Source organism: Colletotrichum aenigma, assembly GCF_013390185.1.
Source record: "Colletotrichum aenigma strain Cg56 chromosome Unknown KSG_Cg56_contig05, whole genome shotgun sequence".
NCBI lineage: Eukaryota > Fungi > Ascomycota > Sordariomycetes > Glomerellales > Glomerellaceae > Colletotrichum > Colletotrichum aenigma.
Window position 1 is genome coordinate 3,506,273 of NW_023500911.1, and position 247,401 is coordinate 3,753,673.

The 247,401-nt window shown below is 53.1% G+C and overlaps 57 protein-coding genes across 57 annotated transcripts; 30 read left to right on the plus strand and 27 right to left on the minus strand.

The window, feature by feature from the left end:
- Window positions 1-2,803: 2,803 nt before the first annotated feature.
- Window positions 2,804-5,742, minus strand: kap104 (Importin subunit beta-2; the record flags this gene model as incomplete). Its single annotated transcript, XM_037323844.1, has 3 exons — window positions 2,804-2,905; window positions 2,954-5,572; window positions 5,641-5,742. 3 exons carry the CDS (start codon window positions 5,740-5,742, stop codon window positions 2,804-2,806), a joined length of 2,823 nt encoding a protein of 940 aa, XP_037178218.1.
- Window positions 5,743-8,911: 3,169 nt separating this feature from the next.
- CGCA056_v008598 (uncharacterized protein) lies at window positions 8,912-9,383 on the minus strand (the record flags this gene model as incomplete). The annotated part of the gene is made up of 2 exons (XM_037323845.1): window positions 8,912-9,160; window positions 9,207-9,383. 2 exons carry the CDS (start codon window positions 9,381-9,383, stop codon window positions 8,912-8,914), a joined length of 426 nt encoding a protein of 141 aa, XP_037178221.1.
- Window positions 9,384-10,041: 658 nt separating this feature from the next.
- trmI (tRNA (adenine(58)-N(1))-methyltransferase TrmI) lies at window positions 10,042-13,008 on the minus strand (the record flags this gene model as incomplete). The annotated part of the gene is made up of 4 exons (XM_037323846.1): window positions 10,042-11,040; window positions 11,103-11,338; window positions 11,397-11,528; window positions 11,733-13,008. The coding sequence occupies 4 exons, from the start codon at window positions 13,006-13,008 to the stop codon at window positions 10,042-10,044; spliced, it is 2,643 nt and encodes an 880-aa protein (XP_037178220.1).
- A 2,542-nt stretch (window positions 13,009-15,550) lies between these two features.
- CGCA056_v008600 (uncharacterized protein) lies at window positions 15,551-16,093 on the plus strand (the record flags this gene model as incomplete). The annotated part of the gene is made up of 2 exons (XM_037323847.1): window positions 15,551-15,727; window positions 15,797-16,093. 2 exons carry the CDS (start codon window positions 15,551-15,553, stop codon window positions 16,091-16,093), a joined length of 474 nt encoding a protein of 157 aa, XP_037177588.1.
- Window positions 16,094-17,056: 963 nt separating this feature from the next.
- Window positions 17,057-19,516, minus strand: CGCA056_v008601 (uncharacterized protein; the record flags this gene model as incomplete). Its single annotated transcript, XM_037323848.1, has 1 exon — window positions 17,057-19,516. The coding sequence occupies one exon, from the start codon at window positions 19,514-19,516 to the stop codon at window positions 17,057-17,059; it is 2,460 nt and encodes an 819-aa protein (XP_037177587.1).
- An 11,789-nt stretch (window positions 19,517-31,305) lies between these two features.
- On the minus strand, window positions 31,306-31,698 carry CGCA056_v008602 (uncharacterized protein; the record flags this gene model as incomplete). Its single annotated transcript, XM_037323849.1, has 2 exons — window positions 31,306-31,608; window positions 31,666-31,698. 2 exons carry the CDS (start codon window positions 31,696-31,698, stop codon window positions 31,306-31,308), a joined length of 336 nt encoding a protein of 111 aa, XP_037177592.1.
- Window positions 31,699-32,347: 649 nt separating this feature from the next.
- Window positions 32,348-33,176, minus strand: CGCA056_v008603 (Uncharacterized protein; the record flags this gene model as incomplete). The annotated part of the gene is made up of 2 exons (XM_037323850.1): window positions 32,348-32,982; window positions 33,038-33,176. 2 exons carry the CDS (start codon window positions 33,174-33,176, stop codon window positions 32,348-32,350), a joined length of 774 nt encoding a protein of 257 aa, XP_037178670.1.
- A 1,930-nt stretch (window positions 33,177-35,106) lies between these two features.
- On the plus strand, window positions 35,107-36,910 carry DCR2 (Phosphatase DCR2; the record flags this gene model as incomplete). Its single annotated transcript, XM_037323851.1, has 4 exons — window positions 35,107-35,121; window positions 35,183-36,028; window positions 36,076-36,599; window positions 36,646-36,910. 4 exons carry the CDS (start codon window positions 35,107-35,109, stop codon window positions 36,908-36,910), a joined length of 1,650 nt encoding a protein of 549 aa, XP_037178098.1.
- A 2,853-nt stretch (window positions 36,911-39,763) lies between these two features.
- Window positions 39,764-41,301, plus strand: CGCA056_v008605 (uncharacterized protein; the record flags this gene model as incomplete). The annotated part of the gene is made up of 2 exons (XM_037323852.1): window positions 39,764-40,557; window positions 40,608-41,301. The coding sequence occupies 2 exons, from the start codon at window positions 39,764-39,766 to the stop codon at window positions 41,299-41,301; spliced, it is 1,488 nt and encodes a 495-aa protein (XP_037178668.1).
- Window positions 41,302-42,656: 1,355 nt separating this feature from the next.
- yfcG (Disulfide-bond oxidoreductase YfcG) lies at window positions 42,657-43,530 on the plus strand (the record flags this gene model as incomplete). Its single annotated transcript, XM_037323853.1, has 3 exons — window positions 42,657-42,983; window positions 43,032-43,089; window positions 43,148-43,530. 3 exons carry the CDS (start codon window positions 42,657-42,659, stop codon window positions 43,528-43,530), a joined length of 768 nt encoding a protein of 255 aa, XP_037178669.1.
- Window positions 43,531-44,347: 817 nt separating this feature from the next.
- bbp-1 (Branchpoint-bridging protein) lies at window positions 44,348-46,476 on the plus strand (the record flags this gene model as incomplete). The annotated part of the gene is made up of 6 exons (XM_037323854.1): window positions 44,348-44,492; window positions 44,553-44,763; window positions 44,811-45,028; window positions 45,217-45,440; window positions 45,494-45,814; window positions 45,865-46,476. 6 exons carry the CDS (start codon window positions 44,348-44,350, stop codon window positions 46,474-46,476), a joined length of 1,731 nt encoding a protein of 576 aa, XP_037177586.1.
- A 921-nt stretch (window positions 46,477-47,397) lies between these two features.
- CGCA056_v008608 (Vacuolar membrane protease) lies at window positions 47,398-50,595 on the plus strand (the record flags this gene model as incomplete). Its single annotated transcript, XM_037323855.1, has 3 exons — window positions 47,398-47,714; window positions 47,765-48,919; window positions 48,969-50,595. The coding sequence occupies 3 exons, from the start codon at window positions 47,398-47,400 to the stop codon at window positions 50,593-50,595; spliced, it is 3,099 nt and encodes a 1,032-aa protein (XP_037177703.1).
- Window positions 50,596-51,102: 507 nt separating this feature from the next.
- On the minus strand, window positions 51,103-51,651 carry CGCA056_v008609 (uncharacterized protein; the record flags this gene model as incomplete). Its single annotated transcript, XM_037323856.1, has 1 exon — window positions 51,103-51,651. One exon carries the CDS (start codon window positions 51,649-51,651, stop codon window positions 51,103-51,105), a length of 549 nt encoding a protein of 182 aa, XP_037177702.1.
- Window positions 51,652-52,205: 554 nt separating this feature from the next.
- Window positions 52,206-55,092, plus strand: taf5 (Transcription initiation factor TFIID subunit 5; the record flags this gene model as incomplete). The annotated part of the gene is made up of 4 exons (XM_037323857.1): window positions 52,206-52,424; window positions 52,883-53,068; window positions 53,115-53,920; window positions 53,967-55,092. The coding sequence occupies 4 exons, from the start codon at window positions 52,206-52,208 to the stop codon at window positions 55,090-55,092; spliced, it is 2,337 nt and encodes a 778-aa protein (XP_037177433.1).
- Window positions 55,093-55,671: 579 nt separating this feature from the next.
- On the plus strand, window positions 55,672-57,545 carry vps5 (Vacuolar protein sorting-associated protein vps5; the record flags this gene model as incomplete). Its single annotated transcript, XM_037323858.1, has 4 exons — window positions 55,672-56,259; window positions 56,311-56,691; window positions 56,739-57,341; window positions 57,390-57,545. 4 exons carry the CDS (start codon window positions 55,672-55,674, stop codon window positions 57,543-57,545), a joined length of 1,728 nt encoding a protein of 575 aa, XP_037177436.1.
- Window positions 57,546-57,872: 327 nt separating this feature from the next.
- On the minus strand, window positions 57,873-58,466 carry CGCA056_v008612 (54S ribosomal protein L36; the record flags this gene model as incomplete). The annotated part of the gene is made up of 1 exon (XM_037323859.1): window positions 57,873-58,466. One exon carries the CDS (start codon window positions 58,464-58,466, stop codon window positions 57,873-57,875), a length of 594 nt encoding a protein of 197 aa, XP_037177425.1.
- Window positions 58,467-58,873: 407 nt separating this feature from the next.
- On the plus strand, window positions 58,874-59,713 carry CGCA056_v008613 (Uncharacterized protein; the record flags this gene model as incomplete). Its single annotated transcript, XM_037323860.1, has 2 exons — window positions 58,874-58,958; window positions 59,013-59,713. 2 exons carry the CDS (start codon window positions 58,874-58,876, stop codon window positions 59,711-59,713), a joined length of 786 nt encoding a protein of 261 aa, XP_037178273.1.
- A 2,689-nt stretch (window positions 59,714-62,402) lies between these two features.
- CGCA056_v008614 (Heat shock protein 90-like protein) lies at window positions 62,403-64,561 on the plus strand (the record flags this gene model as incomplete). Its single annotated transcript, XM_037323861.1, has 2 exons — window positions 62,403-62,666; window positions 62,717-64,561. The coding sequence occupies 2 exons, from the start codon at window positions 62,403-62,405 to the stop codon at window positions 64,559-64,561; spliced, it is 2,109 nt and encodes a 702-aa protein (XP_037177437.1).
- Window positions 64,562-65,302: 741 nt separating this feature from the next.
- Window positions 65,303-67,297, minus strand: CGCA056_v008615 (uncharacterized protein; the record flags this gene model as incomplete). Its single annotated transcript, XM_037323862.1, has 1 exon — window positions 65,303-67,297. The coding sequence occupies one exon, from the start codon at window positions 67,295-67,297 to the stop codon at window positions 65,303-65,305; it is 1,995 nt and encodes a 664-aa protein (XP_037177438.1).
- A 7,631-nt stretch (window positions 67,298-74,928) lies between these two features.
- CGCA056_v008616 (uncharacterized protein) lies at window positions 74,929-75,369 on the minus strand (the record flags this gene model as incomplete). The annotated part of the gene is made up of 3 exons (XM_037323863.1): window positions 74,929-74,932; window positions 74,986-75,188; window positions 75,244-75,369. The coding sequence occupies 3 exons, from the start codon at window positions 75,367-75,369 to the stop codon at window positions 74,929-74,931; spliced, it is 333 nt and encodes a 110-aa protein (XP_037178275.1).
- A 3,695-nt stretch (window positions 75,370-79,064) lies between these two features.
- CGCA056_v008617 (uncharacterized protein) lies at window positions 79,065-80,999 on the plus strand (the record flags this gene model as incomplete). The annotated part of the gene is made up of 2 exons (XM_037323864.1): window positions 79,065-79,303; window positions 79,355-80,999. 2 exons carry the CDS (start codon window positions 79,065-79,067, stop codon window positions 80,997-80,999), a joined length of 1,884 nt encoding a protein of 627 aa, XP_037178276.1.
- Window positions 81,000-87,339: 6,340 nt separating this feature from the next.
- PRR1-1 (Serine/threonine-protein kinase PRR1) lies at window positions 87,340-89,481 on the plus strand (the record flags this gene model as incomplete). Its single annotated transcript, XM_037323865.1, has 2 exons — window positions 87,340-88,864; window positions 88,919-89,481. The coding sequence occupies 2 exons, from the start codon at window positions 87,340-87,342 to the stop codon at window positions 89,479-89,481; spliced, it is 2,088 nt and encodes a 695-aa protein (XP_037178465.1).
- Window positions 89,482-90,816: 1,335 nt separating this feature from the next.
- fabG-16 (3-oxoacyl-[acyl-carrier-protein] reductase FabG) lies at window positions 90,817-95,958 on the minus strand (the record flags this gene model as incomplete). The annotated part of the gene is made up of 10 exons (XM_037323866.1): window positions 90,817-91,458; window positions 91,519-91,961; window positions 92,020-92,074; window positions 92,125-92,384; window positions 92,443-93,491; window positions 94,825-94,947; window positions 95,119-95,176; window positions 95,276-95,660; window positions 95,752-95,830; window positions 95,888-95,958. The coding sequence occupies 10 exons, from the start codon at window positions 95,956-95,958 to the stop codon at window positions 90,817-90,819; spliced, it is 3,165 nt and encodes a 1,054-aa protein (XP_037178466.1).
- A 1,098-nt stretch (window positions 95,959-97,056) lies between these two features.
- On the plus strand, window positions 97,057-98,902 carry CGCA056_v008620 (Sugar transporter STL1; the record flags this gene model as incomplete). Its single annotated transcript, XM_037323867.1, has 8 exons — window positions 97,057-97,159; window positions 97,221-97,298; window positions 97,351-97,587; window positions 97,641-98,063; window positions 98,114-98,202; window positions 98,310-98,485; window positions 98,537-98,612; window positions 98,666-98,902. The coding sequence occupies 8 exons, from the start codon at window positions 97,057-97,059 to the stop codon at window positions 98,900-98,902; spliced, it is 1,419 nt and encodes a 472-aa protein (XP_037178310.1).
- Window positions 98,903-99,399: 497 nt separating this feature from the next.
- Window positions 99,400-100,450, plus strand: gnl-4 (Gluconolactonase; the record flags this gene model as incomplete). Its single annotated transcript, XM_037323868.1, has 2 exons — window positions 99,400-100,094; window positions 100,144-100,450. The coding sequence occupies 2 exons, from the start codon at window positions 99,400-99,402 to the stop codon at window positions 100,448-100,450; spliced, it is 1,002 nt and encodes a 333-aa protein (XP_037178309.1).
- A 479-nt stretch (window positions 100,451-100,929) lies between these two features.
- CGCA056_v008622 (uncharacterized protein) lies at window positions 100,930-102,682 on the plus strand (the record flags this gene model as incomplete). The annotated part of the gene is made up of 3 exons (XM_037323869.1): window positions 100,930-101,552; window positions 101,604-102,594; window positions 102,668-102,682. The coding sequence occupies 3 exons, from the start codon at window positions 100,930-100,932 to the stop codon at window positions 102,680-102,682; spliced, it is 1,629 nt and encodes a 542-aa protein (XP_037178308.1).
- A 749-nt stretch (window positions 102,683-103,431) lies between these two features.
- Window positions 103,432-103,878, minus strand: CGCA056_v008623 (uncharacterized protein; the record flags this gene model as incomplete). The annotated part of the gene is made up of 1 exon (XM_037323870.1): window positions 103,432-103,878. The coding sequence occupies one exon, from the start codon at window positions 103,876-103,878 to the stop codon at window positions 103,432-103,434; it is 447 nt and encodes a 148-aa protein (XP_037178307.1).
- Window positions 103,879-104,536: 658 nt separating this feature from the next.
- On the plus strand, window positions 104,537-105,764 carry CGCA056_v008624 (AB hydrolase superfamily protein; the record flags this gene model as incomplete). The annotated part of the gene is made up of 4 exons (XM_037323871.1): window positions 104,537-104,599; window positions 104,650-105,008; window positions 105,058-105,118; window positions 105,177-105,764. 4 exons carry the CDS (start codon window positions 104,537-104,539, stop codon window positions 105,762-105,764), a joined length of 1,071 nt encoding a protein of 356 aa, XP_037178314.1.
- An 836-nt stretch (window positions 105,765-106,600) lies between these two features.
- On the plus strand, window positions 106,601-107,908 carry alp1-4 (Alkaline protease 1; the record flags this gene model as incomplete). The annotated part of the gene is made up of 2 exons (XM_037323872.1): window positions 106,601-107,290; window positions 107,342-107,908. The coding sequence occupies 2 exons, from the start codon at window positions 106,601-106,603 to the stop codon at window positions 107,906-107,908; spliced, it is 1,257 nt and encodes a 418-aa protein (XP_037178313.1).
- An 863-nt stretch (window positions 107,909-108,771) lies between these two features.
- Window positions 108,772-110,453, plus strand: CGCA056_v008626 (uncharacterized protein; the record flags this gene model as incomplete). Its single annotated transcript, XM_037323873.1, has 4 exons — window positions 108,772-108,963; window positions 109,016-109,984; window positions 110,041-110,150; window positions 110,198-110,453. The coding sequence occupies 4 exons, from the start codon at window positions 108,772-108,774 to the stop codon at window positions 110,451-110,453; spliced, it is 1,527 nt and encodes a 508-aa protein (XP_037178312.1).
- A 183-nt stretch (window positions 110,454-110,636) lies between these two features.
- CGCA056_v008627 (uncharacterized protein) lies at window positions 110,637-111,154 on the minus strand (the record flags this gene model as incomplete). The annotated part of the gene is made up of 2 exons (XM_037323874.1): window positions 110,637-110,997; window positions 111,057-111,154. The coding sequence occupies 2 exons, from the start codon at window positions 111,152-111,154 to the stop codon at window positions 110,637-110,639; spliced, it is 459 nt and encodes a 152-aa protein (XP_037178311.1).
- A 930-nt stretch (window positions 111,155-112,084) lies between these two features.
- On the plus strand, window positions 112,085-112,414 carry CGCA056_v008628 (uncharacterized protein; the record flags this gene model as incomplete). The annotated part of the gene is made up of 1 exon (XM_037323875.1): window positions 112,085-112,414. One exon carries the CDS (start codon window positions 112,085-112,087, stop codon window positions 112,412-112,414), a length of 330 nt encoding a protein of 109 aa, XP_037177633.1.
- A 4,543-nt stretch (window positions 112,415-116,957) lies between these two features.
- Window positions 116,958-119,995, minus strand: CGCA056_v008629 (putative transporter; the record flags this gene model as incomplete). Its single annotated transcript, XM_037323876.1, has 7 exons — window positions 116,958-117,181; window positions 118,176-118,323; window positions 118,376-118,476; window positions 118,528-118,927; window positions 118,981-119,330; window positions 119,383-119,704; window positions 119,768-119,995. 7 exons carry the CDS (start codon window positions 119,993-119,995, stop codon window positions 116,958-116,960), a joined length of 1,773 nt encoding a protein of 590 aa, XP_037177632.1.
- A 4,811-nt stretch (window positions 119,996-124,806) lies between these two features.
- CGCA056_v008630 (Tryprostatin B 6-hydroxylase) lies at window positions 124,807-126,448 on the minus strand (the record flags this gene model as incomplete). Its single annotated transcript, XM_037323877.1, has 2 exons — window positions 124,807-126,281; window positions 126,331-126,448. The coding sequence occupies 2 exons, from the start codon at window positions 126,446-126,448 to the stop codon at window positions 124,807-124,809; spliced, it is 1,593 nt and encodes a 530-aa protein (XP_037178393.1).
- Window positions 126,449-127,617: 1,169 nt separating this feature from the next.
- On the plus strand, window positions 127,618-129,806 carry cprA-2 (NADPH--cytochrome P450 reductase; the record flags this gene model as incomplete). The annotated part of the gene is made up of 2 exons (XM_037323878.1): window positions 127,618-127,863; window positions 127,917-129,806. The coding sequence occupies 2 exons, from the start codon at window positions 127,618-127,620 to the stop codon at window positions 129,804-129,806; spliced, it is 2,136 nt and encodes a 711-aa protein (XP_037178394.1).
- A 2,318-nt stretch (window positions 129,807-132,124) lies between these two features.
- itr1-3 (Myo-inositol transporter 1) lies at window positions 132,125-133,960 on the plus strand (the record flags this gene model as incomplete). Its single annotated transcript, XM_037323879.1, has 5 exons — window positions 132,125-132,332; window positions 132,414-132,709; window positions 132,765-133,200; window positions 133,249-133,439; window positions 133,490-133,960. The coding sequence occupies 5 exons, from the start codon at window positions 132,125-132,127 to the stop codon at window positions 133,958-133,960; spliced, it is 1,602 nt and encodes a 533-aa protein (XP_037178395.1).
- A 125-nt stretch (window positions 133,961-134,085) lies between these two features.
- CGCA056_v008633 (uncharacterized protein) lies at window positions 134,086-137,237 on the minus strand (the record flags this gene model as incomplete). Its single annotated transcript, XM_037323880.1, has 6 exons — window positions 134,086-135,714; window positions 135,768-135,833; window positions 135,886-136,040; window positions 136,094-136,487; window positions 136,537-136,747; window positions 136,795-137,237. 6 exons carry the CDS (start codon window positions 137,235-137,237, stop codon window positions 134,086-134,088), a joined length of 2,898 nt encoding a protein of 965 aa, XP_037178499.1.
- A 758-nt stretch (window positions 137,238-137,995) lies between these two features.
- Window positions 137,996-139,843, plus strand: CGCA056_v008634 (putative transporter; the record flags this gene model as incomplete). The annotated part of the gene is made up of 7 exons (XM_037323881.1): window positions 137,996-138,283; window positions 138,332-138,385; window positions 138,437-138,660; window positions 138,719-139,017; window positions 139,068-139,147; window positions 139,200-139,757; window positions 139,814-139,843. The coding sequence occupies 7 exons, from the start codon at window positions 137,996-137,998 to the stop codon at window positions 139,841-139,843; spliced, it is 1,533 nt and encodes a 510-aa protein (XP_037178397.1).
- A 909-nt stretch (window positions 139,844-140,752) lies between these two features.
- Window positions 140,753-144,364, plus strand: ams1-1 (Alpha-mannosidase; the record flags this gene model as incomplete). The annotated part of the gene is made up of 7 exons (XM_037323882.1): window positions 140,753-140,916; window positions 140,974-141,859; window positions 141,912-142,240; window positions 142,290-142,428; window positions 142,488-142,910; window positions 142,960-143,696; window positions 143,755-144,364. The coding sequence occupies 7 exons, from the start codon at window positions 140,753-140,755 to the stop codon at window positions 144,362-144,364; spliced, it is 3,288 nt and encodes a 1,095-aa protein (XP_037178398.1).
- Window positions 144,365-144,538: 174 nt separating this feature from the next.
- CGCA056_v008636 (Pantothenate transporter liz1) lies at window positions 144,539-146,394 on the minus strand (the record flags this gene model as incomplete). The annotated part of the gene is made up of 6 exons (XM_037323883.1): window positions 144,539-144,832; window positions 144,888-145,276; window positions 145,333-145,509; window positions 145,565-145,776; window positions 145,834-146,045; window positions 146,110-146,394. The coding sequence occupies 6 exons, from the start codon at window positions 146,392-146,394 to the stop codon at window positions 144,539-144,541; spliced, it is 1,569 nt and encodes a 522-aa protein (XP_037178399.1).
- Window positions 146,395-147,018: 624 nt separating this feature from the next.
- Window positions 147,019-148,269, minus strand: CGCA056_v008637 (uncharacterized protein; the record flags this gene model as incomplete). The annotated part of the gene is made up of 1 exon (XM_037323884.1): window positions 147,019-148,269. The coding sequence occupies one exon, from the start codon at window positions 148,267-148,269 to the stop codon at window positions 147,019-147,021; it is 1,251 nt and encodes a 416-aa protein (XP_037178400.1).
- Window positions 148,270-148,598: 329 nt separating this feature from the next.
- Window positions 148,599-150,286, minus strand: tdiE-16 (putative methyltransferase tdiE; the record flags this gene model as incomplete). Its single annotated transcript, XM_037323885.1, has 11 exons — window positions 148,599-148,605; window positions 148,733-149,152; window positions 149,205-149,342; window positions 149,388-149,425; window positions 149,476-149,498; window positions 149,548-149,670; window positions 149,723-149,741; window positions 149,797-149,819; window positions 149,877-149,979; window positions 150,038-150,091; window positions 150,260-150,286. The coding sequence occupies 11 exons, from the start codon at window positions 150,284-150,286 to the stop codon at window positions 148,599-148,601; spliced, it is 975 nt and encodes a 324-aa protein (XP_037178401.1).
- Window positions 150,287-153,671: 3,385 nt separating this feature from the next.
- Window positions 153,672-155,734, plus strand: CGCA056_v008639 (uncharacterized protein; the record flags this gene model as incomplete). The annotated part of the gene is made up of 2 exons (XM_037323886.1): window positions 153,672-153,794; window positions 155,642-155,734. 2 exons carry the CDS (start codon window positions 153,672-153,674, stop codon window positions 155,732-155,734), a joined length of 216 nt encoding a protein of 71 aa, XP_037178402.1.
- A 9,634-nt stretch (window positions 155,735-165,368) lies between these two features.
- CGCA056_v008640 (uncharacterized protein) lies at window positions 165,369-165,635 on the plus strand (the record flags this gene model as incomplete). Its single annotated transcript, XM_037323887.1, has 1 exon — window positions 165,369-165,635. One exon carries the CDS (start codon window positions 165,369-165,371, stop codon window positions 165,633-165,635), a length of 267 nt encoding a protein of 88 aa, XP_037178048.1.
- A 17,216-nt stretch (window positions 165,636-182,851) lies between these two features.
- CGCA056_v008641 (putative DNA primase large subunit) lies at window positions 182,852-184,522 on the minus strand (the record flags this gene model as incomplete). The annotated part of the gene is made up of 4 exons (XM_037323888.1): window positions 182,852-183,014; window positions 183,086-183,693; window positions 183,741-184,285; window positions 184,333-184,522. 4 exons carry the CDS (start codon window positions 184,520-184,522, stop codon window positions 182,852-182,854), a joined length of 1,506 nt encoding a protein of 501 aa, XP_037178047.1.
- Window positions 184,523-185,447: 925 nt separating this feature from the next.
- Window positions 185,448-188,642, plus strand: CGCA056_v008642 (uncharacterized protein; the record flags this gene model as incomplete). Its single annotated transcript, XM_037323889.1, has 5 exons — window positions 185,448-185,626; window positions 185,885-187,405; window positions 187,487-188,004; window positions 188,055-188,319; window positions 188,378-188,642. The coding sequence occupies 5 exons, from the start codon at window positions 185,448-185,450 to the stop codon at window positions 188,640-188,642; spliced, it is 2,748 nt and encodes a 915-aa protein (XP_037178051.1).
- Window positions 188,643-189,578: 936 nt separating this feature from the next.
- On the minus strand, window positions 189,579-190,328 carry CGCA056_v008643 (uncharacterized protein; the record flags this gene model as incomplete). Its single annotated transcript, XM_037323890.1, has 1 exon — window positions 189,579-190,328. The coding sequence occupies one exon, from the start codon at window positions 190,326-190,328 to the stop codon at window positions 189,579-189,581; it is 750 nt and encodes a 249-aa protein (XP_037178049.1).
- A 1,342-nt stretch (window positions 190,329-191,670) lies between these two features.
- On the minus strand, window positions 191,671-192,417 carry CGCA056_v008644 (uncharacterized protein; the record flags this gene model as incomplete). The annotated part of the gene is made up of 3 exons (XM_037323891.1): window positions 191,671-191,722; window positions 191,778-192,345; window positions 192,399-192,417. 3 exons carry the CDS (start codon window positions 192,415-192,417, stop codon window positions 191,671-191,673), a joined length of 639 nt encoding a protein of 212 aa, XP_037177758.1.
- A 1,334-nt stretch (window positions 192,418-193,751) lies between these two features.
- Window positions 193,752-194,189, minus strand: CGCA056_v008645 (uncharacterized protein; the record flags this gene model as incomplete). The annotated part of the gene is made up of 1 exon (XM_037323892.1): window positions 193,752-194,189. The coding sequence occupies one exon, from the start codon at window positions 194,187-194,189 to the stop codon at window positions 193,752-193,754; it is 438 nt and encodes a 145-aa protein (XP_037177752.1).
- A 1,229-nt stretch (window positions 194,190-195,418) lies between these two features.
- Window positions 195,419-197,424, plus strand: CGCA056_v008646 (uncharacterized protein; the record flags this gene model as incomplete). Its single annotated transcript, XM_037323893.1, has 3 exons — window positions 195,419-195,843; window positions 195,919-196,624; window positions 196,681-197,424. The coding sequence occupies 3 exons, from the start codon at window positions 195,419-195,421 to the stop codon at window positions 197,422-197,424; spliced, it is 1,875 nt and encodes a 624-aa protein (XP_037178645.1).
- Window positions 197,425-200,717: 3,293 nt separating this feature from the next.
- On the minus strand, window positions 200,718-203,327 carry CGCA056_v008647 (uncharacterized protein; the record flags this gene model as incomplete). Its single annotated transcript, XM_037323894.1, has 3 exons — window positions 200,718-201,990; window positions 202,039-202,259; window positions 202,308-203,327. The coding sequence occupies 3 exons, from the start codon at window positions 203,325-203,327 to the stop codon at window positions 200,718-200,720; spliced, it is 2,514 nt and encodes an 837-aa protein (XP_037177759.1).
- An 8,589-nt stretch (window positions 203,328-211,916) lies between these two features.
- are2 (putative sterol O-acyltransferase 2) lies at window positions 211,917-213,714 on the plus strand (the record flags this gene model as incomplete). The annotated part of the gene is made up of 3 exons (XM_037323895.1): window positions 211,917-212,089; window positions 212,146-213,634; window positions 213,688-213,714. The coding sequence occupies 3 exons, from the start codon at window positions 211,917-211,919 to the stop codon at window positions 213,712-213,714; spliced, it is 1,689 nt and encodes a 562-aa protein (XP_037177741.1).
- A 3,967-nt stretch (window positions 213,715-217,681) lies between these two features.
- CGCA056_v008649 (uncharacterized protein) lies at window positions 217,682-218,005 on the minus strand (the record flags this gene model as incomplete). The annotated part of the gene is made up of 1 exon (XM_037323896.1): window positions 217,682-218,005. One exon carries the CDS (start codon window positions 218,003-218,005, stop codon window positions 217,682-217,684), a length of 324 nt encoding a protein of 107 aa, XP_037177737.1.
- A 4,508-nt stretch (window positions 218,006-222,513) lies between these two features.
- On the minus strand, window positions 222,514-224,205 carry CGCA056_v008650 (uncharacterized protein; the record flags this gene model as incomplete). The annotated part of the gene is made up of 2 exons (XM_037323897.1): window positions 222,514-224,031; window positions 224,116-224,205. 2 exons carry the CDS (start codon window positions 224,203-224,205, stop codon window positions 222,514-222,516), a joined length of 1,608 nt encoding a protein of 535 aa, XP_037178443.1.
- A 4,100-nt stretch (window positions 224,206-228,305) lies between these two features.
- On the plus strand, window positions 228,306-229,972 carry rglC-4 (putative rhamnogalacturonate lyase C; the record flags this gene model as incomplete). Its single annotated transcript, XM_037323898.1, has 3 exons — window positions 228,306-228,494; window positions 228,736-229,455; window positions 229,829-229,972. 3 exons carry the CDS (start codon window positions 228,306-228,308, stop codon window positions 229,970-229,972), a joined length of 1,053 nt encoding a protein of 350 aa, XP_037178444.1.
- A 215-nt stretch (window positions 229,973-230,187) lies between these two features.
- On the minus strand, window positions 230,188-232,421 carry mngA (Mannosyl-3-phosphoglycerate synthase; the record flags this gene model as incomplete). The annotated part of the gene is made up of 2 exons (XM_037323899.1): window positions 230,188-230,432; window positions 231,239-232,421. The coding sequence occupies 2 exons, from the start codon at window positions 232,419-232,421 to the stop codon at window positions 230,188-230,190; spliced, it is 1,428 nt and encodes a 475-aa protein (XP_037177716.1).
- Window positions 232,422-235,628: 3,207 nt separating this feature from the next.
- Window positions 235,629-237,317, plus strand: CGCA056_v008653 (uncharacterized protein; the record flags this gene model as incomplete). Its single annotated transcript, XM_037323900.1, has 2 exons — window positions 235,629-235,913; window positions 237,216-237,317. The coding sequence occupies 2 exons, from the start codon at window positions 235,629-235,631 to the stop codon at window positions 237,315-237,317; spliced, it is 387 nt and encodes a 128-aa protein (XP_037178138.1).
- Window positions 237,318-247,401: the final 10,084 nt, after the last annotated feature.

Sequence of the window (247,401 nt, forward strand, 5' to 3'; positions counted from 1 at the left end):
CAAAGTTAGAAACTTGCTTGGAAGACTACGTTACTGTCTGATGGTGCTTTCATGAGCTGCACCCAAAGGCTCCTGGCTATTCAAGCTGTCTATTTCTAAGCTTTGCCAGAGCCCGTCAGAGTCTCGGAACATATCTGTTATTCAAACGCAATGTTGAGCAGCATATCCCGTGTCTGTACAGCGACAATACTTCTGTGTTGCGTTCCAATGAAACCTCCTGCAGGGATGTCTGACCATGCGCGCCTCGCCATCTATGCAGAGAAATGGTACTTGTAAAATTGCGCACGTTTCTGGGTCACCTTCGGATCTACATCTGAGTATTGTGCGTCATACTCTCGTGATAACACTAGAAGAAAGCGGCCGAATGAGACATTCCTTCGGTACATCTTGGCATCCCTAGAGGCTCAGAGATCACATTTGCACGCCTCATATTCCAATGCCTCGTAATTCGATACGATGCTTGACTACGTGAATTTTGAACAAAGCAGTCAGACTGGACATGTTGACGCGCGCTATTTATGGTGATGGCGGCGCACCTCTCATCTCGCGGACTGCAACTATGAGCCGACCATCCGCGGCCCAAGATATTACTATTTAAACAGAAGTATAGACAAAACTTCTCAGCTTCTCAAAACAGCAGTTATAGAACGGTTGTATAAGTCTACAATGCTCCAACACAATGGAAATAATGAAGGTTGTCACCCTTGCTGCTCTTATACCTCACCTACGATTTCACTGCCGAGTATTCTGTGTCATACTCTTCCGACGATACTGGAAGAAAACAGCCGAGATGCGCGTTATCTCGGCCCCTCTGGTATCTCCAAGTTCGTGAGTGCGTTTCACACTCAGTGAAACATTCCTCACTTACTTGAACTCTCAAAAATGACCCCTTTGCTCCCCTTTGGATGCATTGCCTCTTCGCTTACTGCATAGCAGTACCACTCCTTGATATATCAACTGGCAATTCAAAGCTCTATTCACAAAAACAGCACAATCAATGGTTATTTAATCGGTATGTTGGGCTGCCACGCCTTGTCTCTATGCCGGCAATGGCCAAGCTGGAGAAGCTGGATGGATTGCAACTATACGATGCAACGCTCTCCCCGAGTTGGAAGCAATCACACAGTAGCTGAATTCGCCTGAGATATGGATCTGTGACTGAAATCCATGCCGTATACCCTCTTGATGACGCTGGAAGACAACGGTCGAGGGTCACGTTCTCTCCGAACTCCATTTGGACCTCGTCTTGTTTGGCTGATGGCGAAATCAAGGGTGGCGTCACCTCGAGCAGAACTTTAGGCTTAACATGCAATTTTGGCTGCCAATATGAGCTGGTCGCTGGATTGGCGTACCACTCCTTTTCATAGAGATTGGTGTTTTATAGCTCGTTCGCACTAGTGACAGCGGCTCAAGGAATGGCCTCACCATATCGACTACTATAAGTGACTGAGCTTGAGGGACCTGGCTGATCACACCATCCCCGGAACGTCTTCTTAAGGGTGATTTTGTTGGCAATTCCTCCACACAAACCAAGGCGAAAATCCGAATTGTCGTTATTGCGGTGCCAAATAAAGGGACTTCTCCCACGGGTGCAATGAAGACCGTACGTTGGACTGGTGCAAGAAAGGCCGTGAGTACCGAACCAAGGACAATATCTCATCTGCCATACTTATTCCATGTAACTGATTTACAAATTCGGCAGTTCTTCACCTCGGAACAACTGAATGTATCCAGCTTCTCAGCCGACATAGCTGTATGTAAAGCACAATTGTGAATGTTTTGCGTGTTTCCCATTTCGTCTTGGTCGCCCTACAGCATCTCTCGTGCTACTTTTGTCAACCGTCCTGCTCTGGTGACGCCGCGATAGTATATAAGCCCGGCCCCGTCCATGAGAAGCAAGAGAAAGAAGACAGGCGAAGGATTGCAGATGTTTGGCTGCGGTTTCCAAGATTGAAAAAGTTGTCTGCGAGCTCTAAGGCTCGGCGACAGGATCACAAAGGCGAGAGGCTCCTTGGCTGACGCTCATAATACCGTCCGGGTATCATGGCGAATACGCCAAGCATGATGAGCCTTGCCAACGCCGGTAGAGCACGTTTGCCAGGAGCCTCTGTAAAAGCCCAAGCCAACGTCTAGAATCTTCAGCTTGCACAGCAACGCTTGAGCGTCCATCGTCCACTCCGTATACCATATTCATCAAACCACCTGAACCTCCAGCATTAGCCAACACCCTCAAACCTCACCGCCGCAGCATTATGAAGGCAGCCTAACTCCGTTCCCATTCCGGCCCCGTGGGGCGGCGTTCCCTATGCTAAGCTATCTAAACCTATCTACCTATCTACGAAAAGAAACACCAGTTTTTTGCATCATGATAGCCATGCCGGCCGTGTTCGAAACGTCTGTTCATCCGCTGCTTCAATCCCCAAGGCGAGTATCCCCACCAATTACTCCTAGAGACCCGCTCCTCTCTCTCAGTGGGCCCTTCTCTCGTCTGCCGAACCCTCACAACAACCCATGATGCTGGCTCCGCCGGTATGCTGGCGTTTCCGTGGACCCCAAATCCTCCAATCACTCAAAAAAAAAAAAACCACCTTTCATGTTTCACGTCGACAGAGTCTCTCTTTCGTCACGTTGTGCGATATCTCTTGCTGCCCAATTACAAGCCTTTTTTGCTCCCTTGATATGTTCAGCCTCTTCAAACGCGTGCGTCGTCATCACTTCATAAGACGCCAGTGGTATTTTCCTCCCCAAGTCATATCATTGGAAACTCGCTCATAATGGACCCTTTGTGTTGTTATTTCTTCCGTCATGTAGAATAGTACTGGCGGAGTGCCTGCTGATCCTGCGGTTGCATCTGGTTCACAAAGTCGTTGAACTGGGGAATCAGCTGCCGGTAGATGTTGATAACCTGTTCACGTTAGCGTTGTTTATGCGGGAGAGACGGCACCGAGCTCACCTTTTGGAAGTGTTCATGCAACTCATGCTTGATGGGGTTCTTCAGGTTGATGTCTCTGTACCGCGCAATGGCGACAAAGAACTGGGGGAGGGCCTTTTCGATGGACTGCGGGTTCTGGCCGACGACCATGGTGAAGCCCTTGAAGGCGGTGGCCTTCTCCTCGAGGAACTCGACGTGCTCCATGGCCGTGAGGAAGTCCTCGGCAAACGTGGGCAGCATGGGGCCCATGATCTCGTAGTTGTGCAGACCAAGACGGCCGAGGGCGATAGCCGCGTTCTCGGAGACTGCCGCCTGAACCCCGGGGTTGGAGATGATTTCTACGAATCGCTGGAGGAGCTCGGGAACGAAGGGCGAAATGTTCTTGCTGTTTGTCATGACAATCTCACCGGCGGACCAGCACGCATTGTTGACCACGCTGAAGCCGCTATCAATCTCCTCGTCGAGGATGTTATCCAGGTCGAGCTGCTTAAGAAGGATAGGGAATATGGAGGGAAGGTAGTTTTCGAGCTGAGGGAACACGTATCTCGCGCAGTCGCCGAGCAGGGCGTACGCTGACTGCCGGACGTCGTCCTGGGGGTCCTCGAGGCAGAAGCTGAGGAGCTCGAAGAAGGTCTTTTCGTTGGATCGCACCAGCTCCTGCTTCTTCTCCTCGTCCAAGGACTGGATGACGGCACTCAGGAGGTCCAGACTCGTGACGAGGAAATCCTTGTCGGGGGAGTCGAGAGAGGGGTTGTTGGTCGCGTTCAGGCTCTGCTCCAGGTTGACGTGGATGATGTTGACACATCTCGTGAAGATGGGCTGCGCGTACGGGGTGAAGGCAGACCCGAGCGCCATGGCAACGTACGACAGACACTCGAGCAGGGGAAACAGCTCTCGGGAATCGTCGCTGACCTTCTGGTAGCGGTCGATGAGCGCGGGCATCAGCAGGTTCATCGCGTCGGGCTGGGCGATGACGGGACCAATGTTCTCCGCCAGGGTCTGCACGCAGTCGTACAGGATGTACATGTTCCTGTCCTTGTACCTGGCGAAGCACTGCACGAACTGGCGCAGGATTGGTATGCAGTAAGGCTCGAGGACCTTGCCCGACTTCTCCTCAAGGTTGGCAAAGGCACTAGCCGCGGCCTCCTGAACCTTCTTGTTCTTGTCGAGCATCTTACGCAGGATGCCGTCCATGAGCGGCTCAAAGTAGGTCGACTTTTGTTGGGGGTCCTGCAGGTTGGCGGCCCATTGGGAGTAGCGGCCGAGCGTCCAGCAGGTGATTTGCCTGACAATGGGCTCGTTGTCCTCGAGGAGGGACAGGAGGTAGGGGACGAGCTCGGGAAGGTGAGGGGTAACAGCGTTAATGGTACCCTCGGCGACGGCTCCGAGAGCGAGCACGGCAGCCTCGCGGTACTGCCACTCTTCGTGCTTGAGGTTGCTTGTGAGATACGGCAGGATGGCGGTGAAGACGGGGTCGGAGAAGTCGCGCGCAAAGACGTCGAGGGCCGCGGCGGAGCACTTGCGGATGGTCCAGCGCTCGTCGGGGTTCTCATCGCCGTCGTCGAGGTCATCAATCTCGCCCTCCTCGAGGTCGTCGTCCATGCTCGAGAGCTTCTCGTAGTTGCCGTTTTGGTTGGGATCCGCTTGGCCGTCGCCTCCGTTGACGGCGCGCGATGCCTGCTTCTTGGCGAACTTGGGCTTGATGTCCTCCGTGCGGTCCTCCTCGTCCTCGTCGTCCGACGCACCACCGAGCAGGGCGATATCCTCACCGCTGTACACCATGCACTCCAGCAGCACGGGGATGATCTTGTCCAGGTAGGGGGTCAGAGCGCGCCACAGGTCGTCGTGCTCGCCAACGGCCAGCCAGAACTCGGCAGCCTCGCAGGCCAGGTCCTCGTCGTCGCTCTTTTGCTGTGTGATGATGTAGTCGACGAGGCCGGCAATGTGCGGCTGCAGCTTGTCGGGACGGGTCTCGACGAGCTGGACAAAGGCGTGGCACACCTGGCGGCGCACGTCGGGGTTCTGGTCGGAGGCCAGCACAAACAGGTGGGACAGCAGGCTGTCAATGTTGTTGAGCATGGCCTGGGACTTGCGCGGGGTGAAGACGTTGATGGCGGTCAGCGCCTGGGCGCGGACCTTGGGCAGCGGGTTCTTGGTAGCCTCGATGAACTTGGGGAGTAGGTAGTTGAGGGGCCGCTGTCCGTTGTGCTCACGCTCCAGCACCTTGACGTTGTCCTCGCAGATCTTGGCCATGGCGGACATGGCACCCTCCTGGGCCTCGTTGGAGACCTGGCCGTTCTCGTTGGTGATAAGGCTGAGAAGCTGGGGGAGCAGTTCGGGCCAGCTCAGAACGCCACCTCTTCTGACGATCTCGGTCGCAATGTTACCAGCAAAGTTGCGAATCTGTGAGTTCTTGTCCTGGATGCCCATGGGAACGGCCATTTTGACGAGGGTGAGGCTGCTCTCGGGGATCTGCTTGTAGCTAGAGCGCACATTGTTCTTCAGCATCATTGCGGCGGCGCACCGCACGGTGTGATAGTCCTGGGCGGAGCATTGTACGCCGGAGGGGGGGTCGGGGCTGGAGAAGAGATAGGCGAGGTAGTTGTTGATGTCGGGAGAGGACTTTGCCTGGGTGAGCATCTGGGCATCGTCAGTCAGCAACGTCGGCAGCGGACAGGCGTCGGGGCAATTGGCGGAAGGAAGCTCACCAGGTCTGCCTGCTTCTGCGCATTCTTGTCGAAGCCGCTGAGCGAGTCCTTGAGGCAAGCGGCCAGCTGGCTCAAGGACTCTGGGGCCGGCTGCCAGGCCATGACTGGCGCCTTTGGGGATGTGTAGAGTCAAAGGACTGGGGAAGGGTCGAAATCGGAGGTCGGTCCGGCTTGCGATGTTGTCGTGTCGGAAGTTGAGAGAGCAGGGCGGGATCGCAGCGAGAGGGGCAGTCGTTGAAGTTGTTCGTTCAAGACACAGGCCAGGCGTAGACACAGCACGGCGGGCACGCAGTACCGAGCGAGGGCAGTGGGCGTTGACATTGGGCGACGGGCTGGCGGATGGTGGGGTCACCCTGTCAGCTTTTTTTTCGCGATAACTATGGTGCGGCGGAGTAGCGGGCAAGGGAATGGCCTTGTACCTACCAGGCAAGGTAGGCGGGCAGCACCTGCGGCGGAGGTAGCTGCAGCAGTGCGCCGCGTGCTATTGGGCCAGTCTGGGGGGAGAAAGGTACGGACAGGCCAGTGTTGCAGCGCTAGTGGTGCTGTAGTGATCTGACCTTTTTTGGTGGCCGCAGCATGGGAGTTGAGATACCTTACCGCAGGTACCTCGCAGAACAGCGGTGGATGTACGGATAGACAAGTACCGTGCCTTATGTAAGAAAGCCTCGCCTGCTACCGAAACTCACGTACCTTTACATTTCGGCGTCTGTTCTCGGCTGGGGTACATGGCGGCAAGTCCAACGTCGGCTCGATGAATGAGAAGGTCTGTGGCCAGGGAAAAAGCAGCAGGAAAGAAATCAATGCTAAATTTAGCCGTGCTTCTTGCCGCTCAGAGAGCCTGGAAGACGGAAGAGGACTGCAGCAGACAAAGTCTATTGTGGTGGTGGGTGGTGAACAGGTGGTGAGGGTGGTGGTGCGCCGTGTAGGTATGTACTGCGTAATTGCTAGCGGTAAGGTAGTAACTTTCGCCTCTGCCCCGCCCCAAACAAAAAGATTTGCCCGTAGCCTCCTCGTCGTCGGTACCTCGTTGCTGATTGCTACCGAGTACTGACATGTTGAATTCAGCGTTGTGTTCAGGGTGCAGCAGGTGGGATGCAGTGGGTGGCCCGGCTGGGGTTGGGGTTTTTGGGCCGGGGTCCATGGGGATCCATGGAGGAGGCATGCCCACTGCCCATGAGCCGACTAATTGATTGACTGCTGCCCGCGCAGTGGCAGTGAAGAGTGGGAGGAGGAGGAGAAGCCATGCATGGCGACGACGGTGGACTGGAGCTGAGAGAGGAGACGGTTGGACAGGAACCAGGAAAAACCTGAGAAAAGGCGGAAATGGGAGGACACACTACCTCACACTTGTCCACCAGTACCAGCACCAGTACCAGTGTCCGTTCCAGTACCAGTACCGATTCAACAATGTGCAAGCAAGTGCAGCCCCCGTGCCTCGACCTCGACGGCCACCACCACGTCCCTCAGTCCGTCCATCCTTCCCACTCCCGCCGCGCGTGTGTCAGTCTGGCCAGTCCGCCCGTCCTTCCACTTTTGCTAGCGTTGATGCACTGCGCCAGTGTGAATGAGGTGTGGTCTGCTGAGGTGCGCTGCGTTGCCTCCCATGCCACATGCACACCCACCCGTCTGCTGCTGTTGCTGTTGCTGCTGTTGCCGTTGCTGTCAACCACCAAAAATTTGAATACATTCAATCCCTGCCCCAAGCTCGCCATCCTGAAGACATGGCCCGTGCTTCCTACCCCTCGCTCCTCCTCTTTCTTCGTGGTTCAAACTTGGACGGGCAATATTTTTTATCGATAACGCCCACAGGCAAAATGGGCAACCTTTTTCCTTCTTTTCGCCTGTGACCCCGACAAGCAGGAATGACCCCGCCAGGGTTCACCTCCCAACCTTAGGTTTTTATCTCAGACAGTGGACCTCCGCCTGCTCTTGCCGTTTCGCACTGGAATCCGAGCAGAAGCTTTCCAGACGCCCTTCCCTCCCTTCTGGAATCCCATTGTGCCCGTCTACCAATTGTTCGAATCCCGTCGAGACAGGACGACCGTGGAAACATGCCAACTGGAATGCTGCACACTTGTCCCCTGTCCTGCAACGGTACCGCCGCCCAGCCAGCCCAACCGGTTCTGTCCTGCATCTCGCATCTGGCCTTCGATGTTGCCAAAATGCAGTGGGACTCCACCGCGTTGCACAACCAGCGGCGGGCACAATGTGAACCAGTGGCAGGAGCAAGCTACACGCACCCACAGTGACATAGACCGCCATCAGACTGTCGTCAACATTGCTTCTTCCGTCGCCTCCGGGCACATCACAGTCCACCAAGAGAGCCCGCGAGGGCACCACACAGCAAAACCTCCCCAAGGGGGGCGAGGATCAAACCCATGGGTCCCATCGACCTGACGCCGCCAGGGGTCCCCGCCCCGTACTCTCGACAGGACAGAGTTGCTGCGGGCGGATGCTTCTGGATCATGGCCGAACAGAACTGACTTCATGCTCTTCTCCCTCGCCCGAGTCATCAACCCCCAGAAGCAGCCCTCCACCGGTGTCGAGAAGAAGGACCGGAAAACCTGTGCGGTCCTCGTTGAAGCAGTTCCCAGGTTAAGGTATTACGTGCAGATCCTGTGACTTGTCAGAGCGTATTTTCCGCAAACATGAGCCGAACTTCTGCCACGAAACGGGACCAAACACGGCCATGTGGCCCGCAGAGAAGAACGGACGACCGCATTCCATTTTGACATGGCCGCGTCCTAGCCTTATTTGCCTTTGAAGGCAAACACTTTCCAGAAGACGTCAAAACGTGGGCACGGGATGGCCATGACATTAAGCCGCAGTCCAAGCGACGGGTCCTGGGTATCTGTATATTCATCATGACTCTAGACACCAAAGTACCGTGACACTTGCGTGATCTCGATGTCCACAACGTTCAAATCGTAGGCATGCCATTACCTAGGCCTTCAGTGCCAGGGCGATGGCCGTAATCCACGCCTGACGACGGCCCGAGGCCACATGTCTCGCCCGCCCCTCCACCGGTCCGCCGAGACAAACTCGCGAGCCCGGCACGCCGCATATCGCCCCCGCCAGCCCCCGTGTAACCGCCGCCGCTGGCCGCTTCGGGAAGGTGCAACCATCATCCCATCTGCTTTGGGGGGAGGGCTTCTCGAATGCAGCGCTTGCAATCAGAGACAGTAGACCTGTGCGACCGCGCCTGTCCTCCTCCTGAACGTCCTCCTCCTCTCCCTTGATGCGTGCATCCGCAGGCACACACACACACACGTCAGGCCACCCCGTTGACGGGTGCCTGGCCCTTGAGCCTCGCCGTGACGACGTCGACGACGGCGCGGAACGCTTCCATCTCTTCCTCGACGGAAAGGGCCATGGCCGTTCCGCCCAGGTTCACGGAGCAGCCGACGTAGACGGGCATGTCGGCCCGCTTGGCGAGCAGCTTAGCCGTTCGGGTTGCGAACTCGACGGTCGACTCGACCGAGTAGATGGCTGTTGACAGAGGCTGGGCGGGATCGAGTCTCTGCGGGCGGTCAGTATGTGACCAGGAGATTGAGTGGAAGACGTACGTTGGGCAGGGCGTAGACGAAGGACCCCAGAGCAGCGGTCGATGAGGGCTCGTCCTGGGTCGTCGATGTGAGGAACAGGGTGGCCGTTTTAGCCTTGACGGTAAGGTGGATGTGGATGCGGGTATCCAGGGATCGCGGCAGAGGTATGGAGAGCTGATTGACGCTGCTTATTGCCATTTTTTGATGTGTTATTGTGGTTTCGCGATGACGGCCGTTTGTTGAGTGAACGAGTGAGGTCGGTGATGTGAACGCTGGTGAGTGGGCGGCACAGTGTGAAGGTCTGACTTTGCACTGTATCCTGACTGTGATCAACACCACTGCCGACATCGAAGAACAACTCAGCAACTAGCTTTTCAACAGAACCACTGAATAAATTAGACAGATACAAGCTTGATCTCAAAAGAGAAAAAAAAATACTTGAAACTTGCGTGATTCGAAATGGTATAATTCTCCAATGTGGTGTTGCTGCAAGGAGACACCGCCAGCCTCTCTGTACGTGACTATATAATCAACTTTGCTTCAAGTCTCTGGCACATACGGCCATACCCACTGGAGAACTCGGGATCCCGTCCGCTCTCCCATAGATAAGCCAGTGAGGGCTGGAGTAGTAGTCGGGTCGGTGACGACCGGCGAATGCCCGGTGTTGTATGTTTTTGCCCTTCTGTTTTGCCCCTGGGCCTGCTATCATCGTCTTGATTCATCGTTTTGTCATGCTAACTGATCACGGTATTGAACCTCTTGGACGTTTGCAACTCATCTATTATTTTTGTTGTACAGGTTTTTGCTTTTATACAATGCCATTGTGCTTGGCCCACAGCGTCTCGAGCTCCCCACTTCACTGGGGCCTTGTAGCGTCCTCCTCGGATTGCTCTTCAGTCGTCTCAGCCTCTTCAGACTCTGTTTGTTCAACCTCCTCCACCACCTCCTCAACAGAAGACTTCTTTGTTATCCTGCTAAACACAGCCAAGAAGCCACCTCCGACAACGAGGGTGCCGACCTTGGGTCTGCAGACATACCCCCTCGACGCGGGCCCCGTCTCCCCGGCCCGCTCGAATTTGCGGATGCCGACGGCCTTGACCTCCCAGTTCCTTCCGCCGAGGGCATCCTTGAACCCGGAATCGCTGTTGGACGTGGACGTGTGCAGCTCGACGACGCGGTCTAGGACTAGCGGCTGGCCCGTATCCTTGGCCCACATCTCGAACTCGAGGATCTGCGTGATGGAGGGGTAAAACACGACCATCTTCCCCCCGGGCTGCAGCGCCTGCACCGCGACGTCCGCGTGCTCCTGCGACGCCGGCAGGTCCAGGATGACGTGCGCGAGGAACGGCTCGCCCCCCTTCTCGGCGAGGCGGGACGAGAGGTACGACCGGATCGTGCTGACGTGGAAGTCAACGTCGGAGAGGTACAGGCCGCGCCGGAAGTACCTGACGAGCTTGTGGGCCATGCGGCTCGACGTCGGGTTGATGTCCAGGGTGTGCAGAATCGCGCGGCGGCTGGCAGCGTGCTTCGCGTGCATCTCGGCGAGTTCCGGGTTAGGCATCTGCAGCGCGTGCGCCGAGTGCGCATATTCCGGCGCATCGTCGTCCGTCGCGGGCTTCCGCGGGAGCGTGTTCCTCTCGTACTCCGCCATGCACAGCGCCTCGCGCAGCTTCAGCGGCACAGGCGGGTTCGCGCCGTGGATCGCCCGCGCGAGGTGCAGCGTCAGCGCGCCCATACCGGTGCCGGCCTCGAAGATCTCGACCGGCGGCCCGTCGTCAAAGTCCGGGTCCTCGCCGGGGGACGGCAGGTTGAGGTCGAGGACGGAGACGATCATGCTGGCGTCTTGGGGGTAGATCTAACCCTGCACCCGTCAGTCTGCGGTTCCCGGTGCTATGCGATCAGGGGCCGTTCTCGTACCGGCGTCGCGACCCGTGGGGAGTTTGAGACGTATTGCGCCAGGGTGACTTGTTGCAGCCTCACATCGCGCCCGGTGGTGTCCTTGACGGCGTCGGTGAAGGTCTTGCCGATGACGTCTGAGCCGTCGAGCCTTGCGCCGTAGCTGAGTTTGATCTTGCCGTCCCTGCGCAGGGGAGGGGAGAGGTGGAATTTGGGTTCGCGGTCGCCGCGCTGGCGGAGGACGATTACATCGTGTTCTGGTGGGTGTTAGGAAGTCGTTTGTGTGGTGGAAGATGGTTCCATACCTTGGATCACCCGTCCCGAGCTGGCGTACCGGCACAATGGTCGACTGAGGTGTCTTGGAAGACTCAATGGCCAGAGTCTGGGTGGCATTGTGGAAATTCGGTTTGGGAATGTCGAAAACGAGGTCGCGGAAATCTGGCGCGACTGAAGTGGGATGTACTCGTTTAGATGCATAAGACTCTACAACTGCATTTCATAGCGTATCTACCAAGCAATAACTCCATACACGGAACGACTCGAATCTCGCATCCTCTTTCCCTGACCTCATATCCTCAATCTCATGTCCGTGACTTCACATCTCCCATGTATCCGACTCAGGCGGGGTATTGATACAGCGCTTTCTCGCACTCAGTTGGGCATCGTACCAGAAGTTCTTGCCGTACATTGTGCATCCGAAACAACCAGCCGTGTCACCTCGGCACTTCTTTCTGCCCCAGCGACGACACGGCTTGCCAAGTTCAACTCGCAGTTGATGGTTCACTGTGCGGTGCTGCTTTGCCACCTCTTGGGCCTTGTGATCTGCGATTACCTGCAGAAAATCCCACAGATTCTCTTTCCGTTGCGCTTTTCTTTCGGTGCGCTTGAACACTTGGCCTTTTTGCTTTTCCAACAGCCGTTGCTTTCGCTCGTTCCATAGAATGATGTCGTTCGGCTCGGCATCGCAGTGTGCTTCAAGACAGTCCAGTGGGTCAAGAAGCAAGTTGACGGAGTCGATGATGCTCTTCTCCGAAGGTTTCTGCATCGGCAGACTAGCCTCGTCGTGGAAACAGCTGGATGCAACGGAAGCAGCAAACTTCATTGCCGGCTTTGCCTGTCCCTCCTGGATAGCTTCTCCCCACAGCGACGTATCGTACGTTATGGCATAGCCTGCTATGTTGGCGGAAAAGACCTGCACGACACCCCAACGTTTATGGTCAAGGGCTAGATGCAGGGCGTTGGTGTAGGTACGGAGATACTCGTTGCCACTGGCGTAAATCCAGGTACACTGAAGGAAGCATGCCTGCCTAGGATTGACTCCATTGCTGAGTAGCCAGCGAACAGTCTCTGATTGTCCAAAGAAGGCCGCCCAGTGGAGAGCTCCATATTCCTGAAAATAAACGATTCTTTTCGCGTCTTGCCGAGGGTCCACAACAATACGCTTGAAGGCGTCGATGCGTTTATCGATCTCCATGATCTCCAGGCGTTTCTTCTGGATCTCTTCGTCTGCCTCATCCTTCCACCCTGGCGGTTTGATCTCGGGGTACTTCTTGTAGTTGAGCATGCTTCTGGCGCGTTCCAGCTTCTGGATGTCTTTTTTGAGGCGCTCCAAGCTCTTGTCCCGTTGGCTAATGAGTGCCTGCTTCTGAACCCATGCCTTGGTCAGCTCCTTCTTGTTGTTGACTGTGGCGCGGAGGTTTTGGCCGCAAACTCGGAGAACCTCGAGCGCCGCGATGTTGCCCATCTTGGCTGAGTGGATGAGGGCTTGGTGTCGTTTCTTCCTTGCGGCTGCCCTGTAGAGGGAGGGCGTCGCGATCTCATTTAGGCGGCGGTTCATCTGGGCGAGGGAAGCGAGGCCCCGGATGTCTCGGACATCTTTCAAGATGATGAAGAGCAGCTCGTTGGGGAGGGTTTCTAGCTTTGCCATCGTACTCGGCGACGTTTGTGTCTTTGTCTCAGTCCATTTGGTTCTTCTCTTGCGTTGGGGAAAAGATCTTGCTGCGGCTTGAGTTTGTGGAAGCGTGGTAGTGGCAGAGGTGAAGAGGAGAGCGACGTGAAGGTGAAAAAAGCTAAGGTGAGGAAAGTTGGAGATCGCACAAGCGAGAAGGAAGGAACGAAAGGCGGTTCCAAAAATTGCAATTTCGGATTTGCGTTTTGAGCGTTTCCAGCAACGTTGGAAGGATCAGAAGGTGAAATGTCGCGAAAAGGAAGGGGCGAGGACACGATTGAGGTGAGATGGGAAGATGTCAAGCTGCCAAAAAGCTTGATCGACGCACCTGCCTCGCGGTCGAGGTGGCAGGTCGTTGTAGAAATGGCAGGAAGTCGCTTCCAAATAATCTCTTTTGCCCCAACTTCACCAAATCATCAACATTTCCACGAGACAAAGCCAGGACTTCAACCAATATCCTTCCACCATTGCCATCAGGTGCCAGAGTTTTTGACAAAAGGGTTACGCGCATAGTTAAGTCAGTGATACTGTATGCGCAGACAACCGCAGGCAAAGCTCCCTTCCGTCACTGACAACGGCTAGGCAAGATGGCAACTTTCAACAACCTCCCTTCGGAGGTCCGTCTGATCGTCGCCGGTTATCTGATGGACTCAGCACACCTCTCACGTTTTGGAAGAGTGTCACGCAATCTATACGGCCTCGTTAAACCACTTCTATATCGCAGAGAAATCCGGAAACCCTGCAGAGAGAACCGGGTTCTGACTTGGGCGGCTAAAAAGGGACATCTTGATATCCTGCAGCTATTGTTATATTACGGCCAGGACGTTGGAGCGATTAAATCTACGGGTTGGAACTGGTACGGTTTCCCCCCCCAGGGAGTTTCTGCCTCTGGAGGTGCGAGGGAAAGGAGAGAAGAAGGTGCTGCTCAGTAGGGGCCAGAGGCACGGAGCCATTCACAACGCAGCCATGCATGGCCACACCGAGGTCGTCAAATGGCTTATACAGCAAGGCGTGTCGATCTTCAAAGACTCTATCAACATTTGTGGCTGCCCTTCGGGAATCACTTGGCAGGAAGATGTGCCGTGGCCAATGAACGGGCCCCGAACGGCTTGCATTCTGGCAATTCTACACCAGCATTACACCACAGCTCATGTCTTGATGGAAGCGGGAGCCGGCGTCCATGGAAACCAGTGGATGCCAAATGGAATAACCATCTGGCAAGAAGCCGTCTAGGAGGACGACGACAGATCGATTCTCAGATACGCCTCTCGCATCGCTTCGACTCTCGTGTCTGGGGTGTTACGAAACGACGAGATTGAAAGTGAGGAGTCTGCAGCACAAAACAACATTGATGCCGTTGAACTGTTGTTGCATCCAGCAGAGGCCTTGGAGGCATATGCTTTGGATGGATTCGGCAAGATTGCGAAGGCTGTGTTCCCTAGGGACGCAAATTAGGAATGCAATTCAGAGATTGACAGATTATGCCGTGTATGGGGACGGAAGAGATGCAGGGGCTTGGGTTGCCTCGCTTGCTCCATTTTCGAGACACGCTATCGGGCGAGAAAGGCCCGGGAGAAGAAGATTATTCGCCATCTTATAGGCAGGACACTGAGTTGACCCTTTGTGACAAACTTGGCGGCTCCAGTTCCGTTGTAGTTCAGTACTTGACATAGCTAATCGTTTCGCATTCACTGAGCCGTGGTCTTGTTATGCCGAGGAATGTCTATGCCCGCCAATTGGGTAATTTGTTTGGAGTCGTTTTGCGTGGCCTGCGCCGTAACTTGGGAATCGTGGCATCTGCTGTAATTTGCGTCCGCCCCTGTTTGGAAAACGACGTCCAGTATTGATGCAGATTACCAGCTCAACTGCCAGATCCTGGGGTTACGCGGCCATGATGGCTCTGGGATCTTTTAAAACGAAAGTTGTCGAGCTGAAGGACATGCAGTTTTGTTACCTATATGCAGCAGGCATTACGCTTGAATCACTGCAGGATCAAAGGATCTACCTCAGAGGAAGGCGTATTTTTCCTCCGTTCAAGTCACTACGTTTCTCATGTACTGATATTGTATACTGAAAGTTCTTTTCCGCCAAAATGAGATGACGGTGATAGAGACGAACGAGAGAGATAGAAGCAAAGCCCGAAGGGAGTACGCTCTCCATGGCGCGGAAAGAGTGTGGTCTCTATCCCAAATGGAAGGCAATAGCCTCTCACCCCTTCGTAACACGAGCAAAGGTCTACCAAAATCTTCAGAGAACGGCTCATCAGGCGTCTATCCATCCAATTGCGAGCGGGTACTATCTTAAGTAGGTAGACATCTGTCCACGACGTCCAACGGCTGCACGACCTTCGATTCCTTCCCCACCATGTACTGAGCATCGTTCATCTCGTCACAACTCCACGCTTCCAATCCCCCCCCCCCCCCCCCCTAAACGCCCCGAGAAGCCCGGCACTAACCCATCAGGTTCATGAAGACTGCATGAAAACACCCAACGGATAACTCCACCCACCGCATTTGCGATAATGCCGCGCAAGACCCAACCTAAGCCCGCCCTGGGTGGCATTTCCCTTTTCGGAGAAGGAGCGCTGCGCGACCTCTCCGCCGCCGACGTGCGCAACGCGACTGCCATCATCAACGCGGTCCTTCGTGGAGATGTCGACAGTGGTAGCCAAAAGGGTCAGAAGCCGCAGAAGGCACCTGTCAGTTCCCCCTGAATTTCCTTTTATTTCTCTCTTCGTTCATCCTCCGAATGCTTACCTAGTCACCAGGGCACTGGAACTTCCCGATTTGCTGAGGCCAGACGGGCCAAGGCCGCTGCCAAAAAGGCGGGTAAGGAGGCTGAGGAAAGGAAAGTGGCCGCCGCCAAGAAGGAAGAGGAGAATCCAAATGCGAAAGAGATCGAGAAGGAGGAAGTCTTCTCCAAGGACGAGACTAGTGAGGAGGAGGCTGTGGTCGAGGGCAAGGTGAAGCAGATGGAAAGCAACGATGCCATCACCTACGTCCCGACGAGACAAATGTCAGACGTCGAGTTCGAGAACTTGTTAGTAAGGCTGAAACTGTACTAGAGACGGGCTGTCAAACATATGGTCTGGAGGAAGCTCTCAAGAATCGGAGGAAAGCCTGGGCGAGGCATCACAGCATACATTCCAACTGAAAGACCAAATGAGACGAATCGTTGAAGAATAATATCGATTTCGCTACCAAAGATTGGGTGGGGGTATCTCATGCCATGCAACGCTAAAGGACAGTCCAGACATCATCCAACGCATTTTTTCTGTCATAATCGATCATGTCGTGCTTCATCATCGTCTTTTTCTTTCCACCCATGGCCTTCTTTCCTAAACCGTCCCGCGCGCTTTTTTCTTCGGTTTGTCTCCCCATTTGAGTAAAATAATAATGTCCCAGACAAGACGAAGAAAAGAGCAAACGGCCCTGCCAATCCAGATTATGTTTCCCTAATTCCGTGTTTTCCAAAGTAGAATGTGTCGTGGTGTCCCGGTCAGTCCAGCGCTGCTTTCCCTTCCATTGCGTTTCCAAAACATGTCCTATCGCAGATAAGGTAAAAGAATGAAATACATTAAATAGACAAATATCGTGTTGCCTTGATCGCTTTTGGGGGTGTTGTGATGGGGGGGGGGGGTTGTGATGCCTCGGCGCAGCCAGGCCGGCGGGTACAGGAGGGTTCCGTGACCCTATACTATGAATTACAACTGTCGCCAGTGGTGTGTTGTAAGAGATAGGAGATGGATAGTATGGGATACAACCGCGACCGACAACCCAGTCAAGGGGTCGGGCGGGCCACGCAAACGCCGTCCTGTGTCTACCGGCTGCTTTGCTCTTGTGTGATGATATAGAAAATTCAACACCAAACTGGTGTTGCAGATGGGCTTGCGCCCTCTTGAATCTTTGATGCGAGATCTTCCTCTTGTTCCGGAACCTGATAATGATGCCTTTTGGATAAGAAATCAGGGGTATGTAGGATAGGAAACGAGGGTTATGAAACGCTAAAATAAAACAAAGAAGTCCCGTTAGATGCTCGCAGTGCGAGCCCTCTCCGGGACTCGTGCGTAGCAGACCATGAGCTTGAAGCTGGTCCGCCACTCTTCGCACTCCGCAAGCAGGGCACGATCGCCCCAGATGCTGCGGCTGACGGCGGTCCCGGCGGCGCTCTCGTAGCAGCGGCTGTACCACCACCGCCCGACCTTGGCGACCATCTTGGTGATGTTCTCGTCCGCCGAGTCGCCGTCGTCGTTCATCATCTCGGCCAGGCTGCGGACTTCCTTGGCCTTGCGGGTCACCGGGGGCTTGCTGCCGCCTTCGGTCCGAGGCACGACGCTCGCCACGGGCACGCCGACGCGGCAGGTCTTGACGTCGGTGAAGCCCTTGCGGCCGAGGAGGCGGAGGATCAGGTCCGAGCTGGAGCTGATGTTGATCTCGGGGTTGCGCTCGTGGATGCGCTCCTTGAGCCGGCGGATGGTGCGGCGTCCGCGGTTGCCCATGTTGTTGAGGTCGACGTCGAGGATCGAGAGCTCAATGTAGCCACCCGGCTTGAGAACGCGGCGGGCCTCGGAGATGATGTTGCGGTAGTGGGACTCCGGTGCGGCGGTCGGGAAGCGGAAGACGACCGAGGTGAAGGACTCGGGACCGAAGGGGAACTTGGCGGTATGAGAGAGGTACTGGATCTGGTGGTGGTTGGGCGGGCTCAGGGGGAAGCTGGAGGAGTTTTTGTGTTCGTCGGGGAGAGGCGCCCGCGGAGAGAGGTTGAAAAAGGTCGCGGCTGGGTACGTCTCTGCTGCGTAAAACGACCAGTCGTCGTTGCCGAGACCGTCAACGACGAGAATGGAGTGACGCTTGAGGGAGCCGACGACGGGGACGAGCTGGTCACGCGCCGGGGAGAAGAGAACGTGCCCAAAGGAGAGCCACTTGGAGACCGTCATGGAGCCGACGCGGAGGTTTACCTGGGAGAGAGGAGACTCGTCCTCCGAGGACTTGCAGCTGGACATGGACTGGCGGGATCTGCGGGAGGAGTTGCTGCTTCGCTGGGAAGTGATGGTAGCTTTGCGGGCCAACTCGGTGCTCTCGCGGTCGATCGCGCTGGCGGGGACGTCGGCAATAGGGATCAGGGTCAGGGAGTTGGAGCTGGCTTCGGGCTTGAGAGCAAAGGCAGCTTTCAAGCGCTCAGTCATGTCGGCGCTGTAGACGCTCGACGAGGTTGCGGTGGTGTTTTCGACGGGTTTCTCGGCAGCCTTGGGAGGAACAATGGTGGGCGATTCCAGGGGTTTGAGGGAACGCTTGGAGAGTCTGCCATCGTGGCCCTCAAGATGAAAGGGAATGCCCTTGGAAGAGGTTGCCGAAGGGGGAACTTCGCCGATGAGGTCGTTGTACTCGTCCCAGATCTCATCTTCCACGAGGGGAGCATTGGGGTCCGGAACGTAAGCAAGGGCATCAGCCATGGTGTACATCCCGCCGCTGGAAGAAGTGCTAGTGGTGCACTCAGAGTTCTTTCGGGGAGAGAAGGCGAGGAACTCGCGGCCGATCTGGACCATCTCAGGCGTCTTAAGGGGAACAATGGACGAACGGGGATCTGAGTTGGTCTCGACGCTGGTTGCGGTGGTGGCAGCGGACTCGCCGCGGGAGAGTTCCGGGGTAGACAGCTCCGGGGTTGGGCCAGAGGCGACAAAGTCGGGGTTGAAGGCTGCGTCGTCCGGCGGCATGCTCATGCTGATCCTGTTGAATGGGCGCGAGAAACTCCTCGACGACGTGTGCTCGGGTCGAGAGGTGACTACCTTTGGGATGCGCCCGACTTGAGGCAAACGACTGGGGCGTTCGGCTGGCTTGGCGGCACTGGACTGCGAAGCCTGCGTCTTCATGGAGCGGATGGCAGGGATGGACGTGGAAGTCGGCTTAGCGGAGGCAGAGTTCCTGCGCGCCTGTGATGACTTTGTCGGCTGGGTGAGCCTCGACAGCGACTCTCTCCTTTGGTCTTGGCTTGTGGTGGATGCCCGTCGCTCCTTGACTGTCTCCTTAATCGGCGGTGGCGATGGCAGGTCAAAGACGGCTGCCTCGCGGAGAATCTCCTCAACGTCTGGCGGTCCAGAGTCTTCTTGCTCGGAGCCGTCCATCATCGTGTAAAAGGCGGCCGGCTTGTGCTGGACCACCTTGACGGTGGCAGCAACGGGAACGGGCTCGGGCTCCTTCTTGTTGGGCTGGCTCCGAGATCTGCTAAAGAGCTTCCACTTGCTTGGAGAGCGAGCTCGCTTGGTCAGCTTCTTAGGCGGCGTCGCGGTGGCTGCGGCAATGCGACCGCGGATGACTTCTCTGTGCTTCTCAAACTGGGAGTCGTCAGATAGGATGGTGGTGTCGTGGCTGTCCATTGATGGCGCCGAGATGCCGGAGGTGTTGATGGGCTGCGGCAGCTTGAGAGGGCTTTGTTCGGGAGACGTCCTCAGCCGTTGAACGGACCTCCTGAAAGCCAGAGTGGACTTCATGGTGACGGCCTCAGAGTCGCTGCTGTCGGAAGGACGGCGATGACTGAGGGAGGGGTGAGGACCGCGAGGAATGGCGGAGGGGGCGAGCCCAAACCGGCCAGTGCTGGAGGTGGTTGACGTCTCCGAGGCGTACCCGAGGCTCTGGTTGCTCTCCGAACGAGGCAGGTCGACGCTGTTGTTCCTATTCTCAACGACACTGCCGCCAGAGATAATGACGGGGTTCATGCGCTCCAGAAGGAAGGTGTCGGTTGGCTGGTTGCTGCTGAGACTGTCCTGGGACGAGGCAGGTCCCATGCTGTTGCGGGCCCCGTTGGCGGATGAGCTGCCGCTTCGTCGCCGAATCGCACCAAGCCGTCCGTATCCCTCGTGCCCCGTGCCAGCGGCAGGCCCCTTGCGTGCCGGCTTCTCCTTCTTGTCGACCTGAGTGACCTCGGGTGCCGTCTTGCGACGACCAAAGAAGGGGAAACGACTGAACGCCGACGTTCCAGGGCTGGGAGTGCGAGTCGGGCGCTCCTTCTTCTTGTCAGATGTCGCTGGTCGAGGAGCCGGCGTGGCCTCTCTGCTCGCGGGCAGGCGGGATTGCGGAGGCTTCTCTGAATACAGAGGCGTGACAGACCGCGAGAGGACCTGCGGCTCCGGGCGCCTGTCGTTGACCAGGGACGCAGACGAGAGGTTGCTGTGGATGATGGGCAGCGGCCCAAACAACTGCGACTGCAGGTCAGGGGTGTTCTCTCTGCTGGGCCGGGCTGGCGGTGTCTGACGGGGCGAAGCACTTGGCATCAGACGCGGAGGAGATTGCACCGGTGACGGCGGGGTCATGATGGGCATGGCCGGCTCTCTGGCCGCCTTGGACGGGGACGCGTCATTGCCGGGACTCTGGGTGAACTTCTGCGACGACTTGCGGGGCGGCGGGCTCGGGGGCAGGGGCGACAGCCTCTTCTTCTTTACGGACGTTTTCCGCTCGACCTCTCGTACGGTGGAGTTTGACGACGAGGATGTAAGAGACTCGCGGACGGCGGCGAGACCTTGGGGGTCAGCGCTAAACGCATCCATCTCATTCGCGCTTCCGGCTCTTCTCCGGGTCACTGGCGGCCGGGTTACGGCCGGGCTCAACTGTCTCGTCCGGGGGGCAGGGATTCGCATCGGGATCACCAGGCCAGGTGACTGTGACGACATTGACGTGGGAGTCGTGTCTCGGCTGTACGGTCCTGGACCGGGCGACTCAGAGAATCTCGTCGAGGGGCTGCCGCTGAAGGCGCTCAACTGGCTGCTTGTTCCGGAGAACACGGGCGTCGGAGGCGGCAGGTCGTGAGTGGCCAACCTGTGGAGGAAGTCGACGCTGGAGCCCTCGGAGGAGGTTGATGGTCGTCCGGTGTAGGTGCAGTCTCTGTATCGATCTAATTCGGGGTAGATGGTGACGGGCTGCGCCTGGGTTTTGGGCAAGTCCACAACGTGGGCGATCCGGATCTCTGTCGGGCTCTCGGTGATGCCCCGGTCGAGCTGCATTCCCGGGTCGAGCGAGGACCGTGATCGAGGAGCAGACGACGAGGAGCTCGTTCGCGTGGAGTCGGTCGACCCATGGCTAAGACTTGGAGTTTTTTGGGCGACGGAGGACTTCTTCCTTCGCAGAACGTTGCGAGGCTTGGGGCCGGTCTGGGAGCGTCCCGAAGAGGACGAGCCTGACATTGTCGGAACGTGGCTCGGTCTTTCCGAGATGGTGCTGTTGGAGCTCCATGATTGCGTTTGGTGTGTTAGCGGAGGTCGGTTTGAAGGTACCGGAAGAGCTGGACGCCTCGACGAAGGCTGGAGCTCCCGCGCCGGTTTGCTCTGGGGCTGGATCGGTTGTTGGATTGGGATTCGGATGCTCTCTCCTTCTCTGCGCACTCGTCTTTCTTCCCTGGGTTCCATGTACGCTCTTCTCGCTCGTATCTGTTCATCTGGACGACTCGGCAAGCCTGAACCCGTGCGGAGGGTTGCCATATTGCCCTGGAGATATTTCTGGGCCTTTCCACCATTACCAACTCTTCTCAAATATCATGTTCAGTCACGATGGATACGTGAGGCCTGCCGAGGAGTTAGCGGCGGACGGCAAACAGTGGCTACGAGAACAACCTGGCAGTGACGACCCGACGTCCTCAATTAGGTGCTGACCACGCTGGGCGCAACGGATCAGGCGCAAGATCACAGGAAACAGAAGAGTAAATCCCTCGACCTCGCTCGACTGACTAACAGCAAAGGAAGAAAAGGGTGTCCAGCAGTCCCAAGTAGGCAGCTTGGCTGGGATGTGACGCCGAGCACAGCCAAGGGGAGCGAAATGGGGATATAAGAAGAGATGGATCAGACAGGCACAGTCGACGAGAAAAGATGAACGTCCTGGAACGAGCAGAAAGGAAAAGGAAGTGAAAAAATTATCAACGGGGAATGCTGGACGCGGAAGAGGGGGAAGGGATCCGGAGCTGAGATGGTGGTGGTGAGGTGTGATGGTGGGGTGGTAGGAGGTTGCGCGGCTGTCGAGGGGAAGCCGATTCGGCTGGGAGGGTCGTGGTGGTGGTGGAGGGGTTCGGAGGGGTCCTCGAGATGGTGGGCAGAAGCCGCGTCTAGACACCAGCGCTGGCGCCGTCGGTGGGATGCTGTGTAGTATGAGCCAGCCTCTGTGTTGTGACGGCAAGCTGATGGGGATGCTTGGGAATGCGACTGGTTAAGCGTCTGGGAAAGAAGAGGCCGTTGGGTTTAGCCTTGAAGACGGGGATGGAGTCCAGATAGGTTGCTGCGGAGGGGCAGACGGCAAGCTCTGGTGGCAAAAGAAAGAGGGCAGGGTATCTAGGTAAGGTATCGTGTGGCAGATATTTGCTGGCGGTACAGACAGAGTAGAGAGAAAAAAGAAAGCTACAGTTGCAACGGCCAGGTCGGGACAGAGAAAGGCAAGATTGGATTGTATATAGGTCAACCAAGGCATGTCGGTCTCTCTTCCATTTTGGCTGGAGCCGGCCTGCTGGAAAGCAGCCGGCATGGATGGACGGAGGACGTCGGCGAGGGCAAGGTACCTTACCTAGGTAGGGAACCTTAGCCAGCAGGGGTATGACTAGCAACAGAGGACGGTAGGCCGTACGTAACGGAGTACTCGGGACCTGCAATGTTATTCTGTGTCTGAGAGGTGTATCTGGCCCGCATCTGCATCTAAGGTATCTAAGGTACAGATGGACTCGATTGCTGCTATTCTTTGCGCGTGGCGTCTGAACCCTTGCACCCGGGCTTTAGCCTCTAGCGTGCAGCGGTCAAGAAATGGGAATCATGGGCCCAGGTCAGGTGAGGAGCTGCTGGAAACGCCGAGGGCGGCGCTCTGGGATTGGGCAGGCGAGGCAGGGAACGCGCGCAGGAGGGAGCAGATCAGACAGCGGTATGCGCCAGTCACGATGTTGAGTCATCTTTGGGCCGTTTGGGGGAGAGAGGCGAGGGTCTGGAAAGGGGAGTACTACCACTGTGTACGGAGCAGATGCGAACTGTCGTCGTGGAGCTACATAGTAATGGGCCATTGACGGGTCTTTCTGCAGATGCACAGGAGAAGCAAAACACAGGCAGACAGGGCACGGAGGGCACGGAGGGCATGGAGGGCAGCGAGGGGAGACGAGGTGGGGAGGAGGAAGAGACGCTGAAAGAGGCACCGACAACCAAGGGCTGGCTGGCGGCAATCTCTGCAGACTGCGAGGCGTGCAACTGCTGAGCTGTGCCGCCATGCGGCAAGAGACTCGCCCTGTACTCTGCATACACGGCTCGTCCTATGGGAGTCGCGAGAAGGCTTGAGAAGGCAACTGGACGACACCATTGGGCCGCAACCCCCTGTCGTGCCCTTGCCCGGATTGGGGGTTGTCTGCATCGTCTGGGATGCTGGGATGCTGCGAGTCTGGGGGTGAGGGCAGGGGAAGGGGTTTGTGGGCACGTCGAATTCGATGTTTTGCTTTTGCAGAAGAGAGAGAGAGAACCGCGGGACGAGACAACTACCATGGACAGAAGAATGGCATCATAGCCCGGCCAGTGACGGTGACGATGTCGGTGACGGTGGTGGTGGTGCTGGCGACCCGTAGAGATGGCTGTGCTTACCGCCAGTCGGTCGACGCTACAGAGAGACCGACAAAAAATACCCGCGCAGCCCTTCACCGACGGCGAGGGCGGTAGTTTCTTTTGGGTTGGCAACTCGGCACGGGACTCGAATTGACTCTGTGGAAACTGGATGGCGGGGGCAAAACGGGCCAAAGTGTCCAAGCTGGCGGCTGGGAGTGACCCTGGAGCACAAAGGGGATGGCCCGCCCCGCTAGGTGTGGACGAGTGAGAAAGATGAGAGGAAAAGCCAAACAGAAAAGGTTCTCGTCGTCCGTCGTCTCGTGAGTGAGAAGGCAAAAGTAATAGGCGTGGTGTAATAAGGATGGAGCGGGCAGGGATGGGGCTGGACGCGGTTGTCGAATAGACGATGATATGTTGGCTGAGCGTTTGTTAATGGGAAACGACATCGGATGGGGCATGGACGGAAATGGCCATCAATGGCAGCATTGGCAGGCATCGAAGACGACGCCGTCGAACTGAAAAGACGCAGTTGCAGCAGCTGGAGACTGGGAACCGGAAACTGGAGAACGAAAGCGAAAGGACGGAAAGCAGCGATGGACAGGCCGCTTGCTGGAGGGAGCGGGCAGGGCAGGGCAAGGCAGGCGGCCCAAGGAGCGGGGGTCACCACAAGCGCACAAGCCAGGTGCAGCTCTGCCCATTCCCAAAGCGGTACTAGCGCATCGGTACTTTGCCCAGGTACCTGCGGGTCCAGACGGCTCAACTGCAACGTGCGCAACTGCCACTGCGAGTCCAACGGCTCTCTCTTTTTGTTTTTTGACTCTTTTTTGGACTTTGCACTTTGAACGCTCCAGCCCTGCCTGGCACTGCTGGGCCCATCGACAGCCTCTCGACACCTGGTCGTTTCTAATTCTATGGAAACCAATCCACTCTGGACAGCTCATGGGAGCCCTCACATACACGAACCTAGAGTGGACTCCTCGTCAAACTCGTCGACGCTCGCCCTCCCTTCCCCTGCGTCATCCGTCGTCTCTCGAGTCTCCGCAACCGCTGTCAGTCGACCGTCAACAGCAACAGCAACGCCCGTGAACCGCCTGCTACCGAGCAAAAGCAAAGACGACGGGAGCCTTTGATTCATCATTCACCAACCCCCGCGACTGTCGTCAACATGTCATCTATCAATGATCCACTGCATGTCTCACTCTACGCTACCCGAGAGGCCATGTTTCTGCATGTCTTACTCTTGTCCCACCCTCCCTGTTGATCGCCCACGCTACCGATACGCTTTCACGCTTGCCCCACCCCTCTTCCTGCTGCCCGGCGCTTGTTTGGCGACGTCCTTTCGGTCATGTATCCCAGATGGAGTCCAACCTCACTCTTCAGAGATGGTGGTGGGCACGGCTTCAAGGGCAGTCGACACGGACCACTCACCCCACTCGAGATATCATATTCTTATACTATCTCGACATTGTTTGTGCGGAAGTGTATAGACCGGCCGCCGCGGCATCAACTTGATTTGCTCTGAATCCTCGGGCCTACTCCTGCGGGAAACCAACAAGGGAACATCGCCTGGGCGCTCGCTCCTCGACGTTGCTCGATCCAGAGACTCGCAGGACGATCGACAGAGGACCCCGCGATGGACGCGCAGGAAGCACCTACTTACCCAGTAAACAGTATCTCGACTGCACCGCAAGCCTCATGGACGCGCCATTCCAACTACCAGGAAGCGCCACCAACGAGCAAACGCGGTTGTCGTCGTCAACGTCGAATTAGAACTTTGGTGATGACGACCCAGGCCCGTCTAGTCTGCTCGCTTGCACACCCTCCCGAGTCTCAGCCTTCATCTAAATCCTAAAAATCCGGGCACGGGAAGACTATGGATTCGAGCCTTTCTCGAGGGTCCAACCAACGACTTTATTCTCCGGCTAGGCAGGCAACGATACGCTCCCATGGCTTTGTCGTTTAACTCGCTTACCACCACGAGATTATCGTCGGATGAGTCTGGGTCGCGCCAGCAACCAACCCGCGAGCCTGCCGCTTCGAGACCGTGTGGCCGTGGGGTCGTCTTCCAACTGCAGAAAGAAGCCATTTCGAAGACTTCCATTCGCACGCAGTGCTACGCCACGGCTAATCTCCCCGGCCCTGTCTTGGTCAGAAACAGGAGTTTGGAGATTGTCTCAACCCCAATTCAGATCCGCTCATCGTCGACTATTGCTTCCATCTCACGTAACGCACCCAACCACGGCCGACTTTACGGTTAGCCGTCTGGCCTGCTTGGGGTCGAACAGTCCCGTCGCCGTCATTGGCCGGGCCGAAATGGATCTTCTGGGCGGCAGGGGGTTCGGTCCCTTTCTGCATTTACGATTGGCCCGCTCGTCTTCAATTATGTCCAATCATCTGAGCTGCCCGAGACATTTTCCCACCATCCATCTCGCGTCCCTGAGCATCCATTTCCCCTCATGCATGTCTCTCCTTACCCGCAGCTTTTGGAAACCGCTCTTCACCAATCGACCGCGTGGGCTTGACGACGAGACTGCTCGATAAGGACCGTCGGGATGGAGACGAGCTGACTCTGGCGTCATGGACATTAGTCAGAGATGACCGTCTCATCTAACGTTTGACTAGGCCCGTTGAAAGTCTCTCCGCAACGGCCGCGAAATGACAGCTCCCGTAGCACATGGCCCTGCATGGAGCAACCTTGACACGCCGAGCACGGTGCACGGTATCCGAAAAGAAACAAAAATGTTGACATGCGATGGAGCTGCTGGCTCTGGGATGCCTGGCTTGAAATTCCACTGCAGCAAGGCAGTATGCACGATAACTAGAATAGAAGCAGGCCCTCTCCGCGACCCAGATGGGATCATCGATCCAACAGCGGCCGTCAGGCAGACCGCCGTAGCAGGGTCTGTCCGGCAGTGGAATCACGGGACCGGCTCACCGGACCAGGCAGCGTCTCCTCAACGTCAGTGCCAGCGACGACATCCAGACAGCGACGCAGCAGACAAAACCAGAGCAGCTGAAACCTGCAGCTCGACTGTGGCGATTGTTATGCGCTGGCCGCGTCTAAAACAGGCACGTCCAGGGCCGACAGCCGGGTCTCTGCTGCAAAAAGACAGCCAAGGTCGCCCGCCGAAGCGAGCGAGACGACGTGCGGGAAGCAATTCGCAAACCGGCGCCGTAAGGTGGCGCTCAGAGTGACGGTAGTGAGGCAACCTGAAGCCACAAGGGCCACTTCACACATGCACTCCGCCACGCGCCTCATCCGTGGCCCTTGCAACTGGGTGCCGTGAGGCTGGTGACGTGGCATTCAGACCCGATGGAGCGGGTCTCGGGTGGCTCAGTGCCAACGGAGCCGGGCTCGGTTGAGCGAGAAAACGGCAACCCTGTGGCTTTGCCCGGCTTTTTGCGTTAATCGCAGATCTCTGGGCTTCTTTCCCGGTTCAGAGGGCGCACGTCGCCCATGTACACATGTACTCGGTACTTGCAGCGGTGAAGGGCAACGATCGTCTCGCTGACTCCGAATGGTAGAGCACAAACCTGGCATTCCATCGGCGACGAGATTGAATCACAAACGAAAAGGCCTGCAGAAGCGAGACTGGAGCAACAAGATGAGAATCGGACATGCTCTCTGCAATGACATCGAAGACGAGAGAAAGACGAACCCAGCAACCGAGCCCTTGTCAGTTTCTCCAATCGTAGCCGCCAGAGATCCCGCGACCGGGTGTCGTTGCTCAGGTGGACAGGGGTTTACGGGCGTTGATTGGCTTGTGGGTGATGAGACAGCAGGGATGTGCAATCTCACGAGTCTTCAGTAGCGAGTAACGTGACGGCGACGAGGTGCGGATTGCACGGCGGTTCTTCACACCCCCATCGGCGGCTGCTGGGGATGGATGAGAGAATAATTGAAAAGGGAGAAAAAGTTAGTTCACTTTGGGCTTTGTGTGTGTTGGTGTCATCCCCCACGAAGGTCCGCACAGACGAAGGAAGCCCAGAGAATTGCCCGTCCGTCCCGTAGCGCAAACGTCGGACTTTTTGTTGGTCTTTTCTCGTTAACGCGGGATTAGCGCGCTGGGCGTGGGATGTTGCAAAGCCGCCTTTGTTCAAGCTAGAGCTGGGAGGTTACGGGGGCTAGCTAGAACTCTTCAGCTGGTGAGTAATGATGCGTTGGCAGGTTTACCGACGTATCGGTTCAAGTCAAGGCGTTCCGTGGACGGAGCTGTAGACCAAGTCTCCTTGCTCACCTTACCCTTTCGGCGCATGTACGTTTTTTCTTGCCTTGACTAGGAGATTTTGTTGGAAAAGCTTCGGGAGCTAAAAGACGCCGGCGGGCGACGGACGAGGGTCCGGCTGAGAGGTAGGTTGGGTGAGTGGATAGCGGGGGCTTTTTTCGTGTTGGAAGGAGCCACTTGCTGCTGAGGGACTTGTGTTTGTATGTTGGTTTGCTATATGGATCTCCTGTTGGATTGAGAGGAAAGTGGAAGGACGGATCGTGATAGGAGGGGCCTTTGGGGATGCGGGTTGGGCGGCGTGGCTTTGTTTGTTTGGAGCTGATGGCGGAGGAGTGGGATGGGATTCGAAGGAGGTTGTTCCTGGTCTTCCTCTTTGGGTTGCGCGAGAGGAAACGTGGAGGGTGGCGTTTGCTTTTCTGGCAGGTTTACTGGATCCGCGGGAAGGGCTGGGGTAGTGGACTAAGGTAGTGCTTGGTTTGGTTTAGATGAAGGGGAGAAGTCCGGGCTTGGTTGAGGCTGGGGAGAGGGAAGAATGGGTTTGTGGGAGGGTTTGAGGTCGTGAGGAGGAGTGGTGTTCTGAGAACGGCGATGGGTGTCATTCAGAGCTGTTTATAAGTGGGTGGTTGTGTTTGTTCTTAGATAGCAGCAATGGAACTCGTAGTTCGCGGCAGTATTGTCAGGACTGGGGCTTGGCCTGGGAAGAGTCTATTGCCTGTGAATGTTGCCAATCTCGAGACGCATCGAACAAATTTGGAGTTGAATGGTTACGTATTAGAGAGAATACATGACAGAGGGTGAGGAGTCGCAGAGACGGAGGTCGGCGATGCTGTAAGTGAGAGTCTGCGGTACTGACGGGAAGCACGCTTATCAGCATCGTCGAGGACTGCAACTGATTACTAGGAGGACTTCCTCGAACAGAAGACTTGCATCGTTGTCGGTGGCGGCGGCTTTCCAAATAGTGCGGAAGGACTTTTATATGAGTGAAGTCTTCAAGTCTAGAGACCTACTTGAGGATATAAGAGGCCCTGTGGCCGTCTTTCGTTCTCTTCAGGCGGGCCCCGAAAAATGGACTTCGGGCGTATGGCCAGAAGAGGGAGATCCCATTCTTTCCTGTTGGATGAGTGCGCCCCGGTGGTGCTAACTGACATTCCATCTGTTCAATCCCCAGCCGACGCAGGTTTTTGTTGCCTCTGTTTGTCCTCAGTATCGTCTGGTTATTCAGCAGAAGGAACTGTACGAGGCTACTTTAGGGGAAAGGGCGATGGGCGGTGAAGATACTAAAAAGTAGGTGATTGTGGCGTGAAATCATGTAGATAACCTTCGTAATCACCTTCAGAAAAAGCACGGGATATTGTACTTCTATTGTGGATTGTGAAAAATGGTGTGGCCTCCCTAGAGCTTTATACTTCGTCAATCGGCTATGAAATTCCCTGAGAAGTAACGGCAGCGTCGGCACTCTAAGCAGGTCAGCTCAGAGGTGGAAATGGTGATGAGTCTAGAATGTAGTTCGTAGTACATATTTGTGATCTCCCCAGTTCTCTTTTATTTCTGGGGCAAATCATGGCCCAAAAGATGTATGTAATTTTTGCGTTATGCTGAACATCGTACACTTGGTGATACGGAGGTGATGTCCCAGGCAGGGGCAATGTTACAGACGATGAAAGATTCGGTCCCACTTCGCTCTTCGTTTCTCATCGGGGTTGTCATTTTATACGTGGAAGAAGTCTTGAATAAGCACTAGATTAAAAGGTGATGGTCTGAAGCATCATGAAAGGGCATGCCTTACGTTTTTCGACATCGGGTATGGGATCAGTGTAGTGTCCAACTCTATTCGGGATGGGATGTGCCAGCTCAATCCTCGTCCATGGCCTTACGTTGAATGAGAACCTCGTCCTGTTAGCTGAAAGTATAAGCAAGTGACCCTTCCATGAGTTTTGATATGTTTTCCTAGGCTACTCTATATTATACAGCGCCTCAGATGCTGACCCGAAAGAACCAGCAAACATCGACCGCAGCCCTCGCTATCTTCGAAGCCGCAAGTCTCTTGGTTTTCACGTACGCCTAGGGGGTTTCAGCTGGCTGCTGGAGTGCCTCCCGCCTCATCATGACTCGGCTTCTTTCTCTTTGGAGAACGAGGACCGGAGATCCTCCGTCTTTAAAAGAGGGCGAACACTGTGTTTTCGGGTAGCGTTTGTCAACGGATTGCGAGCTGACGGAGATGGATGGGCAGAAGTGCCCCCGGGCTGTCCTTCGGGATTTGGACTGCAAGTATCAGTGGTTAGACTCTATGACGCAGCACCATCTCAATCTCACAGAGATGCCAATCTTTTAGCTATGTGGTGAGAGTACCATGAATATCCCCATGATGACGGGCGATAGAGAACTTCATAGACACATTACACGCGCCAGCATACCGCAACCCCCTTGGAGAGGAACGCCACGGTAGATAATTAGCCCAGGCACATACAAGAATTCGATTACCCTCAACATCACTAGCAATGGAATCACAATGACATTTCGAAAGGCCGTGTCAATATATAACTCCGATACTAACGCTCATCCATCATCGATGTACGCAGCTTATGTGCGGGTACTGCATCCATCTTGAGCAAAAGCCAATATGGGATGTAGTTGAGGTGTCAAAATAACTGATGAGAAGGTAGGCGCCGCTACAGTCACCGTTAACACTATTCTACCGCTGCCGTACTTGTGCTGTGTGTTTTGAAGTACCCTCCCTGTCTTTTGGTTATACGGAGGTCGTATGGCAAGATGATGGACGCCGACATTGGATGTAATTATTCCACTGATATAGAGGAGAACCCCGATCTCTGTGAAGAAACTGATTTCAAGGCTAGCTTTGATACTCGGCACTATATAAACAACGTCCCTTCTCCTCGTTCAGCGACCAAATGGTCAATGACGAGCGCGTTCCAATAGCTAGAGGTGGCGAGTCGTCGGCGGACACCAAGATTTGTCAGAGAATGGGGTTCGCTCATACATCCATAGTAAGCTCGAATCGAATTCTGATCAGGGATATATAGCAGGAATACGCGTGGAACAGTACCTTTGAAGGACGGAGACGATGAGACGTGATGTGGCCTTGTCCTTTGATTCATGGATTGTGTCGAGGAAGAGTGGCATACGCGAAAAGAGAAGCCAATTCGATTCATGTAATGATGTGAATTTCGCGATGTTCCTCTGATTGGTTGTGTGGGATATTGAATAATTTGCTCTGTCACTCTCTTTATATGCGCCATGAGGCTTGCGGAGTGGCAACAGGGCTTCCGAGGGCATTGCGAACCCCGTTGCAAATGACATTTTTGCGCTTATTTAAACTTGAACCATGTGCAGTGGTGATTTCCTTTCCTCAGAATGGGTCGTGGAAATGCTTCGCGATAATATAGCCACTTTGTGGTGGGAAATAGTTGGCACTTCCTGGCACCATGCTTGGTTGCATAGACATCGTTAACTCGTGGATGTCTGATACAATATGGACATTGATTATTAGATGTCGAATAAGCTGGAATATGCGAAGGAGAGGGAAGAACGGGCGCGGAGGTGCTGTACAGCCTGCCACTGTAACCAGATATACTCCATCAAGCGCTTGGCCATCGGCTCTGGATTGTGGCGAGCCCTTGCGGTCTTGGAGTATAAATAATCGTGGTGAATCTTATAGTGTATCTCATCAATAGGACGGAGTCGATTGGGCGGACTGACTGACGTTGATCTCTCTTCAATGAAAATGAAGCCCGAACGCAAGGCCGTAGACTGTGGAAATATATGGCCTCGGTCTCTAGAGCCACAGCTCTTTGGGACGAATAAGCGCCAAGTGACTGACTACAAGGAAGGACGGTGATCCACACCCAGATGCCAACTTAACGTTGCTTCTAGGTCCATGTTGGGTGCCGAATTGCGTCGATGGACGGCTTCAACGACGGTGCCGAATACCCTTGACAGGCGTTCTCATTGTTGAAGAGCCAGCCACCCACGGGATGGGTACCTAGTCTTATACGACGCCATCGAACTGATTCTTATTTCTGAGTGATTGATACCCAATTCAGCTATCGATCAGGCTGTTGCCAGAGAGTCGGCCCTCGGGACGTGAAACGGATCCAATCGCCAATCTCATCTGTGAGAGAGCCGACTACCCCGTTAGCATGGGGTTGCCACACTCCGCCTCCTCTCATCAAGGCAACGTACGACTTCTTCCTGTTGCGCAGAACAGCAATAAGGCTTTCAAGTTCACGATTGAATCTCAATGACGCCAGCCCACTTCAATTCGAACGACCCATGCGAAACCGGGTTGGGATGCGAAACCGGGTTGGGATACAAAAAAGCTTTTTGCTCTATTCCATTACTGTAAGAATATCTGGTAAGTAGACGCGTGGTGCCAAATACCACGCTGTCTCGTTCGGCGTAGACCAAGACCTGTCGTTTTTCAAATTTTGCGTTTGCGTCTCCATGTTCATCGTCGTGAACGAAAACGCCTTCCAGCTCCCCCACCATAGTAGTATACATAATCCCCTGTCAACCCGTCTTACTCCATCTAGGCAGCAAAGCGCTTGGCTCTGGCCTCCATCCTGGCCTTCTCGGCCGGGTCAACCGCAGCACTGCGCTGCTTCTCGACACCGCCGCCCTGGCGACCGTGTCTGTTGCCCCTGCCGCCGCGGCGTCCACGGCCGTCGGTGCTCTGGCGCTTGGAGTCACGGCCGGGCTGCTCGTCGCTGCGCTCGGGACGGCCGCGCTTGGGGCGTCTCTCGGGAAGGGCCGAGTCGAGGGCGGAAGTGTTGGCAGCATCAGCATCGGCGCCAAAGCGCTTCGCGCGTTCGGCCTTCTTCTTGGCGTCGTCGTCCTCCTCCTCGACGATGCCGAAGCGCTTGGCACGCTCGGCGCGCTTGCGGGCTTCTTCTGAGGCGTCAGTCGCGCCGAGGTTGAGGGCGAAGTTCTCCTTGGGCGCGGCGGCCTCCTCAGGCTTCTCTTCGGTGGTCGTCTCGGCAGCAGCAGGGGCAGCCTCGGGAGCGGCCTCGGTGGTTGCTGGCGCAGCGGGCTCAGCGGCGGGAGCTGGGGCTGGGGCGGGCTCAGCGGCAGGTGTGGCCTCCTCGGCCGGCTTGGGTGCTTTGGCGGCCTTGGCAGGCGCGGCGGGCTCGTCGTCGCTATAGTCGATCTCGTCCTCCTCTGCGGCTGGGGTTGCGACGGTCAGTTTGGGGTCGGAGGCGCATTCATTCCATCGACGTACCTGGCGCGGAGGCAGATGCCTTGTCGTTCTCCTTCAGGCGGTTGACCAGGTCAAGCTTGTTGCCCGTGGCGGGAAGGCTCCTCTCCTGGAGAAGCTTCTTGAGCTCGGGCACCTTCAATGAGCTGTAGTCGGTGGCCATGCTTGCGACTGTGTGGTTTTTGGGGGATAGGGGATAATTGGAGATGTGTAAGAATTGTTATTGCGCAAGCGGAGATGGGAAGAGATTGATGACGACGAAGTGGAACGGTGGAGGGAGGCTGGTGGTTGACGATCGTCGGGGGTTATGACGATTTTTGAGGTGAGGCGCGTCGTTGCTGGTTTGGTTCGCAGGACGACAACAGCAGAGCTGGCAGCAGCGAGGTAGCACGAGGTGCCTAGGTGCGCCTTCCTGCGCCTGCCAAAGCTGTCGGCGGTACGTACCGCGCAGCTAAGCAAGAATGCAGGAGCACGGGCCACTGTTCCTGCATGAGCCAAATTGTTGCTGCAATTGTTGATGGAATTGACGATGGGGAAGACAATGGCCATGGAGGTTATCTTTGGATTAGCTGCGGCTTCCCGTTGAAGAGGAGACAAAGGATGTTTGGCTGTTGCGTTACGGGCGGTGTCTTTCGGCGGGTTTTCATCTTGTAGCGTGTCTTGTTTCGGCAAGCTGCGAGGACGCTTTCAGTCAGACATGTCCAGCTTCAACTTGGACGTCGAGAGGCATAGTGTGATGTCGAGAGCATTTGCAAGAGAAAATGAGGCTGGGAGATGGCTTCGTTTGCGCATCTGCAGACACTCATGTTGCGACCGGCCCCGAGTCTCAGCTGTCACGACTTCAGCTCGGCTCGTGGCGCGTCGAAACTGACTCAAGCTGTGCCGCACGCATAGTCGCTGTGTGACGTCGAGCAGCAGAGCCCCAACTGATCTTCAACCTAATCGACCCGCCGGTCCGTCTATGCTTCTGTCATCCGTAGGGGAGGCGACATGATGAGTGGTATTTCATCTCGTCGTGTGCGTCGAGACTGCCATCAACTGGGAGCATGGCTGCGTATCAAACTCAATTGGCCATTGACGCGCGGCCGGGCTGTGTGGAATGCGTCAACAGGGCAGCAGTTCTTGCCTGATGTGCACTGCAGGAGTCCGTCTATTCTCATCAGACCAACTCCTCCACGTCTCGAGCTTACGTGTATCGCGTGGAGGGACTGTGACGCTGTCAAGATGGAACGGTGGACGGCCGGGCAGGGCTGCTCCACCGACATGGAAGACGCCCCGGCTGCCGTCAAGGAGGACGATGCTGGATGCTGCCGTGCCGTCGTCCGTCCCCCCGTCTTCTGGCCCGTGTGCTTGGTGGCCGTTTCTCCAAAGCCATTTGAAGAGACACAATGCGTTGGACCAGAACGGAAACGGTGTGTTGAATCATTAGAAAGAGAAGGGGTGAAGGCGGGAGGCACGTGCGATGGCCTGGGAGGGGTTAGTGTGACCGCCCAGCCAATCAAACCTTGATAACCTAATCGATGGATGTTCGGTCGGTACGTATCCGTCGACCCTACCAGTGAGCCCGCGTTCCACCAGGCGCGCAAACAGCTGGCGTGGTAAGGTTGGGTTCCGGGTTCACTCAGGGACCTTGCGCCGACCTCAGTGGGCAGTGACCAGTCACTGGTGTCACCCAAAGCACCCCCGGGGCCAGGCCTGACCTGTGAAAGTGAGCAAAAGTGAGGTTGCTACCCCAGATTCTGGCAGCTGGCTCCACTAAACTGGACCTGTATCGACCGAGTCCATGAAATCGCCTATCGTGCCTTTTTCGCTCCTTTTCTGCCGCCCCCCCGTCGCCCTGCTGAGCTGTCGTCGTTCATGATCCGAGAACAAGCTCAGTCGCCCCATCTGCAGCCCTTATTTCTTGTATACCAAGTCCGTGGGCCATGATATGGCCTAAGCAGTAGCTTGAATTAGGCTCGCCGGAGCCGATTGTTCGTGTTCGTGTTCCCCTTACCATCCCGCATTTTCTACGTTACGCCGCCACCACCGGCCATCGCCCCCAAACAACACTACTTCTTCCACTCTCTGCGACAATCCCGGTGTCGCCCAAGATGACGCGCCGCATAGTAAGTCCTGCCCGGCTGCCCGTCGCCCGAGACCCGCGCGCTGATGCCCTGCCTCCCCTAGGTGCGCACGATAGTCCAGCTCACCGCGGTGACGCTGGTCACCCTCATCGTCGTCGTCTTCCTCGACCGCAACTTCCGAGTCCTCCCCAAGTCCATGCACCACTACATGCCCCAGCACCACCATGGGCTGATCGTCACCGACATCACAATAACAAAGTGTTCCTCTCTCAACGTCTTTTCCTCCTGCAAGCTAGACATCAACAAGTGGCACCGTATCGAGAAGGATCTGTATCTCGGCAAGTCATGGACGACGAGCGCGTACGTCCACGTTGCGCGCAAAAAGGAGGAGGAGCTCGTCGCCGAAGACAAGGTCGTTATGGACGTTTCCGTCGGCAGACTCGACCCCACAACTGCCAAGAAGGGAGAGGAGGACGAGCGGTGGGAGAGCCGACCTTACGGCCTGTGGGTGAAGCGCTCGTCCAACCAGAAGGACAGCGACTCTAAGAAGGCCGTCACGGGCGTCGACGTCCTCTTCGGCGACGATGCCGTCGAGGCGCGCAACGGGTGGGAGATTACCGGGGGGACACCCCTGCTCCTGCCCCTCAACGAGGACGTTCCCGTCTCCCACCTCACCGTTCGACGAGGAAGCCAAAAGGAGCCGACGAAGCCGCACCCACGGATCGCCGACAATGGCAAGTTCAAGATTGTCCAGCTCGCCGACCTCCATCTCAGCACTGGCGTTGGAAAGTGCCGCGACGCCCAACCCGAGGGCTACAATGGTGATGTGTGCGAAGCGGACCCCCGGACCCTGGACTTTGTGCAGAAGATTCTCACCGAGGAGAAGCCACACTTGGTTGTGCTGAGCGGAGATCAAGTGAATGGTGAATCGGCGCCGGATGCGCAATCGGTAGGTCATCTCCGCGGTCAAAAGATGGACGTGCGCTGACAAAACAGGCCATCTTCAAAATCGCTTCGATTCTCATCAAGATGAAGATTCCTTACGTCTCCATCTTTGGCAACCATGACGATCTCACACTACCTCGCTCCGCGCAAATGTCCATTCTCGAATCCCTGCCATACTCACTTGCGCAGGCTGGCCCGGAGGACATTGAGGGTGTCGGCAACTACTACGTTGAGGTTCTTGCTAGGGGCAAGTCTGACCACTCGGCGCTGACCCTGTACATGCTCGACTCACACGCCTACTCGCCTGACGAAAAGAAGTGGCATGGGTACGACTGGATCAAGCAGAACCAGATTGACTGGTTCAAGAAGACGGCTCAGAGCCTTAAGCAGGCGCATAAGCAGTACACCCATGTCCACATGGATCTGGCATTCATCCACATCCCTCTTCCCGAGTACAGAGATCAAGAGCTCGCCATCAAGGGCGAATGGAGGGAGGGTGTGACAGCACCAAACTTTAACTCTGGTTTCCGCGACGCCCTCGTCGACCAGGGCGTCGTCATGGTCAGCTGCGGACAGTAAGTCTCTTGTCTCCTCCCTGCAGACGTGTCTAACAAAACGTAGTGACCACGCGAACGACTACTGCTCTCTCTCAACTGACAAGGAAAACAAACCTGCTCTGTGGATGTGCTACGCTGGCGGCGTCGGCTTTGGTGGCTACGGCGGTTACGGCGGTTACCACCGTCGGATACGCGTCTTCGAAGTCGACACCAACCAGGCGCGCATATTGACGTGGAAGCGTGTGGAATGGGGCGATACCGGCAAGAGGATTGACGAGCAGATGATTGTCGACGAGGGAAGGCCAGTGGGCTTGCGGGTGCAGCCTTGAAGCACAGAGCGCAAAGCTCAAAGTTTTGACGGGCTCGTCTCGTTCCAGACAGCAGTTTGAAATGAAAAACGGAAAAATGGAGTTTGGCGGGCACCGGAGTCTGGGTTTGTATTTTTTACCAGTCCCGAGATGAGGACACTGGGACGTTTGAGTTGACTCGGACGAAGGGGTTCATGGCATGTATTTTCCTGAGAAGCATCTAATGGATCGGCATCAGGCGGAGAGGACGGTGTAACGACATGTACATGTATTTGGTACTGGGTAGATTTCCTCCCTCTTATCTATATCAAGGTTATTCAAGTTGTTCAGATGACCAAGCCGGCGGACGGACGGCCTTGATGGGTTTTTTGCACATCGGAACAGCTCCTGTTATCAATCTAATGAGACCTGCTACGTTCGCTTTTTTCGGGCTTTCCGTGCTTCCCGTGGTCTTTGCCCGATTCTGCACCTTAGTCACCTGGTGAGTGGATAGGTCCTTGACCGAATAAGGGCTGTTGCCACAGTGGCGGAGAGGCTATGTGGATGGCTGGAATCGTGTGCTTGCTACTCATCTTCCAGAACACTGTATGTACTTGGAGAGTTGAGAATCCCATCCCCCTTTTTTAGACCAATCAGAGAATTTACAGCGCTGAGGCGATGAATCAGAGCTTGAAATAACCCTGAAGGGCACGGTGAAGTGGATTCTCATGTCTCCAAGTATCCATGCGATGCATGAGTACATGAGAATACACCAATCTCAAAGCCACGGGTCCCACATTGAGGCTGATTGTACGCGAATTTATCGTGGGGTTCATCCAACTACCTGTATGACAGACCTTCGCGGGTAACGTAGCCGGTTCTCCCCACGCGCCATCTTTTCGGCAACCGTATCTTGGCCACTTCTGTATGAGCAGCCTTGGTGGCTGTGTGCAGCCGTGCATGTTACTGGCTGTGTTCAGAGTAAGCTTATGCGTCCATAACTCCGCCATGTCGGAGATGGCATATCTGAATAATGTGTCCACCATATTTATAACGTTTGCAGAATGAGGAAAGCAAAACGTCTTCCCCGATTATCTCCCGTCGGCTCGCTGGAGAACGGTAGACTCTTGTTTAGAATATCTTAGTCAAGACTCGAAGGAGCTATTGAGCGCTCTAGAACAGATTTTAGGATACCTGGAGGTATTATCTGCCTGGTCACCTTTGTAACTTCAACGCAAAGCCCGCATGACCTTTTGAAAGCTTTCTGACCTTTGGGGCATAATGATTTTTTTTAAAAATAAATAAAGACGAAAGCCATCGGTACGTAGATGTACTTGGGTTCGGCGTCGGGCGTGATACGGTAGCCCGCTGAGCTGGTCGAACTGCCGACCTGTACGCCACTATGTGCAAGCCAACGTGCGCCTCATCTTATATCTCCGGTCATACGATAATCCGTCTGTTTCTTGCATTATTCGAAAACGAGGCACGGAATCTCATCGACAAGTGTCTTTTTCCCCCTTTTTGTTTTAGAAACAAAATGGCAATGGTTCGCAACGGTCGGTTGTGACACACAGAACATAGATGGCCTGGTCTAAGTTTAGAAATTTCTTGATATGGGGTCGACACCGCAACGTGCGAGTGACCGGCAATACTGTTTTCCTAAGGCAAACAAGTGCTCAAGTCGAATAGAGTTTGATTTGTTCATGTCACATTTTCGGGGAGATGTGTAAAACATGTATTGAGAGGTGGCTGTGGTGAAAATGAGCATAGTATGGATCTCAGCAGGTCGCGTCGAGATACATGTGTGGTCTCCAAAGAGAGGCTTGTAGAGTAGATTCACATGGAAGGCTCAGACAAGCCGTGGTTCAGGAACCAGTGTTGGAAATTTGGTGTGAGACTACTTGGTGATAATACGCTCTTTGATATTCCCCTGAATACGTGACTAGTGGCACATCTCTCTCTGATATGAATCTTGCCTGAGTGATTCCGCCACGCCCTTTTTCTCAGCAAATTTATCAACAGTATATCCTGTGACTTCTGGACCTCGCGAGCACCTAGACGGGCTTCCCACAACAAAAACAGACGAGTACCGATACTACTTCAACCACTGGGCTTGCACTATCGATAGGTCAGCTGTCAATGGGCGCTGGGCCGATGTCCTCCGATTCGTCTGAAGGAGATACATACCGAACCTGACAGTGTACCGCGACCTTGCTAGCCATGTCAGGCCTTCGCCCGTGTGAACTCTGAGCATAATTACAAAGAGGGAAGGAGCGGGCCAAAAGGCTGGCTGGGTGATTACGGTTCCTGCCATCACAGTATAAGTAGCCGCTATCCCATCGTCTTCTTGGCCAACCTCTCCCTCTGCACCATCCATCCAGCAGCACCTTTTTCGAAACTCGTCCAGAAAATATCAAGTTGTCATCGACGTTCAAGTGTTTGTGTCTTCTGACATTGGTCTACCGTGGACTGTCTGCGAACGCCCGTGGTCAAGAGCGATTTACAGCGCAAAACCGAAGCTTGAGAGCAGCTGAGACCCTGAGTCGCAAATATCGAGAAAAAGATTACATCTGTGAAGGATCAGTCTTGTCGAGTTCTTTCGTTAAGTAACGCGTTGAGCCGACGTACCAAATAGTGAGTTGCTTCCTCCTTTTTCCTTCTTGCCCCTCCCTGTCTCCCCTTCCTTTCCTTCCGTCCTTCCCTTCCGTCCTTTCCTTCTTCTCTCCTGGCCTTGCACATATTTCTGCTGGCCTATTTCCACCTATCTTCATCTCTCACACATCACCGCCATAGTTGCACTGTCTCTTTCTAACTTGGAGCATCTCTTTCAGTATTTGATTTTATCCTTCCATACCCTCACCTTCTACGCGCGGACTTGCACACGACAGAAGCAAGATGGACTCCAACCCTTTCAATGATAGATCCGCGGATGCGGGTGACTTCATGCTTCCGAACCTTATGGAGAGGGATCTTGAGTGGGCGGAGTCACTCTCAGACGCACTCTCATTTGGAACCAGCCCAGACTTTGATTACACGGTCGGAGCCAGCCAATGGCACAATTATCAGTTAAGCCAAGACGCCCAGCTCGGCAGTATTGATGAGCCAGCTCCGCAGTCAAGCCCATTCCTGGTCGGCCCTAGCGCTGCTGGTCAAGCTGGCGAGCAGCCTCAGATTCAATGGCCGATCCCGGCTGTCCCAGAGGAGCCTATGGTGATGGAGACTGACCAGCCCGGCCAGCCTTTCCAACCGGATTTGCAGCCCACGTCGGTTGTCTTTCCTTTCGGTAGCGCAAACACCCAGGATCAGCAGAGCCATAACATGAACGCGGATGCCGAGCTCGTGAACGCGGGGGCCACGACCATGAATGAGGAAATCCGGGCCCTGAAAGACACGCTGGCACAGTACACCAACCAGGAGCCAGAGATCACAAACGCGAAGGCCCAGGACATGAACGCAGAGACCCAAACCATGAACGAGGAGCCTCAGATTACAAACGCGGAGGCCCAGGCTATGAACGGGGAGAACCAGGACATGAACCCGAAGGCCCAGACCATAAACGGGGGCCCTGCACAGATTGATCGAGGATCTGGCAACATTCCTGATGCCCAGACAAAGCATCTTTCCATTGATTTCTGCGATTATATGGCATGGGCACTTACTGTGAGGAATGCCCGTGCCGCACTGAAGAGGTATTTTGAATCCACAAACCCCTATAATCTATTAGCTGACGATCTCGCAGTGGGCAGCCGGCAAGTATACCTCGAGACATCGCGACGATGAGTGTACGGGCCTCGTATTGTCTGTACGCAAAGGGTCATCATGAACTGCCACCCACCCCAATCGAGTGGACGAGGCATTCCAAGCACGGTCCAGCATGCCTTCCCTGGGAACTTCAGTTGCTCAATAACGGCATGCGAGAGTATATGCGCAAGGATCCAACTTCTTCTCCAGGCAACTACCGAGTCAGATGCGTGCCTTTGGGATACGGCCGCTGGGAAGTTCGGCGCAATGACGACATGCGACGCACGCTCTTGGAAGACGGCCCGGGACCCAGCTATGTGTGGCACGAATACGGCTATGAGGCAGGGCCAAGCTCGTCGCAGAATGGAGTGCCGCCTCGACAATACAGCAGACGGGGGACTTCACGATTCCGTCGGCAAGGTCAGACTCCATCGCAACCTGCGTCGGGATTGTCGATGCAATTCCAGCTGCCGTTAAACCCGCAGATGCAGCTTGTATACGAGGGACGTCAGCAACAACAGCAAAAGCAGCAACAGCAGCAACAGCAAAAAGCTTTGCAGCAAGTTCAACAGGCTCGGCAGCAACTGCAGCAGCTGCAACTACAGCTTCAGCAACAACAGCAACAGCAACTGCAACAGGAGCAACAGGAGCAAGGGCCTCAGCAACTACAACAAACTCAGCAGCAACAATGACTGCAGCAGTAGCGGCAAAGGTCCCAGTCCATGCACTGGTCGACGGGGCCAGGGGCGGTATAAAACAGGATGTGCGGCGCAGCGAAGCCAATTTGCTAGAGAGGCTGGGGCGAATCAGCATTTGGCCATCGGTAAAGAGATGGTTGGGGATGTGAGGTAATGATGGAGATGACGCGTTTCTCCATGTAGAAGTAGGTCCAGCGACAAGATGTGTAGGAGTCGCCGGGATAGGCGCAAGCGTTGTGGGAATGAGGAGTATGGGGTTAACGGGATCGAAGTGTAAGCCTGAGTAGCAGTTAGTACAAGCATGAAATTGTAGTGTCAGTTGAAGCGATTCCCCGGTGTCTGTGTCCCTGGTGATGTGATGGGTGAATGTAGAGTGTAAAAAACCACGTCGTTGGCTCAGGGGGATGTTGAGATTTTAAATCACCCATCTAGACAAATATGCAACACAAAGGTGGGTGCGTGTAAGCCACGACCCTGCATCAAGGTCCATAACGGACACGCGAGGCCACGTGGGTATCATGAGACGAAACCACAGATGCGATGAGAAGAAAGGTAAGAGAGAAAACGCCACAAAGGGACTTTGGTTCCTGAATGCTAGCGCATCCTTCGTGGCCCTACACGACCCCAATGGGCAGGTTCTGCTGACGGGAGCCGGAGCCCCACGGACTTGATCTGCTGACCCGGAGCCGGCACTCCTGACCGGCGCGACTCGACACCGAGCCGGACGGCGAAGAGCTTCTTGCTTACCGATACAACCAGGCGAGGTGAGGTTAGGTTGGGATGCTTAGTTATCGTGCTTGGGACACGCCGCAGCTCCATGCCTGCAGCTCCGAGCTCTATAATTGGCCCCACTTCCTTCGGCACGCGAACCGCCCGCGGGGGACTGGAGCGGAGTGACGCCATCGCTTCATTGTGGTGGGATGCCTGGGGCCCTGGGCTGCAGCAGTGGCTTTGGGTGTGTGATTTCTAAGCACGTCTGGATGGCCCCGCGGAAGAAGGGCGCGGTGGAGGGGTCACTGTGACGGAAGCATTTCCCAACATTGGAACAGTGCTTGCCGCATGGCTTCAGCGCTGTTCCACGGGGGTCCTGGCGGGTCTTTCCCACCCCATATTATTAAGGTAACAGCTGTACAGCTACGCGGGCGAGGGGAGGGGTTAATGAGCTCTGGATTAGTATTTAGGAACTCTGGCCTCGGCGTCGACTTCTTCCTCCTTTTGCACTGAACTATCTTCGACACCCTGTTCTAACGACATCTCGTGCTTCTCTTGCGAAATTTGTCCACTTACCTTATTCAATCCACCCATTCATGACTACCCGACTGGGACAGTTGAGTAAACAAGTATTCAACATGGCTGCCAAGACCAAGACCGATATCCACCTATACACCATGGGCACGCCCAACGGTATCAAGGTCTCCATTCTGCTGGAGGAGCTTGGCCTGGACTACAAGACCACCGCCATTGACATTTCCAAGAACACCCAGAAGGAGCCCTGGTTTCTCGAGATCAACCCCAATGGCCGCATCCCCGCGCTGACCGACACCTTTGAGGATGGCAAGTCCATCCGTCTATTCGAGAGCGGAAGCATCATGCAGTACCTCGTCGACCGCTACGACAAGGACCACAAGGTCTCCTACCCGTACGGATCTCGCGAGTACTGGGAGGTGAACAACTGGGTATGTCTGAGGCGGGTCGATTGAGAGCATTGAGCTAACGTGATGCAGCTGCACTGGCAGATGGGTGGTCTTGGACCCATGCAGGGACAGGCGAACCACTTCAAGCGTGAGTTGCTACTGCACGTCACAGATTATCCCGAAAGGAAGGCTGACCACTCCCCCAGGCTACGCTCCCGAGAAGATCCAGTACGGCATCGACCGCTACACCAACGAGACCCGCCGCCTGTACCGCACCATGGACACCCAGCTCAAGGCGAACCCCCACGGCTACCTCGTCGGCGACCGGGTGACCATCGCCGACATGGCGTGCTGGGGCTGGGTCGCGGCCGCCAAGTGGGCTGGCATCGACCTCGAGGAGTTCCCCGCGCTGAAGGCGTGGCTGTGGAAGCTCGTCGAGCGTCCCGGTTTCGAGGCGGGACGTCACGTCCCCTCGCCTCACAAGGCGCTGGAGCACTACAGCAAGACGGACGAGGAGCTGGATGAGCAGGCCAAGGGTGCCAGCGCGTGGATCCTGAAGGGCATGCAGGATGATGCCGCCAAGAAATAGGGCGTAGATACCTTATGAAAAGTAATTCATTCAAGCGCTTGATGTTTTAAGTAATGTGACATCTGCTGGTGCTAGTGATGAGAGGTATGGAGACCAGTTGAGACTGGGTCAGCAAGTTGAGGTGAGTGTGAGATACAACAAGAGGTGAACGGGACATGCTAATTATTCTAATTGACTAGTCGGGAAATAATCCATCTCATCTCACTCACACTAAGATCATGACTGAGGCCTAAGCAGGCAGATTAGAGACTCAATCCAACGAGACCGACACTTGAGCCGGATCGCGCGGCCTAGGCCCCGCTACAAGACGCCAGAACTGGGCTGCCTACTCAAGCTCAAAGGAGTCGAATCAGGTCGGTTAGCTCAGTTGGTTAGAGCGTGGTACTAATACATCATCTGGTGTATCTGGTAATGCCAAGGCCGGGAGTTCAAGCCTCCCACTGATCATATTTTTTTGCCTTTTTGACACTGGCTGTTTTGTAGACTTCCTTCATTCTTGCTTGGTTCCTCCTGCTTGTGTCATCGTTCTTCGGCAGCGGGTGACTGTGAGTGTATAGTTGAGTGAGTTTACTCTAAAAACTTTGACTCCCTATCACGTGGTGAGCCCCACCTGCCTCGCCGTCGCCAAGACTTGCAGCTGGCACCAGTCGCAGCCGATCAAGGTCAGCCAGTGCTCCGGACATGGTTTCCATCTCCGCAGGTCCACGCTAAACTCGGTTCCATATAAAAGTTCCCTCCTCCTTCATCGCAATCCCCATTCGCCATCACACCACATCACCTCCTTGCGACATACCATTGTTATCGCGCAGCAATCAACATGTCGTGGAGAAACCAGGGAATTACGGGTTCCAACAACATCCCTCTCGGGAAGCGCCGTTTCGGTGGCGACGATGAGGAGCCTGAAGCCTACAGCAACGGCAACGGCAATGGCGAGCTGAAGCGCGGTCGCAGCCCAGAGCCTCGTGAGTCTCTTCGGTTTGGCGCCCCCGAGTTTTCGCAACATAATCTGACATCGCGAACAGGCACCGACGCCGATGGACCTCGACGCCGAAAGAAGAGAAACCGCTGGGGCGACGCGTCGGAGAACAAGGCTGCCGGCCTGATGGGCCTGACGACGGCCATCACGGCGAACATGACGGGCGAGCAGCTGGAGGCCTACACTCTGCACTTGCGCATCACGGAGATCAGCCAGAAGCTTCGTATCGACGACGTCGTCCCCGCGGATGGAGACAGGTAAGCTCCTTCGCGTGCATACTCGATGGTTGTGGCTAACTCTCTAGATCCCCCTCTCCGCCTCCGCAGTATGACAACCACGGTCGCCGTATCAACACCCGCGAATACCGATACCGCAAGCGCCTCGAAGATGAGCGCCACAAGCTCATCGAGAAGGCCATGAAAACCATTCCTAACTACCACCCGCCGCAGGATTACCGCAGGCCCACCAAGACCCAAGAAAAGGTCTACGTGCCTGTTAACGACTATCCAGAGATTAACTTCAGTATGATTGCTAACCCTCTAACCCTCCTAACCAAAATTCTTGTTTCCCTTGTTCCCTGCCTGGATCTCGGCCAAACTTGTCATGCATCCTCCAGGTGTCTTGTCAGACCTGGCCTTGTCAGATCGGGACCGTCATTGCTTGCTTCACCCTTTTGATACAGATACTAACGCGTAGCTCTCCCACTGAAGTTGGCTTACTTATCGGACCCCGTGGCAACACTTTGAAAAAGATGGAAACAGAATCAGGCGCCAAGATTGCCATTCGTGGCAAAGGCTCCGTCAAGGAGGGAAAGGGTCGTTCCGACGCCGCCCACGCCAGCAACCAGGAGGAGGACCTGCACTGTCTCATCATGGCCGACACAGAGGAGAAGGTCAACAAGGCCAAGAAGCTCATCCACAACGTCATTGAAACGGTACGTTTCTACCCTTCATTTGTTTCGTCACCCGCTAATCACCCTCGAAATAGGCCGCCTCGATTCCGGAGGGACAGAACGAGCTCAAGCGTAACCAGCTTCGTGAGCTCGCTGCTCTCAACGGTACACTCCGAGACGACGAGAACCAGGCCTGCCAGAACTGCGGTCAAATCGGCCACCGCAAGTACGACTGCCCCGAGAGACAAAACTACACTGCCAGCATTATTTGCCGTGTCTGTGGCAACGCAGGACACATGGCCAGAGATTGTCCCGACCGCCAGAAGGGTGCCAGCTGGCGTAACGATGGCAGCGCCCCCGGTGGCAGACCTGCCGGTCGCATTGGAGGCGGAGATGCCGTCGACCGCGAGTACGAGGTATGTTACCACAATCTGTTGACTTTTGTGACACAAGCTAACCCAAGCAGCAACTCATGCAAGAACTCGGCGGCGGCTCCTCCAGCGGTGCCGCTCCTGCGCGCATCGAGGCCGGCCCTGGCTCGTACAATAACGGCCCCAGCGGCGACGCGAAGCCCTGGCAACGTGGCCCCACTGGTGGTCCTGCTCCCTGGCGCAGCCGTAACAACGACTCGCGCGACGATCGTGACCGCGACGGTGGTGGTGGCGGCGGCGGCGGCGGCGGCGCTGCTCCTTGGGCTCGTGACCGTGGCAGCCGCCGTGATGACCACGGTGGAAACGGCGGCGACAGCTACTACGGCCAGGGCTACGGTGGCCAGTCCTCTGGTGCCGCTCCCGGTGCCGCCCCTTGGCATCAACCTCCTGGAACGCAGAACAACGGCTATGGTGGTGGCTACGGCGGCTACGCTGGATACGGTGCCCCTCCTGGCATGAGTGCTCCCGCGGGTATCCCGCCTCCTCCCCCCGGCGCTCCCGGTCTCGGTGCTCCTCCTGGTCTGGCCGGTGGTCTGAACGCGCTCATTCAGCAGTACGCCGGTGGTGCCCCCCCTCCACCTCCCTCCGACAATGCTCCTCCTCCGCCCCCAAGCGACCAACCTCCCCCGCCTCCCCCGGGTGCTTGATGCAACACAGCAAGGACAACAGGCAACTAACAGGATACTGACGGCACGCGCCGACTAACGATGGACTAACGACCAGGGATTCAACATGACTTCCAGGTTGCCGGTGCCCGTACCCTCGTTCATGTGAAGCAGATCCGAGAAGCAGAAGGCGCAGATGAAATTGTATGATAGATTGAAGTCGGCACTAATTTATAGGGTCCTTCGTACGCCACAGCATGGACAGTAGTAGTTCATCCCATTTTTTTCAAAATTGAATAGGTTCACGTGAAGTTGTTTGTAACAGCCCAAGCGCTGTCTCGGAGTCGGATCCGAGTGTGGACGCCGAGAGTTGCTCCAGACAGATATCCCCCAAACCTTCGTGCATCACTCGCCATTCGTGATTGGACTCTCTCCGAATACGTGCAATGTCCCAATTGAGTCGCACCACCCCAAGACATCGACAGGCGAACCGGCGCAAAAGCAGGCGCAAGCTGCATGTCGAGCGTCGCAGTTGCATGAGAACCCCGCATTAATGACATCCATATCGCAGGCTACAGGCCGCCGGAGGCGCTCTAGTGGGCGCTGGTGGAGGAGGTCGCGAACGCCGGACCCAGGGCAGGAGGGAGCTTGGGCCACCTTCTGCGCTAGGAGTGCTGTGCATCATCCACTTTGAGCGTCCCGCCGTCCTGCGCAAGAGATACGGGTACGGGGCAAGCGCAGCCTGGTCCCCAGACAGCGGAGCAGTAGACCAGCCTGGACATGACGCCTTCCCGTCCGTCCTCTTTCATGTTTCCGCTCGTCAGCCTCCTCAACTCCGAATCATCCCACCGACATACGTGCTGCGAGAGCCTTTGTCACACTCGTTCCTAACCGAGTATTGTCATCTTCCATCGTTTTCGAAGTACCGCCATCTCCGAGCGATACCCAAGACTACCGGCAGCCATGGCTGTCAACCCGTTCGGGTTCACCAAGGGACCGGTCACCTTCTGGCTGATTGTCGTATACGCAGCCTTCCTGATCCCGCTTGTTTGGATCCACGAGACTGTTCCCAACGTCAAGCCAACCGACGGACTGAACGTCACCGAGGCGTGGCACGACCTGACGACCATCACGAGGCAGTACCACCCGTACAACAGCTGTGCCAACGATGAGGTCGGCAACTTCCTGCTGAAGCGGATCGAGGAGATTCTGAACCGAAATGGTGTTGAATGGACCAAGGAAAAGGATGCTGGCGGCATTGTGCGAACCAAGGCTCTTGTGTGAGTATTCTGCACAGAGGTGAATGATGGCGAAGCTAACATTCAAGCAGCGAGACATCTACCTCGCCGGTTGACAAGATAGCCTCCCAGGGTCCTCGCGTCACCGTGTTTGACGACAAGATCTCGAATATATCCTACAACGGCAGAGAAACTGGCCACTACTTTGAAAGCACGAACAAGCTCGTGTACATCCGGGGCACCGAAGACGAGGATGGCGAGTGGTGGAAACGTGATCAAGGCCGCAAGATTGGCAAGGGCGGTGTCCTCGTCAATGCTCACTATGACAGTGTTTCCACTGGTTATGGCGCAACTGATGACGGTATGGGGTGCGTTAGTGTACTCCAGATGCTCGACTACTACACGAAGAATGTCACGGGTCGTCAGCCCAAGCGTGGCATTGTTCTCCTTCTCAACAACGGCGAAGAGGATGGCCTTTACGGAGCCATGGCATACGTCCAAAGCCCTCTGTACTATTTCACCACCACGTTTGTCAATCTTGAGGGTGCCGGTGCAGGCGGACGAGCAATTTTGTTCCGCGCCACCGACTTGGAAGTTGTCAAGGCGTACAATCATGCGCCACATCCTTTCGGCTCTGTCGTTGCTTTCGATGGATTCCAGTTGGGTCTCATCAAGAGTGGAACCGATTATAGCGTATGGAAGGACAACTTTGGCCAGCGTGGTCTCGACATCGCCTTCTACCGGCCTCGCGCCAGATACCACACCAACCAGGATGACACCCGCCATGCGTCCAGAGAGAGCATGTGGCACATGCTGACCAACTCCCTGGCAGCTGTCGACTATCTCCAGAAAGACACGTCCTCCTTCACCGGTGATTCACCAGCAGAAGGAGACAAGCGGAAGGTGTCAAGTGGCCGTTCCACCGAGGGCGCCTGGTTCGACATGTTTGGACAGGGCTTCGCCTCTTTGGAGTTGCGTGGCCTCTTCGCATGGGCTTTGACTCTGCTCATCGTGACACCATTGATTCTTGTCCTCGTCAGCTACCTCTTGTCCCGAAATGATAAGTACTACTACTTCTCTCGCAACGCCAAGGTTGACGCAGACGATGCGTCCGTCTCCCTTGGAGGGTGGAAGGGTTTCTTCCGAACTCCGCTTGCCTTCGTCTTTTCCGCCGGTCTGACGTTTGCTGCGGCTTTCTTGACCCACAAAGTCAATCCCGAGATCATCTACAGCAGTGAATACGTAGTGTAAGTTCCCTCAAGAGCAAATGAAATTGAGTACCTCTAACACGACTAGATGGGCGAATTTTCTCTCCTTATTCTTCATCAGCTTCTGGTTGATCTCGAAGGGAGCAAGCTCCATGAGACCCAGCGGTCTCCAGAGAGGATATGCCCACATCTGGCTGTTCATACTCAGCTGGACTCTTCTGGTTGCTGCAACGGTCCTCATCGATCGATTCAAAATTGCCGGCGTCTATCCATTGGCCTTTTTCCACTCGGCCGTGTTTGTCGCGGCACTGATCAGCCTCTTGGACCTTTTCGCTTTGCCGGCGAAGAAGGATTTTGCCGAAGCAGCCTACCACGACCAACAAAATCGCGATGATATTGCCGAAGTTCCCAACTCGGATGCTCTGATTTCTCCCGCACCAAGCGAGACCGCCTCTCGCGCACCTGCGGAAGAACAAACCGGAGAGCCGACGGAGACCAGTGCTCTATTGGGCGGGGAGAATGAAAACCACGGCACGATTCGACAGACTTTCACTTCGGGCTACCGACGATCTAATGCAGCCGCTGCGGGCAGCGACAGCGATCCCAAAGCAAAGGAAGATGCCCAGTCGCCGCAGGAGAAGGAACAGCCATGGGCCGCCAAGTTGCCCTCGTGGACCTGGATTGTTCAACTTCTGGTACTGGCGCCGATCAACATTGTGGTCTTCAGTCAAATCGCGCTCTTCATCACGTCTGCGTTAAACCAAGTCAGTGCAGATGGTATCGATTCGCTGTGGTCGTACCTGATCCTGGCTCTCTTCAGTGTCTTCCTTCTCCTGCCAGTCATCCCTTTCATTCACCGAGTCACATACCATCTGCCTGTGCTGTTGGTCTTCCTCTTTGGCATCACCCTTGTCTACAATCTGGTTGCGTTTCCATTTTCCTCGGAAAGTCGTCTCAAGGTCAGGTTCCAGCAGTCTGTCCAACTCCAAGACGAGTCCTCTTTCGTTCACATCACCGGCATCGAGAAGTATGTTCGCGAGATGATTAAGGAGCTTCCTTCAGCTGTTGGCCAAGATATTTCATGTCACCCATCTCGACTCGAACTTCATGAATGCGTGTATGACGCAACAGCCCTGCTGCCCAAGATAACAAGCAGCATATCCAACGACTCAGCCAAAAACAAGTACGCTGACCTTATCACCTTCAACGTGAGCCGCTCGAACTCGAGCGACTACAAGGCCACGGTTGAAATCGATGCCAAAAAGTCCAAGTCTTGTACGTTGTCGTTGTCTGACGAGGTCTCAGCTTGGCACGTCCACGAAAACGCTGGAATTGAGACCGTTTTGGGGAAGCCAGAAGGGTCTCCGGTGACCAACATCGTCCTTTGGCGCAGAGATTGGTCAAAGCCTTGGGCTGTGGACTTGGAATGGGCCAAAGGTGGCCCGAACGTCATCGCTGCGTCTTCGCCGTCGGCAGATTCTCCAGCCTCCGCCGTTGGTCCAGACGCCCACCAAGAGCTCCGACTCCGTCAAACAGACGGCCCTCTGTCTGATCTACCCCGGCTTAGGGGTAAGATTAGCTGCGCATGGAGTGACGCAAACGTTTTGGGCACCATCCCTGCGTTTGACGAAGCTTTGCAATATGCCCCAGAATGGATTGCGGTCACCAAGAATGCCGCTGCTCTCGTCGAGGGCTACCAGAGCATTCAGATCTGAGCTGGCCATACCAAATGCGTTCTACGGCAGTTGTGTGGAGGGCAACACGGAAAACGCTTTCTCATTTCTCTCACTATGGTTGAGATTCGGACGGCAACACTGTCTGTCACATTGTTTGCATTGGCGTTTGAGCATGGCTTCATCGCTTTGGGTACGGTTATTGGTTATTTTTATCATCAGCACGCACTTGTTACGAGACATGCATTGTCAACGATGGGTGGATGTCACATGAAGCATGGATAGGTGGTATTTGTTAGGAGCATTTAATCAGAAGCATTGTTCATTCTCTGCCAAAGCGCCGAGTGTTTTGCTCCCCAGTGACGGGCATCGTGCCCCATCGGCCTCGTATTTCTGATCGTCAAGCATTAAGCTGACGATGGGGTATTTTGTCTGAACGGTCAGCACTGCGTGTGGATATAAGTGACAAGGTCACCTACTGTGTCATTCTCTCATCATGCTGGTCGTCTTGATCGCATATTCTCAGTATCGCATGCGTCAAGGCCATTCTCACTGCTGCATCCTGTCGGCTCCTCCTGGCTGCTCATTTGCATGGTATTTTTCAAGGAACTCCCTCATCTTCGCCCACAGCTCGGCCTCCATGTCGCGCTCGACCTTGTTGTTGCGGCTGTTGAGCCAGCCAACGTCCAGGTTGCCAATGGTGCCAACTCCATTTGGCTCCAACGAGGGTCTGGCGACGATCTTGGCATCCTCGTTCATGACAACCTGCCTTTCCTTAGAAGCGTCGTTGCGGAGCTTGATGATGCCGGCCTCCTCGAGGCCCATGATCTGGCGCTTCATATGAACGTCGACTGTGTGAAGGGTGGACAAGAGGGAGTCCATTGAGTCTTTGAAGAGCTGCTTCTGGTCTTCGGGGGAGACGGTACTTGTGGTGTTGGACGACGAAGACTGGGGCTTGTCGCTCAGGGCGGACATGGCGGAGGAGGTGTGGTTCATGAGCTGGACAATGTTCTTGTCGATGTCGCAGAGTTGCTGAATGCGTTCTTCGAGGGTGAAGGGCTCGGCGGGCTGATCGCCTGACATGTTTGTGTCGGCCATGTTTGAGGATTCTTTGTTTGCCGCCTCGATCTCGAATCCTTCAAAGCGACGTCAAGGATGAGATGAGAGGTTGAATGAGTGAAGCTCAAAAGATACATCAATGAGGTACCGCGTCGCAAAGAAAATGTGGGCCTGGAAGGTGAAAAAGGTCGGAGCTCCTTCCAATGATTGGGAAAGCTCGCAGTGCACCAGTCCCGAAATAGGCTAGCGCGACCTTTGATGGATATTTTCCGCTGCCAACCTCTTTCCACGTCTTTGCAGCCTTGCAGGGGATCGAGCCTCACTCATCGGGGTGACGCGACAACATCAAAACCATCAAGCTTCTCTCAGCGAAAACCTAGCCATCAACACCGAGCAAGGCCCGGATCATTTATTCATCGTAATCACTCTCAGTTCGAATTTCCGTATAGATATTGTCGCTCTTTCGCGACCTAGATTCACGTTTGCGACCACGCGCCTCACCCGCCCGACGAGGAGAATGTACCATCAGTTTTGGACCGAGTAATCGAAAAAGGACGTCAAGAAGACTGTAAATCTAAAAAGATACGATCAAAATGTCGGCCAACGCCGGTCAGACGGGAGCAGGAGCCCCTCCAGGAGGAGCTCCAAACGCTGGGGGCGCGCCGGGTACCTACCAGCAACCTGCATCTACAACACCAGGCGCCGCAGCTCCTCCAGTCTCGACAACCCCCATACCGCCTCCTGCCACCACACCAGCGCCCGCGCCGGCGCCCGCTGCCGCTCCAATGTCGAATCAAAATCTGAACCAGATCGTAGGTATCCCATTTATTCATGTTTATCCTCAGGCGGGGTGAGGTCGATGGGGAAGGTGCTGCCTGCGAGGTGGTCGTAGCGACGGTGGCCCTTTCATTACGAGTGTGATGAAGTGAGATTGTCCACAAAGAGTCTCGCTCTCCCATGTGCTGCACCAGTTTCACCAGTCAGAAGCCACGACGAAACATCACCCACCCCTCATTTGTCGAGTCTGCATCATTTCTGTAACGACTTTTGCGCATTAGGAATCATGTCGCGAGCTGCAACGGTCCAAGTGGCCCAATATTTACAGCCTCTTGATGATCTATTCTGGAACAGGGTGCATGGAGAAGTATGACGCCAGATACTATACGACGAGGACAATTATGGCTGGGAGAGGCAGAAGGCGCGCCTCTTGATCCTGCATCTTGATCGACGTCTTCAACGATCCTTGGATTATTGCTAACAGAAGCTTTAGGTCACAGACTACCTTCTCAAAAGGGGTTATACCCGTACCGAGACCATCTTTCGCCAAGAATCAAGTCACCTGGGTCCAGACGGTCGACCCATTCACAACAAGGTCGACGACCTTGGCCCGAAGAAGTACCTCAAGGCCTTCAACCTGCTGCGCGAATGGGTCGAGAACAACCTCGACATCTACAAGGTGTGCTCTCAGCCTCCTCCTATCTGTCAATGCTAACACCTCCCAGTTCGAGCTGAATAAGCTGCTTTGGCCCGTCTTCGTCTACTCCTGGCTCGAGCTGGTCACGCAAGGTTACTCGGAAGATGCTAAGAGCCTCCTCAACACCCTGAAGCCATACTTTGAGAACATCCACGGCGACGACCTCAAGACCTTTTCCACCGTAACCCTGGCCCTCCACGCCAAGGAGAACCCCACCACCAAGCTCTACCGCGAGAACAAGTATCGCATTCCCCTGAACCAGCATGTTAGCGGCAATCTCTTCCACTTCCTCGAGCGTGAGCGCGACAACGGCGGCGCTGTCATCACCTACATCCTCCAGACCTTCTGTCAGCTGGATTCGACCTCTCGCGGGCCTATCGAGCCCTTTAGCTTCGAGGCAATCTACCGACGGAGTCAGAACCTGGACTTTGACGAGGTCGACCTGCAGGAGGGAATCCCTGGAGCCTTTACGGGTATCTCCAACCGAGACCTGCTCGACAAGACTGCGCCTTTGAAACTGGGTGCTTTGCCAATGGAGGAAGATCTCCGCGACGACGTGCGGGCTGAGCTTGCTGATGAGGATGCTCTCAACCCCCCGCCCGATGGCAGGTCTACTCTGGTCGACGAGTTTGACCGCAAGATCAAGAGGGAGGAGAGTGCGGATGGCCCTAACAGAAGCGATCTGCCTCTTCCCCCGTCCCGCGCCCGCGATGTTGTGATGGAGATGCAGAAGGTTAGAGAAAATCGCGATCGATTCAAGATTGAGGGCCGCACCGGTGGCGTTGGCGTTCCCGTCAGCGCATGCATGTTTACATTCCACAACACTCTCGGAAGGTAAATCTCGTCTCTTCTTTGCTGGCGAACGCAGCTAACTAAATAGTGTTGCATGCATGGACTTCTCCCAAGACCACGAGCTGGTCGCAGTCGGCACCACCGACTCCTACATCCGCGTGTGGCATCTCGAGGGCAAGGCTCTCAAGTCAAAGAGAGCCGACGAGAAGGATTTCCAGTTCAACAACCGCAAACTCATTGGCCACTCTGGACCGGTATACTCCGTCTCCTTCTCTGACGCCATCGCCAAGCTTGAGCACGCGCCGTTTGGCGAGGAGGGCAAGGGCGAGCAGCCCATTGAGACCAGCTCGAAGCTGTTGCTGTCTAGCTCCGCCGACGGCACCGTTCGCATCTGGTCTCTGGACATTTGGGCCTGCGTGTGCGTCTTCAAGGGTCATGATGGTCCCGTTCTGAGAGCAAGCTGGAGTCCTCACGGACACTACTTCTTGACGGGCGGTTGGGACAAGACGGCTCGCATCTGGATGCAGGACCATGCCTCGGCCCAGCGCATTCTCGTCGGACACGACTCTAGCATCTCTGCGGTTGCCTGGCATCCAAACGGTACCTACGTGTTCACCGCCTCTGACGAGACGGACAAGTCGGTTCGCATGTGGTCTGTAGTCACCGGCCAGTGCGTCCGCGTCTTTAGTGGACACACGGATTACATCTCGTCACTTGAGTGCGCACCCAACGGCAAGATCCTCGCCAGTGCCGATAACAGCGGCAACATCTTCTTCTGGGACATCCAGAAGGGCGCGCGGATTAAGCGGTCTCGCGGCCACGGCAAGGGTGGTATCTGGTCAATGAGCTTCAGCGTCGAGTCCAATGTTCTCGTGTCTGGTGGACAAGACGGCTCTGTCCGTGTATGGGATGTTGAACTGCCTGCCGAGGGCCATAAGGTTGTCCAGCAACAGGTTGGAACAGCGCCTGCGCAAGAGGGAAGTGATACCATCGTCGCCGCCACAGGACAGACGGAGCGTCCGAACGCAAACACCCAGGGAGCTGCTGGTGGTAGCTCCGGCGCACCAAGCGGTGGCAAGAAGAAGGGCAAGGAGGTGATGATTACGCCTGACCAGATCAGCGCGTTCCCGACCAAGAAGACACCGGTCATGAAGGTGCAGTTCACGCGGATGAACCTGATTGTGGCCGGCGGCTGCTACGACCCCGACCGTTGAAAAGGATGATAAAGGCCGCCGAATAATGTTCTGGGCGGGTGGAATTAGATTGCTTTCATCCAGTTTGGCGTTGGGGGCGGGGACGAAGGGCAGGCATGTCTCTATAGGATAACCAGACCAGGCAGCACGCATGCCAGCTGTCTCTGTAAATCAGAAATACAATCGGTAGTTACTTCATCTCCTTACTCGCGATGTTTTGTTTGTCGGGCTGGAATGTCAACCACCATTTCGGTGTGCGGTGAGTGATGACTACAGGGGACGCCATTACCTTAAGCATGGGCCTGGGGCAGCTACAGGGGCCTTTGGGGGCTCCCGATCGGGCGCTGTGGCTGTAGCTCCCAATACCGAATGGGCAGCAGCGAATCACATGGTGTGGAGCAGCTGGTACCTTCGCATTGAGCGTCAGTAAGGTGAGGTAAGACCAGAACCAGAAGCGGCCGTGCTGCCTTGTCTTGCCTTGCGTAACCTCCAACTACGACATCCCGCCCTCTACTCTCCCCCATCCGCCTGCGTGGTCTTGATCTCGTCGACGCCAATCCGATCCACGAGTATCCCGATTACTGCGCGAATACACTTACCATGGATCCTCTTGAAGAGTCGCCCTGGGGCGATTCGCAACCCACCTCCGAGCCCAGCTCCCAAGCGCCCTCCTCCCAGAACGAGCCGTCGACGACGACGTCGCAGGCCGAGGCCAAGTCGGACGCTCCCAGCTCGACCTCCGCACCCCGTCCGTCACGCTCCGGTCCCGTCCGCCGTCTAGTCGCCCAGCCCACCCGCCTCGAGGCCGTCGACGATCCTCTCGGCCCCTTGGGCCCTCTCGGCGCTCCCGCCGCCGCCGACAATGGCGCCGACGCGGGCCTGGACGCTCCGCCCGTCCCGCCGCAGAAGGAGCAGATGGTGATCCGCACCACGATGCCGCAGCAGCAGGCCAGACGTTCCGGACCGGCCGACCCGCACCGCATCGACGACGACGAGTACGACCGCCCCTCTGGCCCGAGACAGCCGCCGCCAGTGCAGGCCGCGCATCCCAGTCCCGTGCGGACGCATACCCAGCCCAGCGTGAGCGTGGAGCAGGCCAGCAAACCAACCTTCCAGATTACAGTGGGCGACCCGCACAAGGTCGGCGACCTGACCAGCTCGCATATCGTCTACTCTGTGCGGACCAAGGTTAGTCGGGAAGAACGCATGATGGGTTGGGCTGGCGCTAATGTGGTGTAGACGTCTTCCAAGGCTTACAAGCAGCCCGAGTTCGAGGTCAAGCGCAGATACCGTGATTTCCTGTGGCTCTACAACACGCTACACGGAAACAACCCCGGAGTTGTTGTGCCGCCTCCGCCGGAGAAGCAGGCCGTCGGTCGTTTCGAGAGTAACTTTGTCGAGGGACGTCGGGCTGCTCTTGAGAAGATGCTGAACAAGACCGCCGCCCACCCGACACTGCAGCACGACGCAGACCTGAAGCTGTTCCTCGAGAGCGAGTCCTTCAATGTGGACGTCAAGCACAAGGAGCGCCGAGAGCCACTTCCCACCGAGAGCAAGGGCGTTCTTGGAAGCTTGGGCATCAGTGTTGGCAGCAGCAGCAAGTTCGTCGAGCAGGATGATGTAAGTGCAGTGATGTTATCTGGATGGTGCGTGACTGACAGCTGCAGTGGTTCCACGACCGCAAGGTGTACCTCGACGCACTCGAGAACCAGTTGAAGGCGCTGCTCAAGGCTATGGAGACAATGGTTGGCCAGCGAAAGATGATGGCGGAGGCTGCCGGAGACTTTTCTGCGTCCCTGCACGCCCTCTCCACCGTCGAGCTTTCGCCATCTCTGTCCGGCCCCTTGGATGCCCTGTCAGAGCTCCAGCTGACCATCCGCGACGTCTACGACCGCCAAGCGCAGCAGGATGTTTTAACCTTTGGTATCATCATTGAGGAGTACATCCGTCTCATTGGTTCCGTTAAGCAGGCCTTCGGCCAGAGACAAAAGGCGTTCTACGCGTGGCACTCGGCCGAGTCTGAGATGCAGAAGAAGAAGAACACCCAGGACAAGCTGCTGCGGCAGGGCAAGAGCCAGCAGGACAGGCTGAACCAGGTCAGCGCCGAGGTGGCTGACGCGGAGAGGAAGGTCCACCAGGCCAGGCTCCTGTTTGAGGATATGGGTCGTCTGATGAGGGCGGAGTTGGACCGCTTCGAGAGGGAGAAGGTGGAGGATTTCAAGAGTGGAGTTGAGACGTTCTTGGAGAGCGCGGTCGAGGCACAAAAAGAGGTACGTCACACATCCATATAACACAGACACACATGGTAACAGGCGCAGTTGATTGAAAAGTGGGAGACGTTCCTGATGCAGCTGGACGCCGAGGACGACGAGACGGTCTTTTACCGGCCGCCGGTCATCCAGTCCTCGGGCAAGCCGCCCGGCAACACGGCTATTGATAGGGCTCGTGCGACTATCAACGACGACTCCGACTAGAGGGCCGGCGCAGAGTTACGGCGCAAAAAGCTAGCTTATACCATCCTTCCAACGCAAAGCAGCAGTTTCTTCTTCTTATGAGGCATCCGATGGCGTGGGGGGCCGGATGAGTTTGGAACCAAGCGCATGTGTCGAGCCTTTCTTTGGTTGTTTATTGTTGTTGTACATATATGACAGTAGAGACCTCAGTGGTATAGGCTCAGGGCTCTCCGTAATCCCCGACTCGCTGCAGACCCGGGCACCCTGGGCGCTCTGAATCTCCTCCAACCGTTTTACCATTCCATCCATCGTCCATCGTACAAGTCCATTCATCCATCATCGCCACGTCTATGATGCACCCTTGACCTTTCCAAAGGTCTTGGCTGACTTCAATTTGTTCTGGTCAATGGAAGCGCCATAGTCGCCGATCAAATCACCCAGGTCGTAGGCGTCGTCCTCAGCGGCGGCGGCGGCGGCGTCGTCCTTGTCCTTTGCAGCAGCGGCGTCCTTTCCGCTGCCGGCCTTTGCGGCGTCACCGCCCTCGGCGTCCTTGGGGCCCTCGGCGAGATCGAAGGCGCGGCCGAAACGCTGACGGAAGGCGGCGAGCTTTCCGGCCTCGTCGACCTCGACGTTCTGGAGGGACTTGTCGGTGGGCTGCCACAGGGCGTGGTTGCGGGAGTCCTTTGCGGAGCGGACGAGCGGGGTGGGCGAGGTGGAGCGCAGGGTGTAGGTCGAGCCGTCGGAGAGCTGGATGAGCTGGGTGAAGGTGTAGGGGCGGCGGACGCGGGGGACGAAGGTTGCTGCGCGGGTTTGCGTTGTCGTGAGAGTGGTGGGCGTTGTGGAGTTGTATGGCACTGGCGAGGTGCGGGAGGATGATGTGAGGGTTGGGCGGAGGGTGAGCAGGCTCGTTGGCCTCGGCAGGTGGGAGGGAAGTTTTGACATTTTGGGCGGGGGTGGTGCGCGGCGGGCGGGCGCGATTGACCGGTGGTGGGTTGGGAATCTGAAGCTTTCGTGATGCTGCGATGCGGTGGTGAGCGTGCTGCCAAAATTTCGGTTCGGGGCCGGGAGGTTCCGTGCACGGTGAAGTGGGTTTGGATGGATGGCGCACCGGGGGAGGGATGTACTTATCGATAAGGATTTTTTCTGGGCTCTCGGGGGTGAGGGACCCTTTACATCACAGCTTCTGGGAGCTGCTGCAAGGGCCCAGAGGACAATGCAATTACACCGACGAACGGAATTTTTTGACGAAATCAGCGGCAATTGAGGCTTCGCGACTCAAAAAGGACTGGAAGCTTCAGCGAAAGCAGAATTTGGTAAAGACACCACAGAGGCATGGTACCTGGCGCGCAATGAGTGTGCTGGGGAATGCGCTGCGCCGGACGGCCCGGGCGAATGTCTGCGGGGAGACGTCGCGGAGGGCTCTTTTCGGAGCTTGTAAGCTTGATCTTGCTTCTCTGTGGTTTTTAGTTTGTAATTGACGTCTTGCAGCCCAGATCCGTGTCCCGACGAGACCGCAATGCCCCCTCGGCCGAACAACCACACCGTCCTCCGACCTCCTCCGAGCGATACACACATCACCACGGCGGGCGTCGACAACATGGCGCACTGAGCCGCCGACACCGCCAACGAACAAGGTTGATATGAAGGAGGAGCTGCCGGACCAGCTGCGCGGCGTGATGCGCCGGCTGGCGCACTCGGTGGTGGTGTGCACGTCGACGGACCGGGACGGGCGGCCGCGGGGGATGACGATGTCGAGCTTCGTGAGCCTGAGCATGGACCCCGTGCCGCTTGTGAGCTTCAACGTGCGGACGCCGAGCCGGACGCTGGCTGCGATTGAGGATTTGGACGGCCGGTTCAATGTGCATGTGCTGGCGGAGGGGGAGGCTGGGGCGCGGGTCGCGGAGTGGTTCACGAGGGGGAATTCGGGCGGTGAGGTGTTCAAGGAGTTGCCTGTGGGCGTGGAGGTTGAGGAGGAGGATGGGGAGGCGCCGGTGCTTGGGGGAAGGGGGGTGCTGTTTGTGTTGAAGTGTCGGGTGCTCGGGGAGGGGGTGGTGAGGGTGAGGGATCATGTTGTTGTCGTTGGGGAGGTAGAAGGGGTTAGGAAGGGGGATGGCGAGGGGTTTGGGCTTGTTTATGCGGATCGGAAGTATCGTGTGCTTGGGGATGTTTTGGTGAAGGAGGAGAGATAAGCGGGTGAACTAGAGAAGGCTCTGGGTCAAGTCATGAATGGAGGGGGTGTAAGATACCAATTCGTAGATACGGATAGAATGTACATTAGGGAACATCGCCCACTTGAACATATTGAAGACCATGTCAGGGGGTGACGAAGGCATTTTTACAGTTTTGCGAGGTCATTGCGAGTATCCGCTGTCCATATCAAGAAGAAGCTTGGGACTATCGGTCATGCGCTTGATTCCGAGGGAGGTTGCAGAGGCTTCGGTCAAGATCTCGTGGACAGGTCTTTCGATACCATCATCGCCGTTGGCCATAGTGAGGCTGTTTTAGAGGTTTACCAGGTCTGAATGAATGATTGCAACAAGGAAGCAAAGATAGAGCTGAGTCATTCAAGGAAAGGTGACAAAACGACAGGAGCCAAGTACATCGACAACATGAGAGGGGATTGTCAGACTCGAGCGAATATCAATATTCCCAGGTCCTCGTCATCATCTGAGGACAAATTGACATGTATGGGACATAGAGGGGTCCCGATGATTATGTGCCCAACCAGACGGACGGGATAGCCGTTGGCGTTCCGGGAGGCCGGGCCGTTTCATCGGAATTGCGGAGGCGGAGGCGGGGTTACGGGGTGGATGCGATCCGGTGTCCGATTAGTCGCCCGGTGGTTGCGATTCCGGCTGCCGGAGTTTGGTAGTGTTGAAGAAACAACAGAGATCCAGTAGTTGATCTAGCTGCACGCTGATCTACTAGAGGAGCCTAAAAATTGGATGTAGTCATAATAAGGGAGAGTTTCTTTTGCAATCTTTCGGTTTCGCAGTATTTCCAGCAAAACCGGTTCATCACAGGGTTTGAGGATGAATGCTTGTAAGACGGTTTTGGGACCTGGTTTCTGTTCATCTTTTGTGAGATGGACCATACTAGAGAAATCGAGAGCCTCGTTCTGGATTGCGCAGTGTTATTGACGCCGAGGTTGAGGCCTTGCTAGTTACCGAGACAAGGAAAGACTCATGGAAGTCTGAAGAAGCCCATAGAAATATGTTTCTGAGCTGGATGGCCGGCTGTGCTTACGCCCTGCGTCCTCACTGCAACTCCCCAGGAATGTGATCAATAGCCCCCATCAACGCAGGCAAACATGGTCTAATGTGTGATCTGAAGCCCCCCGGACCAAGCTGTCAATGTCGCAACAAGACATGGACCGTGCGACAGCCCTGGTGTGCCAATAATTGCAGCTTCAGCATGGGTGTCGATGCGTTGGCACAGGCAGACTGAGTGATACGGGGAAGGACGCCTCACTTTCAGCCTCGCGGGAGGGTGGGACCTAGCGGCCTTCACTTCAGGGACCTCGCGGCCTTGCCCGGGGCTGACCAACCCAAGCTGCCTGCCCGGGCGCTGCCCGCATCTTAGTCTACCGCCGCAGGGCAGCCTGTAGGTAGGCGCCAGCGCCAGTTCAGGCACCAGAGACGGGATTGGAGACGGTGAGGGGGCGACCTATGTCTGGCGGCCCACGCCGTCGCCTTCTCGCTCCAAGGATCTAGAACCACATTACCTACCTGAGGTGTTGTGGAATACGAACGGGACAGAAGATGCCAGCAACATCGGAGGCTGTTGAGGCTATTCGCAAAATGGTCAAGGAGGGGTAATGGCGACAGGCAGCACCGTAAATGGAAAAAAGAGGATGACCGCCCGGATGGAATACCCCACTGAGGGGAGGGTGCCACTTTGCAGAGGCAAGAGGCAAGGAGGGACACTGCCTGCCTTGCCTGGATAGAAGGACTTCGAAGCTGTGAAAGCTGTGTATGCTTGCTTGCTGGCTTGTTCTATTGGACGTCTGTGAGGCATTGGCAAAGGCAGCTCAAGCTCAGCTCCCTTGGTGGCAATGGCACAGTGAAAGACACCGGCAGGCAGACAAACGAAAGGCGGACAATGGGGAATGGGCAATCGCAGAAGGCGCCTTCCCATTCTCTTTTTTTCCATCTGCTGGAAGGGACCACGGCCCATACGCAGCAGGCAGTGTGGCCCGGTGGTGCATCTCCATCCAGCCCGCTAAAGGTGGCCCCCAGATCAGCCAATCAAGCCCCCCGCACGGTTGCTGTGGTGGCAGGGCAAGCGAATCAGAGAAGGGTCTGGAAGGCCTGGAGGTGATGGAATCGCATAGAATTTCTGAGCTGGGGGGTGAGCGTCGCTGCTTTGGGCCAGACGGGTTTCTTTTTTAGCCTCCTCCTCTTCCCCAAGTTGCTACTTCTTCCAATTCTTTTCCTCACATCACACACCTCTCTTCTCTTTTTTCACATTCTTCTCTTACGTCCATCTCGATCAGAGCAGCGAAACACCTGCCGCATCGTAGAAGATTTGTTCATCAAGGTAAGAAGCTGCTTCCTGCTGCTGTTGCTGCTGCTCCTCCCGCTGCCCCTCGTTCCCGGTCCCCCGTCCTAGCATCTAGAAACGCCACCCCTCTTTCACTTTTTGGCTTGCATTTTCTGTCGCAATCGTCGTCAGCCTCGTCGACGAGCTTCACAATTGCATCCCATCTTCCCCAGAATTGTTGTCCAGAGACTGTCGATTTCGTCCGTCTCTCGATTCCGTCTTGACCCCTCTACCCCGCCATTCACCGCCAACCACCCCGGCCGTTTGCAACACCAGCTAACAGACCTCTCCAGAATCACGACTGTTACGCCCTAGATACCCACATCCTCCATCACAATGTCTTCCCCCGAGACTTTCGAGTTTCAGGCTGAGATCTCTCAGCTCCTGTCTCTCATCATCAACACCGTCTACTCAAACAAGGAGATCTTCCTTCGTGAACTTGTCTCCAACGCCTCTGATGCCTTGGACAAGATCCGCTATGAGTCTCTCTCTGACCCCAGCAAGCTCGACTCGGGCAAGGACCTGAGGATCGACATCATCCCCGACAAGGAGAACAAGACCCTCACCATCCGCGATACCGGTATTGGTTTCACCAAGGCTGTAAGTAGACCTGCACTTCCCAATTCACCTTCAGCTGCTGACTCCCACAGGACCTCGTCAACAACCTCGGTACCATTGCCCGCTCCGGCACCAAGCAGTTCATGGAGGCCCTCACCGCCGGTGCCGACATCTCCATGATCGGTCAGTTCGGTGTTGGTTTCTACTCTGCCTACCTCGTCGCCGACAAGGTCACCGTCGTCTCCAAGCACAACGACGACGAGCAGTACATCTGGGAGTCGTCCGCCGGCGGCACCTTCTCCATCACTCCCGACACTGAGGGTGAGGCCCTTGGCCGCGGCACCAAGATCATCCTTCACCTGAAGGACGAGCAGACCGACTACCTCAACGAGTCCAAGATCAAGGAGGTCATCAAGAAGCACTCCGAGTTCATCTCCTACCCCATCTACCTCCACGTCACCAAGGAGACCGAGAAGGAGGTCCCTGATGAGGACGCCACCGAGGAGACCACCGAGGAGGGCGACGAGAAGAAGCCCAAGGTCGAGGAGGTCGACGACGACGAGGAGGAGAAGAAGCCCAAGACCAAGAAGGTCAAGGAGACCTCCATCGAGGAGGAGGAGCTCAACAAGCAGAAGCCCATCTGGACCCGCAACCCCCAGGACATCACCCAGGAGGAGTACGCTTCCTTCTACAAGTCCCTCTCCAACGACTGGGAGGACCACCTTGCCGTCAAGCACTTCTCCGTCGAGGGTCAGCTCGAGTTCCGCGCCATCCTCTTCGTCCCCAAGCGCGCTCCCTTCGACCTGTTCGAGACCAAGAAGACCAAGAACAACATCAAGCTCTACGTCCGCCGCGTCTTCATCACCGATGACGCCACCGACCTCATCCCCGAGTGGCTCGGCTTCGTCAAGGGTGTTGTCGACTCTGAGGACCTTCCCCTCAACCTGTCCCGTGAGACTCTCCAGCAGAACAAGATCATGAAGGTCATCAAGAAGAACATCGTCAAGAAGTCTCTTGAGCTCTTCCAGGAGATCGCCGAGGACAAGGAGCAGTTCGACAAGTTCTACTCTGCCTTCTCCAAGAACCTCAAGCTCGGCATCCACGAGGACTCCCAGAACCGCAACCTCCTCGCCAAGCTCCTCCGTTACAACTCCACCAAGTCTGGCGACGAGCTCACCTCCCTCTCCGACTACGTCACCCGCATGCCCGAGGTCCAGAAGAACATCTACTACATCACTGGCGAGTCCATCAAGGCTGTCACCAAGTCTCCCTTCCTTGACTCCCTCAAGGAGAAGAACTTTGAGGTTCTCTTCCTTGTTGACCCCATTGATGAGTACGCCATGACTCAGCTCAAGGAGTTCGAGGGCAAGAAGCTCGTGGACATCACCAAGGACTTCGAGCTCGAGGAGACCGAGGAGGAGAAGGAGAAGCGCGAGAAGGAGGAGAAGGAGTACGAGGGTCTTGCCAAGGCCCTCAAGAACGTCCTCGGCGACAAGGTCGAGAAGGTCGTCGTCTCCCACAAGCTCGTCGGCGCTCCCTGCGCCATCCGTACCGGCCAGTTCGGCTGGTCCGCCAACATGGAGCGTATCATGAAGGCCCAGGCCCTCCGTGACACCTCCATGTCCTCCTACATGTCTTCCAAGAAGACCTTTGAGATCTCCCCCAAGAGCTCCATCATCCAGGAGCTCAAGACCAAGGTCGAGAACGATGGCGAGAACGACCGCACCGTCAAGTCCATCGTCCAGCTCCTCTTCGAGACCTCCCTGCTTGTCTCTGGCTTCACCATTGACGAGCCCGCCAGCTTCGCCGAGCGCATCCACAAGCTCGTCCAGCTCGGCCTCAACATCGATGAGGAGGAGGAGAAGACCGAGGGTGCTCCCGCCGCCGACGCGCCTGCCGTCGAGACCGGCGACAGCGCCATGGAGGAGGTTGACTAAATGGGTTTGGAATGACACGGATATCAGAGAAAAGTTCATTGGAGTTGGACGGTTTTCGGTTTTTTAAGGTTTCGGAATGTTTCCATAATTCCCCCAGCTTAGAAGCATGGGTGTATTCTAGTTAGCCCGTCATGATCATGAGACAGATGAGGTAGACGCCAGAATTGGAACGGTTAAACAATCATGGTCCGATTGATGATATCTTTTGTGTGTTCCCCCAGAGGCCAATGGCGCTGTGGACGGAGTGAGGCATGAGAATTTCAGCGGGCGCCTGTTCATCAAGCGTTCACTAATCCCAACTCCTGCAGCTTCGATGCCCCGTTGCTTCCAACGAGCTTCGCAACACAGCGCCCAACCTGACTCATCGCAGCCGTAATCGCCACAGCCCTAAGATCTACCGGCGATCGAAGGCAAGGCCCCGCGATTGACCCCGCGCGGCTCACCTTAACGGCTGGAGACACACGAGTCATAGGCTGACTTCTGAAACTTCTCCGCATCCGAAATCGATTGAATGTTTCGGCTGGCCCTTTTGGCTCAGTGGTAGAGCGTCGCACTCGTACGTACGTCGTCATGCGAAGGTCCACGGTTCAATCCCGTGAGGGGGCAAGTGCTTTTTGCGTCCTGTCACTTTTTGAATGAAGACAGTTATCATCGCGTCCTCTTTGACTTTTTCATTATTTTTGCTCCTCTCAATTGTAAACCGCAATATCACTGTCTTTGAAGGAGGCTCATGCTTACATCTTAACAACTAACACGACACCTTTCCCCTCTCACTTTCACCTTCCCACCTTCAACAACTCCGTCCAATCTCCTCCCATCAACAAACACATCCTCGCATCCCAGCTCAATCTCACCTGACGTCCCCTCCGGCGTCCAGACCTCCGCCTCAATCACATCCCCTCTCGCCTCCACAATAGCCCCAAATTCCCCTCCAGCACCACCACCATCACCCCACGCCGCCCTTACGCTCTTCAAATCGCCCAGCATCGGCCTAAACACCCACCTCTTCCACCCGACGACCTCCAGCCCGACGGCTTTGAAGCTCAGCGCCTGCGTCGGCCCCGTGGACCAGCTGTGCGAGAGGGAGGTGTACGCGGCGTCGTAGTTGTAGCCCCGGCGCGAGCGGTAGTACAGCGAACCGTTGGCGGACATGCCCTCGACGAGGGTCTCGCCGCCCGTCATTTGCGGGGCGTCGAGCATGTAACCCCAGGTGCGGCGCATGAGGCGCAGCGCGCGGAGGGGGCGGGCGGCGGCGTAGTGCGCGAGGACCTCGATGCTGGAGATGAAGGGGGAGATTGTGTCGGGGAGCTCTGGGGTGACGGGGCCGATGGGGTTCCAGTTGCGGGTGAGGGCGGCGGAGATGGCGGCGGCGTGGGACGGGGAGGTGGTGAGGTTGTATAGCAGGGCGAGGGCGTTGCCGTCCTGCGGGTGGAGGAGGGCGCCGGCTGCGGTCTCGTTGTCGCGGTAGAGGGAGGCAGAGGGGTCCCAGAGGACGGCGTTGTAGGCGGTCTTGAGGCGGGAGGCGGCGGCGGCCCAGGCGCGGGAGTCGGCGGGGCGGGAGGTGGCGGCGGCGAGGGAGGCGAGGGAGACGAGGGCGTGGTGGTTGAGGGCGTTGAGGGCGGAGTTGAAGCCGCCGCCGCCGAGGCGGGCCCAGTCGTTCGGCTCGACCTGCTCGGCGAGGCCGACGGGGTTGGCGTCGAGGGCGCGGAGGATGTAGGACACGCCGGAGGAGATTCCGGGCCAGTGGGCGTCGATCCAGGAGGTGTTGCTGGTGAAGATGGCGTAGTTGAAGCAGGCGATGAGCGTCCAGGCGTGGTAGGTGTCGCTGCGGGCGCCGCGGCGCCAGGAGCCGGTGGTCGGGCCGGCGAAGGGGAGGGCGCCGGTGGTGGCGTTCTGGTACATGAACATGGTCTCGAGGGCGTAGTAGACGGACTCGAGGCCGACGGGGCCGAGGCCGAGGTAGGCGGTGGTCCCCGCGATGCCGAGGTCGCCGGGCCAGACGGCGCGGTCGCGTTTGGCGCCGTCGAGGAGCATGGGGCCCTCGGCGCCGAGGGTGGCGTTGTAGGCCCAGCCGGGGTTGACCTGGGGCAGGTGGCGGGAGGTGTTGGGGGGCGCGATGTTTGTCTGAGCGGTGAAGACGCCGGCGTACCAGGCGCGGGTGAGGAGGTCGTCGTCCGGGGTGTGGAAGTGGCCGTGGTAGGCGGAGGGGTCCGGCTGGGAGGGGGAGTAGGCGAGGTGGCAGATGATGTTGGACAGGGTGACGGGGGCAAAGGCGTGGATGGTGAGGTACTTGAAGCCGCCGCGGAAGCGCTCCGTGGGCATCTTGTAGGAGGTCTGGGACGGGGCGAGGGAGACGTTGAGGGCCTTGTCGTAGTCCTGGGTCGGGGCGGCGCCTGTGTCGTCTGAGATCTCGCGGACGAAGGAGGGGGATTCGGCGAAGGCGAGGGAGAAGTGCGGGGTGGTGATGTTGATGGTGTTTGTTGACGTGTTTAGGGAGATGAGGCCGCCGACGTAGGGGAACTCGAGGGAGATTTGGGAGTTTGCGGGAAGTGTGAGGATGTAGGATCCATCGTGGGCGGTCGTCACCTCGGCGTTGGAGGTGATGGCGTGGATCCGTTTAGGGGGGACGAGGCGGGTTGACGGGGACTTGATGTAAGACTCCCAGGGCCGTGATGGCGACGGCTCAATAGCCTGGGCCAAGGTGAGGAGGGCCAGCAGCCAGCTGAAGCGTGCCATCGTGAGACTTTGCGTGGCGGGCCCATTTTCGAGAAGCGGTTTGCGGTTGGTGGTTGCTATTTCTATGGTGTTGTGTGGTTGGACGTCGCAGTGGGGGTTGGAGATGGACAGAATTTCCCCGCGATTTCTCCAGGTTGAGGGGATGTCGGGGTAAATCTGCGCGAGGCGATTGGGGGCGTCTATCCGCGGGCGGGGTTGGACGGTGAGTATCGTCGTATTTGCGCCGTGGGCTTGATGCAGGCTGCATGCGTGTATGCTGCCAAGGTTTGTCGTCACATTTGCGATCGAAGTGCGGTGAGTAGCATTGGGGGTTGATTGCGTCTGCAGCCCAGATTGATGTCAGCATGCAGGTGTTGTGGGTGGTCAGGTGAGTGGTGAGCAACGTCGATGGAGTTTGGATGAGATTGAGATCTCGCGTTGGGTTGAGGCACGATGGCGGACTTGGTGAAGACTAGGCTTCAATGGCTGGTTCGTCCAAATGAGCATTGTGCACCCGACAGATTACCTTTGTCTGGACAACTCCATCAGACCGTGTTCTTGCCGGACTCATATACTCCGCGCCCATGCTGGAATGCTTTATCATCGACTCAACTTCTAGTTCAACACTCAAAAAAATGTCCTTGACATAGTGCTAAGCTTGAGCTCTTGGTAATATGCGGCTGGTTTGCCACAGCTCTCGCTCAAGATCTGTGACGAGAAGCACTGAACTTCTCAGGATCTGAACTGTTTTGAACTCATCACGCCTTACTCAGTATCAAATCATATCATGGATGATTTGATACTGGGGCCACACCAGACACTGCTTGCCTCCTCACAAATCTTGGCTACTGGGTATTTGTGACGAGAAATCGGTATAAGTCTTCAAAGGACACTGCATCAACCGATCAGTGCATCAACCTAATAGGCTGCAAAACCTCTGTGGCCTCGTCTTCATACACATAATACTCACGAACAGACAGAGATAGACGGCGATGGGAATTTGATGTTGATACACTGAACGTGATGATCTCGGCTTTGTAGCTGCATTTTATGTAACCTCATACTCTCCCAGTTGAGGTTGTTTCCGGACGAGAAAAGATGCTGTTTAACAAATTATTGTGAGAGATTCATTCCCGATTTCGACTCGACCTTTTTAAAGAAACTTGGAAGAGAGTAGAACTCTCTCCATCGCCATCCAGGGCAGCGCGTTACTCAACGACTGACTGACGTCTAGTTACCAAGGTCCCGGTTCGCTTGAGAAGCTAGCAGTTCGACTTTTATATCAAATAGCAACATACATCCTATTCTCGAAACAGGTGAATCTTGGCAGCCAACCAGAACGACCACATCGAGCTGGAGAAGTATACAGCCTTGACTATCTAAACATGTGATGCGGATAACGGGCATGAACATGTACAGAAACACAAAGCTCGATGCTAGCTTTCACCGCTGCTGCTGGTTGATTCGGCCGTAATACCCAGGACTCAACGGGCCAAGGAGACCTTCGGATCAGTTTGTCTTGCTTCCGAAGCTCACACGACGGAAGGCCGACGCGTGGCCGAATACCTATACCGTCTTGGGTCTTTTCAAGCAGGCGGAATGGGCATCACCTTGATTTTGCGTGATTAAGCTCATGCAGGATGTCCACATTTATCTGGTGTTTTCAATAGCTAAGAATCACTATCGAATGGGCACTTTCGCCATCCTTTGCCAATGAAGCCCCAATGAAGGCCCACGGTAACGTCCGTCAATTAACCCTTAGGTGGCAACTGAGAGCTGCGAATTTCGAAGAAGGTGGCTCCTGCATAGAACAAAAACGAGGACGGGTAACAAAAGGCACCATACAGTTCATGTAACCGAAACAGGTTAAAACAACGGACAGTGCCAAAGCCGGGAGAAGAGGGATGTTGAGGAGGTATAGGCGTTTAGGCGCTTCTCGAGACAATCTCAACGCGCCGAGCGTGATAAGGAACACAGTTACAGAGACATGACATCCCGGACCAAGATGGATCATTTGAAGAGATTCTCTGAGTTGACTCTTAGCACACGAGGTCTTGAGAGCGGTGGTAGCGCCTTCACAAGCACCACTTTCGTAACGAAGCTCTCGAGGACCTTTACAGACCTGCCTTGGTAGTATATAACACTGCCTTTGCCACCAGCAATGGCAGGTTGTAAGCGCCAATGAGTACGCAGGCGGTATATCTTTGCCTTCATGCCTAGAAATTACGTCTAGGATGCTGCCGGCTTGCGTGCCCATCATGCTTTGGGACGACTTCGACTGACAAGCGACATCATTCAAGATCTCTCGCCGCTCTTGTCCGTTAGTTCTGCCAGGATACACTATTGATGAGCGACGGCAGTGGTTGGATGTCGGACCAGACGCGAGACTCCCGGTGGAGGATCCCAAGTCGTAGTATAGGTGCTGCATGGGCTCGCGATACCCCAAACGGATAGGTTACAGACTGCCTCATAATCTTGCTTGTGCGCACCGAAGAAGACCTCCGTATCACTGTGAAAAAGTACCAATGCTTCGGGGAACGGTCGTGTTTTATACCGACCTTTCGAGGGGGCGTCTGTCGAGTTTGAAGTTAGCAAAACGTCGTACTCCGCCAATGCCCGGAATGAATAGAAAACATGCCATGCTTTGTCGACTTACTAACCCCCTTGATATCGAAATCTCTGTTCCGAAGCAGTATAAAGGCCATGCGGATGCGAAAAAAGACAGGAAGTTTCCACAATCATGTCGGTCCTGGCGAAGGAGAATCCGCAGGTCCACGGCTGCCAAGTTTTCTCTGACACGATCGCGTTACTATAGGAACGATGTCTACAGGCCTAGTATCATCTGCGTGAGTCTTATATGCTGTGGTATCGATCGTCGTTGGACGTTGATTCTAGCAGAATACTTGAGAATGAACGGAGATGGCCACACGATTGATCTAGGTCGACTGCTTAACGCGGCTCGTGTAGGAAGACCGCCGCAGCTGATGTACTTTTCAGAGACAAAACTCAGAGATCCGGTACCACTTTCTCTGTGGAAGACACCATTCCATTCGCTCTGGGAGTCGGTATTATGATTACAGCAGACCCTAGCCTCCTTATATGTCCCCTCGGCATCATCGAACCCCTCGAGAGAGGCGACGGGCAGAGGTCTCGATCGGTAGATGCAGAGAGTGTACGTGGTCCGCAGATGGCCAGCTTTCAAAACCTCTTTGACCTCGTTAGAAACATCCAAGACGGCAAATGTATTTTTGTGCGATACCTCGGACTCAGAGCAGCTCAGAGGTCTCCTCCGGACAAGTCTTCCCAGATTCCGTATGGGTTCGAAATAGATGGCAAAGGTTTCTCGGCAAGCAGGCTTCAGGGCCCCTTTTCGTCGTCCGATGGCAGTTATTCGGCTAGAGTCATCGTCAAGGTCGGCGTCAAAGGGGTTCGTGCTGATGGGCAAAGTTGAAGGGGGACACGTCCATGTCCTTGAACCGGATGTCTCTTGACTCTAGAACCAATCGGCCATTGCATTCTGTACCGGGCAACGAGTCAAATTGTCCGCAGAGCGAATAAATGGCCTCATGATACCTATATAGCCTCCGCGCTCGAGACGAGGGCAGCTGCAGCATGCATGTCGACTGAAATTCAAGAAGATCCAAGATGAAATGACACGATAACACGAGCAGAACGCAAACTCGTCGAGAAACACATTCAACCTTCAAACGCACACATTAACGCATCTCCCAGGTTTCCCGCAAGACTAAACTCTACCCATCACCCCACTACATAGGCTCCAAAAGGAGGCGAACCAAAGTCCCATTTCCAAAACCCACACCTCAAAAAGTCTTCCCACTTTCCCCAGCAGCAGCCAACACTCACGGCACATACCTATAATCGCCAGAAGACTCACCAAGAGCCGACCCGGCGATGAGCAACACAAAGACCAGCACATGCTGGCCGCACCAGACCACGCCAAAGAGCAAACTCTCCCGAACTCCAGGGAAGGGGGGACACGGGATCGCCTGGCCGCTCGTCATCTCCCAGAAACCGGCCGTTTGGTGCTGCCTAGCACCATCCACCTGAATTCAGGGGCGCGCGGGGACGGGGAGGAGGAGGGGGGGTGGACATGGAACGGCGGAGCTTGGAGTTAAAGCGGGAAAAAGGGCATACGCCCGCGGAACCCCGTTCAACGTCACGATCACCTTGTTGCTGCTGGTCCCGACTTCTCCGTGGAGGATAAGCAGTGGTATACTCCGTGGAAACCGACGGGATGGTGAGCGACGATAGCAGCTAACTTAGAAACACCAATGTCCCATCACGCCGCCTGGCTCCCGGCCACCGGGAAGAATGATCCAGGAACCTGCGGGACGGGAAGGGCGTTGTGCTCTTGCATCGTGCGTTGCCGCAGTCGTGCTTGCCTTGCCTTGCCGCTGGCCTTGTAAGGCAGTCGTATATTGCGATCGTGGAATAAGCTCGACACACCACACACATGCACATTTCTGCTGCCTGATTTTACCAAAACGGGAGGGAGGGAGCCGGGTTTGAAGAAAGGCAAGAGGTGCGCGACCAAAGTCCATCCTGCGGCCATCTCCGCCGAGCTTTGTGGCTGTAGGCAGTCAAATTAACACGTCTGGTGAGAGGTCCAATGAGTAGCCAAAGACGGGGCATCATTGTTGACGTCTGAATAGCCTCTGGTCCGAGCCATCGCCGTGAATCCTCCTGACGGCGTCCCCCGGCTAAAACATGTGCATCCTTTGGCGGGCTTGGAGAGGTTATTCGGAAGCCTAGGGGGCTCGTTAATTAGCCGCTGGTCTTGGAAGTCTCCACGATGGCGAGCTTCTTGGTTCGTGACCCATATAAGACGGGCCCCATTGAAGGAAGGCGTTGCCGTGTGCTTGGGTTTGTCAGACTCCGCAAGAGGTCGTCCGTACCTCGCCGGGGTCAGAATGTGGCCATTCCACTTTGTAGTCAGGGATTTGGAAGCAGGACCCCTCCCCTCGGCCGAACGCCGCGAGGTCGAAATGGGTTCAAGACTTCAGAGACTGGGGACGCAAAGGCAGGGATTCCGTCGTATCTTCGACGTCGTTGCATCTGTCCCTGATTGGAGATCGACATGGCCAAGTTGGCAGAGCAAGAACCCGAGCTGCATGAAACTGACCCATCAAACCGACGCTGGCCTTGGACATCCTTGGTCTTTCGTTGTCATTCGCAGGGAGTTGATGCGCTGCTTTATCCGCTGAATAAGTGACTCCAGCCGTTGAAGACCATGTACCGGAGAGAGAATGGAGAAGGTCATTAACAAGAAGTTGACGGCTCAGCAAATCAGCCAAGAGGAAAACAAACATCCAGCACCGCCAGGGTCTGGGGTACCTTACCCATCTTTGCGGCCGTAGCCGAATCCCTCACCTCCCACACACGATTCCACACCTTCCCAGCCCTCCGCGGTGAGGAAGGAATCGAATCCTCGCGCTGAGCAGGACAACAGAATAGTATACCTCACTCTAGAAGGGGGGCTCCAAAGTCCCAAAGGCGTCGAAGCATACAGAATGCTTCTGTAGGATCTTGCCTTGGATCCTGCCGGCAGACTCCCTCTCAGCCCTTTGGTCGTCCCAGGGCAGCGGGAAGGAAAAGAGGCATCGGGTTCCTTCGGAGGCGTCCCAATCACCTGCCGTCAAGGACGCAACCCCGGTCGTTCGCAGTCCTGGTCCTCAAAGAGAGCGGTGGTTCGTGCGTCACTCCATCTCCGCCGCCCGCTGGCAGCAGCCACGACGCGGGAGTCTAAGCGTCCGGGTACCGGGGTGTTGAGCTCTAGAGTGAAGTCTGATTGATGGGATGTTCGCGCTAGCCCGGCGGACGTTGGGGGCCAAGCTCCTTCCCAGAGCGTTTTGTGTGCGTGTGTGTGTGCGTATGTGCATCAAGTTAGAAGCACGAGTTTCCGTAAGGAGATGTCATGCCTGCATGACTGGCCGTTGCTGTGCCGCAATGCCGCGGCCGGATGCCCACGAGTGACTTCGGAGCAGTCTCCGTCGTCAGGAGGTAAGAGAGGACGAAAACCAGGCCGCTGTTCCTAGCATAGCTGATGGGGAAGTGGGCGGCTGCTGTCGCGTTCCATGTTCTTCTAACTCGCGTGGTTTGTTTAACATCCGAACCGGGCCGGCATTAACATACCGGAGGCCCCCCCTTTTGCTCTCACGATACGTACGTACGGCCATCGACGCTGTCGAACAGCACCACCACCCCGCTCCCCGTCTTCAGGCATCAAACAGATGAACCTGGAACGTTGCATTCTGGTCGCTTGATCGCACGACCCCGATTCAAATGCTGTGGGCCCCTCGCACTATGAAAAATGCTCCACAGAGCGGCCGACACGAGGCTATTCCCTTCCTGGACTGCCATTCGAGGTACGCGATCAAGCGTGGGGTCAGGGCTCTTGCGGGACCCCATGGCGTCTCCATCCCTCGACAAGGGGAAATTCGTTGTTGACTCTCTCTTTCTCTCTTCCTCTCTCCATGGTGCGAGGACCACGACCGGCCTTCTCAGACCATCCTGCCAAGGTTGATGTCTGCGTGCGTGCCGCGTGTGTCATTCCGACAACCTGGAAACTTGTCAAGCTCCTTAATGACCAAACCCTGCGCGCGCAATGGCTGGCATGGGTACCTGGACTTGATGGCTGATTTCCTCCCGAGTGTTTGGCGGGTGTTTTTATCCGATAAGCCTGCGAATCTACCCGCCTCTGCTGCCTCGAGGGCTGGTCAGCATCACAGAAGAACAAAAGTCCCAAATTGTTTGCCTCTCACCGAGCTGTCGAGACAGTCGAAATCCTCACCGACGTCGTTTCACGCCGTAAACGCCATCCCGTCGATGCGTCTAGATGCCAGAGGAGCCTTTGCCGCCAGGTTGCCACAATGATGGCCACTTGGTTCGTGGGTCTTGCCGGTCATTGCCTGCCCCCTTCGGCATGGATACTTGACCTGCATCCACATTGCTTACCGAAATCGGTAAATGCTCTCCCTTCCGCGCTTTTTGTATCATGGATGCATGTAAGGGTACGGCAAAAAGTGATGCGATCGCTGCAAATGTGCATATTTCCAACCCGACTGTCAGCGACAACTCAGACTCGTCTAAAAATGCTAAATTCTGGCAACGCAGATGCGAAGAAATGAGAGGAAAGATTCTGTAAAATCCTGTAAAATCATATGCGAATATCCCAATGTCTAAATCCCGGTAGGCAACGCCAAAGACACCCGCGGTTCTGTCGAGTCACATCAATCGCGGGCGTCGCCAAAGAACACCGAACCATTCCCGCCATAAACCCTGGAAACCTCCGTCTCACTTGAGACCGTTCCACAATGCACCCACATGCCATGGTACGCAACACCCCATTCGAAGCTCTGTCAAGGATGACTGACATCCGCCAGATGAAGGTCGGCCGAGTCGCGGCCATTTCCCGAGCTTTTTCTCTCTTGATATTCTCCAGCTCGTCAGGCCGTACGGAATCTGCAGCGGCAGGCATATTTTCGGTCCGTAGCGCAGCACGAGGGCGCATATCGCGAGGCTTCTGCCATGTTTGAGCCATTCCGGTGACATGGCATGGTACCGTGGCGTCTTCCCAACTCATATCAGATTCTCATGTGGTGGTGTTCGGCTCCCTGAGGTCGAGTAACTTCCTAGCTGTGATTCGAGACGTCAACGCCAGGCCCCGAGCAAGGACCAAGAAAACTCACTGTGAGCTCTTGCCCTCCTTCTTCCTGCCACTGCCATTCTTCGAAGAGACCTTGCTCTGGCCTCTGGTCTCTATCCGGGGGAAAAGTCCGTCGAACACGGCTCTCTGCTCTTGGCCTTTGCCCTTGGTATCGGGAGAGGTGCCCTTGGAGCTGCCACCGTAGTTGGAATCCATCTTGTTGCTTGAGGTTCTGAGAGCGGCAATCTGTAAAGTCGATGTAAGAGCCAGTGAGGCGAAGGACGGAGCAGGTTCGACTCACGGTGGTTTCTTGTAGTTTGCGCAAGAGGTCGCTGGATGCTTGTTGACTGTGGACGGACGGAATGGTTGCTGGAGATGGCGATGAGCTCATAGAGTTCTTGAGAGGTTGTTGACTTTGCTGGCTCATCATGAAGGCCGCCTCGTCCGAGGGTTTATATCTCCAAGATGATGAGGGAGAGAAGACAGAGTTCTGCCCGTCTGAAGATACAAGACGAGAATAGATTGAAGGAAAGGGACTTTGGAAAGTCGAAGAACCAGCCTTCCTGGGCGAAGCTGTCATAGCAACTCAACAGTCTCGAAACACGCCTTGCCGAAAACTAGGCAGAGAGTTCCTGGCCTTGTGGTCAAAGTTCAACCTCCCACACCCTTGTCAGGCAGGCAATATACTAGGAAGGGATGTCTCTTGATGGGTATAATCTGCCTGATGGACCCGTTTCTAGAACCAGCGTCATTCCTTCCAGGAAGAACTTTTGGGGCTATTCTTGCTTGTGTTCTGAAGTCAAGCACATTTCGAGGAAAGAAAGAGCAGCAAAGTTGTGAAAGGGAGGGATAGCAAAGCCACTAGGCTGCGGCAGAGCATATTCAAGGTGTGCGGTCACAGCCATGACTGCCCATGCGTGTAAACCAAAGTCCCGTCGTGACAAGTCATGTGCCTGGTAGTTCCAGGAGTACCAACACTTAGCGAGCTAGGATTCCCCTTCAATGTGGGTAATTGGCTGGACCATGCCGGATCTCCCAATGTGGTTTGCTCCAAGGTCATCTGTCTGATCAAAGCCCGACCAATGCGATTCTGAATGGCCTCAATTCGACACTGGCCAAAGGAAACGCCCGTTGTGATGCTAAGTGATGGCAATGTGACCCAATGACCTGAGAGGAACTGATAAAGCCAGAGATCATTGTAACCCCGGGATTTGAGTAATACGGAGAGAAAAAGGGACTTTCTCCTCTACGCCGCATCATGGCATGAAGCGTGCCCTACTTGAGCGTAGGGCTGAGAGGAGCCACCCAATCCAAAGCCTGCGTGTGAACCTGAGGATGGCTGGACGGTGATGGTTGCGGCCTGTTTCGCACGCGGCAACGGCCAATTCGGCCGTGATCCTACCGGCGCCGATTTGAAATCGGGGAGTCACTATCAGCGGCGTAGCAACGTGGAATGACGAATATCAAGTCATATGGGCAGGTTTTGCCGTCTGCGGATTGCCACGAGGCGTCTTTCGCCGTTGGATGCCGCAGCTCACCTGCGGCGCTTCATCGCTTTCGCAATATGTCGGGCGCTCTTTGATTGCGATGCTCATGTTTGCGCGCAGATAGCATGGAACAACATCTCGGGGCGGGCTTTCTCGTTCTTGGTAGGCGTTCTGCATGTTGTTGGCTGTCTGTTCTGTTGGTTTGGGGGCGCAAACAACGTGCCGATTGTTGGTACAACCGAACATTGGCTGAGTGCGGCGCCTTGGGGGGAGCGGCCGCTCCAGCGCCAGTGTGCAGTTGATGAGAGATTGGTGTGCTAACCGCGATGGAACCCAAGGAAGCGAGGCATGCAAGATGCATGGCGACTAGCTCACTCCAGGCAGCATTGAAACGGTGGTCCTCAGAGAAATTGCCGCGGAACAAGAATTCTGCAGCCTGGAAATAATCGGCCACAAATGCCGGGGCTGGCTTCAGGTCAATCGACAACCGCAACAGGCAGCAGGTTTGACGCCGGAACGTAGAACTCTTGTTGCGGGTCGTACATCGTCGTCCGGTTTTGCACTTTTCTTCCGCTGGGTGTTCCTGTTTGACCTCATCTTAGGAGCTGGAGGATCACCCTGTACCGGACATCGACTGCCCATGAACCAGGGCCACGGAATCTTGTAACCCTTTCTGGCGCCGTGGTCCATGCAATGTACAGTTGCAAGATCCACCCCTTGACTGGGGGCCTTCAGGCTCTGCGTTGGTTTAATCAGCGCGGGAGCCAGGCCTGGTGGGGAGGCGGGGGCCGGTTTTTCTGAACGGTCTCCGGGCGGCATAACGCAGGGAGATGCATCGGGGCTTCGCGGATATTGCTGCGCATTCGGCGTACGGAGGAGAAAGTCATTATGAATCATCTGTTGTTTAGGAATTTAGGAACCAGGGAAGCCGTAGGGAGGATTTGGGTTGGCAGGTATTGCGCATGCTCGATTCCAGATCTCCTCATGCCTTGGTCTAGGACTCTCTGAGGATATCATCCTTGTCGCTATGCTGCGTCTGGAGATCTTGCGCTATGAGCGGCCGCCCTCGCATACTGTCTTGTCCACTTGGTAGCTAGCCCGAGAGATGGGCATCGGGATACGGACCAAAAGTGGGAGCCGTGAACCAGGCTCCTGAGGTCATTGGGAGCCAGGCCTTAGGCCGGTGACAAGGCCGGGGGCAGGACGGACGGGACGACAGGCGATTTGACCCGACTGACCGGCTTTGCAGAGGATTGAGCGCGCTTCAGATGGAGCAATAAGCAGGCCCCGTTGCAGGTGGAACTTCCTGGGGCTCTGCGGCCGCTGGTCAACGGTTGCATTCCACTCTTCGACGATCGAAGCAACCCGTATTAAGGACCAATCAGCATTGAGGTTAGGCGAAGGCAGCACCATTGGTTCCAAACCACATGCTGTCTGGTGGTCCCCATCTCTGCATGTTCAAAATGGGATAGCGAGCTGGTTGACGTCTCTGCTCCATCGAGCAAGCGGGTTTGTCGTCCTAACATCCGCTTCGTTAGGGTGCTGACCTAGGGTGACAGGGCAGCCAGGCCGCAGGCGAGGTCCAGAAGCACTGACCTGCGCTTAGATGACACCCGCCTCTCCACACCTCCGTCGTCGGGTAAGGAGGATAGCTTGATTTTCTCCATCCAAACCCTGACTTCTGTCGACCTTCCCGTGAGGCAGCAGCATTCTCCAATTGAGACAACATTGTAGAGGTGCAACGGCATCTACCGTCCTAATTCCGGGGCAAATCCGAACCGGAGAACTCATTTGGAATCGAACCGTCGGGGTTAGGCAGCTTGGTTGTGAGCGGTGCGCAGCGGTTGTTGATCTGGAGGGCTGTGGCAGAGGCAAGAACCGCTTCCATCGAGTTGGCTGCATCTTTTCCCGCATCCTTGCATCCTGAGAGTGATTCCAACAGGACGCCTCCGAATTAGGCTGGGCTCCTGCAGCCCAGCTGCAGCTGGTCAGCAACACAATGGTACGACGAGCTTCAACGGTCAACCGTCGTCACCACCCTCCACCTGCCAATTGTTGAATAGCCACACACGCACACTGCCATCTGACGGTGATTGATCGCCCGCTGCTCCCTGTTGTCCCCCTGCCCTGCGAACCCTACGCAGTACACCGTCCCCACCGACGAAGACGCACCCCCCTGTTGGTGGTGAAGGACTTGGCGAATGGCGAGTAACACCTCTTGGGGGAGTGGGAGTCGGCAGCGCTTCGGCGGGTAGGTGCGGTCGTCCGCTGGCAACGATGGGGACGAAATGCAAGGTCTCTTTGCAGAGCAGCGAGTGTCACTCTGCAGGGGGTGACTGCTGCCGCTGGGAGAGGGGTGCAATTGGGTCCAATAACGGACACCACCAGCCCGGCCATGCTGGATGGGGGCGACGAATGGAGCCTTGCCGGGCTTAGCGGTTTGTCTTCTCGCTGGCATATCCCCTTTTCGTTCTTGCTTCAAAAACTCATCCAACCGCTTCCCCGCGTTCCGTTGAGACAGCATTCCGTGGCGATTGTTACTTGACGGCTTTTGATAGAGAACAGCTTGAGCATCCTGTGCCTTCGTCTGGCGCGTTAATTTGTGGATTTGTCGCGGTCTCGGCCCCTAAGCATTATGAAATCATCAGCAGTGAAAGCACCCAACGGCCCCGTGCCGGCGAAGAGGAAAGCCTCTACCGATTCCGAGGCTGACGAGATGACAAGTCCTGGGAAGTCAGCAAAGCCGCGCAAGCGCGTTCCCGCCGAGATCTGGGAGACCAAGCGCCCAATCATAACGCGGCTGTACCAGGAAGAGAAGAAATCGTTGAAGGAGGTGATGGAAATCATGGAGCGAGACTACCATTTCACCGCAACGTAAGTTGTACACTCCTTGCAGCTTGTGAGCCTTGCTTACGGTGTGTATAGTGTCAAGATGTACAAGTCCAGAATTTGGAAATGGGGTCTCGACAAGAAGCTGAAGGGAGATGAGGTGTTGGCCATCATGCTGCTGCAACGTGACCGCGAGGCTCGAAAGCGACCAACAGAGTTCAGGATACGCGGGCAGCCCGTCGACATGGAGAATATCCAGCGGTACCTCAAACGTAACCCGGGTTTGATGGCCAAGTTCAGAGCTGGGCAGACGCCCAGCGTCCAGACAGCCCTCGAAGTTACTTGCCGAACACCTTCACCGCCCCCGAGTCCCCTCAGAGCCCTGGCCCCGACGACAGAAATGCAAAGCACAGAGCAGGTGCTGTATCTGTTCCGGGACTATATCGACGGTTCCTTCTCATCCGGTACCTGGTGGTGCGAGTACGACGTGGAGTGTTCGAGCATTCGCGCCCCGCAGACCCTGCAAAGCGACGAGAGCAACGAGTTGTTCGAAAGGGTTGTTGCGAGCTTCGCTCTGGTCAACCGCTGCATGAGATGCGGTGATCATATCGATATCAACCGCGTCCTCGGCCCGGCTTTCGACACGCTGAAGAGGCTTGTGAGCTCCGAAACCCCGAATTTCGTTGCGAGGACCATTTCTCTGCTTTGGTATCTGGAGCGACACTACAAGCATGATCTCCTACGACTGGTCCTACATTACCTCGCAGACCTGATGCCGATTGTGTTGGGACCGCATCATATTCTCGCGCACATCTGGCGGAGGCTGGCAATGACCGAATTTTCGTCATACTACGAGCTTTCCATGAGGTTGTATGAATTGTTGGTTCCCGAGATTGAAGGTCGCGTTGGGTCAGCCAACTACTTGACGTTCCTTCTGTACTGCGACTACCTCGACTGTATGCATGGTAGGAGGACTGCGGAAGACTGCGAGTCGGTGATTAGCAGCCACATATCTCGGAGTCAAAGGTCAGGGCGGGAACACCTTTGGCTTGAAGACATGGCCCTCTCACACGCAGGCCTTCTCGCAACCTGCAAAGAGAACCAGGGGCGCCCGGACGAAGCGATTGCGGTACTGACGGCGCACATGAACGCGTACAGTATGGCCAACGACCAAGAAGCGTCGCTCCACCTCACGCTGGGCGTCAAATATTATAACATGAACAACGATGTGGCTGCCATCGCGTCCTTCAAGTCGGCGGCACGCGTTGCCCTGACGTCGGACGGAGATGAGCGGATCTGCGACTTGGCGCTTTCGAATTTGGAGGCGTCATTCCAGAAGATGGACAAAACGACCATGGCCAACCGAGTGCACCAATACCGAATGGACCGTGTTGCCAAGTTTGCGGAGAAATCAGCGTTTTTGGAAAAGGGGTTCTCCGACGATTATGACAACGATAGCGACGACGTTTCCATCGAACTCGATGCTCTGCCGGAATGGCTGTGGAAGTGTGACGATATCGAAGACGAGCCTGAAGTGTGGTCTGATTTGGCGCCGTTCACCTGGGATAAGCAATCACCAGCTTCCTTTGCTGCTTATCCTAGTGGCGCGCTGGAGTGGGCGAACACTTCCCAGCCCGAGTCTCCCGCCGTGATATCGACCGAATACTCTCCCCGAATCGAGAGCCACCTGATCGATCCGGAGGTCGAATATCTATACGCACAGGCGGGCGGGGTGCGGTGAAACGACCCATCAATAGGTTGTTTGTGATGATATCAAGACACCAAGTCGAGGGTTCCGTTCGATCCTTTTGGTTTCTGCCGCTCCTGTAGGCCCCAAGTCAGAAAAGCAGTCAAGATGCGTCGACGCGTTGGTGCTTGCGTTCAGGCACTAGTGCTCGCGGCGGTTGAAAATGCCCCAAAGAAGAGACAGGAGGCAAAGACGCTCGATTCCGGCGCCAGAAAGATTTCGAAATATCCCGCGAAGTAGTGGTTCTCTCGGCCTCGACTCGCGGGAGGCATCAGGTCGGAAGGCTGTTGGAATTGAGAAATGCACGAATTTCGGAGGCGGACTTTACATGTCGACGTAGTGGGTGGAAGGGCTCCGAAAGACGACTGACCTTTGGAGACGTCGCTTGAACACAGCGTTCGAACGGCGATCTCCTTGTCGAGGAGGCGAGGCTATCCAAGCGAAACAAGTCCAAGAGCGGCTACCGGGCCAGCTCTGGATGCTCGAGGAAGGAAAAAGAAGGCACAACAGGTGAACTTCTTGCTTGAAGATTCTTCAAGTCCAAGGCAGAAAGCGCGATGGAAGTGCAAATTTTCCTGGAGGAACGTCATGGAAGGAGCGCAGGAAGGCGCCTTCCGCCTCTCGCACCCAGCATTGAGAAGGAGCAACACGAGGAAAGAAGCAGAAAGGGCAGGAAGGAGCGTATAATTGCAGGATTTAACATCGGCAAGCGCAACCAAGATACCACTCTGTCAAACTATTGTACAGAAAAAAAGATAAGAACAAAAAAACACTTTAACTCTTCCAACCGTAATGAGGCTGCCTATTTCTGACACGCAACACGACGAGACCACGTACGTCCAACTCCACTGATTCACAAATGAAGCAAACTTGCCCCAACAGACAAGATATTTTGAAGAATAATGGCAGCCTACACAAAGACGTCGGTCAACGAATCCGCGGACTCAGTTTTGCATTGCTAATCCGATAGATAGGCACGAGACTGGACGCCACTGAGGGTCCCTTCGCTTCTGCACCTTGTCAGCACAACGCCATTGACTGCTGCCTCAAGGTCACCATTCCCGCTGCCTACAAGCCTACGTGTCGAGCAGGAGGTCGCCAGACCGGCCCTGTATCCCGAGATCGAAAATGACGCACCCCTCGGGCACCGGTCGAGGTCTGCCGGCTCCGAGGTCTCGGCGCCGTGTGTCCATTTTTCGCCCCGGAGGCATCGTCTTTCCCACCGGCTTCGGCGTCCCTCGGACTCCTAGGACTCGGTCATGGGCACGGAAGTGCCGGGAGAGCAGAAAAAACCAGTGCCAAGTCTCCGCCTCGCACACACGTCGATCTTGATGCTGGTGGATGCAGCAAAGACGAGCACACGGCTCCAAGACGTCATTATGCGCAACTGTTACGCCGGTAGACGCACATTGACGCATCGCCAGGCTCCTTGTCTGACAAACCATTGCACCAACACTTCCCAAAGCGTTGGTCTCGAGTCGCGGCATTGGCGCGTTGGGCTTGGGGTTACGGAATCCGAATGCACCAATGGGTCGCACCACTGGGCCATCGTGGGTGCATGCAGCCAATCGACGCCGTCCCTGGCGAACGTGGAGGGAGGAACATGGCAAGACGATCTGAGTGGCTGGCGGAGACGATTCAGATTGAATGTCTCGAGACGCAGAAGCTGACGGACTCTGAACCGCGTCCAATTCGAAATATTTACGTGATCCGGGGTGCGTTTCTCCTCCATGCCGTGCTGATTGAGGCGTACGTTGTGCGGCCAGGCGACATTTTCTGGTGTTCTCGGGCTTTAGCCGTTTTGCCGGTCACGAAACGGAGGTCCAGCTGGACTCCGTCCCCCCTGCGTCAACGGACAGTATTGCCATTCCTGCCGGGAAATGGCCGGTATTGCAACGCCGAAGCAGAGATAAGATCATCGCACGATAGCTGTGCAGTGATCGATCGTGCAGCTCATCCACTCTCACCGGCATCAAGGGAGATTGCCCTGTTTGACCGAGATCGGTCTCGTGGTCCTGCAGAGACCTGACTCTTTCTCATCCGTCATTTAGACCGTTGGAGGCGGGACAAAAACAAGGAAGCACCGGCAACGATCAACGGCGGCCGCGGCGAATGACTCGGGCGCGAACGTTGGTTGTTGGACTGTCACGCGCGAAGAGGGAGGCTGCCACGCGACATGTCGCTGGCATCGTCGAACGCTTGCGTTGGATGTGTTACAGCAGTGCCAAGTGCGTGGAAAGGACCAGGACGAGGAGACTGTCTTGCTTGAGATATCCGAATGTATCGGGTCAGTTGGAGGAAGCCTCATGTCTTTCGAGACAGTTCATGTTGCGGCGGCCCAACACCAATAGCAGCGCGACACCAGCAACTGGGTAGCGCACTGGAACGGTCCCGCCTCATCCCGCGCAGACTCTAACGAGGAGATTAGTGAGAACGCGCAGGCTTGGTGCATCACTAAGAGCAATGGCGATGACCGGTCTCGAAACATGACCCCCAGTGGGAGCTGGCTGAACTCAATTCCATGCGGCTGGCCCAGAATGACGAACTGCTGGCGGCTTGGATTGGGGTAACAAGAAAGGGTGCGTCTTTGAGTGGGAGTGCCAATGGCAGGTAGGCCTATCTAATGGCCGAATGCATGCACATGGGAATGTCAGACGCCGGTAGGTGCAGACGCAAACTGCTCAGTGCTAACAGCTTAGATGCGCTGGCAGGTTGAAAACAAAGCTTGGAGTCTCGAGGAGCCCACGACGAACGTTTCGAACGGAGCACAGTGCCAGACTCGGGGAAAGACGGTCTCGTCGTCCTCGCTTCCAGGTCAGCTGTTAAGAAGAAGGGCGACGGACGAGACCAACAGACAGGGGCCGGAGGGGCACAGCGGGACGGGGGAACGCGCAGTCCAGGCCCAACCAGTCAGCCGGTGTAACCTGGCAATAATGGAGAATTTAACAACGGGACGCTGGATCCAGCACAATTTGAAGGTGGGAACAGTTCCTCAGCCGGGAAGCCCAAAGGGGTTTAAAGGGGAGCGGCGGCAGCGCTGGGCAATCTTAAGTCGTCCGCTCCGGGGCCCTTTTCAGTGTCGGGCTGGCCCTATGGCATTTGAGCGTTGGACAGCTCAAGGCGGGCGCGGTACGGGCTGGGTTGAATCTCAATTAGATACCTTGCAAAGCAGGTGGTTTGTCAAGGTTGTGGACGGGTCTCCCCACCGGGGACGTCCACTTTGCTGAGGTGGTGCCTGTCACGGGCTGTCGCGCAGGCTTCGCTCCCACCTGGATGCACTGTAACGTAATATCCGAGGGGCACATCACCTTGGGGCATCGAAGGGGGGCTACGGTTACGGGCATTGCATCGCCGCTGTGCTCAGGCTCAGGCTGCGGTTCTGGGTACGCAGGAGGTGACGGGTGTGACTGGTGACACGACTGACTCTCTTGTTGCGGTGGAAGTTGTGCTGGGTAGTGGCCGGAAGTGGGAAGTCAATAGTTTGGGTGATTCAATCTCGCCTACGGGGCCGTCAATATCTTTTGGCTCATGCGATGCGTTGAGTTAAAACGGTCTGGGCCATGAGCCCCTCCGTTTCGACTTTTTGGCCTTTTGTTTGCTCGTTGAAAGAAATTCGAGACGTGGTGTGAAAGAGGAAAACGCGCGGCAAGCCTACGAAGTCAGTCAGCCCGTCTTTGTGTAGACTTGGACGCACGAGGGAGAGCTTGGCAGAGGGCGGCGCGGCCAGAGGCAACGTGGGCCAGCTTTACCATCGCCTCTGCATTGCCCGTCTGTGTGGAATGACTGCATGCCTGGGGATGGAGAGAGGGACGGAAGGAGGGAGAGCATAGGAGAGATGATTAGGTACCGGGCGGAAGGGCACAGCAGATGGAGAGGGTTGCAGAATGCTGTGAGACGGCACACAATACGGCGCGGTACTACCAGACCTTACCTTACTCTGTTGCCCAGGCGTCACTGAGGAAGAGTTGAGAGAGTGAGAAGAGAGAATCGAATCTAGACCCCTGGAAGGACTGGACTGGACCGCTCGGCCCGTTCACGAGAACTGCGCCGCAGATTGTCACCCGTCACCGGCCGTCTGTCCGTCCACATGTTCGCTCGTAGACGCCAGCACGCCGATTGCATGTGTGGGCTGCTGGGCCACGAAGCACACACGAGGTTTGTGACGTGTTAGAGGGAAGGTAGGGGGCGAAATGTGGTTGTAAAGTCGCCTGGAAGCTTGGGATGTCTGGCGTGATATTGGACATTGATCGTCCTCTTCTTTGTATGCGTACCTGACCAGTGGTGATGGCTGATTGATTAATTGAATGAATCACTGGCCAGTTCGGGTAATTGTGGATCTGGGCTGCCATTCTTTGTTCCCTCCCTCGCGGCGAGGTGCAGCTCAGGGCAATTAGCGATAGCAGTATCTGTAATTAGGCGTCCATTTTGCTTCTTCTGTTGCTGTTGCTGTTGCTGTTGCTGTTGCTGTTGCTGCTGCTGCTGCAAGATAAGGTACGTACGGCTATTTAGAGTAGGTAGGGTGGGAGCGGCTCCGTTATCTGCGAGTAAGCAGTGCGTCAGTTTCGGGAAGGATATTCGCGTAGGTTATATCCGCAGATAAGTGATAGGCATCTGCTGGTATTGATATCGATATCTGTTGGGGGTTGTGGGGGGGGGGGGGGGCCCAATCTCTTCTTAATCTTGCAGCAGTTGAATTGCCGAGTGATTGATCATGCAGAAGGGGAAAAAAAAAAGAAAGGAAAAGAAAACAACAAGAGACCAATTGCTCGATGCTCGATGCTCGAATGCCAGGCGACATAACTGTGGAGTATCCGTAAGGAACCTTGGGCCGGATCCGCAGTGGTATTGAATCGAATCCGTTCGGCGGCCGGTAACTCAAACGGCTGTCGGTGTTATGAGCTCCAATGCGGACGGAAAGACAGTGTGCGTGTTCCGTTGAGAACGAGCACTGTCTGCCGTCCGTGTTGCTGCTGATTGGCCGGCCGTCAACTGCTGACACAACGACTCTGACAGCCGCACCGTCGACGAGCTAAGCCGTAACAGGTTCCGTTTCGAAGGGTCCTCCTCCAAATCTTTCGTTGGCTGCAGCCATGTTCCCTCCACGCCCGGCCTCCCTCCCTGTACTGCGCCAAACGCCTGCATCTGCACCTGCACCTCTCGCCCTTTTTTGTTTCTCTGCCCTCGCTCCCTGATCCTTTTCGACAGACACTCTTGCAGGCACAGGCACGGCACAGAAGAAGCAGAACGCAGTGCAGCAGCCACTGCTCAATCCCACTGTCGCTGTCACTGTCACCATCACTGCCACTGCCAATGCCCTGCAGCTGCCATTACGACTGCTGACGCCCTGAGCCTCGTCCTCGTCGCCCATGTTCTCGTCATAGCCCCCTCGTTTCCTCGCCTTTCCTTTTTCTCACCTTACGGTACCTTACCGAATACTACCACTCAGTAGACTCCCTTACTTGCTCCTTATGGTCTCCCTCTCCCTCTCCTTTCCTTAACCCCTCTCCCCTACCGTGGCCTTCCGGGTCCTGGGCTTTCTTCTTTTCCTCTTTCCCTCCCTCTCTCTTCTGCTCTCTGCCCTGCAAGGGATCGAGTCAATCCGTCATAAGCAGTGAGAAAGGTTATTCCAGCGCCCAGGTTCTTGCTTCAGTGAGTTTGTTCATCCTGTCCCCTCGAGTCCCCCAAACACCACCCCCACGGACGGACTGTTTCCACATCAGACTCAAGGCAGACGGTCTACGGCTACTGCAGTCCAGATACCTTGCAGTCCAGCCAGTCCATCCACTGTCCAAAGGGTCGGCCGGACCCCGACCAGAAAAGAACCTTCAAACTGACGCTGGCCCGGCCTGTGGGCGCCGTGTAGGTACTTTTTTACCCTAGGTTGGCTAGTCTACCTTGCCGGACCTAAACCCACCCAGGCTCGACCTAACGCCGTTCCGTCCCCCGTCTTGTCTCTCCTCCCTACGCCTAACGCCTACGAATACGTCGACTGTTTGACGGGAGGATACGGCTGTCTTGGGTGTTGTTCGAATACACACGGTGCACCGTTCAGACCTACCGTACCCAGCACCGTCCCACGCCTCCGAATCGCAGACGGTCGCCACCCTCCCATCCATCCAGCTGATAACCTCGCGCTTTATCCCTCTTCCTCCTTTCCCCCACGACCGCCTGCAACTGCAACTACTGCTGCCGCTGCTGCGTGCGACTGCGACTCGTCGACTCGACTCTTCCTACGACACACGCACGACCGTCGTCCCGTCTTGTCTGCGTCCAACACACAACGCACACCACACCGTACCCACCACCACCTCCAGTCCACACGTTGCATATAATCATGTCAAACGGTCCACCCCAGTCCTTGCCGCCGCCGATTCACACGGAACACCAGAACAAGGTTGATGGGAGCTCCGACCCCGTCGCCTCAGATACACTCCTCCGCAATGCAGACTTCAACAACGACATCTCCTTCCCTTACATCGTCACACATCCCCAGATCCAGTTCCGCACAACGACAATAGCACCCTCCCCGCCCTTGTCCGAGTCCTCCTTTCAGCAACTCGAGCCTCAATCCACATTAACCACCAGACCCGGCCCGAGTCCGCTTGCCACAAACAACAACCTGCGAATCCAGACCGACGACTTGCTCCCGAGCCTGCCTACCCGCTCCGACAACCACCCCGTCTCCGTCTACGCCACGCCTCGCCGACCCAGTGCCGGCCTCACCCACAAGACATCGTCCTCCAGCCTGAAGCCCGTATCGAGAACCCCCAGCTTTAAGGCGGCTGTCCACAGTCTCGGCCCCGCCTCGGCCACGAGCTCCTGCCTGCCCAGCCCGATTCTATCGGCTATGAGCGACGTCACCCCGTTGCCCTCGCCGTTATTATCAGGAGACTCCCCGGGCCCTTGGAAGCGTCTCGGTGCACGACCACCCTCGCGGGATATGCCCAACCCCACCCCAGATTCCGTGCTGGTCTCAGCAACCGGCGAATCAATAGCAGCCGCCCTCGCCAACGCTTCAAAACGCAAGATCTACGCCGGCCTGGTCACAGAAACCACCGATGGATCAGGCGCAAAGGTGACCCTCAACGCCAAGCAGGAGCACGCACGCAACCGCAGCATCAGCGAGTACATCCCCGACCCGAATTACATACCAAAGCGGCACATCACCGTCTCTGGCTCCCACGTCAAGCCCGAAGCCCAGGAGTCCGCCACCGAACCCCATATGCGCCGCGAGCTGAACCTCGCAGAGTCCAGAGGTTTGACCCCCGCCATTGCCCAGCCGCCGACCCCACCGCCGAGCGAGTCTTCAAAGGACTCGAGCGACTCCACCAGCAAGCCGAAAACAGCTATTCCCGAGTACTTCGAGGCCTTCGACCGCCGCGACAACAAGAGGAGGAGATGGAGGGCAGTCAAGACCCTGGGCCAGGGCACCTTCAGCCGTGTTATGCTGGCGACGAGCCAGATGGATGACGACGACGATACGTTACATCCCGACAGCCTCACGCCAATTTCAGAAACGGGACCGGCCAGAAAGACCCTTGTCGCAGTCAAGGTTTGCGAGCATGGCCCTAGAGGTGGAGCAAGCGAGGACCGCATCGAGATGTCTCTCAAGCGCGAGTTGGAGATTATGCAGAGCATCAGCCATCCGTCGCTGGTACATCTCAAGGCGTGGAACATTGAGCCCAGCCGCGCCATTCTCGTCCTCGGCCACTGCCCAGGAGGCGACCTTTTCGATGTCGCTACGGGCCACCGCCAGGTTCTCAAGCCGACGCTGTTGAGGCGGATGTTTGCAGAACTGGTGGGCGCCGTGAGATACCTGCATGAGCGCAGGATCGTCCACAGGGACATCAAGCTCGAGAGTGGGTGACCCAGGTTGTGACAGCAAACCCAAAAACCACACTGACAATTCATAGATGTGCTCGTCAACCTGACTGCACCCGAGCTGGCGGATCCCTCAACGGACTGGTCGACGTACCCGCACTCGGTCATCACCCTGACGGATCTTGGCCTGTCCCGGCGCATCGCCGACGACGAAAAGCTCGAGACCCGCTGCGGGTCGGAGGACTACGCGGCGCCTGAGGTCATCATGGGCTTGCCCTACGACGGCCGTGCGACGGACGCCTGGTCCCTGGGCGTTCTGCTCTATGCCCTTCTCGAAGCCCGCCTGCCGTTCGACCCGTACCCTAACACCATGGACGGCCACCGCATGCGCAGCCGCACGAGCCACCGCATCGCCCGCGCGGAGTGGCGCTGGATCGATTACGCCGGAGAAGACGGCGACCACGAAGGCGACGAGGCCAAGTTCAAGGAGCGCGGCCTCCTAGGGGCCATGGAGATCACCGAAGGCCTGCTCCAGCGCGCCAGGAGTAGATGGACCCTCGAGAAGGTTGCAGAGAACGAGTGGGTACAGGGCGCGATCCAGGTGGAAGGCGGTATTCGTTTCCGCGAAGAGGTCGCCGGCGCAGAGGTATTATGACAGCACTCCGTGGGATTTCATGACGGGAACCAGGTTCGGGATACGGTATCGGTTTGAGATGTACGAGTAGGAGGAACGGTTGGCGGACGGGCGGTGGGCATATCGGGGCATCATACCACATGCCTTTTTCGATGGTGGGCATTGACATCTTTTTCTCTTTCATTATCATGTTCGATGCGAGAACTATTACTCGCCCACGTAGGGTTGGAGCATTCGCTTCCTAGGGACGACAGAGAGAAAGTCCCCCTTCACATATTTTTTTCCAGACATAGATTAAGCCCACGACGAAAAACTTAGACCTGGCCAGCGAAGGTGTTGTTATTGTTTTTGGAGACGGGATTTGTTTCATTTTTTTAGTTGTACAGTTATTGGGGCCGTTGGCTTGCCCGTTATCCTTTTTTCCATCATGATTGTGTGTCTTCCAAGATACGTCAATCATGGTTACTTATGTTTCGAATACCCAAAACAACAACCTTTGACTTCTCGGACTTTTGTCTCCGGACTATTGTGTCACTGAGTCTTGTCCCGTTCTGGCGTCGCGTGTCACAGGTCGGTCATCTTTTTTGGCAAATGCTTTTTGCGTGGCGCCGTCTGTGAGGTGCCGCCGATCCGGTCCGTGCGGCTCATGACGTTGGTCAAGGGACGATTTTGGAGAGGGCCGGATCTGGAAGGAAAAATGGGCAGAAAAGGATCAAGAATGCCGAGTCTGGACTGGGAGTGAGGGAATGGGAAGGAGAAAAGGGAAAGGGGAAGAAGACCACATGGGACAGGACGGGTTCCTGGGTTTAGACCGTTTCTGGCTGGGAGATACACGCGTTACGTGTAAGTGGCCGTTTTCCGTTCTTTGTTCTGCCGGTTTAAGGGAATGCTGTTTCTCTCCGTTTTTCTTGGTCGGGGATGTCCGTGAAAGGAGGGGCCTCTGGGCTGGCTGGAGCTAGGCGTTTGTGGGGTTGGTTCAGTTCGGGTTTCTATATTTGTATTGCGGCGTTGTCTTTTCTCTACGGTGAAAGAGAGCGAGGGTAAAAGGATGACGGAGACAGAGAGAGAGAGAGTGCGTGATGCCCGGCGATGGTCGGGGGATTTGGCCGGTTCGGGGCCCGGGGGGCTCCGGGCCGGCGTGCCGGTGGGATTTGTTTATGCAGGTTTGATGACGGCATGGGGCGGATGGGATGTTCATGGAAGTGAAGACTTTTGATTTTCTTGAATTACGATTAATTGAGGTACATTGCGAGATGCGGATACTCGGCCGTGTCTCGACGTTTCCCGCCCGAGTAAGGACTTTTCCATGCCCTTTAACTCCTAAACCCTCCCTCCCCTTTCTATCCCTAGAACACCCTAGAACACGACGTCGTTCCCGGGCCAGAGGACATCATACGCCGCCCCCTCGTCAAGACTGATGTTCCCGACGACGTGTAGCCCCGTGGGGTCGGCGAAGGCCATGTCGGCTGGGGGCCCGATGAACTGGCCCAGGTCGTCGAGGTCGCGCCACGAGAAGCCGCGGCAGAGGAGCTCTGTCTGGCTCAGGGGCAGCGGGGTCATGCCCATACCGCCGGCGGAGGCGTGGTGCATCCCGGAGGCGTGGTCGTGGCCCAGCAGCATGGACGGATGCGGATCGTGGTAGGAGGGGGAGGGGTTGGTGTGCTCTGTGGAGGGGAGGATGGATGTTGCTGTATGGTGGTGGGAGGGCGCGGTGTGTGAGGAGGAGGGGTGGTGGCCTGGACGCGAGGAGGAGGAGGCGGTGGGTGTTGTTTGGGATGGGTGGTTGCCGGCGGCGGCGGCGGCGGTGGAGGTTGTTGCTTTGGGGGATGTGGAGGAGGAGGCTGATTTGGAGCGCCAGAGGAGGGAGAGGAGGGAGGCGTAGCGGTGGCCGAGGGAGTGGGGGGAGATGGAGGATCGTTGGAGGCAGGTTATTGTCACGGAGATGGAGCGGCGGACGGAGTCGGATGCTTCTGCGCCGAGGGCACCTGCAAGGCGGGCCTGGTGAAGTATGTCAGTGATGGATGTATCTTGAGAAGGGGGGAGAAGAAGGGGACAGACTTTGAAGAGGAAGACAGCCGCGTAGATGACGTAGAGGTAGTACTTCAGCGGCATGTATCTCAGCCCCGTGACGGGGTCGACGGAGGTGTTGAGGATGTTGAGGAGGGAGTTTGCGGCGTCCATGGACTCGTAGATGAAGCGGGCGTCGGGGGTGCTTGCGAGGTCGCCGAAGAGGGGGGTGTTTATCGCCGTTGTCGTACGTGCGGTCGTTGCGCTGGTGGGCTGCGGTTGTGGTGGTGGCTGCTGTTGAGGAGGTTGTTGCTGCTGAGGCTGTGATGATGATGCTGTTGCTGTTGCTGTCTGGGACTGTTGCTGCAGTTGTTGCTGTTGCTGGCGGGCGCGGGTGATGGCGCGGTTGATTGTGGCCTGGAAGGCGAAGGCGTTGATGTAGAGGCGGAGGAACTCGTACGAGAGGTTGAGGGCGGCTTTGATCAGAGGCGTGACTGGGAGGTTCCTGTTAGTGTGAAGTTCATCGAATGGAGATGTGGGGTGGGGGGTTACAGCTTAGACTTCCCCAGACGAGTTTCCACTTTCTGAGGACCGCGAAGGAATCATCCTGGGCGTTTGTCAGTCAGAATAAGTCAAGAACGAAAGCGAGAAGCATACGATATAGCGGACATATTCGCCGCCGAGGTACAGCTGCGCCCGGTGGCCCGCGGACGAGTACAGGATGTCGTGGGCGTTGCTGAAGAGCTGGATGAGCTCGAGCTGGGCCTGGAAGAGCTGGCCGAGGTTATCCGGCCCGGCCTGCTGGACGCGCAGCGAGGGAAAGTCGGCGGAGCGGGGGATCGTCGACGGGCCCGGGCCGCGGGACCAGAAGCCCTTGCCGACGCGGATGGACACCTCGCGGTCGCTCATGTAGCAGGCTGCATGTGTCAGTTATCTCAGGGAAAATGGGGGCAATGAGACAGGGTGCGAACATACCAGCCCAGACAAGTCGTTTTCTGCGGAACTGCTCCGACAGGGCGCTCTGCTTGTCGACCAGCAGGCCCGTCTGCTCGAGGCTCTGGAGGTAGCCGAGGCGGATGGCGACGCCGATCTGCATCCATGCGCCCTCGTCCTCCTCGCCGCGGCCGACGGTGGGTTTCTCCTGCAGGCGCTGGGGCGCCCACTGGGCGAGGATGAGGAGGGCCTCGACGGCGCCGACGGTCGTGGAGCCCTTGTAGATGAGCTTGGAGATGAGCGTCTCCATGTGCCGCGAGCAGGCCTCGTGGACGGCCGAGAGGGAGGGCTCGTCCTTGGAGACAACGGTGAAGATGGCCGTGACGAGGTGCGGCTCCGAGTCGGTGAGGAAGGGGATCGAGGGGGGCGAGAGGATGCAGTTGTGGGCTACGGGGAAGAAGGGGTGGTAGTGTTCGTAGTACGTTGCGAGCAGGCGGGAGGCGACGGACAGAGAGAGGACGCCGTCTGAGATGGGAGGGTAATGGTACGTCGCGAGCGTCTTCGAGGAGGGGTGGTCGCGGGGGGTTCCGTCTTCGTGCGTGGTGCTTCCGCTCGGCTTGCGGTTCCTCTCCGTCCCGCCGTCGCCGTCCAGATCGGCTACCTGCGCCAACAGGTTCAACGCGTCGGACGGGTTCAAGAGGTCGCTCGACGTGATGTGTCCCTCGATATCCCCCGCGCTCTGGAGGGATCGCCCGCCGGGGCTGTTTGGCTGGGACCCGGAGCCGGGCCAGCTTGCGGCGCGGCCCGGGGTTTCTGCTTCCGGGGAGCAGGACCATGGACGATTTGTCTCGGAGGACTTCTGGTCGGCACCTGGTGGTTGCTCGCTTGAGGCGGCGCCCTCTGCGGGGACGGAGTCGAAGGTGGATGTGGTCCCCGGGGGAAACGGGGCCGCACCGGTGGAGTCCGAGCCCGGGAGGCGGACGCATTTGCGGGGACGCCGGCCGCCGCGGCGGGACGTTGCCAAGACGCACTCCTTCTGCTCGCGGACGCAGCGGCGGCAGGGCGGGATTCCCGGGTTCCCGCCGTAGTCTCTGTTGATGGTCAGCGGCCTTTGATCGATGACATGGGTCGGCTCGACGGCACTGCGGGATATGACTGGAATACGCGGCACGGGCGGGGGCGGGGACTTGGGGGGCTGGGGGCTGGGGGTTACGCCGCGGCTATGCATGAAGCAGAACGGGGGCGGTCGGTCGGGTGACTTACAGGTCGCATCGTGTCTTCCTAAGCCGACAGGACACGCAGGCCCGCGATACCCGTCTCTCTTTTCCATTTGCCGTGGTGCGAGAGACTCGGTGTTGCGAGGATTGGCCGACGAGAGCCGGCGATGGTCGTGGGCCGGCTTCAACAGACATATCGGATTTGGGGGAACGGGACAGGCGGGATACTATCTCGGCCCGAGCTTCTCTCTCTCTTGTGAAAGCAAAGGGGGACCAACAGGTGACACCGGGCTAAGACGCGGAGCAATCCGACCGATGCCAAGGCGAGACAAGCACCGACGTGCAGTGCTTGGGTGCGGATCTACTTCAGCGTTACCGTTCTTTCTTTTGCGGGATTGGGGAGTGGAGAATGAAAGGGGGGCAATGGACGGCGACCGCAGATGGAGGAGAGAGGTAAAGGGGAGTGGAATTGGGCGACGCGGAATACGAAGGAGCGTCGGCAATCCAGAGGGACATAGTACAGGGGCGGCAATGTGGCTCTTTGTATCGGCGATAGTTGGGGTTTTAAATGTCTAGTTTCCTTCTCACAGTAGTCCTGCCGTACAGACACATGCCGCCGCCGCCCAAAAGACTGTCTGATAGTCTTTCTTGGTTAGTTGGTTGGGCGAGACCACGGGGAGGTCATGACGCAGTTGAGAGACGGGCAAGGTTTATGAAGGTTTGCGTGGGAGTACTTGAACCACCGTCCATCCTTGCTTTGCTGCCCACCCTGCCGAGAGCTTGAACCCTTCCCCTCCCTTTTCTGCCTCCCCCGACACTGAAGACTGGGGACAGATCGTAAGCATTACCGATCGAGAGCTAGCTCTTCGTGGGCAGCAGAATCGCGAGCGGGAGGTTACTGAGATGGCGCAACCCTGCAGGCAAGGTTCGGTGATTGCCAGCACGTATGTTGACAGCTGCCGTTCATTGGACGGGATCTTGGAAAGATAGATGGATGGAGAAAGACTGTTTTTCTTTTGAATCTTTTTTTTATTCATGTTTGCCTTATGCCGGCTCTTGATTCAATTCAATCGGCTGCCGGCAATTATTTCAAACCTCCCGTGAGGAGGATTTCCTGCCCGGTTAGATATCCCGTTTTGGCGAACCTGCATCGGGGTTTTAGTCGAGATCCTCGGGCATCTGGCCGCGGCGCATGGAGATGACTTACATCGTGACGACGTTGGCTACTTCTTCGGGTGCACCCAGACGGTGGACTGGGACGCTTGCAGCGATCGCGAGGCCGGGGTCGGTGGCTCTCAGAGCCTCGAGGTCGTCTCTGCTGTCCCAGGTTCTGCTTCATGTCAGTTGCCGAGATTGGGGCTGAGGGAGGAAGAAGGAGGAGGACTTGCGTTGATTTGGGGGTTGCGATCATGCCTGTTGCGCCGATCATCGCGGGGAGAACCTGTTGCAGGATGAGTTGAGTTGTTCCCTCCGACGAAAACTGTGTGGCGTCCGGACTTACAATGTTGACTGTGACTCCCTCTGGCGCCAAGAGCGTTGCCAAGTTGAGCCCCATGGAGCTGTGTCTGTGTCAGTTCACGCCTTACAAAGTCCGAACCCGAGTGCCTTTATCAACGACAACTCAGGCTTATGAGATCACTCAACTCACCAGAGCGCACCCTTGGTCGCAGCATAATGACACCCGTTGATACCGCCTCCGCGGCTCGCAATGCTTCCGACCAGCACAACACGCCCCCAGCCCTGAGCCCTCATCCCCGGCAGACACGCCTTCGTCACGACAAACTGGCTGCGCGCGTTGACCTCCATCATCTCATCCCAGTCATCCTCGCCAATGTCGGCGGGATCACGGATACGGCGCCCGAGTCCGGCGTTGGCGACGAGGATCGAAATGGCCTTGTGCTTCTGCGTGACCTCGCTACTGGCGAAGATGGTGGGCACCAGGTTGCGCGTCGACTCCCGCGATGAGAGGTCCGCCTGGAAGGGCACGAAGAGTTGTGAAGGGTACTTTGCGCGCAGTTCCTGGGCGATTGCCTCGGCTTTACCCTGCGTGAGAGAAAGAGGTGTTGGTTATTTGTGTGCAACTTGGGAGTTGTGAAGTGAAGGGAGGGGGTCCGTGTTGTGGGTTGCGAATTACTTGACTTGAGGAGTAGTGCAGCGCAACATCGCACCCTTCTGCCGCGAGGGCGTGTGCAACTGATGACCCGATACCACCACTGGAACATGAGTTAGCCATGGGTGGTATCGTGTTTTGAGGAGTGAATCAGAATCACCTTGCTCCCGTCACCAAGGCCAGGCGACCTTGTGTGCGGTTGTCCGTGTTCTGAATTGTATGCTGAACCATTTTGGAAATCTATCAAACCCCTTGTCTAGAGCTCTTGTTCGTATGCAAGTCGTCGAAAGGAGCACGGGCTATCGTCTTAAAGGGTAGTTAGTCGACTTGCTGCTGTAGTCTACCAAAGCCAGGGTATCTTCACTTGCCGTCTGTTTATGTGAGATGGTCTTCAATGTTGAACATGAGAGTAACGGCTAATGAGGGGTTGGAGAGCCAGCGCGGGACAAACACCGAGGGCCGAATTGCCGACGGTGCAATTGCCGCCGCTATCGGGGTGGATTTTGATGGAGTACCTCACCTGCAGGAGCTTGAGTCGTCATGCCATAATTACCGGTTGGTTCGCAAAAGTCATAGCTGCACGCGACAGCTTTCAAACTTGCCCGATTATATCAAAATGAGCGATGAAGAGCCTTGTCTGGCGCCATTGCGGGCGCCTTCGCGACAATCGTCGGTGTTTGTGGGCTCATTGCCCCCATGGGGACGCAGCACTCGTCTCCTGACCTCGCAGACCTTGGAGCTGCAATCAATTGCGGAGGGTCAAAACATGTCACGATGGCTGCATCACCGCGACTGATGTGGGAAGCCAATCAAAACCACTGACTCAATTGCCGCAGCCTCTTGTCCTCTTTCAGACTTTCAGTAGCCGAGCCCTGGCAGAAGACGTCCCTCTGTCGGTTATTGCCGCGTCGGGCTCGCCGTCTGATGGTTTGGATAACCTAGTAATTCAATTGCCAGCAGTAACGCGTTTCAATCTATGCCGTCCCCGACTCCCCAGGCCAGCTCACTCACCCCAGACCCCGCAGATATGCTTTGTTGGTGCTGCGAGTGGATTCCCGGGGAAGTGGTTCTGCCGCCTGGCTCGTCGATCCAAGACGATGGCTCTCGGTGCAACAAAATCTGGCATCACTGCTGCGCGTCACCATCTTTGTCCATCCGCACACTCACACCTTGCACATATAAGCGTTCGGCTCCAGGCGTTCGGACGATCATTTTCGGCAGGTGCCAGAAGCAATAGACATCTGCTCCCCGGAACTGTGAGCGGCCTGCTGGACAACACTGAATCGTGAAGGCTTCATCGACACAGACGACTACGACGACGACGACAATATGGGAGAACTTCGTGGACAGGCGCTGGTTTTGACCGTGAGCGTGTTGACCTCATTGGGTTTCATGCTCATCGGTTATGACAATGGACTCATGGGAGGACTGGGTGAGAATTGCTACCCTCTGTCTTGTTGAAAGATGTCTTTGCTGACTTGTGTTGTGTCTAGTAACGGCTCCGGCCTTCAACAAAACGTTTGACTCTCCTGACCCGACGATGACTGGCCTCATCGTAGCCATCTACGAAAGTATGACGCTCTCCGTGGCTCCTCCAGATCATCGCACTAACTGCTGCAATAGTTGGTTGCTTCCTCGGTTGTGTCGCCACCGCTTTCTTCGGCGAGAAATTCGGTCGTCGCAGGACGATCGGAGCAGGTGCCGCTGTCATGGTCGTCGGTGCCATCGTCCAAGCCGCATCTTTCGGCCGCACTCAGATGATTGTCGGAAGAATCGTATCTGGCATCGGCATGGGTATCGTCAACTCGACCGTCCCAGTTTTGCAAGCCGAGTTCAGTCCCAAGTCCAGCCGTGGAATTTGTAAGTTTTCAAATCCTCATCGCCACCGACCACTCTAACGTAAATTTGCGCAGACGTCTGCGCTCAGCTGTCAACACTCAACTTCGGCATCTTCCTCATCTACTGGATCGACTACGCCTTCTCCTCTCACATCGAGAGTTACGCCTGGAGAGTTCCCGTTGCTCTACAATGCGTCTGCATTCTTCCCATGTTCGCGATTCTCAGGATCATCCCCGAGACACCCCGCTGGTTGGCCTCCCACGATCGCCCGGATGAGTGCCTCGCTGTTTTGAGACGGCTCAAGTGGGACGAAGACGAAGAGTCGATCAGGGTGCTTCACAACTCGATCATGCAGACGGTGGCGTACGAGCAGTCCGTGAGCGCTGGGTCGTGGAAGGACCTGTTCGTGAACGATCGCATCAAGAGCCAGAGGAGGTTCTTGATTGCTTGCGCTATCCAAGGGTTCCAGCAGCTTGGCGGAATCAACGCAATTATCTGTGTGTGTCCTGGGTTTGGGGAGTGATCATTGCTAATATTCGGTGGTTAGACTACAGCAGTACTCTCTTCGAGAAGAGCATTGGATTTGATAACCACATGTCGAGTCTCATGTCTGGATTCCTGCAGACTTGGTTCTTTGTGGCCTCGTTCATTCCCTGGCTGCTGATTGACAGGATTGGCAGAAGGCCACTGGCATGTGATCACTAAAGACTCTGATGTTGCCCATGAACTAACAAAGTCTACAGTTATTGTCCATGATCAGCGTGATGGCTGCGGTGATGGCAGTACAAGCTGGCCTCATCTACCAGGTTCAGAACGCCACAGCCATTGCGAAGTCGGCAGGCATTGGTGCAGCCGCAATGCTTTTTGTGTTCCAGGGAGCTTTCACCATTGGATTCCAGGCAACCGTCTGGGTTTACCCGTGAGTAGTGATGTGTTAATTTGAAAAGAAAACCTAGCTGACATCTCTTAGATCCGAAATTCTGCCTCTTCGGATTCGCCAACTTGGCTCTTCGGTTTCAAGTGGTGTCAACTGGATCTTCAATTACGTGAGTTGCGGATCTTGTTCTAAAACTAAGCGCAAACCACTAACAAAAACTAGATGGTCGTCCAAATCACCCCAATTGCGATCTCCAATATTGGTTGGAGAACCTACATCATTTTTGCTGTTCTTAACGCCACTTGGGTACCAATTATCTATCTGTTCTTCCCAGAAACCAAGGGCTTGGAGCTTGAAGATGTAGACCGTCTCTTCTCAGGAGATAGCTTCGTCGACTTGAACCGTCACGACACCAGCGAGAAGCAGGAAGTGTGGGATGTCGAGGAGGTTAGGGCATGAGTAGCCATCGAGACAGATTGAACAAGCACGAGTCATGTATTCAAAGCCAGATTGCTGCACGAAAGAAAGAGATAGCGTTCGTAGAGTTTGGCAGCCGTTCAAAAAGATCTATCCCTTCGTTTCACCTCGGTAGATGCACATCGCACAGATGACTGCGTGATCGATCAGCTTAGACTTTGCATACGTTTCGGCGCTCAACAGCAGCAAAAGCTCGAGTCATCCCACACTAACAAAAGCCCCTGCTTCTGAGCCATTTCTTTGCTGGCCCGGACCCATAAAGTGTAAACCTGTGACATCGACAGCTGAGGAGGTGCATGCCCCGCATTAGCTCCAACCCGGGGCAACGTGCCTTGATATCCGAGCTCCCCTCATTCCTCTTGTCCGGCAGGTCTAGTTTCCCTTGGTTCGTCCATTCGTTGCGTCCTCAATCCTTGGCATACTTTTCCATAGTCTCTTCGGGCTTACTATTCGATTGGACAATTAAGCTATCTTGAACCATGACGAACGTATCCGCTTTTGCCGTCTACGACGACTCCGTGAAGAAGCTGTTCGGCGCGGACCCGACGCTGGAGCTCCTGCACGAGAACCAGGACTACCCCTTCGCGCACGAGGCGGGCGTCTTCATCGAGCGCGACAACACGCTCTTCATCACGAGCAACCAGTTCCCCGACGACAAGGGCGGCAAGAAGATCCAGGTATGTCGCGTCACGCTGCCCGCGGACTTCGCGGCCGCCAAGGTCAAGTGCGAGGAGATTGCGCCTGAGGGCGTGTACATGGCCAACGGCGGCGTGAACTACCTCGACGGCGTCATCTTCTGCTCGCAGGGGTCGCTGGACTCGCCGGGCGGGATCGTCTTCATGGAGGCGCAGCCACCGTATCAGACGCGGGTGCTGGTGAGCTCGTTCCACGGCCGGGAGTTCAACTCTGTCAACGATGTGGTGGTGCACAGCGATGGGTCCATCTGGTTCACCGACCCGATCTATGGGTATGAGCAGGGGATCAGGCCGCGGCCGAAGTTGCCGAACCAGGTGTACAGGTTTGACCCGATCAGGGGGTCGATCAGGGCTATGGCAGATGGGTTCGGGAGACCGAATGGAATTTGCTTCAGTCCTGATGAGAAGACGGTGTATGTGACGGACACGGATTGGATTCATGGAGATGGAACCACGGATCTCACGAGACCTTCGACGATGTGAGTGGAATCAAACAATTTGAGAGAATGTTGCTGATTGTTGGAACAGCTACGCTTTTGACCTCGTGTCATACTCTGGACAGCCATTCCTAGCCAACAGACGTTTATTCGCCATGGCTGACACTGGCATCCCGGATGGCATCAAGTGCGATGTTCACGGAAATGTGTACAGCGGGTGCGGTGATGGTATCAACATCTGGTCGGCAGGGGGGGTTCTGCTGGGCAAGATTCTCATTCAGGGGGGCGCTGCCAACTTCTGCTTCGGTCGCAACGGAGAGCTTTTCATTCTCAATGAGAACAGACTGTGGAGGGCGAAATTGGCTGACGAGACCAAAGGAGCTCTGTTATGTATTTAATGAGTTGATGTGAGACATTGACCTTGGCTGATAGGTAGAGAATCTGAAGAACAAGGTCTCGCAGGAAGTCCACCGGATCGCAGTTACTTCTCGAGGCGCATAAATCAGGCGTTCCGATGTGTCATCGTTGGGCTTATGCGCAACCCGAAGGGTAGTTTCTACTGTTGACCTCGGGTTCTCAGCTGCGGGTAATCATTTCCCAAACTATTCCCTCGATTAATTTTACAGGACATGATAAATGACTGTTGTAAGATTATGCACATGAAGACGAATGAGACGCCGTGAGGTCTGCACTGCTGACTATGGCTACCGACCAGATATGTAGTGTAACCATGTCGGTGTGTGTTGGCGGCTATCGAGCCTGGTGAGCTCAAGGTATTTCAATCCTGCTATTCGTCCATCTAGCCTTGCATCTTGGGCACAAACTTACCAGAAAGTCGCAGAAAGTTCTCCTGTATATTGGATCGTTTGCATTCCGAATGGATAATCGCGAATCTCGACCTGATGCAGTCCAGCTCACGACGGTTGCACCGCCCGCAGCACCCTCGCTCGACGGAAATGATACGCACAATTCCCGGTGTTCTACTCCGGAAGCTCACGCACAGGCTGCTACAACATGCTTTGCACAGGGAAATCTCTCTCGAGAAGCTCTTGTAGCTCCCGGGCATTCTGCCAACCTGGGGAACGGATACGCCGACACGAGTACTGGGCATGAAAAGCCGAACTGGTTCGAGCAGCTGCTGTTGACCCGCGACTTGTGGAGCCAGACTTGGAACATCTACCTCTTCTGGGTTGCCGGAGTGGCCTTTGCTATTGGGCATCACGCCTACTATGCTTCTCTCGAAGACAAGATTGTTCACGGCGACGACCAGTTACTCAAGCTCCGTTACGGTACCATTTTGGCTTTCGCAGCCAAGGCCAGCTTCGGAGCTTCAGTGTTGACGGCCTTTCGACAGCAAGTATGGGCAACAGTCAGATCAAAGCTATCAGCCATTGCTACGCTAGACGATATTTTTGCCGCGCACGAAACACCACTCTCTCTACTCAACTTGGAATTCCTCGCCCGCGCAAAGCTAGCGGCAAGCTTAGCATTATTTGGTTGGTGAGTATCATGGCACTAGAATTCACCGATCAGCTTCCTGAGACGCAACAGGCTTTCGCCACTCATCGTTATCCTGACAACAAACACGCTTCTAGTGAAGCCAACGCAGGAAGTTCAACAGACGAGGTGTTCCGGGGTCCGAACTCTGAACTTTTCTCATGAAGGAGAAAATGATTGGCGACACACGCCGAAGATCAAGGGTCTACGGGAAATCTCCTTGAGCGAGTGGAATGTCACAAGAGAAAACACATCTGACCCTTACTTCTTCGACTACTGGGCCATGAGGAGCGTTTGGGGTGACCAAATGTTTTCGGCGACAACCGCATTGCAGCGCCCATACAACAATTTGGACGACACCTTCGTTGTCTGTGAGAAGGGCTGTAACTGCACTGTCGAGATCAAGTTTGTTGCTCCTGCTTACAAGTGCCAAGAGCAGGCCAGAGGCGTTGGCGCCCAAATTCGCAGCCTTCAACAGGAATCAGGAGAGGCTCACTCACCGATTGACTTCAACTTGCTTGCACCAATTGGAAGTTACACATACATCAGCAATGCAGGGCTTGGACACTACTCCAATACGCAGTTGAAGGCAGTTAATTTTGGTGGAATACCCTTGATGAATCCGCCGTTCCCCGAAAATCTTGGCGCATTTAGAACCGACCCTGTGGTCTGGGTTGGATACTCAGAAATCGTGGATTCGTCAGTTCCGCCGTTTCTGCAAGAAAATCAAGCATTTCCATTCAATCGAAAGGCATGGGAGCCGGTGTTAGTTGCATGCGAGCACTACGAAGCCGATTATACCGTTGAACTCAGATACATAGATCGGATGCAACCTCGTCGCATCAAGGAACGCAAGCTCTTATCTCCCACTATCAACACAACTTTTATGGAAGGTGCCACTGCGAATGACGGAACCGACGACGACACTTTGGCAGTACCAGAGAGCAATTATATCTTCCCAACTGATGTGAAGAGATACAAACGAACTGCTGCGAATTATGCAATGGGAAGTGCCTTCCGCGAGAGAGTTGATGGCGCTATTCAAGTGGATGACACTGGACAAAGACCCAATTTCGGATACCTTGAGCAGCCAGCAATGTTTGCTAATACATCGGCAGGACGAACGATGCTGATGAATCCGGCAAACTCTTTCCCCCATCCAAATTTAGTAAAAAGACTTCAGGAATATTACGAAACGTTCCTTTTATCATTCTTTGGAAATCCGAGATTCCTGGTGGTGGCATGGGCTGCAGATCCAAGCGTAAAAACCGGTAACAGCTCGGGAGTTGAATACTTATACCCTTGCACACGCTCGCGCCCTGGAATCAAGTACTACCATCGAGCTCGAATACTCGTTCTTGTATACGGAATAGCCGCCTGGCTGGCAATCTTAGGGGTCGTTGCCGGAACACTCGCAGCGCGGGAAAATGGCGGTGTTTCGAGAAACACTCGATTTTCTAGCGTTTTAGCCGCTACGAGAAACGCGTCTTTCGCTGACATGGAATGGGATGGGCGGCAAAGAGATCGCGCGTACATATCAAAAGACCTGATACGGCAGAAGCTTGGTTATGGGATCTTGAAAAGCGGCGAAGGAAATTGTTCTGGCTCACGCAGACCGGAAGTGGCGGAGCCGCAGTATGGATTTGGTTTCCCAGGAGAAGTGGATCAGACACCAGCTATGAGATCACGACGAACGTTTGTCACAGATGAAGCAGATAGCTAGATAGTGAGTGTTAGGATGCGGCAATTTGTTATTCATTGAACCATCTCGTCATAGGCTTCTAACTTCATTCTTGATCATTTTCGTCCGTCTCCGTCGTCTGTCGTTGCCCTTTGTCTTCCTTCGTCGTCCTTCCCCATCGCCCGTCTCCAAAACCATCTGTCAGCGAATTCTGGTCTGCTGGCGCCAGGAGTACTGCTCTGCGATAGATTCCGGCAGTCTGACGCGGCCACGGGGGTGTATCTTCATTCCATGCTCATCTCTCATCTGGGGCCACGTGATACCCTGGCCGCCTGAGGTGTTGATCTGGTAGACGGAGTTGATGCGGTAGGCGAAGTCGTAGCCATTCCAGTCCGGATGTCTGTCATTGAATTCTTTGTTGCCCAGGCCATTCTCGGGGATGGGCTGGTCGCCGGGGTTACGAGTTACGGCGGGAGAGACCTCGCAGACGTGGGTGATGGCGGAGTGAGGGGCGGTTCTGTAGAACCAGATTCTCTTGATGCCTTCCATATTGTACTTACGGAACTCGTAAGTCTTGGTGCCGTCGATGATTTGCTGCATGTAGGGGTCTTGCATAGCAAGTATCATGTCTGTGTTTGGCGTCGCCATCTTTCGTCGTCGTCAAGGTTGGTCTCTGGGTCTGGTTTGGGTTGGATTGTAGTCTGCAAGAGGTAGAAGGAGCTACAGAGAGAAAATTGTGGTACATACTCCTTCCTCGCTTGAAAGGTGATTCAGCGATCCCTTGAATGCTGGAGAGATCGGATCAAAACAGCATCTAGGGCCGTCCACTAACTGGAGTGATTCATCCTCATCAGCAACCTACGCAAAAATCATTTGCATGGTGTGCCACCTTTTTGAGTGATTTAGCTATACCTTGAAAAGTTACGGTCATTAAGTGGGAGCCTCCATGTTGAAGCTATCCCCGAATACTCTGCCCAAGCTTTCTGCAACCTACTAAATTGAGATGAACTTGCATATTCGCAACAAACCGAGTCTCCACTGAACCGGCACCTCAAGCCTATTTTTCAATTTGATCGTCTAATATCTACATTTACTGTCTCACGTCAGCTGGCCTTGACGTTTGATTTAATGAAGCGCATGTGTGATTAGATAATCGCCACCCAGCAACCAACGTCATCAGTCGGGCGGTACAAAGACGCCGCTTTCTCCGATCACAACCCCGCACCCCCATCTGCTCTTGGTGTTCATTCTTCCATGGACCACCTCAATCATATTGCCTGACCAATCAATTCTACTGAATCACAATATGGCGCCCCGAACCCGTGAAGAGTTACTTGCATACGGCGTCCCTGATCCGGACTTTGAGGCTGTAAGCTGCTGCCTTGCATGACCTGTACGGTGCTGACCATACATGATCAGGAGCTTGCGGCACGTCCGGTACGCGGACCACAGCCAAGTGATCCGTACTATGGTCGAGCCGACTTCTTCGCATTGCGAGAACACAGAGCCACGCATCTGCGCGAGAAGCACCATTTGCGCTACCTCCCTGGCCCCATCCCAGAACAGGTGCGTGAGGAGGATCGCAAGATCAAGGTCAGAGACGGCCACGAGATTACGATTCGCATCTACACGCCGGTGAAGGCTTCCGCAGAAGGAAGCCCTCTCATTGTCATGTACCATGAGGGAGGGTGGTCTCAGGGTGACTTGACGGATGAGGAGGTTAACTGCCGTCTGTTCAGTCGTGACCTTGGGGCCGTCTGTGTCAACGTTGAATACAGGTAAGCTCTTTGATAAGTTGGGAACGACCAATGACTGAACAAACTTGAGACTTGCACCCGAATTTATGTTTCCAACGGGCATCAATGATTCCTGGGATGCGCTCCAGTGGGTTAGTCAAACCACACCCCTCGTTTCCTTTGCCGCCCATTGACATATTGGGAATCCAGTGCGCGAGAAACGCATCAGAACTCGGGGCAGATCCTTCTCGTGGTTTCATCATCGGTGGAGGCTCCGCTGGCGGCAACATCGCAGCTGTTCTCGCCCATCTGGCTCGCGACAACAAGCTTTCGCCACCCGTGACTGGCCAATACCTTTGCGTCCCAGCAATTATGTGCTTCTTACCCCCCGAGGACGTTCCGGATAAGTATCGCGCCGAGTATCTGAGTCACCCTGCCGTGACACCGAGCAAAGACCCCATCATTGGCGATGCTAAAGACGCGGCTGCCGGCCTCCAACTTGTGCTCAAGCCAGACATGGAGAGTCCCCTCTTCGTGCCTTTTCACAATGGGAAGATCGGAGAAGGCCACAAGGGTTTGCCGCCTGCATATTTCCAGGTTGCCGGCCTGGACCCCTTGAGAGACGAAGGCCTCATTTATGAGCGGGTGCTGAGGGAAGAGGCTGGTGTGAAGACCAAGTTGGACATCTATACTGGTGTTCCGCACTATTTTTGGACGAATTTTCCGCACCTTGAGAAGAGTAAACAATTTGTCGAGGACACGGTCAAGGGCGTGAAGTGGCTGTTGGAACAGAAATAGATTCGAAGAACTATTGTTACCTTAGCTTGTCTTCATCATTTTGTCGTCCATGATTGTATGCGCGGGCTTTGGTCTACATGGATAAGGTGATAAAGCCCAGTCAAAATACACGGTTTGTCAGCAGTTGTCGTGAGCTTTCTCATGGATCGCAACATTCAGACTCGTTCTCGGTTTCGTCCCAGAGTGGTGCGTCAAAAGCACTGACAGGGGTTCAGTCATGGGTCTGTTGCCTCGTATCTTGAATGGAATACGGATGAGAGTCGCCTGATTAAGCTTGATGTCAAGCTATGCATAATGGCAGTCTCGGCAGTGGCCGATTACGCAGGAACCATGAGGCTTGGCGGGGGAGCGCTTTGGAAGAATGGGGAAGGTGGTTCAATGCCAGGGTTCCATCGCGACCCATGCCTCATTTCGGGGCGAGGTCTTGGCTGCCGGGAAGGCTCTCATCTTGGTCGCGATACGAGGTCTTTCAGAGCATTGCTTGAAATGCTTATCAAACTTCTAAGTGACAGGCTCGAGTATCAAGCTGCGGAGTTGATCGGCGACCGGTCTTTGTAGTCAATTAACGAGGAACAAGCCTGACGAAGCCGTTCCCGCCGGTGAGAGGAGCCGGCCGGGGGTCGGATCTACCCGCCACAGGCGGCATCACGAGCTTCCTGAATAGGACATCGTCCCCGTGTCACGCCATGCAGGCATTCTCTCCTGTCCGATTCAAGATCAGGAGTCTCCGCGACGATGCATGGGTTGACAGCGACAGTTAAAAACCCGCCCGAGGACCGTCCCATGAGGATGAATGTCATCGTCATCGACGCAGTACCACCCCCCGACCGATCACCATGAAGGCAACCCTGGTCTCTCTCCTCAGCGCCATCGTGCCCGCTTTGGCGGCGCCGAGCGGCATCAACCGCCGTGCCGACCCGGGCCTCATGGCCGGCAAGTACATCATCCAGCTCAAGCCCGGCACCAGCCCCGAGGCTGTCACGGCGCACCACAACGCCGTGCGAAGCCTGCTGCGCCGCCGCGACGGTGCCGCCGGCGAGGTCGAGAAGACGTTCCAGATTGGCGACTTCAACGCGTACAGCGGCTCCTTTGACGACGCGACTCTGGCTACGATCTCGGAGCTCGACGAGGTTCTGGTCGTCGAGCCTGACACGCTCATCTACCTTGAGCCGACCGAGACCCCCGCGACCTCGAAGCGCGACCTGACCACGCAGACGAGCAGCATCTGGAGTCTGGGCGACCTGTCCCACCTGGAGGCTGGTGCGACGGAGTACGTCTACGACGAGAGTGCTGGCGAGGGCACGACGGCCTACGTCTTCGACACCGGCATCCGCTTGTCGCACGAGGAGTTTGAGGGACGCGCCCGCTTCGGCATCAACGGCGTGACTGGCTCCACGGAGCAGACCGGCACGAACTCGGACACGAGTGGCCACGGCACCCACGTGGCTGGTACGATTGTCGGAAAGACATATGGTGTTGCCAAGAAGGCCACCGTTGTCGACGTCAAGGTCTTCGATGGCGATACGGTATGTCAAAACGATTCAAATCACCCGCGACTGTTCACTAACATTCTTCAGGGTTCCACGTCCTGGATACTTGCCGGCATGACCTGGGCCATCGACGAGATCGTCAGCAAGGGTGCCCAAAACTCCTCCGTCCTCAACCTCTCACTCAGCAGCGTCGGCGGCACCACCGCTCTCGACAACGCCGTCCTCGCGGCCTACCAGCAGGGTGTCCTCGCCGTCGTCGCAGCCGGTAACAGCAACCAGCCGACGACCGATGTCTCCCCGGCGAGGCTCCCCCAGTCCTTCACCGTCGGCATGACCCAGCCCGACCGCGGCCGCGTCAACATCATCGAGGACATCTACGGCAGCAACTACGGCCCGGAGCTGGACGTCTTCGCGCCCGGTCGGGACATCATCAGCGCCGCCCACACCTCTGACACCGGCACGGCCACGAAGACGGGCACCAGCATGGCGGCGCCGCTCGTTGCGGGGTTGGTGTGCTACCTCAGGGGCCTGGAGTCGGGCTTGGGAACCCCGGACGCGGTCACGAACCGGATCCTGGAGCTGGCGATCCCCGATGTCGTTGGAGACCCCAAGGGATCTCCCAATTTGTTGGTGAACAACGGCAGCGGCCGCTAAGATGGGACGATCAGCTTTGCGAAGGGAGGAGAAAAACTGGATTGTGTAAGACTTTGTACTGACCGCTGAATCTTGTTGTGCTATGTAATAGACGAATGAGAATGATTATGGCATCGCCCAGACGCAGTGACATGTGTTTTAAGGTTTGTTGACGTCACTTTGCTCCATTGCATAGACACGATCGACATATGAGGTGTCGGCTGTACCCCGTGAGCTGTTCGCACCAATCTAAATGCTGTTGAGATCTGTTGGATAAGACGACAGCGGCACCATGGATGGACTGGATGAAGGGGCTATTACTGTGCAAGGAGCTGCTAATTGAATGGCTTACTTAGACCCAGATCTCCCCGGAGAGCAAGCGGAACTAGCATCGACGGGAGTGTCAAATTTGTCATTCAAGGGCGACACATTTCCCCAATTCTTGAGACCATGTTCGAAAAAAGAAACCATGCTTATGGTGGGCCAAAGGTTTGCCCCCTCGTCAACACATATCCAGCCTAGTACATGTGAACCGTGGCTCCATGTTTCTTCCCTTCCCCCTCACAAGCCTTTTTTTTTTTTTTTTTTTTTTTTTTTTTTTTTTTTTTTTTTTTGAAATAAAGGATCAAAGGCTCGCTACCCGTGAATTCCGGTGGCACCATCGCTCCGCCAAAGTTCTACCAAGTGAGTTACTGACACCATCCCATTGGATCGCGAGCGCCAGACGCTGCGCGCTAGTCCAAGGGGCTTCGGTAGTGCTACTACTTAGGGTCTTTTGGCCCACAACATGCGTCGTTGAAGTTCTTTGCCTTGGATGACTGTCTCGATCAACCACCTCAGCTGGACCGCAAACATAGACACGTCTAAGAAAACGACAGGCAACGATGCTTCTGTGCACACCGGCCACCGGACGGGCATTCACCACATCGTACCAGCTCATGTCGACCAATCTGCGTCCGATCCGCCCTCGTGGGCATTCCGATGACAAGCCCCTCCCCGCATCGCCCCCAAGTCCAGCTTCCAAGGGACCCAAGGGGCGTATCGCGTGCGGGTCATGCCGAAAGTTACGGCAAAAGGTACGTCTCGTACGGACCGTCTTGTTTTCCGTTGCTTATGAATTAACCTCAGTGTGATGGCCAACGACCGTCGTGTAGCCGTTGTGCGGCGACTACTCATGATTGCGTTTACGAGGTCGATCATGGCGAGACGAGGATGCAGGGTATCCGCAGGGCAAATCGCCAATTGGTTGGACAGGTCGACAAATTGAAAACTCTCTTTGAGCTGTTGAAGTCGGCGGACAATGCCATGAAGGCCGAGATCATGGCTTGGCTGGCTGCGGACGAATCACCGGAAGTGATTCTGCGACGACTTAAGGAGGGCAAACAAAAACCACGAAAACCAAGAAATGAGAGTTCCAGCGACGGGTCGAGCACTTTGTTCGACCGGAAGTCTTCACAGAGTTCCTTGCCTAGTGTCAAAGTCGAGCAGGATGGCAACGTCATGCTTCCGACAGGCGCAGTACCGTGGCACATTGACAAGATGCACTACCTTCTTGACCAGGTCGATTCGATAGACCTAAGCAAAGACTCGCCATCAGCAGGAACAGAGACAGCCTTGTCACCTGAGCAAGAGGACCAAAAATGTTCCGAGTTTCTCAAAGCCACAGTCAAGGCGAACCAAGCAAATCATTCGGGTCATATTCTCCCACCAGGCGCTGTCGAAGGCTTCGGAAACTTTCCCCTTTCGAGCGCCATAAAAGCAAACCATTATCCTCCAGCAGTGCAAGCACGGCAATTGATGAACATGCGAACTGAGGAGTACCGCCTACCCTCATTCATGACCTCCGACGGCAGCCCACTATCGAACATATTCTACAGTTATAGGGATGCTGCGATGGAAATGCTCTCGAACGGTGTGCCGTCGTATCAGGTCCTGGGGCCTCAAGATCAGATTGACCTCGAGCTCTTCTTCCGAGACCGACAGCCTGGGGACGCATATGACGTTCACTCCTGGGCCTGTGAGTTGGTGAAGAATATTGAAGGGTACGATGTTTTCGTTCAGCTGGCAAGCTGCGCCCTTTACGCTACGTACATGAGGGTATGTAAAATAAATGACACAGAGAGCTCTGTGCATGCAGTTCTAACCGATCGAAGTGGAATATCCTCCCCACGGCAACTAATTACACACTAATGCCTGAGATGATCCGCCCGACGAAGCACCAGCGATTCATGCCACATCGTATGAATATTGACCTCGTACCACAGTAAGCTCCAACTTACAGGCGATGCTCATCTCTGACCACCTTGGTAGTCCTGCTATCCGTGATGCGCTGATCAACAGGTTTCGAGACTGGCTTTCTCCAGGTACGACGGATACCGGAGGTACCAGTGTTGGATGGCCGTACAGCATTGAGGCTGCGGTAGACATTTGTCCTTTGACTGGGCGGAGGATGTTGAGTCGGGCATTCTTCGAACACGCTACCAATGGGGGAAACTGGAGCTTGGACAAGTCGATACGAGCCTTGTTTCCGGAGATTGAGAGTATGGGCTTCCACATCAGAGACTAGAGGTTCTTCGACGAAGAGGTTTGCAAAGGATGATCAATACGAAGTCACCAAGGTTGTGCTCTTAATTGGTGAGAGATGACAAATCCGTGTAATGGGGCAAGATGAATTGATGAAAAAGAATTCTATTTTCGGGGCCCTCAGGGTCAATCTCAAGGTGCTATTTTCATACAAAGTTAATTCGCGCTACGCGGTGAATCTCCGACAGCGACCTTTTGTTGAACCGTCTGGCTGTTTGTTGCCTGGCGGTTGATTGTCTGGCGACTTTTTGTTGTCTGGTGGTTTGTTGCGAAGGTCGCAATCCTTTTCGGAGATGATCCTCGGATAGCTAGTGGGCGCCATCTGAGAGAATAAGGTGTGGCTGACAAGGTTGCCCATTGACTCGGAATTTTCAGGTACCGAAGCTTTTGGGCCCTGACTGGCATCGTTGCTTGAACTTCCCTCTGGTGGCTCAAAGGTCCCAGGATCAAAGCTGAGCTGAGAGCTGCCCTCAGCATTGGCATCCTGCCCGTCTTGCACTGACAAGGACGAACATGACCGAGTCTCCCTGAGAGTATATCGTTAGCAAGTAGAGACTGGCATGAAATGGCCACAAAGATAACTTACCCCTTTGAGATCAAGTCAGAGGCTGGCACCTTCTTCTCAGGCTCAGAGGGAGCCGAGTCCCTGTTCGGGCCTTGTGGTTGTGGGTTTTGCTCGGTCATGATGACTGATTAATGGGTGGACAACTAAATGTAGCCGAGAGAAAGGAAGGAAAGAAGCCGTAACGCGGCGATTGGATGCTCTCTGAGCGGTGGAAGTAGCCTGGCGGTCTTTCCACGGGAATTTAAGAAACGTTGGTGACGGTTCTCCGATGGATGTGAGAGAAGAGGGGAAAACGAGGAATCTTGCCAACATAGGGAGTCACAACTATATGAAAAGATTCGTTTGAGCTTTGAAATAACTATCAAGTAACTTGGGGACGAAAAATTCTAACAGGATGCGTCCTCGTCACCGTAGCCTTTTGAAACTCTCTTCACGACATATACGGATCACCAGCAACATCAAGTCACCGACCGACCTCTGTGGCCTGGCAGTATCGGAGATACACCTAGATCAACCAAAAGGCTCACACACGATGCTTTGAAATCAACACAAGATAGAACCTGTGGAAGTTGAGTAGCTATCAATGTTCTCATCAAAAGACTATAAGTACGGCTCTCAGCTTCTCTCATCTGGGCTGAATCTTTCTTCCCATCCATCCTCTTCACACACTTCAATCTACTACTCACTAAAATCTCCCACCCACTACAACTACCACACACAACAACTCCCACTCTACAATACTACCACTCTACCATCTACCACACACAAGTAAGTCAAATCCTTGTAATCATCTTTACAACCTAAAGACAGATCGAAAGTTCAATTCGGACCATCTATCTTGCAATCTATCTTGCCATCTATCATACTATCTGTCTTACTATCTATCTACTATTCATCTTTCATCTACCCTCAGAATCTAACTTCATCAAGACGCCAGATACTAGCCTCTGAGCTTCTACTAATCAATTACCATCCACTACAATCCCATCTACAAGCCCAGGCTTACACAAACAAACACCTATCTACAGCCCAAACAAACATCAATCGAAATGGGTAACTCTCAGTCCAGCGGCAGCTTTTGGAACGAGTGGGAATCTTCCCAGAAGGATGAGTGGCGAACCCTCGTCGACAGGGAAATTACAGAGACCCAGTGGGTTTCCGGCAACGACTACCTCATCATGATCAAGCGCGAGGAGTTCCTTTGCGAGAAGGAAAAGTTAATGAAGCGGTTCAAGGACGAGTGGATCGGCTGGACTGGTGGTCCTAAGAGTGACTACTTTTGGGGCGACCAAGTTTTCCAAGGTCGTCGGCGCCATCAGTGGGGCAGCAACTTTTACGCTGATGGCCACGATCAAGGTCGCACCCGTTACCGCTATTGAAGCACAGTCGACAATCGATTGACAAGCGTCGATTGAGGTCAACGCAGATGGGAGGTTGGGGGTTCTTGTGCAAGTAGAGTGGAATGCGCAACAGTGGAACGCCCGAGACATCTTTGCAGCGGCCTCCAGAGGTCTGAGGGAAAGAATCTCTGGAGGTCTCGTCGCCTGCCGAGCCTGTGTCTCGTGGTGTCTCGGGCCAAGATGTATGGTTGTTAGGTAGTTCAGGGAAAAAGAGATTTAGTTTTCTCACATGAATAAGTGCTCCGTGATGTGTGATATGCCTTGTCTTCACGACGAATTTTGACATCAACTATCCGGAAACGCTGCCAGCATAAATGAGATTCACCAGTTGGATGGTCAAAGACTCCATTGCCGGCCGGAACTATCGCAAGATTTTCATAACTCGCACGGAGTCCCTTTTGCGTACACCTCTTGAGGTTTTTCTACTAGGGTTGGTCGATCTCCCACCTCAATAAGCTGTCCATAAAGGTGCTCATCGCCCGCACTTCGTCAAGTTCTGTGTCTGTGATGAGATGGACCTGGTTAAACGGCATCCGTGTCCCGATCGTCCGGATCGCCAAGATGTATCGCAACTAGGGATGATCCTTGAGAACTTTGACCGCGAGCCTCCAACACCTGCAAGCATTGATTAATATAGGAATACTTGGGCTGAGTCAGTCGGGCCAAGAACCGGAGAGGTCTTGGTCGCAGCTGCGCCATTGCGCAGCAGACTTGGTAGAGACGCTAAGCTGATGCGAATGGCTGTTGTGAGCTTGTCGCGCCGAGCTGACGAGGCGATCAGTTCCACGTTTATATCCACCCGGCGCTTGGCGTATCGAGATTCATGTGTTTGGTCGCATTGAAGCGAAGTATTTAGAGAGAGCGCTTTCTGCTTCGAATTCGCTAATCAACTGCTGTTCACGTTCTTCCTCAGCATTGCCAACTTGATTGTTTTCCCAGTGCCTTCTCATATTTCTTCAACCTTCACCATGGCTTTGAGAACATTATTCAGATTTTCCATGTACTCCACGCGGCTATTCCAGATTTGCGCATTGGCTCTCACCATGTTTGGCGTGTACTGTTCGTCATGGTTGCGGAAAAGCCACGACCTGGCCACCAGCATTGAGGGAGATGGACTCGAGTATCCTACCCTCAACGAGACTCTTTTCATATTTACAGTAAGTGAGCGGCGGATTCGTCAATAAGTAATTCGAGCCAACAACTTCTCAGGCCATATTTCTTTCAGTCGAGATCGGAGTCAACTCAAGTATCCGCCGCGGCTCAGATCCTCGGATATCGGTACTGAGTCTTGCGCTGTTCACCCTCGGCTTTTGTGTCTTCGTTGCCATTCCAGAAACCCAGCGACACATGAGCTTGATTGGGTCAAATCAAGACCGCCTTCTCTGCGAGAGTTCACCGGGTCTTCGCATAAGAGGCGCGGTTGGTCGTGCCACGATAGGAGCTGGCATAGTGACCTGGTATGCCGCCTAGAATCTTGAGCATGCCGTTTTTCGACTGACTGTAGCGATACAGGACAACTAGTGTGGTCTACGTTCTGTTTGCTGTGATTGATTACGCAGAAACCGTCAAAGGCATTGAGACAGAACTGAGTCGTGACGAAAAGAGGCCGTTCTGGCATTCCGAGAAGCCGAAAGCAGATCTTATTTCAGTGTAGAGTTTTTCTTTGCAAGGAATCAAGTGGGTAGTGATGATGCTTGAAAAATGCCCATCACAAAGATAGAAACCAAGAAATAATGATCCACGTGTATGAAGTCTGGAGAAATTGCGGGCGCGTCCGATGCGTCGTCATTGAATTTACATTCATTTGATGGTCGGCATGAACAAAGTCAAAGGCTAGCCCAGCCATCCTTGCGTAGTTGCTCCCAAACTCTCCTCAATGGAGCCCATGCTCCGTGTCAGTCGAACCCGCTCAACTTCATCTACCCAAGAACAGCCAGGATGCCCTGAGCAACATCCTAGCCATTGCAGGCGTTTACGGCCCCTTCTGACATGTTGTATCTGCCCAGGCAGATAATCGTTAATTAGACCTGGGTTGTGTGCTCCAAGTCGCTCGAATGATGGGGAAATCCTGCCTGTCATCCGCAAGCCTCCGAGCAAGACACAAGGCTACCCCAATTGTGAGGTCTCCAGTGAAGAACAGTAGTGATAACTCATTCAACTTTTGCCCTTTCATCGATTTCAGGTCCGCTCTGGTTGAAACACTCTTCCCAGATGTACTCATGGCCTTGAAAGCAATCGGTTGTCGATTTTAACCCAGTAGGGAGAAATGTTGTAGACTATATTTGCAGGCACATCCCCTGGATTGGTGCAAAAGCTTGGTGGAGGGATAAGCGTTCCGCTGTCAGTTGTCGGCTCTTGGGTAGTTGCTACCTCGCCAAGCGATGGAAATTGGGGAATCTGTGACTATGGATATCGAGTTGGACCGGGTATTGATAGTTGATGATGTATTCCGCTTGGTTTCGCCGATGTCGAGTCGAATGTAGATTGTCAATTGACTGCGTGGATTCTGCCGAGGAACTAGGGGAGGACCGCCATCACCACAAGTCTGAGTCAAGTTCCCAGGACAAGGACTGTTACTCTTGTGCTATGGAAATAGAATCGGCACGGAGCTGTACACAAAGTCTCCGCAATAGCAGTTCGCGAAAGCGCCGGCGAACCTCGATTCGTTGAAGGCAGCGACGCAGATGTTGACATGATTATCATCGCCCTGTCTCACGAGAGCAGTAAATGCAGAGGTCTACGGCTTCCACTAAAATAACTCAAATACCAAAAGTGTTGACCAAGGATGGAGGTGAGTGTGTGGGGTTAGGCAAGGCCTGGAGGCTCACGGATAGATGCCTACTCGCTGGGCCTTGAAGTTGCCGGGTTTCGTCAAAATCTTCCAACACACGGGGGGTTTGACTTACTACTTAGCTCTATTGCTGGTTGAGCGATACATCTGGTCAAAATCCGGACAGCGCTCATCATATTTTCCATGATGGCGCTTGCTGTTATATGTGAGTGTTGAGTAGGTTTCTATTGACAATTCCGCGACACTCCTTCTACAACGAAACACAACAGATCCGATATAAACATCTCTTTTAGACTTGAACCTGAAGACACAAGCCACTAATTCTTTCCTTCCTAGGTGAGAGCCTCCTTTCACATGATTCTTGGCCCGCACTCAACTTTTCGTGTCTCCGTTGACAGGGCTTTCGTTGTATCAGATTGCCAACTCATCAAGTCCTCCTGTGGCGAGAACGTCTTTGCGTTCTTCGTGGACCAGCAATTGCAGGATCCCATGCGGGATACTGGTTGACTGGGAATTCCGGTCGGAAATCCCCACCCGTAGCTGGAGCACCATAGACCCGAGGTCTCCGATTACGTGAAAATGATGGTCTGCGCTGCTGGGGAAAAAATGCCGACTGTGGCGGACGTGGTGGAGGAGGTGGTGGAGGAGGTGGTGGGCCGTCTGTGTCATTGTCAACGAGTAGTCTTCTGCATAGAATAATTAGACTCTCAGAATGCTTTTGACGCACCTGTAGACTCAGAATAGGTTGTCGCTGTTTCGACATCATACATGCCAGCGTGTGAGTGCCGCCGTGTTCTTCGCGATGAGCAGAGCCGAAGTAACCGGCGCCATGGATGAGGTCCGCAGAATAACCCATACATCATTATCAAAAGACCAGCACCGATGATGGTGGCTGTGAGTGCAATGACACCGCCGTCGGCCATTTTGCCGTCAACCTGGTGGACACTGGAACCAGGATATCAGCGCAAATGAAGCTGCCTTCATCACAATGGGTCTCAAATTATTTAATATTTGGAAGTTCCTCGAATCAGGCTACGTCAGGTGATGCCAAAGACGCGGGGCTTTCGTTGGCTATGATACGTGGGGGAGGTCGCCTCGGCGAATGATTATCATGCAGGGTGCTTACGGCAATGGAGGTGTGGCACACCAAACATCCATCATGTGGCATGTCCCAACCGAACAACTTTGCGATCATTTTCCACGACATGGGTCAAGCTCACATCTCATAATGCCTTCTTTCCATTTATTAGTGCTAGAGACATACTTGCCTAATGCTAGGGGGAAATCGGCAGACTTCATCATCCTTGACTTTTTGTCTCAAGCCAATGTCGTCTCAATGTTGCCAAAGGCATCCAAGAAGAGACGCCAAGTTCATAGCTTTCAGCAATAACGGGTTGCTGTCTGTCAATATCTTTGCTCATCTAAGGTAGCCCAGGAGCTTAGAGTTAGCAGACGTATTGAATGACAACGAATGGGTGTCAGGAGAGTAAATCATACAATGCTCAAGTGAACGGTCAGTTAGATAGCTGTCTTTCAGCATTGGACTGTTACTCACACCCTGCTAAGGTGTCCCTCCGAGTGACGGCCATGCCGCATCCGACAACGTTGCAGAGACAATCCTTAACACCTGGGCTATTGGTTCCACTAGTAGTGGAGATCATGAGATCGAAAGTAATGTTGCCATTTGCAACATGAAGGCGAGCCGCACTGGCAGCGTTCGTCCCGCCACCGTCAATCGTTGTCATCGTCTGTGATTTCACCAGCCACAGAGGCGTCATTAGTATCGCAGCCCACACCCAGCGCCACTGCGACGACAGAGTCATTGGCCTGAGCCTTGGTCTTGGTAGGCACCATGATGCCAGTCTCAGTGTACTTCCGACGTAGCTTCACCATGATGCCCCCGGCAAGCTCAAAGCTATCCTGTACGGATGCACCGGTAATGCGACGGTATCCCGCTATGGCTAAAGCCAATTCCTTCGACAGGGTGTCAGCAACAGCGTCTTCCATGTCGTTTGTGCCTTCGAAGGACCCGGGATCTGACGAAACGTATAAAGAAATGCAGCGCAGGGTGAGATTGAGTGTGAAGCAGTGAAAGTGCAGTGAAGTGAGGCTTTATAGGACAGAATTGTTAGTGTGAGTGGAAATAAATAACCAGAACTCAAACAGAAGTTTTCTCGGGTAGATGAATGGGTCTTCATAAATTTGGGAAGGAACGAATCTCGAGGCGCAGGCAGGACCGAGCCTGCCTCATCAGGGATCTGTCTCCAGCGATGTTATCTGACCATAATACGGAACTGAAGTGTGTTATGATTAATTGAATGTCGACTTCAGCACCTTGTGTCCAAGTCTGACGCAATTGAATTTAGTAGGTTCAGTGTTGCCGCCCTACCAAAAACATTTTGTTCACCGCTTGACGTAAAGCCTTACAGCCTTGGGAAGGTTCATAAATCGCTCCCAGTGAAGGAATAAATGACAGGGAAAGTGTCCATCTTGGATTGATTTCCATAAACAGGCTCCTTATTTATCGTGTTTGACCGCCTGAGGAAAGGGAATGTTGCGAAAGAGCTGAGACATAACAGTCAGTTTTAGAGCTAGACATCATCGTTTATGGAAACCCTCGAATAAAGCCAGTATATCTCCACACAGCGTCCATCCTGAAAGGACAGCGACTGCAATGATTCATATCTTATGTTATGTCAAAGACACTTGTAATATCAATTTCCCGGAACGAATTCGGTTCCATAACGTTACCTATATAGTGCGTGTAATGTGAAAAGGATCTCGTTGTCTGATCCAAAGACATCGCATTGCATATATTCAACGTAACAATACTTATCAGTGTAGACGCATTGCTTTCTTCTCCTGCTCTCTAATGAGCAAATCGGAAATCTAAACGTTTGCTTCCCTCATCTTTCGTTGTTGCTAAGTAATTGTCCTTTTCCTGTTGACTCATGTTCTTCCAAATATCATCCCGCTTCTTGTTTCTCCACATGTAGTAGCCTTTGATAATCCAGGCAAACACGGCATTCCAGGCAGTGATAGCTAGTAGGACCTTGTTTCCACGGCGGTAGAGGGGTGCGTCATCGGTACGGTAAATCTGTTGAATGTCAATCCTGCTTTCTGATTTTGAGTGGAACACAATGGCTCACGTTGGAAGCAATAATACTGCTCGCTTGCACTGTCATGTTATACACTGCGCTTCCGACGGTGCGTGTGCGTACGGTGCCCGCATTGCGAGATGTCAGGGCAACTGTTTGTGCGTTAGTCCCAAACCAAGACTTTCGATCCGAAAGACACATACCCAGGATGGAATGAACATATGGGTATCCGATTGTCAAAGCAGTCACCGCATACCAACTCCAAGGGCTTGCTGTGCTTGGGAGCAACTCCAGTGCCAGCAGAAGTGGGAATACCCAAAAAGAGTAAATGAACACGGTGAAGAAACGGTTGTTGAATCGCTCTGAGAACTGAGTCCAGCCTATCAGTTGGATAAAGAAGAGGACATATGCTGGGACAGTCAGTAGGTTGGTTTGGAATGTGTCGAACCCAAGCGCTCGCAGGTTGAGCGTCATGTACGCTGTGACCGGCTGAACTGGGATGAGAAGCGTAAAGCCGAAGAGATATATCGGCCAAAGGTCCCAATCGCAGAGAGCAGACCATAGCAGCTTCAAAGTCAGTCCTTGTCGGTTGTGCATTCCACCCTGTCGGAAAGGTTAGCAATCAGAAGTATTGCACTCTTGTAGCGTTGGCATACCTTGCTCGGGTCATCTCTCAGGATGCGGTTGACCATGATGATCTCTTCCCGCTCGGAGAACCAGCCGTCCTTTCCGCGTAGTCCACCAGCGCTCTGAGTCGGACTTGGTGGGAGATAGAACCAAGAGAGGATGCCGATCACTGCTGTCAGACCACCTTCAAGGGCGAAGAGCCACCGCCAACCCTCCCAGCCTCCCGTACCTCGCAAGTGCAGAATACCAAACGCAAGGAAAGCTGCAATCGTTTGGGTGAATGCGTTGCTAGTGACATAGAACCAACTGAGACGGACGGGCAGTTCCTTGCTGGTGTAGAAGTACGAGAGGTACAGGATGGCATCCGGAATGAAGCCGCCTATCCAAGATCAGTATCTAAGGTTCGAGCAGGAAGAACGGTATAAACCTACCTTCGATGAGACCCAGCAGTGCGCGGGTTACGTAGAAGCCTGTCTGGTCCTTGATGGCACATTGGCAAATGGCGACAGTGCTCCACAGGGTCATCTGAATCGGAATCCATACATCCGGGCCTAGCTTCTTCGAAAGCATCTGCGAGGGCAGTTCGGCACAGAGAAAGCAGAGATAGAAGATGGTCATGCCATAGTTGTACTGATTCGTGGATAGACCGAGATCAGCGAGCATGTTGTCAGAGTTTGCTTGCGTGATGTTGCCACGGTCAAGTTGCAATGCGAAAAACATTAAGCAGACCCAACTGCAAATTCTATAGTCAAGCTGCGTAGTATCAGAACATAGCGTTTCGTCATCATTTCAACTACCATCTTTGGGGACTTTTACCTTCTTGACCAGCTTCTTTTCCTCTTTCTCGGACCATTCTGCCTTTGGGTCGTAGCGATGTCGACCCTCGTACTCGGGGATTGGCTCATACAATTCTGCCGAACCTCCAACTGCCCAGACCTCTGTCGAAGCAGCCTGCTTTGAGCTAGATGCTGCAGATTTGTCGTCGACATTAAGTCGTTCGCCCTTCTGCTCAATAGCAGAGTTGACGCTTGGCGTGCCAGACATGGTAAAGCGCCAAGACAGTCGACTAGTCTTGGGGTACCAATGAGAAGAAGGCCGTGTTGCGGAAGAACGAGGCTCCTCGTAAACCTAATTCATGCCTAGAATATTTATTCTGAAGGCAAATAGCATGTTCGACTAGTCGCATGCAAAGTCTGCCATCACAACTTCGCGATCCACGATGGTGCAATTCGGAGCTTCGTCATGGAACCCCACTGGACATCAAGTGGGCTCAGATACTTCCGCGGAGAGGACGGCTTTGAGACCAACGAAAGACCGGCATTTTCATGCCGAAAGCCTACAGATTGGAGAGATGGGATTGGAGACCTTGGGTCGCTTCGGGGCAAGATTAGGGTGGATGTCGTTCATGGGTGCCGGCTGTCTGGGGCTTCGACATTGCAGTGGCGGAAGGAGGCGATAGCGGAGCACTTATGAAATAGAGAGGAGAAAGTATCTCACCAGCGAAAACGCATGAAAATTGATTGGTAGCAGAGTAGTATCAGACACAAAGCTTCTGACAACGATGTGGTTGGGTTGATTGGCTCCTTGCACCGTTCCTGGGATGGTGGAGTGGGGGAAGAGATCACGTCAACGCAGGCTCAAATGTGGTGATCTGAAATGCCGGTTCGTGCAGCACCGGCCCGACGTCCGTAATTCTCCGCGCAAGACAACCAGAATAGATGCCGTGAAGCATGGTAAGAATCATTAAGCGTTGTTTCTCACCCTTGAACTGCATACGTCAATAGATATGTGTGATAATGCCGCCTCTTGCTCTTCACAAAACAAGCTTGTTGGTCCCCAAATCCAATATTCATTGCTAGTTGTCAAACCTCGACCTTTAAGTGACGTCCAGAAGTCGAAAATAACGAGACCCTCTTAGAATAACAACGCAGGGCTCAATTGACTGCAGAAGGTAGTCTCAGGTTTTGTCTGCATGAAAAAGACTACACAGGGTGCAGTTCCGAGTTCTTGCAAGCCTTCTGCAACTACGATTCTGCCACTGGTCTGTGATTCACTTTCGGTACTTAACTTGTAAGAGTCGACTTTGAGGCCGGCAATTCGTATTGACTAGCGCTTTGATATTGCTAAACCCCACAAAGTCGTCGTCCTCATTACCATCGTCGTCGTCGTTCATCGTCTCAGCCTGCCGCCTGCAAAGTGAGCATCGACGCATGTACGTCAGAAACCTCTTCAAAGTAGGACTCCAACTGAAGAAATATGACCATTTCCTCTCAATCATCATGAGTGAGTGATATGAAATGAGTTAACTGAGCTGTTACGACGAAATGACCGCCTGGCTTGAACTTATCATCACCAATATTGCGCATTCTGGGACCCACCTCACTCATATAATTTGAGCGCATACCCAAAGATATTCACACGCAATTGAGCTGCAATACTAGAGCCTTTCTGCGATGATTTTAAGACAATCATCTCCTTATCTCAGATTTATCTGCTGCTAATACGTGGCGGAACAGAGGCCCCGTTGATTCTTCCTATGATTGTGTCGATATGTTCGGGTAATACCTGTAACTCTCTTTTGAGGATGCAGTTTTCCTTTGCGTTACAATCATGTCCTTTAAAACTCTTTGCCTTGTGGATGCGGATATTGATGTCGGAAATGCTGCACGCCGGAAAGTCTGTTATAGAAGGCCACAGGCCACAGTCTCGTAGCGCCAGAAAATAATCCGCCACTCTGACCTCATTCCCACAGTACGAACTAACATAACCATTACAGCTTGGTCGACTGCTGATGGAGTAGGATGTATTGTTTCTCACAGTCTTCTCTATGGCGAATAATTCCTGTTGTACCTGGGCCAATGTAGTAAGTAGTTGCTTTTCAACCGCATCTACACCAGAATTGTGTCAGATTCTCCGTAACAAAGACGAAAGAGGTGTAATTCTTACTCTTAGTTTCCCAGGACAATCGTTCAGCTATCTTCTCTTTGGACCAGGCAATTAGGAAGTCGGCCGGCATGCATCGTACGGCTGTGGCTGAGATGATCTTGAACCATTCCGGCAAGTCCAGCAGATAGGCTGCCGTCAACAAACATCCATAATCTTCTGGCCTCGCAAGCTTTCCCACGTCTTTGAACCACAGGCCTGCCCATGGGAGCAGAGCGCGGCCACAATCTTACTTATCGCTTTGCTGCGCAAGCAATGCAATCGCTCTTGGTTCCATCGACTGGTAGCGGTTGAGGTCATGAAAGTGAAGGATGCACAGGAGTTTCTCCATTGCCTTGGGTTCATCTTCTTCAAGACTAATCTCGGGGCATTTTCCCTGTCGGATTTCAGACCCTTCCTTGAAGTCGGAACCAAAGAGCGTTCTGAAATATGGCGAGACTAAGCAGAGTGTGGCGGAAGAAACCAAAAAGCGACCGTGAGCTTTGCTGGTGGAATCCAGAAGAACGATGATAGCATCTCCAGACGGGTGCAACTTGACAATTTCCGGGTTTTCAGTGATTGAATCCATGGATTGAGTACTTGAAGTATGCGTGGTATCTACTCTGCTTGTGATTGGGACTCAGAAATTTATGGGTGGAGGCATGAAGTCCGAAAGTCGTGAATGCTACAGCTTTCTACGTCAATCAAATAACAGTCGTTGGGAGCGGAGACGTGAAATATCTTTCTTGAATTCGCATGGTCCGGCCGCATTCAGAGTTTTTGGTCGGAGGCCTACCATCGCCTTGAGTATCGGCATATGCGGGGTTGTTACAATTCCGCCGCCCTTTGGGCCTGCAGTCTAGAAGCCAAATTTGTGCCATCGGAAAGGGGTTCAATTTATGGGCTACACCGCATTGATCCAAATGGCAATGGGGATGTGGCTGGAGACGATTGAGATCCTTACCCCACGTATTGGTAGATTTGCGCTGTGTCTAGCTTGGCCACTTCATGCGTGTAACTTCAAGGTGGTGCAGCCTTGAGCCTCCACTACCCGTAGACCCGAAGTACGTGTGCGTACATCAAGTCCAATTATGTTTGGCAACAGTGCCCAAAGATTTAGAGAGTGAGCATTCTTCAATATTCCAACTACGTTATTACTAACGCTGTCTTTCCACCCGGCGCGATTTGGGTGTTCCAATCAAGTTGGGAACCAGCAATCCTAAGAGGTAAGAGACTTTAATTTTTATTCTCTCTTGCTATTTGATTCGATAGAGAGCCCTTTAATGCCCCTGACGACAGCGTCAATCTTTGCTGACAAGCCGCGCAATTCCTTTCTTAGGATACACTCTCGCCCGCCACTGCAACTGTGCGATTGATCCTGACTTAGACGCTTGGTTCTTTCTTCAATCTGTGACATGCGCAGACGGGAAGGAGGCCATAGCTTTTCTGATCGTAGGGCCATTAAATGATCCGCAACCCGCACCTCTGCCGTGCAAGTTGTTGTTCCTGTTCTTGCAGGATTAAGAGTGCAAAGTCGGATTTGTTGGGTTCGTAGCGTCCCCTCAACTGCGTAGATGGCCTCTTGCATTTCCGTCATCGTGTCAATTGACAGTTGCTCGATTGTATCTATACGGTGTTACTGGCTGATTTCAAGACTAAAGATAGTCTTCCGGGGAATACTCTTCATTTTCTGCGGAAGTCGATCAATAAGTTCATTTCCATACCACGCAGCATAAAGCTGGGTGTCATCTTCCGGATGGCTGTATGCAGAACTCCTCTGAAGCCCTCATCTGAATCTAGCGAGTAAGCCGCCGTGAGAAGGTACCCATACTGCTCGTCGGTAAGCTGTTCAATGTCATGAAACCAGCTAACCCCCCATGGGAGTAACGCGGCGCCGCAGTCGTATTTATCACTTTGGTGAGCCACGAGAGCGACTGTGTTTGGGTCCAAGTCCCGATAATGATGAAGGTTATGGAAATGTAATATCGAGAGGAGGATTTCCATTTCTTCGGGCCAGTCCTCCTCGAGGCCAATCTCAGGACAAGTGCTCTTTCGAAGGTCTGCGCCTTCCTTGAAGTCAGTTCCGAAAAGTGTTCTGAAGTACGAAGAAGCCAGGCTATGTTAATATAGCAGAAGACACGAGAAACCGTCCGTGACATTTAGCCCTACCAGGACCGAAAATGACGATGATGGCATCTCCAAATGGGTGCAGCTCCACAAGTTCCGGATTTTCTGCATCTGCATCGGCAGGATTCAGGCTGGGCGTTGAGGAAATATCCATATTGACAATTATGTGGTGGTGGTAAAGGAGTGAGTCGCCTGATGAAGGTAGAAACTGCCTGTTGAGTGCCTGCCTATGATGAATGCTTTCAGTCTTCTACTCTTCAACATCGCGGGGCGGTCGTGGTGCTCACGCAAGCCTCACCAAAAGTGCTCATGGTCTGTTGAGACTCAAAGTTTTACGCCGGAGGCCGACTACCATCACGACGAATGATATGGCAAGGCTTTCGGGATTCGATCTGCATCTGGGAAGTCAAATACCAGCCGCGACGACATCATCTAAACAGAGGAAAAGTTTCGTCCGTTTTGTCAGTGATGATGAAGTTAGAGTTCGTAGAGAGACCTTGGCTTGGGCTGCGACGTACTTACTTGTGAAATGTTGAGGACGTCTTACCGACTTTTCGGGCAAACTGTTGACTTGTGAGAGGCTTCAGGCGTAATGACCCCACGTCTGACTGTCTATATGGATGCCCTGATTGATGGAGCTACTACGCATGCAGCTCTCCTGCTTGAAAGTCTTCGTAATTATTTCAAGCATAGTACAACCAAAGAAGTCACGGATCAGAAAACTTCTAGCGCTTAATCGGTTTGATATTCAACTCTCCAACGCCAAGTCCATTACCATAAATCGTTAGTCTATGTACCCTGGGAATCTAGTTTGCCTCGCCCTCCAACTGCCGCCTCCAAATCTTGACAGGCATCTCACCCAAAAGCCAGTTCATCGTCTCCTCGCGCTGAAGTTCAAAGTCCCTCGGCAACGCGAACTCGTATCTGTGGACAACCGAAGCCAACAACACGGCTTGCTCCAGATATGAGATGTTGCGGCCGATGCAGCCTCTCGCGCCAGCGGAGAAGGCGAGGAAGTAGGGCTGAAGCTCCTTGCCCTTCTCTCCAAGCCACCTGTCAGGGTCGTACTTGTGCGCGTCAGGGAAAATAGTCTCATCGCGGTGGGCGACGACACCGGACATGCTGACGGTAGTGTTGCCAGGCACCCACTCGCCCATGATGTACATACCCTCGGGAGGGGTCTTGCGCATCAGGCCCTGAGGCGTTGGAGGGAACAGGCGGAGGGACTCATCGAGGCACGCACGGAGGTAGGGAAGGTGCTTGACCTTGTCGTAAGGCGCGATGACTTCGTCGGTATCAAGTACACTGTCGACCTCTTCGCGGAGGCGCTGCAGGTACTTGGGGTTCTTGAGGAGCTGGTAGAGGACGTTGGTGACGGCGATGGCGGTGGTGACGCTGCCGGCGTTCATCATGATGTTGATCTCGGCGACGATTTCACCCCACTCAAGGTTGTTGGGCTCGCCATTCTTGCTCTCCATGAGGGCCTGGAAGAAGTCATCGAGCTTCTCGCCGGCGTTATAGCGCTTGAGTCGGTTTGAGGAGATCTGGAGCACAATGCCGTCCCAGCCCTTGGAGGCTTCGGTCATCTTGCGGTAGTAGGGGATGATGTTGGAGAGCTTGTCGATGAGCTTGTAGTTCTCGTAGGACCAGAGGAGCAGGGATTGCTTGCGGGCAGTGGGGTAGAGAGAGTCGCGCAGGCCAACCTCCCATGTGCTTCCATCCTTGTGCTGGGCAAGAACTCTGTCGTGGCCCCGGTCAAGAAGGCCCAGGCGTTCTGAAGCACCAATATCGGCGATAGCATCAAGGGTGAAGAAGTTGGTCCACTTGCGGTAGTCGACTGTCAGGTCCTCTGGGGCAGGGAACATCTGGCCCTTTGGGAGAGGACCGGTGCAGCGCTCGTCAAGTTGCTTGAAGAGTCTCTCGACCTTATCAGCAACTTTGTGCTCCCATCCCTCGAGGTTCTTCAAAGCATAGGCCGAAGAGAGGACCTTGCGCTTCCTTGCGTGGTCGTGCTTGTCAATGACATCGGCGAGGTGGAAGTGAGAGCCGGCGGTTAAGTCGTAGGACTCGTCCTTGATGCAAGGAGTTCCGTGACCGTAGATGTCCTTGATAGCGCGGACATCGCTGAAGGAGAGGGCGTTGGGGCCGGTGCGAAGAATGGGACCCTTCTCTTTGTGAAGTTCGACGAGATGTGTCGATCGGGCGCCGGTGCGGGCCAGAATCATAAAGGGAATGTTGGAAGCGCCGGAGAATGTGCTGAAGTTTTCGAACTTGCGCATACCTGTTTTGTTAGTGCGAGTTCATCCGATGTCCTGGGCCATGGGGCTTACCCTTTGAGTCCTTAAAATACACGACGAGAGGGTAAATGATAAAATAAGACAAGGCAACGAAGAAAAAGCCCGCCGCATAGGGGGCATGCGAAAATGTCGAAAGCGTTTCCAGCGCCATGTCTGTTGCTAGATCCCAAAAGATCTGAAGTAGACGAGACAAGTGGTTGAAGTTGGAGTGGTGGTGTTTGGTGTTTGTCCCTTTCTCGGCTCAGGGCTAGGCCATCTCTTGAACTAAATAAGCTGCCGCCATGGGGACAAAACATGAAAGTCACGAGAATGGCAAAACATAGACCGGCGAGATGATGCCCACTTTGGAAAGGCGGCTGTTGCGGAAGAGGAAAGACTGCCCGCTTGGCCTCGCCTCCACTCGTTACGACACGTTCTCCGCATTATGCACGTCACAAGTGCCCAATATCTCCCTCCTTCATCTGCGCTGTCAAGAATGCCTGAAGTGTCCTGCCCCCAAAGATGTACAAGCGGGGCGGAAAAGATGGGATGCAAGACAAGCGAAGACCAAACCCGCGGGGGCACCGATGCGCCAAGACACACGGTAGTAGATGGCAATAGTGTGGTGCCTCATTAGAGTGACAGATCGTGGGGATATCTCGGGGACCGTCACACCCCTTTTTCGCCGCAAAGGCCGCGGGGGTTGACTTCATCACACGGCGAAGATCCACGGCCCGGCGAGTTCTCTAGCTCAATAAGGCAACTTGCGCCGCGGGATAACCACTTTTAACTTGAGAGGTGGGTATTCCCGATCAGGCCGGCGGGATCGGTGTTCCAGCCGTCGACTGAAAAAGACTCAGAAAGTTGGGGAACTTGGGATCCACGAGGAAGTTGTTGGCACGCAAAGGCTTATTGGCCAATGCTCCAGTGCCTTACACGACCCTGCGCTATCTCGATCCCGCGGGATACCTCGCCTATCTTAGTCTAGATCAATTGCATCCTCCAACTCGCTTTCGTGTCCCCCGCGGGGAAGTGGATTGGTTCCCCAACTTTTGAGCATGCAGTCCGACTCAATGGGGCAATGCTTGCCCGCAACTTGCCTATGTGAAATCATTTAGGAAATGCTTTCGGCGACAGTTGGCGTTACTGGACCCGCTGCGGTCATGGTTCACATGCTGTCCGTATTTGGAAATTCTCACGATGATTATCTTCGAGCTGGTCGCACTTATTATCTCGACATCTCGGGCGCATCGTCACTTACTGCGCGAACCCCAAACCCATTGACTTTTCTTTCACCAAATCGTCTTCATAGCTGTTGTCATCCGTTTTGTTGCAGACATCATGTCAATCCCGGGGCCTCTTCCAGAGAGCACTCTGAAGCTGCTCAGCCAGCTGGCACCAAACACCTTCGCAGATACCGCAGCTCTCGCCGCTGCCGGGCTGTTGTCCGCTGCTTATGTCTTGCGCGGATACACATGGGATAAGCCCGATCCGTACAACTACATTTGGTACGAGAAGCCCCAGCAGGGAGCTGGCGGCAACGCTGCAAAGAAGTCCAAGAACATCGCTGAGAGGCTAGAAGAGCTTGTAAGCGCATCTGATCATCTCATGTCACCAACTTCGCTAATGGTTCCCCGCAGGGCAAAGATGTAGTCGTCTTCTGGGGCTCGCAGTCTGGCACTGCTGAGGGCTTCGCCAACCGTCTGGCCAGAGAGCTTCATCAGCGATTCCACCTCGAGACCATGTCCGCCGACCTCTCAGACTACGATGCCGACACGATCGCACAAATCCCCCAGACCAAGCTTGCCATCTTTATTCTTTCAACGTATGGCGAGGGAGACCCCAGTGACAACGCCGGCATGTTCTGGGATTGGATCACCAAGCTTCAGGATAAGCCCTTGACGTCCCTCCGCTATGCAGCCTTCGGCTTGGGAAACAGCAACTACAGATACTACAACAGAGTCGTCGATGTCGTCGACAAGGCTCTTGAGGATACAGGTGCATCGCGTCTTGCGCCGGTCGGACGTGCCGACGACGCCGAGGGCGCCACCGAGGAAGACTTCCTCTCATGGAAGGACGATCTCTACAAGGTTTTCCGCGAGACTCTCAACCTGACGGAACACGAGGTGAAGCACGAACCTTCACTAGCAGTTGTCGAGGATGAGTCACTGGAGATTCAGGATCTGCACATTGGCGAACCAGTACATCTCATTGAGGGTTCTGGAAAGTCTACGGCAAACTCTGCTATCAAAGCTCTCAAGATCAAGAACGCCTACGATCTGTTCTCCTCTCCGGGACGCAGCTGTCTTCACTTGGACCTTGAGCTGGACAGCGGCTCACAACTCACATACAAGACTGGCGACCATCTCGCTGTTTGGCCTATCAACCCCAATCAAGAGGTTGACCGCCTCCTTAACGTCCTCGGGCTCTCAGAACGCCGCAGTGTCCCCATCAGCATCAATGCTCTGGACGCTGCCGTCAAAGTCAGAATTCCCACGCCTACCAACGTCGAGACGCTGTTCAGGTACTACCTTGAGATTTGCGCCGCCGTTCCAAGAGACACTGTCCGCGGTCTTGCTCAGTTCGCTCCTTCGGCTGCTGCCAAGGAGTTCCTTCTGAACCTCGGTAGGGACAAGGACAACTATGCCGGCTTCCTTGCTTCCAACCACCTCACCATCGGCAAGCTTCTTGAGCTCGCCCTCAAGTCGGATGAGTCCAAGGCCTCAGCCACGTGGTCTGGCATCCCCTTGTCATACCTTATCGAGAACCTACCCCGATCTCAGCCCCGATACTACTCTATCTCTTCCTCTAGCATTGTTTCTCCCAAAGCCCCTAGCATTACTGTCGCTGTTTCTGATACCCCACTTTCTGCATCTCCAACCACTGCCATTCCTGGCTTGACAACCAACTATCTCCAAGCCCTGTCAACGTCACTTCAAGAGTCTCAAGCGACTCAGCAGACGGAGGGCCTCAGCTATGCTCTCACTGGTCCTTCAAACGCTCTTGAAGGCGGCCTAGTCTACGCCCACATCCGCCGTTCCAAGTTCAAGCTCCCCATGTTGTCATCACACCCCTTGATCATGGTCGCTGCTGGTACCGGTCTCGCTCCCTTCCGCGGTTTCATCGCCGAGCGCCTCCGTCTGCAGTCCATTGGCAAGGACGTTGGCCAAATGCTGCTCTTCTTCGGCTGCCACAAGCCTGATGAAGACTACATCTACCGCGAGGAGCTTGAGCAGATGGAGAAGGATCTCGGCGGCAAGTTGAAGATTGTCACCGCCTTCTCAAGACAACAAGGTACCAAGAAGACCTATGTTCAGGATAAGGTCCGGGAGTTGGGCAAGGATGTTTCCGAATTGTTGGCAGATGGTGCCAGCTTGTACATGTGTGGCAGGGCAAGCATGGCGAGAGAGGTTGGCAAGACGCTTGGTGATGTGATGAAAGCAGACAAGGGCTGGGACGATTCGCAGGTCAAGGACTGGAGCGAGGCATTGAAGCGCAACCGCAAGTGGCAAGAGGATGTATGGGGATAGATAGTATGGCATCAGTATGAGTCTACGACACTAGGATATGGTGCATGGTTTGGGTTTGGTAAAGGCAGCGTTTGTATGGTTTACGAAATAGATTCAAAGCGGCTTTCTTGTATCTACCAACAGATCCTATTTCCTTAAGTGATATCATTCTCTAAAATGCTGAGTTACCACAAAGACTGTTCGTGAGGCTGTATCAGAGATTCGGGTTCTCAATGTACCGAAGTTATTGGTGTGGTGAAGCTCTTGGACTGGTTTGTTTGGCAGTAGGTGGTTCCTCTGGTTCCTGCATGACTTCAAGCAACCCCGACCGCAACACCGCACCTGGTTGTCTGGTTTCTCATCCTAAGATAACGTGGACACCTGAACTTCACTTGCTCAAATCGGAAATTATCTCCTTTGGCTACCTAGGCCATAAAGTGTGTACATGGCTTTTTCAGGGAGTCCAAGGCTCCGCCAGACCGGGAGGAGGGTCTGGACATCCGCCGACGTAACATCTTGCCTTTCATTCATGAGCACTATTGCTGCGTGGGGGCTGGTTGGACGGGCACTCACGATGTCCAATTCCCAGGGACGGAGTTGCGGCAAGTCATGGCGTTTCACTACTACTTGGATTCCGTCCCCTTCAAGTGGAAACACCAACATCGCAAGAACGTCAACATGCAGAATAAGATGGAGACGGAAAAGCATTAACTAACCACATCTTCATAACCCGCGGGTTCCTGCTGGTGTCTAGCCCGGGCTCGTCCCGAAACATGACAGGGCCTAGATCGGACTGGACGAAGACCCCTTGTGCGTGCATCATGATGCCTCGCATGTGCATTTTGACAGAGCCGCAGATTCACATCAACTGTCAAGTTGAACAGTAACCATTCCCAGCCATCTCGCTGGTCGCATGGGTGGCCGCGTGGAAGGAAATGGAGCTGATTTGGTGTGGGCGAATAAGCTTTATCCTTGTTCTGTTCTGAGTCCCGCGGATTATCCTACTCTTTTCGGCAGGTAGTCCCACATGCAAGTAAGTCCCTGACTCGTTGAAGGCCCCTCGTTTTGGCCAGGGTCTCCACGTTCATTCCGCTCACTTTCTTTGGGGAGAGACTCATCTGCCGCCGCCTCTGATCCGCGGGCTAAACAAAATCCCTTCTGTTCACGGCAGTCACAGGACTGCGGGATCCAATCGGAGCCGCGAAATTGATAATGTCAGTGGAAGATGTATCCTCCCCCAGTGTGGGGGAATATCCGGGGCAAACTCTGATGCATGCAAAATCTGGGGCAGGCGGACGCCATCCCAACCGCTTGGCCCACCGTCCTGTCTATTCTCGTATCTATTCAGTGTTGCTCCCATCGGCTGCGCAGTTGCGTATCATTTCCTTCATTGTTTGCGATGACATCATTCCCCTCCGAAGTTGCCAAGGCCCATGTACGGGCCCATAGGGCGCGTTCTGTGCTTTAACCGATGGAAAGTCTTCGAAACCTCTCGCAATGATTCCGCGTCGGCGTTGGAAGTCCTCTGGTATTCTTCGTACCATATCGTCTTGCAATTCAAGGGGCAAACATACGGAAAGATGCCGACATAGAATCGCTGATACCGACGGGCTGGCTTCCCCTTCATCCGGAAATCAGTGTCATGTTTTCGACATCTCCACGCTGATCACAGTAGGGCGCTTGCTGATAGACGAATCTGCCAAGGCGTTGCGTCTCAGACGAACGAATAACAGATACGGCGGGCTTTTGTTACTACTTTAGGCATGGCTTAATTAGTATGGATTCCCCCGCGTATCCCGCACGCGGAAGCACCCCAGACAACCCACCCCCGCATTTAATTCAGCTACGCTACTCAGCAACGCTCAGGTGTTGGAGAAAGAAGATGAGGGGGCTACTGGCTGTGTTGCGCGTTGCTTTACCTAGGGAACCAAGGTATCTTTGCTCGGGCTTTCAGTAGAACCCTGCTCCAACATGCCGGATGTAACTAGGATTCCGTTTGGTTCTGTAAAGGCACAGATGAGGGGATTCAAGCTGGCAGGGCGCGTGTTCGTTGTCTACCTACCCATACAACGAACTCATTCGAGTAATAAAACCCCGCGACCCACCTTGGCGCGCTCTGGATGGGCCAGGGGTGTAGTAGCATTTGCGTAGAGAGGCATTGACTCAAATTCTATATAAGCATGTGTGTGGTCGCCTTCGTCTGATGATGGTTCGAGCTTCTGATCTAGCAACCGGCCTCAGCTTCAATAGCCGATCACCACGACACCAACCTCTCTTTCTACAACCGCTGCTCTGCAACACCTTTCTTGTGAGGCTGGTCAGCACACTCCTCGGACAGGATGTCGCAAACAACCCCCGACGCCGACAGCAAGAACCTGTCGAGAGAAGCGTCTCTCGATAAGGTCAAAGTTGATGGAGTTGCGAAGCACGTCGAGCAATCTGACGGCGTACAAGTCCCCAGCTATGATGATTCCATCGAGGATACTGAGCCTTCTAGAGCTGTATGGCTCATCACCTTCACTGTGGCGATGGGTGGTTTTCTGTTCGGTAAGTTCTAGCTCGTATGCTGCTGATACGCGGCGCGAAAGTTTCCATGGAACGCGCGGGCCCTAATCTTGACTTTAACAGGATATGATACCGGTGTCATTTCGGCCGTCCTGGTCAGTCTCAAGTCGGACCTCGGACACGAACTATCGACCTCGGAGCAAGAGCTTGTGACATCCATCACCTCCGGCGGCGCCCTGATCGGAGCCATCATCGCCGGTCTTCCTGCCGACAGATACGGACGCAAGCTCGGTATCTACATCGGATGCGTTCTCTTCCTTATCGGCTCAATCATCCAAGCCGCAGCTTTCTCGCTGGCTCAGATGACAGTTGGCCGTTTCATCGTCGGATTGGGCGTTGGATCTGCAGCCATGATCATCGTAGGTTTCCCGGACCCCAAACCTGACACATTTGATACTGAGGCCTCGAGACTAGCCTCTTTATATCGGCGAGCTGGCCCCTGCCAGACACCGCGGCCGCATGATTGCCTTCGATAATATGAGTGTGACTCTTGGTCAGCTTATCTCTTATGCTCTTGGAGCCGGGTTTACTGAGGTTGCTCACGGATGGCGCTACATGGTTGCCGTTGGCGGTCTGCCACCTATCGCTCTTGCTTTGCTGCTTCCGTGGTGCCCCGAATCACCCCGACAGCTCATCTCCCACGGCAAGGTTGAAGAGGCCACCCGCGTCATTAGACGTGTCTATCCCCATGCCACCGAGGAACAGGTTCAGGCGAAGATGGGACACATGACCTGGGCTGTTGAGGTTGAGGCACAGGCTACGTCTACTTCCCTGTGGCACCGCTTCAAGGAGCTCCACACTGTTCCCTCCAACCTGCGCGCTCTGATTTGCGCCTGCGCTATCATGGGCAGTAAGACTACCCGTTCCAAGGTTGAAGGGATGAAACTGACAATGACAGTCTCCCAACTCGGCGGCTTCAATACTTTGATGTACTACAGCGGCGTTCTCTTCGGACTCGTTGGTTTCGATAAGCCAGTCGCCGTCTCCATCGTCGTCGGCGCAACCAACTTTGTCTTTTCCTTGGTCAACTTGTTGGTTATCGATCGACTTGGCAGACGCCGTATTCTCATCTTCACTGTCATGGGAATGGTGAGTTTCCTAGGCACCAATACTTCCGACACAATACTGATTCATTCTAGTCCATTAGCATGGCCGTCGCTGCTATCGCATTCCACTGGATCCCAGTCTCACCCGACCTCAAGTTGCAAGCCACCTCGGTAAACTGGGCGGGTATCCTCGTCCTCGTCACTATCATTGTCTACGTGGCCTGCTTCGCCGGTGGAGTTGCCACCATTGCCTGGGTTGGCACTGAGCTGTTGCCTCTGGAAGTCCGCGCCCTCGGCACCATGATGAACACCGTCACCTGCTGGGGCTGCAATATTATCATCGCTTCGACATTCTTGTCTATGATGAAGGGTCTGACGCCTAGCGGTGCTTTCGGCTTCTATGCAGGTATCTGCTTCTTTGGCTGGGTCTTTGTCATCTTCTGCTATCCGGAGGCAAACGGCTTGCCGCTTGAGGAGGTTCGCCAGATTTTCTCCACTGGATTTGGCGTCAAGAAGGCGAATGAGTTGCAGAAGATGCGCAAGATGACTGGGGGATCGGCTTGAAACTATTGAGAGACCGATTTGTCTCTATAAATAGCACTTTATAGCGTTGACGAATCAAGAAGCATGATCGAATTGCAGTCCAGAATTGATTGAACCGGAGATGTCTAGTTGCTGGAGTAGACCGATCAGTTGCCCACGTATGAGCTTACAGGAGGTCCTAGGTAGCTTTCCTTGACTCCTCCTAAGTCAACCACTATCTTCTCCAAGATCAGGTTCGAATGTCTCAACTGAATCTTGATGGTGTGTTTCCCAGGACCCAAATTAAATTTGGTCAAGTTGTGAGTTCGTAACCAATTGCAATCCTGGACCGCATGGAACCATCCTTCGGGATGATCTGCGCGATCTTCCTTTTCTAAGAGCGGCCACATTCCACCGGATTCCTCGTCAACTTGGAAATGGTACGCCATCGTGTCTTCAGGGTCAAAATCCAAAGTCATGTTGAAATACAACTGCAGCGTCGGGCTCGTGGCTTGTGAGAAGACATAACAGGTATAACTGAGATGTTCCTTGGGTATCTTTATCATATCGATAACAGAAACTGCTCCATTCGCGGTTCTACCGCAGTTCGGCAGCAGTCTGTACTCAGGTGGATGACAATGCGAAGCTGGGATGGAAACGCATCCGTCGCTTTCGACAAACCCGCCACTGAACGTCTCCGGAACTCGTCTGTCAGTGATTGGAAGGTGAACCTGTTCGAAGTCGCCTTCTTGGGATTGAATGTCAATCAGAACTTCCTGGTCGAAATCGTCCGGCACCTTCTCCCAGTCAACGGCAATCCAGATGCGTGCGTCGTCGCCATCGGGATCGAGCGTGCCCTCTGTGGTGGAGAGCTGAACCCATGCAACCGGTGAAGACGCTTTCCAGTGGATGACTTGGTTCCCTCTTGTGAAGATATCAAACCACCTCTTTGATGGCCCATATCGGCTCATGGGACCTAAAGTGACTCCGGGCACCAGGTCTCGTCGGCTGGGATGCGTTCGGTCAGATTCTTCGTTCGTTCTTCCTGGGCGAACGCCCGCATGGCCTTCGACGGCAACTCCCATTTGGCCGACGATTGGGTTGGAGTTCTGCCGACGCTGGACATAACACAGGCCACTAATCATATCACGCGACGGCGCGTGCCAGGTATCGCCGAAGCCGTAATGTGTCTGGCTCATGATGTGGTTCCACTTCCCGCCAAGCAAGGAATGGAACTCTTCGCTGAGGGTGTAGTCATCGTCGAAGAGGTCGAGGACCTCACGAGCTAGTTTGTTTGCAGTGTTGCGTCTTTGGCGAGCATACAGCTGGTTTCTGCCTAGAGTGACCTGGAGTTTGGTGAAGATTTGGGATGCTTTGACAGGATGCAGGACTGTCTCGAATATTGCCGCCTTCTGGTATTCCGGTGCGCGGTCGTGGATCGCTTGGGCCGAGTCTAGGAGCGAGTCCCATCGGTTGACGACACTTTCTGCCTCGCCGTAGTGCATCAGGGAGAATGTAGTCGGCTCGATGTGTTCATGCCTTCGCAGTGCGGCTAATCTGTCGTATCGATGCCATATGTCTGCGATCTCCGTTGCCAGACCTGAACCAAAGTTGGATTCAGCCATGGACGTGTAGAATTTGACGAAATTTTCTGCTTCGATGGACTTGATGTTCCAAGCCAGTGCCATTGCAAACGTGAGTGGGATTTCCATAGGTTTAATGTCGCCCACGTTGAAGACCCAAATCTGCTTTGCGTTGCGCCGCTGCGCCTCTTGTAGTTGATGCCATGTTTTCCCCTGTTTTCCTACCTTAGATTAGGTTCCACGTTCTACAGACTGGAGGTTCTCACCAAGGAGTTGCTGTTGATCCACTTATAGCTGCGTGGAGTCCCTACGTACTCGAAGTGGTAGTATATCTATGTCTAGTAAATAACTTATCACAACGAAGGCTTGTTTCTTTTCACTTACACCTGCGCCTCCTTTTCTACTCATCTCTTTCTCCGTCGGGAGACGCCTTATGCTTCCAAAGTTGTCATCTGCAAACAGAAGAGTCACATCATCAGGTACATCAATCGTCCCACTTTCATACTGGTCTTGTACCTCCTTGTACAAAGCCAGAAGTTCTGTATGTTCGGGTTAGCTTTCATCCAAATCTTTGAGTTCATCATGAACATACGAGGAACTGCATCCTCCCTGCCATGAACCTCCTTGATGACGGCTCTCTGAGTCTTGATCACGTCACGGACCACAGCCGCTGGGTCATCAGTCTTCATTCCTTTGTCATACTCTCCACGCATTCCAATTGTAAAGTAAGACTCGAGACCTTTCGCTCTCTTGACTCCTTCCTCGAAGAACTCGGTAATCTTTTCCTTGTTTATCAGCCAGTTCCAGCTTCCGTCTGCGTTGTCCGCAAACCACTCATTCGTGGCCCGCTGCATCGGCTCATGATGTGAGGTTGAGACGGCGATGCCATAGTCATTGGCAACTTTGGCATTCTCTGAGTCGTCTGTGAAGAAGCTTGCACCAGGATTGGGGTAGCCGGGCCACATTGCGGGCCACATGAAGTTCGCCTGCGATTGTTAGCAGCTGACCATATCTCGTTCAACAGTGTTTATGAACCTTCAGTCTTAGCAGCAACTCAAAAACGTTTTTGTAGAACTCCGAGTTATAGCCTCCAAAGTTGTCTCTAGCCCATCCTGTGAGGGCGGGAGCTTCGTCGTTGATGAAAATGCCACGAAACCGCACGCTGGGCTCTCCATTGTGCGTAGGCTCAGGGAGGGCGTATATCTTCTCATGGTGTTTGGGAGGCACATCTGCCCAGAAGTACCAGCTACCATCTTGTCAGTAAATATTTGAGTATTCTCACATTCAACTTACGGTGAGACTCCGATCTGCTCAGACAACGTATATGAACCAAATATTGCTCCGCGCTTGTCGCTCCCTGCAATCACAAGCGCCTTTCTGCATCCCTGAAAGGGGCCGGTGACAGGGGCCGTCAGGAATGACTCCCACTTTCCGCGAATATGGCTGAAGTTGAGCTTTCCGTCCTTCTCCAACCGTTGGAGCAGACGACTCGACTCGATGCATCCAATGAGAATGCCAACATCCGCGCCAGTGTCAGCATCGACTTCGTGTTCCTTGGACACGAGCAAAGGCTTCGGGTCAGACTTTGTGACGCGGCCAAAGTCGTTGGCAAGATTTTGTGCCGCAATATGAATGCCGATGGGGTCTGATTCGTCAACCACGATGGTTGCACCGACCAGATTAAAGAGCTCGTCGCCCTCTGAGCGCGAGAACGCTACGATGGGCTGCTCGAACATGATGCTGTTGGGTCACGCTGTCCGTACTGATACTACGGCTCTCTGGTCACAATTGCTACAACGACAGATGGTTCCCCTCAAAATACCTGGGCGCCGGTGTCTCCCGGCCCGAAGTCGGTAGCCCGCCAAGGCCGATCTCTATTCAGGCGCTTCAGCCGGAGTGAAAACCGGGTCTCTCGACAGGAGGATCAGCTAACTGACTTGAGTTCCCCAATGGGGACGACAGAAGCTTCTCCGCACGACAGGCCACGCTCACGGGGTGACCTGGTTGGCCAAGATGGACATCCCGATAGCCGGCCCGGACTCCTCCCCCGCACATCACCCCGGTCCATCCCCGCCTCCGCATCAGCACGCTTGGGCCTCTGTCTCCAGGATGGCTGACGGCAAATTTGACCGGCCGGCCAAACACAGCCGAGGCGCCTGGATTCGTTTGGCGAGATGTCGCAGCGTTGACGGGAGCTGGCCTGGTTTAGGTGTAGCGGTCGGTGCAATGGCTGCAAAGGGCCGCGTGTGCTTGAAGGTCGCGTGGATAGTCCTGATGGTTGCTGTGCTGGAAGGCACCCCGGTGCTCCCAAGCTTTCGGGACGTATGTCTCTGTTGATCTGGGCCAAGGTTTGTGCTGGCTTACTTAAAAGCTTGGGGTGCGCCTCAAATCTTCTTCCGACCTCTTGATGATGCTTGGTCCCTCTTCCTAGTTGTAAGGGCAGACTACACCTCACCCATCTTTCGAGCAATATTTCTACACGGTCCGGTCCACGATGGGCAATAAGGACGATGTCAACGAGGCGCCTGAGGTGGTGGAAGACGCAGGCGAAACGAAGCAGCAGACCAACTACGCCTTGGTCGACCGAGAAGTTGCCCAATATGCCAGCGAGGGCATCGTCGACATCGACGAAGCGACCAACAAGAGATTGAAGGGAATGATTGACAAGAGGGTCTTGGCTGTGATGATTTTCACGTACTTCATGCAGTCTTTGGATAAGGGGACGATGTCATTCGCGTCCATCATGGGCATCATCGACGACACAAACTTGAAGGGGCAAGAGGTATGTCACTGACCTGTTTGAGGTTAGGTCTCTGCTAATGGATCTCAGTACGCCTGGTTGACGACGATCATCTACATCGTCATCCTCTGTGTAGAATACCCGGTATGGATGAAAATGAAAATCATTTGTGACCTTGGAGCTGATAATGGCCAGGAAAACTACATCATTCAAAAGATTCCGATCGCAAAGTGGCTTGCTTTCAACATCATCATGTGGGGAGTAACTCTCAGTTTGCACGCAGCCTGTCACAATTTCGTCAGTCTTGTAATTGTCCGCGGCTTTTTGGGCGCGTTTGAGGCCGTCTGTCAACCCAGTTTCGTGCTGTTGACGTCCATGTGGTATAAGCGTGAAGAGCAGGCGACCACCGCAATTCTTTGGTACGTACATGTACGAATGCGCTATATCGAGTTGTCCAGTACACTCATACAAGAACAGGTACATGATGAACGGTCTTCAACAAATCATTGGCGGGCTTTTGGCTTTCGCCTTCTCCTTCATCTCACACTCCTCGCCGATCAAGTCGTGGCAAGCGCTCTTCATGAGTTACGGCATCATCACTGTTTTCTGGGGCCTCTTCGTCCTGTGGTGGATGCCCGACTCGCCCATGAAGGCGCACTGCTTCAGTGAGGAGGACAAGAAGCTCATGGTAGAGCGGGTTCGTTCTAATCGGACCGGTCTTCAGAACCGCAAATACCGCAAGGAGCAGGTCTGGGAGGCTTTCAAGGATCCCCAAGGTCAGTCAGCATGCGACGTCTCGCCTGCCATCAACTGACACGTCTTATAGTCTATGGGTTTGCTCTGATTCAGCTTCTCACCACTCTTCCCTCTGGCGGATTGGGTGCGTTTGCGAACATCATTATCAAGGTAAACCGCATCCAACCGACACCTCTTGCTGTGGTCTCTAATCGTTCATCAGAGCTTCGGCTACACGACCTGGCAGACTCAGCTTCTCCAGAGCGTAACGGGCATCCTGCAGATCATCACGATGGTAACGGCCGCTTGGATTGACCGACGCTACAAGCAGACAATCCTCGCCATGATGGCCGCCGTTGCCCCCACCATCGCTGGCACCGTCGTCCTCCTCACGGTCCCGTTCGAACCCAGCAAGAAGGTCGGCCTGTTGTTCGCCTACTACATCATGATCTCCTTCTGGGCCTGCAGCGGCCTCGCTCTTTCGCTCGTTACACGTAACGTCGCCGGCCAAACCAAGAAGGGCGTCGTCATTTGCAGTAACTTCGTTTTCTGGGCTGCTGGCAACTCCATTGGGCCTCAAGTCTTCCGCTCACAAGATGCGCCTCGCTACTTTCTGGCTCTGGCGATCATCATTGGCTGCTTTTCTCTGCTAGAAGTTACGCTGTTTGCTCTGCGCACGTACTACGTATGGCAGAATAAGTCGCGCGATGCCAAGATCGCGCGAGGAGAAGCTGTTGCGGATGTTGCCCATGCGCATGCTTTCGAGGACATCACCGACAAGGTACGATGCCATCTATGTTTTTCTCCTCGTGGTAATATAATGCTAACTCAGCCCAGGAAAACGTCAACTTCAGATACAACTACTAGAGAGAGTCTTTGCCAGCCCCGCTGGATGAACGCAACGCTTGTCTGCAAAGAGCGCGCCTGGGAGGATGCCAGGTCACTAGTGAACATTGCGTATGAGCCCGATGGGATATGTAAACATTGCAGCGTGGAGTGGATATGAGATATTGATACCCAATGAGCATTCTGCGTACATGCATGACCGAGGATCTCGAATCGAGCCACAATGAGCAGACAATTCTCGTGCATTGCTACGCCTCCAGGCTCTAACCATGACCCGAACGTCGCTAAAGACCATCACATGATAATAACGACAAAAGAACGACCTTCAGGGTGGACCTCGAAGCCATTGGGCGCAACGTTGCAATTTGCCAGACCCAGGTTTCCCCTCACCAGCCCCGGACGGCGCTTCTAGTACCCCAGACCCCACGAAATCCACTCCCCTAACAGGCGAAATTTGTGGTTCAACCGCCTTGTTCATGTTACGAGAGGGGCATATGCGAGGGTCTCGCACCCAAGCCATTAGCGACTGTGGAGGAACCATGCTGGACTAATCGTTTCTGGAGGATGACGCGTATTGCATGTTTGCTCACAGTGTTCAGCTGGCCACCAGCCTCCAAGTTTGGTATCCCAGTAAGCACATCCTGGCTAGTACGAGCAAAAGATGCCCTGGGCTCGACACGATGGATTGCGTGGGGGTGCGTCGGCACCGAACTCCCCAGCCAGTCGGGGTTGACACCCGGTGATTGCCGGCCGGATATCGGTTGTTGGTGCGGAGAGGAGGCCGATGGAGGGGCTCACTCCGACTAAAGGCACAGATATCGTGAACTTTTAGACGTCGATAGTATACGTTCTCAAGTTTTGTGCCTGCAATCTTGCCAGGAAGAGTCGCTATTCGAAACTCAGGGATACTCTGCTCTGCGGCCACTCACTATGTGCGGACAAGGGACTTCCTGTGGCCACCAGCCTGCCCTCTCAACAGGATCATACCCTTTGCGGGCACCAGCTCCAGTAGGCAAGAGAGTGAATAAGCTTTACAGAGACCGAACGGCCAACTTTTACTCTCCGGGACAATGGGAGAAGGTCAATCTGCTTTCGTACGACCCCATTGGCGATCTCGATTCTAGCCGATCCAACTAACAAGATTTCCGTAGAATGCTGCATCTGGCAGTGTGCTCTGAGCCGCCAAACCTCCAACTCTCGGTTTGGGACAGCCCTGGCACAAGCCGACCGTCATTCTCAGAAGCCACAGCTCAGACGAACGAGTTCCGCAAGACCCAGACTGGGGAATCTTTCGGCCCTTCATGGTCGACCCACTGGTTCCGTGTTGAGATTACGATCCCCGAAGAGATGCGCCAGATGGAGCACCTCGAGCTGCACTGGGACTGCAGCAACGAGGCCACCGTCTGGACGGCGCAGGGTGAGCCCCTCCAGGGGCTGACTGGCCGTGGCGAACGCATCGAGTGGATCATCCCGGAGGCGTTCAAAGACGGCGAGATGTACACCGTATTTATCGAGATGGCGTGCAACGGCATGTTTGGAAACGCGGCCGGCGATCCCATCTTCAAGAACAACGCCAACGGCGACGCGATCCAGCCGCCCGACGCGAACAAGTACTTTGTCCTCTCCAAGGCGGAAATCGTCGCCGTTGATGTGCAGGCGCGGAAGCTGCGCACGGATATCGAGGTGATTCACCAGGCTGCGCAGGAGTTTCCCGAAGACTCATGGGAGCAGCGTGAAGCTTTGAACATTGCGACGAGGATTATCAACACTTTCAGAGCAGGTGACCGAGAGTCGATTTTGAAGAGTCGGAAGATTGCTGAAGAGTACCTCGGTCCTGACACCAACTCGGACAAGGTGTTTTCTGTGCGCAGCGAAAAGGTACCTGATGTCTTCGCTGTTGGACATTGTCATATTGATACCTGCTGGCTGTGGCCGTGGGAGGAGACGAAGCGCAAAGTTGTTCGGTCATGGTCGAATCAGTGCGATTTGATGGATCGGTACCCTGAACTGAAGTTTGTTTGCTCCCAAGCCCAGCAAGTGAGTCACTGGTCCTTTAACCTTCGGGAGTCGCTGCTGATGTCGTTTGTAGTTCAAATGGCTCAAGGAGGGCTACCCGTACGCCTGGGAACGAGTGAAAGCCAAAGTCAAGGAGGGCCAGTTTCTGCCCATTGGAGGTTGCTGGATTGAACATGACACGAACATGCCGAGCGGCGAATCGCTTGTTCGGCAGTTTCTCTACGGTCAAAGGTTCTTCGAGAGCAACTTCGGGTTCCGGTCAACTATTTGCTGGCTACCCGACACATTCGGCCAGTCGAGTCAGATCCCTCAACTCTGTCGGCAAGCAGGGATGAACAGGTTCCTGACGCAGAAGATTTGCTTCAACAACATGAATGAGTTTCCTCACACTTCCTTCAATTGGTAAGAGGCGCTCTACATTTAGGTAGTCCAGCTAATCTAAGTAATGCAGGGTTGCTCTTGATGGAAGTCAAGTCATTTGCCACATGCCGCCCGCAAAGACTTATTGTGCCGACGCAACATTCGACAACATCAAGAAGAGCATGACACAGCACAGGACGCTAGATCAAGATCATACCTCTCTCCTTGCAGTTAGTACCCTATCGACTCTAAAGCATCATTCGTTGATCGCCGATTGACATTCTTCCAGTTTGGGAAAGGTGATGGCGGTGGCGGCCCTACCTGGCAGCAGATTGAGAGGCTTCGGAGACTGAGAGGTCTCGCGGACACCACCGGGCTTCTCCCTCGAGTTCATCTTGGCGGCACCCCTGACGACTTCTTCGACAAGCTGGAAGAAAAGGCCCACATGCTTCCAACCTGGCATGGGGAGCTGTACTTCGAGCTTCATCGTGGCACTTACACGACTCAAGCCGCTACGAAGAACAATAACAGACGGGCTGAGTTTCTCCTGAGAGATCTCGAGCTACTTGCCACGATTGCCTCCATCCATGATCCCTCGTACAAGTATCCTAAGAAGGAACTCGATGAGATGTGGGAAGGCGTTCTACTCTGCCAATTCCACGACTGTCTTCCTGGAACTGCGATTGGGATGTGCTATGACGACTCGGACAAGGTATGCCCTACAGCCCCAGACATACGAAATTGAACTGACACGCGTCAAGATCTACTCAAACGTTTTATCAATTCGCGATACCCTTCTCCAAGATATATACAGCACTCTGAGTGTATTTGAGGGACCCGAGCCAAGGTTTGCTGATGACGAGCAACCCGCTCTCAACACCTTGGCGTGGCCCCGCAAAGAGGTCTTTTTCGCTAGCAACGGGTCGGCTGTCATCGCCGAAGGTAATGGCACCTTCCTCTCTATTCAAGATACCCCAACGGCCACAGCCAAGAAGTTAGTGACCGTGGAGGAAATTTCTGAAGGCGTCTTCAAAATGCAGAACTCCCGCTTCTCGGTGACCGTCGAGCGAGGGTGCATAACTTCCTTGTACGATTACAGCACCAAGCGACAGGTCCTTGCAGGAAAGGCGAACCAGTTCGTCATTTTCGATGACAAACCCATCTACTGGCAAGCCTGGGACGTGGAGGTTTTCCATCTCGAAACTCGGGAAGAGTTGCATGGCTCCACCACATCGGTTCTTGAAGACGGCCCTCTAAGGGTCAGCGTTGTCACGGAGACGAAGATCAGCGACGTCAGCTCTATCAAGACCACCATCAACCTCGGCGCTGCCTTTGATGAGAAATGCAGTCCTTCGTATGTGGAGTGCACTGCGGAAGTTGACTGGCATGAGACGATGAAGTTCCTGAAGGTCGAGTTCCCGGTGGATGTTCGGCACCATGAGGCATCGTATGACACCCAGTACGGTGTCATCCGGCGGCCAACTCACTACAACACCTCGTAAGTATCAGTCACCGTGAACCCTTTCTTTGCGGTTCGCTGACACTCTGGGACTCAGCTGGGACATGGCCAAGTTTGAGGTATGCAGCCATAAGTATGCCGATCTCTCGGAATACGGCTACGGCGTCTCGATTCTCAACGACAGCAAGTACGGCTTTGCCACAGTCGGCAACACCATGAGGCTTTCGCTCCTACGCTCCGCCAAGGCTCCCGATGACCAGGCCGATATGGGCAAGCACACCATTCGATGGGCCATCCTGCCTCACCAAGGCCCTCTTGGACCGGAAACGGTCAGAGCCGCGTTCAACTTCAATAATCCCTTGAAGCCGATGTGGATGTCCACGAACTCGCCGTTGAGGGAGTTTCCAATCGTCTTGGATGGCGACAAGAACCTTGTCCTCGACACTATCAAGCGTGGAGAAGATGATGAAGACGTCAGCAACGGCGAATTACCGGTGCGGTCGGGTAAAAGCGTCATTGTTCGAATCTATGAGAGCCTTGGTGGGCGCGGACGGGCGACGGTGCAGACGAGGTGGAACTTGCAGAGTGTGCACAAGACGAATCTTCTGGAGGACGACGAAGCAGATGTTCCCTTGGTTGATGGCAAGTTTGAGGTTGACCTTGGTCCCTTCCAGTTGCAGACATTCAGGTTGGTTCTGGCCAGATAGGAGGGTGGAGAGAATTCGAAGAGCGGGAATGAGCTTGTGAATCCTTTTAGAGACAAGTAGCTCGAATGACTGTGAAGTTCGCAGCGACAGTGAGGAATGCTCCCGTCAAAAAGTGTGCCAACCTCAGTGATGAATTATGCTGCCCTCGCAGGTGTTCTATGTAAAGCAATCTAATTACCTACGCGACACATCTGTCGCTATCTCGGCGCCCTTGGCCGTGTTTGCATCTTCGTCGATGTTGGTGCACTCGTTGGCGTTGGTGTGTTCAATGGTGTCAGTGTATTCGTCTGAATAGGAACCTTCGTTGATACTGTCAGCAATAGTTCCGTTTCGTCTTCCTCTCCTCTCGAGAAAAGCAATCAACAAGATCACTGGCACCGTCAGCGCCCCCGTAACCAAGCTGGCAATGTACCCCTTTTGGTAGTTTGGCGCGTCGGTCACGGGATAAAAGATAAGAGGCCACCACGTCTAAACCCAGTCAGTGAATGGGAAAAAACATCACTTTATCTTGAGGCGAACGTACCACAAATGCAAAATCGAATGAGTTCATGAAGCCTGTCGTGATTGCTCGGAGTTGCAGATCGTGGGCCGTGAGATCGGCCATCCATGAGTACCAGAGCGCTTGCGGCGCGTACGTCGTGCCCATCAGGTAGAAGGCGAAAAAGTAGCCCGCGTCTGGCGGGTCTGAGATCAAAATGGCGCTGCTGACGATGAAAGTGAAGCCTATGCACAGGGACGCCTGCCAGCGGGAGCGGAGCTTGTCGGATACTGCGCAGTAGATGAATGTTGCGACAATGCCTGTTGCGTAGATTGCTGTGGGGTAGTTGTTCTGTTGGATGACGCTGTAGCCGCGAGAAGCCATCCAGAGGGGCATCACATTGTTTTGTATCGCTTGGACGCTGAGAGAATAGACTGTCCTCGTTCATTAGCAACAACTAAGAGGATGGCCATGTTTAGAGGAGGCGTACGCATGAACACAGTCGGGAGCAACCAGAATTGCCAGCTGAGAAGAACACGCCGAAAGATGCTCAGATCCCACTCTTTGGCCTTTGTTCTGCCGAGGCGGGTGACTGCGAGTTCCCTCTCTTCGGGAGATAGAAACCTGGCGGAGCGGTGCTCTGGCAGATCGGGAATCGCGAACCAGCCTGCCCTCATGTCAGTCTTCCGTTTGTCTGTCGCTATGGAGGAGGGGTCACTCACCAAATACGGCGAAGGGGATTGTAACACATGAAACCACCACAAAAATGAGCCGCCATGGAGCGATCGGGCCGTTGGAGAGAGAAGCCAGGAGACCGGCCTGGATCCAACCTCCCGCCATGTTGCCGAGGTTGCCAAAAGCGCAGAAGACGGCTGCGCGGGTAGCAAGTTCAGATTGCTTATACCATGATCCGTAGATGAAATGCGCACCCACGCTAAGTCGCGTGAGTCTATGTCGAGTCTCATTTCACAAGCTTCAAAGGCGGACTTACTATGCAATGGCAGAAAAGGCGCCTTCAAACCCATTGAGAATGAAGACTTGATAGACGTGAGTCGCTCGGAAAGTGACCAGCGTGAGCACGCTCCAAACGGTGTTGGCGGCGACGAATACGTATCGCGGTTTGACGATGGTCAAGATTGAGGTTGAGGGGATCTGGAACACGGCGTAGGTGACGAGATAGATTGTGTGCATGTAGTTGAAGTCCTGAGACAGAGTCAGGATGGAACCGGACCAACCGGTGTTTGGTGTTTCATGGAAGACAACTCACTTTCCCTTGGAAGTTCAGATCTTCCTTCATGCCGCTGATGTAGGCGGTGCTGTAGCTGGCGCGATTGATGCCGAACAGGAACCACACCACGGAGAAGTAGATGAGCACGGTGAAGTCGAGCTTGATGAGCAGCGACCGCTCGACCGACGGCGGGCCCCAGAGGGCCGTCTTAATTCTGGACGCCATATCGGAGGCTGCTACCGGACGTCGTGGTGGCAGCGATGATGAGGATGAGGAGGCGGCGGGAAGCAGAGGCGACGCCTCTGAGACTGTGATATCTGCCATTCTGGTTTTGTACTGCGCTTGCGCACCACCCTTGCCTGCAGTGCAAGGTTTCACAGGCGCGCGATGTCGTCTTGAAGGGTTGCAGATTTCGCCATCGACTCAGAGATGATCAATGAGTGCAGTACCGCGGCGGGCGGGCGGGAAGCGGGATTTAGGTCGGCTAAGCACTAAAACACGCTGCGGAGTCGTTGCGACAGCTCACCTAAGCAACTGGAATCGTGCCACTTACCGAATTGCGCGAGCTTATGGCGGCGCGGGGTTTGGCCACTTTCGGTAGGTAGCACGACATAAGGCCCTTTGTTGGCGTTGATAAAGAAAATCTGGCCAGTCGTTTGTTTGTCTGCGAGACTCGGTGTTCTCTGTTCTTATCAGTGATTGAGGAATTGCTCATGAGTTTAGTGCTTCTAAGAGGGGTCCCTACCGATGAATTCAATGAGTACGCAACTACGTCCTTCGTGGGTTTATTTCTTCCTGTAAGAGCAGGAAGCTGTTGATAACTCTATGTCTCTCCGAAACTTTTCTTCTTAGGCTCATGAAATGAATATAATTTGCTGATCGTTACATTTTCGTTTCCACTAAGTCCAATTCCATCCAAAAGATACCTTACGCACATTTTGTTACTCTTTATACATGATTTTTATCAACACTAGGCACAACAGTGTCATTTCCACGACACAAAACCTCTCCCCCTCCCTTTCCCATCTCGCAGTGAATCCATGCTCGTCGTTGATGAAGCCAGTCCGTGAACTGAAGCGGCTCGCCCCAGTCCCGCTTCCAATCCCCCGCAAAGAATTCCACCTGCTGGAGAGAATGCCCGCCGCGGTCTCGCAAGAAATACGCCAGCTCTCGCGCGGTCGAAGTGTTGAGCAAAGGCTGTGCAAACTCCTCGATGGTCTGTCCCCGGCCGTCCCAGTAGTCGTCGTTCTTCTGCCGCCGATATTCGCTCGCCATCTCCAAGTAGATTGTCAAGTTTGAAAGAGTGTCTGGAACGCTCCTCATAAGAGTCGCCATGTCGTCTAATGGCCAACTTGTGTTGTTGTGGCGGTTCAAGTCTATGGTGAGGGCTTTCAGCCGCGGTGCGAGATGTCTGATGTCTTGCAGGATTGGCATTGGTAAGAGAGGACGAGGGCGATAGAGAGTTTCTGCGCTCCTCCACTCCAGCCCGGTGAGACTGCTTCCGTGGTGCTCGAGGATCAGCCTCAACGTTTCTTCAGAATATTGAGCCTCGATCCAGGTGAACTGGTTGAGTGTGCCAGCCGGTAAGGCCAGGATGAAGTCGAGCATATCCGCTCCTTCGACAGACAAGGATCGTAAGCTTGGTAATTTGGGAGCGAGGAGCTTCGCGATCAAGTCGGTAGAGCTATCCCGACATGAATCGCACCTAATTGACAGGCTCTGAAGTTGAGAAAAGTCCATGGCTGCGAGCCACAACTCCAAATTCGTCTTTGCCCTCTGGTCTCGCGGAAGCAGACGCCACTTTAGGAACTTGTAGGCGTTCCCCGACATGATCCACTGTAGCGTGTGATCCCATCCGTAAAGTGAGATGTAGTTCAAATCAGAGTCGCCAAAGTTGTAGCCATCGAGAGTGAGATCTCGTATTGCTGATGCATACTTCGTGCCGCCTGCTGGGTTGAAGGGCAAACTCCATCGCTCCGGAAAACCGATGCATCCGATAAGCGCGAATCGCAGGTCAAGGGTTGCGATTTCCGGGCAGGTCTCGAGAATGGAATGAATCTGGTGTATGCTTATTGATCTCCGGTCAGATACCCAGTGGCCGTCTGATTTCGGGATCGTGGCGTGGATTTTTGAGGGACATGTTGATGCGAAGAAGCCGGATGTGAGTGGGAGCGCATGCCACAAGTTCTTCAGATTCATGATTTGAAAGTTGATGTATTGGGCGGCGGTGCCGTGGAAAGCATTGCAGTTCTCCAATTCGAGGTGCCTTTGTTACGAAGACGGCGTGGCCACGTGGTGCGTTACTGTGCCACACCATAGCGTTGCTGTTGCCTGGCGGCTTAGTATCCAGATGAAACACATCACAGTACGAAGAACAGATGGTGAAATTAGTGTGGCGTTGTCATTCCATGATTTATGTTGTGACTTTGACCTAATCCTCCAATCCCAAACGCCTTCGCCCATGCAAACGAGGTGCCTCCCATTTGTCCTGTTCAAGGAGATGGGTGATATGCGGCCCAGCCTTTTGACTAATTCCTCCACAGTTAACCTACCTTACGCATAGTACGGTTTCCTCCCACAAACGCTAAATCTGCAAAAACAAGTGAGTAGATGCCCTGACTGTTGAAACACAACGTTCCATCCCATAAGGTTGTCAACTTACACTTCCCAATACGCATGAACCGATCGATTCAGCAACTCCTCTCTCACCTCCTCGCAAAAGTCTTTCGTATCTTGCTCCGTCCAGCCCAGCACACGCGTAAAGACGGCCAGCGTAGACGCCTCGAGGCCTGCCAAGCTCCCCGCCTGAACCCACCAGCCTGCTTCTCGCAGCTTCTTCTTCGCAGGCCACGGGCTGACGGGCCAGATCCTCTTGTGCTCGACGACGGCCTCGAAGCCTGCTTCCTCGAGCAGCTGCTTGAAACGTGTCGGCACATCGATTGAGCTTCCGATCTTGTTGCAGCCTTCGACTAGCAGCGAGGACCACCTGGCGATGGCACTGGTCTCGGGCATGGAGTCGTCTGGGCACAGAATCGGCCACGCGTTGTCCTGGAGCTCGATGTAGCCGCCAGGCTCGAGGTGCCTGCAACAGTTAGATTGGGTTCGCGGTGTGTTCGGGGCGGGTGTGTAGCCACTCGAATGCCTGCGCCAGCATCTTCTCCCAGCTTTTGAAGCATGAGTTCATGTGCCGCACGAAGATGAAGTCGAAGGGGATCGTCCATCTCCAATCCTTGTCTACGTCGTCGATCTCAAACATGCAGTTCGGAGGCACACTGCCAAGTCAGCCCCGTGCGGGTCAGTGGGCTGGAGGGACATACTAGTCAGGTTGGATGGGACTGAGATCAACCCCGGTGACCTTGATCACATTAGCATCTCACCGGATACAAGGCCCGGAAGTCATCAAACCATGGTCTCGGGATGAAGGTCCGCTGCGACACATTAGATGCGACCAGGCATGGCTACGCTCAGAATGCTTACCATATTCCATAGCCCAGATGCCTGTACCAGTGCCGATGTCAAGGACTCGCTTTGCATTGTCCTGCATCGGGCTCATGCAGAGTTTGTCGTCCCACGTTAATAGCCACAGCTGGTGCTGCAAGTCTATGATAAAGTGAGTGGGAATAGCTTCATGGTCTCCAACGGGTGGCATTACATAATCGATCTTGCTCCAGCTATTGACTGGTTAGAGGCAATTCACCAATGGTTGTAGGTTGAAGGGAGACATACGACATCGTTGGGCAGGATGTATTCTTCGGGTGTCATGGAGGTTGGTCAGCTGTCTCGGCCATGTCATGCGTTGTACTCACTCCCTTCGCTGAGTTTGTGATACGTGCGGCCGTTCTCTTTGCAGTATTCACGGATGCTGGGTCGCACGGAGATTAAAGACGGAGGCAGCGCCTCGTCCAAGGACTGGAACGAGTCTCAGCTAACCTGCAAACAGATGAGGGAATGAGAGGACTAGATGCACCTCGGCATCGATGGAGATGCGATCAAAGTCGCCATCGTCGTCACGGTGGGTATCCTGCACGTGCAGCCCGTCAGCAAAGTCGTGTACCCAGCGCACTGCCGCCCGCCGACCGCCGACCGGAGCGGAAGACGGGCGGGCTTTCGGCGCGCAAAGGAGGGGCACATTGGACTGAATGAGTAAGGCGGAAGAGAGGGCGAAGGAATCAAAGGCAGGTCAACTCACGTCGTCCCCGTTTCTCGAATCAGACATGTTACCGGCGGCCTGGGTTTGGAAATCGCAAGTTCGTCCGGCCGCAAGGGGAGATGGACCGAGAGAAAGCGAATCGGCGGCACCAGCAGCACGGGTCACAAAAACGAAAGCGTGTGAAATGGAGGGGGGAGGGGGGAGGGAGAAAGGGGACGAGGATTTTAGGGGTGCCTCCGAAACCGTGCTTCTTGGCCCAGACCTCCCTCAGGCTCCTCCTCTCTCTTCTCCTGGGCCCCCCTTCCGTTCACCTCCACATCTGATGGTGCGCGTTGGTTCTGCGACGGCCGAACGTGAGGATGTGATTGGTGCTGTGCCGCATGCATGGTCTCACCTGTGGCACCTTCGTGGGCGCGATTTCCTGGTCGCTGGGATGGGATGAAGAAGTGCTGCCGTCAGCGTCGGTTACAGAAGCTGGCGGCGGATGTGATTGGGGGGTTTTCGAAGCATGTGTTGCGCACCACCCTGGACCCTGTAATCATCCACATCGTGGCCTGATGAGCGGTTCTACATTTATGGTGCGTCTCTGGGGGAAAACGACGACGAAAACAAGAGATCATAGAGCCTATTTTATACTCTTATTCTTATGTTCTATTGATGTTCTCAGTATTATGTGACAGTAAGCTTCCGCGGTCACCCGCAATTCTTAGCTTTAGGTCTCAACTTAAATTGCTCAAGCTGGATTGTCTTTTCGAGTCACATCTACGTAGACACTGCGCAGTATTACCGCTTGAAATCATTATGCCCATGCCGACTAGATCGCTGCTGGTTTGTTTCGTTCTCAGAAGCCTGAGGGTTCACCCAGCGCAGTGGAGGATATAGATGTCTGAGGTTCAATTAGATTCTGTGACTGAAACTTCTATTCAAATGCAGCCAGGTGAATGTAAATATGCCATATCACATTTAATTAAGCGCTCTGTTGATAGAACAAAAATGAAGAGTCTTGCTATCTGGGCGGGTAACTGTTGTAACAGGTGTAATAGTTTTCATCTGTTAATAATTTTTTATCTCTGTTATCTCTATTATCCTTTTTGTCTCTATGGTCTTTACTGTCCCTATTATCTCTCCTGTCCTTACTGTTGATGCTGTCCCTGTTGTCCCTGTCGTCCTTGTTGTCCCTATCGTCCCTATCGTCCCTATCGTCCGTGTCGTCCCTATCGTTTCTATTATCCTTGTCGTCTCTGTCACCCCTAACACCCCTCTCGTCCCTATTCCCATCGTTGTTATCTATATTATCGTCAATACTTGCTACCCACCCGGAAAGTCAGGAACACCTGCCTAGATAGCAAGAATCAAAATGAAAACAAAGATACAACAGCATAAAGACACAAAAATAACTCCTCGACGGGGAATTGAACCCCGGTCCCCGGCGCACTGTGTTCAATGACAAGCCGATATCCTCACCACTAGACTATCGAGGATTGAGATCTCTGAATTGAGATGTGTTGCTGGACCCCAATCGTGACTCATTCAGCTGGGATCCCGTTGTGAAGTGGATGTTGCTTGAATCGGTGGGTCTCGGATGGGGCCTGTATAAATTTGTCGCTGTAAAATCTCCCACGTCTAATTATCGGTTGCTGTTTGCCTGGAGAACTTTAGATGCGTGGTGACTGGTGCTCCGTGATTATGCCGGAAGCCGGTGTCCGAGATACTCTGGGCCGGCCGATGGAAACGCGGAAGGCCGGGCTCCTGCAGAGCCGGACGAGGGCGGATCCGGACGAGGGCGGAGCTGATGTCACCAGAAGCCGGGCAACGGACTTCGCTTCGGGTCGTTTGGGCCGTTTGATGTGAGTATTATGCATTTCTGACTGACCAGAGCTTCCTAGAAGCTGAATTGCTTAAGAGTTTTGCTAGTCGGGCAGTGTTATTTGGCTACCTATCTGGGCACACACGTATATAATATGTAGCCTGTTTCTAAAGTGATTATTATATTTCCTATTCTCGCTTTCGTTGTTATTATTTTTATCATCGTCGTCATCGTTATTATCGTCGTTATTGTAGTCGTTATCCTTATTACTACTTCTATCGTTCTCTCTTTAATCATGGGTTATAGGGGACACAGCCCGGATAGCTTACGAACACTGCCCGACTTGCAAAACTCTTGCTTCATGTTATCGTTTCTCAACAGTCTCTTGTTACTGAATCCAGGGGAGAAGAAAACTTCCTTGTGCTGACTATGTGAGCATGTTCTGTCTGCAAACAGCTTACTCCAGCATACCACATGTTCCCTCGATGCATTTTCTGACCCTCAGGCCACTGCTTGCCCACGATCTAAGTTTTGGCTACTAGCTGATTCTTGTTTATTGATGTGTTTGCATGAGTAGATGAAGTTGGTGTTCGCATGGCAAGCGAGTAGAGTCTTCGGGTCACAAGGGCCATGTAGAAACTGTCCGTCAACCCATTACATCATATCTAAAGTCGGCAAACTTACTCATGCACTTGTAGCGTCATCTTCCAAGTGCAGATCACGTTATGTAGCTAGAGGCAAGGTAATGTTGTAATACCGTAGGAAATGTGGGAAGAATCATGTTTACGAGACACACACCTCAGACCGTGCTGCTGAGTATGTCGGCGTAGCGAAGTAAATCACCATCTTTGAAGCACAAGTAGTGCTGTATGTCTATTTCATTGTTTTCCTGGTCGGTTGATGGATGGGATCAAGATTGCATACGGTCAGAATTTAACGTTGACTGCCAGCCCGATGCGATTCTATGAACAGGTTGGTTAGACTTTCTTTCAATCCTCTAGCTAGGTGTCTTTCACCGCCGTTGCATCTGTTAAGGACGATACCCGCTCATCGGTAAACACCAACCGCCGCTACATACATGTCGACTGACTGGTAGCAACCACGCCTTAGACATTGTTTCTCGCACCCTTCCGCGCAGAATAAAGCGGAGAAGCAACACCAAAAGGGCCATCGTGACACGCAAATTTTCCTTCGTCTTAGGAAGTATGTATACAGCACACAAAATGATTCGCAGGTTGGTTCCGCGGATGGCATGTCCGAGGGGGGACATGTTCAAGCAACAAAATGCTGCCTTGTCCACACAAATGCCTATCCTCAATTCTATCTACTTCCATACATGGGGGAGTGGATATTACCCTGAACGTTACCTTTCATCTGGACACCTTCAAGCCCTGCGTGAACCATCTCAGGCCTGCATGAGACGCCCGCAAGCAAGGGTCTCATCCGCCGATCGAGATGATCGGAGGCCGATACGACGACGGACGACCTCGTTACTCAAAAAGTATCAAACCATAACCCAGCAGTCGTTCGTTGCACAAGCACCAGGCATAAAGCCAAGCCAATCCCGCTTCTCCCGACGTCTGCTGGAAACTTCCCCCACCGGAGCTAACTCTCCGAGACTTGGACGCACCCCGCGGCCCCGCAATGGACGGAGCGGAGCACCTCGGGAGCGGCATCATGAGCCTCAGCCTTCGGGCCCTCATCCTGTATGGAAGCCACTGGACAAACGGCAGAAATGGCACCATGGCCGAAGTAACCGATCATGCGGTGAGTTCTTGTCGACGCCCGTCGGTCTCTTGGGACGGAAAATGACAGCCTCTCATGGGGCGCCGTTGTCGTCACCGTATACGTACGGCCGACCACCGTTTTCCCCAAGCGAAGTTACGCTGTACTTTATCCGGTATTTCATCTCGCATACAGGGACTTCACACTACGGCGGGCGTGCTTTAGCCCAAGGGTCTCAGCCAGCCTAAGCGACGCCGTATGCCGAGCCGTAGTATAGCCTCAACGGCGCGACGACGTCTCTCGCACGCCGTGAGAAGGTCAACCACAGGATCGACGTTGAGCAACGCACCATCATCGCATCTCACCTGTATCTACTGAAGGATTGACAAAGTCCCACTCGCCATGTTTCTCCGTACGCCGAGGGCTGATCCGACTCGCATGCCATCGCACGACAACTGCTGCTGTTGAGAAGCACCTTGGCGATGCGCGTCTGTCACGGCCTACACCCCCATCGTCATCCCTGGAGACGACAAAGACCACCCAAAATCCAGATTCACAAGGATCAAACCAAGGTTATCGATCGGGAGACGCCTAATTCCATTTCCTGGCGGTCAATCATGCAGGCACTTTCATCATCGCACATTGGCGTCGCATGCCATCCCGTCGACGGCGCTTCTAGACCCCGAGCATCACTTCCGGTCCCCAATCGAACCCCCGGTTCGCTCGGCGGGTCAGTGTTAGCGTTCCTCCCTTTTGGGATGGCATGTCCGTGATGCCAGCTGGAGATCACGGGGGTGTAAGAGGGAGAAAAGGAACGACATTCCGAGGCATCGTGAGATTGTGGTAGGCGTGAAGCGAGACGGCTGCTCGAGACCCTCGATGGCAGTTGCTGGACAAGGGACAAGAAGGGGGTAACGGCAAATGAGGGTCTCTCTCTCTGGAGGTCGGTATTGCTTTATCGAGGTGGACGATCAGGCGCGACTAGCGCGCTGTGTTGTTAAAGGCAGGACGACATGAAATTGCGTTGCATGAAGATATTGGCACACCCTGAGGGAAAAGAGGCATGGCATATGCCGCATAGAAGAGGGGGGCCCTTCTCGACGAGACATGGTTTCTTTTCTGAAAAAAGCCTCAAGATTTCGGCGTGCCTTCGGGCGTGCCGTGAACTCTGCCGTCATCAGCCATTCAGAGACTCTGAACAACACGAGAAATAGCATTCCCTTTGACTAAGGCAACGAGGCCTTCGGGACACGGCAAACTGTGCTTTCAGATGGCAGAAGAGCATTGAGACGACGGGACAGGCACCCTCGACTGCCTCTCACGATGATTGGGAAAGAGTCGAGTCAGCTGAGGCAACAGAGTGTGGTCTAACCATTTAACTCACGGCTTCTTTTTGCCCTCATGGCCTGTCACGTCCAGCCAAGCCCCGAGCAATGGCACCATATCAAACGGGAGGAGCGACTGGCTCGAGACTCTTCGTATGGTTACACTGCGACTGGAAACAGGGAAAAAGAGAGCGTGCGTCGGTTGAACTGCCAACGGAACGCTGGCCATGGCCCCAGCAATACGACTCTGTTGGTCCCACTCAGCCTAATACTGAAGGAGCAGGCAACAGAGAGTGTGAATGAGAGAGAGGGAGAAACCCACGAGAGCCGCAGGGCAGAGAGTCTGCATCTGCACCCATAAACCTTCGCTCCTCGACACAATGAAATGCGGAGAACGGTTTGGGGGAGAGTACCCAATGACCAGGAACCTGACAGCCTGCCCCCCAGATCCCAGCGTAGTTCGACGACGGTCTAGACTCGGTGAGGTGGCATTTCCAGCGGAACCATCAGCGATGACTCCTCACCCAGCTGGAGGGCAATGCTGATCAGCACGGGTGTCCCCAGGGCAAAATGCCCACTGGGTCCTCCGAGCAGAAGCTTGGCCTTGGTGAACCAGCTGCTGCTCCTCCCCGAGGCTGCACCCCCCTCTCCCTGTAAGGATCCTGCGCCGGGCGAGCTGACGGCCTTTTGCTGAAATGAGGGCAAGATCGGCGATGTCAAAATGGAGCTCACGGCTCGGCCCCAGAGTGCTGGAGAACGCCTCGGGGGTAAAACTGCGGGTAGGGAGGCGAGAGTCGAATCGTCGATGGCGAGAAAAAAAGGTCCTTCGCCGAAGAGGATCCCCGAGGGACGCGGCGCAGGCTGCGAACGAGGGGAAAAGGTGGCCCGGTATCCAGTTGGAATCTGGGCCGAGTGGAATGAATAGTGTTGCCATCAGCCCTAAGAAAAACCAGCTTTGCTCATCGACGATGAAGAATCGAGAGACACTCGTCATCGGGACGCCTGACACCAGGCCCACAGAGCCGGTGCGGACAGACTGACGGACGCATCAAAACATGAGACGGTGAGCCGTTGAAAGAAAGATTATTGGGTGAAGATAGTACGGCAGCAGTGTGCACCGTTGGCCAATAGCGGGCACTAATATCGATGCCTAGCATCGGCGTCTATGATCGCGATCGCAAACTAACCGGATCAATGTCAGGTGCACGGTTGGGAAGCGCAGTGCGATGTACGCGATAGTTGCATGCGAATTGGGGAAGGGCACGATACCCTCCTCCAAGGGATGCAATGGAATTATGAGCTTGGTGCCGGCCGAGGGCTAGCAGAAAATGGACAAGCCGAGGAGAGGGAATTATGAACGCAAGGGTGGCCGATGGAGCAGGCCGGAGATGGGATACGAAGAAAAACTTTTTGCCAGTGGGATTGTGAAATCGTCGATCGAGAGGACGAAGGAGAAGATAATTGGAAACATTGGCATGTCATCGAGATCCGGCGAGTTGGGAACAAGGCACCAAGGGCACATGGCACGCGCAAGCGAGCACAAGCGGCGGATGGAACAGGTACGGGATTACCACCAGCAGCGTTTCGATCGCGTTTCGTTTCGATGACAAGCATGAGAATGGTTTTGCTTGCCGCGGACGATGAGCCCGAGAATGGGGGGAGTGTAGAAGGTGGAAAACAGACGATGAAGAGATCGCGCTGAGACGCTATTCGTGAGACTCACCGGACGGCGCTTGTCGGATTGTGCGATTGTCCATGTCGGCCGTCGATGCTGGTGTCGATTGTCGATGTGCAAAAGAAGAAACGCGGGCGGGGCCTGTCAGTTAGCCAGCTCCGGGGACAAGAATCTGCTTGCTGCCGCGTTCCCGCGACGGCGCCGGAGGAGGCTTGTCTCGGTATGAGAGACCCTGCACGACGACGACACGACACGCCTACAGTCTCCCAAGTGCCTTGTGCAGAGACAGACAGACCCTTGGCGTCTCTCATCATCGTGATGTCGCGAGACAGCTTTGTGACCGACCAGAAGTCTTGGTAGAGAGACTGCTGGGTATCATCAGCCCAGGGATAACTCAAATAACGCGTTGGAGAATGCAGATGGGGAGAGCCTTGGCTTGCATTACGGTGATTCGCTGGTTGTGGCCATCCTCTCGTGGTCGTCTACTCACGAAGACATCGCCAAACGGCCCTTCGAAGCATGCCACAACACTGAGATTCAGTCTGAGAAACACCATGCCTTGACAGCCGTCTATGCGTATCATCAACTGTTTGTGCACATGCCCGCCAGGATCACCTGCTGCCGCGTCGACACCTCATGATACACGGCTGATGTTGCTCTTTTCGTCTTCCCGAGCGGCGCGCGCAATGCATAAGCGAACATCACCACATCGTGGACAGTTACACGGCCTGTCGATGGCCGCTCGGGTTACCTGAACCTGACTGAACGATGGGCAAATCATCCCCACAGTTACCTAGCTGCTGGGAGCTGATGTGCGACCGATGGGGGCTTGCAACGGGTAAGGCTTGATAATGCCGATCAAGTTGGTGTGATTGGCAGCCGTCTTTGTAAGAACTGATGGAATTGTTCGATGCGGGCAGCAGTCAACGATTACGGCAACGTGGGATGCCAATCACTATTGCCCATCCCACCCAATAGTCGCGTCCGTGGGTTGATGCGGCGATGTGAGAGCGTCGCGTCTCTGTATAATTCGCCCCCTCATCGGCGATGTAGTGTATTTACATCGACGATGCGAACGCGCTCGCGACGGAGCGAAAGGTGTGCTGCTGTGTTGTCCGGCATCTGTCTGGAGACGCAGAACAACGCTCGAGGGCCAAGACAAGAGTCCGTCGGACCGGTGAAAGAGGTGTCTAGTTGCCCACCGGTGGTTACTGAAGGGAACAAGAAGCCTTGCCCTGGATCTCATTTTGGTCCCTAGGGAGGAGGACGATAACGATGTCGATGTTCGATGGTGAATCGTGATGGGAGAATTACGGTGTTCGGTTAGCTGGCGGGATGGGATTCTTCGTCTGATCACGATGCCTCGGCGAAATGGTCGATACCTGACAGGGAACTCGATGGGCAGCGTGAGTCTGCCCCTCCACCCCTCACTCACCCCCCATTCCCGCTCAACGACGGCTTTCGCAGTAGCGTCTTCTCCAGTCTTCACACACACACACACACTAAGACGCGGCAGAGGCAGAGGCAGCCCAAGACCCCGTGGCCGCTTAGACAAAGAGGAAGAAAAGGCGAGACACTGACACGCCTTGACACACGGATTATCTGATAATTGTATAAGTTTACCCCCCCGCAAGGGTCCTTCCTCCTCTTTACTAATGAGTCAAAATTATTGACCAGTCCGCCAGCCCGTGCCGAGCCCGAACGCTCGATCCGCCCCGATGATTGGCTGGGCTGTCTCAAGTCGCTGCCAATGTCAGTTCCTCTGCGCAAAACAGCTGGGCATGAGACGACACCCGAGGGGTCCAAGCCTTTGCCCTATGAGAGGGGGCGTGTGGGATCCCGAGGACACAGAGACACAAGAGAGAGAGACGTCTTGTGTCTACTGTAATCTAGTTGAGTTATTGGGACTGACGGGGAACGTGGAGGTCACGGGGTTTATGCACGTAGCACAATGCCCGGTTGACCGAATGCGAGCAAGGAGGACGAGGAGGTTCGGGGCCGCAGCTCTGCACCACACGGAACGGCACCCTCGGCGCGGGCGGACTTGATGGGGCACACACAAAGACGGGCACCTCGCACTTGAACGGGTATCCGGGTGCGAGTCTTGGGGGAGATGGGGGATAGGAGATAAGCCTCACACTCTCAACCCCGACGGTGCCGTGTTCGCACCACACACGCGACATTCGCTCCATTTGAGGGGAAGCACGGAGTTGGGAGATTCATAACCCTGAGGAATTGGAACTTCAGTCTTGTGTATCCGTCGTTAATTCCGGCCGGGCGAAACCCTCGAACGCTGACAAAACAGCCCGCCTGCCGAGAAGGCGTGACTGTTTCGATGCAGCCTGGTGCTGTGTTGGCGAGCAAAACAGTAACACTGGCGTTCCGCCCGCACCGCATTCTGCAGCCTGCGCGTTGTTCCCGCTGCCGTGCTTATCATATCATGTCCACATCAGCAACTTCGGCACGGCAGGATCAGAAGGGGCAGGCTGAGGTTTTGCGCTAGACAGCTGCTAGTGCTAACGATTGTGTGTGAACGCGCAACGGGGGTGAGTGAGCGAGTTACAAGGGCCAAGGGCCGGGCATGGCTTGCTGCAGCCACAGCCACGGGCGCGTTTCTTGTGGTGAGATTATCTGGAGAATGGACGAGGTTTGGTGCATTACGCAAGGGTTGTTATCACTGTTTGATACGGATACACGTAAAAAGTCTGGAGGCGAAGGCGTTCGGCAGTACGACAGGGCTTGCGTGGTCTTTTGATTGTATCCTCTTCTGCATGGCATTTCACTTTGGGCAATTTTCGTGCCTGTCCCCCGGACGGGATTGAGAAACCAAGCGGGTGTTTGATTAGGCCACCACAGAGCCAGCCCCATGTCTCTCGTGAGTATCAGTTGATAACGGGACGGGCTAACGGGGGGAATCAATGGTTGACGTGAGGGGTTGGGAAGTAGCATCGATGCGTGATGTTCCCGTCTCGAACACGACGATGCCATGCGAGATGGCCGATGGAAACACCTGATGAACGATGCGGAGTTACGCTGTGCTGTCTGTTTCTAGTCTCTTGCGCATTCTTCCCGGTAACACGCCGCGCATAGTGCATAGCTTATAGCCTTTGCGTTGTGCACAAGAGCTAGAGGGGCACGAACGAGAGAATGCTCGGCGCCAGGAAAGGCTCCTCGGGCGAGGTTACGTGGTGGTGGTTGGCTGAGCTTCTTGGTCGTTTCTTGGGAGCGAGGCATGCACGTATCAGTCAAGAACGCGAAGACGCGAGGTGACACCTCTTTACTCGCATAGACACATACGAGTACACACACACCGTCAACACTAAGTGGAATGCCCGCCGTTCCCCTCCCGCGCTAGTCTCTGCCCTATGGAAGTCACTCAGACTGACAAGACGGCTTGCATAATTCAATTGGATACATGTCGAAAAGAGAGTTGGGACGGTAGGAAACATCAGGACCTGACGGAGGACACGCGACCACTCAGGGACGTCCGCCGTACACCACCATCCAGAAAACGTAGAGCTGAAGAAAACGGGATCCTGGGTTTGGACATCGACAAAGAGGTGGCGGGATCGACCAGGGTGGGTCGCGCGACGCAGCGCAAAGATCGAGAGTTTGCGGGAGTCATCAGAAGCCATACCGTATGCGGACAGTTTTCCATTGCTCTACCCCCGACGGCAGCTCCTAGTCGCCATGTGGTTGACTCCGTAACAGCCGGTAATCCCGCCTCTGCTCTCGCTCCTCGCCGTCGTCGCTGCCGAGGCCGCTGAGACTATGACGGCTAGTTGCATAGACGGTGGGTGAGGTGAGCTGAGGTGGTGAGCCACCGCTGCAGCCACCTTTTCGCCGTGGCCGGGTACACTGCAAAACATTGGCGAGCTTTTGAACAGAAGGGTTTGGAGCAATACTGCATTGACCAACCACGAGACACTGTGGCTTGAAGCTCTTGAGGGGGGGGGGGGGGGGGGGGGGGGACTGCCGTCTCAAGATTGTGTGGTGTATATGTTGGTGGATAGTATAACCTAAGGTATAGGCGCACAGATGGCTTCACCTGCAGTACCTGCCGAGATTAATAATTCGCCGGGAAAAGGCAAAAGCAGACGACCCTGAGTCGAGATGTTTACCTGCAAGAGGACAAGAGAGAAAGAAAAAGAAGACGGCGAGGGAAGGCCGAGGAAGGGTGCTAGAAGAGGGGTAATAGAGTTTCTGCCTCTAGCTGGTGCGCCATCGCGAGAAGGCCGCTTTGTTGACATGCGGAGCGAAGAGGGGTTTTGGGGGACTGATTGGGAATCGGAGAATGCCATGCGCGGCACATCTGGGATGGGAAACGAGAAAAAGTCACGATGCGAGAAAGAATCGAAATTCGCATCCCGTGGTCTTGTGGCGGATGGAGCGGGCTGTCAGGGGGCTTTGCTTCTGCCTTCCAATGGAATGACTTGTTCGTGGGATGTCACACAAAGTCTGTTGGTTGGTTGTGTGTCTGCTGTCTCGAAGGCACTGCTGGGCGGAGGTTTGTGTCTGTTCAATCTATTGTCTGCCTGGACAACCATGGTGGTCTGGACGTTCACGTTGAGTTCTTGGCTTGATAGAGTTCCCATTTTTAGGGTTTTGGAAATTTCCAAGTTGATGGGTGCGCCGCGGGAGCAACGCAGCGCCCTTCTCCCCGCGCCCCCGAACCCGAGTCGAGTCAAATCTCGGCGGAATCCTCCCAACGGCCGTGTCTCTGGGCACGCCGCCGTTCCTTCATCACGATGGATCAGAAATTGCCATGCAGTCTCAGGCTGAGAACTCTCGCGGGCTGTCGCTGAACTCTCTGCATCGAAATGAAATGTTTCTCTTACTCCCTCACGCAGATTAATCCCTCTCAGCCCTGTGCCGCGCCTCCCCCAGCATTGGCAATGGCATGGCATGATATGGGGTGGAAAATAGCTACAGAAACAAAACGACGAGGGGGGGAAATAGCTCTGAGGCAAACGCAGATTGATGAAGAGTTGGCCCATGCTTCTCTTCGTCTTCTTCTCCATCCCCATTGACACTTCACGCAGCTGCGGTCCTGCCCTATCTTTGGTGTTGGTCTCTGCTTCGATCATTGGGGGCCACGGCTCTCTCGTTGGCCCGTCGGTCCCCAGTTGGAATATACAAGAGACAGCACCGCCTGTACGCCAAACAAATTCCCCGACCCCGGGTCCCTCTCGCACGCGCAGCGACAGCGATGGTGCCGTCGGTTCGCCGAGAGGCAGACCCTCCCCTTCCCGGAAGGCCGGGATGTGGAGTCGGTGGAAAGCTCTAGGACCCCGAATCGAACAGTCCTCTCTCATCCTTCAACATAGCCTTCGGGATGAGGGGGGGCTTGTTGATTGGGGAAAGGATGGCGGCAGTAAGGAATAGAGGCACAATGCGTGGCGCAACCCTTCTTTCTTTCCGCTGCGGTTGGTGGTGCTCGTCCGCAGCAGCTCTTGTCAAACCATGTTCCCGAGGGATAGTCCCAGCTGATATCAACCACGGGGACAGGTATCACATCTCGATGGCCCCCTCCCATGCCTTTCCGTCTTTCCAATGGAGGCCGACGTCTGTCTCCCTTGACCGGTCAACCCAGGACCCTTACAGCGGTGGTTTACGGCAATATGCAATTCCCTCCCAGAGTCGCATGGTTCGGGCCCTCCGTCCGTCCCAAGGCCACTCAGAGTTTGAGGACGTTCCCGTCCTGTGGATGCGCGAGAGTGTCCACGCACGGGGTTTCGAAAAAGGCCAACGTTTTGGGCGTGGTGCGTGCGTGGACTTTCGCTCTGCAATGCAGCATGCGCGCGTTTTTTCTCCATATCCCGTACCCCATTGTAATTTACCCTCCGTCAGAAAGTTTCCCATCTTTCTGAGGTTGATATGCCGTATTATCCATGGAGGAGGGGCTTTCGTGCAGACGGTCCCCAGAAGTAATGGGCACATCAATCCCAGACGTCCATGCCGGCGCGGCCCCAATTCTGTCAGTCGCAGGTTATTCTGATCAAAGGATTGCGAACGTCTCCAGAGGTCTGAGGGGAGTCGAGACGGTAGTCCACAAGGGGGGATCCGTCGGCGATCCGGGGTGCTCCCCGTCAGGGGACTTGGCTTCCACCTCCCGCCATTTTGTGCCTCATTGCGACTTCTGAGCTCTCTTCTAAGCGTGATGGTGTGCGTACGCATGTCTTTCCACGGATTGCGACCATTCATATCGCGTGTGTTGGTGGCGAGTCGTTGGTGACTCGGATTTCACCAGATACCCATTCCGACCCCAGGCAGCCGTGGAATTGGCCATGGGCCTGCATATTGACATACATACACGGTCAACGTGAAACCTTCAACCTCGTGCTCTATTTTCAACATGCCTCGAGTGAAGAGGCTCGCATATACCGCATGCCGTTCTATCCTATCCTGTCCCCCTTGCTTTGTCAAAGGTAAAGCGAAAAAGCCGTCCAACCCAAAGGAACCCACTTCTCCCCGCGCGGCCTCCCTCCCTATGAGACGCCAACATTCCACGTAAGACGGCCGGCGTCGACATCGCTTCGCGGCCGTGTGGCTCCCCTCCCCGTCTTGATGAATGAGAAGTCGAAAGATGGAGGGAACCAGCTGGTTGATCCGGCGCCACAGGTTCCTCTTGCTAGGTCCGCCGTTTTGTGTCTGTATTGCACGGCTATGCTTGAAGCTCCATCAAATCCCCTCTCTCCAGGCTTCGCCTCGTCTCGCCTCGGTCCCCCAGAAGTCCTGTAATCGAGATGCGCAATCAAGCCACTGTCTACCAGCGTCTCGGACTGATGAGCTGACTGCCTGTGTCTTGGGGTGACCCCCTGGGCATCCTGGCATCGGCGATGGATTCAGCCTCCATGGATGCGATCAAGCGTTGCGACGCAAATATGGGAATGGAGATCAGAAATAGGTCTAGAAGTCTGATTGATCATATTATCGTCCGTTTGGACCCTGAATCCGCCCATGTATTAAAACTCCCCGAAGCCCCCGTCCCCCATCACCCCATCGTCCATCTGCCGTGACACCCCGTTCTAGGAAACGCATCCTTTGTTGAGCCCGTCGAAACATTTCTTTTTCTTCTTCTTGGCCGTCCGCGACTGGCTCGTTTGCTTGAAATAAGCTCCCCACTGGCTGGAACGTAAACACACCGAGTCTCCGCTTGAAGAACAACCTCAGCAAGGGATTTGACCGGACCTCCAGAAAAGAACCTAACCCATCACACCCATCTTCGAAGGATATACGCTTGCGCAGTGCGGAAGCGAGCAGGCCTCAGAAAACGAGCACACACATAAGCGAAAGTGCGAAGAGCAGGCCTCAAAAATCTATCGAAACCCAAAGAGCCGGCCAAATTACCTTGGGATTGACCACCGTATCAACCTGCCATCCGCAGCGCTGCCCAAGTCTAGTCCGCCTAAGAAGCTCCTGAGTCGAGATCATCCCGACCAACCAACATCGACCACCTCTTCCCGTCGTCGTCCTCGTCGTCCTCTTGCTTCGACACTGCCGTCACAACTGTGCTGAAGCCAAGCTGCTCACGCCCCCGGCCCCCCCCCCCCTATCCAGCTGAACTTGTATTCGCGCCCCGGTAGAGCGAATTCACTTAGCGTACGAGGCCTCCTCCCCCTTTCCATGCATGCTCGCACGCCCCTTCATTTTGTGCATATGCAGCAGCATGCATATACCGTAATAAATGCAGCGTGGACTAACGCGAGGCCCCCAGGAACCTTAACCGACGTCGACTTTACGGTGCACACCCCTCCGTAACCATACCACCACCGTCTCCACCCTCGGCGTCGACCGTCTCGCCCATCCCCGACCGTGTCCGTCTGCTCGTCGACGGTCTTCGTCCTCCCCACCCACACCATCTCGCTTGAGAGCAGAACACCACCGTCTGCCTCTGCACAAACTCGCTCACGCCCTCTGCATCTGCACCGCACACCCCTTCTCCACGCCCCTTCCCTCGGCTTGGCTGGGCTTGGCTTCTGCCCTCTGCGCAGTCTTGTGCCTGACGTTGCACACTCCCCCGGTTCCCTGTCCTGTCTTCTGACTGAGGCTGGGCTGGACCGCAGAGACACCTACGCACCCTTGTCAAGCTGGGCGTCTGCACCATCTTCCCCCAAGCACGGGCCTGCACAAAAAACACACACTCTCTCTCTGGAAGACTCGGCAGCAGACAGACAGCGGTCGGCCAGTTACCTCCGTCTCCGAACAGACAGAAGAGTCTCCGCGCTTCTTGCACAATTTTGACGCTTGCCCTTCATCCATCTGGTCTTCTGTCGATCCCACACACCCCGAGGGAGAAGCTCTCGCACGCCCTCTGACAGACCAGACACCTCACCCTGGTCCTCATTTTCACTCCTTTTTTCTTCTTAAGCTACCCTCCCCCCTGCCTTCCCACCCCCCTCTTGGGTTGTGCACCACTCTTCTTATCCTTCCCAGGCTACTCTACCTATATATCATCAAGCCTTCCCACGACCACTTATACCGGCCTCACTTCCCACCCAACTTTGGACTTTGACACCAAGCCAACTCCAACAAACAACTTCACCGAGGATATACTGAACGTGCCAACACCAAGGACAACAACTACCACCACTACCACATCCACCAACAACCAACATGCCTTCCAGCTCACGACCTGCCAAGATCCACTACAGCTCCTCGTCCTCCTCCGACTCCGACCTCTCTTCCGCGTCCTCGTCCTACAGACAAAGCATGGACTCCGTCGCCAGACCGATTGCCTCCGTCGAGGTCCTCCGCTGCCTGCGCTGCGCGAGGTCTGTCGAGGCCACCTCCACCGACGACTCCAGCTCAACCGGCATGGTCCGCATCGCGCACAACCTCTATTACTGCGAACGCTGCGCCAAGATGGTCGGTTACAAATGAGTGAAGCCGCCATGGCCGGGTGAACGGGTGACGGAACGACAACGACGAACTTCAACATACAATACATCAACAACACCAACTGCCACCGACGATGGCCTAGGCCTCAACTTCCCCAGGTGCACGACGGGCTAGACCATCACACGCACCACCAACGACCAGGGACGCCAGGCAAAGGCTGTCTCGACGATCATCGGTGGTCACGACTCGGCTCGGGTATGACTTCAGTCTTACTCAGCCCGACTCTGCAACAGCCCTCACTTCTACCTCAGAAAAGGGAGCAACAGAGTGAGACCTGCTCCAGGACCCCAGGATCAGCAGTCGGCCGGCGATCCCAGGCCGCATTTGAGTTTGCACTAAGGCTCCGCGGAATGGGAGCGAACGCTGTCGGCGGGGCCGTGCTGTCCTCTGAGGGCCGCCGATCACCTGCACGGCGGCACGTTGCGGCACTCGGGGCTTGCGTCAGGTTCCTATCATCCAGCCGACTCATCAATCATTCGATTCTTCCGCTTTCAGGGCGGGCAATTGGCAACGGCTCAGAGAAGCACAAGAGAAAAAGAAGATGCATTCCCATTCGACCAGTCAGGTGGGGGGTTCTTTGACCCGCTTGTCTGTGTTCGCTCTTTGGATTCTTCTCGACCTCGCTTCGAAAACCGTCACAGGGTCAACCCGTCCACGATGAAACAAACCCACCACGGGCCCCACGAACACGAACCCCAAGACGGGCACAGCACTTTGCGCAGTCAAGCAGCAGCCAACAAACACCTGCCACGGCAATTGAATTGCATCACATTGCCTACCAACCAACAACAGGTGTCAACAACGGCAAGTCAACAACCAACCAACAGCACAATGCAGTCATGTGCCTGGCGCCTCTTCCGTCGTTTATGTTCTGTGTCTGCCCCGGCCATCTCCAGATGAACGGGCCCGCACTTGGACGCCGACACGGCGCCGACAGGACTCCCGGTGGGGCACTTGGCTCTCTTCCCCACTACCCGTGGACGACGGCCAATCAAGCCGCCCAGCAGACGACGGTGTCATGGCCTGACATGATCTGGCTCCACTGCAGATGACCCTCGCCTTTCAATCTCGCATGAGATGTTTGGCTGAGAAGACATGTCGTCGTTCGTCGGGCGGTTGGCTCACCTGCCCAACCGTGGCTGAGTTTGGGTTTGCATCCCGGCCAAACGCCCAAACGCCCTATGGAATTTTTTTTTCTTCTCTTCTTCGGCAGAGCCCATCTTCACTTCTTCTTCTTCTTCTCTGCCCAATGGGTTAGTCATCCCCGGTCCGGGATCTCCCATTGGGCGCGGTGGGGGTCCACCAGATCTCCTTTTCTCGGCACGTCATTGGCCGCACCTGGTCTCGGCAGACAAGGGATCGCCAGCCATTGGGCAAACCCCCCAAGCACCAACCCATCCGTGCCCAGGGCCCCAGGCAGCAGTCTAAGCGCTCTTGTGCTCGCTGTTTGCATCCCGAACCAACGCACGCACTGCGCCTGACTCGGCTGTCCACATCCACATTCAGTCAGAAACGGGGGTCCCCGACCTCGTCTTTCATCCCAAGATACGAGCCTCGCCTTTTCCCTCGCGAACGACATGCATTGGCATTCAATCCATTTGCCGACATTCGCGCGGTACGAGATTCAATTCTCTGTTTCCCCAGGGGTCCCTTCATTTCACACTCGCTACAACAACAAAAGGCGTTGGCACCATCATGCTAGCGCCTTATGCGACGGGAGCAAGACATCATCGTGCATGATGTCTTTCACCCCCAAGGGATCCCCCTCCTTCACGTTCCCCTGATTCCCCTCACTGCTGCAACAGTCTCTGCTGGGCCAGTCGAGGGGGATTGGAGAGGGGGAGCCACAAACGCACATGTCGACGATGCGGACGTCATTGGGGAATCATAGGGGTCCTGTTCCCGCCCGACAACGTCTCTAGCGGCACGCGCATGAGTCCCATTGGGCAACCGTCAGAAGCCGCTGACGTCGACGCGCATGAGCGCTATTTTTTTCTCACCATTGTTTTGACAACGTCCAATATTTCTGTGCCCTTTTTTTTTTTTTTCCTGTTGCAATTTTTCCATGGCGGGGCACAAGGGAATGGGGGAGCGGTATGGGAATGGCATCATGAGCGCTTATGGGGCGGACGGGGCATAGTCCTCGTGTCCTTTTTTGGGTTTTATTGTTTTGTGTTATTCCCGCGCAAAAAAGTTCTGCAACTGGCGTTACAAACGGAAGAAGGATATCGAGACGGATCACTGTATCACAATACCCTCTGTGGTTTTTTCTATGGGCGGCATTCAAAAAGCGGTGGAGCATTGGGAATTCAGGAATTGCATTGCAGATACCAGTCGAGAAACACTGTAGTGATAATGCGACTATGAACAAGAAACCGAATGAAGCAATTCAGTCAAAACTCGTCTCTGTTCCTTTGTGAAGACGCATCTCCTGCCTGATCCGGGTGCACGATAAACCCTACGCTCTATTCGGACCTAGCAACAAAACGAACTGACTCTTGGCCCTTCCGTGCTTTCCGCCTTTGCACCGGAAACCTTCCGAGCGAGAAAGGGCCCTGAGCGCGCTACCTATCTCTCGCGGCGCTACCTTGCAATCTCCCGCGATTAACCTCGCGATTTGACTATCTTGGCGTGGGGCCGTGATTACTGATTAGACGCTATCCGTATTCCTCATTCAGCCTTTCATGGGTTTTGGTTTTATCGATTTCTCCGAGGGGCCTTTTTGGGTAAGTACGATAGACAGGGCGAAGAACTTGGACGAGGGCGCCATAGCGAGCCGCTCAAGGTTACGCCTGCGCCGGTGAATTGCCAACGTTCCTAGACGAGCTGAAACCCCGTGACTGCGCTCGAGGGCGCTTGCATTTTGAAAGATTGGTCCGCGGTAAGTGTATTTGGCCCGAAGGGGGATGTCTTGGGACACCTTGATGGGGTTGCGAGTATCACTGGAAGAGACCGTTCGGGCGTGCGACCTCCGCGAGGTCTGAATGGAGATCTTTGCGTGTCCTGTTGCGTGGTGCGGTGATGATGATGATTTCCTTCGTATGGAGAGGAGGCGCTGTGGGTGCGTTGCGCATCGCATCCTGTGCTGTCACGTTGCGAGAGAACACAACCGTACAAGAGAAACGAAAGCCAAGTCTCGGTTGTGAGATCTATTGTTTCTAATTATTTCTCCTCGCATGCATATGTTGCATTCCACAGTCGTAGAAGAATGCTGCAAAACATCCATCCGAGATGCGAGAGAATCTTGATTTTTGGGTGAGGTTTGGTGGTCCTGCACACTCCCACCCCTCAGCCAACAGTTGGTTGGCTGCTTTGGTGTTTTGGCGGTGGCTATGGCCGTTGCATGCAGCAAATCCGACAACCGACGGCAAGCAACACCTTTTTCACCATCCGTGCAGGAAGACGGGTATGTCAACGTTAAGCAGAGACCGGATGGCAGCCGACGACAGACAGGCACAGCCGCAACACCATGACCACCACCCAAAAAAGGCATTTACGGAACGGCAGCTGGGTATTGATCGTCGGTCCTGCGGCCGTCGCACACTGGTGGATTTAGCTATGAACAAACAGGTTCGTCTCGCGCATGTCCGTCGCGCAGTGATGATCTCCAAAGGGCAAGCCACCTCAGCCCTGCCTCGCTTAACCGCGAAACCGCCGGGATGACGGTCGCAAGAAAAGAATGGTGTATCAGAAACCGCGCTGGCGCGGGCGTGTCTCCTTTGCGTGCTTCTGGTTTGTCCGTGGACTGGTTATGCGCCGGAATGTAGCGAGACCGGGCGCGGCTGAAGGACCCCTTGAACGGCGTCGTGTCATGTAGGTATGCTTAATGGGCGTGCTTGGATGGGCATGAACTGGGCGCTGGAGGGTGTACACCTCGCAGGGGGGTCTAAAAAGCAGGCAGGGGGCTGTGGCAGTGCTAGAAGAATAGATCTTCTAAGCTATATAAGTGTAACTTTCCCTTTATAGTTTACTCTACTATATTTTAACTATCTTTAAGCTATATTTATATCTAAATAAAATAAAGACTACATTATAATAGAATATGATTATAATAGACATTAATAATAAAGTTATATTATTTATAATACATATATATAGTCTATATTATAGCTAATAGTTTATAAGAAAATATTTACTATTTTTTATTTTTTATTTTAGAGAGATATATTATATATATATGGAATTTATTCTTAAAATATGTTATTTTTAAGCTAAATATCCCTAATATTTTAATTTATAATAAACTCTTTTTTAACTCTAATTAATTTTATTAACTTTTTAGCTATATTTATAAATAATAATTTATTTATTTTAATTTTAATATTTTCTCTACTTTAAATAATATTAAATAATAATAAAACGAATAGAGATAATTTAAAGATAATAATCTAATTATAAGCTTAACTTATTATATTATTTATTAGCTTAAACTTAAACTTATTAGTATAACGATTTATTTAAAAATAATATATATATAAAGGTATATTTTATGAAATAAGCCTTATTAAATAATTTTTATTTAATTTATATTATTTATATACTCTATATATATTAAATATATGTTTAGAATATAATTAAATTTTAAAATATTTTTATTATTTATAATAGAAGCTATTAAGTTATTATACACATTATATATAACTATTTTACTATTTTAGTATATTTTAAGACTTATTTTAATAAAGTTTTTTATTATATTTTCTAATATATTTAAAATAGAAGTTCTTTACATTTTTATATACAGAAGTTTATCTTAAATATTATTTAAATTATTTAGTATTTAAACTATAGGAATTTTAAAATTATAAAGAGTTTAACATGGTTCATCAGTCAGCCGGGCGGACCAGTCAGCTGGACGTTTTTTTCTAAACACTCTTACGTCCAAATCACTTAAACCTTTGACGCGTAAAATCTCAACAACCATAATGCTAATCTACACCCAAGAAGACAAAGTCATTCTTGCGATTAAAGCGATCTAATCGACACGCGCTGCAGGTAATAACTTAAGCATTTTGCATGCTGCAAAGACCTATAGTATCCTAAAGAGCACCTTAGCTGATAGAATGAAGAACTAACTGCGATATGAATAAGCTTAACCCTAACGATATAAACTTAATCTGATTAAAGAGAAAACACTTCTCTAATACGTTATTGAATAGGATTCTAGAGGATTTCCTTTCCGCCTCAGCGGTGTGGAAGATATGGCTAATCTCCTGCTGAGAGCGCATAATGGCGAGCCTGTTAGCAAGCGATAGGCTAGGCGGTTTGTGGACTCACAGCCTGCTCTGAAAACTAAGTTTAATCGTCTATATGATTATTAAAAGGCTCTTTAAGAAGATCCTGAGGTTATATCAAAGTGGTTTGCGCTATTATGTAACATGATGGCTAAGTATAGCATCTTAGAGGGGGACCTATATAATTTTGATGAAACTGGCTTTATGATAGGTATGATCACTGCGTTAATAGTGGTTATATATGCTGATTAATGCGGCAAAGCAAAGTCTGTCCAGCTTAGCAACTGTGAATAGGTTATAGTTATTAAATATATTAATTTAGGTGGGTGGTGTATCCCTCTGTTTATAATCGTTAAGGGTGTGTATCACCTTGCTAGTTAGACTATAGAATCAGGTTTTCTAGGTAATTAGGTGATTAAACCTACTGCTAATAGATATAGATAATTAGATAGGTTTTAACTAAATTAAACATTTTAGTAAATATACTAAAAACTAAATAAAAGGTATCTATTAGATATTTATTATTAACAGCTATAAGAGCTATTTATCAGCTGAATTTAATAATTATTATAAGCAGAATAATATTATAACTATTAGTATACCTATAAATTTATTATATCTACTACAGCTATTAGATATTACCCTTTATTCGCCTTTAAAACGTATATATAGTGATAAAATCAACTAATTCATCAGAGCCTCTATAAATCATATCACTAAGTCTGAGTTCTTTATTGCCTTCCACTAAGCCTATAATAAGGTTTTTAATAAGGAAAATATTAGATCTGCTTTCTAAGGCGCTGGAATTTCACTATAGGACCTAGACCATATTATCAAAAAGCTTGATATATATTTATAGATGCCTACACCTCCTATAGCTAACCCTTTAACACTTCTACCTTAATAGTTATAAACGCCCTCTAACTTATAACAAACTATTTTATAATCTAACTTTAACAAAAGTTATATCTCTATTTATTAAGGAAGCTTACTAATACTAATTATTACTATAGTTAAGTAATTATTAAAGGGTGTGTAGGTAATAGCGCACTTAATCACTATTTTGACTAATCAGCTTTATACCCTTAAGGATATAAACATAGCATTTACTAAGCGCTAGAGGGCTAAAAGAATATAGGTCCAGCTTAGAGGGGCACTTAGTATAGAGGAATCTCAGGTTTTGCTTAAAGGGAAACAAAAAGGGAAACGTCCAGCACCTCAAGAGGACGACGAGGGGGGTCCATCAAAGAGAGCCTAGCCAGCTTGGAGACGCTGTGGTATGTGTGGTGAGACTGGGCATAACGTGCGAACCTGTTCTAAAGATGTCGAACCCTCAGGAGATTCTGATAGCGATAACTAATAGTTGATTTAATGCGTTGTGGTTGAGAAATACTAGATGTTGTTGTGTACGTGGGAAAACAACGTCTGGCTGACTGGTCTGGCTGGCTGACTGATAAACTATGTTATATATTATAAAGAGATTTTAGTAAATATATTAATATTAGTAATAATATATATAACGCCATAAAAAGTATTTAAATATCTTTTATAACCTATTTAACTTTTTAGACTTATTAACGCTAAGTTTAGTATTTAAGTTAAATATATAAAATATGATTTTAGTTTAAGAGTTACTTAAGTAGAATATATATTTAATATATATTTATTTAAATATAACATATTTTTCTTATTATTATTATTTACTCTCTATTTATGTTCATATATAGTAAAAATATATAAGATTTAAATACAGAATAAGGAGACTAAAAGCTTTTTTAATTTAAATAAAAGATTTATTAACTTTATATTTAGAAATATAAATATAAACTTTAAGAAGAGATTATTAAGCTTAAATAAAAACTAAATAATATAGAGGATAAGTTAACTATATATAAAGCTTAATATAGATATATACGCTATATATATAAGCTTTTTAGTTAGAAATTAATATTTATATTATTAATATATTTTGTTAGCACAGGTATAAGCGTATTCCGGGGCGTGGTATATGCGCCTATATGGTATAAGGTTATAGATGTGGTAATGTTATGATGAAAGGTAATAATTCTGAGCATTTATGAGCATTTAATTGTATAGATAAGAATAAGGGAACAGATGTATTGTGATGAGTCTGGTTGTTGTTGTTGGCAGGTTGCATCCTCTAGTAGGGAAAAGTGAGGGGAAAGATAACCTGAAACGTAACCTGCTAAACTGCTAATTACATAAAGTGCTTACGTAACTATACGTATTACATAATCAATATTAAGGTTATAGGTTATAATAAATAGAGTATTTTTATATAAGGTTTTGTACCTTAAACTTTATTGGTTTATTTTATATAGAATATTAAAGTAAGTTTAGCGTTATTATTATTCTTATATTATTATTAGTATTATAAAAGAATGTCATATGTTAACATTATCAATAAATATATAATAAATATAAAAGATAAGTAAATAAAATATATAAACATTAAGGTATTACTAATAATTATAGTAGTGAAGCTATATAATTTATATTAGTATTACTTAAACATATATAAGGAATATATAAGTCATACAGTAAGCTAGAGTTTATAAATAAATTTATATATGATATTAAAGCTAATTTTAATTATATAGCTAATATATTATTAATACATATCAATCTAAATAGAGAGTAAATTAAACTTATATTAAAAAGTTAGCTTTAGATATTTTTTTAGCTATATTAAAAACTTCTATTAACTATAGTAAATATATATCTAGTTTATATAAAATAATTAAAATATATTAATATTAATCTTAAAGTTAATATTTTTAGAATTAATTAAGAATATATTAGTAATTATCTATGTATATATTCAAGATGTATTAAAACTTATTATTAGATTTATAATTTAAATTATAATAGTTTTAAGATATACTATATATATATATCAAATATATTATAAAAATATCTTAAAATAAAACAAAAATTAATTATATTATTAACCTCTTTATTAACAAACTTCTAAAAAGATATAGTCTATGTATAGTTAATATATGCTAAATTATTATTTAATTAATGTTAGAGTAAATAGCTATATATATATTATATAATTATTAAATTATATAAGTGAGGAAAAAAATGGAAAAGTTTTCAATTAAGCTAAAATAGAAATATATAAAATATATACTATATATAGCTTATATTTTAGAAAGATAGGGATTAAAGCTATATATCCCTAAAGTAACCTATTAGCTAGGTAGGTGCCCTACTTAAGTGCACGTATAAGTATTAAAAAAGTTTCATTGTATAAGTAGGCATAAAAGGTGCATAACGCGGAGAATCTATCAATCTGGCACTACTACACCCCCTTAGGTGGATTTTAGACCCCCTTGCGAGCAGCACTCCGGGCGCTGGAGACATGGTCTTCCCAGAGAAAGAGAGAGACTTTGGTCGTATTTTACGGAGGTCACATCGTGGACGCGCATGTGGTCGATGCGCTCTTGTCAGCTGCTGCTTCGGATGGGATGCGTGCCGGAGAAGACTCCGGGACTGCGGCGGCTGCGTTGTCGTCGCACGGCGTATTTCTCGCTGCTCTGCGGTTTGTTTGGGGCCTCTGCATGGCGCCCTGCCCATATCAACAGCGCCCCATGTCGGTTATGATATGGGAAGCACAGTCGACAACAGTACCAAGCAGGAGGGCGTGCTGAGGTTGTAGTTTTGGTCGCAGTGTTCGTGGGGTAAAAGTCCTCGCGAGAGGGTTCCATCCATGCCAGTGTTGTGTAGCTATCACGCGGCGCGACGAGTTGGGAAATCAGCTCGGAGGGAGCCAGATGGGAATTTCATGGGATTGCGACGGGCTGATCAGGGACGCCATGATGCAGCGTCGCGCGCGAAGTGGGAAAGATGAAAGGGATGAAGATGTGTGAATCGTGGGTTGAGACGGATGGGATGGCGGGGGGGTGTCTTGTTTCAAGAGGTGAACATCACCATTATCCATCCGCAGAGGTCGTCGCGTTGGATCATCGTGGGAGCGTCTGTGGGGTTTGGTGGCGATGGCGGGGGAGGCTTTGCGGCTTGCAAGGCTGGCTATCACGACATCGACGGCGCCAGGGGGATCTACCCCGAACTCAAGCACAGCAGCTGAAAATTGTGCAACGAATGTCACGGTAGGGGGACGGTTTGGGGATGACGGGGCGCGCTCGCGGCTGAACAGTTATTTCTGGGAGTATCCGTACCTCAACCCACGAACGTCGTTACGGAAAGGGCACGATAACAAGATGCACGGTTCAAGATGGTGAGCGTGCCGGTTTGACGTAGAATACGACGTTCCCATTTTAGGGACAACGTTTTCTCTTTTGACTCGCGGTTATGAATTTTGATTGATTACCCACTAGACAGCCTCTACTTTTTCTGGAGTACGCTTGTTACAGATTTATGGGCAAACGATCTACGGTCCCTTAATGTGAGAGGTGAGGGTTCGCCGTGAGAGGGCAGGGCGGTTGCTAATTTTGGGGCTGCATGTCTTTCCTGTTCCTCTTTTTTCCTTGGTGAAGGACCTGGTTGATGCCGGTGATTCGGGGGACCGACCCAGCGCGCTGGAGCCTCACTTTTTGCTTGGTTGCTATACTGAGAAATGATCTTCGCTTGCAGCTCAGCTTCGGGTGGGGAGGAGGGGGGTCGACCTTGGAAATTTTGTGAAGAGAGCAGCTGGAGTCGTGATGGTGTCTTCTGATTGCTCAATTGAGATGTGCAAATCTTGAATTTCCTTCTTTCGGCCCGGGGTCCTGGGTTGCCTCACTTGCTGCGATACGACTTGGTGTTTGGTGCTTGCTTATCGCGTGCAGACACGAGATGGTGATAACCGTGTTTTTGTGCATCTCTACAGTCCCGTCTACACTAGGTTCACCCTGTTGACACTATCTCGTGCGGATGCTGTGTGTAATCTTGCTGGTCCCCTCAGATCTGCTAAATTTCAGGACAAGACAATCTTGAAGTGTGTTTCTGCAGATTGCCAGAGAATGAGGCTCACGTGAAGGGTCCTCTCGTTCATGAACTGCTTTCCACTGCATGCCATGCCCCGCATCGGCGTCGGCGACAGGGCGGATTTAGAGACACTGAGGCTGTGGGCGTTTTGTTTCTCACCCGCTTGTCAGTTTTTCCCAGAAACGAGGCTGCGCTGTGGAAATGTCTATGCAAAGCGAGACAAGAACAGAAAAAGACGGACGCTGACCCCGGAGCACCTCCCCGGTGTAGATCCGGGTCTCGCAGATGCCGTGATGCTGATGTCCGGGGGTTGAGTGAGCGTCTTCTGCCTTCGGGGGGGGGGGGCCTTGAGACGGTGCTGGGTCTGCCGGCCTTTGCTGTCGGACGCTGCGGCCCATGGAATAACTGCAGATCTGAAGGATCAATGTGATTCGCTGGCGGCCTGCATTTTCGGTGGCTGGCTCAGCTTGGGCTGTGCCTTGCGGCCTGCCAGACGAAACATTTTGGCTTCAAGGGAGAGCCCGTCTTCATTGCAGGAATCATCCCGAGGCGTGGTGGCAGAGGCAGACGTCGCTTGCTCGGCTCGCCCACCCGTTCGTTGCCAGCCTGTCCCCCGCAGAACCGTCTTCGCCCCTTGGATTTCCTCACGGCACGCCCTCGACGCCGTACGGGCGACGGAGAGATGGTCTCATCAACCGGAGGGAGGCGGACGGAGCTGTGCCAACCGTTTTTCGGTGCGGCACGGGGCAGCTGCATCACCGTTCGTGATAATCGGGGCAAAGCACCGATATGCAAAGATGCAACAATGAGAGCATGAAAGACGGCGGGGGCAGTGCGATTGATGGGCTCTGGGCAGATGTTACGGATATTGACCATCCATCAGCCCATACGGTGGCTTTACTCTTTTACGCGGAAAGGCTGGATAGAGTGACGGGCAGCCGTGCGTTCCTTTCGTGAGGCATACCAAGACGATACCAAGCCCCGAGGTGTTCCTCGTACTCTTTTTCCCCCCTGGTTACCGAGCTTCTGGTACGACGAAGTAGGGCAGTGCTCCGCCGTTGGGGGAGGGCAGAAAAACTCGTCTGATGTGATACATGATCAAGCTTTCCCGCCGTGCCGCAACCCTCGTTCGTTTCCGATGGTAGCAGAAAGAGGCCATGGTGATGTCAAAAACGAGGCATAGTTCGCGAGACAAACCGGCTCCGCGAAACCCCCCACGGAGCGAGCGGACGGCGGCGGGCATTACGGGGGGACGGGCGCGCGGCACAGATTAAGCATGCAGACAGACGGACGCCGATGTACGTTTGACAGGTTTATGGGCTGATTGATCCTGCATCGTACCATGGGGCATCATCTTTCGATAACGGCTGCATCTCATCTCGATTGTGGACTCGGTGGGTGGGCGTTGCGGGTTAGGTTGTTTTCACATTGGGAGGGGCATTGGCAAGTTGTCAGATCAGAAAAATCTGGGACGTGCCTGCCGGCGAGTTCTTCCCAGTGCAGAAACTGCCTTGGTCATTGGCAGTTTGTTCACTTCCTTGGCTGAGATGATGCTATTCGGAACCACATCGGAACCCACTTGCCGCGCATCAATCTTTGTACGGGTGTCAAAGATGTGTGCGGTTACCCACATGCCACGCAAGTTGATGGAGTTCAGTTTAATTCTCTCTTCTCCTCCCCGCCGTGTCGCACGAGTCGCGGCAACGGTCCGCGGGAATTGGCGGGAGTCGCATGGCGGGTAAAGTTGTAACTTGACGTTGCAGATGCAGCAGATTGAATCTTGGTGTTTGCGCGACGGCGTCAAGGGGGAGAGGAAACGGTAGACCGGCCTGGACCCTCTCGTCGTCTACCTCCCCGACGTCACGGCCGCGATCTTACTGCAACCGCATGGCTCGTGCCAGAAATCCCACGAGAGCATCACCCTACCCCTTCGACCAGGGCCTACTTTGACCTGTTCACGCGAGCTTCTAGACCTCTCATGGACCGTAGGAAGCGGCTTTGAAGCGCAGGTTAGAGTTCCGACTCGCATCGCGGGTTGTTCAGGGTTCCTGTTTTCGCGCCTACGGCGTGCCATCTCGGGGGGGAGGGGGCTGTTTGGAAATGTCACTGTCTAGGCTCGGTTTGGCAGACAGCAGAGAGAGGAACACCCCCAACCCCGTTCTCACCGTCGCAACGCAACGCAGCGAAACGTCGCAGCCGAAACGGTCTAGACTCGGCCGGCGGGGTCTGCAATGACATCAACCCGACGCACCTCTGAACGGGCGCCACGGCGTTCACGGGTTGGGTAACGGGGTGATTATAGTGGGCAAAGATGGCGCGGGAATGATCGGCTCCGGGGGGGGTGCTCGTCTTTGCTGCTCCCCTTTCGTCCCGAGTTCGTTTAGAGTGTGGTCTTACCACGATTGGATTTCCGACTCTTCCACGACCTCCTGCTAGTGCCGTCTTGGAAGAGCCTGTATTCCTTGCCGTCGGGGAAGGGGGTGTGTACGATTCTTGCACGACCTAGCGAGTGTTTGGCTCACCGTCTGGCTCTTGCAAAGTCCGGGAGTCCGGGGAGATGCGGTGTCCTGGTAGCACGGCTATCCGTAAGCAGTCCGGCACCGCAGGAATCTCGGCGTCTTGGATGTGTGGCCCCATACGTTTCTCGCGGGATCGGTGCGTTTCAACGGAGAAGGGGGAGACATGCCTCGGCAGCCTCGGCATGTTTGGTGTTCAGCGACGCTTAGAGGGACGGGTTGCGGCTCAAGAACGACGGCGTGAAATGCCGGTGCGCTTTCTTGCCGTCATGATGGCGGAGCGAAGGAATTCGGGCTACGTATGCCAAATACGCACGCACACTCTCCATGACGAGGCCGAGGATATGTGTAATAGTTGACCCGGTGAGCTGGTCAGGCTAACACGGGAGCCAGCGACGGCGCGCGTACGAGAGACCGGCCGTGAATGGCTTCACCGACGTGATGCATGTCCCGGTGTCGTCGTCGACCACCCCCGCCCGACCGATCGACCGTCTGTCTGGCTGTCTCATAGTTTTCATGTCCATCTGCCTGAAAAAAAGCCACCGTTTGTGCCCGAGTCAAAAACCCAACCCGTGGAGTCGGGTTCGCGGCACCACTGTGACTGATGATCTACACTGACGTCTCCCGAGGGCCCCATCTCCGCGCTGCGTGGGAAAACTCTGAGATTGATCTTCGCTGCAGGCAATCTAGATTGATTGGGTCGGAGGCGCTAATTGAAGCACTCCCAACCAACGCCCAAGTCGGAGCCAAGCGCCGCCTTACTCGCACATCGGCAGATAACACGCAGTTGCTGATTGCTGATGGGACATTTGGGTGAGGGAAAAACACAAAATGCCACACTTCGGAGCCATGTATCCACGCCTGATCTCGAATCCCGGTCCCGGCGGAGGTTTCAGTCGCACAACAGATGGCTGACTGACTGACGCCGACAAATGAGGGAGGCAGAGGGCCACCGAATAACCTAGGGCGTGAGAAGCCGCTAGGGACACGGCATTTCGTCACCCGGGGTCCGGTCTGGCGTCATAACCACATAACCAATTCATCCATCCGCAACACACAGACGTCCGAAACATGCCCAAGCCTGGCTTTTCGTGATCCAAGACACACGTGCTTGATGGCTGCCCCAGTAGACGCTGCAGTAACTAGAGTCAGGTTTAGGTCGGCTTTTCGAAGGGTTCAAGATAGTAGGATGAAGACGGGGGCTGGGCAAGATGAAGGGTAGGGAGTGTGCATGTGGTCGCGGGATAGTTTTCCCAAGAGTAGCTTGGCTCGTCTTTGCGTGTTCAATGGTACAGGGCACCACCCCCAAAGATAGTCCCCCGTCTCGTTCTTTTCTGGTGTATCATCCGGCCCCAGGGTCCTTGATGACGATGGAGGAGGGTTGGGGACCCTGAGCCCTGATTGCTCTTGGTGTTGAGGGCCTTGGTTCGCGTGCGTCTGGGCTGGCCAAGTGTCGTCGTCGCGTCCAAGGACGTTTGACGCACCCTGCATCTCCGAGGCTAAGCTGAGCTACGGCAGGCTTACCGTACATCTCTAGCGTTGCGTCCATGTTGCTATTTGAGAAAATCTGACGATGCGACCAACCCACGTCTGTACGCCAGGCGGGGGAACACAGCAGCAGCATCTGTTAGGTCCTGCATCCCATGCACCAAAGGAGGAAAGCGAAAAGGGCGTGTGCATCTGTCTCTTGCTTCTCACCCGAATGCTGCTGCTCCTCATCTCAGTATGGGGTGGTGGTGGTCTGGCCCCCGTCAAACCTGTCGGTGGGTGAGGTGAGTCGAGGCCAAGCCGGTGCGGTTCCCCCTTGGGTGAGGTCATTGTGCATAATCCGGCGAACCGTTAATGGCGCCCATCCTCCGTTTTTACCGGATCCAGGCGTGCAGCAATAAGCACGCCCGTTTCTGGATTCAGTAATTACCCTTAGTTTCCTTGGACGTTCTCGCGGCGCGGCGTAGCGAAGTTGCGTAGGCCTGGCTGGGCCCCCGTCACCCTTTTTTCGAACCGTGTTTCCATTGACTACGGTAATCACGGAAACGGAGGGGAGGGGGCCATAAACAGGGTCACGATGGTATTAAGCTGCTTTTCTCCGATAGGCGTGTGTTTGGTTGTTGCATAATCGACATATCGCGAATGGCTGCACGATGGATACAGATACACCACCAGGTTCTAGATCCTCCAGCATTTCCACCTGCCTCACCCCCTCGGTTCCTTTAACCTGCCAGGGCACACCTTCGGAATCGTGGCATAGCAAATCATGGGGCAACGGGGGTTCAAGACCATAGACCAGACCAGACCGGCCTCAAGACAGAGCCTCAGCTTTCTCCAGCTCCACTGCAGAAAAGCTAGTCGCAACCGCAGGGACAATTTCATTCGTTCCGATCGGCGAGCCTCGGCATGGCAAACAGCGACGTCCATCGCGACCCTCTCTCACTCACGACTTTTTGCCTTCCCGCTGCAAAGCCTCATCTCAGGCACAGGGACCCCGGGCAGTTCGAGATTCAATCAAGGCCCAGCCCGCGCCCGCACCCGTCCATCGCGAGAGCAGAGCACAACGGTCGACCAGGGGCCAGGAGGAACACCAAGGCCCATGCAAAAGGGTCTAGACCACCCCTGGCCCGAGTTCCCTCCAAAACCTGGCCTGGGCCCTGGAGAGGTTTTGACGGTGGTCTAGACCGGCCGACGACCGCGGCAGACAACGCCCTGGCTGGGGAAGCTGGAACTGGGGAAAGTGATGGAACCTTCGGGCACCGCTCATTGTAGGTTGCTTTTCAGCGGGCTGGGTTTTTTGATTTCCCGAAATTGCCCTCAGCTGGTTGAGGTTCTAGAGAGGCCTGTGACGGGTAGTGAGAGACATGCGCTCGCTGTTGATGGTATGCCGATGGACGGTCACCACTCATCACGCGCGCAACACCAACACCCAGACGTGAGCACATATCCTACGAGATGCGAATGCCCTCTCTTGCCGTGACCTTTGCACAAAAGGCGTGTGATTAGGCGCAGCCCTCATCTCCGCCGCCCAACAAACACATCGTCCCATCAGCTCACTTACACGCGCACGGGTGATCGCAGCCTCCCATTCCAGCCCTCCGCCATCGCAGACACGGCTTCAAAGCCGTCCAATGCGAAAAACTCACCACAAATCTCCCCACATGATTTCCTTTCTGATGACCTGAGAGCGCACGCGCGCAACACGCGCCTGTCGCAAAAGCGCCATGCGAGCCAACAGATTCCACCGCCATCGCTCGATTCGAGCGCCAGGACCATACATCAATCTCCAGTCGCGCCTCAACATTTCTTCGGATGACCAAGTGCTGCAGAGGCACGGCACGGGAGAAGCAGGAAGGCAGGCCACAGACGACAAAGACTTCCGTGATATGCATCACCTGCCCAAAGCCGAGACCTTCCGTCTGCAAAGCTGCTGCTGCTGTTGCTGCTCTCCCTTGCCGTCTTGAAAGTCCGTGTAATCAGTAGCGTGTGCATTTCCGCCGTATCCTCCTCGGTGTTTCTAGCGAACGAGCAGCATGCCGCCTCAAACACACAACTCCAAGCAAACTCCCCTCACCCATCCGAGGTCCTTGGCTGCCTCCGCCCAGACGGCAAAGACAAAATCCTCTCTCAACAGAAACGGCCCGTCTCTAGCCTCCTCATCCCTTCCCTTCCTCTCCCCCAAAGGCAAAGGGCGGCGGCTCAGTCCGTCCGTCCGTTTCGCCTACACCGTCCGCGGAATAAAACTCCAAAACTGCCGCCCGCCGAAGCCGAGGTGTTGCAAAAGTTTCGCTCAACGAAGAAGGAAACAAAGACAAGCCTCCCGAGGTACGAAACCGAACGAAACGGCACCCCGATCGATGTACGGCGGATCCCACCTTGGCACTCCCCTTTGTGTTTCTGTCTGTTTCTCTCCCTCCGCGGCCGACGGAAAGTCCAGATCTCCTGCGACGTGCCGGTTCCGAAGGGACCATGCGGGAAACAATTGGCAGCTTGGCGCTTTCCTCTTCCTTTCTTCTTCCTTCAAATCTTGAGGTGAAACAAGACACGAGCACGTGGAAAATGTCAAATGCCCGCAAGGAACATGCCTCGTGAGAAACTCATTAAAACAACTCAAAGTACGCACAGTCGACTTCGTCCTTGCTCCGTCAGAAAAAAACATGATGCTGCTGCATATACACCCCTCCAAATCCTGAACGCCGAATTATACTCATGGTCCGTGAAAAAGACGGAACCAAGCTGCTGGCTGCCTCTTGTATGTTCATAAGTGTAATCCTGCGAGACAGTTGCCCAGTGTTTTGTCCAACGCCTCCCAAAAAGGTCCAGACCGCCGTGGAACCCGCCCTTTCATCAAGCCACCCTTCATTAGCCAGGCCCAAATGCAAGCATGCCGTTTCTCCCCCACGGAGCCAGACAGAGCTTATTCAAAGCTTCATCAAAGCTTGAGGAGCCAGGAGCTTCTGGCATTCTAAGCCGTCTCGTGACCGTTCCCCTGCATGCCTTACTCTGTTCACTCCTCCATCTTGACGTCCGCCTGCTTGTCGAGGTTCTTGAGCAGGTAGCTGCGCTTAAAGTATTCGTTAGGGTGCACAATGGTCTCGAGTTGTGCAGAAGTGAAGACGCCCTCGTCTTTTGCCTTTTTGAGTTCTTGCTTGTGCAGGTGCTCGAACACGCTAGGGATGTGTTAGTCATAGAGAATGGAGCGGCTGACAGGCCATAGGGCTGGCTGAGGGTAGACACATACCGATTACACGCCATGTGAAACTTTTGGTTTTCTTTATCCTCCTTGACTCCGTTCAAAGTGGCCCGGTCGCTTACGCCCATGGCCTGTACCAGCGTCGTGAGGTTCTCGAGGTTAAAGTGGCGGTAGGGGCAGCCGTGGGCCTCGCCTGGGCCGGGAGGGTGCTCGGTCAGGATCTTTTGGCAGCTGAATGGGCTGTAGCCGCCGCCACGGCGGTTCGAGTCGCCTCCGACGTCGCCGTAGACGTGGCGCACGTTGTAGCGGTATTCCTTGTTGAAAGTGTCGTCGGTGATGTTGCGGAAGCCCTGGCGCCAGAAGACCAGGCACTCCTCGAGGTTCAGGCCGATGCCCTTGAGGAACAGAGTGTACTGCAGGCGGCCGTAGTGTTTGAGGTGGGCATCGCGGCGGAGAGAGCGGTGCAGGTGGGACATGCAGGCCGGGAAGTGTTGGGCGAGGTTGTCGATGTTGCGGGCGGTGATCTCGGCGCCGACGGGGGCTCCCGTGTTGGAGCTGTAGGAGCTGTCGGGGGTGATGAAGTTCTTGGAGAGGTGGTCGAGGATCGGGGTGAGGCGGTCGTCCTCGTCGAGACGGGGGAGCGCGCGGGCCGTGAGCTGTTGGCGTTAGTCTTTGTCTCCCTCCTGATGTAGGTGATGCATACCTCCAGCTGCCTCTCCAGCCTAGAGACGAATTCGCCAACGACCATGCTGGCCTGTTCTCTCCCTGGTACGAATGCCTTGCCCTTCTTCAAAAACACCTTGCGCTGCTCCACGAGTTCCGGCACACGGTCCCAGTCGACCTTGAACCAGTCGTCGTCCTCCATGGCGTTGGCGCCTCGCGTGCGTGACATGGACTTCAGCTCTTGAGCGTATATTGTCTTCTCCTCCTCCGTGACAGTCTCCCACCAGTCGAGACTCAGGCTCTTTACGAAGGCAGTACGCTCCCTCAGGTCGTCGCTGTTTAGCCGCAGGCGGAAGAGCATGGTCTCTACACGGACGAAGCGGCGGCGGAGGTCTTCTGTCCTCGAGAAGGCCAGGCGCAGAATAAAGTGGCTGTAGTGGTCTTTTTGCCGTTGAGAGAAGAGCTTCGGCGAGTGTGACATGTTCGATTCGAGGGAAAGGTACTTGTCGAGCAGCGGCTTCATGTGGTTCGCGACTTCTTGGGGAGACTTGTTGCGGAAGGCGCAGGCTTCGAGCTCGGCGAGGACTGGACATGTCAGCAGGTGGTATGGATCGGTCAAGCACAGGACGCACTCCTTAGGCGGTCAATGGCCCATTGTTCAAACTGCTCGAGGGTGATGTCTGCCGTGGGCGCATCGGCGTAGAAGTTGAGGCGGTGGGGGTACTCGGCCTCCTTGTACGTGGGCGACGCGAACTGCTTCTTGCGATGGTCGAGGACATTGCGCCGCTTGGGGTCGATCCGGTTGTAGTCTTGTTTCAACATCTTGAGCTTATCTGGGCATGTGGGTTGGCGAGGATGACGACGGGTTCTGGTGGTGGTGAGGAGAGAAATGTTGCGCCTGGCTGGGGTGTCGGCGTCGCAGGGGACGCGTCGAGCGCGTCGTGGGGACAATTCAATTAAGAGGCGTCGGCCAATGAGAGCGGGCCGAATTCAATGGTGGAGACGTGCACTCAAGATGAGTCAGCACATCGGTACGTACCTGCTCCTCCAGATGAACCAGTGTTGAAGCTGTTTCTTTCCATGTGAATATCATCCTGTTTCCCTCTCCCTACCATATCTTTACAGGTCATTCTCTTTTCATGAAACCCCCAACGTCATAGTAAACAAACCAAATCAGATCAATGGATCGTCGCATCAAGCAATCACCTGAACAGAGATGCATGCCGACACGCTCCATCAGTGTTCCTAATCTCGGTGTGAACATGCTTAAACTCCAGGCAGCCAAGGGCGCCCATCTCGAGAACCCAGCTGCTTCATCCGGAACGATCTCGTATAGTTCCGTCAACGAATAGCCAGCCATCAGTTCCTTCCGTCGCGAATATGCAGGACATCACGCTTTTCTCTCAGTGCATACCGACGCATACCGAGCGATCCCCAGACGGCCCAACCAGAGCCCCAGGCCGCTAAGCCGGTGCCCCGCGTGACCTGCCCGCCGATTCCTAAATCTCGTGGCCCCACCACACCTCCGGGGGCCCCTTTCGTCAGCCTCAGCGCCGGACCGCTCCAGGCAGCCTTCTTCAACCCCGTCTCCCGGCTTCTTCACGCACGATTTCACGGCACCGAACCTAATCCTGTTCTATCGTTTTGTGATATGCACTCATTCTTCGTCCACTAATTTGACGTAAACCTTACCGTTATCATCCTTGGAACCCCGTTCTAGACACCAATGCCGCCTTAGGCTTTCGAGATGGCTTCCCTGTCATCTCTTGGCCTCAACCTGCGTCTTGCCGACATTGATGAGAACCTCAAATCTCACTCAAGTGCTCTATCATGGCCTATAAACGGGACAGGAGGGAGTGCCCCTCGACGAACCCACGACTTCATTGATGACGTTCCCTGTTTCGCTTACAATGAAGTATTTGAAAGGTACGCAAATAGCTATTCATAACTTGCGGTCTCGGAGGATTTGATTCCCGCAACTCTTTTTGGATGTGTCATGCACACATTGAGCGGATGAGAATAGCAGGAGATGGCCTGTTACACCTACCTTCAAACTGCTTCGGGATCTGCAAGTGCCGGGGTTGAGACCTCAACTCCAACATCTTCCGCCGTTGCAGCGTCACCGATGCGCAGTCCGACTCGACGGCTCGGCATCCCAGCCACAAACTGACAGCTTGGCAACAGCGGCGAAATCTTCCAAGCCGTCTCACCCGGCTCAGGCATCTACCTGCCTCTCCACTCCTCCCCATGCCCTCAACCGGCATTCACTCTCTCCAAGTCTCGGCCGGCCAAGACCATAGAGCTCGACGTCCACAGTCTGTCTCTCTTGCAGTCTCTCGCCATCGCCATCCCATCCCCTTTCGATTTTGCTTCCCTCTTGGCCAACTATAACACCCTCAAGTCTCATTTGCAGCACCTCGAGTCCATCTCGCCAAACCACCCCACCACTATCGAGTTACGCCTTCTCATCCGAGATCTGCTCTTGGACAGGGCCCTCTATGCCGGTGTTGTTGTTCAACTCCACCCGTCACAAGGGCTGTTAACTATCAACCAGCTTCATGATATGCACCAGAGGAGCGTCGACGCCGGCCTGGATGACCTAGACTCCTGCTTTTCTCTCGGACTCATACCCGACATAGTCACCGACGACTATCTCGAAGGCCTGAGTGCTCGATTCACCGAAACCGCCCTTGCCGGTGACCTCGCATCATTGCATGAGCTGTGCGAGCCAGTCGTGCGCTCTGGCGAGATCGAATGGCAGACGAGTCCGGATCTGCTGCTGAAGCTACTAGACTGTGGCCGTCTAGACATCTACCGCTACGTTCTGGATCTTGCGTCACGGACCAAGGACAAACACGACAGCCAACAAGGGCCATGTCTCGCGGATATAACCCACGACGCCCTGCATGTAGCAATCCGGCTCGGTCATTCAGAGCACGTCGGCGGGCTCCTCCAACAAGGGGCCACTTTCTTGGGTGTCTACCAGGGCGAGGAGGCCGGCAGCGGTGTTGTTCTCACTCCCCTTTCGGCTGCTGCCTTCTGGGGCCAAGCCGACATGGTACGCTTGATTCTGAGCCATAACATCATGGCCGGTGGTGCGCAAGAGGCTGCTGCGATTGCGCTTTTCAACGACGACACGGAGATCATGCAGATTCTCTTGTCATCCGGCGTCACTAACCCGCCAGCAGAACTTCTACCGGAGGACACCGTCAACTCGTTCGCAGAGCTTAGTCTCATGGACCATTATGCTGGCTTCACGGTGAGCAAGCCAGACGCCGTTGAGTCCGCCGCGGCGTTCCCTTCTGGGAACGAGGCCCTCTCGCCGTACCCGTTGGTCAGCCAAAGCATGCCAACATCAACCGAAAGGCCCCTCCAGCGACCGATGTCGAATCTACGGAACGAACCCGTGCAGCTCAAAGGCTCGCGGCGTCAGAGACACTTGCTTGGTCGCGATCTTGTCACGAGCATGCACGAATTGTGCTCCAAGCTACGGGGCGTATGTAACCGCTCGACTTACGATGAATTGAAAGACTTGGAAGATGAGTACATGGATGGCGACGGCGTTTGGTATCGTGGCATCAGTGTCTTCCGTGGCCTCATGCAAGACAGCCCGCCGTCGGCTTTGGGCGAGGTTGTCGACTCGCTGTTGGTGGGAAATGCCATTTGCCTCACCTTTTTCAAGAATGACGGGGCCATCTTCAATCAGTACGTTGACAAGTCACAACACCGAGCATAGCTTGCGTATATGGAATAACCTCAAAGCGACAGATACTAACATGAATACAGATTCTGCAACGACATTAGTAAATGGCGCTCAGTTCTGCCCATCTCGTCTCTTATACCGTTCGACGAAGTTGCACACGAAATGTGGGAGTTCATTCCCGCAGACAAGCCATCATGCGATCTAGATCTCGGCAACCTACATCATTTCCAAGGACTCGTCCAGGGCCTCCTCGCGCTCGAAAGACGAAGGGAAGCTGCTCCGTCGCGAAGCTCCGCTTCTGGAAGTAGACTTGCCGCCATTCAGAGGGCGTTCGATACGCATGAGAGCCGGCAAGGGGTCGCTCAAGGCCAGGCCATCCCAGGTCGGTCTCCACCGCGGTCTGTAGCTCACTCAACCTCATCAACCCAACAAGACGATTTCATGTGGGCAGACTTCCTCCACATGGACCGCTTTGAGGAAATGACGAGGGGAGTGTCAAGAACGCCGCCTGCACTCCCGAACAGCTGGGAAGATGCGCTGTCCTCGACCATGATGCTGTTGGCCTCGGTCGCATTCTCTGTTGTTCTCTCTTTGGTGATCGGTGAGCGAGGCGTCTCTATCTTGACCATCGCAGAGCTAACAACATCGCAGGTCTTCATGGCTCGACAACCCGCATTCTTCAAACCATCTCCGGGACCCTTCCCGGATACGCCCGTTCATATACCCTGCTGGCAGAGTACCTCGCGATGCACAACGTCCTAGTCACGCCCAAGCCAGACCCTTTCCAATCAGCCACTCCATCCATCGTTCCACCATCACCTGCATACGGGTCAGAAGCCGGCATCACCCCGAACAGCAGCTTTTCTTCCTTAAATACGCTAGGTATGCGCCGCAACGTCTCGTCATCCAGCATCAGGTATGTTCTCCTCGTCGAGATTGGTTCCCCGACCGAACAGCGCTGACCGTCTCTGCAGTAGCATCGCCTCAACAGCCTCCAGGCAGTCGTCGCGCGACCACATGACACGGGGTGGTAGGCTGCCGTGCCCGACGCCGCAGTGCACCAAGACGTTTTCCAGCGTCAGCAACCGCAACAAGCACATCCGCGAGGGGTGTGCATTCACGCGCGAGAAGAGACAGCCCTACCAGTGCAGGAACTTTCCTTGCACGAAACAACTGACCACAAAATGGTACAGAGACACTCATGAGAGAGAGCGGTGCCGGTTCAGGCAAGCGGAGTAATACCGGGATGGGTTCTGCATCGGCGTTGGGGTGGAGCGATTGTCATTTGGCAGGCAGCAAAGACTGTGCGTTCACGAGGGGAACGATTGGTTTTCTTCTGAGGCTTGAAGCACTTAATGAAATAAAATGAATACAATTGACAGGCGCCTACGACTTGTGCCTTTTCGGATTGAAACCGCCTAATTTTCCTGTGTCTGAACGCCTAGGTTTCCTGTGTGCCGGGTAACTTTAATAATGACGACGACAGAGGACGACGACGACGACAGAGGACGACGACGACGACAGAGGACGACGACGACGACAGAGGACGACGACGACGACAGAGGACGACGACGACGACAGAGGACGACGACGACGACAGAGGACGACGACGACGACAGAGGACGACGACGACGACAGAGGACGACGACGAGAGAGGATGACGACGACAGAGGACGACGACAGAGAACAAGGACAGAGGACGGCGATAGAGGACGATAACAGAGGATGACAACGACGACGAAAGATAACAACAACAATAGACGACAACAATAGTGGTAATAACAGTAGTAACAACAGCAGTAATAATAATAGCGACTTTACTATAAACAACAATAACAAGGACAGGAAAAGTAGTCGCTGTAGCATAGGAAAAATAGGGGGGCTATTCGGCTTGAACTGCGCGTTGGTGTTTGTGGACATTCGGCCGACTTGCCGCCCCGCTTCCCCACGCAGGGGTCATGTAGTGCAAACTTTGCCATTTTTTCATCAGCAAATCCTCGATAGTCTAGTGGTGAGGATATCGGCTTGTCATTCAATTAAACGCCGGGGACCGGGGTTCAATTCCCCGTCGAGGAGTTTCTTTTGCTTTTGGTTGCAAATGCGTTCTCTATTTGATCTGTCCTCTTTTTGCATCAGTATCTAGCATTACATGTAGTACATGCACACACATCACCTTTACGGGTTCTCAACTGCTGCTAACCTGTACATGTCCGAAAACATCGGCGCCCACATCCTCTCCATGAAGAATCCAATCTCAGGGTTGCTCGAGTTCGCCTTCTCAAACTCATCCAGCGCTTTCTGATAAACAACCTTCGGAAGCCTTTGAATCGTCTCTCGCCTCACGGCAAATGTGCCGCCGTGCATCGCCCTGATCGCGGGCGGGTGCCGGCTGCCGACCACCCTGGTCCAGAACTGCCCGGGAGTGTACGGCGCCAGCGCCAGCGTCTTCTTCTGGCTCTCCGTGATCCAGAGCGCCTGCTTGGAGCTGTTCCAGTCGATCTTGGTCCAGTCCGCAACGTCGTGGAACAAAGTCGGGTTGAAGGGCGTGACGTCGTCGGCGGGGACCTGCAGCGCTTTCTCGATCATCTGGTCCGGGGTTGTGACGGCGGGCGCGAGCAGGTCGAAGGGGTCCGCCTGGGTGAAGATCATGACGTCGTCGAGGGTGTCGTAGTTTGTGGCGATGTGGAAAAGGTGCGTATGCCCTTCGCGGCCGATGTTGGGGAGCGGGACGTAGGAGCGGAAGGAGGAGTGCTGGATTGTGTCGTTTTCCTGCGGGACGTTGCCTTTGGCGTAGATTGTGGTGAGGTTGGAATGGGTCGCCCAGGGGTCGAGAGGTTCTTTGAAGCGGGCGACGACGATGCCGAGTTTGCCTGGCGCGGCCGCGGCGAGAATCGCGAGGAGAAGGGTGAGTGCGAGGGCCACCATTGTGAGTCACGTTTGGTGATGTTGGGATTGAGGTTGGGTTGAGTTGAGAAAAGGAGGTGAGGGGAGAGGGAGTTGGGGTGGGCATTAATGTGATGAACTCTGTGAACTTTAATCTGTGGTCGTTGTTGCAAGGGGGTTTGAAAGAGTTCATCCCACCGGTAAACCTTCAATGGCGGTAATGTTACGATCCGAAGCTTGAGCCATGTAACAATATCAGCCAGGCAAGTCTGTAAGATCGCATACCGAGGGCTTCGGATATCACAGTGGTGGGAGTGAACACCTAATCTTCCGAGGTCTGCGCAGCTATATTTTCCTACGTGCTTGACTGCCTCCATGACGGACGGTTATGATAGTCTGGACGACGACTATAGAAACGACAGCGATAGAGACGAAGAAGGTGATAAATGATACCGACCACGACGGCAGTAGAATAGACTAAGGTATGATCACAGGAGTGTTAGTCTCTCTAGCACAGGAAAACCATTCAAGATGCTTAAAACCATTCTAACGCCTACGCCGTTGCAAGGACGGCCTCTATATCATATCTCAAGACGGACGCCGATATCGACCATTGCCTCAATGTCCTCGTCAGGTATGGTATCGTCTTCCTCATCTACTTCATCCATTCGTTCCATCCACCATTTCAAGAAGTCCCGAAAGGATTGCGTTCTATCTCGCAGCCTTGCCTTGAACTCGCTCATGAGTTCTTCTAAATTCTCTGCTAGATATCTGTCCTCCTCTCTTATCTCCTCGGCCTCCAAATGATCCATGACTTCGATGATCGGCTGTAGTCGATCTAGTCGATCTAGTGACCTTCGTGACACGATGCCATCGACAAAAGAGGTGTGTACACAACAGGTATGACGCATTCCCAGTCGATCGAAGGTGCAAACTCTAACAAAGGCGGCTTTAACATGTTCTTGCTGCTCAGACATGATTTCAAGCACAGTATCCAAGTCATTGAATTTACGGGTGATCCAGGACAGCCATCTGGAATGAAATCTGAACAAAACTTTTGTAAACACGGTGGTTGGGCCGCAACCCTCCGGTGCACAATAACATTGGCATGGATCTCGAGACACCTCCGAAAGTATCCTTCGCATTTGAACTCGACAATGGAAAGGAGCCTGAAACGAGTCGAGGTTTGTGAACCTTTGGTTCGCTGTGTGATAGCCCAAAGTGCTCGCGAGGCGATGAATTACGCGAAATTGAAGAGATCCCAGAGGGTAATTGATTGAAGGCAGAATCAAAGTATGAGGGATTGTCGCGAGCAAGTTCGCCTGTTTTTGCTGAAACCAACTGATAAGGTGTACAGCTTGGCTTAGGTTCCTGAAACGGTAAATCAACAGAGGTGCGTATCCATTCCAATACGAATCAGCAACATTGAAGCCAGCCTCGAACAATGCTTCTGCCAGGGTTGCGTCCATTTCGTTCGAGTGATAGATGGATCCTTGCCTAACGCTTCCGCACATCACCGGAAGCTGAATGCCCTTGGATTTCATGGTCTCGACAACTTCGAACGCGTTGTGTTGTAACATCGATATATCCCGCAAATCGAAACGCACTACGTCGGACTCCGCGAGCTGCATGAGAGCGTACTGGAGAAGCTCCTTTCTGCGATTTGCAAGAGTCGCAGCTAGGAGGTCGCAAACTTCTTTGGTTTGTGGGTCGGTTTCCCCATCCCGATTGGTGGGGAAATAGACGGATGTATCCTCAAGATCGATAGCCGCGCCATGCTTCAGCAATATGATGATGGATTCCGTCTGATGCAAATGAATTGCGCAGTTTATCGGCGCAATGCCTGTAGATTCCACAGTGTTGATGATGGATCTACATAGGTCACCAGCTAATTCGAAGAGTATGTTCAAACCCTGAGGCCAGCCAGCAGAAATATGCAGCGGGGTTTGCCCTTGATGGCCTCTTTCGTAAATGTAGTCTGATGACTGGCCCAGGAGTCGACGAACATCAGCCTCTGATCTTCGTATCAAGGCTGACGATAGTTCGCCGTACTCAAAACCTACTCAGATAGTGAGCAGAAGCTACATGTTAATATTGAGGCAAGAAGCTCACAGTGAAGTGCATCTCCCATGTACGGAAAGAGTTCTGATAAAGCTCTTGTACCGCTGAAAACTCGGTCTTGATATAATTCTGAGTCCGGGTTCTCCGTATAGTATGCATCCAACGAGATCATTTCCCTGGCAACAATACTTGATGTTTCATTGTAGCCGATCATCAAAGTCTGAAGTTTTCGAGGTCGGAACTCGCTGCGAGACCACATGAACCAGCGCAAAGGAGTCCTTCATGGAGGATTAGTTAGCTAATCATCTCCCTCAAAAAACCTTCTCTATCACACATCCTCTACCTACATGTACTTACCCACAATGTCCACTGCCGTTTATAGGGACGCCCATGGATACCAAGACACTTAAAAGCTGGACAAAGAGATTGGCAGTGTCTTCTGGCCAGTTCCTATTGAAGTATACGCAAGCTCGCTTGCCCATAGTCAGTCAGTTGATACATTCAGTCTAATCATGGGAAATCATGTCAACTCACATGGAGAAGATTTTGATCCGTAGGCGAAATATCTGTTGGCCAAGCTTTCCGATTCATGAAGAGTTCGCGCAGTCCCTTGGATAGAGCAAGCAATTTCTCTTCCACTTGCATTCTTGTCATCTCACCTGTTATCTCTTGCAGGGAGTTATCTACGAGCTCGAATGCGGGGCTTCTCGGGACGATTGCTGTAACTGTGAAGTTGGGATGTACTTGGAGATCCCGCATAAAGAATTGCGAGTAGCGGATGCGGACTTTCCAACGAAAAAGAGTGCTCAGAAATCTGATCTCGCCGGATATCGTTTGGCTTCTCTTGTTGAGAAATGAAGCAGGACAACCTTCTTCGTGTTCTAGCACATCGGGATGTCGAGAGCCAGGCCGACTTGTTGGAGTGCCGTGTTTGCAGTTGCAGCTGAAGTTTGAAAACGCTGAAAATTTCTTTTCGTCGAGCTGTTCATTTCTCCTGGAGTACGTTCTTATTGCAGGATCAGCTCCAGATGTAGAACTTTCGGTTGATTGTCGGTCATGATCGAATGGGCTGTCGTCCGAGCGGAAACCGCGCCAATCATCCATCGGAGTTGATGCGTCTTGTCCGTGGATGTAAACGTTGGCAGTCTGCTTTTCCCTGCTTTCAGAGCGTGCGAGGGCCAATTTCTCAAATTTAATCAATCTCTCGTCTATGCTCTTTTCAATCTGAGGCAGCAAAAGGGATATTTGGTCCGTTGTCCTATGGCTCTGCAAGATGATAGCAGAAGAGATGTTGGCAGCCTCCGAGACTGTGGTGTGGAGTATTTCAGTCGTACGATCGCTGTCGATTATCGAACTATTAGAAAGGCGCACCCTTAATGAAAATCTATTATGATTCGGAACTCACTAGTTCAGCAAAAGTAAACAGCTGGAGAGAGCGTTTTGAAATTCGAGCATCTGAGATTTGAGACCATCGAACTTGTCTTTGTGAAACGGAAACTGTAGTTGCCGTACAAATGCCTTGCCCTGCTTTCTGAATCCAGAAACAGCTTTCGGACGAGTGTACTTCGTGTTTAGTGCTGCGAAGTCTTGCAGGCACAGGGTGCATGTGGCATGACAGTCTTCGAATGTGGTTGCCAGAGATTGATCGACCTGGGAGTTTCCCTTCATGCGACTTTCAATCAAGTAAAGGAAAGCTCTCAATTTGTTTGCATGTTGGCCGATGGCGAGGATCTCGCTGTCCTTGCTTCGATAATCCTGACAGTACGCGTTCAGACCTTTGCAAACCTCAATGCCCAAGGATATGAGGCCAGCTACGCCGGTGGCTGCCGAAAAGGGATCCATGATCCATTGATCGGCTGCAATAACTGGAGCCGTACTCGGCAACTGTGGTGTCCCGCAATCGATAGTAGCCGCTGGTGGACGTAGGAAACATTCAAGAAACTTTCGCGAAGCAAACGGCGACAGGACCATGAGCGTAAACCTGAGAGCATCTTAGGTGAGCGTTGGGAGCAAGATGCTAAGCGCCTTCTCTGAGGGGTCGGCGTCATTATGCATGTCAGCCAAAAGAAGCGCCTAGCCATCGTTGCCTGCAGCACAGCCTGCTTCAAATTAGCCACACCTAACGCATGAAAGACGCAGTAGACTATAGCGATTGGCTGCCTGATTCTTCGTAGAGACAACAACAACAACCCTCCTCCCCCAAAGTCGAAAATATCAGGCCGCTAGGCGACAGCTAGCCGATCACTGGTCAGGCCTGTATCTTCCCAACCCAGCCCTCAGTAGCCCACGAGACCGGAACCCCCCTAACTTGGTTGTTTTTCTTTATTGCCTTGCAGAATCTTTCTGGGAAGAACACGCTCAAGGATGGAGCTTGGACCTCACGATCAACAAGTAGGAGTGAAAATATCTCTGCAAAAAGGCGAATCTAAACCCTCAACCCCCACAACAACGACCCACGCTAGGGATGACATGATGGTCTCCGCCAACGTCGTCACCAACCACGTCCAAGAAGACATAATATCATTAGAGCGCCGATGGTTTAGTGGTAAAATTCTCCGTTGCCATTCAGCAGCGTCGGGGAGCCGGGGGTTCGATTCCCCCTCGGCGCAACTTTTGCTATTCAGAGTGCGGGTTCTTTTTGCAATTATGTTGTTTACCACCGTACTCGTTTGTGTATGCTGCCTGCCCTCATGTGACTCGGCCCAGTGCCAAGTTTCTCGATTCTGCCTACCATTTGACCCGGCCCAAGTACTAAGTTTGTCGCTTATAATTGTGTGTTATAACTTGCAGATACGATAGAGGTAATGGTAGGTGTATTGATGATAGGCTGATGTCACTCGCGCACACACGCCTGCTGCGCCTCTCGTCAGCCATCCCAGCCTGCTCATCCTGGACAGGCCGGACTTGAAATCTGCTGTTGTCACGGCAGGCTCGCACGCTAAATACTTATCTACCTGCGAGGCGTTCCTTCTTGATATACCTAAACCAGATCGCCATCGTTGTCTCGATTGATTTCAGGTTCATCCCCTTCGCAGCCCCAAGTTCTGGCAGTCCCGCAAATTACCTCAAAGATGGACCCATTGTCTGTTATCGGAAGCATAGCCGGCGTTGCCCAGGCAGGAGCATCACTTTCGAAGATGATATATGAGATAATATCCACGGTTCGCGGAGCGCCGAAAGAGATTGCAGACATTGCGCGGGGTATCGCCGACCTCTCTGTGATCCTCAGTGAACTCAAAGGCGTCTTGAATGATGGTTTGCAGCTGTTCCGACGAAAACTGATTGGGCGTATTCGCTCCGCTATGAGAAGAATCGATATGATCCATAACGAGATTGGGAGGCTAATGGACATCAACGGCGGCGTAGGGCGATTGAAATGGGTGTTCAGACGATCGATGAGCGTGCAATTGCTTCACCAGGTTGAAGCTCACAAAAACGCTATCAACATGATCCTGCATACAATGACGCTTGCAGTCCAGATTAAACTGACAGCCAGGTATGTCTCTTCCAGATCTTCATCCAAAGAGCAAGGAAGGAAACTTTGAGAACAAATGCTAACCACCCGTTGCAGCACAAAGCAAACCAGCGCTAGCGATGCTTCCGTAGACGAGAGAGACTTGAAAATACAGCAGACAGAAAATGTTGTTCAGGCATCCTACCAATCCTTGAGAGAACTCAAAGAAACGGAGTTCGCGCCTGATCGATCAGGAGAAGACGGGACCGATGATGAACCTGCTGCGGAAGACTATGGACAAAATCAGTTGATGCTGTGGAGAGATGCCACGGGAGACACAGCGGGTTGGCTGTATGCCGTTGTTTTCTCTGCCTACGCAGAATGCCGTGCGGAAGGGGAATATGATCATGACCACGGTGACCCCAGTGAGAAAGATGACAACACACACTCGCCATCTTTCAACTCCGGGCAAGGTTGGGTCGGTGATCTGTCTTTGAGGGTGACTCAAAAGCCAATCAATCCACGGAAGGTGGTGGATGAATTACTTGCCGAATGGACCGAGCTTTCCAATGACGAGATTAAAGGTTCCATCTCGGAGGATGTCGACGGACAAGAAGAAGACGACAGTGGAATCTTAAAGAACATTGACGCGCAAGAAGCACCCACTCCTCAGAAGCAGACAGAGAGGCAGGTACAAGAGCCTGTGCAGCAGATGCGAACGTCATACGATAACCGGCACACTGGAGGGGTCGAAGTGATCGACTTCAAAGATGCCGTTGGAAGGAGGTTTACTCTCCCATACCACGAGATACGACGCTGGAGGGTAAGTCAGCTCCTTTGCAGAGTTCGTGTTCAGGTAGGCTAACATGGAATGACTAGGATATGGAAGAAATTGTAAAACAAGCTTTCTTACACGTTGATATTGTCGGGCCTCTTGTCCAAGAGGGCCGCTACGATCTAATAGGGTCAGACGGGCGCATAATTCTCCCGCTTCTGTGGGAAACGGCGATTAAGCCGGGGGAGATCATCGAGATGAGAATGTGGCCCATGGACAAGCCAAATATTGCTCCGATTCCTTCGCGGCCGTTTGTGCCACAACCGTACCCTACACAGCAGCAGGCTCGGAATGGAATACAGAATGCGCATTCTCCATGGCGGCCCCCTATGCCGGCTCCAGGACAGTCCACGATACCTCCACTTGTGGCAGGAGCCGGCTTAGGAAACTCTACGGCACAGAGCCCTTCTCAGCTATTTCCCGTCCAGCCTCCGCCTCCGAGCCCAGCTCCACCATACCCCTCGAATGCACGTTCAACTGGTCCCCTATTCCGACCCTCCCAAGGTCCGCCTTCGGTTCCATGGACCCCAAAGTCCACTGTGCCGAATTTGGAACGAAACCGAAGACGCAAGACAGAAAAAAGAAGAAGAGCACCTGTCTCTGCTCAAAGTTCGCAGACATCTTTCACATCCGAGTCAAGCGATGACGAGGACAATGAGTTAACTGGCGAGGCGGCCAGCGCTCCCACCAAATCCCGCAAGACTGAGAAGCCTGAGGATCAGATCGAGGAGCCCGAAAAAAAGAGAGAGAACATCGTTACACGTTTTGGACTGTGGCTCAGTAAGTAAGAAAGAGTACATGAAAAGGTCATGCTAGTTTGGTGATAAATATACGTCATATGGTTTGAATTACGTACGTCTGCATTGCGTTCAATGGAAATATTCTCTTCAGGCTAGAAGGTTCCAAGAAATCCTGCTATTCGAGTAAGGGAATCCTTTGAAAGCGAATAGGCATGCAATTAGCCTGATACTCTTAACTTGTCTTTGGCTCCTACAATGTGCATGCAGTTCATGCTTGACATCAATTTACTACATTGATCTCACATTTGAATGATTAATCAATTCAGCAGGGTGAGGTATAGTCACCAACTGAAAACAAAGATAAACTCGATCATATTATGACATGTAGTCCTGTGACGGCACAAATTTCTGGAGCCACGCACCTAGATCGGTGACTAGGACCCGAGTGTCACGTGCTTGGACCTGTATGCTGTTCACTTGGCTTCATCCTGCGGCTTTGTTACCAAGGCGGATACTTCCATCTTCGGGTCGAGCACTACCTGTATCGGGTGCCATTACATTCTGTTATGACTCTTACTATCATTGCGCTTGTCTCTGTCCTTGCACACCCGGAAAGCGAAGCTCCTGCTGTCGTCGTTACCTTAACCAAGGTACGGTTGCCCCTGACCGAAGCATGATTCCAAATGTACCTACACGAACAGAAACAAAAGCCATTCCGACACAAGAAAACCAGGCAGCCTCAGAAATCTACAAAATTGGTAACCAGAGAGTTTCAAACATTGCATTGGCAACATGACCATCAAAGCCTCAAAGTTACCAACGATCGCGATTTCCCAGCGCCCCGGGACGTTCAAACAACCCAAACCCCTCGGACCGGCCTCGTCCCCACATCGGCATCCCACCCGTGCCACGCCGCCTCTCAGCCCGAAAACAAGCCACCACCACCACCCCAAATCGACCGGCGAACCCCGTAGCAATTCTCGCTCAATCAGTAATTAAACTGCCAAAACCGCCCGCAGATCAATGCCCCCTTTGCCAGTTGAAGAAAAGGCCCAGCCCAAGCCGATCGATCTCCCAGGACGACGACGCACACACACAACTCACTACTCACAATTCACAAGTCGCTAACTCAGCCCAACTAGCAGCGCCAAGCGCGACCCAGCCCGCCGCCGGTGGTTGCCGGCGGGCGAAACTCCCCCGGAAGCAGCCGATGTCTAGGTGCTAGGTGCTTGGCCACTCCGTGCTACGCAAAAAATTCAGACGGGCGGCCGGCAGTCGAGAGTCAGGAATCAGGGGGAATGGGGGTGCGATTTGCCCGCGGAGATGGTTCCGTTAGATCCTGACTGGGTGAAGGGAGCTTTAGAGTTATGGATAGTTTTCATTTAGGATGGTCTCAGAGTGGTTGGAGGAATCAGGAATTTCCGCGGGCTTTGGGAGAGAAAGTTTGACGTTCATCTCATATCAATCTGCGCACGATCGTTTTTTGCAGTGAAGGTGTCTGTCAGAGCCTGGATGAACCCTCGTTAGTGACCCACGTCACATGTGCACAGACAGATAGGTCCAGATGTCAAAAGATAAGATAGAGAATCAGGGACGAGTGAGAAAAAAAGGGATCAACATGGACGGGGATAACCCTCTAAAAAAAAGTGGTGCGAAGGAAAAGGCTCGATCCCCGAAATGACAGAACAACGCTGAACATCTCGGTACCAAACATGCGCGCCAACTCGCGAGTCGCGATTTCGCCCATGTTGCCTTGCTTGCATCTCGTCATCCCGGGCGCATCTCACGCCAGCTGCTATTTTTCGTTTTTATTTTGGCTCGTGCTGTGACACCCCTGCCGTGCGAGGCGGTCGCGAATCAGCGCAATTCAATGCGTAAGAGGAACTCGACGTCAAGCGTGGGGAGCGCGTGGGAGAGAAGAGACAAAGAGGAAGGAGGACAATTATTAGCAGTTAGACGTCAATGTTGGAAGCGCACGTCAACTTGGGAGGCAACACCGAGCCCCGGCTGTGCCCGGGATTTCCGGTCGGCAGGCTGGGAATTGATCAGTTTCCATTGTTTTGTTTTCTAACACTGGAGGTGGTGTCTAGACTCTGCGCAACTCCTTCAACATGGACCCCTCAGTGGAGAGAAAGAAAGGCGCGCTGGGGCTGAACCCCTCCATCAGCATTTTCTGGCAGCGATGCCCTGCAAAGGGGCCCAGTCTCGCGCTCCAACTTGGGCTGACGGCACTCCCGTTCCCCGCCTTGGCGACCGAACTGGCGGAAAAGACAGTATTGAGTCGGGATTGCTGACTTTTACGACAATACCGCCATGGGCTTCTGATGATGTTGTCAAGAAGCCTTGACGAGAAGTGTTACTCGCAGAATATGGCGCTGAAAGACCGAGAAACCGAAAGCGACCTGACGTCCCAAAGCCAAGAGCCAGGCGAAGGAAAGCCAAGGAACATAAGCAGCTGAACGTGGTACCGTTCAGTCGTGGCATCAACTGAAAACCCACCATCCTTCCACTGCATCTGCATGTTGCTGGTTGCTGCATGCATACGGCCCAGGGACCGTCCGGAGTAGCCCATACGAATAGACGAAATAGACGAGAGGAAATGCTTGGATAGAGTGGGAATCCCCTTATCGCGCCGCGGACAGGGCAATCGGAAATGTTCCCCTCACCTCCGTGTCCGGGCCTGAAGGTGTGCAGATCAGCCTGATCAGGGCACTCGGTTCGGTTGGTTGGTTTCTTATCGCGTCAGATTCGGTTTGGCGTTGCTCATCCTCCCCACATCATCCTCGGTCTTTCAATCTCACTTCATCGCCAAACCTGTCGGCATCACCATTTGGTCCTTCATGTCGGGGGAATATCTTCTTTTCCAAAGTTTGGTCGTCTCATCTCTCTCCTTTCATCTCATCCCTCCCGCCTCTCTCGTATCGTGGTATCGCGTCGTCTTCTTCCTTCGCTGATCGATGCTATTGTACAATGTCATTCCAGAAATGCGTGTGCTCGCTGCTGTGTTGGAATCGGAAAACCCCAGACGCCGGCCATGATACACATTCATGACGTTATGCCCTGACCCAAATACTCCAAATATTTCCAATCCCTTGTCGCCCGCTTCTTGAGGTATCATTGATCCCATCCTGACAACCCGGGTAATCGCCTGCGCCTGTCGAAGTGGCGGTTGCTTTTTTTTTTTTGCGACCGTCGCATCGTAGCATCTCTTGTCGTATTAATAAAATGAAAATATAAAAATGAAATAAAATGCCACTTGTCCGTGACTCGTCGGGGGTATATGTGTCGCTCGTTTTGTCGCCTTCGAAAATGGGAAAATAATAGTTGCATGGTAGACGCCATTAGATGAGCGAGAACTTGGAGGGGGCCATGTGCCCCAAGGCTGCTGCCAAGGCGGAACGCGAATCGGGAGCGTGCTCCGTGTAATGCATGTCCTCCTCGAAATACGGCAATACTTTGATGCCGCAATGTTGCTGAAAAAATTGCACACCAACGTCGTATCGGTCTCTGCATCGTCTGTCCCACGGATCAACCTTCAACGGACTGTGAAAGCAGAATGTGTTGTGCTCCGCTCCGCGAACCGGGAAGACGAGGCCGGCGTCCTTCATCGCGTTCCATAGATCCAACGCCTCTAGTCGAGTCGTATCGCCGTTAGGCCACGCTGCTTGCAACAACTGCACCACAGCGTATCGAAGAGACAGGTCCTCCGCGCTACCCTGTCCGTATCGTCCAGCTATTTGTCGACGCATCGGCTGAAGCTCGGCGAGAAGCTTCTCGAGTCTTTCGGGGTTGGCATGGTTGTAAAAGATGGCAAGGTCGATCCATGTGCGGGCCACGTAGGGGTGGCGTCTGCCATAGATAGCTTCGAGTTCTTCGGCAATGGTTGGGATGCAACCCCAAATGAGTTCGGAAAGCGTGATCGGGCCGTGCTTCTGCTGGACTTCGTAAAGAGTTGAGAACGTCTGTCGGAGGGGATGAGATCGCTCAAAATTGGTCGTCGAATAGGCCGCGAGGTACTTGCAAAGTGCAGTCATCATGCCGGCGTCACGGTGCACCATACCAAGTAGTAACTCCTTGATGCCCTGTGGCGACAGTTGCTTGAGATCCATCTCTAAGCGCTTGAATGCCCTCATCAGCAAGTGTCCGCCGGCATCATGCTCGCCCATCTCGAATTTCTTGTTCGCGTCAGTAAACATGTCGCTCGATCCGGCGCCCCAAAGCATGATTGATGTCCATCCAATCTGCCGATCCGTCTCGACCTCGAACTGGCGACAGTGCAAGAAGGCCTTCCTCATGTTCGCAACAACTGTCTCCTGCGCTCTGACTAGATCTGGTGACTGCAGATAACCCGGAGCGGGCGGCGGTGTCGGGGTACGACATCGCACGTACGACGGAAGTTGAGCAGGCGTTTCGAAATCGACAAGATCGTACTCCGTCACTCCCTTGCGCTTGAGATACGTGCCCAGGTTGACCACTCTGCCGTTGCGTACGAATTCGGATACCTTGCCCTCGGCGTCACGCTGAAATTTCATCGATAAAAGTCTTTTGACCTCGTCCTCAGTGTTGTTCTTGACAAATCCCCATTGCGAAAACCGTGTCTTGTACATCTTGGGCCTGTGATTGTGAGCATGGGTTTCAACATATAGAAGCCGACTGACGTACGTTGCCTGGAATCCATACTGGTCAGCCATGATTTGCATGACTTCTTTCAGAGGCCGTCTTTCTTCCAAGTACAGTTGTTTGATGGTTAGTTTAAAAGATTCCCATGCCTCGGCAGGCACCTGCTCGCGAGAGGGTCGACTACCGGCGCCCGTTGAAGGCTTGGGCGTGGGCGCGACACTGGGGGCAACACTGGGTGCGACGCTTGGTTGTCGAGCTTGGCCCTGCACGACGTTAGAAAATAAGCTTTTGGCTGCCGTGTTGGCACATACCCGGAACGATGTGGGAGGTGGAGGGCCGAATGGTGTCTGCATTCCACTCGGGGTCGGGGGCACAAAGGTCGGGGCGGGCGTGGGTGCTGGGCTGAAGCTTGATGTCGCCGGGCTGAACGGTGTGGGTGCCGGGCTGAATGGGCCTGGACTGAAAGGTTGAGGGGGCGGACTGAAGGCATTCAGAGCATTCGGAGGAGGGCTGAATGTATTTTGCGGTGGACTAAAGGCATTTTGTGTTGAATTAAAGTTGTTCTGTTGTGAGCCGAACGGATTTAATGAGTCAAAGTCGCTTGGCTGTGAGGTAAATGTATTTGACGATGAAGTCAGGTTGTTCTGCTGTGAGCTAAAGGCGTTCGCTGTTGAAGTTAGGTTGTTCTGCCGTGAGCTGAAAACGACTGGCTGAGGTTGAGCGGGTGGTTGAGGGGCAGGTTGCGACTGAGGTTGCGACTGCAAATGCAGCTGCTGTTGATGTTGAATTTGCTGTCGAGGTTGAGGTTGTAGTTGAGGTTGCGCGGCGGAGTTTGAAGGACCTGAACGATTGTTCCCATCACCGAATTGTTGGTCCGGCGTGAACAATGGAATGTTAGACGGTGCGCGACCCAACACAGGCTTGGTACTTCGTGGCACTGGTGGACGAAATGACTCCGGGGCACGAAAATAATTGGGCGTTGCTGGGCTGTTGACGACAGGACTTGTGATTCTACTCATGCCAGAAGAACTCATGTTTGTTGAGCTATGCATGCTGCCGTTCATGCTGCCAAAATGTGCCGATGAAGGGCTCGTGACTGTCGGGCTTGCCACAGAACCCATCGGACTCATGACCTTGCTACTGCTAGGCGGTGCGGCGCGAATCCCCTCAAAACGAGCGATCAAGTTCGAGACACCAGGCCCGGCCGGGCTAAGTTCGTCAAGCTCCATGCCATCGTTCTGCTGTTCCTGCTGTTGCTGCTGAGGTGCGTGGCTCATCGAGGAGCCCATGTTGAAGCGCGTCTGCTGCGCGCCCGGTGAAGTCCATTCCATGGTCGACGAGAAATCCCTCTGTGACTGTTGCTGATGCTGTTGCTGCGGAGGCGGACATGTCGAAGAAGAGCCGGCCATGCCTTGCGGCATGCCAAACCTTGGCCATTGTTGGCCAGAGGTATTGAGAGTGAGGCCGTGTTGACTGCCCCCATATCCTGAACCTGAGGGAGCACCGCGGGGCCTGTCCCCAGAATGATTGAACATCTCGGCCGCGTCCCGTCCTCCGATGGAGCAGAGGACCGGACTGCGGGCTGATGAGTTCAAGACTCGGACGAGTCAAAGCTCCTCGGTAGGACAGGTGCCTCGTGTCGTCGAATGCGATTCATCCAAGAAGCCCAGCGCGTTGCCTGTGGCAAGGCAAGCATCAATTGCCGTGCGGTTGGAGGGGGTGCCACTGGACCTTCAAATGAAAGACGAGAGCGTGGGAGGAGACCAAACAAAAGTGCCCATGATCGTCGCCACATAAAAGAGAAGGTCTCTCTGGGTCTCTAGCTGCCAAGTTAAAAATAGAGCGGCAGAAGAGAAAGCGTCATGGTCCAGTGTGGTAACCGATGGGTTCGAAAAGATTAAAGAGTGAGTGAAGGGCCTGAGACGGTTGGACTGGCGCTGGTCGGGAAAGGTCAGGCTCTGGCTGCTCTGGCTTGACACGTCGGATTAGGACAAGGACAGGAACAAAACCACTGGAAGAAAGGCGGCAGGACCTGGGCTGGGCTGGACTGGACGGGTCAAAACAGGCGGCGGACGGCAGGCAAAGTTGTCTCTCCTGCGGTCTGCGTCCACGGAGGAAGAGAGATATGGGGATCAGGGAGCCGTCAGTAGCTCGAGATGCGAAAAGGCAGACAGTAGCAAGCACACCAGGTCGCTTTGGTAGGGCTCTTCTCCGACACTCAACGAAGACCACTTTCCGCCGTTGCGCTGGTATTGGTCGGCGGTCGCCAAGTTCCCCCGTGTGGTGAAAGCTGCAGGCAAAAGTTCCTTCGCGTAATTTCCTCAACAAGGAAAGCGAGCGTGGCACATGGGTAGAACAAGCCCGTATCCCCTCCCCTCGGGGCTCTTTCCAGTGATAAGAGGGCCTCTCCAGCAACAGAGCAGCAGCTGGGTCCGTGGAGCTGCGCAAAGGGGGGGAAAGAAGCGTTACATGGCCAATGAAGTTCTGGTAGTCTAGCCGTCCGGGCGTCTTCTAAACGAATGGGGAACCATTCACGACCACTCTTGTTGCTTCGGAACGGGCGCTGGCTGGCAATTTGACCGAGAGGAGCAAGAGGAGATTGGGGGGACCTGAGCAGTTCGGATGGGGGGAAGGGTTGGGTTGGGCGTGGTGAGTGGGAGGGACGGGTTGCTATCGAAGACATGGACATGGCTTCTGGCGAAGCAGCAGGTCGGTTGGTTCATCCTGTGGTTGGTTCAGTGGGTAAGAATCTCATCGCGGCGGACACTCTCCCTCGTTGTTCATCGCCGTTCCAGCGCGCCCTACTGCGTCCAGCCTCTTTCTCCAGGGCCTGCACAGAGAAGTCCAGGAGACCCCCGGGATTTCGTCCCATGTTTGTCCAATGGGCGGCGGGAAGCATGTCGACATTCTGCGGTAGGGCTGTGGGAATGTGGTTGAAGCGCACAACAACCAGCAGCAATTCCAATTTCCAGGGTGGCCAGGAGGCGGGGAATTGTGACAATGGTGCCACCACTGTTCTGGATTAAGAAGGTGTGAAAGTGACCTGGCCGGCCTAAAAGGCGCCAACAACCGAGTCCTGACTCAGACCACCAATCATCGTGCTTGTTTCCGAGTGTCCTATCGGCCTGGCCCTCCCCCTTTTCGGAAAGGCCGCGGTGAGAGTCGCAGGCCGTCGCCAACTCGCTGTGGCCCTGGGTCGCGACCGGGCAGTCTTCCGATGTCCCTCGGTCCACATCGCCCTCAGGTCAAAGGCTTCATCTTCCGCCATCGCGGATGCCCTCGTTGTTCCGCCATGGTTAGCCAAGCAACCAACGCCAGCTTGGCCAGCTGTGTTTGAGGCAAAGAGCAAAGCTGGGGAGAGCTGTGCTGCGGGCGGAAGACTAACGCCGTAGAAGCATTGTGCATGTTCCAACGGCCTTCCACCAACCCGTGCTGGTGCCATCCGATAAGCCACTCGTTGAGCACGGCCAATGGCCGTGATGCTGTCAGAGACACGTCCGAATGAACGCCGCTTGAGGCTAACCCGTTGGGTGGGTTGAAAGTTGCGATCGCGGATGTGCCATTCAGCCACTTCCAATAGGCGACGGCGAACCTGGCCAAGCAAGGCGGCTTGGGGGCGAGCTCCCGCGGACTGGCCGCAAGACAAAGGGGATCTCTGTCTAAGGATGCGTCTCAGGACGCCACGATTCAGACCCAAAATGCCAGCCACTACGCGGAATTGCCCTTGAATTGGGTGGGCTTGCGGGGGCACTGTCCAAATGCTTTCGGCCGGTTGTACCGCTGTCCGTGCTGTTCTGCTTAGGCCGAGGTGTGGCCAAATGCTGACTTCAAGCAACCAGATAGCCTGCTTCAAGGCTCTCTTTTCCTCTGATCGAGGCAGAATATCACGAGCGTTTCGAAGTCTCTCTCAGCCTCTGCAGGCCCTCGAAGCCCGCAGAAATAGCGCTATGTCTGCGCTCTGCAACATTTCAGCGTGCAGCTGAATACTCGCGGGAACACCACCTCAAAGCTGGACGCAGGATGCCGACATATCCCAATGCAGCTAAGTGCCGGGTGTCGACCGTACTTCTCGAATTTTCGACCCCAATATCCGTCTAGCCAAGGAAATCCTTGCGGGGCGTCTCACGAGCACGATAACCGGCGACGGGCTCCTTGTCAACCTAAAATGAATTGAGCTGACATGAGTCCCTCTGTCAGAGTGTTCCGACGACCGACTGTTTCGTACCGCTTCGGAGGCCGGGGTAATGAAGAGCGTGAAGCCGGCGGGCAGTACAAAAATGCCCGGTCGAATGAGATAGCAGTCAGTACGGCGATTAATCTCCATTTCAGCGTGGGTCTCTGTACCGACCAGACCCCGAGTGATCCACGGGCAGAACCGCGATGCCGTCGGTTCGTCCCCAGCTGTCTCCAGCAAGCATGCAATTTCGATTGAGTAACACACCTCAAGCACGACTTCACGAGCATGAAGACGTGCTCACGTTGCGCTCCAGAAGCGATCGGCCCTGGAGATGTCGTCCCCGGGTCCATTATTCAGGGCACGCGAGCCGAGTGGCTCTGCGCGCCTGTGATCGCCTGGAGAATACCCACTTCTCGGATGTTGATGGGTGTCTTCCGTGGAACGTAGACGTCTTCGCCAGCAGCCAATGCGATATCTTGCGCCAGCGTAAGGTTATGTCCCAGATTACCGATGACGTCCGCGATGTCAATTTGGAGATGCATGTTGGGGTTGTGGTGTGGCAGTCATAACCCGAGAAGAGACATCCGGTTATCTTTGCGGAGGCATCGAATCAGCTCAGAGCCCACGAAAGGTTTGAGCTGGAAGCTTGCTGTGCCATGATAAGTCGAATCATGGCCGACTGCGATGCCGATTCCCCTTCCAAATACGTGGACTGAAGTGGCCCAGATGATAACGCCAGAGTTCCACCTTGTTTCCTTTGGGAAGGTAGGTAGGGTACTTTGGTCGAGTCCCCGTCATTGCCAAAGACCTATGCTAGCCGTTGCGACGGGGGTAATTACATATTCACCGAAGATGCCGGTGACATTGGCGCTGTTAGGAGGGAGTTTTCCCGCAACAGTTTAAAGGGCCGTCCTATCAATACTGACCGGTTTCGGTGAGGCTCGTGGCTGCGAAGCCCAGTGGGCCAACAGCGTTATCTGACTGAGCACCACACTCGGTGACTGTGTTGCTTCCTTAGCCGCGTTCCTTGGGCGGTACCCAAACGGTCGTCCACGACGGGTATGCACGGATAGATGTCACTGGACTGCCGATCCTAGCCTTTCCCCGGCCGCGAGCCATCCGGGGCGTTGGCTCGTTGTCAATGTCACCCGGCATGTCGGCGAGAGGCATGACGCTAGGCTCCGTTGGGTAATGGAGGCATCCAAAGAGAATTTGCTTGGGCCTGGTGGATAATTCAAGGTTAGCTTCTGTCACCGAGTATTGCTCAGGTCCGCGATAAAGGGTGAGACAGACAAACCAACAAGATTGAGCTCGCGCCCTCTTCGTCTCGTGTGTATTGTGAATTTCGACCGGACATGGGCACATGCGTCTCATCGAGAATGACTACCTCCCAAGTGACTCGCTCTGTCGTCAGATCATGCGCAGGGTGCGTGCTAGAGGTCTCCAGGCGACACATCAGTTCATGGACGGCGATTGTCGTTGATCGCTCCCCTTCCAGAGAGAATCACGGTCTAACCAGGCACAGAGCCCGTACGCTTATGCCATGTCGAGACACTTTAGCCAATGCGTAGGAGACATCCGATGACGACCGGTGCTTCAGGCGCGGGGGCGCGTTTTTCTGCAGTCAATTAGGGGGTGTCCTCGGAGGCTGCCTTGACGCCTGACGCGTCCGCGGCACTTTTGACACTCGCACTCTTAGCGAGGTATGTCAGATCTTGACGCACATTGATAGCTGATGCCAGGGTCAGCAGGCGCCCGGCTGAAGTCCAGAAGCAATCACAGTAGGCGGCAAGATAAGAACTCAGGCGGTGGTGGTGTAGTGTGCTTCTGTCTTGAGTCCCGTTGATGCGTGGTATGTGGTGTTGGACATCGTGGATCTCTTCGCGTTGAGGTTTCGTCAGCATCAAGGAAGGTTGTGATGCGGACGAGGGAGTGTTCGGGTTGGAAGCCACCGGTTCCTTCCAGAGGCGGCTCCGACGCGGTGTGAGGAAGGCTCGACCCACGGCTGCCTTCCCGGGTCAGTGGTTCCCTCAACCTACCTATCTACCTCGTGTCGCTCTTTCCAAAACTCTTGCTTCAAAGCCACAGAGGCAACTACCCACCCTTAGGCATCCACCTCATCCCTTCCCGCAAAGGCAGTAACCTGCTACCTTAAGTCCCGGCAACCTCGCATCCAGACACATGCACCAAACCTAGTAGGTACCTACCTACCTTACCTAGGTATATGTAAATGGAAACAGACGCCATACAATGATCATTATCATCGTCTCCTGGGTCTCCTGGCTTGTCTTGGTTTCTCGACTTTCGCAAAGTTCAATTCGTGAACCAAGTAGTTGTTCCATGCATGTGCAAAAGCCCCTATTTGGCAGGCTATGTCCTGTGGGAGTCGATCGACCTCCAACATCTTCGAATTCGAGTCTCATCAAACTCTACGAAACGTCTCATCTTTGTTTCTAAGGACCTTAACATTGGTATTGTTAGGTAGCCTGTAACACTTGCCTTGCTCCGAGATCTCTGTGCTGCCGTCATTGCGCCTGTCAATCGCAACAGGCCACTGACGGCCTAAGTCCCGAAAGACAGCCACATCGCTCAATACCATCATTATATGTATCCATAGGTAGCTACCCCTTTTGTCCATCGATACTATTCATTCTATTCCCTTGTGTTCCTCTACCCCCCCCCCCCCCCCCCCCCGAGAGACTTGCTAGATACCAGTCATTCTGGAGGGCTTCAAACTTTTACTTCATCTAACTACGAAGAAGCCAAGATATCATTCGTCTCGATGGCAGCTACCCACCGCAATACCTTTGTAGATATTGCTATAGCTACCATCATCGCTCCTGAACTTTCATGTTGAATGGGTCGCGGTTCAAGAATTGGTCTTCTCTTTCATCTGGTCATTTTCTTCTGACTTTAATGAGCTCCATCTCAAATTAGTTCTGATCCCCAGTTTCTACTACGCGTGGTTTGAGGTGTCCTCGACGTTTATGAGGGAAGACAAGTCTACGCATGACCAAAATCATTCATCGTTTCAGCGAGATATAGTGAGGAAGCGATCATAGACATCATGAGCGATATGACTGGGACCCGTGCGGCTGCTGAAAAGCGCATAGCTCGCAGGTGAGCCCCTCCGACTTTCTAGCATTCTTAGACTGGGCGACGACACAAAGCTACAAGCACCTAGCTTGTTGTCTAAAAGCCTGGCAACCGCAGGCTCTGAATGTCTCATCTGCATCATCTGGAATGGAGCTTCTTACGAGAGGACGAGAGAACACATTATGTTTACTATTGAATATGTACTCAGGCACTCGTTATACCCTCGTCAGATGACATCCAGACGCCTGTCTAATAGTAGTGATGATTTCCAAATAAAGCTAGCGTATTTAACAAGACTCTATCATCGTGTCAACTGCGATTCCGAAGTTGAAGTTGTTGGACATCTGCCATCGTTATCGTCGTTCCTGTTGTTAAGGTCATGTTGGAATCAAATTTTCTTTCTCCGGGAAACAATGTCCACTTCTCGTTCATGCCGAGAGTTGCAGCCGCAGACATACAACGTTGAACTCTGTGCTATCGGCCTCTCATCCAGAGTGGGATTGTGACCAGCAACTTATCTTGCATGTTGATTCACTATCACTCATCATCACCCTTTAGATATTCACACGTACCACCATACTACGTTCGTTCCCCTACGCTATCACCTGGATTCATGTGGCGAGCATTGCACTGAAATCAGTAACTACTAACGAGTTGTCTCCCGATAGACAGCTAATTTGAGCCCAGTCACACAAGATGAGGAATATTTAGGGTGCTTGACCTATAACGTTAGAACGAATATTTATCCTCATAACCAGTTTCCAGCACGCTTCGGCGGTCGTGAGATATGATTGACCACCTTTAACACGACCTCTACCCATCCGACTATATATATATTGAGGAAATCAAGTTTAGGATGGAATTCATATTTCGCCTGGTCACATCTGCAATCGCGGACGTTTGTGTTGCAGAGAACAGTGAAAAGTTGGCATGGTAGAGTTCAGGTATTATCGTCTGGCTAAGATTTCATAATAAGCACTTTTGATAGTCGGTAGTTCTGGTGCATTGCGCGTAGTTGTTGCTCATAATATCTACCAAGTGTATTCGAAGGATCATTTAGTAGCTCGGTTTGCCTTTGTGTAAGGAAACTTTGACAGCTTGCACTATACCACGGGAATCGTCAATATGTTCTCATACACGATATCTATAATTCTTTTCTCATTCTCCTATTTGGATTGCTTCCTGATCTTTCACTAGTATCATGTACTCGCCTTTTAAGCAGTGATTTTGAACACTGAGCATAATACCATGGTCGGGAATCCAGCTTCGGTCAGATGGCTTTGAGTTTCTGATCTTCTCAGAACATAGGTCAACTCGTTGCTTTTGACCCGGCCAGGCAGGATAATTTAGAGATGAAATAAGCCTAGGTAGGAGCCCTGTACCAGGAGAGGGGCAGTGCAACACCAGAACTTATTGAACCATTCTTGTCTCATTACTGTGAGAGGTCCTAGGTGACAACTCTGAAGGATAAATCGGGCCATGCCACGGCATCGAAAGAGGATCAGAGCGTTGCAGGGAGCTCAAAATTGGATGCTGACGGCGACGCTAAGCCGCACCGCCGGCGCCGATCGAGGTATCGTCCAGTGAGAGACCGGGCCGCAGCAGGCACCAGCTTTAACAGACGAGTGATATTGCATGTCAAATGCTCAACGCCACATGTTTGTGCTCCTACATTGGCACATTGGTGATGGCAGGTGTGGCTGTGCGGCCAACGCCACGTAAGGCAGTGCGCGTTAGCAGCAACAAATGCTCCGGTTGGACGTGACGGAAGCTGAGCCGGCGAACGGCTTCTCTCGAGACGCCAACGGAGCCGAAGAAAACAATGGTGACGGATTCCGGGAGCGAGCACCCCTGTCAAGATCGCCGGCGAGGCTCTCTGCTCCGGGCACTAAGGAGCATCTAGAAGCTGTCTGATTGGGTGCATAGCTCATCTGGCCCCCATTTTGGCCCGTGATCCCATGCATCACGTGGGGGTGACGTAAACGTGGCCCGAAGGACCCCAAAGACCGGAAAGTGCTGTGCAGTCTGCAGGTGAGAGACAGAAACAGGCAGTGGCTGCTCCTTCCGGTAATTGTGGTGGGCGGCGCTGACCTCAATGCGACTTGGCGACGCGGACCCCAACGGCGCCAACGACGTGCAGCAGCAGCAGCAGCAACAAGTGGAGGAGGGGCATCACTTACCCACGCCTTGCCTTGGTATCCAGCATCAACCACACGCGGGTCCCGTCTGCACAGCATAAGGAAGCCGGATACCTCGCCTCATATACGCGGACTCTACCCGAGGACATGGCCGCAACCCCTGAATCCAAATTCAAACTCATATTGCGACCCTGAGACCCTTCTTTAACTTCAGTCGTCTCCTTTTCGCGACGAACCTAAAAAAAAAGGAGCCGACATCCCCGTTGCCGGTTGTCGTCGACCACCTCTCGCCGCTTGCATCATCACTCGCATTCCCCTCCTTTCCCTGCCGCCACGCTTGCGTACGCATTTCCGCCGAGGACCGACTGCACCTATCTACCTGGCCGGGTTCCATTGCATCCCACGATTCCGGCCGGGCGCCAGCAAGCTTCACAACTTTAAGTCTTCCGACTCGCGACCGGTCTAAGCTCCGTCAACAGCTCTAATCCACCCCGACCAAGCCGGACACGATGGCCTCAACAGCGACCGCGCCCAACGGCGCTGCGCACGACCATGTACTGCGACCGAGGCCCAGGAAGCCGCAACACTCCCAGCTCACGAGGACCATCAGCAACACCTCTGTTGGCGAGCTCAATGGGATGACTCCTCTGTCCGAGACGGGCCAGACGAGCGGCACTACGAGGTATGCTCACAGCTTCAATTCTACCGATAATCCCAGGGCTAACATAATCGTCGCAGTGGCCGCTCGACACCCGTTCCCGCCGATGCTCTCCCCTCCGTCAAGTCCATGTCCTCCGCGAGAAAGCAAGCTCGCGCCGAACAACGCCGCCGAATCTTCCCCACGATCGAGTTCGCCAGCCGCGTCTCCCACTTTGACCCGAATTCCGACTACCGCGATTTCCATGGGTTCTTCAACCTGTTTTGGATCGGACTTGCCATCATGGCCATCACCACCATGCTGCGCAACATCAAGGATACGGGATACCCCATGCGCGTCCAGATCTGGACCTTGTTCACCATCAAGATCTGGCATCTGGCCATCGCCGACTTCCTCATGGTGGCCACCACCTTGGTGTCTCTGCCCCTCCACCGCGTATGGCGCGCTGCCCCCGCCAACAGCGCATTCACGTGGAAGAACGGCGGCATGGCTGTCCAGAGCATATACCAGGTCGTCTGGCTGGTGTTCTGGATCGCTGTGCCTTTCGTTCTTGACTGGACATGGACTGCGCAGGTGTTCCTGCTGTTGCACACCATGGTTCTTCTCATGAAGACGCACAGCTGGGCTTTCTACAATGGTCACTTGTGCGAGACGGAGAAACGTCTGTACGATCTCGACAACCCCTCGACTGCCTCCAAGGCCCCGGTCTATTTGTACCCGACCCCCGACAACCCGATGGGAACTGTCAGCAGCCCGAAGAGCCGCAACCCCGAGGCTACTTCCGACTCTGAGTCCACCTCCGATGAAATCGACCAGCTTCGCGAGGACCTCGCCCAGGAGCTTACTTCCCCGCTGGGCAACAATGCCTATCCTCGGAACCTGACCTGGTCCAACTACTTCGATTACCTCCTCTGCCCTACTCTGTGCTACGAACTCGAGTACCCTCGCACGGCGCGCATCGACTGGCAGAACCTCATCTCCAAGATCGTTGCTGTCTTTGGCTGCATCTCCTTGCTGACGGTCATTTCGGAAGAGTTCATCCTCCCTATCCTGACCGACGCCTCCGTGCGCCTCAACGCGACTCCCGCTCCGCCCGTCTCCGAGGCTCTCCTCATCCTTGCCGAGAGCATCTCCTGGCTTCTATTTCCTTTCATGCTGACCTTCCTGCTGGTCTTTTTGGTCATCTTTGAGTACGCACTCGGTGCTTTTGCAGAGCTCACCCACTTTGCCGATCGCCACTTCTACTCGGACTGGTGGAACTCGACCGACTGGATGGAATTCTCTCGCGAGTGGAACATTCCTGTCTACAGCTTCCTCCGTCGTCATGTATATAGCGCTAGCCGACCACATATTGGCCGCTTCCCCGCCACTGTCATTACCTTCCTCATCTCCGCCATCGGGCATGAGATCGTCATGGCGTGTATCACGAAAAAGATTCGTGGCTATGGATTCGTTTGCCAGATGTTGCAGCTGCCTATCGTAGTGCTGCAGCGCACCAAGTGGGTCCGTGGGAAGAAGACTCTCAATAACGTTTGCTTTTGGTGTTCCATGGTCATGGGACTTAGCATGGTACGTTTTGCCTATCACATTTCAAGTCAGCACACTAACTAACATCGCTCTAGATTTGCGCCCTCTACGTCTTGGTCTAAGTGCCACTGCATTGCATAGCATCACATGTCTGCCGTCAACTTTGCTTCATTTGGTCAAGGTCTGGCTCATTTTTGGGGGTCGACCGGGCCGTGTACATACATCAACCCACTCTGTATCATTAACACATCGATCGACGGACGGCGATCCCGCGGCGGCTCTCATTTTCTGGCGTTTGTAGATAAATCTTTATACCCCCAATCTCAGGCCCTTTGGGGCAACTTTCACCGTACGACTGCTACGACTGCTGCACTATGCCGACCTTGAACGATGGAAATCCCTCTTTAATGTGCCTGTAGTGATGGCGAAACTCACTGGTACTCTTGCAATCGCACCTTGTCATTCTTTCATAGGCGTGCTTAAGTCACCCAGTCTCATTCGGGGCGGCGGGTGCAGCGGCAGTATTTAAGCTTGTGCGAAGCTCAATATTTGATGCCCGTCACAATCCGTTCTGCAAGTGACATCGATGCAATGTACTGCCTGCGATGCACCTCGGCGCAAAAGTCCTCGTCGAATGAAAATTTATCATTAAGCCTGCAGCGAGAAGCCCGACATCGTGGGTTTCACACCCCCTCCTGAATAAGGCAGGGGCAGAGATCAGGGACGATGATGATTGTATTGGGGTGCTTGTGGTCACAAGCTTGCCGCTTTAAGGCCTTCGATATGTGTTGATAGGTTCGCCCAAGTTGTTCTTTTTGGAAAGGTGGACCGTCACAGAAGAACTCATTGGCGTTCATTCCTGTCGATGGATCTGAGTGGGTTTATGAATGCTTGCAAAGCTTACTTTCGGTGGTTCTGGGATCATCATAAAAGGCAGCCTGAGCACGAGTTTCAACATGGCAGCAACGAGAAATAGAATTGGCATCAGAAACTTGTTCATTCCGCATGCGAATGGCTGTGAAACTGCCGTTATGCAAAGTCCAGGCTATGACTCAGATATGGCGGGCATTTTCTGCCTTGAGCTCCATAACTCTAGCTTCGAGAATACTCAAGCCAAGTATCCCTGGAAAAATCGCGGGTGGAAGCGAGGAACAGAGGTAAGTATTGGGATCTCAGCGTGGGGTGTTTGTTCGTGATGTGTGAATAGAGGGCGTCGTGATCAGAGGACGTATTTACGGTGAGTCGCTTGTCATCGCCGAAACGACACGAGGGACGAAGAACTCAATTTTCACTCTGTGCTGTCCGAAATCGATACATAGCATTACGCCTAAATTTATTGAGTTTGTAGATACGACGCAGGCCCCCCCCCCCCCCCCCCCCCCCCCCCCGCAAAAAGACTAAGGCAAAATTCACCCCATACGACGCCTGGAATTTATAATCTTCAAGCCATCTTGATTCTCCCAACAGACATCTTTGAGGTAGGTAGTATTCAAGCACGGCTTGAAGTTGGATAGCTGGGATCTTCTAGTATTCAATGCCCTTTCCCGGATCATTCTGCAGAACGTTCTTTTCGATCGTTTCCCGGAGGGGTACGCGTGTTCAGATGTGGGAAAGGCGTTTGGCTGACTGAAAAGCTACGTGATGAGCAGAAATCAGGGAGAGGTGGAATACGCCCAGGATGAATCAGAATAGCGGTGCCAAGGAAAAACCGAGGACCGAAAGCTAGCGTGGAGTCCTGTGATACAGCGCCTGAGTACAAACAGGAGATATTAGTGAAGAGAGAAAAGTTATGCGACTCGAGTTTTCAACAGCAGCTACAGTTGCAGCATTGGGCTTCTGTGGCTTCTCGTCAGAGTTCGATTTGCCTGTTCTCTTTATAGTCAGCCCACGACTAAGATCGTCACAGAGCACTGAGGGTTTCTTGTACAAGCAGAGTCCCATCGCACGGCCCTAATATCGGAAGCGCGAACGAAGCATTGCTTTGCCACTGTCGAATGTTATATAAAGAATGTTTGAGCGACGTCGTCTAGGTCTATCAGAAATGTCAGTTTAGTTGCCTGCTCCGGAGTCAACCCCAGAATCAAGAGACACGTCTTTATCCTTCTGAGATCTTGCGAGGGTCAATGTCTGGAGGGAAGCAACACATTCCCTGGCGGAACATGAGACTTGGTCCTAAAGTAATTGAAAGGAATAAGCCGAGGAGAATGATGAGAGGTGATGTTCGCTTGTGAGGCAAGATTATGGGAAGATGGTGAGGGCTCCCAAGTATTGATCCATGCTGTAACTTCAGATCGTCTTCATCGGATGTTACTACTATCACATTCTTGGGGGAGCCGGTTTATCAAGCTAAAAGTCCGAATTTATAGACTTCCGGGCGTGCGCTAAGTCTGAATTAGTTGCTCCGTAGTAAAAATAAAAGATATTAAGAAGTTCTCTGTAGGCGTAAAATCCCAGGCCGAAAATCATATCCTTCTGTTCTGTGTACGCTTCGCAAGAGCTTACTGGCCAAGGATTTTATCACCTATAAATAGGCGGCTTGACTCCCCTTTAATCCAGTCAAGGAAATAATGAAGTACCGATACCGCAAAGAGGAGTGCCGCATCTTCAGGAAGACGGCTTTTTGTTGGGCAGCTTTCCAGATGAACTCTCGTATGAAGCTGTCGAGATTGAACGCGTCTGCTGCGGCTGAGAATCTGTCTCCTGTCCTAACAGGTGTAGGTTCGGTGACCCACCCTATCTGATATCTTTTGAATACTCGTAGTTAATACTTGTACGGGAAGGACGGACGCTGCTGGATAACACCCCGTGGCCTGTGGGCTTTTGTTGTGATGGTGGAGACGCTGCGTTGAAGTGATTCTCGCATCTGTGGATAATGTGCTTAGTTAGAATGAACCCCAACAACGCACGCAGCCAATGATTCGTTCTGTCTTCTCTGCTTCGCATGATATCAGCTGCAGCTATTATCACTTTTATATCAGGTAAGAGGTCGACCGCTTCATTCATTGGCGTGGTTGCTATTTAAACGCATTGTACGTCTCAAATAGCATTCAACCCAATGTTTGCATCTCCGGCAACCATTCCAATGTCCTGGCACTGTCTGTGAAGTTTCTGGACTTGAAGGACACGATGACTTTCAGAAGGGGTCTGCGATGGTGGCCAGCGGTCCGTGTAGGCGGTGAGGCCATGATTGCCTACAGCTTCTCCTAATGTGTATTGGAGCATATTAAACACTGAGAAGAGATGTGCGTGGACGACTTAAATGCGAAGGTGCCCTGCAGTCAGAAGAACATGGATACAGCTCTGTGATGATGCGAACCACTCCCCTCAGTAAAACTATCACTTTTGAGACTTCTCATGGATTCACATGACTCCAGGATCGGTTTGGCTTTCCGTTCAGACTGATTCAGACCATCCGTTCTTTTATTGGGGCCTTAGATGTTGAGACGGGCGTTGGGTGGCGGCGGGCTTTTTGCACGTCTTAAGGTGAAGTAATATGCGATGCTCCCTCGGAAGAGAAAAATGATGATCTCCTCCTGGTGTTGTTTCCTTTTCGTGAAGATGACTGTCGTGACTAGCGGGATCTCTATGTAAAACATTTCCTAGCCTGCGGAGTGTTATATGGGCTATGGCCGTGGGACATTACAGTTGGAATAAAGTCAAAGAAGAGACCCAGGGAACGGAACACGTTTATTGAAGTAAGCTTGCTAAATCAACGCCGCGATAAAACAGCTAGATCAATCAAAACGAAATAGCCACTGATCATAGTAAATAGCCAATATCGTTGCCTATCGATGCGAGGAGGAAGCTACTTCGTGGGGCCTGGTGACGTTTTTAGGTGTAATGTGTGAATTTTAAAGATTTCAGCCAAATTGTCGAATTAATCTCGCCCTTGACCCTGAAAGTCTGAAGTTCATTCGATCCATCAACTCCAACTCTGAAATGTTGGAGACACCCCAGTACCAAAAAGCCGTCCGCCACAGGCCGAGTTGCGTTGATGTAGGAAACCGATGACCTCCACGAGCCAAGTGACTCATCAAAATGATACAGACTGAAACTCCCGCCAGACGTGACGTCCCAGAATCCCGTCGCTTATGAGTTGTTTGACGAACTGGGAAAGACACCGCCTGGCTGCGGCTCGGGCTGCTTCGGGCAGCACTTGGCAGTCCAGGTGCAGGGGTGGCCAGGTTTCTGGCCGTTGCAAATGTCGTCCGGCCCCATCACCTTAATGAACGAATAACCGGGGTGGCAAGTTTGAGGCTGACGAGGTGCTCTTCCGCAGATACTCTTTCCCTCTTGGATGCGGCATTTCGTGTGCCAGGTCGTCAGTTTGCAGTAGTCTAGTTCCTTTCCTGGGAGGGCGGAGGCGGCGGCGACGAGCAGCGACAAGGTCGCGACGAGGGAGGTGATGCGCATCTCGTAGAGGTTAGGAGGAGAGAGCGAGTGGTTGAAGTGAGGTTGGTCGGTTGAAGGGGTTGTGGTAACGTAGATGAGTAGGTTAGATGTACGAGAAGTGTTTGATGGCAGTTCATGATTTCGTGAAAATTTCTGAAATACTGCGTTGTGGCCAGGTGTGCCAAAAAGGTGAGGGCTTAATCCTCGAAAGAAACTCGAAAAGTGCGAACATTAGTTAGTTGTACATACCACTGAACCTTCGATCAAGGTTCGCAAGTTGCATCATCAGACTTGAAAAGGAAGGTGACACGTGAATGGAGGAAGAAACCTCTATGGCCAGCCGACGGCGCTCACCATGACGGTCCGACGTCAGCTTGTATTTACCAATTAAGGAAAGCCACACTCTGAGGTATCCGTGTCCAATCAAGCAGGCGGCAAACTTCTGGAAAGGCGACTTCCTCTTCGAGACATCAAAGTTTGGAGATAAATAGTAGTCAATCAGCACGAACGCAAGTCCATGAGATTCCCAGCAATCCATGCAGCCCAAGCGTCTCCACTTGATCGTGCAATGAAGCATGTCTTAGTTGCTATCTAGAGTTGCGGTGTTAATTTTCTAAGGAATGTAGCGGTATTTATTTCAGGAAAGTTTGAACAGTCTAGAGACAGTGGGTGAATACACAGAAAGAGACGGAAGATAACGCACGCTAGAACCCGAATATTTAGAGAACTGCAACCAAATCTCAAGGTTTTTTCGACGTCATGCGTCCTGAGAAATAGACTACGAATTGACAACGATCCAAACGCCGAAATTGCGTGGGTATAGCCGAGAATCGAAATATATTCTATCTATCAAGCTGTTGGTACTTTGACCTGAAGAGATATGGCATTACAGGACACTGCGAGTCGCAGTTGTGGAAACCCCGTCATCGCCTGTGAAACTTGTTTCAATAACGCCCACTGGTACCAATGTACTACTCGCTATCAGAAATTTCGTCGGCGCGTTGTCCAATAACTATAATTGCCATTTGGCGGAACTTGTTCTTCTGTCAATGTTCAACTGGTATGATTCAGAGTCTTCAACCATTCCGGCATCGGATCAAACTGGAATACCGCCCTCATAAGCACAGGGTAAGTAAGATGCGACGGAGATAACAGACGAAGAAGGAACGCTACAGAATCCCTTCACCGTTTGGTGTGCAAAACGTACCAGCAACATGATAGTGGCTTGATAGGTCTTGGGGTTCTAAAGCACTAACAGCGTCGCAATCAGAACACGCCGTGTGATTACCCTCAGATTGTAATCATCAAGAATTATTTGTCTGTTCTTGCGGTAGCCGATCTATCAAAGTGTTCATATAGAGATGAACTATCGAAGCAATAGAATGAACCCATCAGTTGAGCTGATCGTCGGGATGAGGCATTGACACAACAGATTATCGACTCACGTCTAGTGCTCTCAACACCGCCTTCTCGCCTGAAAGAACACAAGTATCAATCGCCCATTCGTACCTGTGGACTTTTTGGAAGTAGTATGTACGCAGGGCTGTCTGATCGCTGGGTCTGCTCTACTTTCTAATGACAGCAATATACGAGACTTTATACTCACCATCAACAAGTTGACACAAGACATCACAGCATGGCATCCAATGTCCTACTTGCGTCAGCGGCTCTCGGAGCAAGGCTGAATGCTTAAGGCTCAAATGTAATACTCAAAAGACGGCAGAGGCGGAGGAGGATGCCAGCAGCCAACAGGCACTGATCTAGGTGATGTTTGCAGCTCAGACGGAGTGTAACAATGTCACTCAGTGTCTCTCACCCAGATGGAAACCGGCAAAATCGATATCCATTCCGCACTCTTCTGGGCGGAGACCGCATTGTGCTGTCTCGTTCTCAAGATGCTGGCTCATCTTAAATACTCCGTCCTGCATCATACCCCGAAAGTAACGAAGCCTACATAGCCCCAGCTCATCCCACATAAAAGATTCAATTGTCACCCAAAAGGTTTCTCATCCCAAACAAATTGCAGATGAAAAGAGCGGCTGGATATTGGAGTGTTTAAACTTCGTCTTTGCAAACTTCAACTTCGGCGAGGTCGCTGACGACCCAGTCTCAGCTATCTTATATCACCACTCACAATGCTACCCGTCTTCTATGTTCTTCACTCTCCCTGGTGTATTTGCTCAGGTACCGCCTAGTGTAACGTCCTGCGGGCATTTATGGCCGGTGTACTTCGTCACGTCACGGAGACTCCGGCATCGCTATGTGGTATATCTCCAGCGGGCATGCATTAGAGACTAGTCTCCTACGGACGTCAACGACTCGCTTCTGGTGATATTTGCCTGCTATGGTAACCGACACGTAGCTCTCCCATGAATTTATTTATACCATCAAGACATTCCCCGTCCGCGTGAACGCAGTCAGCCTAGCTCACTACCCCGACCTCAACTAAGCCACGGTTCGCATTACGATATAAGAGGGCCATACTGGACAGGCAGGCTTCATCAGCCAATGAAACGCTGGGTAGAGATCATCGGCTTCAGTTGTTCCACGGTGGTGCAGTTTTGATATCTAAGGCAAGATTGCTAACGTCATTAAGCCCGTCGCAACTCCTTTCACTCAGAGGCCAAGTAATCTACAAGCGCCCTCATCGTCACACGCTATCTTCATACATCTATTCTGCCTGCAGCCTGGGATACGCTCGAACCACTATCTTCAGCCCCTAAACACAGGCAATAAAAAACAACCTCTGATCTAAAGACGGGAAGATCGACTTGAAGGCACGCGTACATGGTTCTTCTTGGAATCATCGGAGGCAAGCTTTCTAGACGACTACAATCCGTGCAGAAAGAACCGGTCATCTTCCACCCTCAGCGCATTTTATACACCGCCTCACGCACACTCCCGCAAACTCTAGAACCGCGATCTACATATTGACGATGAACATGGTATGTATGCACTACTTTATAAAGGCAAGACCCTCGAGCACAAATCAACCACCTTCCCCAAGACAATATGCTGGTTGTATGCCTTGGCAAGGTGACGATGCGTGCTTCTCAGCTGCCTTATGCACAGAGCATTAACCATATCACAAAAACCGCACCACAGCTTATTCTCCCACAAGCCCGGCAAACATATGCACCACATCTCCTTCTCCATCTTTATCGTCATCCGAGTAGTGCTGCAAATACAACCAAACCAGCCATCTCACAATCAGGACCCTGCTAATCTCAAACTCCCCGCTAACAACCGAACGGGAGTTTCCCTGAGCATCGGAGGTAACCCAGGCTCAATCCCCAAGTCGGTCACATAGTATGTCCAATTTGGTCTTCTCGCAATCATCTCCCTTGCCATCCTCTTATGCCCATCCCTACCTCCGTCTTCAACTCGCACACTCACGCAGCATCACCTCCACAGCCAAGTCCCAGCTCCACAACTTTACCGTACCACCAACTCTTTCATCTCACGAAAACCCATCTCACAAAACGAAGCAAACTTGAATGGGATGGGTATCAATTATATATAAACGTCCCTCAACACCTGTCTCTCCAATCTCACACACTTTCTTCCCCTCGCTCCTCTCCCCCCTCCTCCCTCTTACAACTCCCCCTCCTCCTCCCAATCTGCACCCTGCTTCCATCTCCCTCTCTCCTCGACCTCGGCTCGGCTCTCCTCCTCTCCTCTCCCCCTTGAAGATACACCTCCAATCTCAACGCCCATCCCCGAACTAAAAACAAGGCAAACGCCAGACATGAACACAATCCCCCTCATCCCCCTCTCACCAACAACCTCAAAAGGAAACACAACAGCAGGACACTCAAGACCAAGAAAGAAACCTTATTTTTTTTTTCAAAACAAAAAAAGAATCGCTACGATTATACAATTTATAATCGGGGTCAGACAGACAACCTCAAAGAAGCCGGTGTGTCATATCCTTGGGGGTGATGGTGGTGTGTGGTACGGCTCAACCGTCTGTTCAGGGTGTGGTGGTAATATTCAACTTTCGAAGATAACAAAAGGGGCCGCGACACCACTCTGGCTCTCTCTTTTCCCCTCTCCCGCTTCCAACAGCATCAGCATCTTTGAAAACACGTTCTCCATTCCATCCAGCCCCGTCGTCCATCGCCACAAGTCATCCTCCTCTTGAATCGAAAAGTGGCACACGCGTCGACTGGGAATGGGAACATCCTTCTCTTTCTTCTCGCATACGCTGACCCTTATGATGCTGTCGCTGTGGAGCCTCGTCGGCCTTCTTCTTCGGTGGCGTAGGGTTACAAAGGAAACTAAAGCTTGGACCGTGGTGCTTCTCTAGAGGTGTGTGTGATCGTCTCGCCGTGGGACGATGTCGGAAAAATAATATCGGGTGGGAATATGGTCGATAAATACATGTGAACGTTCGGGCCGAATGCTGCGAAAAGGAATTAGGAGAGTCGTAACGTCGTTGGAGGCTCGCCTCGCGGGTGGTGGTGGGTGGGTATGTCGGTAAGGTAAACGTAGGCACGGATATATGACAAGTTGAAAGGGTGAGTCCATCACATGACGATGCAGCAGCCGCAACCGCCGCTCTTCTTCTTCTTCTTCTCGCCGCCCATCGACATCTCGGCGGCCGAAGGTTGGTCGGGCACGCGGATGACGGTCTGCGTCTGCGGGGGTTGCTCGGGCTGCATCATCGGGCTGCGGGGACTGCGGGGGCTCGGCAGCGGGCTGTTCTGCGGCTTGTCGTTGAGCTTCGGCATGGTCGAATAGGAGGCGCTCTGCTTGATGCTCGGGGACGTGGGGCTCTTGGGAGCGTCGCCCTTGAGGGGCCACTCGTCGTGGGGTTGTTGTTCTTCGTCGTCGTCCGGAGGGGTGGACGTGCTTGGGCCGGCTTCGGGCGGCATCAGCAGTCCCTCGGCAGTCAGGGGACGGAACTCCTTGTCGTAGATACTACCAGACTTGCCCTCGCGTTCCCACTGCTCTTGTTGTAATCGTCTCGCCACGGTCGGGAGCAGCTGCTGCTCGGGGGGGAGACGGGGGTCGGGCTTGAAGGATCCAACCATCCATGGCGGGTCGCCCTCGGGCTTCTTGACACCGGGTGACAGCTCGCCGGATCTCGTCGTGGGCCGTGTCGTGCTCGTCGAGTCCTTGCCGCCTCTTGTCTTTGGCTTGCCCGGCTTGGCTTGCGTCGACGCCTTGCGCGTCGCGGGCGTGGTGTTTGAGGCGCCGCCGCTGCCTTTGCGGGGTGAAGTATCGGTGCCAGTGCGCTTCGCAGGTTGCAAGTTCGGGGTAGCACCAAGGGTGTTTGCGCTGCCGCTCCTCGGACGTTGCTTCGGGTAGGCTATCGTCTCCAGTTCGTTGGGTCCGCCGCTCAATCTCCGCGCAGAGGGCGCGTGCCGCTCAATGTACGATTCCGGGATAGGAGCCGGGCTGGCCTTGGCGACGGGAATTTTGGATTGGCCCTTCCTCTCGCCATTGGACATCCAGTAGTTACCGTCACCTTCCAAGGCAATCTCCTCGGGCCGCCGCAGGTCCCAGCTGGAGGAAGGCTCCAAGTCGGGCATCTTTTCCGTCGGGACTCTGTTTTCCGGGGAGATGGAGGCTTTCCTAGACCTCGGGCGAGGCATCTCATCATCAGCGGCGGTAGACGTCGTCCTCTTGGTGCTCCCGTTCAGCTTCTCCTGGCTACGACCCCTCCGCGGCCTGCTACTCGCGCGCGGTCTCGGCAAGATAATGCCCGCGGCCTGAAGCTCCTCGCTCTCGATCTGAGCCAGCTTATCGCGGTGGATCCATTTGGAATTGTCATGCTCGGGGTCGTTCTTCAGGTCGTTGGTGGACCGCTTCTCGCCAACCTTTCCGCCAAAGACGTCGTCCGCCACAGCCAAGCCCGTTTTCGCCGATGCGTCGGTATCGCGGCGGCTCTTCTTGCCCAGCGACAGATTATCATTAGATGCCTTCTTCTTCGGAGGCGGCAGTGGCTCGAAGCCGTACTCGTAAATGTTGGCCGAGTTGCCGTTTTGCGAAAGGGGCGGCCTGTTCGAGTCGGACCTTGCGGATTTCTTATCCTGAGGGTTCTACGACAGATGGTCAGCGTCTGCGCCCGTATGCCGCTGCGAAACCCGTGGTTGATTGTTTGCCCTCTTCTGCACAGCACCTACCTCTGTGGTATCCCAGGAGTTTTGGTTTCCGTTGCCATGGCTGCTGCTGGGCGGCGTGATGGTGTTCGCGGTCGCTGACGCGGCAGACATGGCGGCCATCGCGTCGTCTGGAGAGCTGGAGGCCCAGCAATCTCCAGACTGTCGTGAGCGGGTGTTGGTTGGGGAGGTCGGCGTCGGCAGAGCTCTCGTGAAGACGGGGAGTCAATTGTCGGCCAAGGAGAAGGGTTTCGGGGGCTGGCGTGCGCGCGCGATTCGAAAGGGTAGTGGGAGAAGCAAAGATGGCGCTGGAGGAAACGCGAGCGGGAGATTGAAATTGCGTCGTGGGCTGGCGGCTTAGCGTGGTTGGAGTTTGGTGTATTTGCGGTAGCTGGCGGCGGCGGTGGTGGTTCACCGGCGAGGCGGCTTATTAGGAGGCGGCCACGAAGCGGCGCGATGGTGGGAAAGGTAAAGTGCAGTTGCAGGTGCCGGTGGAGGCAGCAGATGCAGAACAATCAAGACCTGGCTGAAGTCTTTTTGGGATGGAAACAAAGGAAAGCAGGATAGCGTCAGGACGGAAGGCCGGCCGGGAGGAGGACGGGGTCGGAGGAAGAGGAACGAACGAAGGTGGCGGCAGGTCGATCCGAAGAAAGCTGCTGCTGCAGACAGCGCGAGTGAGCGAGTAGTGAAGAATGGAAGTGGTGTGTGGGAATGGGAGAAGGTGTTTTCGGTCAAGTCAGGGACAGGTTCAGCGAGAGGCCATTCGCAGCGGTGGTTGACGCTGTGGTGTCGTCCGTCTTGCGTCTGGGTCTGCGTCGTCTTGTCTCTGAAGATGGCCGCTCTCAGCGTTTCCACAGTGCCCAGGAGAAGGAGAAACGAAGACGACGACAACACGCGCAGGTTGGTGTTGGTGGATGTGAATTGGCAGAGGACGTGGACGGGACGGGGGCAGCGCACAGGCACACGAGCACAGTGCGGGACGCAAAGACGCTAGGCAGGGGAGGAGGTGGGCTGCTCCGAGTACGTACCGCTGCTTGGGGGGGCTTATCTCGATCAAGACTAGCGCGCCCAAAGTCGAGGGGCTGGTTGGCTGAGACCCTAGTCCAATCAAGGGTTGCGGATCCACAGGTGCAAGGCATGGGATTCCCTTTTTCGGGGAGACGAGCTTGCTGATAGGAAGAAATTGAGGAGGCACTCGAGTTGTGCTTTGCTTTGCTTTGCTTGCTTGCTTCATCCCCTATTATCCCAAGCTCCAGTTGATAGGTATGTTAGAGGACAGGAGTGAGTGTTTCTTACTGCGATACTTTCAAGAGGCGAAAGCCAGTCATCAGGCAGGCAGGCACATGGAATTAAAAAAAAAAAAAATACTTATGCTCCGAGCATGCTCCCAACCTGCGCCTGCAACCGGGACCAGAGTTGCATTCTGCCAATCTTCGTCCCAACTGCTGCACCTCTCGGATCCCTTTGACTTTGCATCTCTTTCTCGTCATCCGCTGTCATTGGCCGACGCAGACAGGGCGGGCACCGCAACGCAGAAATGTTGGTTGGCATTTCCATGGTGACGAAAGACAGACAGAAGAGGGGCCAAACGAAGCACAAAAAAATAAAAATAAAAATGAAAAAGGAGGGGGATCCAGCGGCAGCAAAAATACCCAAGCGGTGGAATGAACCTACGCCAAGTCAAGTCGGATCGACTGGCACTTGACACTGTCTGTCTGTCGCTCAATGTCATTGGAGAAGGCAGACAGCTTGCTCCTCCTCCCGAGGCCCTCTCGACAGCACTCTGGCTCCTCCAATTGGCGGTCCGCAGAACAGATGCGCGATGCAAGACAAGCTGCAGCTCGACCGCAGCCAATGACGGCAGCCAGGACCGCCAGACAAGCTCCTTCTAACAGAGTCTAGAGCTAGGTAGGAGCCGTGCAACGGCCCACCTTTGTCTGCCTTGTGACGCTGCACATCACAGCGCGGGCAGACAAAGACACACACAAACCACGCTGGAAGGACACACAGAGTCTTTGATGAGTCGCTGGCGGCAGCGTGGCAGCATGCCCACTGATTCAGGAGGGACCGTGGGCCTGAGAGAGAAGACGCTGAAGAGACATGGCACAGGAGGCCCAAGTCACCACCACCCCGCCTGCTCCTATCCCGTCCCCGGGAGGCACGGAACGAGCGTCCTTTTCTTCGCTTCTTCCCTCTTTTCGTGAGCAGAAAAGAAGAAAATCCGGGTAGCGAAGACAGTGCATCAACTGCGCTCGGACGGGTTCCATTTTCCATTCCAACCCTTCCATCTGCACGTTCGGAGACGGGGGAACTTTGGCCACTGATGCTATTCCCAATGGCCCCCAAAGCAGCCGCGGGCCAGGAGAGAGCGGGACACAATGGGAGGTGAAGCTCAAGCGAGTGGCCGGTCCACAACGGAGCCGCAGACGTAAACACAGCAAGCTGTTGTCAATGGTCAACATCGACGTCGGGGATATGGCTCGTTAATTGCTGTGGAGCGGGTGAGGACCGTTGAAGAACGATGGGGGTCAAACGACCGCCAGCCGCGAAGGGATTTCGGTGTAAAAAAGGGACACGCACACACGAAGGACGGGTGCTTAGCATAAACGATAAGCCGGCACCAATCCACCATCGTCATCTGTCACCCAGGCTGATCCCGTCCATTCCAGCCAGCTAACCTGGGACCCAAATTCAACGTCAGCTATTATTGTCGGGTCAGGTCAGCGTTCACTAAGGACGGGAAAAACTCACCTCACCCAGCTGGTGCCGTATCCTGCATAAAACCACACACAACAGTCATCTTGCACAAACCCGCAACTGACTCTGGTGGGCTCTTCCTGCGAAGAATTGGAAAGGCGCACTGTGTCTGGACCTCGTTCGAACTCGGGGCCCTTGCAACTGCCTGTTGCACCCCGGCACTCGTCATTTGCGCCTCCTTGCGCAGTAATCAATCCCAGGAAAACGACTCCAACGGTCTGTGCCTTTTTGCTTCCCTTTTTTTTTTTTTTTTTTTTTTTTCTTCGTCTTCTCCCGTTGGGCATCTGGCTCGGCATTTTCTAATCCAAATATTGTGGCCTTGCAGCCTTGATTGGACCTGAAGCATCGTACAGCATCGCAGCCTTTTCGTATCGCGGCCAAGGTAGCGCCTGTAAGATGCATGTGTTGTCTCTGCCTCTGCCTTCTTTTCTTTTTGTGCCGTCACCTGCAGACCGTTTGTCTCTGCGTCGGACCATTTCGCAAGCCAATGGCCACCCAACCTCGTGTTTCCTCTCGTGCCGTTTCTTGTCATTCACCTGTCCATCTTGAACAACAGCAAGACCCTTCACAGTGTTCCTCACCTTCGGGTCCTCACCGCCAATAAAACCCCCTCCAGGCCCGCCAGCATCTCGCATGACGGAGACATTTTCGCCGGCCCCACATCCGGGCAATATACGTCCCCAGGTGGTGTCCCTCCCTCCCCATGACATCGCACCGTCCGAACGAATGAATGCTTATCTCATCAAACCATCAAAATAACCACCACACATAACACTCACACTGCAAATACATGACTCCATCCATCATCAAATCTGCCCTCCCCTGCGCCCCCCTTCCTCGCCTCCTTCTAGAAGAACCAACTCATCTGCAAATCTCGCAGGGGTGGGCCGTGGTTGGGAAAAAAGATCAATTCAGATCGTCCTCTGCCTTATAATTTCCGAACGGGGGCTCCGGGGGCAGGCAACAACACTGTTGAAAGATATATTCATCGAGGGGAGGGCCTCGCGTTGCGTCTTCACATTGCTTGCCCAGGTGCCGTATAGCTACGGCTTGGGTTCTCTGCCCAGGAAAGAGACAACCCAAGAGCCGGCGCACGGTGAAACAACGCCGACCTACGAATAGCAATTAGTGCCGGCCTGCCCTTTCCCATCATCCACGTATTGGCCTCTCTGATTACACCTGCATCCAGCCTGTTTCAAGTGAAGCACCGCGCACAAACATCTCCGTCCATCAATCTCGTTAGGCAACTCCCTAAACCTGCGTCCGCGTGCACAATCACCCTCCTGCCTACATCACTCTTTATCCAATACCAGGTTTGCACAACATCCTTCATAACCAAGACCTAAGCACTGCGAGAAGCATCGCATAACATCCTGCCGGCCGGCCCCCGTGCCACCGACCATCCCATCCCGCCCCATCCCCGGCCCCCGATCCCTGACCCCCGAAAACGAAAAACCATGGACTCCCTCGCCGGCACTGAGGCCCAGCAGCGCAGCACCAGGTGCCGCCACCGAGACCCTCCCACCCGGACGCGGAGGACCCGGTTCGTCTGCGTCTCCGACACCCACAACACCACCGTCAAGCTCCCCAAGGGCGACGTGCTGATCCACGCGGGGGACCTGACGAACCAAGGCGGCTTCTCAGAGGTACGTGCTGCGGCGGCCTCCGTCACGGGACTTTCCCTGCTGTTCTTGCCTTCTTCCAATGTGTAAGCTCCCCTCCGCCGGGAACTGTGTGGGAGCACCACTTCGTTCGCGCAGAGGCTGAAGCTGCGTTCTCGTCTGGGATCTTCGCGGTAGTGTGTAAATAAACAACACCGAGCTTACTTGCTGCAATCACCATAACCACTTGATTTTTTCTTATGGCCCCCAACTAACATCACGATAGCTATCACGAGCAGTAGCCTGGCTCGAAAAGGCCCCCTTCGAAGCCAAGATCGTCGTCGCAGGAAACCACGACCTCACCCTCGACGGCCCCTTCTACGCCCTCCACGGCCCCCATTTCCACAACCAAGCGCCGCAATCCCCCTCCGACTGCCTCGCCCTCCTGACCTGCTCCCCCAGCATAACCTACCTCAACCACGCCTCCGCCAGAATCACCCTCACCTCCCCCTCCGGCCCGCGCACCTCCTTCTCCGTCTTCGGCTCCCCGTACTCCCCGCGCAACGGCCTCTGGGCCTTCTCCTACGACACCCCGCCACAGAGTCAGAACACCCTGACGGCGGCGGACCTCCCCGCGCTCTGGGACGACATCCCCCTCGACGCGGACGTCGTCGTCACACACACACCGCCGCGCACCCACCGCGACGAGTCCCGCCTCCGCCGCGCCGCGGGTTGTGAGGCTCTCCGCCGGGCGCTCTGGCGCGTGCGGCCCCGGCTGGCTGTGTGCGGGCACGTCCACGAGGCAAGGGGGGTTGAGAGGGTGGCTTGGGACCTTGGGTGTGCGAACACGGCGTTCAAGGAGGACGGGGTGGTGGGGTGGGAGGATCCTGGGGTTGGGGGGAAGCAGTCGCTTGTTGACCTGACGGCGAGAGGCGGACGGACGTTGGAGAATGACGGGTCGGTAACGGTGGAGGATGTGATTGTGAAGACGGAGGTTGTGGGGGATGTGAGAGGGTTGGGGGGCGATCCGGTGAGTGTGAGGGCTGATCGGGCGGCATTGATGGGAAGGCTGGGTAGGCGGGAGACGTGTGTGGTGAATTGTGCTATCATGGCGAAGAGTTGGCCGCATGTTGGGGGGAAGACGGTGAATAAGCCCATTGTTGTGGATTTGGATTTACCTGTGTGGGAGGAGTAAGTCTGGGATGGTGAGGCAGACTCGTGATGGTGTTGAACGGAATAAAGCCCTAGGATTGCTCAAGTAGACCTAGACTGAGGGGGCAGTATCAAACACCTTCGTGTTTTCGTTAGATGCCTTTAGCTGCTGATTACCTAGGGTGAGATCTCAGAGACCTCTACGTGACGATGAATGACGAACCCAGTGCTTAGTAGGGGCGAGTTGTCAGTTGTCTGAGGACGATGATAACCAGATGACGAAGGCGACGAGGACGTTGGAAATCTCAGATGGCAAGGTTAACGAGGATGACGAGGAAGATGTGGACGACGGGCTGTCTTTGCGCGCCTGAAGTGGTATCTTTGCTGTCGGAGTTTCCCTTCGCTTCCCTCTGTCCGTTTGTGACTCAGACCACGGGGGCCATGATCCGTTCTGAGCAACTTGCTCACCTCCAAATGCCGTTTCCTGCCCTGAAGCTCTCCAAACCCCAACTCGTCACGACCAACTCCCCTTTAACCGATCCCTCAGCCCGTCCATCTCCTTTTCCCGTCTCTCAAACAGACCTCTTCAGCAAGGGCCCAGGGACTGCGCGCTCCAGGTGTTGGGGAGGTACAGCACGTCGATGCCGCACGAATCCGTCACCTGGACGAAGAAGTTCTTTCCCGAAGCCAGGATGTAGCCGCCGTCGGTCTTGGAGATGCACCCGCTGCCGACCTGCACGTCGAAGTCGTTCTTGAGGGCGATGTTGCAGTCCGCGAGGGCGCCGGCGGCCAGGAAGATGGCGGGGATGGCGGCTGAGAACTTCATGGTTTCTGTAGAATTGTAAGTTGGTGGGTTCTTGTCTTTGGTTTCCACAAGGGGCGGCGAACGGTTGGAGTGAACGTGATGTAAGGTATATAATGTGTAGAACGAGTGATGTTGTTGTCTAATCGCCGGAGAACGAGTGATGGTGACTTAAAGAGAGGACAAGCGCAGGAATTGCGAACATGATGTAGCAGCATATTTGAACGCTCGCAATAGGTTTAGATCGTCATACTGGACGGGAAGCACGGGTCATGATCATGAGTCGCTCACCGGAACGAAAGCGAGCTCGGGGTCCGCCCCGGGCCCATGGCATAGGTACGTGCTTCCTACGCACATGAGTCGGTGGAGACACAATTTGGGCGAAGTCGTAGGATAATAGCTGTGCCCCGCTGAATAGGACATAGAATAGTAATCAACGGACTTCTCTAATCTCCTGTAATGCCGTACGATACATTCGTCGGACAGCGTGGTATTCTCCGTGTCAGCACCAGCTCCGGTATTAGGGATTTAGGAAGAAGATGTCCACATTTAAGGCAACAACACGTCATACACGAATTGTTGGTAGGTGTTAGAAAAGATATAAGTGCTGTGTTCAATTGTGGTCGCTATCTATCTAGAGAAGAAACACCTGGCTTGCAAAATGCTAGAAAATATGAAAGCAAACTCCCCTGAGGGCGATAATCTAGTTGGGGCATGATAGCATAAGAAAGATGAGCCGGCAGACGGTATGCTGTGCAACTCTACCAAGCAAAAGTTGAAGGAGAGCATCAAAGCCAGGTCTTCCTCTGTGGTTGTTCTGTGCTTATCTGAAGACTTTTGGCGTTTTCAAACACTCTGTTAAGCTTCCTCAAGTCCAAATCCTTGATTGCCGGATACACTCTCTCCTTTCTCGGCGTCTCTCCCTGTTGCAGCAACCCCTTCTCGACCATCTCCTCCAGCAAGTCCTTCTTCATCCCCTCCGGAGTAAGCGGCGAGTGGTAGATCACATTCAGCCCCTGGGACTGCATACCCCCCACGTGGCCAGTGCCCTTGTTGTCGTGCAAGTGCGGGTTGCGAGTCATGTGTTGGTGGATGTGCACCAGACTCGCGGCCGCAGCCTTCGCATCGCCGCTCTTCCCCATCTGTTCCAGCAGGAAGATGTACTCATACGGCTCGACGGCGAAGCCACCGGCCATCTCCATCTTCGTGGCCAGCGCCATGGTCATCGCGTGCTCGCCCGCGTTGCCGGTCTCGATGATGTTGGTGTACGTGCTTTCACTGCCGGTTTCCCTGTAGATCTCCTCGAGGAGCCGGTTCAGCCACCCGTTGACGACCTCGGAGCACCGCCCGCGGCGCTCAAAGACCCATTCGTTGTCGCGGTACTTGGGCTTCGAGCCCCACGATATGCGGACCATGGCGTCGGCCGACTGGGCGAGGTAGAGTCCCGAGGCGAAGGACTTGCAGTACTCGAAGGCGGAGCCGGGGATGTAGTTGTCGGCGTCGATGAAGCCGAGGTACTCGCAGCCCTCCATGGCGGCGAGGGTCATGCCCATGAGCATTCCTTCGCCCTTTCCGTTGCGGATTGTCGGGATGGCAGTGGATGGGTCGATGAGGTCGGGTGCGCCTGCTGCTTTGAATGCTTCCGCGGCGGCTGGGTCTTTCTGGTGGATGGCGATGGCCTGGCGTCCTGTAAGGCGGCAGAAGTTTTTCAGAAGACTGACTTCTGTTCTGTAGTTGTCGACTCCGTCGTGTTCTCCTCGGCTGCTATTGGAGACGAATATGATTGTGCAGCCGTGAGGGATGCCGGAGAAGAGGTCGTCAATGACGTTGGGCTTTTCGTTCATGCAGAGGATGATGATGGCCATCTTGGATTCGATAGCGAAGAGCTTGTCTTGCGAGACGGTCTGACTGAAGGGGGTGCTGTGGCCGTACCCAGCGTCCACCTCCAGAATACGCTGGAGATCATGGACGAGTACTGAGCCGACTTGCTCGAACCTCTGGGCGATTTCGAGTCTCATGACGGTGGTCAAAGTAAGAATGTGTTCTGAAAAGGGAAGTAAGATGTCTAGCGAGGAAAATGATGCCTGATGGTGTTCCTCCAGATGAATCCTTCGAAAGATGCAGTTTAAATAGAGAAACTTCCCTTTATCAAGCCTTCCGCTGTCGTGCTTCGTCGTACTCATGCGAACCGGTCGACATATTGGCCTCCTGCTCCCCGGGCCAACTTCCAAGGCAGCAATTCCAGTTAGTACCACACAGCGACTTTCAAACCCGACACAGCAATAGTGTGCCGACAAAGATGTCCCATTGGCGCCGCGAACCGCAAGGCATCGAGTGCTTTACCCGGCAATAAGCGTTGTTCATGTGGCCTGCCTGGGATGTGTGAGGTGCGGCCTTTCCATACTGTTGGGAGCACTCACCGATGCGGTGGTTTTGGGGGCCGTTTCCGAGCGTCTGGGTCCGAAAGTACGCCAGCAAATACCGAAAATTTGGATGCCTGCATTTTTGGACTAGATGTTTGTGGAGGGTAAGACAGACGGTGACGGCCGGAGTTGGCCGACGTTGTAAGGGGAGTGATTTCGTTCGCTTCTATTCGCAACCTTTAGCCCCCAAAAGTCGTTCGACCCGCGAACATTTCTGTGAGCGGGTAAGACACCCGGAACAGTGAGTCAACCTGGGACATAAACTTGTCATGGGATGAGTGCTGGAAATAAGATTGAGGCTCTGTCCCCATAAAAGATGACGCGGGCACGTCAGCTTCGCCAAGACGGGTACGTTAACCGTTGGCAGCCTTAAACCGTTGCTGTTAAGGGCCGCGACTTGCCGACGACGAGAACGAGTGCGGTGACTCCTGGCCGTAGTTTACTTGCTTTTGCTATGTAATTTTAAGTTTCAAATGACACCTCAATTCCAGTGCCAAGCAATAGCCCGTCGTGGGGGGGCATGCTTGCTTGGTCTTTTCATGCTTAAGTGGGAGGAATGGGATGCTTGCTGAAAAGGCCCGCGAAGCAACGTCCAACCAGATTTCCGGGTAGGAATGTGCACATTGCTGACCACATGTGCCAAGGGCAAGGCCAAATAGACCTCTAAAGAGTATCCATCAATAGTGACGCTCCCACGTAAGAGGCGCATTTACTGAGCCCACTCGTGACTGGGGCTATGTCTCGTTGCCTTTACATATGCCGCATCAGCCACCTGGATCAAATACTATTACGCAGTTGCGATGGCAGAGGTGCTTTTACTGCTTTCTTCCCACTGTGAAACTGTGTACTGTGTGGGTTAGGAAACCTACTCGGCAATGCGCAGTCGCGCAGTCTCTATGCTGATGAGAATTTCCGCGCATGTGGGCATCTTTACGACTCTAGGTCATACGCCGAAATGCGAGGGTCGAATCAAGACGCAACATTCATCTATGTCCTTGATTGGTCTTTGAACTGCTTCAAACTCACTTTTCCTCCCAAATCAGTCGCCTCAGGGATGTTTTTGAAGCCCTATGTACCTTAGGCAAGGTAGAATCTCATCTCTCACAACACCCGTCATGTGTTGACTGACGGGTTTTCTTCGACTTGTCTCTCGCGAGAAGCTCGTATCAACCATGGAAGACGTCTACTGCAACGAGGGAGCGTTCATCGTAGACAGCTGTATAATAGCAAGAGAAATAGCATTGCAAATTTGTAGAGACGAAGGCATAATCCTGCTCGTTGCAACGTCTTTGATGGGATATAAAGTCTCAGCGAGAAGACATTGAGGTATATTCTGAAAAGGCTAAATAATACTGAACGAGATTTGGCTCGCCTTCGCTCCTGCTTGTAACTTCTTTCTTTCACGTATTCGTTGCCGGGTTAGTTGATGTTCTTTTTAAACGCAACCAGGATCTTCGGGGTTAAAATGATGTTCCTTAGAAATTTGATGAAAATATTTATAACGTGGTTCAGTAGTCAGCCGGCCGGACCAGTCAGCTGGACGTTTTTTTCCCACGTACACAATAACATCTAGTATTTCTCAACCATAACGTATTAAATTAACTACTAGTTGTTGCTATCAGAATCTCCTGAGGGTTCGACATCTTTGGAACAGGTTTGCGCGTTATGCCCAGTCTCACCACATATACTATAGCGTCTCCAAGCTGGCTGGGCTCTCTTTGATGGACCCCCCTTATCGTCCTCTTGAGGTGCTGGATGTTTCCCTTTTTGTTTCCCTTTAAGTAAAACCTAAGATTCCTCTATACTAAGTGCCCCTTTAAGCTGGACCTACGTTCTTTTAGCCTTCTAGTACTTAGTAAGTGCTATATTTATATCCTTAAAGGTATAAAGCTGATTAGTTAAAATAGTGATTAAGTATATTATTACCTATACACCCTTTAATAATTACTTAACTATAGTAATAATTAGTGTTAGTAAGCTTCCTTAATAAGTAGAGATATAACTTTTAATAAAGTTAGACTGTGAGATAGTTTGTTGTAGGTTAGAGGGCGTTTATAACTGCTAAGGTGGAGGTGTTAAAGGGTTGGCTATAGTGTTACGACCCGTAAACAAGGATAACAGCTGAACGACCCACTCAGGCGTCGGGCGGCTAGGACAGGACATTTGTACTGCAGGATCACGGGAACAACAGGGACTCACTCGGAGACGGAAGAACTATGATATGAGTCACGTGATGATAAGATAAGACTGAGCAGGCAGTGTGGATCACTGAGCGCTCAGTCGAAGTTACTGAGCGCTCACTAACAGTCAATAAGCGCTCACTGGTACCTGGTAAGGGATCAGTGATAGAGTAAAAGGTACTGTTCAGAACTTATATATAGTATGACCTTGAGCCTGGCTTATGGTCAGACTTCTATAGCTCTTCAGCAATTAACTTAGTATTCATCCTCACGGATACTCTCAGCTTACCTTCACTGCGAATCACTTATTGAGTCTAAGACTGATCACCTTAGCCTCTGAAGACCCGATCTACTACAGCCTACGAACTACGACCTACGACCACAACCTAGTGTACTGTTAGAACGTATTAATCCCCAGCTTCTGTTAGCAGACCCTACTGTCAGATAGCTGACCGTAACACTTTGATTGCTCCTGTTCAGTAAGTTGACTATTGATCCCTACTAACAGTAACGAACGACAATGTCTTCCCACGCCTCTGTTAAGTCGCCTACCCTGGGATCCTCGTCCACTTCAGGAGGACGAGCCACCCAAAACCTAGCCTAGGAACTAGGAGACCAAAAGATGAAGGACGACTCAGACAGCAAAGACGACACTGAAGAACTTGAGCGCCAGCTCAATAAGACCAACAGCGACTTCAAGGCAATGCGCGAAATGTTCAACCAGAACGCTGCAGCCCTTAGCGAACTCCAGGAACAAGCCTGCAAGAACCAGGATCTGGAGAAAGAAGTCGCCACCCTCCAAGCTGCCGCCAACGTCATATCCGCCCCAGTCGAAGGACGAGAACGCCTTAAGCTTAACACGCCTTCCACTTTCGACAGGACCCTAGGACAACTCAAAGGACACCTGGTATAAGTTTGAACCTACCAGGCCTTCCATATAAACACCTTCCAGAACGACACCGAACGCATTATACATGCAGCCACCTTCCTTTAGGGATAAGCCCTTGCCTGGTTCGAACCCCTTTAACAGGAATAGCTTGATAACCCTGTCGAAAAATACAGCTAAGAAGTTAAGGATATCTTCTTCAGCTTCACAGGCTATATCAAGGCCCTAGAATCTCTCTTCCTTAACCCTGATGAACGAAGACAGGCTGAGCGAGACCTATCCCACCTACGACAAACCAAGTCAGCTACGCTCTACGCCACAGAGTTTAGGCGATTAGCTGCAAGACTCCACATAACCGACGAAAGCAAAGTTTTTGCCTTTTATTAAGGACTTAAGGACGATGTTAAAGACGAAATGGCCAAACTGGAGACACCTCCTAGCTTCCTCGCCTATATCGAACATGCTATTAAGGTTGACAACCACCTCTATAAACGACGAAAGGAACGAGGAGAGAAATAACAAAACCTAAATTCAGGACGCAAGTACTAATAGCAGCCTCAACAGAAGTTTAACAGCCAGCGGAACGACAACAGACCCTGCAACAACTGGAATAACACCCGCCAGAGCACCGCCTATAGATAACACAGCAGACCTATAGATCTCAGCATAATAACTAAACCTAATAATAAAAAACCTTGGAACCCTAAGTGCTACAACTGCAACAAGCAAGGCTATATCGCTAAAGACTGCAGACAGCCTAAGAAGCTTCCCTAGAGACCAGTGGCAGAACGACCTCGACAAGTCAACATAATTGCAAAAGCCCCACATGCATCCTAATTATAGACCAGATGCTATGATAATAACTGCTGAATTCACCTCGAAGACAAAGAAATGTTAGGACACTACCTAAGGGATAGCAACCCTAGACGGTCTGGTTACAATATGACCATCCCAGACACTCGCCCTAGGACCCTGGCAATAATGCATTCCAGCAACAGCAAAGTGGCTAGAAAACCAGTTGAACAACTTAACGAGATGCTACGAATTCAGCGACTAGAACTAATCACCCCCCGCATAACTAGCTAGCAACTCCACTACGAAGAACAACAAATCAAGAAGGAAATAGAGCTAATCCAGCAAGAAGACGACAGATAAGTATGACTATATCGATAATAAGAATCAGAAGAAGAACCAGAACACCAACACAATCCTCTGATGGAACAACAACTCCTCAGTATGACCAACAACTGGACTTTCGGAGAAGGAGAAAGCTCTTCCTATGACTCAGATAAACCTCGCGACGTTGCCTAACAACGCACTCAGATAGAGATCGCCTATAGGTTCACCCCTAGTGTGGACGACTCCAGCTCTGAAGAGGAACCTGATGACCAGGAAGGAAGAATCAAGCAACTTCTGAGATACTAAGAAATCGACATGCTTTAAGACAAGCAATAACGCCACTTCTATAGCACCTCAGCAGCCTAACGAGACTGAGGCTACACCCCTCAGCTATATACGAAAGATCATCCTGCGCTGAGAAGCAACCACCGGCTTCACCGAACCCTCTTCTGGCCCTAGTGCTTCCACGACAAATGCAAGGAATATATAGGAGAAAAACACGACTACTAGTTCTACCCCAGAAGATATGACGACGAACCTATCTATGAGATCTACTCAACCTCCGCTATGATCGGATGGACTATGGTACTATTCGAAGACAACCTCGCAGTCTTCAGACCTAGTCCTCAGTTCCCTATGAGATGTTAACATAACGACAGCATGAAATAGGACGAATGCTAATAAGACGAATGCTAAGTTCACTACTAAGAAAAGGTATAAACCTAGAGAATCGCAAAGAATAGACCTAGACCCCCACAGGTCAGGATCTGCAAAAACAGCCTCGCAAAAGCATGACGAGAAGGAAAGCAGATCACCTACCTAGGACAACCAGAGCAGTCAAAAAACTAGACTCGCCTACTGACGACAGATCACAACAGGCAACAAACATAAGATCTATTCAGCAAATGTTATAAGGATATAAAGGTAATATCGAACTCAAAGTTACTATCAACCAGCAGACAACACTTATGCTGATCGACAGCGGAGCTGAAGTAAACTTCATTGCCCCCCAAGCCATCAATAGGCTAGAAATACGATGGGGAGGAAAAGAACAACCATATCAGCTACACACAGCAGAAGGAGAAGAATTCAAGTACGAAGGAGGTACCATCTATAATGAGACTGCGCCCCTTGAGATGAGCTACCTGAATCGAAAAGAAAGAATCCAATTCGACATTGCCGATCTAGGAATATACGACATAGTGCTAGGACTACCCTGGCTACGAACAAGCAACCCACAGATAGATTGGAGCAAAGGCCAACTCCATTAGGACCACGATGATTCAGTCCCTGAGCAGCCCTGTCAGAATCAGGCCTCAAACGAATCAATACGACAAGGAACAGCAAAACGATACCTCTGTTACCTCAAGGCAAAAGAAGCCGTATCACAACCACTAATAACGATAGATCTTGAACAGAAGAACGATCCACTTCTGTCTATCCCAGAAGAATATAGAGTTTACAAGAAACTCTTTGCAGCCGAATTAGAAACCAGACTGCCTAAACACACCAGTTTCGACCACGAAATACCCCTCAAAAAAGGGAGGGAACCACGCTTCAACAAAATCTACAGACTCAACCAGACAGAGATAGAAGCCCTAGATAAGTACCTTGAAGAAAACCTTAAGAAGGGATATATCAGACCCTCAACGTCACCAGCAGGAAGCCTAATCCTGTTCGTACCTAAAAAGAACGGAAAACTACGATTATGCGTTGACTACTGCATGCTAAACGAAATGACGATCAAGAACTGCTACCCACTACCACTTATCGACAAGATGAGACGACTCCTTCACGGAGCTAACTGGTTCACAGCCCTCGACCTCAAAGGAGCCTATAACCTGATCAGAATAAAGCAAGGAGAAGAATAGAAAACCGCTTTCAGAACCCGAAAAGGACATTTCAAGTATATCGTCATGCCTTTCGGCCTCACTAACGCCCCTGCAATATTCCAAAATATGATCAACTAAGTCTTATGCAAATACGTCAACATCTGCGTAGTAGTCTATCTCGACGACATCCTCATCTTCTCATTAACACTTGAGAAACATAAGGAGGATATACACCACGTCTTATAAGCCCTCTAAGAAGCTAAGCTATTAGTTGAACCTGAGAAAAGCGAATTCCACACACAGAGGGTGGAATACCTCAGCTTCACTATCACCCCTGGAAAAGTCTGTATGTCAGAAAACAAAGTCAAAGCTATCAAGGAATAGCTGGTACCCAACAATCTCAAGGAAGTCCAAGGATTTCTAGGTTTTGTTAACTTCTACCGCAAATTTATCAAAGACTATGGCAAGATCAACGCAGCTCTCATAAGCCTCAGCTGCAAAGACACGCCCTTTATATAGGAAGAACCATAACGAACAGCATTCCAGAAGATCAAGGACCTTATCGCTAGCGAGCCCGTCTTGAGCATTCTAGATCTAACAAAACAGTTTGAAGTAGAACCCGACGCATCCGACTATGCGATAGGAGCATAATTATCTTAACGAGATTCAGAAGGACGACTACACCTGTGTGCCTTCTTTTCTCGCAAGCTCCACAGACCTAAACTCAACTATCAGGTTCACGATAAGGAACTTATGGCAATCATCGAAGCCTTTAAGGAATAGAGACCTGAGCTCTCAGGAACCACACACGAAGTACTTATATATTCAGACCATAAGAACCTTTCACACTTCACAACTTTAAAAGTGTTGAATAAACGACAGATTAGATAGTCAGAATTCCTATCAGAGTTCAACTTCTGAATCATCCACCGCAAAGGATCAGATAATAGCAGAGCTGACGCTCTTAGCTGACGACCAGACTACAACATCCTAGTACCTGAAGAAACCTAGGTGATTCTCAAAGGAAATAACGACAGAGACCTAGTGCTAGCAACCAAACTCTTAATAATGGCTGGACGATCTAGTACTAGCCCGCCTAACGAACTAGACGACGAAGCAATTATGGAGTTTCATGCTCGCCCTGCATATGGTCACTAAGGAATCATGAAAACCTAGAAACGACTACGACAATAATATAGGGAAAAGGTCACCAGAGAACGAGTGGCAAAAGCAATTAAGGATTGTGAGGCCTGCCTCAAAAGCAAACCTGCTCGACATCAACCTTATGGTATGCTACAACCCTTGCCTGTGCTGCAAACCGCCTAGCAATCCATATCCCTCGACTTTATCGTCAAATTACTGAAGTCTTAAGAACCCCTTATGGGAACACACTTTGACAGCGTTCTTGTTATTGTGGACCGACTCACGAAGTACGCCTACTTCATCCCATATAAGGAATTAAGCAACGCCGAAGAATATGCCTATATATTTCTTAAATATATTATCGCTAACCACAGAACGCCTAGAGAAATTATATCAGATAGAGATAAGATCTTCACTTCTAAATTCTGGAAGTTAATCACATCACAACTCAGCATCAAACAATTAATATCCACTGCATTCCACCTGCAGACCGACGGACAAACAGAACGAATCAACTAAATCCTCGAAACATATCTCCACGCCTACGTTAACTACAACCAAGATAATTAGGTTGTATTGCTACTAATAGCCCAGTTCGCCTATAACAGCGCAGTAGGAGAAAGTACTAAGGAATCCCCCTTCTACCTCAACTATAGATTCAAACCAACCGCCTATGGAGAACCCCAAACAGGCCCAGCTGCAGTAAAAGCTGTCGCCTCAATACGCTAAATCAAGGATATCCAGGAAAACGCACGCAAAGAACTTGAATTGGTACGACAAAGAATGACAAAATTCAGCAACAAACGAAGGATTAAGGGACTAACCTTAAAAGAGGGAGATAGCGCCTATCTCATACGGCGAAACATCAAAACAAAGCGACCAAACGACAAACTCAACTATAAAAAACTCAGACCTTTCAAAATTTCATGAGTAATCTCACCAGTTAACTACAAACTAGGACTCCTAGAAACCATGAAGTGTCACCCAGTATTCTATGTCTCACTCCTTGAACCAGCACCACGTGGATCACAGACAAACGATATTATTATCGTTGAAGATAACGAACCAGAGTATGAAGTCGAACGAATTATCGACTATCTCAAAGAACTAGAAGGGTATTAATACCTCGTCAAATAGAAAGGATACAGACATAAAGACAATATATAGGAACCAGCTAAAAATATCACTAACGCAGCAGAAGAACTCACGATCTACTGGCAATAACATTAAGAGCGAAAAGTCACACTAGCACCTGTTATACTAGCCCAAAAGAACAGTGGATATAAGCAGATCAAGCACCTATATCACTTCACTAGACCACCTACTGAAGTAGATCGGCTGCGATAAGGAAAACTATTTATCCGCCTAGGAACACCAGAAATCAACTAAGACGCCTCTAATAAGAAGTTTGGAGTGCCTGGATTCTAATCGCCAAGGATGGTATCCAGGTCTATCGCACCAAAAGCACCCACCGACCGCGCCTCAAGAACCAAGGAAGACTTAACAGGGGAAGGATTTGCTGCCCCCTCCTCTTCAGCCACTACTGAAGTCTCCTTGCGACCCTTTTTGAACACTATTCGCTTAGCCTTGCGGACACGATCCAGTTTCGCAAGCGCCTCATTCACTTCAGCCTGCGCCTTTTGCAGCACCTCCATTCTCTTTCGAAATAGTTCCTCAGTTTCTTCCTCCTCATCGTCCAAACGCTGAGATTTAACTATTAAACGTTCCACTACATATAAGTCAGCATGAGCAAAACATAACAGGCCTCAGGGACTACACAAATATTGACAGATCGCATCGTCGGAAGTATTGCACGAACGACGAGTGCCACCCACGGCGACATATTCTCCGCAAACTAAGGAGCTAGGCAGCATTTTACAGTGCAACCCCTTAGACTGACAGCGACGATAAGGCATAACTTCAAACCTGTTCTCTGCAATGTTGAGGGAACGACGATAACAACGAAGAGTAGAAATCGCAGGATTTTCAGGAACGCAACCTAATATAGTGTCAGCATTATAAGTAAATCAGGAAGCACAATTGACAGATCCCCAACCTGGGACTAACGACCTACTTATGTTAGGTCTTGAGGATAAGACCTTTAGAGAGGGGACCTGATGTTACAACCTATAAATAAGGATAACAGCTGAACGACCTACTTAGGCGTCGGGCGGCTAGGACAGGATATTTATACTGCAGGATCACAGGAACAACAGGGACTCACTTGGAGACAGAAGAACTATGATATGAGTCACGTGATGATAAGATAAGACTGAGCAGGCAGTGTGGATCACTAAGCGCTTAGTCGAAGTTACTGAGCGCTCACCAACAGTTAATAAGCGCTCACTGGTACCTGGTAAGGGATCAGTGATAGAGTAAAAGGTACTGTTTAGAACTTATATATAGTATGACCCTGAGCCTGGCTTATGGTCAGACTTCTATAGCTCTTCAGCAATCAACTTAGTATTCATCCTCACGGATACTCTCAGCTTACCTTCACTGCGAATCACTTGTTGAGTCTAAGACTGATCACCTTGGCCTCTGAAGACCCGATCTACTACAGCCTACGAACTACGACCTACGACCACGACCCAGTGTACTGTTAGAACGTATCAATCCCCAGCTTCTGTTAGCAGACCCTACTGTCGGATAGCTGACCGTAACATATAGGAGGTGTAGGCGTCTGTAAATATATATTAAGCTTTTTGATAATATGATCTAGGTCCTATGGTGAAATTCTAGCGCCTTGGAAAGCAGATCTAATGTTTTCCTTATTAAAAACCTTATTATAGGCTTAGTGGAAGGTAATAAAGAACTTAGACTTAGTGATATGATTTATAGAGGCTCTAATAAATTAGTTGATTTTATTATTATATATATGTTTTAAAGGTGAATAAAGGGTAATATCTAATAGCTGTAGTAGATATAATAAATATATAGGCATACTAATGATTATAATATTGTTCTGCTTATAGTAATTATTATATTCAGCCAATAAATAGCTCTTATGGCTGTTAATAATAAGCATCTAGTAGACGCCCTTTATTTAGTTCTTAGTGTACTTATTAAAGTGTTTAATCTAGTTAAGACTTATCTAATTATCTGTCTATCTATTAGCAGTAGGTTTAATTACCTAGTTACCTAGAAAACCTAATTCTATAGTCTAACTAATAAAGTGATATACACCCTTAATAATTATAAACAGAGGGATATACTACCTACCTAAATTAATATATTTAATAACTATAGCCTATTTATAATTATTAGGCTGGACAGACTTTGCTTTGCCGTATTAATCAGCATATATAACCACTATTAACGCAGTGATCATGCCTATTATAAAGCTAGTTTTATCAAAATTATATAGGTCCCCCTCTTAGATACTATACTTAGCTATTGTATTACATAATAGCGCAAACTACTTTGATATAACCTCAGGATCTTCTTAAAGAGCCCTTTAATAATTATATAGACGATTAAACTTGGTTTTCAGAGCAGGCTGTAAGTCCACAAACCGCCTAGCCTATCGCTTGCTAACAGGCTTGCTATTACAGGCTTGCAGCAGGAGATTAGCTATATCTTCCACACTGTTAAGGTAGAAAGGAAATCCTCTAGAATCCTATTTAATAATATATTAGAGAAGTGTTTTCTCTTTAATTAGATTGAGTTTATATCGTTAGGGTTAAGCTTATTTATATTGCAGTTAGTTATTTATTCTATCAGCTAAGGTGCTCTTTAGGATACTGTAGGTCTTTGCAGCACGCGAAATGCTTAAGTTATTACCTGCAGCGCGTGTCGATCAGATCGCTTCAATCGCGAGAATGACTTTGTCTTCTTGGGTGTAGATTGGCATTATGGTTGTTGAGATTTTACGCGTCAAAGGTTTAAGTGATTTGGACGTAAGAGTGTTTAGAAAAAAACGTCCGGCTGACTGGTCTGGCCGGCTGACTGATGAACCACGTTATTTATATTTGAAAGACCAGCTTCTGATTCTACACGTCGCTTTTGCTGGCATACACAGACGGCTATGCTTAGCTTGCCAACTTCGAGCAACCATGTCAAGGCGCACAATATTCAGCACAGGGTTTGGCCTCGAATTGCCACGACTGACCCTCGACACCCAGCCTCATCATGTACAGTCCAGTGTGGTACAGCACGTCAAGGTTGAAGTTCCTTCGCCTCCGCAGCTGTTGAAGAACGGCTGTGCGCAAGTAGCCCCGTTTTGGAAAGCTTTGCACTTGGCCGATACGAGAGTAGGTCCGATGAACGCTGCCACAGCGGCAACCAAAACGCGAGAGATATGCATGTTTAAGGTTTCGCTGGGCTGAGTCTTATTAGCCTTAGGTGAGACTAGCGGTGCATCGCAAGCGAGAAAGAAGCACTTACGAGTTTTGATTGTTTCTCTTAAGAAACTCTGGTATTGCTGCTTTGAAAAGATTGAATGGCGGGCGAGAGACTGAAAATGTTGCGATGGGGGTCCAAGGTAGTTCCATGGCTACGAGAAGACGAGATCGACCCTTAAATATTCCAACCATAAGCCGTCTCGGGTTCAGTATCGACAACATCGCAAGATAATTCGCTGAATAAATTTACTACCAAGATGGTACGGGCCATCTGAACCACGCCGTCTATCTGATACAAAACGTTGCAAAGTATCCCACCGGGCGTGCATCGTTACCATACGGCCGGCACCCGATGGGATATCAGTAGTGACAGTTTTACGGAACTTCTCGCTTCAACGTCGGAATAAGGACTGGACTAGATCGGTATCAATAGACATGCGACGAACCACGTGGATCGAAGAACTTTAAAGAAGGAGCATAGGAAGTGTCTCAAGGCCTGTCCTGAGCTTGGCATGCCACAACACTTTGACCAAGTGAATGGGTTGTAGATCCCTGGTGGTTTTCAAAAGTCTCCGGCTCACCACCTTTTACCGCGGCGTCTTCCTGACCATCTCGGTGACTCGGTGGGATTTGCCATGCCGATCCACCGGCCCAGTGCCAAACCTCAACAACACCACATCCCGATGTTTCCTCGTGTACCCGCCAGTGTGACCTTTCCTACACTTGAATGATTCCTTTAGTTGGGAACCGACGACAGCATCTCTTTCTTAGACTGGGTTCATTATCTTTCTGTGTTACTCATGAACGACAGAAATGTAACTCGTGGATGCCAGTCAAGCTGAGCTAAGAACAACTGACCACGTCTTTCCTGTGGATTTCAAAAGTCCAGCCCGCGTCAGTGTCTCTTAGTCAATATGGACTTAGGGCCTATGTCTTCCTGCAAGAACGATGTGAAACTTGTTTTGCTTGCTTTTGCTGTTGTTATCTTCACGTCGAAGTTAGCAATTTGTGTACATATAAATCTAAGCATTCCTAGAAGACTGCTACTGTGGCGAGTGATGCAAAACTTCTATTAGTAATAACTATATAAAAGAAAGATAGCATTAGGTGTTATAGTCAGCTATCTAACAGTAGGGTCTACTAACAGAAGCTAAGGATTAATATGTAATAACAGTATACTAAGGTTGTGGTCTAAGTTATTGTAAGGGGCTGGCCCCTAGGCTTGTTCAACGTAGAGGTGCCGTTGATTAACTATTCTAAGCTGAAGAGGAGAAGGACTTTACAAGAGTAGGCACCTAGCTACGGAGATACGTGGTCGGGCTAGGCGGTGTGCCACGGTAGAATAGTGGATCCAGCGGAGCTGGATCTCAGTAACTGCCCCGGCAAAGCCGGAGATCTCGGCCGGGCTCTAGCCCGTGACAGTAATTAAGTTTAAATTTATAAAATTTGTAACAAAAAAAGGTGTACGAATATAGTTATCCTTCTAAATCTTTTTAAAATAGTTAACCTTTAAAAGTGAAATTTAAGGTATTTACTTCTAGTTTAAACTATTTTTATAAATTTAAAATTATTAGAATTAGTTTACTAAATATATAGTTTTTAATCTTTTCAAAACCTATATTTTAAGTTTTCTTCTATTTAAATAGTTAGTCTTTCTAGCTAAGGCTTATAAGAAGTATGTTAATTTTATTATAATATTTCATAAACTTTTAATAAAAGTTAATTATTTTAAGAATTCTTTTTTTAAATATATTAGTATTAGTTATTTTTTAATGACTCAAACTTTCCTTTGTATATATTAATATATCTAAAAGTCATAGTAAATCTAATGTATTCTACCTCTTAAATATCAAATATATTTCTTTTTAATTTAATTAAAAATTCAATATTTTAAAAAAGCTTATAATATATGATATATGTATTCTTTATATTATTTTATTATTATAGAGAAAACAAAAATATTATTAAAATAAATAACTATAAAGATGTCTATAAATGTTTTAAAAATCTAATTAATTATATTCTAAAAAGTAGCTAAAGTGTTAATAAAACTAAAAAATATAATAAAATATTTATCATATCTTCTATGTATTTAAAAAATAGTTTTTAATTCTTCTCTTATTTTAATAAAGTTATATATATTTTCAAGGTTTAATATTATAAAATAGTTAGCTTTATAGAGAAATTATTATAATTTATTAATTAAACATAATAAATGCTAGTTTTTAATTATTATTTTGTTAAATATATAATAATTAATATAAAATTATAACTTAATATTTTTCTTTAGTATAAATAAAATTAAGCTTTTTATTAATAGAATTAATGTATGCGAAATGCTTAAGTTATTACCTGCAGCGCGTGTCGATCAGATCGCTTTAATCATAAGAATGACTTTATCTTCTTAGGTGTAGATTGGCATTATGGTTGTTAAGATTTTACGCGTTAAAGGTTTAAGTGATTTAGATGTAAGAGTGTTTAGAAAAAAACGTCCAGCTGACTGGTCCAGCCGGCTGACTGATAAACCACGTTATACTAAGTTTAACAATATTAAATTAGAGTTATTTATTTTAATTTAAATAACTCATCTTAAGAGATATATTTTTACTTTTAATAATTTCTTTTTTATATTAAATTTACTTTCTTTACAAGAGCCATTGTGCGGTAAACATCGCCCTTCAGCTAGCGCGCTGTGCCTCCTGAGTTTACTTTGTCCTCTAACTCCTAAGAAGGTCATAGCCTGAAGATTTTAAGTACTGACTCACCGTCCCAAACTACCTAGTAATGGCCTCAGAGAGCTCTATAAATTAGACAGCTAGGATTAGCTTTCACAAGAAAATTAAATACGATATAGCCCTCCTCTGTGTAATACACCTTGAGGGATGTCATATTCGCATAGAAGCCCCCTTTGGCACTGGTGGTTGACAGTCATTTCTTCACCTGCCTTTCCCACTTTGTGCTTCATTTTCCGTCCATCGTTGATTATCTCGCAATACGCGGACAGCATGAGCGGACACCAAGACCAACAGTCCTGACGCGGAACTGAAGCTACCAGACAGCATCTATGTATTT